Here is a 288,358-nt window from a genome sequence, read left to right on the forward strand (position 1 = left end):
AGATGCTCTATAAGATTAATGCAACCCTTTTCATTTTAGGCAGCTGTAACTGTTACTAAGCGTTTCTGTAATGAAGCGGAAATCTGCTCAGATCCAATGGGGTTTGATTGGAGAGGAAGGAATGAGGTATAGAGAGAGATATAGACTTGGAAAATATGTATCAAGAGTGAAAAAGTTATTTAAATATGGTCCAGAATGATAACAGATGGACTTGACTTTGAAGGTAGGGGTGAAGGCAGAATTAATATCATGTCATGTTACCTACTTTCTTAACAGCGCCTATAAATTGAAAATATATCGATTATTTTAAAGAACGATTTTGACCTGTGACCTGTGTTCCTGTGACCACAGTTTTATCCACTGGAATGAATGGCTTCCATTCACCCTGACTCCTTCTTTGGTACAAATGGACAAATAATTGCATGAGGAAAGTTGTGATAATGGAAATGCGTTCATATTTCAAAACACGACTTTTCCTTCCTGACAGTAGGTAGAGGTTTACTTTTTGTAAAAAGCATTGTATATATTTATACTATAAAAAGAGTATTCTTAAATCTTTCTTTTCAGAGCTGCAAATAATTGAGTCTTAAATGTACCCATCTCGAGCATCATATTTGGAAGTCAACAAATGCTAGCCCTCAACAAATATTTATATTCAGGGTGAGTAATGCCATCAAAGAGGATCTTGAAAATGAAGGCCAGATTGTACATATAAATTCCATGTAAATTTAGAGGTTGGAGAACATTCCAAAAGAAGGAAAATTTTAGAGTAAATATATTAAAAAGAAAAAAATGGCACTGCAACTTAAAATGCTGAGCCCAGCCCAGAAGGGTGATATTATAAGATACTACATAGGGCCTCCCTGGTGGCGCAGTGGTTGGGAGTCCGCCTGCCGATGCAGGGGATGCGGGTTCGTGCCCCGATCTGGGAGGATCCCATGTGCCGCGGAGCGGCTGGGCCCGTGAGCCGTGGCCTCTGGGCCTGCGCGTCCGGAGCCTGTGCTCCGCAACGGGAGAGGCCACAGCAGTGAGAGGCCCGCATACCGCAAAAAGAAAAAAAAAAAAAAGATACTACATAGTGGGGGAAAGTCCAAGCAACTACTTTAGCCAGGATCCTGACTTCAGGGAAGCTAATATGGAACCCTGGTCCATAGCCAACAACTTGGGGCAGGGTGAGGGGAGGAAATAGTTCCAGAGATTGGGAATACTGTCTAAGCTGTAGAGAAAAGTTTAAACATCTTGAGAGGGACACAATTCTCTCCTTTCTGAGCACTCATCAAGGGTAAATCTCTCTCTTTCACTCCACACAGGACCCTTATTCTTCTGCTTCATGAAAGGATCCTGACCCTGGGTTGACTACATAATTTTCTTAACAGTTTGGAGGAAGTTTGAAACCTTCGCAATTAAATCTGACTTTCAGGGTTGCAAAGTCTGACCCAGAACTGTAAGTCATTAATGAAAAAGAAATGGTTTATTACAGGACCAAGGAAAAATAATGTGTTCGAAAGACAGTGACATTTGTTTCTAGCTATCAGGATGCTAATTTACTGGCAGTTTGCAAATTATCCAGTGGATGTTTGTAGCAGCCTCATAGCCTCTGGAGACTCTGGAGACTGTGATGTGATTAAAGTATCATGCTTACTGTCACCAGCATGTAACCAACATTAAACTTACCTAACAATCTCTGGGATTAGACATGGCCTATGGATTCAACAAACCTGGATACTCAAGCCAAGAGTGGATTTTTTTTTTCTAGAAACCATACTTTTTTCCCCCAGCTTTATTGAGGCATACTTGACAAATAGAAAATGTATATCTTTAAGGTGTACAACGTGATGACTGGACACACGAATACATTGTGGAATGATTACATACCAAACTATTGGATTTTTAAAACAGAATTTCCTTGGTTTTGAATGATCCAGAGTGGTTATTTCCCCCAGATAATTTAAAATCCCCTGTTTTTTAAATGTATGGTCTGTGGGATCTTGGCATTTCTTAAGTACTACCTTTCTTTCTTATTGGCCCATTTGGAAACTACAGGTAATAGAATTTACTTCTAAAAGACGATAAGGCTTTGAAGTTACTGCCACACTTTCTTGGGGGCACACTTCTCAGTGTCCAAGCACCTTGGCCAGTGAAGTGCCTAGGCTTCCTTGGTACCTGGGTTTGCAGCCTTGTAAACCGAAGTCCTGGCAAAGACCCAGAGATCTTCGCTTCCTTCGAGGGAGAGAAAACCTTTTGTTAAAATGATTAGATTATGCTGAACTGAGCCAACAGTAAAAGGAATTCAAATTAAGACAAAAATTAAATTTTGTGATATTTTTCCCTCATTAAAACAATCATAATAGCCAAAATAACATTGAACATCAATGCCCAACTTAAAAGAGGTCAGAAAGGCAATATATAGGCTCAAATATTTGCGGTTGACACATTGTAAAGCCTATAAGAAGTGTCACCTCCCCAGCCATGCCCCCAGTGTATTCCCAATGGATTTTCTCCTGTACGCCCTTAGATCTTCAGGGATGCTCTGGCCAAACATAGATAAGATAATGAAATCATAGTCAAAGAAAGAGATGGCTTTCTAAATGATGTCTCTTTAATGTTAATTCATTTAGAAGTGAAAGGGCATTCTGTGATAAACGTGGGTAGTGTGCCATCTTTCCTTTAAACATTTAGACTCTCATTTTCTTTAAAAGCCTATCAAGTGACAGATTTCACTTTCATACTAGGTAACCAATGTAACTATTTGTCCTTAGTTGAGCTGGGTGTGTATTAGCAGCATTTTTTATTAGCAGTATTTACTCGTATTTCTCTGGAGACATCTAGTGGAGAAAGTACAGTATATGTTTCAAGAAGCACAGATACAGCCTATTATGTTTTGATTAAAATAATAATTATACATATACATATGTCCCCATATCTCTTCCCTCTTGCATCTCCCTCTCTCCCACCCTCCCCATCCAACCCCTCGAGGTGGTCACAAAGCACCGAGCTGATCTCTGTGTGCTATGCGGCTGCTTCCCACTAGCTATCTATTTTACGTTTGGTAGCATATATATGTCCATGCCACTCTCTCACTTTGTCCCAGCTTACCCTTCCCACTCCCTGTATCCTCAAGTCCATTCTCTAGTAGGTCTGCATCTTTATTCCCGTCTTGCCCCTAGGTTCTTATGACCATTTTTTTAGATGCCATATATATGTGTTAGCATATGGTATTTGTTTTTCTCTTTCTGACTTACTTCACTCTGTATGACAGTCACTAGGTCCATCCACCATACTACAGATAACTCAGTTTCGTTCCTTTTTATGGCTGAGTAATATTCCATTGTATATATGAGCCACATCTTCTTTATCCATTCATCTGTTGATGGACATTAAGGTTGCTTCCATATGCTGGCTATTGTAAATAGAGCTGCAATGAACATTGTGGTAGATGACTCTTTGAATTATGGTTTTTCAGGGTATATGCCCAGTAGTGGGATTGCTGGGTCGTATGGTAGTTCTATTTTTAGTTTTTTAAGGAACTTCCATACTGTTCTCCATAGTGGCTGTATCAATTTATATTCCCACCAACAGTGCAAGAGGGTTCCCTTTTCTCCACACTCTCTCCAGCATTAATTGTTTGTAGATTTTTTGATAATGGCCATTCTGACTGATGTGAGGTGATACTTCATTGTAGTTTTGATTTGCATTTGTCTGATGATAGGTGATGTTGAGCATCCTTTCATGTGTTTGTTGGCGATCTGTATATGTTCTTTGGAGAAATGTCTATTTAGGTCTTCTGCCCATTTTTGGATTGGGTTGTTTGTTTTTCTGATATTGAGCTGCATGAGCTGCTTGTAGTTTTGGAGATTAATCCTTTGTCAGTTGCTTCATTTGCAAATATTTTCTCCCATTCTGAGGGTTGTCTTTTCATCTTCTTTATGGTTTCCTTTGCTGTGCAAAAGCTTTGAAGTTTCATTAGGTCCCATTTGTTTATTCTTGTTTTTATTTCCATTTCTCTAGGAGGCGGGTCAAAAAGGATCTTGCTGTGATTTATGTCATAGAGTGTTCTGCCTATGTTTTCCTCTAAGAGTTTGATAGTGTCTGGCCTTATATTTAGGTCTTTAATCCATTTTGAGTTTATTTTTGTGTATGGTGTTAGGGAGTGTTCTAATTTCATTCTTTTACATGTAGCTGTCCAGTTTTCCCAGCACCACTTATTGAAGAGGCTGTCTTTTCTCCACTGTATATTCTTGCCTCTTTTATAAAAGAGATGACCATATGTGCGTGGGTTTGTCTCTGGGCTTTCTATCCTGTTCCATTGATCTATATTTCTGTTTTTGTGTCAGTACCATACTGTCTTGATTACTGTAGCTTTGTAGTGTAGTCGGCAGTCTGGGAGCCTGATTCCTGCAGCTCCATTTTTCTTTCTCAAGATTGCTTTGGCTATTCAGGGTCTTTTGTGTTTCCGTACAAATTGTGAAATTTTTTGTTCTAGTTCTGTGAAAAATGCCAGTGGTAGTTTGATAGGGATTGCTTTGAATCTGTAGATTGCTTTGGGTAGTAGAGTCATTTTCATAGTGTTGATTCTTCCAATCCAAGAACATGGTATATCTCTCCATCTATTTGTATCATCTTTAATTTCTTTCATCAGTGTTTTATAATTTTCTGCATACAGGTCTTTTGTCTCCTTAGGTAGATTTATTCCTAGATATTTTATTCTTTTTGTTGCAGTGGTAAATGGGAGAGTTTTCTTAATTTCACTTTCAGATTTTTCATCATTAGTGTATAGGAATGCAAGAGATTTCTGAGCATTAATTTTGTATCCTGCTACTTCACCAAATTCATTGATTAGCTCTAGTAGTTTTCTGATAGTATCTTTAGGATTCTCTGTGTATAGTAGCATGTCATCTGCAAACAGTGACAGCTTTACTTCTTTTCCAATCTGGATCCTTTTATTTCTCTTTCTTCTCTGATTGCTGTGGCTATAACTTCAAGAACTATGTTGAATAATAGTGAGAGTGGGCAACCTTGTCTTGTTCCTGATCTTAGTGGAAATGATTTCAGTTTTTCACCATTGAGGATGATGTTGGCTGTGGGTTTGTCATATATGGCCTTTATTATGTTGAGGAAAGTTCCCTCTATGCCTACTTTCTGCAGGGTTTTTATCATAAATGGGTGTTGAATTTTGTCAAAAGCTTTCTCTGCATCGATTGAGATGATCATATGGTTTTTCTCCTTCAATTTGTTAATATGGTGTATCACATTGATTGATTTGCGTATATTGAAGAATCCTTGCATTCCTGGGATAAACCCCACTTGATCATGGTGTATGATCCTTTTAATGTGCTGTTGGATTCTGTTGGCTTGTATTTTGTTGAGGATTTTTGCATCTATGTTTATCAGTGATATTGGCCTGTAGCTTTCTTTCTTTTTGACATCTTTGTCTGGTTTTGGTATCAGGGTGTTGGTGGGCTCGTAGAATGAGTTTGGGAGTGTTCCTCCCTGTACTATATTTTGGAAGAGTTTGAGAAGGATAGGTGTTAGCTCTTCTCTAAATGTTTGATAGAATTCACCTGTGAAGCCATCTGGTCCTGGGCTTTTGTTTGTTGGAAGATTTTTAATCACAGTTTCAATTTTAGTGCTTATGATTGGTCTGTTCATATTTTCTACTTCTTCCTGATTCAGTCTTGGCAGGTTGTGCATTTCTAAGAATTTGTCCATTTCTTCCAGGTTGTCCATTTTTTTGGCATATGGTTGCTTGTAGTAATCTCTCATGATTCTTCATATTTCTGCAGTGTCAGTTGTTACTTCTCCTTTATCGTTTCTAATTCTGTTGATTTGACCCTTCTTTTTTTCTTGATAAGTCTGGCTAATGCTTTATCAATTTTGTTTATCTTCTCAAAGAACCAGCTTTTTGTTTTATTGATCTTTGCTATCGTTTCCTTCATTTCTTTTTCATTTATTTCTGATCTGATCTTTATGCTTTCTTTCCTTCTGCTAACTTTGGGGTTTTTTTGTTCTTCTTTCTCTAATTGCTTTAGATGTAAGGTTAGGTTGTTTACTTGAGATGTTTCTTGTTTCTTAAGGTAGGATTGTATTGCTATACACCTCCCTCTTAGAGCTGCTTTTGCTGCATCCCATAGGTTTTGGGTGGTCGTGTTTTCATTATCATTTGTTTCTAGGTATTTTTTGATTTCTTCAGTGATCTCTTGGTTAGTAAGTAGTGTGTTGTTTAGCCTCTATGTGTTTGTATTTCTTACAGATTTTTTCCTGTAATTGATATCTAGTCTCATAGTGTTGTTGTTGGACAACATACTTGATATGATTTCAATTTTCTTAAATTTACCAAGGCTTGATTTGTGACCCAAGATATGATCTATCCTGGAGAATGTTCCATGAGCACTTGAGAAGAAAGTGTATTCTGTTGTTTTTGAATGGAATGTCCTATAAATATCAATTAAGTCCATCTTGTTTAATGTATCATTTAAATCTTGTGTTTCCTTATTTATTTTCATTTTGGATGATCTGTCTATTGGTAAAAGTGGGTTGTTAAAGTCCCCTACTATGATTGTGTTCCTGTCGATTTCCCCTTTTATGGCTGTTAGTATTTGCCTTCTATATTGAGGTGCTCCTATGGTGGGTGCATAAATATTTACAATTATTATATCTTCTTCTTGGATTGATCCCTTGATCATTATGTAGTGTCCTTCTTTGTCTCTTGTAATAGTCTTTGTTTTAAAGTCTATTTTGTCTGATATGAGAATTGCTACTCCAGCTTTCTTTTGATTTCCATTTGCATGGAATATCTTTTTCCATCCCCTCACTTTCAGTCTGTGTGTGTCCCTACGTCTGAAGTGGGTCTCTTTTAGACAGCATATATACTGGTCTTGTTTTTGTATCCATTCTGCCGGTGTATGTCTTTTGGTTGGAGCATTTAATCCATTTACAGTTAAGGTAATTATCGATGTGTATGTTCCTATTACCATTTTCTTAATTGTTTTGGGTTTATTATTTCAGGTCTTTTCCTTCTCTTGTGTTTCCTGCCTAGAGAAGTTCCTTTAGAATTTGTTGTAAAGCTGGTTTGGTGGTGCTGAATTCTCTTAGCTTTTGCTTGTCTGTAAAGCTTTTAATTTCTCCATCAAATCTGAATGAGATCCTTGCTGGGTAGAGTAACCTTGGTTGTAGGTTTTTCTCCTTCATCACTTTAAATATGTCCTTCCACTCCCTTCTGGCTTGCAGAGTTTCTGCTGAAAGATCAACTGTTAACCTTATGGGGATTTCCTTATGTGTTATTTGTTGTTTTTCCCTTGCTGCTTTTAATATTTGTTCTTTGTATTTAATTTTTGATAATTTGATTAATACGTGTCTTGGCGTGTTTCTCCTTGGATTTATCCTGTATGGGACTCTCTGTGCTTCCTGGACTTGATTAACTATTTTCTTTCCCATATTAGGGAAGTTTTCAACTATAGTCTCTTCAAATATTTTCTCAGTCCCTTTCTTTTTCTCTTCTTCTTCTGGAACCCATATAATTCGAATGTTGGTGTGTTTAATGTTGTCCCAGAGGTTTCTGAGACTGTCCTCAATTCTTTTCATTCTTTTTTCTTTATCCTGCTCTGCAGTAGTTATTTCCACTATTTTATCTTCCAGGTTACCTCTCCGTTCTTCTGCCTCAGATATTCTGCTATTGATCCCTTCTAGAGAATATTTAATTTCATTTATTGTGTTGTTCATCATTGTTTGTTTGCTCTTTAGTTCTTCTAGGCCTTGTTAAACGTGTCTTGTATTTTCTCCATTCTGTTTCCAAGATTTTGGACCATCTTTACTATCATTACTCTGAATTGTTTTTTAAGTATATTGCCTATTTCCTCTTCATTTGTTAGGTCTGGTGGGTTTTTATCTTGCTCCTTCATCTGCTGTTTTTCTCTGTCTTCTCATTTTGCTTAACTTACTGTGTTTGGGGTCTCCTTTCACAGGCTGCAGGTTCGTCGTTCCCGTTGTTTTTGGTGTCTGTCCCCAGTGGCTAAGGTTGGTTCAGTGGGTTGTGTAGGCTTCCTGGTGGAGGGGATTAGTGCCTGTGTTGTGGTGGATGAGGCTGGATCTTGTCTTTCTGGTGGGCAGGTCCACATTTGGTGGTGTGTTTTGGGGTGCCTGTGGCCTTATTATGATTTTAGGCAGCCTCTGTGCTAACGGATGGGGTTGTGTTCCTGTCTTGCTAGTTGTTTGGCGTAGGGTGTCCTGCACTGTAGCGTGCTGGTCGTTGAGTGAAGCTGGGTCTTGGTGCTGAGATGGAGATCTCTGGGAGATTTTCGCCGTGTGATATTACATGGAGCTGGGAGGTCTTTTGTGGACCAGTGTCCTGAAATTGGCTCTCCCACCTCAGTGGCACAGCCCTGATGCCTGGCTGCAGCACCAAGAGCCTGTCATGCACATGGCTCAGAATAAAAAGGAGGAAAAAAAAAAAAGAACGAAAGAAAGAAGATAAAATAAAATAAAATAAGATAAAGTTATTAAAATAAAAATAATTATTTAAAAAATGTTTTTAAGTAATAAAAAAACAAAAACAAAAACGGACAGACAAAACCCTACGACAAAGCAAAGCTATACAGACAAAATCTCACACAGAAGCATACACATACACACTCACAAAAAGGGAAAAAGGGAAAAAATATATATATATATCATTGCTCCCAAAGTCCACCTCCTCAATTTGGGATGATTCGTTGTCTATTCAGGTATTCCACAGATGCAGGGTACATCAAGTTGATTGTGGAGATTTAATCCGCTGCTCCTGAGGCTGCTGGGAGATATTCCCTTTCTCTTCTTTGTTCGCACAGCTCCCAGAGTTCAGCTTTGGATTTGGACCCGCCTCTGCGTGTAGGTCGCCTAAAGGCATCTGTTCTTCGCTGAGAGAGGACGGGGTTAAAGGAGCAGCTGATTCGGGGGCTCTGGCTCACTCAGGCGGGGGGGGGGAGGGAGGGGTACGGAATGCAGGGCGAGCCTTCAGCGGCAGAGGCTGGCGTGACGTTGCACCAGCCCGAGGCGCGCCGTGCGCTCTCCCGGGGAAGTTGTCCCTGGATCCTGGTACTCTGGCAGTGGCGGGCTGCACAGGCTCCCAGAAGGGAGGTGTGGATAGTGACCTGCGCTCGCACACAGGCTTCTTGGCGGCAGCAGCAGCAGCCTTAGCGTCTCGTGCCCGTCTCTGGGGTCTCGCGCGCTTCTCTGGAGCTCCTTTAAGCAGTGCTCTTAATCCCCTCTCCTCTCGCACCAGGAAACAAAGAGGCAAGTAAAAGTCTCTTGCCTCTTCGGCAGCTCCAGACCTTTTCCCGGACTCCCTCCCGGCTAGCCGTGGTGCACTAGCCCTCTTCAGGCTGTGTTCACGCTGCCAACCCCAGTCCTCTCCCTGGGATCCGACCTCCGAAGCCCGAGCCTCAGTTCCCAGCCCCGCCCGCCCCGGCTGGTGAGCAGACAAGCCTCTTGGGCTGGTGAGTGCCAGTCAGCAACTATCCTCTGTGCGGGAATCTCTCCGCTTTGCCCTCCGCACCCCTGTGGCTGCGCTCTCCTCCATGGCTCTGAAGCTTCCTCCCTCCCCCGTCTCCACCCGCGAAGGGGCTTCCTAGTGAGTGGAAACCTTTCCTCCTCCACAGCTCCCTCCCACTGGTGCAGGTTCCATCCCTATTCTTTTGTCTCTGTTTTTTCTTTTTTCTTTTCCCTACCCAGGTACGTGGGGCGTTTCTTGCCTTTTGGTAGGTCTGAGGTCTTCGGCCAGCATTCAGTAGGTGTTCTGTAGGAGTTGTTCCACATGTAGATGTATTTCTGATGTATTTGTGGGGAGGAAGGCGATCTCCCGCGTCTTACTCTTCTGCCATCTTGAAGCTCCTCCAATAATGGTCTCATATAAAATATTTTAAAGGTGATTATATTCAAATCATTTGATTCAAATCAAATTCAAATTAGATTTATTGTGGTCACCAGAATAACTGTTGTCAAATCCGGATAAAAAGTGAAAAATCTGGTCTCATTTTTGTATGTATGTAGCTGAAGAATGAATTGCTTCACTTTTTTATCTGAGTTTTTGTTGTTGTTCTACGCTGACATAGGCTAATGACAAGAATAAGGACTCGTGACTGACTTTTCTAATTCAAGTAAATGATTGGAAGTAATCACTTCCACAGTCTATTTTCACTTAGTGGTTCACCCTCACATTTATACGTCCCATATTTCTCATCTCTGGCCTGCCTGATGATATTGACATGTGCTTTTCGTCTTTTCCCTCATTTAGATTTGGATGACTTTGTTTCAGAGGCAATTAAGACCCTAGTCATCGTCTGTCTCCCACTTACAGGTAACTTCCAATATTCTTTCAGATCAGATTGAAAGATGAAGGGATGGATAAATTGCTGCTTTAAAAGAACTCTGTAGGGCTTTCCTGGTGGTGCAGTGGTTGAGAGTCTGCCTGCCAATGCAGGGGACGCGGGTTTGTGCCCTGGTCCGGGAGGATCCCACATGCCGTGGAGCGGCTGGGCCCGTGAGCCATGGCTGCTGAGCCTGTGCATCCAGAGCCTGTGCTCAGCAACAGGAGAGGCCACAACAGTGAGAGGCCCGCGTACATAAAAAAAAAAAAAAAAAAAGAAGAAGGAACTCTGTAGACATCTATACCGTAAAATACTAGACTTTCAACATCCCACCAGGCACGTTTGGTCTGCTGAAAGAATGATCTGAATTACGGTAACACCATCATTCATAATCATCCATATATCACCTCCTTCTGTCCCTCTGGACAGAAGGAATATTCTCAGGTCTCATACTTAGCCCTCCATCTGCTGATATCTTCTCTATTTGTCCATGTCGCCAATGTCCTCAAATCCTCATCTCCTGTTTCCAGTGTTTGTACTACATGGTCTATATTTTCTCTCTCTCCACACCTGAGAAGTTTCTTGTACTTCTTCCCAGGAAAATGCCAACCAAAGTTGAGTTACTTCTCATTTTTCAACTATAATCTGTCTGCTATCCACAAAGGCATTGAATATATTCTGCTCTAAAATAAACTGTTTCTCCATTTCTCCAGATATTGATCTTATATGATGAATTTCACTATTGGAGATTCTTTCTTCTTGCTCTCTCCATATATCATGAGAGCTCCCACTTTCCTTGATCAAATTTACTCAAAAATATCACTTCTTCTCTAAATACATACATATGATGAAGGTTTTTATTCACCACAATTTTCTTATATTCAAACTAATCTTGGGGTACTGTGTTAGCACTGTAGGGGAACAAAAATGGAAAAGACCTTCTATTCTTCTTATTTTAACCAATGTCCAAAATTCATTTTTATTCATGTTCCCAGAGATACCTGTACTTGTGGAAAAATGGAATTAGTCAAGTCATAGGACCTAAAGTTATGTCTTACATGTACAAACTACACAGGTGTTTGGGCGTAATAGCCTCCCAGGATATAATGAACAACAAAAAAGGTGACCTTATTAGAAAGATTTCTAGGGAGAAAAATCATTCAAGTGGACATATAGACTAATTCTATGGTTCTTATTCAGGAAGAAAAAAAAAGGCCTATAGTAGTTAATGGAAGCTTTTACCTTAAATGAGAAAAGAATTTCTGATTCTTTAAGTCTGCTTTTAATTTTCATAGAAACACACTCACAAGTTGTACATTTTTGCCTTTAGCAAATCATTTTCAGTTTAAGTAAAATAAACTCTTAAGCATGCGGACATTGGTTAAAAAATAACAGTAACAGATATTCATTATAATGGATATATTCATGTACATCAGCAGTGTTTGGAATTCATACACAAAGTAAAATGTGGGAGGAAAACGTTATTTGGGGTGGGCACTGATAGTGCTGGTGCAATAAGAAAATTTAATAGCCAAGCAGTGAAAAACCATAGAGGCTGTAAATTAATAATTCTTCAGTCTGAGAGACAATTTTGGGAACTTCAGTTTTAAAATAGATTATGTTAATTCTTCAATTGTATTTAAGCATCTATCAGCACATGTCTTTGCCATGCGGCAGTGGCTTTTTCTCCAGCTTTTTTCCCTCCCGCACCGTATGCCCCACCAATCTCACCAAGTTAATAGCCAGAGAGTAATTGTGAAGAACAAACAAATCATTTGCCCAGAATGACCTACATTTTGGCCATTTCTGCTTTAACAAAAGCCCAGTTGAAGGGAGGAAACTCGGTTAATTTCTCTGGGAGTTCCAGTTATCTCACGCTGCCTAACACACCAGTCTAAATTTAGGGGCATAAAATAGCAACCGATTTATTACAGTCATGGCTTCTATGGGTCAGGGATTCTGACAGTGCACAATGGGGTTTGCCCATAATCCATGCTGCTCTGTGATGTCTGCAGCTTCAGCTGGGGAGACCAGAATGGCAGGGGTAACCCCAAAGACCACCGGCTGCCACCTGGAACCCTTTGTACTGGAGGAAGCTCCACTTCCAGGTTGGCGTCTTCACACATGTGTCCAGCAGGTTAGCAAGGAGGACTGGAAAGCTGAGCTCAGCTGGCACTGTCAGCCGGAGCATCTCCCCATGGCCTCTTCAGCATGGTGGCCTCAGAATAGTTGGACTTCGTACATGACAGCTCAGTGATCCACCTAACAAACAGAATATACATGTTTTTTAATGAGCTGACTCAGAGCGCACATGGTGATCTTCTACCACATATGCTAATGATTGAAAGTGTCACAAATTAACCCAAACATAAGAGAAGAGCTCATAGACTCTAGCCCTCATTGACAGGAGGATAAAAATACTTGTGGCAATGGGAGAATGGCATTTAGGCCCTGGGACTTCTGGTAGACCCTGAAATGCCTACAGAGTCCTCTAATCTGTAGTTAAATTAGATAATTATGTGGAAGTCCTATATATCTAATACTTTCATTTTCTATTTTATTTTTAGAAAAGCATCAGAAGATCATCATGCTGATAGTGCTTTAACTTTCTGTACTCCTGGATTACATTTCTCTTTAGAATTTTGAAGCTTTGATGAAATAGAGTGTAAAACACCTATCCACACAGGCAGGAAATGCTTTGAACTTTTTGAAAGGAGAACTTCCATTTTTAATAATGGAAGAAAATTTAGAAAATATTTTTGAAATCAGGATACAGAATTCTAAGCTGGATAACTTTAGTATTTGAGCATCATATTGCAGATTTAAATGTCTGACCTCTAGTGGTTGCAACTACTTTTTGCAACTGTAAGGAAGATGCATTTCCTTCAGAGACGTGACTAACCTAATTCCTTTGAGATTTTATTGACAAAATAACAGATCCAGGATGTAGCAGATGAAAATATTTTTGTTATAGTAACTAAAGTCCTAAAAAATGACTTTTAACTATATATTCAGTGCTAAACCTTTTAAAATGTGAGGGTTTTATAATTACATAGGGAAAAAAATACTTTGACCATTTTCCAGCTAACTTGGGCTCTAAAATACTATTATATGAAATGTCTAGATTAGTGCTTGTTGACCCTAACTGCACATTAGAATGCCCTGAAGAGCTTTTAAAAATACTGATAGCCAGACCACCACCCCAGAAAATAAATAAATCAATACTTTCCCGAGAAACAATAATAAACAGCCAGGATTGAGAACCACTGGTTCAGATGTTGTGACACAAAGTAAATTAATTTTGTTGTTCCTTTTAAGTTATCTAAAGAAATGCTTTCAGCTTCTAATTAATTTAGCATGTAAAATTGCTTGAAGAGATAAAATATTTAGAACCCAATACAAAGATGGGATTTTTTGACATTAGTTCAACATAAAGCAATCAGATGAATTTCAGGATTGCATTTGTTTGAGATACTGTTGTATCACTACACACACAGTAGAAAGGGGTGGAGGTGAGATGGATCATGTTTGGGGTTTGGCTATGGACTGGAAGTCACCCAAACCATAAAATCTATGGCAGAGAAGAGAAGAAAAGGCTAAATAGGAAAATTCACCCTGCATATGTTCTCAGAGACTAGCAGATACACTCTTTCCTCCCCTTCTAAATTCTTCATCCTTCTAATGTCCTCCACTGTCTGATGTAGTCTGAAATTCTACTGTATGAAAGTTTTCTTTTTTTTTTTTTTAAGTGTTATCTGTTAAGGTACAACTTCTCTGAGAAGGAGGAGTAAAACTTCAATCGATTAGCTGATCTTAAGGAAAAATGAGTTTATGATAGTTCTGCTTGATTTCAGATTCTAAGAAAAATCAGGAAAAACTGTAAGTAAACTTATGAATGACACCATATCGATCCCTTAGCAAAGATTATTTTATTTTTATTTCTTTTCTTTTATTCCTCTCTATAACCTTTGCATTGGATCTTTCTTCTTTCACAGAAACTTATACATTACTGTTAAAATTTAAAGGGAGTTTGGATATTAATAAAGGTAAAAAGACAGAATAAAGAAATTTAAAACTTAAAGATGAGACAAAGAGAGACACAGTGCCATATGTGTATATATATATATATATATATATATATATATATTTTTTTTTTTTAAAGAGGCTGCTAATGGGAGGTTAGGTGGCCTCGGTTGAACCCTTGATTACCTAGTCTTCAGTAGTGAGATCATTGGGAAAATTGCTTAACATCTCTGTGCCTCAATTCCCTTAGCTGACTAATCAGCTAATAATGTCTGCCATTTCAACTCCTCAGAGATGTTTCAGGAGTTATTTTTAATGTAGGAGAGAGTTTTAAAGTCAATATCCAAATAGAGTAATTCCTGTGCCTTTTCGAGGTTGACGGAAGTGAATAATACTCAAAATTGCCAATTCTGTTTTTATGTTGAGTGAGACCTTCAAAAGGCAGTAAGAGATACCTATTTTTCAGTCTTGACAGGCATGGTGATTGACCTCAAGGAACTATACTGCAGTAGCACCAAAAATATCAGTGAAATGTCCAGAGTTATTTTTCTTGAAGTGGAGAGTGTGTATTGTACAATTTTTATACTGTACAGCAGGTGAAGGAACATTTAGAGTTAGAGGATTAAGACACTTCTGGGGGGAAGAAAATACACAGAAGCACCTACTCAACCTACACAGATAATCAACTCTGGGGAGATACAGGGAGAGAGCGAGAGGCCAGCTGTGGAGGAGAAAGGGCAGGTCAAATGGACAGAAGACAAAGTACTTGCTGAATAAGTTCACTGTTGGGGTTGTATAGTTAGGTCCTGATGACAGTGAAATGCTAAACTGACAAGTTTTCAAAATGCAATGTATCCAAATTAAAAAGAAAAAAATATGTATACACATACAGGAATATTATTCAATAATGTATCAGGATGATATACAATAACTTTATATATTTGTTTGTAAATAAATGTAAATTGAGTTTTAAAAATCCCTTTTTAGTGTTTTGTCTAAAAAGTTACAAGATATTTTGTTGTTGATGCATGATTTGGTTTTTGATGTTTCATTTTTGGCTGCCAGGAGACATACATAGGCGACACTAACTTAAAAGTAAAGAGTACCTGACAGGGTTTCTATTCTGCTGATGTGCCCTGAAAAAGCAACGATCCTTTGTATCCCTTTTAAACATGTAAAATGCACAGTTGAAAAAGGAGTTTCTGATTATTTTGCATGATGACTTTGAGGGTCAAGCTTTATATACCCTTATTATGACATTGCCTTCCATTGTAGCTTATGTGTTCTGTTTAAGGTCTTTGCAGGATGTATCTATGTGCCACAGTGTCATATCAAGAGAAAACTAATCCTAGGAGTGTGTCAAGATCACTGTTGCTATTTCTGTTGGGGATCATGTTACCATAGTAATATATTCCCTGTGGCTTATAAAAGACTTATTTTCCTTAAGTGCTATTTTTATTTTATTCAAAATGAAATAGAGGTAAAATTATAAAAAATGTTTTTCTTTAGCCTTCAGCCTTAATGGTAATTTCAGATAAAAAGGATAAAGGTAATCAATGCATATCTCTTTTTAGCAACTTTCTTTTACCATGTGTTTGCTCCTCAGGCCAGCATCATCATTAGAAGGATCATGTGAATGGAAATTAGGGCCCATGGATATTTTGTTTTCCTTTTTAATTTGTGGTTTCTTGAAAGGGGGCACTACTCTCGATTCCACTACTCAAATTTTGTCTAGAGGTCAAGACTGATGATTCCACACATGCACAAAGAGGGTATAAAGACATTTATTACTTACATAATAAAGCTTTCTCTGGAAAGCAGAGCAGGCTCCCAAGAACATTCAAAAGGGATTTGAGAGAGTAGGAAGGGGGAAATGACTTTGACTTTTGTTGGAGTTAGGGTGTGGGGCCAGGGTAAGTGGTCTCGCATTCGGCCCTGGGTTTGCTCTTGAGAGAGAGGGAGAGAGAGAGTGGAAAAGCCCTTGGGAGTACTTGTGGTCTTTCTCATTGGCTTGTCTAGATGCCAGTTAAGAGGGAAAAGGGAGGGGCAGGCTTGAAAGCTCTGGCAGTCAAACATCAAAAATAGAGTCAGACTATTTATAGTCTTTTTATTGTATCTTTATACCTAAGAAGATAGTAAAGACATGAGATAAAATTATGCAGTGTATGCAAACGCATATATACACAGGAATACAAATATCAGTAAAAGACAATGACAATTTGCACTTGTTGAAGATTACATGTATGATTGGGAATGGTTACTGTGAAAACATCGCAGGATACTTTTCTGTACCAACAGCGAAGACAGGTGAAGCGTAGCCTGATTTTAAGCAGTACTCTCCATTTTCCTACTCCTATTTTCCTGCTCCTTTCTGTTTCTTCATGGAATTGGTGGATTGAAGATAATGATATTCATGAAACATTCTCCACATAGGGAAGGTTAAGACTCCTCCCTTGTTCTGTTTCATTATTGTTTTCTTTTTTTAAAAAACTCACCACATATGACATTCCTCTTTTTCTTATAGAAACTCAATTACTGCTAATATGTGTGTGTAGTAAGAAAAGTGTACAATGTTTTGTTTTGTTTTGTGTGTGTGCACATTATGAATTTACACAAGTAGTATTTTGCTATAGATATGTATATTTTTAACTCAATACCATGCTTTAAAATCGATCCATGTAGCTATATATAGATTTAGTTTGTTACTTCTGACAGACACATAACATTCGATCTTATGCTTTTGGACATCATAGGTATCTATTCTCTTTGTGACAGACATCTAGAAATCTCTTCTTTAACCTACACACTTTTTATAATGTCCTAGGCTACCATTCTGCCCCCAAACCCACACTTGAAAGTAAACATGTTTTCTTCTCCAGGGATCTATCAATGTATGTGTGTGTGTGTGTGTGTGTGTGTGTGCACGCGTGTGTGTGAGACAAAGAGAGATTCTGGCATCTTTCAACCTCTCTCTTGCTTCGATGGCCTCTGTAAGTTGAGTTCAGGCAAAAGATCCACCAGGCTATGTTTGTTTACAGCATTTTTACACCTCAAAGAACTTTCAAACACTTGACTTCATTTGATTCTCATAATTCAGTAAGTCAAGTGCTGTGATTAACTCCACTTTATTGCTAAGGCAACTAGCTCTTGGTGAAGGTAAGTTAGAATAAGACCTAAATGATGGATTCTGGGGCAATACTTAAAGTCTTCTGACTTTTCACACTGCTTTAGATTAGCCAGAATAAGCCACTACCAACCAAATTGTGATAAATGGGCCCCAGGTTGCAGTAAACTTTTTATTAGATCTCTGGTGCTTAGTAATACCCAGAACAAATTCTACAAGGAGATGAAATACTATAAATTATTACAGAATATAAATTCATCTTAAATTTCCTATATTTGACTAGATATGAGTGTCATACAACATAGCATGATCTAAGCATGATTTAATTATACCTATGCGGTATAGCTTACCACAGGATCACATCAGGTTCTGAGCAACCCCAGTCAGATCTCATATGTTTATACAGGAAGCTCTAAAATATAGCTTTTAATCAGCATTAGGTGTCACTCAGTATAATTCCTGAAGGCTGGTCATGTGGGTAGGACTTAAGATGCTGGCTTAGGAATCTGGAAACTTGGATTCCAGAGTTGCTTCCATCTCTAACTTGCCGTGTAACCTTGTGAATATAATTTCACTTCACAAAACCTCAGCTGAAATTAGAGTGTTGAAGATGATTTGAAAGATTCCCTCCACCTTGAAATTCTACAGCTACAGTACATTGTTAATTTAAGTGAGATAACAACTCTTAAATATTCCTCTGAATAAGGAACTCAAAACAATAATTTATATCTTCATACGTGTTGCTACAAGTCAGAAGCACCAATGCTTCTCTATGTTTTTGACAAATAATTTTTATAAATGTCAGTGTCTTCATGAAAGCTGCAGGTGAAGAAGTATCATCTGCTCCTTTGTACGTGTCTGAGATTCCTTTCATTTGTAGCATCCCCAAATTTAAGCCCTGGGTTCCCATCAGCTACCACGGACAAAAGACAGCAGGAGTGAGAAGCTCAAAGCATGTAGGATGTAAAAGAAAGACGGCTGAGCGTTTGTTTCTAACAGCAGAGAATGGGTGATGCCCTTCTGTAACACTCAAGCAGCTATTACATGGATTCTCCTGGCTGTGTGACGTTGGCAACTTTTTAACCTTTTAACCCTCAGTTTCATCATCTTTACATATTTACATGTATTATTTGGATATATTTAAAGTGAGCATTTTTAAAAGATCTGCAGCATCTGAATCACATTTTGTTGCTTTTGTTATTATATTTAGTATTAATATCTCTCATAGGGAATTTGATGGTACTGATAAACAGAGAGAATGGAAAACTCTTTAAAGACCACTACAGTAAACTTATGCGAATGGAAAACTCTTTAAAGACCACTACAGTAAACTTATGCATCGCCTCAGTATGTTGCCATTGCCAAACTTTTCCCCACTGGGAAGAATTACCTTTGATCATTTCCCCTGGGCTGGGAGCCAGGTTGTGGTTACTCCCTGCCTATGACACAGACACGCACGCGCCAGTGTACAAACTCACACTCAAATACACATTCCAAGGTCAAAATCACTTTGAAGTCATGCTTGGACCACTCTCTTTTTGATTGGAGTTCACAATTTTCCCTCCCCTACTCACAAGCAAAGCATTTAGGACCTGGACACATCATATTGTGTCTCTTCTGCAAAAATTCCCTCAGAAATGTCCCCTGCTTCTTGACAGTGAGTGAAAGTTTGGAAATAGATAGGTCGCTATTGTAATAACCTATTGTAATAACCTGTATTAGAAGAGTTACAACTGTGACAATTACCATTATTTCTCTACATGAGTCAGGTTAAGAGAGACTTCTTATACAAGGAAAAAGCCATCATTTATCCTGAGAACTAGCAGCCTGAGAAAGTGAGAGGTTGCAGGATGAGAGCAGAGAGGAATAGACAAAGGGCATCTATGCCTCTATTTGTTCTCTTCCAACCAGCCAATAACCAATTCTCTTCAATAGCTGAAATCACCCTGCACAGAGTATGACAAGAATACAACAATCATTTGATTTTAGAGTCAGGCAAAGGTTGTGTATCAAAACTTTCATGATAGAAATCTTAAAAATATGGCACTTCAAAAAATGCAAACAAAAGCAGCATTTGTTAACTGTGCTTTCAGATCGAATTTATACAGTAACACTTTGTAAGACATCATGTTATGACAATAGACTCTCCTTTGACTCTATATTGAGACACTTATTTCTCTCTCTCTCTCTTTTATTTTTTGCACACAAAGCTAATCTTGGCTTCTGTAGGTTTTGATTTTTCATCTGCTGCTATTATATGAATCACTTACCCAATAATCAGTCTCTACAATTATTATTGTTGGTGATGACATGAATCCATGAAACAGCATGAAAGCTCAGGAAAGACAGAACAAATGTGAAAAGTTCGAGTAGGCATAGCTCGTTAAAATTCCTCTGCCTTCATTAATGGAAAATGCAGTAATTCGTATTCATCCTTAATGAAATATGCACTTAACGTCACACCACACTCCATTATTTTATCACATAGATCACTCCTGGGGCTAATTTCTGGGGGCATTTCTCTGGACTCACATGGTGACTCTACAAGTCTATGTTCTGTGGAGGCAGAAAGCGAAGGAAAAAAATCTTTCCTTTTGTTTGTGTTTATAGAGTGGTGCTCTGACAGGTTCTCCAGTGTGAGAGAAAACAACTACCGTGATGGTATATGCGTAAGGAACACTAGACATAATTTCCTCAGAGTTTTATTTCTAGTAGAATATTAATATGTAATGCAAACAATGTCACTCCAGCTAATGGAAGCATGGGGACTTGTGAATAAGAAGGAACACCTTGTTCTTCATTTACCATGACTATAAGAAACAGCCCAAATACAGTTTTCTGAAAATCAGTTTGGGTTCTTAATGAAACTAAATCTATTCTGCCTTTCTTTTCTCTTACTGTCAAAGATGTTGACTGAATCTGAAGAGCATGGGCTTTGGGATTAAAAATAGCCCAGTTCAAATCTCAGCTCCACTACCTTTTAGCTAAGAATCACATGGAAAGATTATAAAAACTGTATGATCATCAATTTTGAATAACATGGGAATGGAATTTATCACATCTAATTCTTGTGAAAATTATGAGATAAAGTGTTTATCCCAAGAAGCATTAATTTTTCTTCTATGTTCTTTCCCCCCCGCCCCGTCTCCCTCCTCCTCTCCTTCCTTCTCCTGCTTCTCTTCCTTCTTCCTTCTCTTGGAAGTGAGTTGCATATGTTAAAATCCATCTTATTCTCCAAACATGGCATTTGACAGAGGGCAGTGCTAAATTTTTTTAGTTTCTTCTTCCTTCACCTACCAAACATTTATTAACAACCTTTATGAGTAACATTAAATGAAATATGTGTGAAAGTCTCCTGGTATAAGTAAGTGTTCGAAAATAGATTTCTTCCCTTCATTTCTTTGTTAAAATTTCTATAAAAACTGTGATTTTAGAAAAACATCAAATTTATATGTATTTTACGATTCCTACTTCTTTGACTTATTGACAGAGGAAATTGGTGTGGTTAGTAAACTTGGGAGTGTGAAGGAACATTTCAAACTTTATTATAAAATATTTGTTAGGCATATCCTAATATCTCAAACACTGTTCTAGGCACTAGACTTAGGAGTGAACCAGATGGATAAAGCCCCTGCCTTATGGAGTGGTATTTTAGAGAGGAAGAGGCAGACAATAAACAGAGAAGGAACAAATAAACAATTTAATGGCTAGGAAAAAGTTTAGATAGTCTAATGATTTTTGAAGACTATAATAAAAATTGGGAGCTAGAAAATAACCTCATAAAAGTTGCACTGGATCGATTAACATCTTTTGAATAAGCTTGTGTCACTGTCTTAACCAATCTATTTTATTTTCTTTCCTGGTTTTCAGCAACAATTTTTAAGGTACCAAAAAATACTGGTTTCAGTTAATGCTTTCACTCAACAAATGAATAAATCCACTATTATCTAGGACTCAAAGTTAGACCCTCAGGCGACCTATTTGCCCAGTAGTGGGATTGCTGGGTCATATGGTAGTTCTATTTTTAGTTTTTTAAGGAACTTCCACACTGTTCTCCATAGTGGCTGTACCAATTTACATTCCCACCAACAGTGCAAGAGGGTTCTCTTTTCTCCACACCCTCTCCAGCATTTATTGTTTGTAGATTTTTTTGATGATGGCCATTCTGACTGGTGTGAGGTGATACCTCATTGTAGTTTTGATTTGCATTTCTCTAATGATTAGTGATGTTGAGCATCCTTTCATGTGCTTGTTGGTAATCTGTATTTATTCTTTGGAGAAATGTCTATTTAGGTCTTCTGCCCATTTTTGGATTGGGTTGTTTGTTTTTCTGATATTGAGCTGCATGAGCTGCTTGTATATTTTGTAGATTAATCCTTTGTCAGTTGCTTCACTGGCAAATATTTTCTCCCATTCTGAGGGTTGTCTTTTGGTCTTGTTTATGGTTTCCTTTGCTGTGCAAAAGCTTTTCAGTTTCATTAGGTCCAATTTGTTTATTTTTGCTTCATTTCCCTTTCTCTAAGAGGTGGGTCAAAACGGATCTTGCTGTGATTTATGCCATAGAGTGTTCTGCCTACGTTTTCCTCTAAGCGTTTTATAGTATCTGGCCTTACATTTAGGTCTTTAATCAATTTTGAGTTTATTTTTGTGTATGGTGTTAGGAAGTGTACTAATTTTATTGTTTTAAATGTAGCTGTGCAGATTTCCCAGCACCACTTATTGAAGAGGCTGTCTTTTCTCTATTGTATACTCTTGCCTCCTTTATCAAAGATAAGGTGACCGTATGTGAGTGGGTTTATCTCTGGTTTTTCTATCCTGTTCCATTGATCTATATTTCTGGTTTTGTGCCAGTACCATACTGTCTTGATTAATGTAGCTTTGTAGCATAGTCTGAAGTCTAGGAGCCTGATTCCTCCAGCTCCGTTTCTCTTTCTCAAGATTGCTTTGACTATTCGGGGTCTTTTGTGTTTCCATACAAATTGTGAATTTTTTTGTTCTAGTTCTGTGAAAAATGCCCTTGGTAGTTTGATAGGGATTGCATTGAATCTGTTGATTGCTTTGGGTACTATAGTCATTTTTCACAATATTGATTCTTCCAATCCAAGAACATGGTATATCTTTCCATCTCTTTGTGTCATCTTTAATTTCTTTCATCAGTGTCTTATAGTTTTCTGCATACAGGTCTTTTGTCTCCTTAGGTAGGTTTATTCTTAGGTATTTTATTCTTTTTGTTGCAGTGGTAAATAAGGTGTTTCCTTAATTCCTTTTTCAGATTTTTCAGCATTAGTATATAGGAATGCAAAAGATTTCTGTGCATTAATTTTGTATCCTGCTACTTTACCAAATTCATTGATGAGCTCTCGTAGTTTTCTGGGAGCATCTTTAAGATTCTCAATGTATAGTATCATGTCATCTGCAAACAGTCGCAGTTTTACTTCTTCTTTTCCGATTTGGATTCCTTTTGTTTCTTTTTCATCTCTGATTGCTGTGGCTAAAACTTGCAAAACTATGTTGAATAATTGTGGTGAAAGTGGGCAGCCTTGTCTTGTTCTGATCTTTGTAGAAATGGTTTCAATTATTCACCATTTAGAACAATGTAGGCTGTGGGTTTGTCATATATGACCTTTATTATGTTGAGGTAAGTTCCCTGTCTGCCTACTTTCTGGAGAGTTTTTATCATAAGTGGGTACTGAATTTTGTCAAAAGCTTTTTCTGCATCTATTGAGATGATCATATGCTTTTTCTCCTACAATTTGTTAATATGGTGTATCACATTGATTGATTTGAGTATATTGAAGAATCCTTGCTGGGATAAACCCCACTTGATCATGGTGTATGATCCTTTAATGTGCTGCTGGATTCTGTTGGCTAGTATTTTGTTGAGGATTTTTGCATCTATGTTCATCAGTGATATTGGCCTGTAGTTTTCTTTTTTTTTTTTTTTTTGACATCTTTGTCTGGTTTTGGTAACAGGATGATGATGACCTTGTAGATTGAGTTTGGGAGTGTTCCTTCCTCTTCTGTATTTTGGAAGACTTTGAGAAGGATAGGTGTTAGCTCTTCTCTAAATGTTTGATAGAATTCGCCTGTGCAGCCATCTGGCCCTGGTCTTTTGTTTGTTGGAAGATTTTTAATCACCATTTCAATTTCAGTGCTTGTGATTAGTCTTGTTTATATTTTCTATTTCTTCCTGGTTCAGTCTCGGAAGGTTGTGTTTTTCTAGAATTTGTCCATTTCTTCCAGGTTGTCCATTTTTTGGTATACAGTTGCTTGTAGTAATCTCTCATGATCCTTTGTATTTCTGCAGTGTCAGTTGTTACTTCTACTTTTTCATTGCTTATTCTGTTGATTTGAGTCTTCTCCCTTCTTTTCTTGATGAGTCTGGCTAATGGTTTATCAATTTTGTTTATCTTCTCAAAGAATCAGCTTTTAGATTTATTGATCTTTGCTATTGTTGCCTTCATTTCTTTTTCATTTATTTCTGACCTGCTCTTTATGATTTCTTTCCTTCTGTTAACTTTGGGCTTTTTTTATTCTTCTTTCTCTAATTGCTTTAGGTGTAAGGTTAGGTTGTTTAATTGAGATTTTCCTTGTTTCTTGAGGTAGGATTGTATTGCTATAAAGTTCCCTCTTAGAACTTCTTTTGCTGCATCCCATAGGTTTTGGGTGGTCGTGTTTTCATTGTCATTTGTTTCTAGGTATTTTTTGATTTCCTCTTTGATTCCTTCAGTGATCTCTTGGTTATTTGGTAGTGTATTGTTTAGCCTCCGTGTGTGTGTATTTTTTACAGTTTTTTTCCTGTAATTGATATCTAGTCTCATAACATTGTCATGGAAGCAACCTAAGTGTCCACTGACAGATGAATGGATAAAGAAGATGTGGCACATACAGACAGTGGAATATTACTCAGCCATAAAAAGAAATGAAAGAGTTATTTGTAGTGAGGTGGATGGGCCTAAAGTCTGTCATACAGAGTGAAGTAAATCAGAAAGAGAAAAACAAATACTGTATGCTAACACATATGTGTGGAATCTAAAAAAAAAGAAAAAAAAAGTCATGAAGAACCTAAGGGCAAGACAGGAATAAAGATGCAGACCTACTAGAGAATGGACTTGAGGATACAGGAAGTGGGAAGGGTAAGCTGAGACAAAGTGAGAGAGTGGCATGGACATATATACACTACCAAACATAAAATAGATAGCTAGTGGGAAGCAGCCGCATAGCACAGGGAGATCAGCTCGTTGCTTTGTGACCACCTAGAGGGGTGGGATAGGGAGGGTGGGAGGGAGGGAGATGCAACAGGGAAGAGATATGGGGACATATGTATATGTATAACTGATTCACTTTGTTATAAAGCAGAAAGTAACACACACATTGTAAAGCAATTATACTCCAATAAAAATGTTTAAAAAAATAAGGTAGCTATCATATTAAGTGTTCTTACATGAATAAATAAATTAATAAATCAATTTAAAAAAAGAATCAAGAGATTTCAAAACTACTATAAAGTAACAGTAATCAAAATGGTGTGATAACAGTACAAGGATAAGCATATATCTCATTGAAATAGAGTTGAGAGTCAAGAAATACGTCCACACATATATCTGTGGTCAACTGATTTTTGACAAGAGTACCATGACATTTTGATGAGGAAAGAATAGTATGTTTAACAAACTATGCAGAGGTACAGAGGTAACTGGTTAACATCTTACTAACCAGAACAAAGTTGGACCCTTATCTCACTACATATTTAAAAATTAACCCCAGGTGGATCAATGACCTAAACATGAGAGCTAAAACACTAAAAAATTTACAAGAAAACATTTGGCTAAGTATTCATGACATTTTCACTAGCTTCTTAGATATGACACCAAAAGCATAAGCCACAAAAGAAAAATAGATAAATTGGACTTCATCAAAATTAAAATTTTTTGTGCTTCACAAGATACCATCAGTAGAGTGAAAATATAACCCATAGAGAGGTTGAAAATATTTGCAAGTCATATATATGATAAGGGATTTGTATGTACAATATATTAAGAACTCTTATGATTCAATAATAAAAGACAACCCATTTAAGAATGGGCAAAGAATCTGAATTGATATTTCTCCAAGGAAGTTATATAAATGGCCAAGAAGCACATAAAGAGATGCTCAACACCATAAGTTATCAGGAAAATGCAAATCAAAACCACATAAGATACCACTTCACACCCACCAGGATGGCTAGAATAAAAACCCTTAGAGAAAGAATGTTGATGAAGAAGTGAAGAAATCAGAATTCTCATACACTGTTGGTGGGAATATGAATGGTGCAGCCACTGTTGAAAACCGTCTTGGCAGTTCGTCAAACAATTACATGTAAAGTTACCGTATGGCCTAGGAATCCCACTCCTAGATACCTACTTAAAAGAAATGAAAACATATGTCTACACAAACCTTAAGTACAAAAGTTTATAGCAGCATTATTTATAATAGCCAAAAGGTGGAAACAACTCAATGCTCATCAGCAAACAAATGGATAAAAACAAAATGTATATATATAGAATGGAATGTTACTTAGCCATACAAAGAAATGAAGTACTGATGCATTTTACAACATGGATAAGCCTTGGAAACATTAGACTAAGGGAAAGAAGTCAGTCACAAAACATCAAATATGTGATCAAATTCATATGAAATTCCAGACTAGGAAATCTATAGTGACAGAAAGGAAATTAGTGGTTGCTTAAGGTTGGAGAGGAGTGGGGTGGGAAGATAGGTTGGTTATAGATAAAGGGTACAGAGTTTCTTTTTGAGGTGATGAAAATTTTCTAAAATTGACTGTGGTGAAGATTGCACATATCTGTGAATATACTAAAAACCATTGAATTTTACACTTTAAATGAATGAATTATATGGTATGTGGATTATATCTCAATAAAACTATTAAAAGAGATAATTACTCTTCAGATGATTGAGTAACCTGAAAATTTATTATGATTGAATATAAAGCTTTTTGAAAGATAAAATGTAAAACTAATTAGAATTTCATTGACTTGTTTGGCTTTAGAAAACTTGAGGAAAAATGACCCATTTATCTCCTGCAGATTGGAGGTTAGACTATTTAAAACCATTAAGCGAAATTCTAAAAAGAAAAAAAAAAATTCTTTTTCAGAATTGAAAGGACTCACTTCTCTTTAATTCTGTGGTGCAAATGTGATGATTTCCACGTCTCTTTTCATCTCTACTTCAAGAGAATTTTGTCATGACAAACTCCTACATGAAATTCTTTAATGACTTTCAATTGTACCCAGGATAAAAACCAACTTCTTCATAACTATTACTCATCTTTAGGAACTGATGTAGACAACTCTTGTTCTCTTTACCCATGCTGGGTTGGGTGCTCCCCCAGATGCTCCCCAGGGGCATCATCATGCTCATCAGACTGAATTGTTATTTCCAGAAGATTAACGTTTTTTTAGTTCAGTGACTCTTTGGTTTATTTTTTTATTCTCAGTATGTATTGCAGTGCCTGTCACAAAACGTGTGCTTAATCAATGTTTGTGAGTGAAGGAATAATTTTTGCAAAAGGCAGTTTACTCGGTGACTGGGTAAAAATACAAAGATGCTATTTGATCAACTTATCACCAATTAAATAATTTTTTCTAGGCATGAATTTAAAAACTCCATCTTTTCTGTATTTCTTATTACATTTCTACCACAAAGAAAACTAAAATACATACCTCATTTAACAAAATAGTGTCTTTTCACATGGCTTGCTGGGTGATGAAGAGGAAGAAATCCAGTCTATAAACCCTGACTGCTAAGCACCAACTGTCTGGAGAACAATACTGTTTCTAATGTCTTACACTGTAAAACATAAGTGAGGTTTTCCAGACTTGACTTTGTGAGCTCCTCTAGAAGGTATACTTCATCTTTTTATCCCTGTTGTCTGCCACAGGGCTGAATCTCTAACTGTGTGGAGGGCAATAGGAAATGATAGAAAGTAAAAGCAAAATTAAAGATCTATATCACCTTATGAATTGAGTTACAATTTCCAAATTTGTGCTTTGTAAAGTGGCAACTTTGAATTTTATTGGAAAAGAATTCCAACTGTTTCCATTGCTTAAGCAATTCAGTTACTTGTTTCCCTTAGAGAATCAAAATATTGGGGTATTGTATAAATCATAATGATTCAGCTAAAATTCTAGTTCCTATTTTTTATTTTAGTTATTAGTGACAATTTTTCTTTCTAATGCAAGCCTGAGAAATGATTTTAATTAACATGGGAATTTTATGCCACACTGTTTATCAGGTAATCATTATTTTTTGTGTGCACTAAATTTCTTTGTTTAATGTGTCATGTAAATTCTCATGTAGTTTTAATTTCATTATTCTAGTTTTACTAAGTTTACATTAATGAATTACATTACTTTTTTATATCCAAATTATTCATTTGTTGTTGGTGGTGTTCACTGTTAAAGCCAAAAAGAAGCATTTTAAACAAATGATTGGTTATTTTAATGGTGCATACATACTAGCTTCAAATTTTGTGATTGTTCTTCAGAAAATAGAAGGTTAGATCATATTTCAGCAATCCCAGGCTTTTTCAAACAGCAATTGGATTTAATGAATGGGTGCATTTGAAAATTTTTTGTGTTTCTGGTTTTCAGTCTTATCACAGCAGTTTTTCTCATTCTATATTGCTTTTCCATCTGATTTAGGAAGTTGGGAGAAATGCAATGGAATTGAAATAGTTTGAGTTTCTTTTCAAACCAGAAAAGTCTGGCTATAATTTCTGAGTAACTAAGTCAGTTGTTATATCATAAAAATGATTTATAAAACTTTCTTTTTGTCACCCCAGTTTCACTACTACCTGCATGATTACCTGTCCACAATCCTTTTCTTCATTACCTCTCTATGTATGTGATCTCACTCCTCAAGATGACTTTTTTCCATAAATCTGCATAAAGCACTTGGAAAAAATAGAAAAAATAATATTGTTAGATATAAAACATAATATAAAATGTAACATTATAAAGATTTTAGAAAAAAAGAACTGGAGAAGATCTTCATGATCTAGGCCTGGACAAAGGCTTCTTAGAATTGCCGTAAAACATAAGGCTGAACATTTGGACTTAATCAAAATTTTAAAAATTTGCTCTTCAAAAAACCCCATTAAGAAGATAAAAAGATGAGTTACAGATTGGGAGAAAATATTTGCAGAACACATATCTGACAAAAGAATGGCACCTAGAATATAAAAAGAACTCTCAAAAAACTCAGCATTCAAAAAAAAAGCACATAAATAATGTAATTAGAAATCCTACAAAAGACATATACATATATTTCACTATGATGACATACAGATGACAAATAAGCACAAGAAAAGTTGTTCAACACATTAGCCATCAGGGGAATGCAAATTAAAACCACAATGAGATATCATTGCACAACTATCAGAATACATAAAATAAAAATTGGTGACAGCACCAAATGCTAGCAAAAATGCAGAGAAGCTGACACACTCATACATTGCTTGTGAGTACGTAAAATGGTACAGCCATGCCAGGATACTACGGCTGTTTCTTATAAAACTAAGTCTGCAACTACTATACTACCCAGCGATTACCATTCTGGTCACGCCAAAACCTGTTCATGAATGTTCATTGCAGCTTTATTTGTAATAGACAAAAACTGGAAACAGCCCAGATGTCCTTCAGTGGGTGAAATGCTAAGCAAATTGTGGTACATCCACACCATGGAATAAGACTTAGCAGTAAAAAAGGAACAAACTACTAATAGTGTAACACCTTGGATGAATATTCAGAGAATTATGTTGAGTGAAAACCACTGATACCCAATGGTTGCATACCATATGATTCCACATGTATAACAATCTTGAAATGACACAATTATAAAAATGGAGAACAAGTTAGATTGTCAGGGGTTTGGAATTGAGGGAGGGTGGTTAGGAAATGGATGAGGTTAAACAAAAAGCAACACCAGGTATCCTTGTAGCCATGGAAATGTTCTGTATCTTGACTATGGCTGTGGATACACAAACCTATACATGTGATAAAACCGTACAGGACTAAATACACACACAAGCCCAGCTACTTAAGTACAAGTAAAACTGCAGAAATCTGAATAAGATGGGTGGATTATACCTGCATCAATATTATGCAATATTGTACTATAGATTTGAAAGATGTTTCTGTTGAGGGGAAAATGGGTAAATTGTGCGTGAAATTTCTCTGTATTATTTCTTACAACTTCATATGAATCTATAAAGATCTGAAAAAAAAATTAAGTTTAATTAAAAATAAAACAGAAGAAATAAGCATTCACTGAATATTTTATGGTGTCTATTCTTTCCCACATTTCCACTTCCCTATTTATTTGGTACTTAGAACTTTAGAAAGATGACTTAGCATTGTTCAGTATGATAGAGATTGGTGGGACATTTTCATCCAGAAATTTCAAATATCAGCAGATGAAGTCTGAATGAGTGAACTACCCAATTTGTGGTCGCTCCACAGCAACTATGAACACATGCCAGCTTCCTGCCTTCTTCCAGGCCACAGGGCATTTTACACTGTGAATGCTGAAGCAAGGCGGTGAGTTATTTCCTGAGAGTAAATTAAACCTCTCTAAGTAGTTGACTGTCTGAAAGGAAGTCAATGCAGATAAACTGTTACTCCCAGAGTGGGGAAGCCTAGATCATTATCATCAGGCTCAGGAAAAGATAATCTTTAAGGAGAAAGACATTTGGTAAAACAGTTAGACCTAAAGGCAACCATAAAAACAATAGATTAGAATTAATTAAAATCCTATATTAAAGAAAATTCTTTAAAGTTATGAATTTTTAGTCCAATTATGATCCAAGCCTGGAAGAACAGTATTTGCAAATGTTGGGGAAAGAGAAATATTGTCTTAAATAGCGAAAAGAAGTCCAGCATGGCTGAAGCTTAACGAGTACGAAAGAATGATGCTGAAAAATGATGCTGGTACCATCAAGTGGAGCCACTTTATGCAGTCCTGCTGTGGAATTTGCACTTAAACACAAGGGAAATAGAGAGCTCTGCAAGACTGAACAGAGAGAAAAGTGAGCATATTTGCCTTTCAAAATACCTCATCGTCGTCGTTTCTCAAGTACTCCTCAAAATCTCGCATTTGACCCAATAAGTAGCTCTTCCAAAGAGCTTTTAGAATAGCCTATGAATGTGTTTTGAAAGGTAAACTAGCTAGTGAAGGACTTTCTTTGAATGAATTAAAATGTCTCTGCTATATTAAATGGCTCTACAAAAGGCTTCCATGATACCCTGCTTGATGAAAAACAAGTCGCTAAGTTATACGTATAGTATAATCCCATTCTTGATAAAAACAACAAAAAACCATAACCTATATGTATTCATATATTAGTATATTTGCAAAGGCAAGGGAAAACATATGAAAAACAAAAAAGTATTAGCAGTGATTCCATAAGGAAATCGGGAATCAATGAGAGATGACAAATTTTAGTCCAGCCACATCAACGTTTTCTGAGCAGTTGAATATATAAGCTTTACCCATGAAATTCAAATGAAGGAAATACATGAATTGAGTGAAACAAATAGCACCACTGTCCAAGAGAAATGTACTGCAAATTACAAATGCAAGCCACAAAGGTATTTTTAAATCTTGTGGTAGCTCCATTAAAAAGTTAAAAGAAATGTGGAACTAATTTCATTAGTATACTTTAACCCAATGCATCCAAAATATTCTCATTTCAACATGTAAACAATATAAATATTAATATTTTACATTGTTTTCATACTAAGTCTTTGAAATCTGGTGTGTGCTTTACACTTACAACCACATTTCAAGTGCTTAGTAACCATATGCAGATAGTAGCTATGATGTTGGACAGGGCAGCTCTAATGGAAACTGATGGTTTTGCTACTGGTGAATTTCTCTGGCAATGAAGTGACAGCCACACTGTTTGTCAGCTCAGTGACGGCATGGCCATATCTAGCCCTGGTCCCATGGTCTCAATCTTGGTTCTGCTTCATGTATTCCAGCTCTACCGTGTTTCAGTTAAGAAGGTTTAATATTAGTCAATACATTTTATTATTACCAGTGTGCACATAGAATTGTCACAAAATCTACAGGTTGAAGTGAAAGTACTGAACAGTGTATTTTTAGAAAAGAGTAAGAAACCAGCTTTAAAAAAAAATCTGTGAACACAATTTTGTAGGGGAAAAATGGTGATACGATATTAACTCAAAATTTTAGCCATTGAAAATTTGAACTACTATAAATATTTTCTACTGAAGGAGAGGGCAAAGAAGAAATAATTCCACAAAAATAAAAATTCATTAGCCAAGACTTTTATGACCTGGTATCTTATCAGAATATCTAGATGAAGAGCTTTTTCTTTAAGCTCCCACTCAACCACTGAGTAGCTGGGTAAATTTGAAAATTGCCATAAATGCCCTGAGCCTTAGTTTCTCCAGTTATATATGGAGAACTAATAGTTAATATGGTTTTCAAATTTTAAAAAAGTCACGTGATAACACTATATAAACAAAATGCCTTGTAATATGTTGTGAAATAATTAGAATAAAAGTTTTGAAGTTGAATTTATGGAGACTACCACCTATTTTAAATTTCTGAATTCTACAGTTACTGGACAGTCTGAATTTTGGAGACTCTAGGACAAGAAAAAAATACAATAAGGCTAAACTGAAGAAATAATTTTCAAAATGGGGAAATATAGTCATAAACTTGGCTTTTAAAAAAATTGAGTCATTGTAAAACCATCCATGTGTCATACTTACAGAGACACATGGATGGTTTTTGCTAGGCTGATTTCTGGGGTTACTACCTAAACTGTTGAAACTGACAGATGTCTAAACTGTAGAAATTCTGCTGCAAACACAATGCACAAAATAAGTGAGAATGAACGAATTTCAGTGCTTGATGTCTGGTCTTCAACAGATAGTCATGGGACTGGACAATCCTTCACTCAGTCAAATCACAGAATTAGGAAGGGTTATTGAACAGTAGAAGAGTGCATTTTTATGCCACTGGTTATCTATATTCCTTCCACATTGGCTGAAAAATTGACTGCTTCTTTGAGAATAATATGATAAGTTTACTACCCTTAACTCTTCATCAAATTTTTCTTTATACTCCAACAGTTACCCAAGAAAGTTCATTGTTTGGGTTTGTGTGCTTGATGACTGAAGTATGTCAAGTTGCTATCCAGGTCAAGGCAAGAAAGTGAATATGCTTTTGCAGTATTTTAATTGCCAGCCCATAAATAAAATATCTAAGAAATTTTGATATACAAATAGCCAACTTATGAAACAGTTACATTTTGAGGAGGATTATCACTTTGAAAAATAATTCATCATTTTACAAAATAATTCACCACCATTATTTCTTTTTTTACAGAGCTAGTTCCCTACTGAAGTTAATATAGACTTATTTACACAGATATTTTTCAGGAATACATTCATCACAAACAGTGGAGTGCATCTTTATAGCATTCTTTCTTGTAAATGGGTTTTCCAAAACATATCTATGGTTAAGTGAAGTGCTATGAACTGAACCTAATTCTGCTAAAGTTATACTGAATTTTCTAGGTCCTTTTCCACCCAACCCTGGCAATAAATAAGTAAATAAATAAAGGTGAGCAACAAGAAGATCAAGAGGGCATGAACACAAGATACATTATTTACACAGATTGAAGCATGATGTCAAATCTCTCTCTGGTGTTTAGGAATTTCTGTTGATAGAAATATGAATAGAAATCAGAAGCAGCCTCAAATTACTCACTTGAAAATCTTAAAAACACATCATCCCTTTACTTTGCAATTTTGCTGTTGTTTTATGTTTTCTTATTCTTTCTCTGCTCTTCCTCTTCATTAACGCTACCTAATATCACTACATATTTAGAATAATATCCAATTCTAGGATATCCAGTACAAGCAATATCCAATATTTTGTTTAAACTCATAAATACCTCTGTCAGTGACATCCGAGGATTGTTAGAAGCCATCATTTCTGGAACACTGAAAAGCAGGGTGTTAACCTGCTCCGAAGAAATCCTTCTACTATCACCATGTTTACCTGTAAAACATCAGCACCCTAACCTGATATAAATAAGCTACTGGGAAAAAAATTTTTGGTTGCTTTTATTGTTGGTGGTGTTATTGGAAGGAACAGAGGAAATTAGGAATTAAATTTCTTGTAAAGTACGTATCATGGTGATATATATGATGTTTACCGTTGGGGGAAAAACTTACACAACAGAGGCAGCAAAAAAGGAATCATTGGAAAATACCGCACGTATTGAGAGTATGACTACAATTCCCCTACTACTATATGTCTGACTTAGAACAACACGAGTATTTCACTGTCTCCCAGGGCTTATTCTGAGTCCTAACATATTTGAGATAAAGGTGTTCCAGAAGCAGTCAGAACATTCATTAGGCTTACTGTGTTTCTCTAAACCTCCCTGGCGCGTTCCTAAATCCCTAGGACAAAATCCAGATTTAGGAATGAGCAGCATGTCAGTGCCTCTGGCTTTCCTGAAAGCTAAAATCTAATATTTCAAGTTGAATTCTGATATCCCATATCAAATCCATTAAAAAAAATCTACTAACTTCTATAATGTAATTGTCTAAAGAGTCAAATACATTACCTCTTTAAGTTTGCCTATTCCTTTTGCTTTACAAGATGGGACACAAATTTATGGAGTTTACCAAACTCATTCTCTCAAACTGTAGCATTTCAGAAGTGGCAACAATAACGTCTATGTGTACACATTGTTTTACTTGGTCTGCATTCTGAGAGGCAGTACAATAAAGCAGTCAAGGGCATGGTCTTGAAGGACTCATCATAGCTTCATCACTAGCTGTGCACCTCAGCTTAGTTAGTGCTTGCCTCAATTTCCTCATCCGAAGAAGTGGGGATAAGAATAGTGGCTACTTCAGAGGGTTGTCAGCAGTACATGTGTGTTAGTACACGCATAGCACATAAGACAGTGGCTGGCATTACTATTGCTGTTAGTCCTTACTTTTGATGTACGGTAATCAGAAACTGGGTTTTGTAATACTACGCAGTTTTTGGTCAATGCTAAATCATATATGATTTGTCTAGTCCATGGAGATAATTTTTTTTTCATGAGGTAATTTTTGACGAAACAAACTCAGCATGTTTCTGTTGATTTGAAATAAATGCTATTGCATGTGGTGAGGAAACTTCTATTTCCATGGTGGCTTAAATAGATACAAGTTATAGAACTTAAAGTTATAGAATTTAAATATATTCAAGTTAAAGAATTTAAGTTATAGAATTTAAATCACAAGTAATAGAATTTAAATTTAAATTTAAAAAACATTTTAACTTTTAAAATTCATTTTAAAAGTTTGAGCTTGCCTCTATGAGAAGGAGCCTTGTTGCTTAAACTGCATATGATAATGTTTTACATGTTCTTAAAAAAAATTGGATAATATTTGTGTTTTAAAGCCAAATTGTAGGGCTGAATGAAAAGTCCTTGCTGAGTAACCATCTCTAGAGACCCTAAAAAATTGTGAAAAGCTCTAATATTTCAGCTACATTGATTTTTGCATATAAAAATATCTAGGAGTCAACTAGCACATATATTGAGTCACATTTGTTTTAATTGAAAAAGAGAGCTAAAAATTTCCTGTAAGTTATTGCAACAGTACAAGAATACAAGGTGCATTTATTTATTAACAGCAACAACGACAAATTGTAAAACAAATTGTGAAAGCAAAAGCGGGCTACAAAACAAGGGTGTTTGATAGCCTTTGCCTTATTTAAACATGACATGTCAATACGCCCCAGTTGATAAATGCTATAAAGTGTACGTTAGCATTGGCTCATTCACCTTTAAACATCCCCCACCCAGTGCACTATGGGAAATGTGTGTTATGGATGAGAAATGCTTCCTCTGTCAAGTATCACAATCTTGTGGTCACGTAATCTTCGTGGGTGACCATGTCTGTGAGGTTTGCATCGTAGTCTACACTGCAGTCCTCTTCCTTTGCGTGTTTCTCCTTTGGTATGATTGGAACTGTGTCCTCCACCACCACCTTCTCTGACTTGAATGAACACACTCTCTTGCCAACCTGTAAACCCAGGGAATCCGTATTTCTTTCTCGATGATCTACTAATATACACTGTTCGCTGAGACCTGGGATGTTCAAGTCACCCCGGGAAGCTAACCCTCGAGATTCCAGTTGGATGTTTGTCTCTAGTGGTGCTTCAGCTTGTTGACGAGCCACCTCTCCGGAAACGGAGAAGATTTGGTTTGCATTTTGCTCGGCAGTGTGTTGTTTTGATCGTCTATGAAATAACCCAAAGTTTTTGATATCGGTCACAAAATTCACTTTTCTCTGCTTCTCCCTCGGTGGCTCCTGCACCACCAGGGCGGAGCCGTTGCTGATGGTGTGTCTTTCGGAGGCGATTGCTGCTGATCGTGGGTGAATCAGGGTGGTTAAGTCGAAGAGGCTAAAGTTCTTTTTCTTGTCCTTGCTACTAGCTTCGTTATCACTCTTTTCATCCGAGTCTGCGGAGTTAGAAGAATCCTTCGTGCCCTGAGCAGATTGGACCGTAGAGAGTTTGCTTCCTCTTAGTAACCCCAGGACTTCAAAGCGGAAGCTAGAAATGTCTTGCTTCAGTTCCTAAGTGAAATGGAAAACGACGAAATTAGTCTGTGACCTAAACAAATAAACGTTAAGAATCATCATCTGCTCGTTTCATATATGGATCTGACATGTCTTCATTCATTTTTGAGAGCTAGGTGTCCACTCTGCTGTGGTTCTGTTTAGAATTGTCAGTTCTCTCAGGGGCACTTGTATCTATTTGTTATCTCCTAATTTCCCTATCAGAGTTCTGTAGTAATAGGAGACTTCCTATGGTTGATGTAAAAAGAAACAGGAAGAGTTTTCTTTCCCACCACTCTAGTGGAGTATGTTGGGTTTCTTTAGAACTACAGTTTCAAATTCTTTCTCTCCAAAATATTCATCTGCTTTCAAGTCATCTTACATTCTCTCAGGGACATTTTGCTGTCCAAGGGGATATCTAAAACAATTAAAGTGGAGCCTACCCTTCCAAGAGTTGGCAGTTAGTTTCAATTGTTTATTACCTTGGAGTTGATTTTATCCCAACCTCTGGGGATAAAAAATCAGCCACTAAATCCTGGGAATTGATTCAGAACACACAGCACTTACTAGATTCATCCCTTTATCTTTTGGGGCAGCTGAATTCTCAGTCCTAACCTGCTGGTGGCCTTGTGGTGGCCTCCTGCCACCAGTCCATCTCCCAAAGCATCAGGAATCATTTAACTCCAAAATTCAGAGGTGTGGCAGCAAAGAACGTTTTGGATCCTAGCCAACTTTCAATCTGTGCTTTAAGCTTTGCAATTTATCTCTCTTCTTACCTAACTGGCTGCTTATATTTATTCTCTGTTAAGCCTGCTGTTTTTCTTTGTCAAAGTTCTCCTGTAGGGTTTTTTATTTGTTTGTTTTTGCCTATGAGATCTTATTGACTTTAGTCAGTCTTCCAAAATCTCTAGCAACTCATGCAGGCTAACAAAGGCATTTTATACACATGATATGAGCAAATATATACTTCATGTATTCTACCTTTCTTCTGTGATAGAATTGAAAAAAAAAAAAGAAAGAAACTCAGGGAGAAAAACTACATTTATAAGCTACAGTTAAGCTCAAACCTTAAATTTTCTTTTACCAAAGCCGTGCCCAACACAAAGAAGGTTTTTGTTGTCGTTGTTTTCAGAACGTTGGTTACTAAGTGTTTCAGGTTTAGAAATCAGACCGACATTTCCAAAAGTAAAGCTCACTCAGTAGAGTGTGGCTGGGATCAGCAATCAGAATGCCACACAGCACTAGGATTTTCTCTGCCTCCAAATAAGTCCCCTCGATCATTCAGATCAAGTCTGTTTGAAAGCAATGTACTTTAAAAAGAAATTTTACCACTTTATATATATATATATATATAAATCAATAGGGCTTGAATTTAAAAATCAGAAGACAGACAGGCTTGCTCGGAACACGTGGCCCAGTTTCCAGCTCTGGTGTTAAACGTGCTGCACCTGGTTCCACGCTCTACAGAATCTGCCTTTTGGCGACAAAGATGAAAGTGGTTACCTTAAAGTTCTCCTCAGTCAGACCTTCTTCAGTTTTGGCGTCTCTAATCATTGCAGCCACGTATCGCTTTACCAGGTTCCTCATAACTTCCTGAGGCATTTGAACACAAGAGAATTGATATTCAGTCCATAAATGTGATTTCTCTCTTGAGTCAGTTCCAAAGAGGAGATTGTGCTTTATTTTAATGTAAGTGTCAAGATATAAGAATAACTTACTTGATATTGGTGATGTCTTCTTAAATTATCAGCAGCTCGCCTCTGAAAAGGGAAGGGACATTTACTTTTTGGTTATAGTGATATTGTACCATTCTGTAATATAATGCCTGGTTCTTTTAATCAAGAATATTATTTCCCTCATTTCTGCAAAGTGGGAATTTTACTGGACAACAGACAATAAATAGCTAGAGAAAGTGCTTCATATGAATCAAAAGAATGAATGAACCAAAACAACAAAGGGCAAGGTTATAATTCCTATGGCATTTAATATATAGAATAAGTTAATGATGATGGCAAGCTTGTTCTTTTAATATAAGTGATGAAGAATTAAGTAATCATACTTAGTATGTATCCCAAATCATTTTAAATGATCCTAAGAGACACAGGTGGGACATACCAAATACACAATAAATGTCAAATAAAAATAAAGATTTGATGGGTAAAAATCTAGCATTATAACAATATGAAGATCTTCATCAATATCAACATAGCAACATTAAGAATTTAACCATGATATAAAACATGTAATCAGAAACACTGTTAGACAGTGAACTCCCCAACACTTAATTTCAAACAGATGTACATTAAGAGGAGATTGCTGTTTTAATTAGATGGTTGAATTTAACAAAATAAAATAAAAGGTTCTGATCAAAGATAGGGTTCATTAGATTAAAAAAAAAATAAATGTGACTCTGAGCTATCATTTTGAAGAAATCAGAACGGTTTGAGAGCAGAGCTGGTTTAGCACAGAGCAATGATTATGCAGTGTAAAATGGAGAAAGATGTTTAAGGACTAAAAAATGTCCATTATAAACTGAGTTAAATAATAAATGACAAATTATATATTTGCAGACTTCACTAATATTCTAAAGATACTAGAAAAAAAGCTATCATAATCCCAATTTTATGCATGTCGAATAAATATCAGTATTGATTCTTAAGGAAGAAAACTAGCCAAAGTAATGTAAAATAAAAATACTTCTGTTACAAGGGAATGAATTTGGTAAATTGTGAGAAAGCAAAAGAGATAACATATCGTGGGTTTAATTAAGTCTTTTGATCTTGTTCCTTACTAAATAATCATAGACTGTTAAAATGGAATTTTGAAAAGGGCCGTGCATACATCACTGTGAAATGATATTAGACAAAAAACCAAACAATTCAAAAGAATCTCTTGTTTTCTCTTTAGGGCAATAGGGGAAATTGGCCTTTTCACTGGCTGTGAGAATGGATTTGTGTTTCATGACTATTAGTGACTTTTAGAAACAGATGAGACCGTGCTTAACTTTCTAAAGGCCACTAATGATTGGAATACCATTCAATATTACATGAATCTTAAGAAACAAATTTTCAAATGATTATGGTATTAATCAAAAGACTGGGAAATTTGAAACTTCATACAAAACTAGAACATCTTGAAAGAAGTAGAGCATGGGAATTTTATGACTGGGCCACAAGATGGAGGTATGTAACTCCTGTTGAGATCAGATCAGCTGAAACCCGAAGCAAAAGCACTTCTGGAAGGAAACAAGCCTTCCAGGTCTCCTTCACTTTTTTTTAAGTGAACACAAATACAAAAGCAATCTGTATGCTAACTTCTTTAGCACTCTCAGTGTAAGTATTGTACAGGAGATCGTATTCCATGGTTTAAGTAAATAGAAACTCTGAATTTAATATAGAATTTAGTCGACTCAATTTTTATTATCTTGGGGTTCTATAGCATTTTGCTAGTTTAGTCTGTAAAAAGCCAATAAAAACTAGTCAGTAGAGAGCAGTTTGAAATCATGAGTTAACTTTAAATTTCCTTAATGCAAAACTAAAACTGGGGATGACAAAATCAGAAAATTATGAGTAATAAGTGAAAATTATCATGATGCATTTTAGTATTAAAATGAGCACAAACTGTCTTCCCTTCAGTAGAACCTTACTCATACATGAATTTTAAAATTGTAATGCAAATATAAAAAGATCAAAGGTCACACTTTAAAAACTAATTCCAGGTTTATTTTTCTAAGAAAAAAAAATTTTTAAGCAAAATTGTCTGGCAGAAGGAAAGAACATAGAAAAAGTTTACTATGATAACAGTAAAAATTTATTCAATATCCATAGCCCAGGTTTAAGGCTAAGTTAATATAGTTAATTGTTTTTGACAACCAATTTGTTTCCACAACTAGATGGTCATACTACAAAACAGTTTTTAGTATTGTGAGATTATATCAGCCAACCGAACTTCGCTATCCTAGGAAGAAAATAAGAATGGATGCAGTTAACCATCATCTGAATACTGAAAGCAAAAATGAATGCAGTGAATTCACCAATGCTTATTGACCATTAATATCAGGGCTACCTGTGTCTATTTTTTTACTTTCAGGGAGGTAATGTGGTGTGATGTTAAGAACACCTGGGACTGAAGATGACTAAGCCTGAATGAGGAATTTATCTCTGAGACCTTCTCCCTTCCACAGTTTTTATTTTGCAAGGTAAAGATAAACTCACTGAATGATTTTGAAGATTAAATGAGATAAGAAATTTAAGGCTTCTATTACTAACGAATGTTAGTTCCTGTCCTTTCTCCATTATTTTCCCTTTGTGATTAATATTATAATTTAACATACCTAAAAATATATTTAAAAAAATATTCTTGAATCACAAAACCTGTGGATAGTTTAACACATATTGGGATTGCCTCTGGAAAAGTAAAAGAATGTACTTAGGGGTAATTATCTTTGCATGATTTGCATGGCATTTCATGCTTGAGAAGAGCATTTTCTTTAGCTAGAGAGTTGGACGCTTTAGCCTAGGCAATAGAGATTTGTAAATAAGAAATTCATATTTAAGTGATAGGGTGAAGGGATGGTCCTGGTAAATATGGATAGATATAACACAGATTCTGTAGGCAGTTATTTTTGTTTTATTAAGACTTTATTATTTTTTAGAGCAATGCAGATTCACAGCGAATTATAGGGGATGGTACAGAAATTTCCCTTAAACTCCTGTCACCACACACTCTTAGCTTCCCCCACTATCGACATCCCCAACCAGAGTGGTGCATTTGTTACAACTGATGAACCTACAATGACACATCACTATCACCCAAAGTCCATAGTTGCATTATGTTCACTCTTTGTGTTGTACATTCTATGGGTTCTGAATGGAAAGGAGGGGACAGTAAGAGTCCCAGGGGGACAGGGAATGTTGAGGGGAAACAGAGCTGGAGGCCTGGTGCTGGGGTGGGAGCATGATGACTAAGATTTCTAGCCTGGCTGCTGAGATGTTGGTACTATTAGAAAAATAATAAAGAATTCAATTTGGGATATGCTGACAAAGGACATTAAGGTGGAGATGCCACTGTCTATTTTATATTTTGGGGGAAGTTTAGGACTAAAGAAAAATATTTGAGGATTATATGCATAGGTACAAGAATGGATACAATCACAAATCCACATTTCTTGGCATTGCTAAAGGGAAACTATCATGAACAATAAAATCTTTGATAAATTGTGAATATATCTATTAGGAATGCATAAACTATCCCTTTCATTTTAAATTAGCTTTCTTAGGCTAATACAAAAATTAATTTAATTATCTAAATTCTCATAATCTACCAAAGGTCAAGGAGCACAAGATCGGCTTCAAATTTCAATACATGACAACTGACATGTAGGCGTTAAGAACAGACATGTTACTTATTAGAACTGAAGAGCTGGTCCAGTCTCATTGCCTCATTTATAAGCAAGGAAACCAGGGTCCACACAGTTGAGTGAATAACGAAAATACTACAATGTTCTAAAGGCAGTGCCAGTCCTAGAATCCCAGGCTAGAATTTACTCTTTGCTCCTTGCCTTTTTGATCAAGTAGACACTAAGAGACATATAAGAACATCTGCTCTGCATCCTATGACTTTGCCTCTTTCTCCCATCACATCTTAGTTTGTGGGTCAGTATCCTTTCCAGACTGGATCCTCATTTATTTGAATAAAAATTAACCACAAAATGCATGGCATATGTTGTACTAGTTTCCTAGGGCTACCATGCAAAGTACCACAAAGTGGGTGGCTTAAAACAACAGAAATTTAGTATCTCACACTTCTGGAGGCAGAAGTCTTGAATCAAGATGTTGGCAGTTCCATGTTCCCTCCGAGACTCACAGTAGAATCCTGCCTTTCCTCTTCCTAGCTTCTAGTGGTATCTGTTAATCTCTGGTGCTCCTTGGCTTATGCCTGCACAATTCCAATATCTACTCCATCACCACATGACGTGCTTCCTGTGTTTCCAGGTCTTCAAATGTTCATGTTCTTATGAGGTCTCTCCTCCAATAGGAGCTCATCTTAACAAATCACATCTGCAAAGACCCTGTTTCCAAATAAGGTCATATTCTGAGGTGCTGTGGATTTTTAGTTCAAAGTATCTTTATAGGGGAGACACAATTCAATCCATAATATATGCACTCTTTGCCATAAACATAATGATCATTTTTGGCAACTGGTGACATCGTTAAATATTTATAATAGAGCTGCCACTAACAATACCTCGTATGTTTGCAACCTCTTTGTTGGGTAAAGATCAGCTGTACTTCAAAAGGATTTACTCTCGTAAGGGAAAGCATGACATCTTATAACTCTCACTGGAAGTGACTAAGAACAGAATGGACCAATGTGTGTTTATAAAAGTAATATAATGAAGGACAGTTCATTAAAAAATACCTAAGTGGGTAAGAGGTATTTAATTTTTTCAAGCCATTCACATGTTAAACTTTGATTGATAAGTGATCTGCAATGACTAGGGGTTCTCTGTTTTTACTAAAAAGTAATGAACGAAGTAGAATTATAGCATGATAGACCTGGGTTAGGAATAAAGAATTTTCTGTGAATGAGTTCATGTTTACAGTGTTACTGAGAAATTTGTGGAGTTGCATTTGGCAGCTTTTTCTAAAATAACTTGGGTTGATTTTCTGTTATGTTTAAGAAAAATGGGCCACATGACTGATCAGGGACCTTCCTTCCCTAAGTTGATGTCTAGGAAAAATATTTTGGAGGGAGACGTGCACTTTAAGATGGCAGTTTTCTCCACGAATTATATCGGAAGTCTGGCACGGTTCTTTGGCAGGGTGGCTTTGAATGCAGGTGCCCAGGGCACACCTGCCCACCACATTAGCAGATCTCTCTCTTTGCAGGTTCCTCCTGATTTGTTAGGACAAGACAATGGCAGTATTTGGATCACAGAACTAATGATAAAGGAAACGACCAACTAGTGAGAAGCCTTGCTGCCCAGAGGTAACCTCTCATTTCAATATAAGTGTCAGGTTGCTTTAGAGCAGGAAGGGTTTTGCAGCTATGAAAGAAAGGGCTCTGGGGAATCCATGGTGACATTTTGTCACTCTTTATCTCTCGTTTTCCCCGGGTCCAATATGTGGAATGTCAGGCTCACTCCACGTAGCTGGTTCCCTGCAGTCAAATTGTCAGTGCCGTTTTCTCTCATTTCCACTCTGTTTTTGGTCTATCACTGATTTTAAGCCCATGAATTATGCCTTTTATTCTCTGCTTTGCTCAGTGAATCCCTGAAAGGGGGCAGCTTGCTGTGCTCTTCTTTTAAAAAAAAAACAAGTAAAAAGGCAAGGGGCCATTTCAGGATGTGATCCCTCTGTAAAGATTGTAGTTTGGCTCATTTATAGATGAATCTATACATATTGTTCTCTATAAACATACTGTCTAAGCATATAAAAATAAATGATATAAAAAGCTGAAGGTTGCCTTGTCAAAGCAAGTATTCAGGATCTCACTCTTGAAATAGCAAGAAGAAATTTGTTCCTCTAGATTCCCACTTAGGAAAGAAAATTTAATTGAAAGGTCCCATCAGCAAATCTTACAGCAATAAATTAGGGATTGAGAGGTACCCATGGATGAACACAGTCATATATGTAAGATTTGTTGGTAGGCCTATGAAAACTCATGAAGATTAAGGGATGACACATTTTGATAATTATAAAACATGAAGTCTGAAAGGCAAGTACTATTAACATTTTTTCTTTAGTAATGATAGCTGATATTAATCCATTCACTGCTCCTAATTCTCTTGCAGTGACTTAACTGAATATATTTCTGTGGCAACTGGTCAGGCATGAGTATCCCATCTGTGACCCCAGAGTTGAGTGATGCTAAGGGGCCCTAACAGAGATGGTGTTTCGTGTTCCTTTCACTATGTGCTCCAGAGAAAATGAGAAAGTGGAAAACATAAAACTAGAGGTTAAAACCATTTTTTTGTTAAAAGACCTGGTAGTTTTTTGGTTCAGTATATTGCCCATTAACTTTAGCATTCTATTTGGAAACCTGGTCTATGGCATTAAAACTGATTCATATTAATTAAACACTGGCAGGGTCTTATTGCATTAACATCTTTTTACTTTAAATTATCTAGACCTCTTGGACAACAAGTACAAACATTGGCTTTCAGTTTAAAAAGCTGAGCTAGATACCAATGCTTTTTTTTAATAGGAATTTCTAATTAAAGTTACAGGCTGGAAGTGCTTGTTAAAATGGAAATTCCTGATGATTCTAAGACACACTAAAGTTTGAGAACCACTGTTTTAATACTGAGAAGGGTATTTGCTGATAAAATGTGCTTAAATTCTACAAGTAATATAAAAACCAGAGGCTCTAAAATGTTGCTTATTTTATGACTGTACTTTCCATACGCTGCCTCTTTGGTGGGATTTTCATGATTTCACAGAAACAAGACATCTCTCCATCATGGGCTTGCTCCCACAATAAAAGTGTTGTTCAATAAAGCATTTCTGCTTTCTCCCATAAAGCATTCAAAAGGAAAACTTAATTTACCTGGAATTCCCAGTCACCCATAAAAGGAAGTCCAAAGTTTAAAAAAAAAAAAAAGTTAATGAGTTTTCAGAGCTAGTTGTATCAGTTATTACCCATAAATCGCAAGATAAGATCACCAATGTTGGGCTCCCAGACTGTGGCCCATCAGTAACCGTGAGAGCACTGGCTTCAGGCTTGCAGGGAGGGATCAACAGGGTAACATTCAGGCAGCTGCTGGTGACAAGAGTATGTGAAGCACAAGTGGGAAGGTTTAGAGGAAATGCCTCCAAGAATGTATGAACTCTACCTCCAGGTCAGCTTGAATTTTCTTCTTCACAAATGTGAAGCAAGTTGGAATGAGAGCAGAAGGTAGGCCAGCCTGTTAAACAAGGGCTTTGGGATACAGGAATGTAAGAGGCAGCGGAAAACAGGGGTGGGATCTGCAAAAGCTGTTGAGAAAAATCAAAAGGTGGACACACAACATGGAGGGTATTGTTGCAAGGTCATCAGAGTTTTCAGGGAAACAAGAGAGGGCAACGAAACACACATGGGATGGGAAACAAAAGACCCGAGTTTTTCCCCAGCTCTGTCACCTAAAACACTGCACAAGGTAAACAAGCTCTTTTTTTAAAGGAAATAGTTGAGCTAAATGATTTCTAAGGTCCCTTTGAAATGTCATGGGGTCTTCTAAGCCGTGCCTTCGTTTTACAAAGTGACTGCCAGTGGTACTTCAAAGTCACCTTTCAGTTAATGGATGTGTGTCTTATCTCCTTGTCTTCATCTGTCTACACGATGAACTATCAGGTGGATTAACCAAATTGAAATGAATTCACAGCACTCACTTTTGGAATTATTTTCTCATTTAACTCCTCCATTAATATTACAAACTTCTTCTTAATTTACTTTTTATTTATCTTACATTTTTCTTTGCAAATAATACATATTATTTATTTCCATCTAAAACCTAAATGTATAAAACTCAACTAAGAGTATGCATACCACAATATGTCCTTCTCATTCTGGAAATGCAGTCTAGGTAAAAGGTAAATGTATAGCACTGAGTTTGATTAGGTTGGTGCTTTACCCAAGCCTCCACTTGGCAGAGAAGAGGCAGGATTGAGAGTAGGAAGAGAATGGAGAAGAGAGAGGTGACTCGCAGTATTGATTTAGTTTGTCATAAATTCCCAAAGCATAAAAATATCCATTACCAAAGGTTAGTAAAATTTATATGGCTAGGGAAGAAGGAGTGATTTGAGGTCACAATTAATTGTGAATTATCTTTCTGTGCACCAGCTTGGATCAAAATATTCAAATTTAGAGACAGAGACATTAAAAAGAAACTTGTTTTTCTGACCAGCAATGTATAGAAAAGAAAGCTCTTTAACTTATACCATTTACCCTTTGAATCACTGTTTTCATAGGAAAGCCCAAGTCAATGTTAAGCTCCTCTTTGCATCTAAGAAATGATGGTAATATACTCCTAAAAATATGTCAACAGTGGGAGGATTCTGGGGGACGGGAGAGAGAGTTGGAAGTCAAATTCTTAGAGTGGTCCTCCATTATTTTGGTGGCAGCACAGATGGCGCTCTTAAAATATTAGAGCAGGGCCCTATATTTTTTTTACAAGTTCCATGGCATCTTAAAACCCAAGATTCCTTCTGCTATTGCCTAAAATTCAAATATTAAAGACAAATTTCTTTTGAGTGTGGCTTTTATTTGGGGGCCCAGAAACTCTTTTTCAGTTGAAATACTCCTATGAGAGAAAGCATAATAAAATAGTACTAATAATTAATATCTCTTCAAGGATTGATAAAATAAATTTCTTATGAATTTAAGAATAAGATGAGAAAAAGGACAAGTATATTGTGATATGGAAGGGAGTAAGCCAGAGTTCGGCATCTCTGAAATCTTTGCCTGTTTATCTCAAGGAAAACATGAATTCTCACACTGTTCTCATGGCCTCTTGCCTATAACTATACGGTAATGTTAAATATGTCATCTAACATGTATTTTAGTAAGATGTTCTCATATCTGTGTCCCCCACGTTAAAAACAATGCCCTCAAGGATGGAAACCATGCCTTCGTATATCTTCTCCCACCTCTAATTCCTAGCTCAGCTCCTGGCATGTGGAAAATGTACAGTAATTGCTTATTAAACCCAAATCATTATATTTATTTTATGAACATATTTTTTAATAAATTGAACTTATTTTTTAAGAGGAAAATAAGACACTTGGAGTACAATAATGTTGCTGTAAGGTCAGTGATAAATTCTATAAATTAGTATGAGGATTGCAAGGTAAGGCTTCACCATAATCTGACTTCCATTTCTAAGATCAGATAGACACCCAATTTCCAAGTTCACGGAGTGACGGTTTCTAGGAGAGAATATAACTGCCTCTCCTAACCACACTCTGTTTGCTATACGCCCTTGCCAGTCAATTTCTTTTTAGAATTAGAATTGTTACAGAGATGACAGGACAATCAATGCCACTTTCAGGAGAGAAAGCCCCATCTGATGCCGATAACAATGCCTGGTGGGCAATGAAATTAACGAAAAAGAAGAATCACTAAGGGCATAACTAGCAGTCATAAACTTTAAATAAAATTAAAAATGAATTAATTTTTAATTAAATAACTGATATTACTTGATTCTAATATAAAGGCATATTAGAATACTTCCAAAGCAATTTCTCTGAGAAGGTCCAAGTGACTAATGAATGATAGGGTATTAATTTCTAAAACATGAGAACTTTGAAAATTAGGAAGTTGAGTGAGAAAGAAATGAAGAATGACATGTCAGTGGTTTGGCCAGAACAAAGCCTTAAATCCACGCCTTTTCTGTTGGAGTTGCTTGAACTCTTTCTTTCCAATATGAAAGAAATGTCCCAGGGAAGTATAATCTTCCAGTATAACAGGGGCATGGCTCTGAACAGTCCTAATAGTTTTTACAAACACAACTTCTTGGCATTTAATATAATTGGGAGTTAGAAGCAAAATGTTGAACAATTGAACATATTCTGAAATCACTGCACTTGAATATGGCACAGCATTTTCAAGTTATAATATTTGTTCAATCACTGAATTGAGAAATTTTTATCAAGCATTCTCCGCTCTGTGCGGGGGCCTAGGCTAGGCACTAAGAATGTGAAGTATCTGAAACAGATCCTTTCCCTTACGATCCAGAGACAGAAACAGACAGCGAGTCAGTCATGCCACAGGTAACCTGAGGTTATAATTGTGAATAGAGCTAGAAATTAAGGTTCTAAGAGAGAATGTACTAGTTCTCCAAGCCTTGACTGGTGGGTTTGGAGAGGCCTATGTACGGTGTGGTTCCTATTAAAATAACAGTGACCGCCCTCAGTGGAGGAAATGGGTTTGTGAAACCATAGTTAACCATAGTTAAGCAGGCAGTTTCTTAGACACAGTAGCTGTGCAATAAATGTGCACCGAATGCACCCAGTGAGAACAAAAAGAATAAAATGCAAATGTATTCAATAAGGAATACAAACATACTCAAGCACACGTTTGAAAAAAAACCCAAACAACAGTAATACCAACATGCTGTGTCCTTACCCCTATTGTCCCAAAACTTTCTGGCTTTCTTCTCATCTTTTTCTTGCACAGGTGCGTCCATATCCATTTGATCAGGTACCAGAGAGACTTGGGGCTTGGGATGACATTGAAGGGAGTAGGCAGGGTACCTCCTTCTTCAAAATAACTCATCCAAAGCTTTGTCCGAGCAAATTTCCATTCTATATCTGCATGGTCCTGAACAGGAAAACATGACAAGTGCTGACAGGTTTCTTAATTAATAAGGTGAGATAAACCTCACAGAGAGCCTGTAACCTGACTTTGAGTGGCTCTTGGAACATTCATTAAATTGCCTGTAAAAACAACACTGACTCCCAGAGATGGTCATCTAAATTCAGACAGTGGCTTAGCCTGGAAAGGAGTCACAGCTTGTCACTTTTCATCCTTCCCACTTGCAGGAAACAGACATTTACAATAAATCCATGTTAAAGAGACTACAGAGATTAGTTATGACTTGATGAATCTTCATTTACTGCCCTGTAGGCTTACATTAGCTCAGTTTCATTAGATTCTGGCCACAAGCAGGGCTTTAGGTCTTACCCAAGGCCTTGAAACCCTGCCTAGGTAGGTGCCCATGGCTCATACTTCTGGTGTTTCCAGTAAAAGTCTTACTTGATTTGTTTCCATCTGAATAAACCTGGTCCACCTTTAGGCAACAGGCATAAACTCAGAGAGAAGTTCCTCTAATAAATGTACAGTAGGGTCTCTGACACAGCATTGAACCCTGACGTAACCTTGGCCAAATGGTACCAGGTGAGAGTATGGCTAGGGGTTGCCCACAAGCCTGAGGCACCCCCCTAATTATTTATTAATGATTCTGCTTTGTTAATCTCCTGGAAAAACTTAGGAACATTTGTGGCAATTAGATATGGGGCAGCCAGTCTCTTCTTAAATTAACCACAAATCTTATTTAAGCAGAAAATCTGGGAAGTAGGAGGTGGTAGAAACTAGGCGTACATACAAATTCAAAATAGTTCATTTTAACCCATTAATATTATTTAAAAAACCTCGAGTTTTAGAGTAGGAGAAATCAGAGAATACTTCATTCTAATCTTCCTAAATTGCTGTGTGCTGATGAATGCATATGTTGTTTATACATTCTACTCTGAATAATACGGATTTTCGTCTAGACGCTGGACAGCTCGTGCTTTCAGCAGAAGTCACTGTATCTAGAAAATGCATGGTCTTCATTTTTGCTTAGCAAACGATCGATAGATGGACGTACAGAAGCTCCAGCTTCCCCTTGTCTCTCCTCTCCCATTTCTACTGCCTTCCCTATCTTTCTTCCTAAACAAGCTTATAGATTCTGCATTAATGAAGGAAAGCAGATGTTGTTTGCTGCCGCCACGGAGACTGGGACTGAATAAAATTGGCTTCAGGTAATAAAAAGGCAGTCCCACAGGTGAAGTGTTGACCTGTGAGTAGCTTCTGCTCTTTCGCATTCTCAGGGAGTCACAAGTTGAGGATTATCCTGACCTCACTGTGTCCTCTTACTGCTGTCACAAAGCAGACTCTTCCTTTGGGATTCTGAAAGGGTCTATAACAACGTCTACAGTGGTTAGAAAAATTGAAGATGAAAAGTTCCAGGCTGGTGATAACTATAATCACCTCTGCTACCCATCTTCTAACTGTTAGTTAATGTTTAAAGCTTAGCTTAGGTATTTCCTCTCCTAGGAGCTAGCCCCGAATCTCATCTATCTCAGCTGTCTCCTCTCCCCAGCCCATGTTACAGTCCTCTTTTCTGTGCTTTTATCACATTATCCAATTCCTTTTCTCAATATTGGAATTATTTATTGAATTTTTTTGTCCATCCTATATGACTTTTTTCTTGAGGGCAGGGACTTCGTTATTCTGGGTATCCCTAAAATCAAGCATATGTCTGGCATATACTAGGTGCACAATAAATATTTGATCTATGAACAAAAGATTGAGTGAGAAGAAGGCTTTGTACATGGTCTGCATGATCCCTTTTGCCTTTCAACTGTTACATTTTCTTCTTCTTTCATGCTTTATCCTAGAGCTCTGAATTAAGGGTAGCAGGACAAGAAGAGAAAGACCTCAGGGTAAATTCTGCTATTGTGGCACAGGTGAAAATCAAATATTTGGCATGTTCATGCTCCAAGGAGGCATCACACATGGGATGTTGGGGTACACCTGTCTCAGGTTCTCAGTGCCTTCTCTCCTCTCAAGTAGCTTTAACGTTTGGGCCAAACAAGAATAGAAATTTGAAGATCGTTCTCATTTCTACAAGTCACCTAGAAAGACACACCCCACACAGGAGCAGAAAGAAAATATTACACGGTTCCTGACTAATGTTCTCTTCTTGATGAAATTGGTACATTTAATGTTTTATAGGATCCAAATTGTATATACAATTTCTCTGTATATAGCTTGATAATTAGATGCTTTCTAATATTTTTGGAAGGGTGGTCTGGAAAATAGAATCCACATTTAGCAAATGTGTTGACTAGAGGAACACAGAACTTCTGAAACAAATATACATATATATTTATGGACTATCTAAAAAGTTTAAGATTTGTGAGATGCTTAAATGAAGTTCCACAAATTCAGATATTCACCCGCAACTCCTAGGACCTAAGTATATTTAGTGGGAATACTCTAGTCTTGGAATCAGTAAATAAAAATCATTTCTTTTTATGTTTTATGCAGTTTTTCATCTACATAAATGTGTCTTGCTTCCATAAAGACAGTATAATTAAAATTAGGAGTGCTGCTTCTCAAATTAAGAATAATAACACCCCAGAGGATTAGCAATAGATTCAAAGATGCAATATAACTGCAGTTATTTATGGAGTAAATGGGCAGCCTGTAATTATTCTCATAAAAAGCTACTTGTCTAAAGTATACATATGAAAGACTTAAGAAATATATTTCATCCCAGTATGGGTTTGCTTTGTCACTATTGCTAATGGCCATAGACACAGATCACTAGTATGCAAGTTGAAGGGGATAAAGGACTTCGCCATTCTTGTTCATTGCCATATTTCTAGTTCTTAGGACAGTACCTGGCAACAGAGTAAGCACTTAATAAGAATTTATTGAATGAATGAATAAATAAGCTAAGTTGTTTGGATTCTAGAGTTTCAAATAAACACATATGGTACTGTATACTCTGCTACAGCATTCAGGGTTACTCCTCTCTGACTTTTTTTCTCGGCTTTAAGAAACTGAAAACCCTGTGCTTTTTCACTCCGACTCCTCTCTGGGCTAGCTCTTGTATCTTGCCAAGCTAGCATGAGTTTGCTTATATCAAGATTGTAGATTAGATGGTCAGAGACAATGCAAAACCCAAAGGGCACTGCATAGAGTTGTGTTGCCTGTTCATAATCCATACCTCACCTATGTTTGCCATAGCCAATGACTGCATGGTAGGATAGATTTAGTATAATCACCTGTAATATGAAAAAACTAAAATAGTATGTAGCCAAGTAGGGTAATAGTGCTTAGAAATATCAAACTAACCATTTATATTATAATTCTGATTCGTCTCATCAATAGCAATTATAGATTGTATTTCCTATGATAATAAGATGGAGTATAGCTAGGAACGACACATTCTAGGGGGGAAGTTATTCAACTTACAGCAATAAGTTGGTAAGAATTATTCATCATAGCTATTAACATGTTAAGTAGGACAACCAGAGAGATGATGTTGTATGTCCCAAACATGGTGGCACCAACAAACTCGGTGAATTCATGCTGCGCTTTGACATTGGTCACATATAAGTTGATGAGCCCAAATATTGACCAAAACAGGGACTGGAGTGTCTCAAATAACCTAGAATAAAGATAAAATGACATTAATAGCTACATTAATAGAACCATTATACAATAAGATAGAATAATAAAACATGATTACTATGAGGTTATAGTTGATTAATTTAAAAATAAACTTAATAGGGCTTCCCTGGTGGCGCAGTGGTTGAGAGTCCGCCTGCCGATGCAGGGGACACGGGTTCGTGCCCCGGTTTGGGAGGATCCCACATGCCGGAGCGGCTGGGCCCGTGCGCCATGGCCGCTGAGCCTGCGCGTCCGGAGCCTGTGCTCCGCAACGGGAGAGGCCACAGCAGTGAGAAGCCCGCGTACCACAAAATAAATAAATAAATAAATAAATAAACTTAATAAAAAGAATTAAAGAAAATTGTTTCCTTATACTAGCACAAATGTGTACTTAGTTTTCTCAAGAGCTTTGAAAACTATTTAGTTTCCTGACCAGCGATGACAAATCAGACCCACAGCATGTTTTTGTATAGTCATTGAGTTAAGAATGGTTTTTACTTTTTCAAAGGGTCAGAAAAAAAAATCAAAAGAAGAGTGATATTTTGTGACATGTGAAAATTATATAAATTCATATTTCAATGCACATAAAGTTTTATTGAAACACAACCATGCCAATTCATTTATACACTGTTTATGGTTTCTTTTGTGTTACAATGGCAGCAGTGAGTAGTCGCAACACAGAACATACAGCCCACAAAGCCTAAAATATTTACTACCTGTCCTTTTCATAACAAGTTTGCAAACCTGTGTCCCAGGGCACTGAGTGACAGTTAATAAATAATAAATCTGCAGGCTTAGTCTTTAAAAAATGTAAGTTCTTTTACCTGATTTTCCTTTTTGATTATAGAAGGATTAAAAATAATGTTATCATTATGGATTTCCACATTTACAATTAAAATTGCACAGAGTGAATCCTGTATGATGACAAAATGTCTCAGAATGCTCAGATAATAAGATTTGCTATTTTTTATATTTCTCGGAACATTTTCTTCATAACTTACTCCAAAAATGGAATAAGAAGAAGAGTGCCTGAACCCAAATGAAGAATTGTTTCAGTAGGACCATTATAACACCTTAATGTAATAAAAAGACAATGGAACTCTTATATTCTTCAAGAAATGGTTAAAAAAATACTGTATTTAAATTATGTTGTGAAAACAAAAGCAAAAAGTATCTTATACGTGGCATGACATATAAGAGGTGGGATTTCAGTGGTCAAGTGCCCCAAGGAGAGCAAATTCATATGAGGCCAGTGGACAGTGGTATGGCCTGATGTGAAAAGATGAGCTTAAACTATCAGATTTCCTCTCTGTGAAAGTTTACCTTAGAAGTATCAAGAGAATGAGGTAGTTGTTAAAAAGTACTGAAATGACAGGAGTTATGATGTAGAATTAGGATCACTGGAATTATGAGAAGCCAAAGGTTTGAGACAGCACAAACTAAGAAACAGAGAACTGAGAATAAATAAGCCAGATAATAAGTAAACCCTGAAGAGAATACACGTGGAGTAGCTAAGTCATGTTAATATTGGTTCTCAGAGGAAAAATATCCTATGGTCCAGCTCTACATCAACTCCTGCTCTTCTTGAAGCCAGGTCTTGCTCTAGGCTCTGTCCTTGCTAAGATCAACCCTTGCTCAGAGAATCAAAGGGATGGATTCTTGTACCAAACTCCTGTTACTTGAAACAATCCATGAATTTCTGATCAGTATGACAAGCAGAATCTAACTAAGGATGCCTTAGTTGGTGTTCAGGATTTCTTTTCTTAAATTAATTGGGTTTTTTTTTAAGTAAGCCATTTCATATTTTTAATTGTATAATAAAATTTTAATTATAGGATATGAAATGTAGTGGTTTCTTTACTGAATTATTTTGCTAGGGCTGTTCATCTCTCAATGGGGCAAATTATCATAAAGGTTTCAATGTTATCAACCTCAATCAGACCTTGACTTGCTGGCAGGGATGTACTTTGTGAAGAGTTCACCATATATTCTTTTTTTTTTTTTTTTTTCTTTTTGCGGTATGTGGGCCTCTCACTGTTGTGGCCTCTCCCGTTGCGGAGCACAGGCTCCGGACGCGCAGGCCCAGCGGCCATGGCTCACGGGCCCAGCCGCTCCGCGGCATATGGGATCCTCCCAGACCGGGGCACGAACCCGTATCCCCTGCATCGGCAGGCGGACTCTCAACCACTGCGCCACCAGGGAGGCCCCACCATATATTCTTAAAGGACAACCAGATGTCAGATTCTAACAATATCAGGGAAAGTTTAATATAATTCACTGGCCTCAGACAAAGGTCACTAGAAGGTATTCTTTGAAAACTTTCTCAGAAGAAAAGTAAATTTGACCCAAGGCCACGAGTTCTTTATTTTCAGTAGCTTTAGGGAGAATTTCTAAGATTAATGACAGTGTCATTGGATTCAATGTGAAATGATTTTGTTCTTTCTTTCTAAATAGTGTATATTCTCACTGTGAATATACAAATATAATTCAACTGGTTTTTCCCTGACCTCAATAGCAGTTCAGAGAGAGAGTAGAAGTTATATGAGTGATATAATAAATTATATAAAATGTTGCCACATAAATCCCATAACAGTTACTTTTCTAAATGTTCAAATAAAAAAGTGATGTAGAGTAAATGGATTGTTATGGTTGAATAATTCTGATTTTCTTCTACCTAAATAAGAACTATTCATCATTAGGATATTAGCAGACCCTTTGGCAAAACATTTATTGGCATATTTAATTAAAATTTGAAAATAAGAAAATTCAAAACAAGATGACGTTCAATGATTAACTCTGAATTTCATTCTTATTTTTATTTTCTTTTCATTTTTTCAGTTGAATGAATCAGAAGTAAGATTTGCAGAATAGTTCCACTTAACCAAAATATATTTACTTTTAGATGAATCAAGACCCTGTTATCAAGACACTGGTGTTTCTTAGCTAACTATTCTTTTATTACATGGATTAAAAAATCAATCTAAGTTAATATTTCAAAGCCATTGTTTCTAAAACTGTTTTCATAATTATTGATAACAACATTGCCCATAGATTGAAGGGCCGTTAGCATTAGCTGCATCACATTTTAGATTAACGTTATGTGGCAACTATTTTCCTAATTCTGTGGAAAGATAAGGACAGAAAGCTTTCCAGGATAATGGCACCCTTAATTAAATCACACTTTTAGAATCTTGGTTAAAGACTAAGACCTGGCAACTTCTACAGCATTGCCATCCTAAAGATGTCTCTTGTTTCTTGAGGCTATTTTTCAATTTCTCCTTTTAAAAATGAGCTTATTCCCCAGTTAAATACTTACAACTAGAGAAAGAGAACAGGTAAAATGGTCATGTATTTCACAGTTGTGTTTTCCTCTATCCTTTGAGATGAAATCGATGAGGAAACATAAGTTAATACAAGAGATCTGACTGTTTTATTCTGAGTTTATAAGGAATTAAGAATATTAAAACAAAGTACGACTTCAGCTGGCCAGTTTCAATTATCAGAAATACAGCTCCAATCAACATAAAAGGCATTTTCTTAATGAGAAAATATCTATCACAAGGTCCATGCCTCTGTATTCATAAGAGAGCCCCTTACCCAGAGACTATTGGTTTAAAATTCTATGCAGAATAATTTCAGTGATTCAATATTTGGTTTCTTTTAGTAACATGTAGTTCTTCCCATGTCAAAGAGAAAACAACCTGGAAGCATTAAAGGGGCAGGAAGAAGTGTCCACTTGCTGGTGGGAAAATGCACAGAGAGACATAGAAGACAGATCACAGTCTATTCCCACTGGGAGCTCACAGTCAGGAAGGGATCTGGAAGGCATCTTGGAAAAGGTACATCTGAGATAAGTTTTGGAACACAAAATAGAACTTTGCCAAGTGAGAGGGCAGAACAAGAGCATTCTGGGATGAGAGAAGAATAGGACATATTTAGGGATTGATAACCCATTAGAAAATGTTGAAGAATAAAGTGTGATTGGGGATTGGAGAAAGATGAAGCTAAAAAAGCAAGCAAGGGGCAGATCATTGAAGGACCTGGTATGTCAAGCTAAGAAATTTGACTGTATCCAATAAGGAACGAGAAACCATTTAGGTTTTTTAAATAGAGGAGTGTCAAGATTTTGGCTTAGAAAGATCATTCAGGCAACAGGATGGAAGACATATCAAGGAAGGCAGGGACCAGGGGCAGAGGGCCTTAGATTTAGGCAGGGTCAGCGAACAAGGGAAGATGGCCCCGAGACAATAAAGAGCAGTAGTAGACATTTATTGACTGACTGCATGTGGAGGGGGTGGGGGAAAAGAGGGATCTAGTATAAAACACAAGTTTTTGAGTTAAGTATCTGAATGGTTGTGGTAGCATTGACTAAGAAAGGGATTTGAGGAGGAGGAATTTAAAAAGTTGTGAGAGAGACTCTGATGAGTTTTCTCTGATTGGGTTTAAATGTTTAGGAGACTTACATGGAGAGGCATTCGAAAGACAGTTGAACTTACAGATCTTGGGGAGAGAGGCTGATGCTAGTGATATAAATTGAATATAGGAGTCATCTCTTAGACATCTTGGATAGGGCCAAATCCATCAGATGAGTTTTCACCGAGATATTGGAACAGGACCAGAGGATAGTTACTAAGGCAGATCACTATTTAAAAGCAATCACTGAAATATAATTATTAGAGAACCATGAGAAAGATTAGAAAAGTAAGAGATAAAGTATTAAAACATAGTCATATTAAAAGTAAAGGAGGGCAAGATTTAAAACATGAAGGTGTTAAACAGGGTCAAATGATACAGTTTAAATAGGATACAAAGAGATAAATGTCCATTGATAGTAGTGATATGGAGCCTCCAGCTATTTTCTAGACCAAGAACAAGGTATCTTGTTTAGGCTTCTTTTCAGGGTTGCTTGGATGAGAGGAAGGAGAGAGCCAGGAGTAGCAGCCAATGAGAAACGGAGTTCAGTTTCAGCATACATTTGTGCCCAGACTGGAAGGAGTTATAGGGAGGAACCATGTGAATACAGATAAGGAAACACTAGATACTACTACTAATAAAAAGAAGTGGAGTGGATAACATTTTTTATCACATTATATGACAAGCACTGTCTTAGGTACTTTACATTAATTTTTTTTTAATTTTCATAGGGAAGACATGAGATGGGGTAATAAAAAGAAAACATTGAAATTTGTGGTAGTTACAGAGTTATAAAAAGAAGAAGATATAGTTATAACTGCAAGCAACAAGTCGTACTAGCAGTTACTCTTTGTGAGTAACTTTGAACAAAAATAATTTGTTGCTTGCAGGTTTACATTCTGTTATCTGGAAAAGAATTCAAGTAGAACACCTGGTTTATTTGCACTGAATGATTTGGACCTATAATATTGGAGTGATTTGCAGTTATCTGTTGCTTTTCATGGTAATAGAGAAAACCATCAGTAAGGATACACTGAAAGAATACATAATCCAAGGAATTCAACGTGTTTGCTTTTAGAATAAAATTTATATTAAATATTTTGCATCAGATTCTCTAGCCATATTCTTTTGAGACAGATGTTAAAATTAGCTCACAGTATGTCAGCATTTACCACAAAACCAGTAACAGGGCAAGCGGATTCCTGAGAATCTCACGGATCATAAATTAGGATGGGGTTAGATAGAACCTTGTTAACTACAGATGAATCATATGTCTGAGAAGGGGTTGGGTCTTGGAACCTGAGCTATTCCCTGAATTAAAGAAAACCTGAGGAGAGAACTCAGTTCTAGGGGCTGTGTGGAAGTTCTCTGGAAGACAAAGCATGATCAGAAGGATGTGACCACAAATGTCAACAGGGCGGTCTTGGCAAGTAGTTGCACCAGGGCACGTAGTACAAAGTAACGAAGGAGTTGTGAAAGATGGAGCATGCAAAATGGCTGTCCATCAGAAATCCAGGAGGCCTGTCAGCAGGCACTATCCAGCAACTTTGTTAGAGGCAGAATTTGAGTCTAAGAAGGGGGAGGTTGGTGGATCTACTACCGTGAATCCCTAGTTCCCGTTGCCGGGAGCAAATTGCCAAGCCAAGGATCACGAGCAAGTGGGGAAAGACAAGTTCTGATATCAAAACTGAGACACAATCCAAGGCTATTCCTCACCAGGCTATTGCTGCAAGGGATTTCACTGAACTAGGTGAGAAAAGAGCATGAGGGAGATGACAAGGCTGGGTAAACTGGTCGGGCTGGAGAACTGCTTAAGTTCAGGAGAATAAAGAGGCTGGAGCAAGGGATAAAGTGACAAGGAGAAGCTGGGATGACTTTTTGTTTTCTTTATGATTCATGGTTTGTATCAAATCGATTTCTGAATGGACCTGAGGCAGCTAAGGCTGCGATGAAAACTTACGTGCAAATAATCAGATGTTAATGAAGTTAAATGGGGTTTTAAATACTGGGATCAAAGGTAAAACAGATACAGAATTGAGCCAACAAGATTATTTTAACCAAAAGTGATTTTGTTTACAGGACGTTATTGATTTCCTCCCGAGGAACTACTGTACTCTCTCAGATTTCATAAAGTTCTAGAAGGGCCGATGAATGGCCAGCTGACTTTCAAAGTCATCTACAAAATCACTATGTGTTCACATATGGTTACTGTGGAGAGGAAGATCACCTCACTTCTTAATTCATCTGCCAATTCACTGTTTATCATAGTGGGAAGGAAGTGGACACAGGCAAGTAGAGGGGTTTTCTATCAGAACTGTGTGAGCATGAAACACCGTGGCCATGAACCTGGGCTGTCAGCATGCCTGACTGTGAGAATTACCAGAGCTTGACACCGAACAAGACCTGATGCTCCTCAGCTGTAAGGGCACAGAGGGTTATATGTGTGTCATAATCATGGCTTAGGTTAGCCTGAGGTCTCTATTTTGGACTATTTCTCCATGCTTAGATTTTTGGGTAGGGAACCCGAGAATAAAAGAGACATGTGAAGGAACTTTAGTATCTGGAAAACACCTAAGCAAAGATTGAAAAGCATTTGGATTTTCTTCCACGATTGGTTTTCCATATATTCTATCTCTTACTATGCTTGTAAGCTATCACTAGGCACAAGTTTCTTTCTATTCCACATTTTAAAACAGTATACATAACGGTCTTTTATAGGAGGTCATTTAAAAAGAAAAGACCATTTTACTAAAACTTAAAATAAATGTACTGGATATTTCTGTTTTCCACACTAAGCACAATTTTTCTTTGCAACCGCTTGTCACAGTTCAAATTCAAAATGTAACACACTCTATATCCTGCCCAACGTTCCCAATAGAAAAAAAAGTCTGTGAGACTTACGTTGAAAATGCATTATTCTGCTTTTCACATCGTATGCCTTTGCAGCTTAACCCTTTTGTTTCTTCGTAATAGAAGTACAATTGATTTAGGCCATTGGCAAATGCTAGCAACACAAGGCAGTAGATGAATAGAAACTTCAAAATGTCCAGGAGCATTCTTCCCAGAGATATTTGCAGAGGCCCCAGGTGAGAATTTGCAGTAAACAGTGAGATCAGTCGCAGGGAACTAAATATATTTGCAATAGCAAATAAAGCTTCAGCCACCAGCGTGGGATGCCACATGTCCCAAGATTCTCGTGGATTAAGAGCACTGTACTGGAGAAAAGAGAGAGACAAAGGGAAAATAAAATATGAAACAAACACATACATATAAATATGTCAGTCTCAGGACAGGATGATTTTTCGGACAGCTTCAGCACCACGGCAGCCTACTGGCAGGAAGCTGATGTTTTCCATGATGGTGGCAGCAATTCTAATCTACAGAAAAATAAAAATTTCCTAAAGGAATTTATAATTGTTGAGCTTCAATCAAAGTGACCTCCCTGGTCTGTCCTTGTCATTTGTAGTATTTGCTAATCTGTGAATTACATCTGTCCTTGATCTTTCCAGTGGGACTTTTAAAAAAGAAAAGGAAAACGTTACATAGGAAAAGATAGTCTGTTTTATCTTGGGAAAAATGGCTATATCATAATTATAACAAAGAAAACTACATTTTAAAGGAAAACTGCTACATTTTGAACAAAATCAATGGCTTTGCTTACTATGTTCGACACACTTGCCTATTCTAGAGGAATGCATGCTGGATACAAATTACATATAAATGAATGGAAGTAGTGGTCTGTTGTCTTGGATATAGTAATGACTAACGTGGGTATGACGATTAATATTTTGTATCTGTTATATCCTAAATGTACATAAAACCTAAACTGGAAATCATCCTAGCAGTCAATGAATTGCTAATTTTTAATATTTCATGTGTAGAAAGTGTGATATTTGTCTAAACATTCCCTAATTAGATAAAATATGTGATTTGAGAAAAATATTTGCTACATTAAACTCTGACCAGCAATTATTTTAAAAGTATGATTTAATTAAAATGTCAGCTTTGAACTATCTTGATACTGGGCTATATAAAGAGCACAGTGAAATTTATCCCTTGTAGTCTTGAGGTAAATCTGTACCCCTACAAGAAAAAAGGTTAAATACACTCTTTGAAATATTACATTGTGAACATCTATTATTACACCCATATAAGAACTGAACAAGTTAAATTCTCTTCTTCATATACATCACTAAAAATACGTCTAGACAATTGCACCTTTTTCCTAATGATCATGTAGGGAAAAGAAATTTACTTCTGTATGAGTCTCTCAGAATATTTCCATTCTTTTTATATTGCATTTTATACCAAAGACCTTTACAAATGTTAATTCTCTTGAAGCTAATAGATGGTATTTTTAAAATCTCCTTGGGGAGAAAATACATCACAAGCTCTGGATTTTCTTCAACACTCAGACTCCTGCTTGAGTGACAATTTAAAACAATCAAGTTTGAACTAGAAGGGAATTATTTTCTATTTTTGAATCCTCATAACCGTTCTTGAACATTCCCATGCATAGCTTCAGCATAAAATAGCTAATGATTGAAGATACAGAAAAAATTTTTAATTTAAGATTTTTATTCATTAAAATGAGTATCGGAGTGACAGGTTGTGGTATCAAACATCACCTAAATCTCTCCACTCCCCTCCCCTGGTATATTATGCCACCTTTTCCTTCAAAGACTACGATAACATTCACCTTCCTTTTTTCACTTCTCTTGAAAGACACACATATTTTAGTAGAGAGTATTTACCCTTCTGTTGATGGCTAATTACATATTTCTCCTCTCTCTCTGTCTCTCTCTCTCTTTCTTACTTAATATGGCTTAGGACCATATCTCAAAATGTACAAAACACTAAACAGTAAACACTCTTAAGGATGTAATCGTTTTCTCGGAATTTCTCACCACGTTTAACACAATGTCCTGCATGTAACAGGTGCTCAAGAGACATTTTATCCCATCAACTATTCATGAATAGTCCAGTGAGGATGACAGGGACAGCTAATTGTAATAAAAATGCTCTAAGAGATTAACACAAACTGCTGTGGGAATAGAGAAGAGAAAGTGATACAGTCTGTCTGGGGCTGCTGGGGCCGGCAATGAATAGAGATCACATGTTGTTCAAGCTCTAAGGGTCCCTCGATGTTATTGAATCTGGTGGAGATGCTGTTCCTTGTTCTAATTCTCACAGCCAGTTTGCGGCAGTTGGATGTAGAATCCATCATCACGTGGTCACTGACCCCAGCTCTACTTTTGACTTACTAAACTTTAGAACCCTTCTTAGCAACTGCTCTCAGCTGGGACTTGCAAAATCATAAGAGGAACATTTCCCATTTTACAACTCAGAGATGCTAGTTTCTGCCCCAGTATAATTACCCAAAACTGTTTCAGAGTCCAGCACTTCCGGTAATTGTTGGGAAACAATGCTACGTGAATATGTTCACATCTATGCATGGCCGGGGCTTGCTGAGAAATGTATTGGGGTTAAAGGATGTTTGAATGGCAAATGAGTCTTGGAAATTAGAGACCTCCTGAGAGATTTAGAAATATCTCCCCTGGAGCCATCTGCTTACAGTCTAAGGATAATAATTCTAAGGGACCTTTGCCTCCTCAGACAGAATTTGTTTTCTTTAGAAAGTTAAGGTCTTTCTCTTTTCTTCTCCAGGGGGAAGATGGGCAGCGGGCACAACTGCACTATAGAAGCTCTGAGATGCATCATTTCCCAGTTCCTCTCCTGTGGTACAAACTCATGGATGTGAAGGGCACATCTGGCTCTCATCGGTCGCCCTGTGGAGGCTTGGAGCACAGGGAACCAATGCCAAGCTTCTCATGTAAGTAAATAATTTGTCTATTCTCTGACCCAGAAACCTTGTTTCCTGTTAATAAATGGAGATATGAACCTTTAGAAATTATCTCTTGATTACACTCTTTTAACTTTACTTTTTAATTTTTCTTCTACCATTCACATCTATGTATATTTAGCTTAGGTTTTTAAATATAGGCATTCTTTTACAAAAGGAATTCTAAAAATTCTTACAAACCATACTGTTCTGTGAATTTGTAGAGAAAAATGAAGAAAAAATTCTTCAGTGATTAAATGTATTTCTCACAGCTATCGTTAGAAATGAAAAGATTAACTCAAATTTTAAAGTTTTCTTTGGCTCTATTTTCTAAAAACTATTCGCAAAATCTATATTCATGTTTCATCTTTGCATGTTTGCCTCAAGCCATAGTGATGATTCTTGTCAGTATCCTTTGCAGGCTCTTCTTCCTCACTTTCCCCTTAAACGTTTCAAACCCCTTCTCTTCTCATTCTGTCTATTCTCCCTGGATATCGCCTGTGATTTCAACTGTCATTTGTATGCTGGTGACTTCCGATTCCACATCTCCAGCCCAGAAATCGCACCTTTACAATCATAGTTTATATTCTCCTGCCTCTTGACTTCTCCTCTTAGAAATCTCACAGGTGTCTCCAACTCACAGGCCAGAATTGAAGCACATCATGTTTTCATCCTCAAGCTCCTTCTCCATTTATGCTTTCTCATCTCAGTGAATGGCAGCAAATCACCCAAGGCAGCATTTGATGTTGATCTGATAGTCTTCCCTTCCAAACTTGCAGCCTCTAAAACTGAAATCTTAGATATGTTGCTCACTCCTCTACATTGGTATTCTCATTGTTAAAGAAGTTTCTCTGTTTCCCACAGAAATTATTAAAATAGCCTCCCAACTCTTCTCCCTGCCTTGAACCTTGTCCCTACTTTCCTCTAGAATCATCTTTTAAAAGGGTCAATCAGATCATCTCACCTCTTGCTTAATGTTCTTCAATGACTGCAATTACCTCGGGATGAAATTCCGATTTCCCAACCTGTCACATGAAGCCTCGGGAATCTAGGTCTTGACTTTCTTTTGAGATTGACCTGCCACTTATACCCAATTAGGTACTTACTACTCTGGCTCAAACCTTTAGTGCTGGCAATTCCCCAAATTACCCTCACATTCTCATCAAAATGCCTTTCTATGAATACTGGACCCTTTGTTTAGAATGGATTTAAATTCTAATTATTTTGATTCTTTGGCTATTATTCAGTTATCAAATATGTGTTGAATGCCTACTCTGTGTCAGGAGCTAACTTCAGGGTTCACAGTGGTTATCAAACAAGACATAATTCATGCCATGCAGGCTTACAATATAGTGAAGAAGACAGACATGAAATAAGTAATGCCACTCTTTCCCTTGAGAAGTACTCTCAGACCACAGATGTGTAGACAGTAGGATCCTGCTGACCAAAGCTGGTAGTTCCATGTTAGACAGAGATCAAGAGCTATGTACACACCTATAGCCCTTCGAGGACCAGCAGTTCCTGTACTCTTCTTTCTCTCAAAAATCTGCTTTCTAGTATAAACCTACCGTAGTTTGGCTTTGTCTTAAGCCTTCATTTCTATTTAGACTCTTTTTAAGAGACTTGGTCCTGTGCAGACCTATGAAATAGAATATTTACCATTGAATCACTTGTCAGATTTCCATGCAGGGAGCTTTGTCTAATGCATTTTTTGTACTGGACATCTAGTATAGTGTCTTATATATGATAGAAGCTCAAAAAGCATTCTAGGGTGAAGAATCATAGCCACATTCAAAAGCATGGTTGTTAGAAAAGAGGGTTGATTTGCGGAAATGTGAGTATCTTAATATAGTCGGAATACAGAGGGCTTGGGAATAGTGAGAACTCTAAACGAAAGATGAAGCCAGGTCATGAACCCCTCAGCAGAAGTGTTAGGAGAAGAAGATGGATTGCAGCATAATACTGGGTCATAAGCTCCTTGAATATAGGAAATGTTCATCTTTATATTCTCTATAGTCCAATGCACACTTATAAAAGTCAAGTAATCAATCAAAATGGGTAATAATTAATTTAATGCAAAATGAAAACATTTGTCATGCAAAATTAAATAGAAGATGTATGCTGGTTTTAATGTCTGATTTATAAGGTGAAAACCTTTCCCTTTCTATAAGTTGGTTAGATAATTAAGTAGTGAAAGACAATAGGAAGGCATATGATTTTCTCCTGTGGTGGATGATACTAGATTAAATAGCTTGGATTTAAATATCTACAGCTCTCTGTCATAAAACTAAAGAATGTTTAGAAAAGTTAAAAAAAAAAGTTCATAATTTGGAGAGTTCACTACAGTTATAGCATCTGTGAAATGGAAACATTTGCCTTCTTTCTAACTGATAAGAAGAAGGATCAGTGAGATAAATACTTAGCACTATTTAGATGAATGGTGCTATGAAAAACTCCAGCAAGACTGTTAAAATAAATGATCTTATTCCTAATCATTGTGATTTTTGAAAATATTATTTATATTACACAGTGGTCAAGGCATAGGAATTTAATCATTTCTGCCAAATGGCTGAAGATAAATATGAGACAAGTTGTACATAGGGACAGGGACTTGGTAAATTTAGGAGAAAACCAGTCCTAATGAAGATAAAGTAACATTTTCTAAGGGTGCCCAGGCATCAAAAAGCTCTGAATTAACTAACATTTTATACATGGTGAGAAGAGGAAATGATTGACAAACATTCTCCTTCAAAAAATTCAGAACAAATTAAAAAAAAAAAAGATACAATCTCTGAGCTGTGAAATGCTAATGAACTGAGGCATCTAAGGCAGCACCACAAAGTCTTGCACACAAGGAGGACAGTACTGAAATCTCATGAATATCTGTGCTGTCTTTGTACAATATAATGCTGTTGCATTTTAATAAAAATTAAAAACTGAGTGCTTATATTAAGCTCTATTCCATGTGTTTATTAATGTAATCTTCACAAACATTCTCTGGGACTTGATTATTCCTGTCATTTTACAGGTAAGAAAGTTGAGGCATCGATTAAGTAACTTGCCCCACATCACACTGGTAGGAAGTGGTATAGGCAGTAGTCATATCAAGTATGGATCATAGCCCAGACCATGGTTTATGGCTAGAACAACCCTTTTGTATGTTAAAAAAAAAAATCTCCTCCAGGTGGATGAATTGCAAAAGGATGAACCAAATAAGGAAGAATTGCCCTTCTGCCAGACCTATTCTAAGAGGTTTTCCCCCTGAAGACCAATTATGGAAGGGTTTCTCTCTTTGTGGGCTGACAGTTCTTTTGGTCTGGATCCATGGCTTGGCCAAAATCACCGAGGGTTAGATTTTTGCTACCATTTATGCACCTGCAGGCAGAAGATAGAACCTGGGCAATTTCAGTCGAGATCCCAGTTATAACTCCTTGGTCATCTTGCCTGATCCATGAGAAGTGAGCTATTTGCCGGGGAGAAGCATCAAGATGATTCCATCTACCTCATCTTTCATAATAACCAATCAACTACCTTGTGGATCTTACCTCCTAATTAAAATCTAAAGCTTCTCCTATGTCCACTGCTCTACTTCAGACGTTCATCATCATTTGACTCATCCTCTGTTTTTTAAACCTCATTAATGGTTCCTCTTTATTTATAGGGTCCAAATTCTATAGCATGATTTGGAAAGTCCTTCCCATGCTCTTCCTGCCCCCATTTCCCTGGATCATCCCTCTGAGATCTGACCTCCTTTACCCTCTCAGACTGTTGCACATTTTGTCTCTTCTTCCTAGAATGCTCATACATGCTCATGGACACGATAGATGCCTACTCACTCTGTCCTCTAAATAGTTCCAGGACACTGCCAGCAAAATTTAGTTCCTTCCTTGATGCCAGCATGGCCCCTGTTGTAGACTTTATCACACTGTAAGGTCTTCATGTGCATTTCTCTTTCCTTACTGAACTGCTTGGAGGCAGGGGCTATATCTCAGGCATCTCTGCATTCTCAGCAAACAGATGGAAAGCTGATTTCTTAGTGTGACCCCATAAATTCTTATTGCTTGATTCATATAATGACTGTTTGCCTTGTTTATAGCAGTCTATTTTTGTACACAAATAAAGCACTTTTTCCTGAAATAGCAAGTTGTAAGTTATTAAAAATTAGCATAAAAATTGAATGATAGAACAAAAGAAGATGAAGAAGCATGAATCGGCAAATCAGCATGACATAGCAAGTTGTAAGTTATTAAAAATTAGCATAAAAATTGAATGATAGAACAAAAGAAGAGGAATAGGGGTGAATCGGCAAATCAGCATATCACACAGACTCCCAAGGTAAGTGCTCTTTTGACTATTATCATCATTTAACAGATGATACAGTTGAGGCCCACATTAAATAACTTGCCCCAAATCAGACAGATTGCAAGTGGTAAAGGCAGTCCTAATCCAGAGCTCAGACTCCTTTTCAACTAAAAAAAAAAAAAAAAGCAAACGAAAAGACACAATAAAGACATTACAAAAGGCAAATCCAGTGGACCAATAATATATGAAGAAGGAGGAAACAGCAGTAGAAGAGAAAGGAGAAAAACTAATCATGCACACTTACTCTGTAACCAGCACTTTAAATGTATGCACTCATTTACTTCTCATACTAACCACATAAGGCAGAAATTGTTATTCTTATTTTATAGGTGAGGCACAGAGTTGAAGAAACAGACCCAAGTTCACATAACTAGTAAGTGGTAGAAGAAAACTGAGCGCAGGAAACCCAAGTCTAAAGTGTAGCCATTCAGCACTTCCCTGGTGACACAGTGGTTAAGAATCCGCCTGCCAATGCAGGGGACATGGGTTTGAGCCCTGGTTCGGGAAGATCCCACATGTCCCAGAGCAACTAAGCCCGTACACCACAACTACTGAGCCTGTGCTCTAGAGCCTGGGAGCCACAACTACTGAAACCCATGTGCCTGGAACCTGTGCTCCACAACAAGAGAGGCCACCACAACTAGAGAAAGCCCATACACCGCAAGGAAGACCCAACACAGCCAAAAAGAATAAATAAATACATAAATAAATAACTTTATTAAAAAAAATAAAGTATAGCCATTCAAACACTACCCACGCAACTCAAGTTTTGGTCACACAAACTAATCATTCAGAAAGAACATTTCATCATCTATATTTACAATCCTAACTGAACTCCTATGGCCAAAGCACATAAACAAACTATGTATTTCCCAAAGAGTCCATGGTATTTACATATCGTCATCAGAGGTAATTTCTGTCTACTTTTCTATCTCCCTTTTTCCCCCCTCTTTCTTTTCTTCTTCATCACTTGGGGTAGGTGAGTTGGATTTTTAACATAAATTTTCCCTTCGTGTAGTATAAAGAACAATACAGGTGAAAATTTTACAACATTTTAAGAAAATTCAAATCCAGTATCTAAAACCATTAGGCCAAAAATCCACAAGTATCCATTAATTCATGTAACTGTACCCAGTATATACTAGAGGTTTTATATATATATATATATATATATATATATATATATATACACACATATATATAAAATATATGTTTTATAAGTAAACACCATGTAAATAAGACCTGTAAAAATATTATGTTTCTTAGTATAAATATTGTATGAGAGAGGATCCTTTTGGCATAATCTCATGCTTCTCTGAGCTGCTGAATAGAATTTTACAGTCCAGAGCTATTCAAAGTGTCTTCCTTAGACCAATTACATGAATATCACCTGATGAATTTGCAATAAATGCAAATTTAGGCCCCTCCTTAATACTCCTGATTCCTGGGAATGGAGGAAAGGAATCTGTTTTAGCAAGCTTTCCAAGTGATTCTTAGCACCTGAAAGTTTGAGAAGAACTGCTATAGTCATGTAATATCAGAATTTTATAAGTGCACAGGACCACAAAAAACAGATGTATTACTTTTTAGTAGAGAGATGTCCAAACCAACTTTATAGATATACTTAAAGGTCATTACAGAAGAAAGAAGAATTAGAAGGATCTGCATTTCAAAACAGATGTCCATCTCCTACACAGATGCAAAGCCTCCTTGGTTAACACAAAACCTTCTGTCATCTTCAGAAGGTCTCAAGGACATTCACCTTAATGCAGATAGGAAAAATTATCAAATCATGTTTCCATTCTTAAAACACAGCTTGCTTTCCATGAAAGTGGTAGAAAATGCTTTTTCTTAATGTTTATATGAGCGCTGGAAACATTTTAGTTGAACAATTCAGGAAACAGCTTTGGGCAATTTTGACCCTGTTATAGCTGAAAATTTCAGAAGTCGACTTAGGACAAGACTACATGAATAAGAGTTCACTTACATGTTAGCATTTCCTAGCTCAGCTCATTAGATGGCATGAATTATTCATGTACAGTTCAATTAAACACTGTTTACTTTTTACTAATACACTCATCATTTTGACTGAAATTTTTTTAAAAAGGAAGAGAGAAGGAAAGAAGGTAAAAGAAAGGCAGGAAGGAGGAGGCAATAATATAATACTTTGGTTTGAAAAACATCCCCCAAAGTACAAAATAATCCCAACTGTCATTGCAGAACAAAAACATTTTATGTAAATTATGTGGTTTGGGATAAGATTGATGTTGTAAGAAATGCGGGGGAGTATGGGTGTGTGAGATTTCAGCACTGTCATATTGAATGGGGTGAGAAGAAAAAAATTATATTCTGCTCTAATTATATCAAACTGTATTAGTTTAAACTGAAATAATAATTTCAATGAAAGAGTAATATTTTGATCTATGTAATTTTATCGGTTAGTTGTAACTGATAAAAATAGATTTGGGTTGCTGAAATTTGAACAGTGTTTGAGGTAGAATTTCATTAGAAATGGAAAGGATTAGAAACGAGAGCAGCTATTGTGAATCATTTTGAGGCATCATTCAATTTAGATGCAAGAAAATTGGGTGACAACTTCTATTTAGAAATCTATTAAAATTTGTCTTATGACTATAAACTGTGTATTATCTATGTCTTTTATTCCTATCTCTCAATAAAGTCATGAGATGATGAATTTCACATACAGATAATGCTCTAGGTAACATTATTAATAAAAATAATAGCAGTGAAAGGTATATCGATACTTATCAGAACTTATGCTTTACCAATAACATAAACAATAGTTACCTTTACAAATGCAACGATTTTCAAGGAGATTGTTGCTAGATATAAGGAGTTCATCACAAAATCCATTAGATTCCACCAATCGTGGATGTAATCTTGAAGTCCACCATCCCACATTTGTTTAATTTCTCCCCATATAAAACCTGCAATTATAGAAAGATTCACATAAGTGTGATTTTTCAATCAAATCACTAAAAACAGAGATCTATAATTAGGAATTAGAGAATCTTGGAGCTTCAAGAGACTACATAGTTACTCTAAATGCAACACCTATTTTTATAGGTAGTAATAATTGAGTCCCAGTCAGATTTTAAAACTTTCAGGACATTTAGCTAATTTGTAGAGAATTCTCTTGGGGCAGCTTCACTGTCTTATATCCATTTGATAAATTGATAAGGTTGTGCAATTTTGAATCAAAGTATAATTCCTCTATAGGAGCAATAATTCCTCTATACCTATGTATCTTTCTCTGGAAAATATCATAACGTTTATTTGTAAACAGATACTTGAGGATATTTTTCCTCCCAAATCAAAATGACTCAAAGATTTATGAAAAAACAGTGTATCTAGTGAACATAACTGGCTTAATGCTTTTAAGCAGGGTACTTTGTGGTGTTTTTGTAAGCAATTAACACCTTCAGAGATCTGATTTCAGTTCTGGACAGAAGATGATGATAACATTCATACTTCAATAAAAGACCTTATATCTAGCAGTAGCTTTAAAGCTATATCCAGAGAAAATAAAAATCACTTTCCTTTATTTTTATTTATTTATTTATTTTCTTTTTGCGGTATGCGGGCCTCTCACTGTTGTGGCCTCTCCCGTTGCGGAGCACAGGCTCCGGATGCGCAGGCCCAGCGGCCATGGCTCATGGGCCCAGCCGCTCCGCGGCATGTGGGATCCTCCCAGACCGGGGCACGAACCCGTATCCCCTGCATCGGCAGGCGGACTCTTAACCACTGCGCCACCAGGGAGGCCCCCCACTTTCCTTTATTATGGTCATGTTTTTAATAGGAAATATTTTATTTTCAAATATTAGAAAGCACTTAAAAATATCACTGTATATCATTATTCTATTTCCATAATCTTATTAAATTTTTATAAATCTATTTTTACAGCCTAATGATGAGAAAGAAAGATATCAAAATATCTAGAATCAGGAAATATTAAAAAGATAAATATAATTTTAAAGCTATATTAAAGCAAGAAAACAACAAGACTTTTAAGGTAATGATAGTTTGAAACATCGAATGTGGCTAGCACAGAGTTTCATATCTGTCCTGCACCAAAAGCAAGAAAAAGTCATATAACTATAGAATTATGACTTTTCATGAATCCTTCAGAGAGGTGAGAAACCAAGGAGCCTATACTTCAAAGAAAAACAGGTTCCTGTAAAGAGAGTGACGAGGTGAGCATTAGCTCCCCTGTGGCAGAGTGCAGGGTAAGAAACACTGGCATCATACAAGAGAGAAGGACAATTTCAGAAAACCTTCTTAAACAAACTTCTAAAGGCTAAGTGTGAGCTAGTGTGGGCAGCTTTGGTCTGCCCCAGAAAGCAAAAATTGGATCTATGATATGAAAGTTATAGAATGGAACCTTCTTGCCCAATGTAAGGGGGATTCTCTGGCAGAGTTGTCCCAAAACTGGAATGGATCACCGTTTGGGGTTAAGATTCCAATGCAGAGCCTGGAATGTCTTTGATCAATCATACTCCAGAGAAATTCTAGCAATGAGTGGAGACTTGTTCCACTACACCTCTAAATATCATTCCAACTTTATGAATTTGTGATTCTGGTGTTTTCAAATTTTGTATGTATTTTAAAATGAAATATATTTTAAAATACCTACTAACCAACAAGAGGGTTTATATTTTATTTCCCTTTATAGATAAATTGTATCTCTTTTTTTGCTTCTACCCAACTGGAAAGCCAAATGGGATTATTAACAGTCACCAGAATATGGAACTTCAAATATTTTGTGGGTAATTATGTAAAAGAGTAAGGACACCAAAACTAACTGACTTAGAGGGGAAGGAGGTATGAAGAAGCAGTTAGGAGCTCAGTAGAAAGCACCATTTTAACCTGGAGCCCCTTAATATCTGAGCAGACTCTGTTCCTATTAGACAGGTTCAAGGACATGACACTTCAATAGATGACCTCTAAGGTTTCTGAAGAAGAGTCAAAACAAAAACTCACAATTTGGATATATTACAGTTCCTTTGGAGTTCAAAGAACAGACATAAAATCTAACTTTCTGAATTATACAAAAATTATATTACTTCTGACTTTGGAAAGGCACAACTGTATGGAAAAAACAGAGATCCTGATGAAATTGAGGACTTAGCCCACTGTTTTTTTAACCTGAACTGTAAATGAGACTGTCAGTCAGTGTTGGTTGGCTAATGGGGTTTGGGATCTTTAGTTTTCAAAGCACCAGATTGTAGGATCACTTCCTATAGCTGTTTGGATCACTTCCTGTATCACCACATACTTGTTTGATGACATTGATTTCTATTTGTTATGAGCACGTTAGTGAAATACCAAGTTTCCTCTATTCTGGCAATATTCACCGAAATTTTAGAAGAAACAAGCCTTTAGAAAAACTAGAAGGTGCTATTAACTGGCTGAAAAATGCATACAGATAGTAAACTATTCATGGTAACTAAAAAACGACTAAAGCAAACAAAGCTTGAGGGAGTTTCTGTCAGAAAATGTTTGTGCTGTTCCCACAATAGGAACATTTCAAAGTTATTCTCTGCTGTTTATAAACAGATGACATGATTTCTCAGCATGGTGGTGGAAGTGTAATTACAAGCATTGATGTAAGACTGCAGGGACCAACCACGGAAAGATTGCAGTGCAAATGAGTCAAAGAACTTCCTTTTAAAAATATTTGTGGATGCCTGGAAGTTTTGGCTATTTTTTTTCTACCTTTCCCATAACAGTTTTCACCAGGGCTATCTGAGTATTGTGTTATATCCCATCATGTGAAGCTGGCTGTGGGGAGGGGATGGAACAGGCAGACCTCCGATGCTGCATTTAGCAGCCTCGATTTCATGTGAGAAATGTGTAGTTCTGCACACAGACCTCTTGTCTCTCCTTTCTTGCTGTCAGTATTTACACGAAGAGTAAATAACCCCAAGCAAAGAGCAAGTCAGCTTTTCACCTATGACACCTCTGAGGGCTTTTTACAGCAGCCCCAGAGCTAGTCGAGGGATCTGGCCTTGGAAGTCCCTTGACAGAACACTGAAATCCATGCTGTGGCACCAAATCAATGAAGATAAAGGCAACAAAAAAGAATTCTCCTTCACTGGAGGGTTTTTTTCCCTCCCCAAGTCAGGAAACAAAAAGGTAGTTTCTTGTCAAAATTCTGCTTTTGTTCAAAAAGAAATCTAAATGCGGTTATTTTACTCAGTAGAGACTCACATTATGCCAGACCCATAAGAGTCACTAAGTTAAGGGACAGCTGCTATGGTCTCAGTGTTATTCTTAAAACCCAAACAAAGATAAAGAGCCTCAAGCATCCAGTTTCTGAAGGGAGCGTACAGAAAACTGTAGCCCTTCCCGCTGGGGATTCCTAAGAGGGATGAGGACCATATCTGCTACCAACCTCCTGCCACACTCTAACCCATGGGTTATACAGAGAGAACGCTGGGAAGAGGGGGCCAGAGAGCTGTGATCTCAGGGCACTGCAGTTCGGGTGCTAGTGACCTCACAAGCACCGCCACCTCCCTAGGTCAAGTGTAGGAGACTCCACGAAAATGCCTCATAAAGATGGGGGGTTTCTGCAAGGAGAAGCTGGCTCTTAACGCCTGCTGGGGCATCTTCCCAAGCACTTGGCCTGCTCATCTCTCACTTGGCTTGCACTTCAGGGAAAACAGACAAACAGTGGGTCTTGGCAGCTGGGCAGCTGGCAGCAGCCTGACCCCTTGCCATCTGAGGTAGTAAGGTTTTGTGATCTCTTGGGGGAGCGAGTGCTTATCACAGGAAGAAGCCGGGCTTTAGCCATTTTGTTCTCCTGCCCTTGCTAGGGTCACAGGACCCATAAAGGGGCCAACTGCTGGTTATGAGAGTTCCCAGACTGGAAGATGTCAGGCAGAGCTGAAACTCGGATTCAGAGAACTCTGTAGTGTGCAGGTACACAGGACCCTCTAAAGAACACTCATGGACCCATCAGGAGAGTCAGAGGGTCAAGACCTGTCACATAGGCCACTCAGTATAAGCCAGAGATGCAGACAACCAACAAGGGAAGAGCTGTGACCAGGGTACCAAGGAGGTAAAGAAGACTTTTAACTTTTCCTGACATCCTTCTTGCCTGCAGAAACCAAGCAATGGGGAGAACAGAAAAAGGCTATGTCCCTCCTTCCATTCCAGGGTTGGGGTTGAAGGATGAGCAAGAAATGAATATTTCCGGGTCCTCTGATACACGTGTCAGGCCTTTGTGGGGAAGAGGAGAGCTTTACACTGATGGTAAGCTTCGTGTTTTAAACTGAACTGGGACTACTTGTTAATAACTCAAAATTTCAGGAAATTGATGATATCTACTAGAAAGATAGTGAAGGGAAAGGATATTTGGTGCAGGGTGGTTGGGAAGAGTGATTGGAAAAGGTTAAACCATTTCATGTTTAGATTCTAATGAGTCTCAATTCCTCAATAAAGCTGAAATCGGAACTAAATATGAAACCTGCATAAAATTTGGTTTCTAGAATTGTTTCTTAATATTTAGTGTTTAAAGACCTCTGAAATTTCTGAATCAGTCAACCAAGGGGAGAATTCAAAATCTAAATTTTTCATAAAAAATTCACAGTGATTGTGATTATAGTCAGCACACCACGCTTCAAGAAACACTGACTTAAAGAGACAGTGAATAGTTAAATATGCTTAGTTTGAAGACATCTAAAAACCCTTAAATTACTACAGTTTTGATAGCATCAGTTTAACATTTAGAGGAAAAAAGATTAGGAATATACACTTAAGGAAGTACATGTTTTGAAACTGTGCCAAGGAACGATACGATGCTAGTTTTCGATTAAGATGTAAAAAATGTAGAACTTTAGAATTCTAGCTCATCTGATTGCTTATGACATAAATGTAGTAACTTAAAAATCAAGTAAAATGTTTCTGTCAATGCAGTATTAGACTTTTTATAGGATTTCTGTTTAATTTAAAATTTTCCATGAGAACTAAGGCATTATATATTTATGTAGGTGGAAAAACAATGAATAAATATTCCTCAAGTCTTTTCTCAAGTCACCTTTTCAATGAGTGGCAGTAGTTGCTTAATAAATATTTTTGAATGAGTGATTATTAATTTTTCACTATGAAGATTACCACTTTCCACCTACTATAAACTTCTATTTTTAAAACAATTATGTGCAAAAGAAATATAATTATCTCTTTACATTTCCTGAAGACCTGCTACACACACACATACATATACACACCAATGAAAGATTAAAAAATTAATGATATCCCTGGAAGCAAGGAAATTTAGCTTTAGGTCTTAGCAAGTGAACATGGAAACTAAAAAGGAAGCATCTCAAGGTCATGACAAAGGACTTTATTCTTTCTTTCTTAGAATAGAAATTGCTTCTGTCAGTATTAGGGAACCACTTATAAAGCATGTGTTTTAGAACAGAGACGGGTGGTGGAGATGAAGATGGAGGGTCCTGCTGATGTGATGCTGATGGCAACAATAAATTTGCTATATTAACAAGCATCACCTTCAATAGGAAATTACATCAAGTGTGTATCTCAAAGAGCGTTGCATCTTTAATAAATTAGAAATGTGGTCCACTCATATTTGACCTGTGTAAAGACTTAAGTTGGTAAACAGAGGCAGAGAAAATAGGAAAGAAGTCTGTGGATGGAAACTTGAGTTCTTGGGCTGTTTTTGCCCCTTTAAATTCCATTTCTCACACTCCAAGGGCAGTATTTATGGAGGATAAAGGCTCTAGCTCTGGAGTTAGACTAACTGGAGTTTGAATCTAGTATCTACCATTTGTTAGCTCCTTGAACCTAGGAAAGTGATCTCACTTTTCTAAGCCTATTTCCTCTCTATTAAATGAGATACTAACATCATTTATTATGAGTAAAGTGGAGGTTGACTATGAAGTTCAAATAAAAACACACATTTGAATCACTTAGCACAGTGCCAAATTTCTTAGTTTCTATTGTTATTACCACCATCACTACTATTACCGTTATTGTTATTCTGAACTAACAGAAACCACTTCCAGCTTACCTCCAATCTTTTACTCTGACCCTCCCTCATTTCCTATGTACTCTTCTTTTCCTATCTTTTCTCCTCTTCCCTTGAACCATCAGAGCCACGGTCGTCACACATTCTCCCAAGGCCTGTAGATTTCACTTGTTGGTGCACCAAATTTGTATTGCATGTATGCCCTAAAAGACTTAATTTTCTCTCCACTAAAGAAGTCAATACTCTGTAATGGCTTATATGGGAAAAGAATCTAAAAAAGAGTCGGTATATGTATACGTATAACTGATTCACTTTGCTGTGCACCTGAAACTAACACAACATTGTAAATCAACTGTACTCCAATAAAAAGTATTAAAAAATAGAAAAAGAAGTCATTAGGTCAGCAATAGTATGTGCACACTGAACAATTTACAACTATATGAATATTTTGTTGTTTGAGATTTTACTGTGTTAGTCTTGATAAATCTTGGTAAAGATGACTTTAAAATTTCTTCCTCACAAATAAACAGGAAAATGAGAATTCTATGTCATGCTGCAATGATTATCTGGTTTTCTGGAAAATTAAGATATCCCTTTAAATTAATAAACGAATGTTCTGCAGCTGTGTTTGAGTTGTCTATATGTGTCTGCAGCTAGTTTGCTGAGGTGGTTAGAACACCTTGCCAAGGGAGAGAGTGGGGAAATCTATAGACTTGTTTCTTATAATTCTTAATTTGGGGGAAGACGGATAATTGAAGGGTGAGGCTGAAAGTATGAGTACCTGAAGCCATGTGATCTTAATGCCTTTTAGACAAAAGATGAAGAAATGGTCATAGGAAAGAAAGAATATATATAGGATTGTTTGTCCCTGAGTCTTTATCTAGATGTGAGCGTGATCACCATTTTTCATTTTCCATTTTCCATTTGGCAGGCCTTGTTGAAATTTTCAGATTTGCTAATATCAACCCTTTAAAAGATAAAAATATAAAATAAATTATGAAAATGAGAGGCCAATTTTGTTGCAGAAAAATTGTTAAATAAGTATGTATTATAGGCAAGACATAGAATCTGGATCTTATGAGCAATTCTTAATTTATGCCTAGAAATTCACTAGAAGCTTTTTTTTTCTTTCTTTTTTTGCGGTACGCGGACCTCTCACTGTTGTGGCCTCTCCCGTTGCGGAGCACAGACTCCAGATGCGCAGGCTCAGCAGCCATGGCTCACGGGCCCAGCCACTCTGCGGCATGTGGGATCTTCCCAGACCGGGGCACGAACCCACGTCCCCTGCATTGGCAGGCGGATTCCCAACCACTGCGCCACCAGGGAAGCCCTAGAAGCTATTTTTTTTTTTTTTTTTTTTTTTTTTTTTTTTTTTTTTTTTGCGGTAGGCGGGCCTCTCACTGTTGTGGCCTCTCCCCTTGCGGAGCACAGGCTCCGGACGCGCAGGCTCAGCGCCATGGCTCACGGGCCTAGCCGCTCTGCGGCATGTGGGATCTTCCCAGACCGGGGCACGAACCCGTGTCCCCTGCATCGGCAGGCGGACTCTTAACCACTGCGCCACCAGGGAAGCCCTGAAGCTATTTTTAACAGAGCTCATATCTCTTCCTCTGATATATCTTTTCCTCAGTTCACCATTCTCATCATGCTCAGCATGCACAGATTTATATGCTGTATAATTATGGTATATTCTTAAGCACACACATAATATCCAGTCACTTCAGCAGCCATTTGGCAGTACTCTCACTGGGAACAAGGTATTTCCTGCTTTATTAATATGATAGCTTTCATTAACATTCTACTTCTTTTGTGGAAAATGTTATCAATTTCATATTCTTTTTGCTAAGTGTTAACATAAGTCTACATCTGGATGTTTCATATATATGCACACTTTTTTTTTTTGCAGGAGAATAAGCTATGGCACAAATTTAATTGTTATAGTTGAGTTATAATGGATTCTTTGGAAAAATCCAATCTAGTTTTGGATTTTTAAGGCTTTAAAAATTAGCATTCAAAAAAGGTTTTTTTTTTCACATTTTACCCCACATTATCTCCAGAAACAAATTGACATCCACTGGAGTTAAAACTTCTGCTATAATTTAGATGAATTCTCATAATACGCATTCTACATATAACATGCTATATTTAGTTTGCATTTAAATTCTATATAAAAATGAGTTTCTCATATGAATATTATATTCATTTCATATCCTTAGTATTATATTGTTAAAATCAAACCCTTAATAAATTAAGAGCCTTGGGGTCATGACACAACAGAAAAGAGAAGTAGCCATGTCTCTAATCTGACCCCAGGCTTCTTTTAATCCATCACAGTCTTCCCGGTGATACTTTCTAAACAACTGAAAAGCGTAGCTCTGTTATCAGGCCATATGCATGCAGGATGAAACTGTTGTTTTACTTTTTACTCTAGTTCAAATGGGTAATTTAACAATCTGAGAAATATACTGGTGTCTATCTGTCTAGAATTTACCTTTCTACTGACATAGTTCTAACGGAATTATCTGTGATTAGTTTTCTCTGTTGCTTAAAACTATCTCTCAAGATGACCAGAATCATAATTTTTATCCCTGTATCAGGCTTTTAAATTTCTTTGCTTATATGCTAAAGTTCATCCTGACAGCAAACATAGGTAAGAAGATCTCTAGAGGTTATTTGATGGGAGAAAAGAAGGGTTGATAACCTTCAATCTGAAGGAAAAATAATTCGAAAAGCTTTGCAGGAGATGAGCTACAATTTATCAATGACACCACAGCGAAAGGATATAGGGACCACTGTAGATTCTCTTCCAAAGATATCAAACTCAATAGACTTCAATTTATATAGTCAAAAAGATGTTGAACTTCAACGGGAAAGACAGTGGAAATAACACAGAAACATTATTCTCTACTGTACTAAATCACAAGGTATCTGGATCTGTAATGTTGTATATGTTCTTATTGCTGAAACACAGCAAAGTATATAACATGGAAATTCCCAAGCAAAAACCATACTTCTTCAGATAAAGGGATTGATTTGAGAGGATAAGCTTTAGAGTTAGAAAAATTTTCTATTCAAAAAAGTTGAAAATTTATGATATAAATATATAAAACAAGTAAAGCAAAAGTCTTTTTGCCAGGATAAACAAAATGAGAGGTATCAAATAATCATTTCCCTTAAACTACAGTATCATAGGTCTGGGAAAAATCTGAAAATGGAAGGAAAGGAAGTTTAGTAAAATGAAAAAATATTTCTTTACAGAACAAGCAGCTCACAGAGGTCACATGAGTTGAAAACCTAAGTCAGTTCAAGAAGACTTGAGAAAAACCCATGCCCAGAACTTCATTCAATCACTGGGAAAATTAACATGATGAGGGAAACACAAGCCACACACTTCTCCGTAAATCGTGAAGTCTTGTTATTATAAACCTAGAGCCTTACAATGCAGGGACCATGAAATGTACACTCACTCACTTTACCAAACAGCAGGACTGAGTGAGGCAATATAGAAGGTTCATTGATATAGTCATCAAATGAGACCATGCTTTTTTTGCATCTGTCACACTTCTGGTAAAAGGTTAAAGGATTCCTACCCTGTTGTCTTTAGCCCTCTTCCCTCCACCCACCCCCTCTCCCCACCAACGAAAAGATCAATTTTCTCTGCACCGATAATGATAGGTCCCCAGGACAGGATAACAGGACACAGTGGGACTGAAGAAGTTATCACTCTGAGTCTTTCATCATATTGATGAAAACACAGAAAATCCTGAGAGATTGTGTCCACCCATAATTTAGTAGTCTCTCAGTGGTAGAACTTGGACATGTATTCAAATCCATTTTTCTTCTACAGCCAAATAACATGGAGAATACCCGTTATAATCATGACTCTAACAAAGCACTTAGAACTCAGTCTTAGATACGAGGCACTCAGAATTCACCAGGCTTGATGAATAATCTGTTTTGACAGATCTATTTGATATAGAAACATTCTTTTTCTCATGCTCTGTTATTTAAGCAAGATGATCATTCAAGGGTATTTTTTAAATTCTAGAACGTCTCTTTTCATCCTAAAAATTCCCATATAAATGAACTCATTGCAGCAGGATATCTTCAGAAAAGGTTGCCTTTAGCAGCTACTTCTTTTGGCTGGAGCTATAGTTCTCATAATTAAATTTATACCTTATTTAACCATTCAGCTGAAATTTGGATACGGTTTCTTCTAGCCAATTTTCATGGAAAATTATGTCACAAGTTTTGCATGTAGGAGGCAGCCAATGACTTTTACTTGTATGAATTATTCAAAGTTTGGAGCTTCTAATTTTCATATTATTTACCATTTCTGATATTATATCACATATCTCATTGTTTGTTTATTATCCATTTCTTCCAGTAAAATTTAACCTTCATAAGGAGAAGAGATCTTTTCTTTTCTTTCTTTTTCTTTCCTTCCTTCCTTCCTTCCTTTCTTCCTCTTTCTTTCTTTCTTTCTTTCTTTCTTTCTTTCTTTCTTTCTTTCTTTCTTTCTTTTTCTTTCTTTCTTTCTTCTTTTTTTAAGTTTTGATTCACTATTGCCCTGTACTGCCCTTAATCCATAGAAAGTATCCTACATATTTTCATTGACTGTATAAAGAAAAGACTAGAAATATTATATCTACTTATGCTGCATTATATCTATACCATTTTTCAAAGTGAAATGTTCTGTGTTTCACTTAGGATACCAGGATTTTTAGACATTCAATATAAGTTACACACAATGGGAAATTTGACTTCCAAAAGCTTCTGTATGAATTGTTCCCAAGAAATTTTCTATGAAGAAAACTCAATAAAGAACAGATTCCTACTGTGAGACATTTAAGTTAAATGGATACAGGTAGGATAATTTTATATTTAATATCAATTGCTATGTCATAATTGTTTTATTCAAAAAGACATTTACAGAATATATAAACCATCCCAAGATCACACTTTACTTCAGATTGAGAATGTATTTTATTTTAACATTCACTTGAGAAGGGTTTTTTTTTATTATTAGAAATATTTGTAAAACATCAAATCTTGTTCCTAAGAACTTTTCTTACTGTCAGTACTCACAGTATTTGTAATCTTTAAAAAGTGTATCTATCTCAGATTCAGATACTGTTTTTTTTTTCCTGTCTTTTCCTCATTTTACAGTCTCTCCAGCCGTTTTGACCTTTAATCCAAACTGATCTTCTGAGATTGTGAATAATTAAATTTGTCACATATTTTCTAATTACTAAGTGCTGAGATGGATATAATATCAGAGAGGTTTAAAATGATGAGCTAAATTGAGAAAATGTGATTTCTCAGCAAACCACAGTAGGATAGAAGGAAGAATACTTAAAATTTAAATTTTAACTATGACTTCAATAACAAGAGGAAAGGAAAACAAGGTTTTTACCAGCTACTTTGAGGTTTTCTACCTTACCATGATTTGCTGAAGATCTAAAACAAAATTTCTTTCTATGAAAAGAACAGAGAGAGATGGAGGATGTCCTACTGTTTAATTTCCTATTATTTTGCTTTACTATATAGTTTCAAAGATAAACTTAAATGAATTGACTTGAAAAAATGGTTAGCTATTTTATGTACAGAATCATTAATTCTGCAGAGTAATTTGTACTTTTAGAAGGTGTATCTGTTAAGAAAATTAAAAAGATTATTTACATATGGCTAATGAGACATGTTGAAAGGCTTCAGAAGACAAACATACAAAAAAAAAAAAACAAAACCCAAAACCCAGAGAATCATTCACAGGACCTGAAGTCATGAAAATCTGGAATTCTAAAACCTAAAATTACGTTTTGTAGGCTGCATTTGGGGGCAGGTCCACCGCAGTTTGTGAAGTATTTATTTAGCTTTGAGGATTAGGACTTGGAGCTACAATGGTCAGAACCTGTTTTAAACAGTCCTATGTCCCCAACTTTAATGAATATTCTTTTCTGAGCAACAAAATTCCATGGCAGTAACACGTTTGGATTATATTTTCTATAGTATCACATTTACCCAGGACCCATGGTAATATCATCCACTCGACGATGGTTGGTGGTGGACCTTGCCTGTTCAAGTCTGACCTGTCGATGTGCTGAGAGGCAAGCAGCAGCAGGAACAAAAAAGTCAAATAGGATGCTGTGTGGCAGATGAACTTGATAAATGGCTTTCGGATGAACAGTCCAAGGGGGCTTTTGGGAGCTATAAGGTAGCACACAGAGAAGACGGGAAAAAGAAGTCCTATTATGAAACACGTCACCATCTTCACGGCCCAGTGTCTTCTCCTCCAGCCAGGAAACTCATCGTACCAGCGAGATGCCAGCAGTTGTTGACAGTTGGGCTGAGCAACAAACTACAGGGAAAGGAAAGGAAAAGTGAGAGTCAGGGTTTCACGCAGGGGCTCCAGCTCATCAACAGGAACACAGTGTTATCGTTCAAGTCACAAGTTCTGTTCAAACATAAAATAATTTTATGTTTACACCATCATAAAGTGCTTTAAGCCATTCTGTGAACAAAGCTCATTTATGGAACATTTTATACCCACGGCAAAGTGCTGAGTGCTTAGCCAGACACAACAGGGGTCAAAATACTATGGCTGCACCTTAGGAAGCAAAGATAGAGCTGAGGACTAAGAATATCCATAGGATGTATTGATAACTGAACAGAGCTGTGTACAAAGATATACACATATATGTTCATATATAAGAATTGTGATATACATATAGGTATATGACATGAAGTAAAAAATGGTGGTTATTTCTTGGTTTAGTGGTTATTTTCTGGTTAAGACATTATACTTTTTTCCCATTTTTATACTTGATGTATTTTTAATATCTTCTATAATAATCACATCAGAAAAAGTAAATATATTTTTAATTGGGTTGAGGCAATAAGAAAATCATAACTGAAAGCATATTACATTACCAGGATGTAAATCATCATAGCTGAATTTGGTGGAAATAAAGCAAATACCTGACCTAAGTATCATCAATTACCACATACAAAACATTTCACAAACATGACAACGTTTTTATCCTGCCAACATGTTTGAGATGTAGCATAGATCTTACTCTATTTTAAGGACGAAGATGGGGGCTTATATGAGGGCTATAAATTTATTCAAGAAAATTACATATCTAGTAAATGATGAAATGTATGGCTATCTGGTCCAAGATTCTTTTTTTTCTGTACATGATCTTTCTCATTGACAGTGACAGCTAAGCATTATATAAATTCAGAGGGAGTTTTCTCTTCCAGATGGAATGGTCCAAAAATGCTTCCCAGTGGGTCTGTACTCTGAAAGGGGAGATTTATATATGCAGAGAAGAGAGGGGAAGGCAAGGCATGCAGGTGAGAAAGTGTAGAGTGTGTTTAAGGGATGCCCTATGGACACTTTGGTCTGTAGTAGAAGCTTTAGTCCCTTGTTAAGGACTCAAGAAAGTTCTGTTGGCATCAAAAATAGACCCACCCTAGAAGCAAACTGAACACCTGGCCCTTTCATGGGACTCTCCCTGCCCCAATATTTCCTATTTTTCTTCTTCAATCTTAGACTTTATGGATCTTCTTTAGGAGACCCTTACTTGACCCTTACTCTCTTCTGATGGGTACACAGAAAGTGGCTTGATGATCATAAACAAAAAGCTGTTTGAAAGTGAGAGACAGGTGATTGATTAAAAGAGCAGTTCAATAGTTGAGATGTGCAATCATATGGGCTGGATGTCAAATGAGTTCTCATGCAACTGTTTCTCTTCATTTTGTCTTAGATATTGTGTTCATCAAAAGATATAGTGGGCAAAGCCACATGTATAAATGGAATTAAATGTATAATAATGGGTTCAGCAAGTACAGCTAAAACAAGATAAAACTGCATTTCTTCAAGACTGGGATGATGAGGCTCTCCTCACTATTTTGTAAGTAATTTATGAAAGTAAGCTTCAAGCTCCATAGTTAGTAAAGTTAAATTTTATAATCCAAAGAAGAGCTTTTCTTGACACATTCCTTGCCTATTATTTTGGTCAGAGTCAAGTGTTTGAAAGTCACAATAGAGCTTTTGCTGATATATCTGTAGAGTACTGGGAAAGAGTGACACAGGTCATTAACAAGTTCTGTTCTCTTAGTTTCCCTCACCCCCACCCAACACACACACATAATCCTTCACGTCAGCATTTTATACACAAAGCATAGTCTACCATCTTTTTGCTATTTTCTCATATAAAATATGTTCTACAGTTTTCTTCATTAGAATTTAGCACAAAGACCATAATAGAAGGGAATTAATGAAACCTATCAAAAATGCAAGATATAATGAACAGTTACTATAATCTCAGTAATTCTCACAGATTGAAGAAACACTATAAGGGACTAAGTGTGAACAACACATCTGACACATGCAGAAAAAAATAAAAGAAAGGTATGTACTTTGTTCAACACGGTCTGGGTGAATTCTAGGACTAACATACTCTGCCCTTCTTAGCCCAAATCTCATTAGAGCATGAGACACCCCAGGGCAATTGAGCAAATAACTTTATTGGGAGCACTTAAGGTTTGCTTGGAAAAATATTTCCGTTGCCTAATACACAAATATAGGCCGTGTTAAATTACCTAGAAGAAGCAAATCATTTAATCCTCATAGAACACCTGCCATTGCCAAGCACTCGGTTAGCCTTAATTTTTACTAACGCATTTTCTTAAAAGATCTTTTTCTTTAATTATTGGAAAGTATATATCTGTGCTTAGTAAACAAACTGTGCACATTTTTTTACCAAACACAGACACAGTGAGGTTTACGTAGAGGTAAAGAATAGAGGCAGGATACTATAAGAAGAGCAGGAGTGGGGGAGTGGGTGTGTTTAATACACAAGTTTCTTCAAATGTAGATATTATTGGGCTACAAATTTGTTCTAATCTTAGGATTGAAACAACCGCAAAAGTATTCCTAAGAATCGCTATAGATCTAAATATTCTCACAGTGGTTTTACATCTTTCTTCTTCTACAACTGTTTGCTGAATGTCTACACCAGCATTCTCCAAATTGTAGCCCATTCATTAATAAATATTTCCATGAAAAAAACAGTTACCAAGTTAAAGATTAAAAATATTAAAATTTTATATTACAAAATTTTCACGGTGTTTAACTGTTAAAGTAGATTAAAACACTTCATTTCTCTCATGCGTCCCTTCCTTCCTTCTCTCCTTCTGTTCTTTGCTTCCTTCCTAGACGCTTCCTTCTTTGTACTTTGTTTTTTCTTTGTCCCCCCTCTTCCTGTCTTTCTTTCTTTCTCCCCGCCTCCTCATCTCTTGGTTTCCTTGGATTATTTAGAAACTACTCAGCTGTACGCCAACCCCCTTTGAAGGACCCCCTCAGAGGGTGCTACCCTATCTCTGTGACACTTGCCATTGGTCCATTCTAGCAAAGCCCTCTTCAGGTGGGCCCTCACATTGCCTGCTGGGAGCCTAGAGGTCTTGCCTCCTCTGCTCCATCTTTCTACTGCCCAGTGAGTCACGGGACCCACCATCTTCTATACCATCCCGGGACTGCAGGAGGTGGGGTTTCTTTGAAACACACCGTGTTACAGCCCCTTCTCTCTCTGCAGTTGTTGGCCGATTCCTAAACAATTCCTGACATCACATTAAAATTCATATTAAGACATTATAAACATTCAAATTCACATTTGTGCCATGAAACTAGAAAGGACACTCTAAAAAAAGAAAGATTTCCTCTCTTTCAATAACCTTTAAAAAATTTTTAAAAACCTAATCTCATGATTATTTATAAAGCTGTTAGTCATGGAATTTTAAATATTGAAGAAACTGTGAAGATTACTGAATCTAATCTCATTTTTACAAATAAAATGAATTCCAGTACCAATGATTTAAAAACAACTACTCAAAAGTACTAAAACACCCCAAACCTAAAGAAAACAAATAGAAAATAATGAAGAGAAAGGAGATACAGCTGAAAAGTGAAAACAAACAAACAAAAAACAAACCCAAACAACCGAGAAACCTCACTGCTACGTGGCGAGGAATTAAAATATTAATTGGATATGGACAAAATAAGATGAAGAGAATTCAAAAATTAATGGATCTCTGATAATTAAAATAACTATGGATTACATTTCCTATTTGCTTTATCTTTTTAGTTTTTCAATATATTTTTCTAGTTTAAAATTTTGAATCCAAGGTTCGGACTGTGGCCATATTCTCTAAACAAGCAAAATCTAGATTCTGGAAATAATCAACCTGGCACCTTAGTGCATCTTGACTAAGTCAGATAGTTACATGGGAGTTTCTATTGGCTGTTGGACAATTATAAAGAGAGTTTAAACTTTTGGGTTGAATGAATTAAAGTGATTTAGGTAAGGGCTTAAAAAGGACTGCAGATTCATATACATGCCAGTTTCCCCTGGGTCTTACTATTTACTCCTTAGAATTTCAAAAGTAATCTATTTCCTTTGGGGTTTTATTTCCTCTGCCCAAGAATGTTTTTTGACAACTCATTTTGTAATGTGGATAACAAGGCTTAAGAATGATTTGTAGGCAGAAGAGCTTCAGGGAATTACTTTGTCCATAACTGAAAACCCTTTTTTCTTCTACTTCTGCCCTTAACTCCCTTCATAGCTGCCAATGGCCTTTAACTGTCTGGGCCTTTCTCTGTTTCCTAGAGATAGCTCTAGTTGTGTTCCTAATTAAAACAATTCTCCAGTCTCCTTGAGCATGGTCATACTGCATAACTAATCACTCACCTACTTCATTATTCAAAGCATCATTTTCATCTGGTGCTCCCTAGTTTGATTAACCAATAGTATTGTGCATCATCTATGAGTGGGGCATTGGCTAGATAAGTGGGGAGAGGACCAAGATCTGTAAGAACCAGATATATCTGTCTTCTAGGATCTCAAACTCTGTTGCGGACTGATAATGTGACTGGGTAACTTAAATACAGAGCATTACATGACTTGTTAGAAAAGAGGTAGAATGTGTAGGAGGAATTATGCCCAATATGAAATAATCAGGGAAGATTGAAGAAAGGAAGCAGAATTTTCTAGTTAAGCCTGAGATAACAAGTAGAATTTTGACAGGCACAGCTTGGTAGGTGGATGTGTTTTAATTCAGATTTAGAGAATATCATGTTAAAAACTTGAGGATGGAGATAAGCAAGTTCAGATGAGCAATCCCTTGTTCTAGAATGTTACATTCAATGGTGAATATGCTAGAGATGTAGTATAAAGGAATACTGTGGCCATATATTGGGATACAGATAAAAATGTTTATTGAGGCAATTTCTCAAGTCTAAGTCCTTGCTGCTCAGTGGAGGCCAAGGCTGGCAATACCGAGAGACAACTGTACAATCACTTATAGTCTTATACACAAATATATAATATTCACTTTCATTGAATTACAGAGTATTACACTTATGCCAACCTTAATGTATTTACATATTTTATAACCTAATTTTAATGAATATAATGTCACAAGATGGGAGATTAGTTTAAAAAGATTTCTATAAGAAACTTACACTGAGAAGATAATAATAATTCAGGCATAGGGAATCCAATAAAATAGCTAGTTGACTAATTGAGTTTTTAATCAGTGTCATTAAAAGGTAAAAAAATTAATGAAGATTTAATCATATCTGAGATGACATTGGCTAAGAAGCCTGAGATTAGTCAAGAAGACTGATTGATAAACTTTAGGTTCTTTCCTCCACAGGATATTGGCCTACAACTCCCCTGTCTCTGTCAAGTCAAAGAATCTCCTATCCAGTCATCAAATCACATGATTATTTTCCTTGGACAGGCATGTGAAATTCAGATTTGCAGATTGGAATTCAAGGAATACCTCAAAGCATATTACTAGGGCACCATTTCTGATGTCTACATATCCAGAAGGGAAGATGACAAGTAAACGCCATTTGACTGTGCTGGTGAGGCGGGGGCAGGATTAAACTTCTTAAATCATTTCTGGGCCTAAATTCAAAATTGGTTTGGCAACTGAGCTGGGATGATGAGTGGGCAATAACGGGAAGCAGAAAATGCAGAGACAAAGGAAATATGGTGGGAGGTGAAAAACCCAACATTGAATACATTAAACTATTGAACTTGGCAAACAAACAAAATGAGATTTTGGTAGTGGGAAGGCAGAGTCAATAGATATTGTTAGTTCTTTGAAAATCACAAAGGGCAGCAGTTGGTAGAAATTCCACGTCTCTTCACCAATAACCCTCTTCATGGTGCGCATGAAGAATTGTTTTACACTATCATGGAAAAGAGATGAAAAACTGCCAGTCATTTCTAAGTGGCTACCTACATGCTTTCTTAAAAATGAAGAGAGATGTGGGGGCAGACAATTATACAGTTTTTTTTAACATCTTTATTGGAGTATAATTGCTTTACATTGTTGTGTTAGTTTCTGCTTTATAACAAAGTGAATCAGCCATACATATACATACATCCCCATATCCCCTCCCTCTTGCATCCACCCTCCCTATCCCACCCCTCTAGGTGGTCACAGAGCATGGAGCTTATCTCCCTGGGCTATGTGGCTGCTTCCCACTAGCTATCTATTTTACATTTGGTAGTGTATATATGCCAATGCTACTCTCTCACTTCATCCCTGCTTACCCTTCCCCCCTGTGTCCTCAAGTCCATTCTCTTTTGAAGGAACCACCATTTGACTGTTGAATCATGTAGGTGAGCAATAGGTGAGAATGGTAGATGGAAAACAGAGGACAGCTTGTTCCTGGTCCTGGCCAGCCCTCAATGGGATGGTTTTCCAGTCTCTGACGACAGTTACTGCAAGAAGAGTGGCAGTTCAGAAAGCGTGGTCCCCTCTTAGTCTCCTGGAGGGAAGCCTACTGAGGACTAAACTCTGCTCTATTATCTGCCATGAGGACAAGTATCCAAGAGACAAAAAGGAGGCACTACAGGAATGAATACTAGTTGCTGTTTTGAGATGAAAGGATACAGTCACTCTTCTTTCCCCTTTTCTATCCCTTTTCACATAATTTCAAGACCAACTATTTCTGAGAAAATTTTTAAAATAGACTAACCATGATATGTGTGGATAAGAATTTGGAGAAAATGGAACTCTCATACATCAGCCATCAAAATGTAAATGGTTGGACTTCTCTGGCAGCGCAGTGGTTAAGAATCCACCTGCCAATGCAGGGGACATGGGTTCGAGCCCTGGTCGGGGAAGATCCCACCTGCTGTGGAGCAACGAAGCCTGTGAGCCACAACTACTGAGCTGGCGTGCCACAACTCCTGAAGCCCATGAACCTAGAGCCTGTGCTCCACAACAAGAGAAGCCACCGCAATGAGAAGCCCACGCACCGCAATGAAAAGTAGCCCCCGCTCACCACAACTAGAGGAAAGCCTGCGCGCAGCAACGAAGACCCAACGCAGCCAAAAGTAAATAAATAAACAAATAAATAAATAATTTTAAAAATGTAAATGGTCAACAACTTTGGAAAACAGTTTGCAGGATTTGTTAAAAAAATAAACTTACACTTACCATATGATGGGCTTATTCCAATTCCAGGCATTTCTCCAAAAGAAAAGAAGGCATATTGCCATATAAATAGTCACATACAAGTGTCATAGTAGCTTTGTTTTTAATAGCTAAAAACAAGAACAATTCAAATTTCCATCCACCAGTGAATGGATAAACAAAATGTGGTGTATCCAGGATGTAACGTACAACATGATAAATATAATTTACATGGCTGCGTGTTATATATGAACATTGTTAAGAGAGTAAATCCTAAGAGTTCTCATCACAAAAATCTTTTTTCTATCTCTTTAATTAGGTATTAATAGGAGATGATGGATGTTTACTAAACGTATTGTGATCATCATTTCATGATGCACGTAAGTCAAATTATTATGCTATGAACCTTAAATGTATACAGTGCTGTATGTCAATTATATCTCAATAAAACTGGAAGATAAAAACATGGTATATCCATGCTATGGAGGATTATTCAGCAATGAGAAGTAAGGAACTATTGATGTTCACACGTGGTTGAATCTCAAAATAATTATGCTGAATGAAAGAAGCTGGAGGCCAAAAGAGAATATGCTGTATGATTCCAGTGACAGAAAGCAGATCAGCACTTGCCTGAGAAGGGGTGAGGGGGTGTGCAGAGAAAGATCATAGAAGGGCAAAAGGAAACTTATGGGGGTGACAGACGTTTACTATTTACTAGGTGACACGTTTACTATTTTAATTGCAGTGATGTTTTCACAGGTGTACACATATTATAAAAAAACTTAACACAGTATTCACTTTAAATGCATGCAGTTTATTGTGTGTCAATGTTACCTCAATAAAGTTGTTCAAAAATGGCTGCCCCTATTTTGCTGGTGCCAGAAAGCACATTCAGAATGATCTACCTCCAATCTGTTACCAATCTTACCAAGTTGGCTTCTTTCTCTTGGATTCGTCTCATTTTAATTTCAATTCCACTACCATGAGATATTATCATAACATCAGATATCATTATTTCAGGCTTAAACTAGGAGGAAAAATAAAGGTCTACTTTCTGCCAAAGCCTATTAGTTCTTCCTCCAACTAACCTATGTACCATACCGCTGAGATGAAGGGCCTTGCAAAATGCAAATTTAACTGTGTCTCTTTCTCAACTAAAAGTCTGTACTGTCACTTCATAGTCTCCAGGAAAAAGTCCCCAGTTTATGTAAGGCATACCAGGCCCTGAGCTCCTTTACCATAAGACTCATTTCCTCCACCCTTGCATATTTATACTGCAGGCACACAAACCCTTCAGAGTGCTCTGACCATGTCTGGACCTTTCTTACTGTTGTAGGGCTGCATGTGCTGATACTTTTGCCTGGAATCATCCATCTGCTATTTTCTCAGAGTAAATTCCTGAGTCTTCCAACTCAGCTTCTGTTCATCTGATCACTCTTATAGTCAACTGTTCTTTTTCTCGGTACTGATATTTTTCCTTGAACATACACCTACAATTGCACTTCTTCCTCTTATCTCCTGCATTTAAATCATGGGTTGGAGTGAGCTATTTGAGAAGGGTCTGTCATTTTTCATCACCTGATCCTTCACACCAGTGCCTGGCCCTGAGATGTCAATGGATGTTTACTCAATTGAATTAACTGCTGAACATAGCTCAGGGCTTATGAATCCATTTAATTAGGCACTAACCGTTCCTGTAAGTTCCACAGAAAAGCCTGGTTAAAATTATTAGCCTCAACAATAAGAAGGGCACTTTATATTCTTATGCTTATTTCCAGAAAATACATAATTTAAATGCCTCTCTTTCTTCTGAATATAATGTTAATTAGTCCAGGCAGCTTCCTAGGAGATCCATGGTGTTGCTTGAGTATAGGATGAGAAAGCTGCCTCAGTCTAGGTTAGAGGTCAGTTCTTAGAAGCTATTGAAAATCAAGTTTTTCTTGGAAAACACATCTTTACAAGGAGTCCAGAGGCAGAGTATTTCAAGAAGTTTCCAAGGAAATATATTTCGGAGAAATGTAGTTCAATTCCATGAGGATCAATGAAAGAGAGACGAGAACTTGAAGTGGTGAACATGGTCTTCAGGACTCTGTGATCCTCTTAACAGTGTTTTAAAAAAGATAGTAATGAGATTCTTTTCTGTACCTTGCTCTTTCGTGCAATCAGAGGCATGCACGTCTGATGTGTCTGATGAAAAATGTAAGAAGAAAAAGATAAACCAACATCAAGGAACTCATTTCCTTGACTACAAAACCATTGGTGATGTCCAAACATTGGGAAGAAGTAGCAATGCTGGACTTCTATGCAAAAAAAAAAAACACTCATGTTAAAAATGCATACGTACAGGGCTTCGCTGGTGGCGCAGTGGTTGAGAGTCCACCTGCCGATGCAGGGGACACAGGTTCGTGCCCCGGTCCAGGAAGATCCCACATGCCGTGGAGTGGCTGGGCCCGTGAGCCATGGCCTCTGAGCCTGCGTGTCCGGAGCCTGTGCTCCGCAACGGGAGAGGCCACAACAGTGAGAGGCCTGCGTACAGCCAAAAAAAAAAAAAAAAAAAAAATGCATACGTACAAACTACAAATTTTTAAAAATCATTTTTAGTCTCTATATGGAGGATATTTACTATTCACTACTCACAGAGAATTGAAACACTTTAAAAGTAGATTTAAAGTTTTATTCTCCTATGTTATGTACATATATCAGACATTTATGGATAGGTTAAAGCAAATTGTGTATTTTGACTTGGAATTCTCCATACCCACTATCATTCTGTTCCGCAAGGTAATTATATCCCCAAACTTCATTTCATCAAGTTGTTAAGCTTCTGTAATACAATCTGTTTGTAAATTAGGGATTGCCTCTAAAAGATGTTCAGTAGTTATCTTTAAATATGACAAGATGTGAACATTTCCTACGCCAGCACCAGTATGCATTCCAACCTTCCCCCACTGCCCCATCCCACCACCCATGCTACCACAATGCTATTCAAGTGGGCCTACGGATGGTCATCCAGTAACTCTTGTCCTCCTGCTAATCTGGGATGCCCAAAATTGCATACCTCCTTTCCTAGCAGCAGAACCAAGACAGTCCCTCTAGTTCTATTTTTATTTATATATTCATAGCTATACTTAACTAGAAAGGGTCTGATTATGAGATGAAAAGAATTCATACAAATTGACAGCAAATTGCATTCACCTTAATCTTTCATTTGCATTTAAGAAATAATAAAATATAGTGAATGACAGAAATTTAGGCCCCAGAACTGAAAGAACCTTGCCTTTCTGCCCTGGGTTCTTCCCACCATGTGTCTTTGGTCTGAGTCTTCTGATCTAACTGACCCTGGAGAGGAAGGGCAAGCAGTCAGCATGTCTTCAACCTTCAATGCTGGCGCCCTCTCTATCCTACAGTAGGGATTAGATTTCTTTGTTCAAACAAACAAGAAGCTTCCATATTTGTTAGTAAATAGAGTTACAATCTCAGCAAAAATAAAGATAATGACAATTACACAGAATGCCTCTTGTTTGTTTGTTGTTTTTTTTTTTTGGTACCTAGACTTTCAGTCAAAAGAAATGAAAGCTATGAGGAGGTTTACAAATGCTCAAGAATTTCTTGCTAAATTCTTCCCTAGAGGTGGAAAGTCCATTTGATGGCAAGCAGAACCTATCTGCTTCATGTCATCTAGACATATTATTGCCAACTCTGAGTAACTATTTAACCACCTCCAAACATTTATAATGCAATTTCTGGTGCATCATGCACATGAGGAAGGTAGTCAAAATGTTTATTACATTTCTGTCAGGATAATTTTACTTTACCTAAAACATTGTTAAAAGCTGAAGACGGTTTGAATTCTTTTTCCTTTTACTAAATTCAGTAAGACCACAATACATATTCTGGACATTTCTGTAGGCATCTCATTCCCTAATCCCAAAAGAATTCAAAATCACAATAGGAATTCAAAAAGGGAATATTTTCATACCTATTCCCAGAATTTAAGAACCGTGAGTAAGAGTCTACAAAACATAATATTTAAATAAGAAGACCTAATTTTCAGTACATCATTTATTTAGTTAGTTGAAAGTTAAAGTCCCCAAAAGTGACAAAGAAACTTCATTTTTCTCTCTCCATATAAATAAATAGCATCCAAGTAATCTCGGCCTTCTCAGTACACTGAAGATAGGTTTCTTATTTAGCAAAGCGCTAGAATATCTTTTATGACCTAATTTCTTGGGATTGACATAGTCTCACTCTTTCATCTTCAGCATGATAATCTTCTGTTGTGTCTGTACAATTTACGAGTCTGCCCAGAGAAGGAAATGTCCTCCTCCAACTGGAGCGAAGTCCAAGGCAAAATTTTCCACCCCAGGACACTGTGGAGGCAGAAAACACCGGGCAGGGAATCATGGGGAGTCTCTTTTGAGACCGTTTTCCACAGTGTCACTGCAGTCTTGGCCTCAAAAGGTGGCTAGATGTTTAAAGATCGAGAATATTTTTGACTTGGAGATATGGAACATTCACTCATTATCTAAGGACATCTTCTGGTCCTAAATGTCAGTGTCCAGACACTGCCCAACACCCAGATTTGAAAGGAATTCAGAACATCACAAGGATCTGCCAGTTACATTAGAGAGATGTCAAATACCAAAAGTAAATAAATAAATAAATAAAACCCCAAAACAGATAGGCTTATCCTTGTGAAGAGTATGGAATTAATATTTAAAAATAATATTATTGATAATAATCACTGTAGAATTACTATATAAGTGACGAAGGCAAAACTTTGTATGTGAAGCAACTAAAGAGTGCAAAATTACATCCTCTTTCATCATCCACTTTTCCTCCTTTCACATAGATACTCCAGCTCCGGAAATCCTCTCTCCCAAACGCAGCATCCTCCTTCAACCACTGCAATCACCACCCTGTCGTCTGCTTCTCTGGCCAGGATTCATTCTGAGAAAGCGGTCCAGGATCACCCTTCATAGTGGTGGGCTTTCTATATGTATTTTATATCAGCATCAACTATAATACATAATATTATAGTTAACTCTTTACATCCAATAGAAGTTGGTATATTTATCTCTGTATACCTCCATACCAACTTGATACTATTTATTTCTGTATCTATAATGCTTTGCAGACTTTCTGGTACCAAGATGATTCTTGAGACATAGTTTTAGAATGAATGAGTAAATATATGAATGGCAACAGTAGAAAGACTGACTTTATCCACTGCTTTCAAAATTGTGTCTAGGTTATTTTACGGCATTCATGCTGCTATGTAGCATGGAAGGAGAGGCTGCGTCTAAACATATGGCTGAAGGCTAAAGAAAAAAAGGCAAACAATACAACCTTCCTTCTAAAGGAAGTCAAAGATCTATAGCACAGTATGTAACTGGCTTTTCTACTCTGTCCTAAGAATTAGGAAGAAAATTATTTTCTCAGTAAATAAACATGATCACGATATATGGAAAAGGAACTACTTACTTTAATTCTGTTACAAACTAATTACCGATTTCTGACTCTTGCTGGATTATGAGATTTCTACTCTCCTGGTTTATGTAAACATTGAGATAAGACACTGATCCCTGGCTCATGCATAAGACTTGTGCCTAAGTATTGATTGGGACTGTATTTTAATAGGCAATGCTTGAAGAATAAAATTAATCAAAAAATGCACAAAACTAAATTTTTGGCTACTGGTTTGAGTTTTAGAAGGAGCTTCTTATTTATGTTTTTCAGATTTTGAGAAGATAAGTACTACCCCTACCACCAAGAAAAAAGTAGTTTATAAAATTTTCTCCTTATTTTTCAACTATGCTAGAATTAATTTGATAGCTTTGGTGTGAAAATTATTTGTTTTCACATCAAAGAGAAGGATACGCTTAGAAATATAAATACCAGATGATTATTTCCTAGCAAAATATACTATTCAATGTATACATTCTGCTTATCAATCATGTTATTTGTCCCTTCTCCTGTTAGAAAAATCTTCAGCTGATGAGTAGCCTTCTTTATAGGGCTTGAAATCTGGGATGTATTTGACACTTGGATCCTACTTCAGTTTGGACAAACTACATTTCAAGTGCTTAACTGCCTCATGTAGCTAGTGGCTACGTGCTGACAACAGAGGTCTAGTTTTTTCAAATTATAGACTAATAGATAGCTTTTGAAATTAAAAAAGAAAAACTCTAAGAGGATCACTGAGTACTGAATGCAGAGAGCAGTAATTTTGTTGTTTCAGCAGCTCTTAATAAAAAGTCTATTCTAGAAGAGAGTGACTGTACCTATTTCCCTGACAGACCTTCTCTCCAAAGGGTGACAAGAAGGTAGTTAACTGTATTTAATGATTTCTGCGCACCTTCTCCCCCAACCCCCAGTGCTATGTGGTGCAGGGGATTTGCACTCCTCACTCCTCTGTATAGTGTCTGTTCCTTGCATTGCTAAAAAGAGATTGAATAATGCGGCTCAGTAAGATTTCAGAGTGGAGCATCCAGTCACAGACCTCTGTTCTGAGGCTATACGTTGGAGGCAGACAACCCCGCCTAGGCAATGAGATGGCCTGACGGCTCCCACTCATTTCTCATGGGCATCCGATCAATAAGCAATCCACTGGTGTTAGTTGTTCCTATTTGAACATGTAAATAACACTGGGATAGTCCAGCCTATCACTCAGTGCCATCTTTGAAATGTAACATTTTTTATCAGGAAATCAGATTACTTTCCTCCTTGCTAAGATTATCTTTACGAGCATGGGTGGGCTGCTCAGTTTTGATTTGGGAGCACTTCCTCACTGGGTCGGCCTGGGAGAGTTCCTGCCAAAGGGACATTTGGAGACCCTAAGGGCCCTGGAGGAGGCAAGTCTAGAGATGGGTGACAGGCCAAAATGGATAAGATGGGGGCAAATTAACAGACATCTCAAATGTCTGGGATCTCAAAACTGTAAATGCCTGGCTTATTGTTTATCTGCTTTTATTTCTCAAAGGAGAAAGAAATACGTGAGGTTTGTTTTGTAACATTTATGAGGCACACGATTGAAAAAGTTGGATAAAAAGCAAATACACCGGTTCACATACACACACTCTGTGTCAGACATACCAAGATTTGTCTTTCTTAGAAAGTTAAGTGGAAGGTACTTCAAAAATCATCAAGCCTCACCTCTTGGCTTTACAACCAGGAAACTGAGGTCCAGGGAGGTCAGATGAATTTTCCAGAGCCACAAAACTGGTTAACGGCAGAGGCAAAGGTAGTTCCCTATCAGGTGTGGTGCTGACTGGAATGCAGGGTAAGGGGCAGTAGCTCGGGATTCAAGTCAACCCCTGAGTGAAGTCAAAGTTGCAGATCTATAATCCCAGCTCAGTAGTTATAGACTTTGGACAGTGGCAGTGAGATGGTAGCGATCTACCATCACCTTCTGCCATTTTGCATTCTTTTATGTAGACAATGAAAGATATCAAGTCAATAATACTGGTTTAAGCAAGTTCTAAAAATTGAATGAAATAAAACTAAGCATTCGGTTCCAAAGTACCGGCTTTGCGGTCAAGAGGGCTTTTCGTTTCTTTTTCTTAATCTTCTGAGTCCCTGGAATTGTTGCAGATGCCGTTTCTCATGCTCTAGATAACTAATAACCTTGAAAGAAAAAAATAATCCCTCCGAAGAGAAGTGAGTATTTCCACTGCCTAGCCTCTTAAATCTTACCTGATGTTTTCTAAATGGGACTAAAAGAATTTCTCAAAGTTAAAGGATTGAGGGAGAAGAGTCATTTTATGTGGGATGAGATGTAGTAGTTTGGATGTATATAATCAGGGGGAATAAAAGAAGAGAAGCCAGACAGAAGAAAAAAAAATATCCTTGGGTGCTTTGTTTTGTAGTTTAGCTTTTCTCAAACTTTCCTGACAGGGCAGAAATTCTAGAAGGTCAAGGAGAGGAATCACTTATTGATCCTAAGGGTAAAAGGGGTAATTTTCTCTGCTAAACGAGAGATGTGCTCAGGAAGATGGGAAGATGAATGCAGTAACCAAGCAGTGACCACATTTAATAAGAATCTGTGCATCCCTCACTTCAATTTCAACACTTACATAGGAAGTGTCCGGGTTCATCCCTATGCATCCTTTTCCCTAGCTCCAAGGATTCAAGCAATCACTGAGAAGTACGATTGTTTTCCCTACATTTCTATTTCTCACTCTCTCCTCTTACCACTTAGCCCAAGCTACCATCATGTCTTATCTGAAACACTTCAGTTATTTTCCTCACTCTATTCTAAAAACGGGACCTAAAGAGATCTTTTCAAATCACACATTTAATCATGCCACTTCCCTGCTTAAAGCTTTTTAAAAACGTCTTGCTGCTTTTAAGATGAACACACGTTCTTAATGAGGATATGGCTGTTCTGGTTCCTGCCCCACCACTCCACAGGGTTTTGCAAACCGCTTGCCCTATGGTTGTCTGTGCTCCGGTCCCTCTGGTGTCTCCATCCCCACAGAATTGTCCCAGATGATGCTTGCTTGGTCTGCAATGCTATCCATACCCCCAACCCCTGCCCACTCCACGCCTGTACCTCTTTATCTCCCATTTCTCATTCAGTCTGCCTGGAACACCTAGACTAGTTCAGACTGCCTGCTGGCGTGGTTATATACCCGCCAATATGCCCCTTCATTATACTTTTCAAAGACTGCCCTCATACACTTATTTGGGTAATTCTTTTTTATATTATTCTCTTCCACTAGACTACTGGGTATATAAGGGCCAGAACTATACTTGTCATACTCACCTCTGCATTTCCGATGCCTAACAATGCCTGGCCTGTGTAGGTGCACCAATAATGTTTGTTTAGTGGATGATAAATAACTACATGTATACATGCATAAATACATGAAGGAAAGCAATGTGATTCTTATCTCTCCTCCCCTAAAATAGTTCTCAGTGTCCTAATGAATCTACAGGAGTCTCACGGCCTGAACGTGGAATCTCTTGTCTATGCTTAACTTTCAGATTTGTCCACCATTTTCCTGGGACCTACACCTGAATATGGCTGGATGGTATAGTATGAGCCACCTGATGTCAAAGCTGAGAGAGACATGCCATTTGCAGGCTAGACATGAATATCACCTGTGCCAATATATAGACCTATAAGGAAACCAACAAGGTAAATCCTTTTAGCTAGAGATGAATAAGGAGCAAATGAATACAGAAATCTTTCGTTTCATAGATAATAATAATGTGGTACTATATTAAGTGTGTAGGCTCCAGAACCAGAAAGACCTGTCTTTAAAGTGAAGATTATAAAAATAACGGCCATGTTTTTTGAAGAATAAAATGAAACAGAGTCTAAGAAGTGCATATCATAGTACCAGGTGCAAAAATATTACTACTTCTTTCCTTTCTCTTGCCTTCCCTAACCTATGCACATGTCTGCATTGAGGCATTACACAGCTCAAAGCAATTTGCAAGTATTTCTGTATCACTTGCAACTCTGCAGAGAGAGAAGTGGGTTTACTAAATTAGATCATGTGTTACTTACTCCAGGCATTGCATTTGACCTTATAATAAATTATTATTCACTGGATCATAACATCATAGGCAGTTTTGACACAAAACTCCTGAGAAATCTGCTGATTGAAATGTGATCTTGGTAATTATTCAGAATTGGCAAATATGAGAAACTGTCTATCTTTCTTCTCCTATAACTGTATATGGAGGTTTGACTGTGGCTGGAATGTAATTGTTGACTAGGAACTATCCTTGCCAACCTATGAAAGACACAGCAAATGACTCAGAGGAACTGTGGGAATGTGCCTCGGCGTCCCGATCCTTCTCAGGAGCCAAGGTCAAGCCCTAGGCTTCCTATTAATTTTTTACATATAGGCTTATGGAATGTTTTTAAGAGCTTCTAGACTTGATAAACCTTTGCTGGAATTAAACATATTGTTTTTATGTGTTTGTGTGTATTTTTAAGATTAAGAAGAACATGAAACATTTTTTCTCTTTTAGCTGCAAATCAAAAGCAGAGAACAAATACTATTAAAAACAAATTTTAATTTTTTTTCCAAGAGAAAGTACCTTCTGTGCTTGCTATGACTTCTTGTATAGTCTCCTAGATGAGGTAATTGCTTGGGCTATCACTTTACCCTAAAGGTCTACAGAGATTTTACATATTAAAAAAATATAAGAATTACAAGTAGGAAGATGAACAAGTTCATTAAAGAGTGGGTACTTCCTGATATAGGAGAAAAAGAAATGGAAAAAAGTTAAATTGGTGAATATATTTGATTATATCAGTAGTTTTCCTAAGGAGTGTAGAGATGCATTTCTATGTTACTACTAAAAATTCCTAGTAAAGCCTCTAAGTTACTCAATTTAAACTAAATTTTCAATTAAACTTTGAATCCTAAAATTATGAATCCATTCTCTTCAAGCTATTCATTTAAATGTACACTTCTATTTCATACCAGCATTCTTCAAGCAAGGATTTCTTTACCATACACTTGCCAACAAGAGATGGTTTGTGAACTATGCTTATAGTTCACTGGCTTTGAGTTTCTAGCCAAGTTTTATATAAGAAAACTTCAAAACTGATTTATTCTTTTTCAAAATAAAGTTGAACTCTGAACCTATATAGAGTATTTAAAAAGTGATTGATATGAACTCTGAATCTATCTAGCATATCCAGGAAGTAGTTAATACTGTGTGTGTGGGGTTTACCCTGAGGACTTTAAAGGCATTACTGGTGAAATATAAACCTTGATTCTTAAATATTTTTGACATGAAAAGTCAGATAAACAGATCTTAAAAAAACACAGTCTCTCTACTTAAGAGCTATTTTTAATTGTTACACATCTCAACAAGCATGCTATTTTTAAACTAGGAAGCTGGAAAAAAATTATTTTTAAATTGTCCTCTGTGAGTTTATTTTCCTCATAGCTGTTTCTTTTGGGTACATCTAAGTTTTGTGGGTGTTTTTTATTATTATTTTTAGGTTCATATAGAAGACTACAGTAAGGGAGAAGGGTAAAATATAGACTGAATAGACAGAATATATGTTTATACACAGATGTACACTTTAACTCTGACATGGTGATGTATGGTAATGGTAAAATAATACATATAGGTGGGAAAAAATCAGAACTAGGCTGCTCAGTAGATAAAAGCTTATTTCTATGACAATATTTCATATTCACCATGTTTTTCAGGGAGCTATAAGAGAGAGACATAGGTTCCAGAACAATTTTCAAAATTGTTAATAGAATTTCCTCCTCATCAGTGAATTACCACAATTTAGAGATTTAAGATAGTTTATACTGGAGTCTTTCACAAAAAATGAACAGCTAATAGATGAAAGTGTCAGAAAATAGTTTTAGAACAGAGTACTACTTCTGTTTTACAAAGTATTTAAATATATATTTTAAATACTATTGGTTCATTACTATTATGTTAAAAGATGGTAAAATAGTTCAGATTTAACATGTTTCCCATCATAATGAAATATAAAGCAGTGTCACTAATATAAAGAGTCACAAAGGCTTCAAGAAAGGGTTTCTAAACATATGATTAGTGGTCTTAAAAAATATGGTTAACATCTTGTATTTTGTTGGTATGCTTTTTTTCTGAGTTATTGTTTTCCAATAACATCATTTCAATAAGAGAAAGAATAATGGGACAGCAAATAATACATTCATTCAGATTCATTCAACAAATATGTTTAGCCATCTATCAGAATCTAGGTTGTATTCTAAACTCTAAGATTTTGCAATGAACACAAATGAAAAACTGTCTTGGTGTAGTTTTCTTTCTGTCGGAGGAAATAGGCAACAAAACAAACAAAATGATACAAAATACATAAGTATGTGATATAGTTAATAAAACAGTAAGAACTTGGTTTTCAAACTCAGAGAGCACTATAAAGATTTTGGCTATATTCAGAGTGAAATTTGAGATCCACTGGAAAGTTTTAGATAGAGAACAGTGAGCAATGAAATTCCATGTCTGATGCTTCAGTTCAGAGGCAGGGACAGATCCGAGAGATATTATGAAGAAAAATTCAACAAAAGTTGGTTATTGGACATGAGGCATAATGGAGAGAAAACACTCATGTTTGTTGTATTGATATTTATGAGTTAGTGTAGATTGCATTTAGGTAGCAATAAAGACTTAATTTTAGAAATTAACATTATAGTTGACATTGTAGATGTTGTGAGTATGTTGGAACAGGGATGGAAAATATATTTTATCTTGCATGCCAACACAAGTTTATTACTAATGGGGGCCTGGAACATATACTGAACAGGAGTCTGAGACTAAATTAGAGTTCAGAGGAAACATGTATCTTGTCCAATATCTCTAATAGCCATGGGTGAGTTTAAGTTCTGGTATGGCTGAAAATTTTCCTTATATACTGTTGTGACCTAACCTGTGTTCAAGATGCTTAAGATTCATATGTTAAAATCCTAAACTGCAGTAACTCAAAATATGACTGTTTGGAGATAGTGCTTTTAAAGAAGTAATAAAGTTAAATGAGGTAAGAGGGGAGACCATGTGAAGACAGAGAGAGAAGACAGTCATCTACAAGCCAAGGAGAGAGGCCTCAAAAAAAACCCAGTTTTGTTGACAGTTTGATCTCAGACTTCTAGCCTCCAGAGTTTGTGAGAAAATTAAGTTGTTTTTACCATCTGTAGTACATTGTTATGGCAGCCCTAGCAGACTAATACATAGGCCAACCCTCTTGAAAATGAACTATAACTTTTATAAAATACCACGAAAAACTAGCCTACAGTTCTGAAAAATGAAAAAAAAAATACAGACAGATTGTGGAAGAGTCAAAACTTGGAAGAAAGGACCAGGAAAGTGAAGTGGGTGTATCTCTCTATCTATCATCTATCTATCTATCTATCTATCTATCTATCTATCTATCTATCTATCTATGTATCTATCATATATTTATCACCACTGTGGTATAATATGGAGTGGCAAAGACTTTGAACAAATCTGAATTATTCTAGCCTGAAGAAATAGATGACAGTGTCTAGGGCAACCAGAGCTGATGGAAATTGAAGAGCAAATTCCAGAAAGGAGAGAACCAGGGATTAAGATTCCTAAATTCTGTGTAGAACCCTGAACTATGCATGTGTAGGTTAGACTGCAGACTGCCTCACTAAAGTGGCTAGACGAAGAACTGACATAAGATTTAAGGAAATTGGTTTCTAAATTTAAAAAAAAAACAACAAAAAACAGTTAAATGATCATGACAGAATCTAGAGTCTCCACAAAACAACTTTCACAATATCCAGGATACAGTGCAAAGTTTCTCTATATAAAAAGAACCAAGGAAATGTGACCCATTCTCAAGAGAAAAGACAATCAGTGAAGGCTGACCCCTGGATGATTCACATGGCAAACTAGCAGACAAGGACTTTAGAGCACCTATTATTACTCTGCTCCAGAAGGCAAAGAAATATATGGTCAAAATAAATAAAAACATAAATCTCAGTAGAGAAAAAGAAACTATATAAAAGCCAAGTGGAAAGCCTAGAGCTGAAAAATAAAATATCTAAAATTTAAAAATATTACTGAATGGACATTACAGTAAAATGGAGATGACAGAGGAAAGAGTAAGTCAATGTGATAAAAGATCAATAGAAATTATCCCATCTGAAGAAAAAAAAGAAAAAAAATGAAATAAGTGAATACAACCTCAAGAATCTGTGGAACAATACCAAAAGGTATCACTGAAGCCTCAGAAGAATAAGAGAAAGAGAATGAGTCAGCAAAAGGATATTTGAAGATAACAGCCTACATTTTCCCCGAATTGGTGAAGGAAATCAATTTACAGATTTAAGAAGCTCAGAAAACCTCAAACAGGATAAAAATGAAGAAAACCATGCTAGGGTACATAATATTCAAATTTCTAAAAAGTAAAGAATAATAAGGCAATCTTAAAAGTTGCCTGAAAAAAAAGGCACATTACATAGAGGGAAACAGCAATTAAAATTATTGCTGCCTTTTCATCAGAAATTATGGAGGCCAATAAAAAGCCTGAAAGAGAAAGGCGAAAACTGTCAATGCAGAAGTCTATAATTGGCAAAAACCTTCTTCAAGGATGAAGGAGAAACAAAGACATTTTCACATAAAAGAAAACTAAGAATATCAGTTGGTAAATATGCTAAAGAGAATTCTTCTGGTTGAAAGGAAATGATTCCACAGGAAAACTCAGATCATCAGGAAGGAATGAAAAACATAAAAGGCAAACAGTCAGATAAAAAAACAAATTTTTTTTCTCGTGATTTAAAAAATGTACATGCCAATATTTAAGGCAAAAATTAAAACACTGTCTTGTGAGGTTTGTAATGTATGGAATGTTTATATAACTAGAGCATAAAGGTCAGTTGTATGGGGTAAATGAGCCTGTTCTGGGGCAAAGCTTCTACATTTTACATGAAATTATACAATATGAACTCTAAATAGATGGTGAAAAATTAAAGGCATTGTAGTAGACATAAGAATGGCCCCCCAAAGATGTCCACATCCTAAGTCCCAGAACTTGTAAATATGTTATGTTCCATGGCAAGGACAAATTAGGCAGCAGATGGTTATTAAGATTGCTAATCAGCTAACCTTAAAATTGGGAAATTATCCGGGATTATCCAGAGGGACCCAATGTAGTCAGAGGATCTTTAAAAGATGAAAAATGGAGGTAGAAGAGAAGGCCAGAGTGATGCTCGTGGGAAGGACTAAACCTTTTGCTATTGCTGACCTTAGAGATAGAAAAAGACAGCTATGAGCCAAGGAATGTGGAAAGCCTCTAGAAGCTGGAAAAGGCAAGGAAACCGAGTCTCAACTGGAGCTTCCAGAATGAATGAGACTTGCCAATACTCAGTATTAGCCCATGAGACCTGTGTCAGATTTGACATATAGAACTGTAAATAATACATCTGTGGTGTTTTGAGCTACTATACAAGCAGCAAGAGAAAACTAATAAAGCAGCAAGGGAGAACTAATAAAGGTATATATTGCAATTCTTAAAGCAGCCACTAAAACACAAGGCAAGTATCTACCACGGATCTTAGGAGGAAAGAGCATTCCAGATATGAGCCATTCCTGGTAGAGAGAAAGCTGATTCTGTTCTCGGCTTTGGGCTTGACAAGCTGAGCAATAAGGCTGTTATTCTTCTCAAAGAAGTTGAATAATGTCACAGTATTAAGGCATTAAATCTTAAGCATCATATTTATAGAGGCATCCTCAAGCCCTGAGACACTTATGACTATGTTTTCCAACACTTCTTTCTACCTGGAGTGGTTATTGGGTTGCTTAGTATGAAATTGATTAAAATAAATAAATATAAAAAGGCAGCTGAATCAGCACTCTCCAGAACTGATAGCTGGAAGTCTGATCCTGAGGAGAGAGACTTCAAAACTATGTAAAGGACAGATTTCTGCTAGACTTTTATATAGGCCTAAGTAGCTATTAATATCAGCATCTTTAAAAATCCTAAACTTACAACTAGATCATAGAGTACAGTAACTGAGGTTCATTCCAAAGCTCTGAATTGTAAAGAAAAGGTTATGTTCTGTGAATTTTGTTTAAAAAAGAGATAATACATAACATTGTACATTTTCAGCCAATGATTCTCATATGAACTGATGATATTTTAAACAAAAAATGTTGCCACTTAAAATTCAACTATGTGGAATGTTATTAGCATTATTTTTATATCTCTCCATTCTCCAGTATCCTTGGATAACAGACTTTCTTGCATATTCACTCATTGCCCTTTCCGAAATGGGTTGCCAAGATTTTCAGACACCCAAGACACACAGTCACCACACAGAAACTAGATTACTGGCCTTATCTCAAAGCCAAGGCTGCTTATGTGTCCTGGGATATGGATTATTTTTCCTTAACAGAAAAAAGCTGCAAAACTCAAAACTCTGCCTCTGGAGCCAAAGACCCAGCCAGAGTTGTATTAGCCACTGGTGGTCCATGAAGAAATGATAAGACAGTAAGCAAAAACAGAATGGAAAAATATAAGAAGGTACACAGGAAGGACAAAAAATAAAAAGGTTCAATACAACGATATCTCAGTTATATGTTAAGAGCTGTTACAGCTTCCTGGCACCTAAACTGTAATCACACGATCAATGCTATGTGTGTAATATTTACAACAATGTTTGTTTGAACAGATAAAAGTCAATCTGTATAAGGAATAAAGATGGAAATTTATCAATATTATTAAAAGCATTTTATTTTATTAAAAATTCATTCTTTACTTAAAATAATTCAAAGCAAACTCATACAAAACAATTGTACTTTTGGTTTGTTTGCCTAAATATTATTTAAGTAGTATCTCCCCTTCCCCACTCCCACGGGAGCTGTCTACTGTTTTTGTCTCTCCTTGTAGAATTTACCAGTGTCATTAACATAGGGGGGCAATCAACAGAAATTACACACAACGCTTTGTTACTTTCTTCTCACCAATGATCAAGTTATTGTGCCACACAAAATCCTTTAGAAGGACTACTAACAAGGTATTATAAAAATGCATCGACTGGCAGAAAAAAACATTTGTTGAGCTCATATACCACATGCCAGTGCCATCATAGATGCTGACTATAGCAAAAAAAAAAAAAAAAAAAAAAAAAAAAGCACAGTTCTTGGCTTCAGGAGCTCACAGTCTTATGAAGGGGAAAGAAATGTAAAAAGGAAATGATAAAGTGGTAAGTGTGCATGCTCCAGACAAAGAAGAGGGAGTGCAAACCCAGCCTGAGAGAGCAAATGTGGGACCTTTCTGAAGCCGAGGCTTAACATCTTGAACAGGGAGTAGGATCCATCCAGAGGTAATGGTTGTATTTCAAGGTAATAAAATAACAAGAAAGTTTACAGAGGTAACATTCACAGATCACAGCACAGGAGAGGAAATAATAGCAATCTGGAATTGCTGAGCATACAGCAAAAGTCAGGAAGGGGTGAGAGATGAGTCTGGGCAGAAAGTCAGCGCCCAGATATCATCTATCCTGTTGAGGAGACTGGGTTTTACTTTATGGGATCTACAAAGTAAGGGATAGGAAACCAGGTTACAGTTTTAAAATAACATAATAGAGCAGCATTATTCACAGTAGCCAAGAGGTGGAAACTGCCCAAATGTCCATCAATAGATTAATAGATAAACAGAATGCGGTATATACATACAGTGAAATATTATTCATACAATGTATATACAGTGTATATACATACAGTGAAATACATGCAGGGATGAAATTTTGATACATGCACAACATGGGTAAACTTGAAGATACTATGCAAGTGAAATAAGCTAGACACAAAAGGACAGAGAGTATATGATTCCACTTATAAGGAATCCAGATTAGTATATAAGGAATATATATATATATATATTAGTGTATAAGGAATCAGATTAGTCAGACTCATAGAGACAGAAAGCAGGATGGTTGTTGCCAGGTGCAGGGGAGAGGGGTGAATGTAGACTTACTGTTTAATAGGTAAAGAGTTTCAGTTTGGGAAGATGAAAAAGTTCTGGAGATGGATGATGGTGATGGTTATACCACAATATGAATATACTTAAAAAATTAAAAATTTTACTGTGGGGAATATTTACATATTAAAAATTCTGAAGTGTGGTGTGATTTTGGATGGAATGAGATTGGAGCCACGGATGCAGGGAAACTGGGTGAGACACACTAGTCTAAGACTTCATTAAAGAGGGCAGGAGGAGTAAGGCTGGAAGGGAGGAAATAATTTGAGAAATATTAGGGAATATAATGGGCAATAAGATGGGCAGGCTCTGGTGGTTTACAAGAACCTCAATGATCTATGCTCCAAAACTTACTGCTTGTTTGAACAAAACAAGCAGTGTATATTTAATATTTCACAATTTTGTGCATGCCTTAGTCAGTTCAGGCTGTTCTACCAAAGTACTATAGACTGGGTGGCTTAAACAAGAAACATTCACTTCTCACAGTTCTGGAGGCCAGAAGTCTAAGATCAAGGTGCTACAGATTTGGTGTCTGGTGAGGGCCCATCTTCTTGCTGTGTCCTCACATGGTAGTAAGAGGATTAGAGATGTCTCGGGGGTCTCTTGTATAAGGACACTGATCCTATTCATGAGGGCTCCATCTTCCTGACCTAATCACCTGCCAAAGGCCCCACTTCCAAATATCATCATATTGGGGGTTAGGTGTCAACAGATGAATTTTAGGGGGACACAGCATTCAGTCCATAACAGTGGAACAGGAATTTGGGCAGGACTCAGCTGGTTGATTCTTCTGTTTCACATGGCATCAATAGAAGTTACTCAGCAGTATCCAGCTAGAGGATGGCCTGGTGTGGGAGTGTAAAGAAGGTCCAAGTTCACTTCTCTTGTAAGTCTTGTCACTGGAGTGAAGGGTTGGAAGGCTGGGCTCAGGTGTGACAATCAGCAAGAGTGTGTACCCACGGCCTCTCTGGTGTGATGGCCTTTTTAGGACAGTCAGACTTCTCACATGGCACCTCAGGGCTGCCAGACAGCATAGCTGGAAGCTGCAAGGCTTCTTACAACCAAGCCTTGGATGTTACAGAAAGTCACTTCTCTTGCATTCTATTGGTTCAGGCAGGTAGCCAAGGCAGGCTCTGATAGAGGAGAAGGGTAATTAGATGGCATCTCTCAATTGAAGTCATCTTTAATCTACCACATCAAACTTTGGGAGGTGATGCATATAAAATAATCAAGGATGAGTCTCAGATTTCTAGTATGAGTAACTGGGAAGGCCTTATACTCGAACAGAGACGACAGAAGAAGAGCCAGGCTTAAAGGGGAAGATAATGAGTTCATCTCTGGGAAACAGCAGTTTGAGAAAATAATAAAGATTATATGGATTTATATATTTAAACCATGATTAAATTTCACAGATTTTAGGAAAGCCATGATCCTTAGGATTGCTGATCCCTTTACAACCTATTCTTTGTCATTTTCTCTAATCTCAGCTCCTGCCACTCCTCTAATTTATGATCATTTATTTAGCACTCCTCTGTTCTAAGCACTATTCCAAGCACTAGACTTTCACTGATAATGAAGTCAGACAAGATAACAGATATAGGTGAAGAAAGACAGATAAAAACAATTAAACACACAAACAGAATATTTTCGGGCTGTGATAAAGGCCATGATAACAACATTGTGATGTAAAGGGAATGCCTGAGAATAAAGGGTGAAGGAAGAGGACAGTGATTAGGTGGGTATTCTGGATGTTTGCTGGGAAGGTGATAATATGAACTGAGACCTGATACAGAAGCCATCCATGAGTGCCAGGCAGAGTGAAAGGCTAAGGCAGAGGTCACAGGGTGGGAATGAGGGCAGAAAGAACGAAGGGATTCTTTAAAACTCCTAGAGGAAAACATAGGCAGAACACTCTTTGCCATAAATCACAGCAATATTTTTTTGGATCCGTCTCCTAGAGTAATGGAAATAAAAGCAAAAATAAACAAATGGGATCTAATTAAACTTAAAAGCTTTTGTACAACAAAGGAAACCATAAACAAAACAAAAAGACAATCTACAGAATGGGAGAAAATATTTCCAAACGATGTGACCGACAAGGGCTTATTTCCAGAATACACAAACAGCTAATAACAAGCCAATGTCAAAAAATAAACAAAAAAAACAACCCAATCAAAAATGGGCAGAAGACCTAAATAGATATTTCTCCAAAGAAGACATACAGATGACCAAGAGGCATATGAAAAGATGCTCAACATCACTAATTATTGGAGAAATGCAAATAAAAACTACAATGAGGTATCACCTCACACCAGTCAGAATGGCCATCATCAGCAAATCCACAAACAATAAATGCTGGAGAGGGTGTGGAGAGAAGGGAACCCTCTTGCACTGTTGGTGGGAATGCAAATTGGTGCAGCCACTATGGCGAACAGTACGGAGGTTCCTCAAAAAACTAAAAATAGAGCTACCATATGATTCAGCAATCACACTCCTGGGCATATATCAGACAAAACTATAATTTGAAAAGATACATGCACCCCAATGTGCATAGCAGCAGTATTTGCAATAGCCAGGACATGGAAGCAACCTAAATGTCCATTGACAGAGGAATGGATAAGAAGATGTGGTACATATATACAATGGAATACTACTCAGCCATAAAAAAGAATGAAATCATGCCATTTGCAGCAACATGGATGGACCTAGCGATGATCATACTGACTGAAGTAAGTCAGACCAAGAAAGACAAATATCACGTGATATCACTTAGTGATATAGTGGAACCAAAAAAACGTAACACAAATGAACTTATTTACAAAATAGAAACAGACTCACAGACATAAAAAACAAATTTATGGTTACTAAAGGGGAAGGGGGAAGGTATAAATCAGGAGTCTGGGATTAGCAGATTCACACTACTATATATAAAATAAACAACAAGAACCTACCATATAGCACAGGAAACTATATTTAATATCTTGTAATAACCTATAATGGAAAAGAATCTGAAAAAGAATATATAAAGAATACATATATAAAAGAATATATATGTATAACAGAATCACTTTGCTGTACCCCTGAAACTAACACAACATTGTAAATCAACTATACTCCAATTTTAAAAAATGAATCAGATGGACCTTAATTTAAAAAAATAGTATTGAAGGGATTCTCCATCCTCCATCCTCTATTTTGCCTCCCTGCATCTGTACATGGTGTTTCTTCCTGTAATGACTTTTTGTAACTTCTCTGCCTGGATGACTCCTGGTTTTCCATGGAAACTCAATTAAGCCACTTTCTTCTTCAGGAAGTCTCCCCTAAAACCTTCAGACCAAACTAGGAGGCATTTTCCTGGGCTCCAGGAAGGCAGCTCTGCCACAGCCTCTGTAACCCACACTGTGACAGTTGTATTGACTTTTCTTCCATCCCTAAGAATCTGGTAGTTGTTTGAGGGTAAGGCATTTGTCTTGGATTTCAGCATCACCAGCAAGTAGCAAATAGTAAAGGCTCTCTTTTTTTTTTTTTTTTTTTTTTGGCAGTACGCGGATCTCTCACTGTTGCGGCCTCTCCCGTTGCGGAGCACAGGCTCTGGACGCGCAGGCTCAGCGGCCATGGCTCACGGGCCCAGCCGCTCTGCGGCATGTGGGATCTTCCCGGACCGGGGCACGAACCAGCGTCCCCTGCATCGGCAGGCGGACTCTCAACCACTGCGCCACCAGGGAAGCCCTAAAGACTATCTTAAATAAGTGAGTGAAGGGGCTAATAAAGAAGGAGGACAGGGTGGGAAGGAGGAAAGATAATGTGGAAAACATCATAAATGAGGAAGGTAGCATGTAAACCGTTAGTGCAATCTAGCTACAAAGGTATTTTTAGCTTATAGTCAGCATTTTCTGCTTGATTAAGTATTGCAGTACACACACACATGCACACACACGAACTTCATTGTATTACCTAAGCAAGAATAAAATTCTAGGCTCTAGGACACTTCTGGAAGAAATCCAAACCTGGCCTAGGGCTTGCTGTCTTCTCATTTTGCTGTCCTCTGTCTCTGGTGTAGAACAGACACCCTGCAAGCACATGTGGACTTGCACTTGGAGAGAGAAAGAGCAGCTCTTGGCCAGAGCTCCCTAAGCCCATCCACTAGGTTCCTCATATGTTTACTCAATAGCAGCTGCCAACAAGATTTCCAACTCCCCCCGCCCCATGCACTGATATTAGAGGAGAATGTGGCAAAGGATGAAAAGTGGTTCTGGGCTGCATGTTTCAGAGCCACCTGGGGAAAATCACTGAGCCCAGAGAATGCCATGGAGAAAAACAGCAATAGTGCCCCACATTTAAAACTGAAGTCGTGTTTTGGAATGAGGAAAAGCAGGCCTTCTTATAACAAGCAGGGAGCTTGCAACGGGGCAGATGAAGGTAAAAACCATAAAGGAAACAGGTCTTAGTATTTTAGTATTTTTCTGTGGCAGCAGAGGTCATGCCACTGAGCACTCCCTAAAGCTGAAGGGGAAAAGGGAACAGAGTGTGACTCAAAGAATAAAAATATGACCTTATGGGATTGCTTTCCCAGTTCTATATTACCTAGAAGCAATCTGTAAACACGCAGCTTTAGAATTCAGCTTCAGAATCACGAATCACCAAATTATAGCACAGGCATCATACATCCTAGAGGGTTTTACTGTATGTTTCTGTTTCCAAGAATTGAGACAAAAAACAACAAACCTTTATTGAGAAAAATGTGAATATGCCTCATATGGTCGAAGGACAATGAGGGTAAGAGAAGTTTAGAAGCTCCCTCTTATTCCCGTAATTTATAAGGGATCTTGAGCAAGACTTTATATTGTATCTCAAACCATCAGGTTTTCTTAAGAACAATAATGTTTCTGTTCCATGAAGTTCTAAAAGACAACCTATTGGGTTTTTGTATTTTCCAGGAAATATGTGGGTTGGGATAAGCTGTTAAATCCATAATTTCAAAAAAGTGGTGATTCTTAATTTTGTTTCATGATGAGTGACAGAGAAGATATGAAACATTAAATAATGACCCAAATGAAAATAACCCTCAAATTTAAATGTGAATTTGGGGAAATCCCCTGGCGGTCCAGTGGTTAGGACTCCACGCTTCCACTGCAGGGGGCACAGGTTCGATCCCTGGTCTTGGAACTAAGATCCTGCAAGATGCATGGCCCCCCCAAAATGTGAATTTTTTGCAAAAGGAGCAAAAGAAACTGTTCTTCATCACTGACAAATGAAATGATCAGAGCTGATATTATTGCTACCCTTGTTTGTCAGTCATCATGGAGTCAGAAGCACCAGTTTTATACAAAAAAGTAATTCACTGGAGGACCAAGAGAAGGTTTCTAATTCACCATGAAATTTTTCAAAGATACTATCATTAACCTAATGTTTTTAAAATTTTTTATATTACATTGGACTATAGTTGATTTACAATGTTGTGCTAGTTTCAGGTGTACAGCAAAGTGATTCAGTTATACATATACATACATCTATTCTTTTCAAATTCTTTTCCCATTTAGGTTATTACAGAGCATTGAGCAGAGTTCCCTTTGCGATACAGTAGGTCCTTGTTGGTTATCTATTTTAAATATAGTGGTGTGTACATGTCAATCCCAAACTAACCTAATGTTTTTAGTTTATGTCTGCGGCAAATGAAGGCTACATTGGAAAGAGTTGTTTATCCTGTTGACGCAACGCATTTTTATTAGATGAACAGAAGAATATACCTCTTTAAAAATAAATTCCTGAGTCGTTTCCTTTTTGTATTTATTAAAGCAGTATCAAGTACAAGCTGTTTTATATCTAACTTAAAGTTAAAAATTGCTATTTTATGTTTGGAAGATATACATTTATCACACTCTAATCAGTGCAGTTTAAAAGGCTGAAATTATACAATGTTGTGGACATATACAATTTCATATTTAATTGGGGAAGAAAGAGAAGCAATCATTTTCAGATATGAATTAGAAAAAGTGGTTGCATGTCATTAATTAGCTGTAGAGAAACTCATGGGGATTGAATTCCAAGCTCTAAAATCCTAGTGTTAAATTAAATGCCTAATGACTGTCATAGTTCCGTCAGCCGGGCTGACAAGTCCTGAACAGGCATTTGCTTCATCCATTATCCAGTGGCAGGTGCTGAAATGTTTGGTCCCCAAGAGGGGGCTGGGCTGAGGCCTTGGGGAACCTTGATCGTCTTTTGCCTTTGCCTAGCAACAGCCGGTGTGGGCACTTGCTTGGAGGACAGAGGAAGAGGAAAGTAAGCTAAAGAAATGCTGTTTTTTATCCCTTTTACAAATCTCTTAATTATTTACGTCACTCAGTGAAGCCTCATGTATCAAAACCCTACCATATGCCTGGCATTTTTGATGAGCTCTGCTGTGATACCAGTTCCTGATTCTGAGGTGTAGCATGTAGCAGTCAGGTTCAAAGGGCATACATAATCAACCACCTAAAATATACTTTAAAAGTGCAAGGCAGGGCTTCCCTGGTGGCGCAGTGGTTGAGGGTCCACCTGCCGATGCAGGGGACACGGGTTCGGGCCCCGGTCCGGGAAGATCCCACATGCCGCGGAGCGGCTGGGCCCGTGAGCCATGGCCGCTGAGCCTGCACGTCCGGAGCCTGTGCTCCGCAACGGGAGAGGCCACAGCAGTGACAGGCCCGCGTACCGCAAAAAACAAAACAAAACAAAACAAAAACCAAGGCAGAAGGACAAATTGAAATCAAGTGTGTAGTATATAATCTAAGTTACTTTTGAAAGCTGATAATACAAGAATTAGAGCATGGACAACCCTAGGGTCTGAGATAAAGTTTATACATTATACATTTTTGATGAGAATGTCTTTTTAATATAAACAGTTTAGCATAGTGATTATAGCAATAGACTGTAAGAGGATAAACTTAAAATTTTTCCTATTAATTAATTAATTTATTTTTAGCAGTGTGTATGTGTCAATCCCAAACTACCAATTCAAAAGTGCAATTCAACCCACGAGGCCTAGATAAATATTCAGTACAAATATTAAAACATTTAATAATGAAGCCGCATTTGCTTCATAGCAAATGCACTTAGCTTTTTATACTGAGGGTCCATGAGGGGATAAGCAAAAACAATGATAATAAGAGTAATAACTAAATATAATAGATAGCTCCTCTTCAATGGACAAATATGCCAGGAAGTATGCCTAGATCTGGACTTGTATTGTCATGCTTCATCTTAACTACTGACCTATGAAGTAGGCAGTATTTTCCTATTTTAAAGGTGAGAAAACATAAACTTAAAGGATAATTGGTCTAACCACATACCTGATTAGGAGCAGAAAAGAGGATTATATCCATTTTACAGGCTTCATGTGTTTCATACGATATTTTATTTCAATGATACAGAGATGAGTTACTGGATACCAACAAAAAGACATCTTTCCAATAGTTCTTAGATGGCCAGAAATTTACCTGAAAGAAGGTGTGGCTACAGTATGCACACTTAGATGGAAAGTTTTTATTTCTCTATCACATGACAGGGGAATATTAATGTATGACCCCTTCCCCTCCATCTTTTCCTTTCCTTAGGTCTACTTCACCTTTTTAAGTTGGATTTTTTCCTACCTAAATCTTGAGTCTTACTTTGCAGACAGAGGAAATAAAGAAACGAAAGCCCTAAGAATTCTGTTACCAGCAGGATAGACCTTAAGAAGAGGGGAGGGCATTGGGGCCGGGCAACCATAATTGGGGGGGTGAAGAGATGGGAAGAACTTGAGAGGACCTCTGTGCTGTGCCACAAATGCAAGGACTTACTGAAGGCGAATTTCTGCATGTGGGGCTGAGACAGTTGTTTCTAAATGCTGCCCAGGTACTTCTGATGATCAGTCACATTTGGTGGCCACTGTCTTCTCTACTTGAGAAAGTCAAGGAAATCTAAAGAAGTTTTAATTCATGAGTTAAACTTTGATAGATAATTTCAAGTAGTACTTACTCAACCTTGACTGCACATGAGAATCATCTGGGTAGTTTTTTTAAAAATGCCACCACATTTCCAGGGGTTCTGGTGTAACTGTCCTGAGTGTTGGGATAGAAGCAGCAGTGCAGTGTTTCAAAAACCTCCCAGGCGATTCTACTGTGGTCCGGATGAAACCCATGACAATAGGCAAGCAATGTGAAACAGGGCAGAGGTCTTTTTATGTTAAGAGGTTCCTGGGTGGAAAGGCCCAATGGGGTAAAAGAGTACAATTGTATTATGAGTGTTTCCATTTGGCTGAAATGTGAACTATAAGTAGTGATGGTGAAAGAAGAAATTGATGATTTAGGCAGACTTCATATAAAGCAGCAGTGACACTTGTACTTTACATGAGAGAGTGAGAGAAACACTGCAATGCTTTACACAGAGCTCATATGCTCAGATTTATGATGACCAAACCGAGGGGTTCTCCAAGACTGTGGACTTTCATCAGTGCTATGCCTGGAAAACTTATCCCTAGATTTACTTTTCTTAAAACACAAGGCAAAACAAAGACTCTTTAGTGGTGTAGTAGGCAGTGGATTGAAGGAGGTAGACTAAGGGCAAGGTGTTCAACTGGAGAAACAAAATGTGAAAACAAATAAGAAGCAAGACGGCACTTGCAATAAAGCAGTGTTGCTGTCATAGCAAGAGAAACTAATGATTAATTTTGAGTTAGGAACTCAAAGGGAAGGCTTCCCAGAGAAAGTAGTATTTAAGAAGAGATCTGAAAAACATGAATGTTTTCAAAACAGTTCAAAACAGAGAAGAGAGAAAAAAGAGAGGAACATGGTAAATAATATCAAATCGAATTCAAATAACCCAGTATGTGTTAAGTAAAGTAAACTAAGGCAAAGGCATCACCATATTTACTTATATGAGTGACTCTCAAAGTTATTTCACCAGAAAAATCTCAGTTATGGAGGGGAACACTGTATGCAGCACCTTTTCTCATTTTTCTCCCCAGAAGTGCTCTCTTTGCTATTCTTCTATAATAGTTATTTGATGTCCATGAGACAGTATCTCCATAGTATGAGACATTTTTTCCCTCCAAATTATCCATACTCTTATGTGGAATTTAACAGACACAAGAAAATATGAGAGATATATTTTAGACATCCTAGACTTGAATAAGAGTGGAAAAGGAAGAAAACAAAAGATTCAAAGACAACCAATGGTTAACAAAGGTCAGCTCTTCATGCCCCATTTGTAGCAAATGCAAAGCTCTTCCATGGCTGCCACCAGAATCCAATGGATTTAAGAGGAGAGAGCCATCGTTTGCCAACACAATCCCAAGGTTCTGACATAACAGCTAGGAAGCAACATTATTATTGATTTCTCTGTGGTTTTTCTTTTCTTTTTGGTGGAGATGGGCAATGGTACATCCTTGAGGGTTGGTAGCTGCAAATTAAAATATATATATACATATAGATGCTATTTTTCCTCAACCACTACCAGAGCACCAAATGGCATCTGACTACAGACCTCCAGAAGGAGCTTCCCATGTAGATTTCAGGTACATATAGAACATGAGTGGTATTTTAATTTTGTTTTTAATATGAAATTCAGCCATTAGCAAGTTTGAATTTATACTGCCATTTATTGACTCTTTTCTAATGAAATTTGAATTTAAAAATTTTGGCACGATAAACTTATCAATAGAGAGTTTATAACATAACAAAATAAAGCTTATGAAATACCAAAAAGTTCAGCCCTATGAAGTTTTAAGAAAACAAATTTCTTTTGCTTCTTCCCCATTCATTATTTCACTGCTCTCCCATTACCCAGCACTCTTCTGGTACCTTGCCCTTTACCTCCCCTTCTCTCCTATCCAGGGGAACCCCTGGTTGTATTAGAGTTTTTTTATCCTCTGTGATTCTACTGACCCTGAATTCTACCCGCTATGTATCCTTTCTGACAGGAGGTTTGTTTCTTGATTCCACAACAAGGAGTTTTGAATAAATCAAGAAACATAAAACCATAAATCTTGAGAGCTTTAAAGAGCTGTGTTATGGAATATTTGGAATAAATACAATGCACCATGCTATTGAAGGCATCTGATTGACAGAATCTCTTCATATTTCTCTCATTGCTTCAGGATGGGATAAAAAGGTATGAGTACAGGGCTCTCCAAATGTTGATTTATGTACTTCTTTAACAACTTCCTTAATTTCTAAGAGAAAACCCAGATTAGTACCAAAGTTTAAAGTTAATGTTGCAAGACTGTTGACATACCTTCATGAAAGGGAGAAGTACATTTAAAAGAACATATACTGTTTACTATGTAGAGATTATTTTTTTCACTTTAATTTGAAGAGCTATATGGGGAGTGAACTACAGTCTTTTCACAAAAAGTAATGTATTTCATTGCTTTCCATTATTAACCTAAACACTGCAAATTAATCAGGCAAAGAAACATGCAGGGAGCCTTCCAGAACTAAGAAATTCTGTAACTTCATTCAAGTGCATTCATATTGAACATATTGAGATCAGTTCACATGGAGCTCTATCAAGTACTGAGGTAGGACTGGTGAATGAGATAGATGTGTTCCTGACATTCACAGCCTAGAGAAGGCAAGTGAAATGTAGCAATACAATGTGATCTAGAATGTGCATAATGAAGGCATTTATCCCAGAGACTGTATGGAGGGGGATTGCTTCATGGAATCTCCCTGGGGGAGCAGAGACCTGAGATGAACTTTAAAGACTGAGTAAGACTCAGCCATGTGAAGATTAATGGGAAGGTATTCCAAAAATGTAAGAGATGGACCAAAGACAAACCTCAATCTTTTGTAGACTGAAATAAGGGAAACTTGTGGTTAAATGGTAACAAGGCAAGACATTTATGTTAAAGCAGAGTTTCATTTAAGACACAAGATCCTACTAGAAGATCTTAAATATTTTGAAATCAGTAATTTCTGAATAATTTAGGAATATGTTTCATAAAACGCAACGTATGATTTCAAAGAATTTATATGAAAGTAAAATCTTATTCTCGATTTTATAATGCTATTAGCCATCCAACATTACTTTGCTCTGGAAAAACTCTCAACTCCAGGGAAATATGCTCTTTAATATTGAATAAAAGATACTCCAGAACAACTCTGTAAGAATTTTAATTTTTTTCTCCAATGTAATCGCAAAAGATTAAAATAGAAAATGCAAAGGCAGGGTCTTTTAAAAATGTATCTTTTAAAAGACATTACTAATTCTTATTTTCTTATTACATGTTATATGTTTTTAGCCTTCCTTCACCCTGCTGCAATGTTAGGTTCTATTACCTTCCAATTCCCAAACTTCATATAAGCGAAAAGTATAAGCATCTTGAAAGAAGTGTTAGAAATTATCAAATGCTTTCTATTACTTTGCTTCTGACATATCTAGCTAGGGACTAAATTTATGGCTTTTGTTCAGTAGGCTTTGAAGTTGAGTTCCCTTTGTATATTCCTAAAATATACAAAAGAACCTAAGCAAAGAAAAAAATGTTCAGTAGGAATGAACATTTTTAGTGGCTCAAGAACAAAACAGAGAACAACATATATGTAATGTTTTATCAGTTCTAATGCATGCAATTACTTGTAAGTTTCTTTCTTTGTTTGTGTGTATGATCCTTTTAATGTATTGTTGGATTCTGTTTGCTGGTATTTTGTTGAGGATTTTTGCATCTATATTCATCAGTGATATTGGTCTGTAATTTTCTTTTTTTGTAGTATCTTTGCTGGTTTTGGTATCAGGGTGATGGTGTGGCCTCACAGAATGAGTTTGGGAGTGTTCCTTCCTCCTCAATTTTTTGGAAGAGTTTGAGAAGGATGGGTGTTAGCTCTTCTCTAAATGTTTGATGGAATTCACCTGTGAAGCCATCTGGTCCTGGACTTCTGTTTGTTGGAAGATTTTTAATCACAGTTTCAATTTCATTACTTGTGATTGCTCTGTTCATATTTTCTATTTCTTCCTGGCTCAGTCTTGGAAGGTTATACCTTTCTAAGAATTTGTCTGTTTCTTCCAGGTTGTCCATTTTATTGGCATAGAGTTTCTTGTAGTAGTCTCTTAGGATGCTTTGTATTTCTGCAGTGTCTGTTGTAACTTCTCCTTTTTCATTTCTAACTTTATTGATTTGAGTCCTATCCCTCTTTTTCTTGATGAGTCTGGCTAATGGTTTATCAATTTTGTTTATTTTCTCAAAGAACCAGCTTTTAGTTTTATTGATCTTTGCTATTGTTTTCTTTGTTTCTATTTCATTTATTTCTTCTCTGATCTTTATGATTTCTTTCCTTCTGCTAACTTTGGGTTTTGTTTGTTCTTCTTTCTCTAGTTCCTTCAGGTGTAAGGTTAGATTGTTTATTTGAGATTTTTCTTGTTTCTTGAGGTAGGCTTGTATAGCTATAAACTTCCCTCTTAGAACTGCTTTTGCTGCATCCAATAGGTTTTGGATTGTTGTGTTTTCATTGTCATTTGTCTTTTTTGATTTCCTCTTTGATTTCTTCAGTGATCTCTTGGTTATTTAGTAACATATTGTTTAGCCTCCATATGTTTGTGTTTTTTACATTTTTCCCCCTGTAATTCATTTCTAATCTCATAGCGTTGTGGTCAGAAAAGATGTTTGATATGATTTCAATTTTCTTAAATTTACTGAGGCTTGATTTGTGACCCAAGATGTGATCTATCCTGGAGAATGTTCCATGTGCACTTGAGAAGAAAGTGTAATCTGCTGTTTTTTGGATGGAATGTCCTATAAATATCAGTTAAATCTATCTGGTGTATTTGTAAGTTTCATATTTAGTATTTTACAATCTTTAATCATGTGAAATTTTTCATCAATTTCTTCTAGTTGCATATTAAAATTATTCTAGTCACTTAAAAATAAAAAGAACCCTGAGTCCTAAACACAATACCCTAAAAAAATGAATTGATACTAGTACATGTGATTTTATAATCAGTGGGAATGCACAGGAAAGAAGCTGTTTCCTTTGCTGTTCAGGGAAAAGATTGTTAATTACTTTTAGGCTCCCATGACAACTGGCCAAAGAACTACAGGAAAAACTCAAAGAAGCAAATTCAGGTATCTTCAATCTTAAGTATTCAGTAACTAGCAATAGATAAAGCAGCCAGTGCTAATGTAGAATATTTAGGGCCAAGTTAAAAAAAAATGAATACATTGTTTTTCAGAAGTTTCTTTTTCTCTTTCTTTTTCATCTTATATTACATACCTAGTTTTTTCCAACTTTTGTTCTAGAACAATTACTATAATTCACCAATGAAAAGAAAACCAATATTTTCTGGAGGTAGAAGTAAATGGATTTTTGAGAACTTACTCAAAATCAGTGATGGAAACAAAAAACAATTACACTAGGTGATAAGTGTAATAGATCTGAATTTTCCTTATTTAATGTTCAAATCCATGGAAATCTAATGAAAAATGTATTACTCTTCTGCAATTTGCAATTGACTTCTTAACTTCTCATTCCCGACAAATCAAGAAACTAAGCCAGACATGAAGGAAGTTTTAGTATTTTCATCTGCTGTTGGACTAATGGCTTTCCTTTGTTAATAACTTCTAATAATGTATTTTATTAGGATCATACCTTATAATTTACTAAGAGCCTTCACACACATCCACTCATTTTACACTTCCTACAAATCTGTGAGTAAAATATTTTATATGTATAAAGAAATATATATATATATATATATATATATATATATATATATATATAATCAAATATAAAGCCCCTTAAGCAGATGAGAAAACAGAAACTCAAAGAGATCTGTGTGACCCTCTAAAGTAGCAAAACTTAAAACTTATAAATGGCAGAACCAGAACTCTCAGTGCAGAGATTCTAAAATTCATTAGTTTTACCATCACACAACATTAACTGTGTACATTTTAACACAGATGTCAAAAACCATCACTAATTATTAACCTACTTACCACCCCTCTTCAATGTGTTTCATCATCAGTAATCTGGCAAACAAATATCATCCACTTACAGTTAAACAGAAAATGCTTTAAACCCCCAACCTAATTTTGGAGTACCAATTTCCCTCACTGCCATTTAAATTCTGTGGCATTTTGATGGATAAAGTCTGGCAAAACTCACCTCTTTCTGACGGTACTTAATGGCCAATTTGAGTCTCGCGAGATCATTTCCACTTTGCTCTTCTAGGAGACTGTTGTCATCGCGGTAATTAAGAATGATTTCCAGCTCGCGGGAACTTCTTGTCTGATCCAGTAGGTCCTTAGCAAATTGTTTACACTGTCGTGACAGCTCCTCATACTCTGACTTGAATTCATTTTCCACCTTACTCAGTTCCTGGAGCTCCCAACTTAACTGAAAGGCTGTGAGAAAAGGGTCTTCACTGGACAGGGCGATGAGAGAGGGGCTGGCCAGGGCCTTGTAGATGTTGAGTCTGGAGCGGGAGTGACGGAGACTGTCCACATCCGAGCTGGACACGCATTCGACGCAGTTACAGCGGACCTCGTGGGGTCTGGGCACCGAGACGCCTTTCTGAACCAAAAGTTTTATTATCTCGTAATTATTTGTATGGGCTGCCAAAATGATGGGTGTAATGTCCGGAGTGAATTCAGAGAACTGCTTATCAAGGAGTATGGGAGGCACCTAGAAAGAAGAAAGCAGAGGTCGTGAGTAGTAACGCATTTGCTCAAGCCTGTGAATTTAAGCAACGCGCTATGGCAATGTTGAACAAGATTCACAGGTCTTTTGCCAGGTTTATGGGTTTTTTTGCAGGAGAGATAGGACTTTTTTCCCCTCAAGAGACAATAGAAAATTAAACAAAAACTAGCTCTGCAATAGAATGACACATTATTCTCTGTTCAGTCCGAATTGTGACATTTCATGATATCTTAAACTCAGTGCCTATGGAAACTCTTGATAAAAGACTTTTTTGCCTCCAACTTATTTTCTGGCTGACAATCTTTGCTTTTCTTTCCCAGTGATATGGGCTCCCTAAATAATAAGAAAGACGCTACAAAATAGTTAATGATTTGTTTTAAACCCAAGATCTTCCTCTGCAATAGAAGGTTTTAAATTCTTCAGTCAGGTTTTTTGCTTGTTTGTTTGTGTTTTATCTTCTGCAGTCCTAAGATCCAGCCTGCGATTACAGGTGGCAGCAGAACGCAAGAGCGCTAGCCCCTCTGCTTTCTGTTTTCATCCCTTCCTTTATGGTATATTTTCTAGATGACAAGAGGTGCCCCATTCTAACATCGCTGTTATTAGAAATAGATGCTTCCTGTGGAAGAACCTTAAAAACATTATGCTAAGTGAAAGAAGCCAGTCACGAAAGATCACATATTGTGTGATTCCATTTTTATAAAATATCCAAAAATAGGCCAATTTGTATATGGAGAAAGTAGTGATTGCCTAGGCTTGGGGGTAATGGAAGGGATGGGAGGTGACTGCTAAAGGACACAAAGTTTCTTTTGAGGGTGATTAAAATGTTCTAATATTGTAGTTATGGTTGCACAACCCTGTGAATATACTAAAAATCACCAAATAGTATACTTTAAGTGGGTGAATGTTATGGTATGTGAATTATATCGCAATAAAGCTATTAAAAAAGAAAAAAAAAAGAAAGAAATGCTTCCCAGTGAACCAGTTCACCAATGCACTTATGAACAATTTCCTTAGGGTTATACTCTAGGAATGGTAATGACAAAAATAATTTAATAGGCACTATTTAGTAGGCCTAAAGCACATCCACCCTCACTATTCATTATTCACATTTTATAGACATGGTCTCTTGGTGAGTAAGTGGGAATCCTGCTATTTAAACCTAGGTCCATCTGTCTGACACCCAGGCCTGTACATACTGCACTACACCCTGCTGCTTTACAATTTTTGGTTTAGTATTTCTTCCTGCTGGTGCAAAGTCATAAAGGCCTCTATGAAAATAAATGCTACATAAGGACAAGTTAAACAGGCATGGCATAAAAAGTGATGACACGTCACATTAAAATATGCTGCTAGTCAAATATGATTAAAACCACAAAAGGATCAAAAGAAAACAACTATGTAGAGGAAAACGAAAGTCATATGAAACTTCAGTAGCACTACTTTTAAGTAGAGGTGTTATCTTTATATGAGAATAATTAAACTCAAATGCTTTTAATTCATCTGGCCATTTTGAATATCCATTTATTTCATAAGACACACACACTATATATATATATACATATTTTTAACGTATTCAGTATTTTACTTAATTTTTTAGAAGACAATTTATGTATTTCCCCCACCCCTTCCTTTAAGTTAGTGTGACAATTTTCCATAATAAACGACTTAAAGGAATCTTTGGTCAAGAATGGAATGAAATAGCAAAACAAAACTCAAAAAAACCCCAAATCACTACTGCTTTAAAAAAAAAACACATCACTTTCACCAGTTATATTCAAACAAAACACATAAACTATATATACTTAACAGACAGTAGTCTGCTGGGACTCTGACAGGTCAGCCCAGCAGGCACACGTGATTGTTTATCCAGGTCCCAGAGGGTAAGCATTGCATTGAAAAATAACAATAAAACAAAAACACTTAAACAATTGCCTGTTATTGAGTGCTAATTACACACCTGAATCAAGTATTACATGGAGTCTGAAAATTGGGGATTTTCTTATTCTTCCATCACTTCTAAGTTTAGTAATTGGCATTCTTATGTATGTAGAATTTTGCTCTCTTCTCCTCTTAATTATTGAGTATTACTAATGAACCCATGGATTCTTCCTTTATTTTATTCAATATATTTTGATTCATTGCAATAATTATTCATTTTGAACTTGTTATTGAGGTATATCATACATACATACAGTAAAATGCACAGAGATCAGTGTACATTTTGAAACTTTTTTTTTTTTTTTTTTTTTTTTTTGCGGTGCATGGGCCTCTCACTGTTGTGGCCTCTCCCGTTGCGGAGCACAGGCTCCGGACGCACAGGCTCAGCGGCCATGGCTCACGGGCCCAACCGCTCTGCGGCATGTGGGATCCTCCCAGACCGGGGCACGAACTCGTGTCCCCTGCATCGGCAGGCAGACTCTCAACCACTGCGCCACCAGGAAAGCCCTTGAAACCTTTTTTAAAACGTGAACACACCTGTGTGACAAGACACAGACAAAAATCTAGATGAGGGCTTCCCTGGTGGCGCAGTGGTTAAGAATCTGCATGCCAATGCAGGGGACACGGGTTTGAGCCCTGGTCCAGGAAGATCCCACATGCCCCAGAGCAACTAAGCCCGTGCACCACAACTACTGAGCCCGCATGCCACAACTACTGAAGCCTGCGTGCCTAGAGCCGGTGCTCCAGAACAAGAGAAGCCACTGCAATGAGAAGAAGCCCATGCACCGCAACAAAGGGTAGCCCCCACTTGCTGCAACTAGAGAAAGCCCACGCGCAGCAGTGTAGACCCAATGCAGCCAAAAATAAAATAAATAAATTTATAAAAGATAAATCTAGAAGAGTGCCTGCACCCCAGGGACCTCCCTCTTGTCACCTCCCAGTCATTCCATTTTGTAATCACAAATCTAACTGCTGTCACCACAGATTACTTTCACATACTTTTTAACTTTATATAAACAAATTAAAGTATGTACTTTTTATGTCTAGCTTTCTCCATTCCACATTAGCTCTTTGAAATATATTCATATTATTAGTAGCAATCGTTTTTGTTACTTCAATTCCTCATAAATTCTGATTTATGAATATAGCACAATTTATTTACCATTCTATTTTTGATGATATTTGTGTGGTTTCTAGTCTTTGGCTATCCAGAATATTGCTCCTATGCACATTTTTGTCCATGTCTGTTGGTCTTGTATCTAGCAATGGAATTTCTGGGTCAAACGATTTTCTTAAGCAGTGATACCAATTTTCATGCCCACCACAAATTATACTTGGTATTCCCAGTTATTTATCTATCAATTTATCTATCCATCTATTTATTTACACCATTCAACTTGTTAAGCAATCAATTTGAATCGGATTATTCATTATTTATTATCAGGGTTGGGTATTGAATTTGCCTAAGGCCTTTTATACTTCTCTGAGGATAATCATAATTATTCTCCTTAGTCCTAAAAATATGGTGCGTGTGCACACAAACCCACACACCTGCGTACACACACACACAGTATAATACTATGCAAATGGTTTTAGCATAAAAAATTAGTAAATTCCCTAAGGAGAGTATGAATAAAGCAAAAGGGAAATGAATTTAGAGAAGACATTATTTTTACTTGTTAGAACTAGAAAAGGATTTTAGGAGGAATTTAAACTTAAGATTGGTTGGAACTAGCAATGTAGAAAAGTTACAGGAAAAATGACAACAAGAAGAAGAAAATAAGAAAGATGGATTCATAGCAAATACTTTCTTTAGAGTATGGGATAAATCATATAGAGATAAATAATCATAAAATGCCTCAGTGTAGATCAGGGCAAGATGAGGGACGGTTTTGAATCACATTATTTTGTAGACATTGGTGGAGTCATAGAAGAATTGAACCAGGAGAGTGATGGAGTAATTCTGAAGTATTAACATCACGCTAGCATATTTTGATTATTGAATTAAGAATAAATGGGTAGAGGCAGATAACAGAGCCTGGTAACGAGTTCAGTCTGAACTAGGGTTGTAGGAAGGGAAAAGGAGAGGCTGTGCATATGACCCATCAAGCGGTGCTGGGGGTGTGAGGGAGAGCAAGCATGGAATAGAACAATTTGAAGCAAAGATATCAGAAAATAAGAGCGGTCTAGTCCAGATGCCCTGAGATACCTGCCAGTTCAGATTTCACTTTCTTTAATGTCTACTTTGCTGGGAGGGAAAGCTGGTCAACAGAACTAAACAATTCAGAGTTCCATTACAGAATGGCCATGTGCTAATGGCACATTTTCAAAATCTTGCCCTGAAAGGGGACTTTCAGAGAAGTCCTAAATCAAATAAGGGCCAATGAACTTTCCCCTCTCTTCGGTCTGTTAGCTGGCTATGAATAACAATTGATAAAAGGCCACTTCTTACTGACTTCATTGGAAAGATGAGAGTGCCATCCACACTACCTCTTGCCTTGGAAGATGGTGATATTGAAGACAGGAAGAGGGCAGCAAGCTGAGAGACTGCTGTTTGCTGAGCTCCTGCAGCTGAGAAATTTATCCGTTGAGTAGCCACTTTGCTATCTACTAAATACTCAGAAATTTAAAGAAGTCTAAAATATAAGGCATTTGATCTCAGAAACATTTAGAAAATGCAGAAAATGGGCTTGCTCCCTCTTTTTCTTGCTTCATTCACCAGTCTATTTTCTGTCTCCATCCTGTTCTTCGTTTTATTCAGTATCTTCAATATGCAACTCTCCCTCTTTCCTTTTGTGGTGCCAACATTACAAGTGAAAAGCATATTTTTCTAACATTAAAATAAATAAATAGGTCACTAGAAGTGCTTGGTAGCTATTACCTAAAAATGGTTTTGATAGAAATATTGTATTTTTCCAAATTTTTCAAATTTGCCATTTGGCATATTTAAGGATAGATATGAAGATCATGAGGATAACCCTGTAGATAAAAATCACACTATGCTTGACTTATTTTAGCTGAAGTAAACTCTACAGACATAACACTACACCCAGGCAAACATACATGCATGAAAATATATACTCACATTACTCGTAAACAAACAACACATTCCACCGTTTAACAAATTCCAACCGATTGAATTATACAGTTGACCCACTAATCTACAACTAAGTAGAAGAGGCAGTTAAAAGAGGATCTGGAAACTAAATTTATGTCCCTGTTTCTTATGTTGCATAACTGGAAGTTTGCTCTGGCTTTTCTTCTAAGATTTATGAATGAATATTTGTTCAACGTCTTTTTCTCAGCCTTATCATAACATTAGTTACATTATTAACTGAATCATTTTCATGTCACATAGCATTCACAATGACTGACCTACACATAAGCTAATTAACACCCATTAATCAGTGTAAGTGATTAACTATTAACCCATAAACTGATAGCTTTTCTCAAATTCAACCAAATGCTTTACCTTGAAATCACTCGGCACCAGTCTGAGGCATATGTGACATCTTACCCAAATATAGAAATGTCTCTTTGGACTAACATATACATTTTTGAACTATTAATCCTGAAGTATACATTTCTAGAAGAGAAATTCATCCTGGAGTGACATTCAACCAATTTAAAAGAATTCATTCCCTTGCATTCAGCACTTATTAAACTGGGTTGTATAAACTGAGTAAAAGAAATTTACTTATATAATATTATTTGATGTATCCTAAATTATTAAGACTAAATAGATCCATATTCTAATCTGGCTGTACTCAATTAGTTATATTATCTTTGAAAGTCCCTTAATATTTCTGTTATATGAAAGAGGTTATCCCCTGTAACATGAAATTTCTATGACTCAAAAACTATTTTTATACTCCAGTTGATAGCACAGTAACTGAAAATTTATGAGAATTTTTTTTCAAGTACTTCAATAAAAATTTGTTAAAATCTTCACGTTTCATCTTGCTTTTTAACTTTGTTTTTTTTTTTTCTTTCTTTCTTTTTTTTTTTTTTTTTTTTTTTTTTTTGTGGTACGCGGGCCTCTCACTGTTGTGGCCTCTTCCGTTGCGGAGCACAGGCTCCGGATGCGCAGGCTCAGCGGCCATGGCTCACGGGCCCAGCCGCTCTGCGGCATGTGGGATCTTCCCAGACCAGGGCACGAACCCGTGTACCCTGCATCGGCAGGTGGACTCTCAACCACTGCGCCACCAGGGAAGCCCTTAACTTTGTTTTTATATAATGTATTGAAACCTACATTTCTTGAAACTCAGGATTATGAATATCAAATTTACCTCTCTCAATCACCCAGACTACCTTCTAATTCAAACCAACATAAGGGAGTTTCAACTTAGAGTTATATTTAAAAATTAATTTAACATCAGTTATTTAGAACTTGAAATTTTCATAAACATGCACATACACACACATACATATATACTCATACATGAACTTGCACAAAAATCCAAAATATGGGGAAAATACAATATTATGTTCTGAATAGGAAGACCTAATATCTTAATTATGTAGATTGTCTCAAAATAAATATGTGCATTTTATTCAGAATCTTTTTTACTTATGTTATTTTGTTTATAACTTGATAAAACTATTTTATTAGTTAATATGGAGGAATATATAACCAAGTGTTTCAAAAATTATGATATGAAGGCTATGATCCAAGGAAATATAGCAAGAAATACGGGATCAGTTGAATAGAATTTTGACCAGAATTACTTCTTTTTTTTAAAAAAAAATTATTTATTTATTTATTTTTGGCTGCTTTGGGTCTTCGTTGCTGCACGTGGGCTTTCTCTAGTTATGGCGAGCGGGGACTACTCTTCGTTTTGGTGCGTGGGCTTCTCATTGCGGTGGCTTCTCTTGTTGTGGAGCACAGGCTCAGTAGTTGTGGTGCACAGGCTTAGTTGCTCCACGGCATGTGGGATCTTCCCCAACCAGGGCTCGAACCCATGTCCCCTGTATTGGCAGGTGGATTCTTATAACCACTGTGCCACCAGGGAAGTCCCCAGAATTACTTCTTATTTTATATGGGAACTTGATATGTGAAAAAATAAAATTTCTATTCAATTGGAAATAGTGGTTCATTTATTGAAACAATTTTCTACCCCAAACAAACAAAATTAGTGTGTATCTCATTTCATAACAATAAATTTGAGATAGAGTAAATATTTAAATGTAAAAACAAAAAGCAACACAAGTTTAGAAAAAGAATTTTAAAAAATAGTTGTATAGCCCAAGGGTTGGGGAGAACTCTTAAAGCAAGATTGGAAACACAGAATATGGAAAACTACATATTTGGTTTTACAATTCTCAAGTAGAATGACCCAAGATTTTCACAGAAGAAAATCAAAACAAAACGAGTGAACAAACATAACAAAACAGAAACAGAGTCACAGATACCGTAAGTATGAACAAGTGGTTGCCAGAGGCAAGAGGGTCAGGGGTGAGTGAAATTGGTGAGGGAAATTGAGAGGCACAAATATAATATAAGCTACGAAATAAATGAATCACGGGGATGAAATGTACAGCATGGGGAATACAGTCAATAATAATGTAATAGCTTTGTATGGTGACAGATGGTAACTAGACTTATCATGGTCATCATTTTATAATGTTAGAAACATCTGTCACTATGTTGTGAACCAAGAACTAACATAAGGTTGTAGGTCAATTATACTTAAAAACAAACAAACAAAAACCAACAACAAACCTATGGAAAAAGAGATCAGATTTCTTGTTACCAGAGGTAGGAGTTGGGGGAGGGAGAAATAGATTAAGGCAGTCAAAAGGTACAACCTTCCAGTTACAAGATAAATAAGTACTAGCGATGTAATGTGTAACATGATAAATATAATTGTCACTGTTGCATGTTATATATGAAAGTTGTTAAGAGAGCAAATCCTAAGAACTGTCATCACAGGGAAGAATCTTTTCTTCTTTTATTTTGTGTCTGTATGAGATGATGGATTATGATCATCATTTCACGATTATGTAAGTCAAATAATTATGCTTAATGTTATCATAAACGTATACGGTGCTGTATGTCAATTTTATCTCAATAAAACTGGAAGGAAATAAAGGTCAGAAACATGAATGATCTTTCTCATTAATAGACAGAGAAAGGAAATATAAAATAATAATGAACTACAATTATTTTGCCAAATTTAAGGAGCTGATGCATCCACATTCATCAAAAACAAGAGGAATGCAAATTATAACAGCCTTGCTGGAAAGTTTCTGGCACTTACATAAATTCTAAGCACCATAGTCTTAGTTAGGAAACCCTTCCTACCGAAAATCAGGCACCTTGAAACTATGTATATATATCATCATTGTTTGTCATGGTAGAAACTTGGGTATCACCTGAATGTTTTTCAAAAGAGAAAGGTTGAACAAATTGTGGAATATCTCTACATGAAATATTATGATGCTATTGAATATTTTAACTTGAATGCATGCTGTATGCATCAATTTGGAGGGTTGCCCCTGAGGTCTCATTTTGTCCCATTGGAGAGTTGTAGCATAGTTATTTACGTAAAGGCTCCTTATTTTAGGTTCTTTAAACATGAGTTAACTTTATATCAGAGACTGTCCTTGGTATTACCTAATTATATCTTAACTACTTTATTTGATAAACAAAGGCCTCTATAATCATGTCCCACCCTGTGTGTTCAAATCTACATTGTACTCCACCCTGACAGGCATCCCATGGCCCAATCATTTCAGTGTCAAACTTTCCTTTCATAGTTTTCTTGTTGACTTCTGCTTATCCCTCCCACTTATCAAATTCTACCAAACCTTCAAGACCCAACTCAAACCTTATGATTTCTATGATGCCCTTTAGTACAATTGAGCTGTCATTAACCTGGCATTTTTTTCTTTAAATGGAGGCAGGAGAAAGGGAAGGTGTTGTTATTAGCTTTTTACAAGAAGAGATAAATATCAAGTTTTTGAAAGAGGAGTTTGTAAAAAAAATAAAATAAAAAGAGGAGTTTGTGGGAAAAGTGAAGAATGAGAGTGCAGATTATACAATTTATGATTCTCTTATCTCCTTTAAGTGCTCTCATACAAACTACTTATAATAACTTTACCCAAGCTTTGGTCAGTGATACATCCAGTATATAAATATAAATAATGTAACATTAATAACTGTTTCTACTTTTTTAAAGTTAATATTCATTTTAAATTACATTGGTTATATATTTTTATGGTAAGCCTATTTCAAGTCTACTTTGAATTAAAAATACCAGCAAATAGATATAGTTTGTATTGATTTGGATAGGTGTAGGACGCATATAGTGAATATACTTCTACAATAACTTGGATAACAGATTTATTTTAGAACTATGAAGCACACTTGAACCAAATGAACAAGGATCTGGCAAAAATCATTTCAACTCGGTGATACACATATGTTTGGAGTCTGATTATAGTGACACAAGTAACAACTAACATGTATGAAGCACTTATCATGTGCCATGCCCCATGCTAGGAGCTTTTCATGCCACATCTTAGTTAATCTTCAAAATCATTTTTGGAATTAGGTGTTACTGTAATCCTCTTTTGACAACTAGAATAGGCCTTAGAGAAATGCAATAGTTTGCCCATGGTCACACAGAAATCCATGCAGCTTGACTCCTGGGTCTAAATTCTTCATCAATAATCTATATGTCTTGTAAGTAAGGCAGCTGTGAGGTCCTGGAAATAGCTCAGGCATCAAGAGTGAGCATTACATCCTGCCTCAACCATTTTCAGTTGTGTGAGAATGACAAAGCCAGTTAACTTGTCCACATTTCCAGTTTCCCATTTTGAAATCTGGACATTCATTCAAGATATTTCTCCTTGTGGAATAAGAACTGGAGAAATATATATAAAGGCTTCTCAAAGTTAATACACATAGGCCTGCAGTGAAGATTTCATGTTGCAGGGCAACATGATAGCATGTGGTATCTACAAATCACTAAATAACAGGAAGGGACTAGTGTTATGTGACAAGCCTAAGATTGTTAGGAGAAAGAGCATAAAACAGTCTTGTTCAGTTTTGCCAGATTGATTTGTTTCTCTCACATAAACACAATCCCAATTATAGTGCTTGATTCATCTGAAAAGTAGGACAATTATTTCCTGGTGGGCCAGTTTCGTCAGTGTAGATGTCAAAGCTTGGAACGTGTACTTTTCATGACTGAAAATTTAAACTGTATCTCCTAAAATGGCATAGACTCTGTTGTATACTGCTATAGATATACCATAAATAATAGCTATTAAATATCATTTGCATCTTGGATAAAGAACTGGAGAAATCTATTTTGACTCCTAGGGCGACATCAAACAAATAGCAACTTTAAATCACCACCAGCTTTGGCTAGGTGTTTAATCACTAAAATAATGAGAGGATTGCTATCACTGACTCCCAGATCGTTTAGTTCACAGACATCACTTTTATTTTTAAAACTTTCTCTCTCTTTATATCTGTTACATTGAAGGAGAATCTATTAAATGATATCCAAGTGAAATCTTTTATTGGTAGAGAACGTAGCTCAACTGGCCAAGTGTATACTTAATTTTATGAGAATTACACAAATTCTGATTAGAGAGTCTAATTTTAGTTTCACTTGACAGTGTTTATCACTGTCCCTTTTTTTGAAAGTCACCAGTCCTTTGACTTCTATAACTGGGTAGTGTATTGACTCAAATCCTGGCTGTCCCACTAATGGTTTGTAGCTTTGGAAACATTATTTAACCCCCTAAACTTCGATTTTCTCATCTATAAAATGGAGATTATTATAGTCTTTACCTCGTAGCATTTTTTTAAGGATTCAAAAAGAAATACAGAATAATAATTAATATGAAAGTGTTTTGTATCAGTACATAATGTTTGATAAAACAAAATCTAGTGTAATTACTGTAATTATCTTCATCACTATCATCATCATTTTCTCTGGTTGCTTTTTCTCAGTCTCACTCACTGGGGACCCTTCTCCTAATCATCCTGTGAACACTGTTTCTTTAGGGATCAGACTTAAGCCCAGTGTTCTTCTCATTCAGCATATATGTACTCCCTGAAGGTTGGCTGTTCTCATGTTAATGATAGTCCGTATGTGTCAATATTTATTCTTCCAGCCTCCAGCTATTCAGTAATACTTTGGGGCACCCATTTTATGCCAGTCACTCTTCAAAGATTGGGGAATACAGCAGTGAACAGAACAGACAAAATCCTCACCTTTATTCTAATTGCATTCTAGAAAGAGAGGGGAGGGTAAGACACAACATGAATGAACAAGTGGATGCATAGATCAATGAATGAAGAAATCTCAAACAGTAAAGGCCATGGAGAAAAGTACAGTGGAGTAAGAGGAAATAAAGAGTGTCAGAGGCAAGGAGAGGCTGCTGCCCTATGTAGGGTGACAGGGAAGTCTTACTGCTATGATGACATTCGAATAGAAGGCTGAGGAAATTTAGAGAGCAAGCTAAGCTTACATCTAAGGGCAGAGCATTCCTGGAAGAGAGAACAGCAAGTGCAAAGATCCTGAAGCATGAGTATGATTAGAGTATTTGGCCAATTTAATGGAAGGACAGTTTTCTAGATTAATGTTTCATGCCATGACTTGCATAAACTTTCTAATTAATTATAATAATATGTAGATTACATTTTGGTTTTATGTAGACAAATTAGCTGAATATGTTTTTTATTTCTTCTAGTCTTTATATCTTTTATTTTTACTTCTTTTTTGGTTATTCAAAATAGAACCTCCAGTAGAGTGTTGTATGGAAGAAAAATATTGAGAATCTTTATTTTGTTATTGATAGTAACATGAATGTTTTTAATATTTCACTATTCAGAATAATATAAGATGTAGGTTTTGGGTAGACTCAATCAAGTTAATGAAAATTTTTTGTCTATTTCATTCTTGGTTTGCTTAGTTGGTTGATTTTTTTTTCTTAACATGCAAGGATAAACATTTTATCAAATGCTTTATTTTTTTGGCATCTAGTGAGATAATCATACATTTCCTTTTCCTTTACCCGTCAAAGTAGCGAATTACATTAATAGATTTTTCTAATAATTGCTTAGATTTAGCATTTAATTTTTTTTTTTTTTTTTTTTTTTTTTTTTGTGGTACGCGGGCCTCTCACTGTTGTGGCCTCTCCCATTGCGGAGCACAGGCTCCGGATGCGCAGGCTCAGCGGCCACGGCTCACGGGCCCAGCCGCTCCGCGGCATATGGGATCCTCCCGGACCGGGGCACGAACCCGTATCCCCTGCATCGGCAGGCGGACTCTCAACCACTGCGCCACCAGGGAGGCCCTGCATTTAATTTTTGATGGACCATAATTTTCCTTTCTCACACTGTCCTCTTCTGATTTTGATGCCAAGGCTGTATCAGTTTCATAAAGTTAGAACTGTTTGTGAAAGATTGGAATAATATGTTCCTTGAATGGTAGATCTCACCTGTTTTTCTTCATTGTTATTTAAAAAATATATTTATTTACCTCTTTTAATCAGTCATATTTATTTCAAATATTTTCCATGTTTTAGGTTTTATGCAAATTTTTATTATGAAGATTGTTAATGTTATTTTCACCTCAACAAATTTATCAGTCTTTTATTCCCCTAATATTGCTCTGTGTAGCCCAGACATTTATTCATGAAAATAGGTCACCAATCTTTGAGAATGAAAGCCATGTGTATAGGGTTTTGTATAGGCTAAATATCTGCTTTACTTTTAAGCTGAGACAGTCTTGTCCACATGAAAACCCCTAACCCTTGCTAAAGAGATTTAGTATTTGCATCATATTTAAATTAATTATAATGTTATTTATTTAATCCATATGGAATTCAGTTGTTATTTGATATTTATTTATCCTGTGATAGATTTTAAAACTTTAAAATATTATTGTGATGATTGTGCAATATTTCAATTAAAAATACACTGTAATTTACTTAATCACCTCCATTTTGAATACATGAAAGAGTGGTTAAATATGAATACACTTTTCTTTGGTTTTGCTGAACGTCGCTAAGTTGCTTTTCCAAAAGGATTTAGTTCCAACAAAAATAAAGGGTGCTAGTTTCACTATATAGATGAGGCATAAAATTCAGAAGATTGCATAATTGCCTTATTGTTCTTTGCTGATTTATCAGTCAGCATGAAATAGAATTATTTTTATTAATTTTTGTCTTATGTTTTATGAATTCCTTTCTCAATTTTTGATTTTTATGATTTTATTTTAAACACACAAAGGAACACACACTGTTAAATTATTATAGAGATAATTTTGAAATAAAACAAATCTTTCAGAGGTTAAAAGTCACAGCAAGGAGCTTCCCTGGTGGCACAGTGGTTGAGAGTCTGCCTGCCGATGTAGAGGACACGGGCTCGGGCCCCGGTCCGGGAAGATCCCACATGCCGCGGAGCGGCTGGGCCCGTGAGCCATGGCTGCTGAGCCTGCACGTCCGGAGCCTGTGCTCCGCAATGGGAGAGGCCACAACAGTGAGAGGCCCACGTAATGCAAAAAACAAACAAACAAAAAAAACTCACACCAAGGTAAACCTTCATTTTTTCTGTTTTGTATTTTTCATCATAGATTTGTTTAAACTGTGCTGCACATGATTAATGTAGATTTACATGAATGAATAAAAGTTGATATAATTATGTCAAGTCCTGTGATTTGAGGTTCCAATCAAGGCTCCATGGAGTAAGAGATCTTATCTTATGTTAAATTTAAACAACTATTATCAAGCTTGGCCTGTAATTTTCAAGTGCCCTGAGACTCTTAGGACGACGGGCAATATAGCACTAGATTTTGTCTGCCAAATTGAATGGAGCATGTTTGGCAGGAATGTAGGGACAAATGACCTGAATCCTCACATCTTAATCCACTCTGACTGAAGAACACTCAAAATATGGGGAATGTGGAAGTATAGGAACAAGGTCTCATCAATCCAGTACAGCAAAATTCCATTGCATGTTGTTGTTAGTACTTCATTTCTTTAAAACATCTATACTTCAAGTGGAAAACTCACTCTAAGAGCTTTTATCTGTCACAGCACCTATTAAACAGAGAAGATATAAAAAGAATTTCATATGGATGCTTTTCTGGCAGTGAGACATGCAGCAGAATTACATCGATAGTGTATCCTAATGGAAAAACATGCTGATCCCAAAGGCCATGAATGAGGAGATGCAAATTGAAAATATGGAACCAGCAGTTGAGGCTAAGAAGATATTAGAGGCTACAAGTTAGTAAGGCTGTGCTGGGTAGTATTCTGAGTGTCTGGCTATTATGAAGTGGGTGTGAGGTTGGATTGGTTACCTTGAAAGGAGCAGAAGAGATAAAGCTGAGTTGTCAGGTGACCTTGGCTCATCCACTAACCATCAGTGTGGCCTCCAACACATCATTCACCAGCTTCACTTTTAGCGATAACAGCATTGCCTGTTTACCCACAGGATCAAGTCACCTTAATATGATGAAAGAACTTTGACAGAGTTGGAGTGATTCATAAATGTAAGGAGGAGAAAGTACCCTTTACTTTTATGATATTAAAAATGAAAACACAGACAATTATTACAATTGTGGTTTTTATTTTTCCATTAGTAATGGGAAACCAAATTTAAGAATACTAAATAAAATTTTAGATTTCATTTATGAACCCTAAAAGAATGGGCCTGTTGAATGGGTGTAAGATTCCTAAATTTTATATCCCTTTCATTAATTACTATAATGGGAACAACTCTGTATTTATGCCTAACATGCCCATATATTTAATAACTTCTTTCTCATTCACTGCCTTTTCCTGTTGTGATGTGCAGGAGCATTACGATCTTTTTTTTTTTTTTTTTTTTTTTTTGCGATACGCAGGCCTCTCACTGTTGTGGCCTCTCCCGTTGCAGAGCACAGGCTCCGGACGCGCAGGCTCAGCGGCCATGGCTCACGGGCCCAGCCGCTCCGCGGCATGTGGGATCTTCCCAGACCGGGGCACGAACCCATGTCCCCTGCATAAGCAGGCAGACTCTCAACCACTGTGCCACCAGGGAAGCCCCGCATTACGATCTTTAAGACAAGCATTAACTTTTTCCTATTACAAAAGCTATATACCCTTATTGCCTAAAGATTTTTAAAATATCAAAAGTACAAAAGGAAAAACAAAATTCTCCCTAAATCCCACTATCCAGAGATATACATTGTCTTTCTCTCACCCAGATATACATGCTTTCTCTTTCTCTCTCTCTCAATATCTACAAAATTGGTAGTGTGCTTTATATTTTTTTACCAGTTGCAGGCTTTTCTGGAAATACTGCAGTTACTTCAAGGAAGTCTGCATGCTCCACGTGGAACTTTAACTTTTTAAGATGAGGTGAGGCTTCTCAGAACGCAATACTTCACTTACAATCATAACACAGCATCGTGGTGAAATAGAGGCCCAACTTCAAAAACAATATATTCCCAGAAAATTTTATAATGAAGGTATTAATAATTTTGTTTTCATTCTGAATATGATCTAAATCAGAAGTGCTACCTTCACTAATGTCTAGAAGCTCCTTGATGTTTGATTTTATCTTGCCAGATTGTTCTTTGCCTGCTTTATTTTCATGAGTGATGATGGGGTTTTTAATCTGTCATGTTCATCCATCTATTCAGCAAACTGCTACTTAATACCTAGAATGTGTGTAGTATTATATAGCCAGGAGAAGAAAAGAGGACTAAAATTTTATTTGGTGTGAAGAGTAAAATCTGCCTAAGGAATAGGCTGGTATTCATAATTTTGAGAAGAAAATGAACTACAAAAACCATCACAGTATAACAGGGTGAAAAAGATTTTGTTTTTTAAAAACCCAAAATACAACAACCATGGCTCATTAAAGTTTTTATATTTATATATTAGTAATCACATGAGGGAAAAATTAAAGGTAAAAAGGCTTCATTAAGAAGAATGAAATAATGCCATTTGCAGCAACATGGATGGACTTGGAGATTATCATGTTAAGTGAAGTAAGTCAGACAGAGAAAGACAAATATCATATGATACCGCTTATATGCAGAATCTTAAAAAAATGATACAAATGAACTCATTTACAAAACAGAAACAGACTCACAGACTTAGAGAACTTACTTAATGAATACCCGGGGGGGGGGGGAAGGAGGGGGGAGGGATAGTTTGGGAGTTTGGGATTGACATGTACACACTGCTATATTTAAAATAGATAACCAACAAGGACGTACTGTGTAGCACAGGGACCTCTACTCAAAAAGAATTTGAAAAGAATAGATACATGTATTTGTATAACTGAATCACTTGGCTATACACCTGAAACTAACACAACACTGTTAATCAACTATACTCCAATATAAAATAAAAATTTAAAAAAAGAAGAAAAAGAAGAATTAGGAAGTTAACGCAAATGAGAATAACAGTATGATCCATCACTGTCACACAATGTGTTATGTTGGTAAGTATCAAGGAAAGGCAAGGACACAAAAACAGTCTTTCAGGATAAAAACATAGCTCTAAAACTAAGGAGTGCTATGGAAATAACTTGTTTCACAAAACTTCTCTTCTGAGATTGCATAAAAATAACTGAACTAATGCTTGGAAAAATTAGAGGATATGACAGTGTGAAACTAATGAAAAAAGACAGGTGCTAAGTCATGTCAGCCTCATAGCTGGACTTTCTCGGCACAAGTAAAGTGATAGGCACTTAGTCCTCTGAATGGAATGATGGCTTTCCTCTGTCCACAGATAAGGAAAATATTACCTAGATTTTTGACTGGGGGCTGGGAAATACACATGTGAAGGGAAAGAATCATGTTTTTTTTTTCTTTCCTCCATTGAGTTTCTTTAGCTGTGAACTTGAATCTTGAGCTACAACAATGAAAGACTTCAGCAATTTACAAGTTCTGTAGCAACCAGCTAAGAGACTTCTTAACTTCCACTTTAGTGTGTCAAAAATATTTACCAGGATAGGTGGAGTGGCAACATGCTACTAGAAGAAGAAAACTTTGGGGATTAATTCCTTATCTCTCATGCCTCAGATAAAATATACAGAAAAAGCTAAGTCCCAGAGAAAATCAAAACAGACTCTGACTACAGCACTAGTTATAGAATGAAAAATGACTTTCCCCAGCTCTTGACTTTTTGGATCAGATTTGTAAAGAATGGAATGTATCAGCATTATAGTGATCCCAAGATATTATTTTTGTCATTTTGCTATAGAATTAAGTAAAGAAGAAATCCAAAGAAGTATATCATGGTGGTTCATAAATTTTTGTTTACTTTTTCTTGGTAATATTTCATCTGAATTAGGTGACCTGTAAAAGATGCATTTGTACCAGGTAAAAATGGATAAATTTCATGGAAACTTGTGATGTTTACGGTGCCTTACAAAACCTCTGCTAATATGGTGGTGTGCAAAACTGTAATCTAATGAAATTAAAGGAAAATAATATAAAGTGGATAACTATTATTTTTAAGTTCATGCCAGATGTTTAAACTAATACTAATGTATTTTAAAAGGCCTCAAATATGCACCAGGTGGCAGTCTTTTCCTTAAGTGTGGTCAAAACAAATGATCTGCTTTACCTCATCTTTATTAAAAGAAATGTGACTTATGGCAGGAGATATTTTGCTTTTTTTCTCATAATGTTGCATTTAAATGACCTGTCTCTTCTGAACACATACTCCCTAAATTATCCTTAAGAGAACCTGTTTTTTCTTCCTTGAGATCATCTCTGATCATCTTCTTTTATCATGATTTTTCTTTTTCTTTCTCTGTATTCAGAATGAAACTACATTGTATCAGATGATTTTCAACATGTTTAGATTATATGTATTTAGACTTCACTGTAGTCTTAGAAGCCTGGTCAATTTCCACTCTCCTAACTTCTCCACATGTCTGAGGTCACAGACAAGTTTCCTGGCTCCATCCAACCTCTCATCTATTCACAATCCTCCTGACCATTATGCAGATATTTGAGATGCCTTGCCTTTGAGATTTCATCACCAGAATTCAGCAAGTTTGCCTCCTGTGGTCTACATCAGTGTATTTGAAATCTAATCACTGACAACTTAAAATCGTGATGCAAATGTCAATATTTAGACATTGATCAAATTAGCATAGTTGGTTCTGAAATGAATGAATGATGATAATGATAATAATAACAACAACACAAAATCAAATGTAAATACACCAGGCATTCACTTTACATGAAGTATTTCAAATTTCTAATTCTCATCAGAACTGTGAGAAATAGCCATTACCGTTTTCTGTTTTGAGTTAAATAATCACCACTGGGTCATGCAAATAGTAAGGGGTGGAGCTAAGACTTGGATTCCTATCTGTCTGATTCCAAACCTGATTTTTTTCCACCAGGAAACATTTCCTGTTACCCAAAACTAGACCTAGAAACATTTATTTATATCCGTATGCTTTCCTTGTTCTACAAAATGTTTAAGGCTGGAATTAAAGTAATGTTTATGGTAAATATTTCTATTTGATTCTAGACAAAAAAAGTGAATTTTAATCTTGGCTCAAGAATGAATAATCTCAGTAATCTTTGGCAAGTTTCCTGAACTTCTCTAAACTTCACTTTCTTCATATCTCTAAGGTAATGGTTCCGGGAGTCTGTGTGTGGGGAGGGGTTGCGTGGGTAGGGAAGCAGGAGGAGGGGGGAATGGGGAGAGGGATGTAGGGTCAGTATGATATCAAACTGCTCTCTGATTTCACAAAGTTAAACTTGATTTTTTGCTTTTAAGTTGAGAGAACAGGCAGTGTAGACTTGGGTTAGGAGAACATGGTATAGTAAAGTAAAAGTCATCCAAAATAGGTGCTAGAACATATGATTTAATGAACACTACCTACAAGTCAAACATTAAGTTTAGGCTGAAAAGCACTAAATAGAATATACTTGAAATGTCTTTCCTAAAGCTGGTAATTTAAGGCTCAACCAAAAGAATCAAAGGCTCCTCAGATGTTATAAAAGATTATGGGCTCTGATACTCTAGGATAAAGTATGCAAGAGAAGTATGTTTAGCAACATTTAATATATATTTAATTTACCAAATAAATTTTTTTTTAATTTTAAGCATTTCATTGATAAAGCTAATAGTTATATGTGTGCAAAGCAAATATATTTCATACCGATTCCATTTAGGGTGAAGTATATGCTTTATATATATTATTCTGTACAAAAATTCTTCTAATATGTCAACATATTACACTTTCCCAAATCTACTGAATATTTTTTATACACTTCTACATTACTTCAATCCTCACTTTCTTGTGTTTCAGATATTAAAGCAATAAAAACTTTACTCACTTTATATCTAATCAGAGCAGAAGTAAATATAATAGGTTGAAAGGACGTTTTAAAAACAGTTTTGAGACATTCTAATCATAATATGTATTTTTAAATTCCTAATTATATTAACACCTTATCTATTCAATTAATTATAATTGTTGAATGACATCATTTTTCCTTAATGATTAATTTTTAAATTATTACAATTAATGAAGTTCAATTGATACACTGCTTACTAAGACATCAAGTTATTATTTTTAGATTTAATCACAACATTTATAATGGATTGGGGGGTATTTAATAAAAATGACCCCTGAAAATCTTTTCACCAAAGCTCACATTTGAAAGGCTAGTTTCCATCTCTCTTATTCTAACATAAACTCACTCTTCACACCAGCAGTAACACTTCACAATACATTTGCTTTGAGGAATTTTTAGCCTCTTCAATGTACATATGTATTTTTAATTAAACTGAATTGAATACGTGTAAAATACTCAAATGACCTCAAGGTGGAGGGATTTGCATTTACTGAGCTCTTTTGATGTCAGTCACATGAGTGTGTTAACTATCCAATCTTTAAAACAACTTAGCAAGCAGGGATTCTCATCCCCCTCTTATTTATGAGAAAGTTGAGGCTCAAAAGGCTCAAATAATTTGCCTGAGATTATAAAATAGGATTTATAGCCACATCTTTCTCTCTCGACTCTTTTCACTATATCTCACTCCTTCCCTGTCCACAAACAGAGAATAAGGGCCCTGTCTTGTATTCTCTTATTGTGGCATGGAAATGCCTCAATGCATGGAGCTCTAATGCTTGAGATTGTTTTTTGTACTTTTTTTCACTTGAGTTTCAAAAGGAGCTAAAAGCTTTTTGCTCTTGTCAGTTCCAAACATATTTAATGATGATGATGATTACTTTTACTTTCATAATAAGTGTGATATGCTGAGAGGAAAGAACATGGTTCAGGAGAATTACTTGTCTATAATTTGCTGGTCTTCAAGAAGAAGAAAATGTCAGTGTGTATTATTTTATGAGTCAGAATGACCTGTTATCTTAATCCACTTCATCCTATTAACAGTGTAACATAGTCCGTCTTTTAAAAATTCTTCCATTTAGGGCAGAATTATTCAGATCTCTCATGATTGCCAATTGACTAAAGGCAATCTAGGCTCTATGTTGTAATAGCATTTAAATTCCCTGATGTGGAATAATAAGACTCAATTGAACTTTTAGACTTTCAAAGTACTTTTAAATAAAAATTTCTTTATATTGATTTCTACTTTACATTATAAAGATCATATTTGGGGATAATTTTCAGCTTTTTCATATTAATGGTGGATTTAGACAATATTATAAGCATCTTTCCTATTGATATTTTACATCCAGATATAAAGAAAGTATAATTGATGATTTATCTAGCTATGTCTCACAATAGGATAAGTATTTTGGGGGGAGAACATTTTTAATACTTTACTATAATTCTCTCCTGCTCTTGCTTTTACTCTCATACTCTCTGAATTTTGATAGTAACCAAGATTATGGTTATTATACATTTATTTAGTTTCACTTACTGCCAATATCCAGGATGTAACAAAAGCAAGTAGAAAGGGGTAACCTCAAGTGTTTAACTACTGAGGAAGCTGAAATGTTTTTATTCTGCAAGGGGCAGCTCTAAAGACTAGAACAGATAGGCTGTCTTAGCATATACGACATTTAATAGGGACCATATGAAGTTCATGGGACTGCAGAAGGTAAATTACTTGTTCTGAAGTCCAGTGAGGAAAATCAGATGAATGTAAGAGATAAAAGTAAACTTCATCTCTGCCCACTAGCCAGGGATATATTTATTAGCACCCATATCAACTAAAAACTGCCCTTTATTTTTAGTCAGCAGGGTATATTTCGATTTGGATATATATTTGCATTAACCTGCTAATGCCAATCTCCTATTTCACCCTTTGATTTCCTGATCACACGATAGGTACTGTTCCTAAAGTCACAAATTTCATTAGAACATATACAGAAATTAGTTTTTAAATCCCCTATGTGCACTGAGATGGAAAGAAAAAGGGTGAACAGTTAAATTCTCCTTTGCTCACCCTGAACAGGGTTTCTATTTCCAGTAAGTGCATTTTTCAAATGAAAATGAAGTCATGCACTCAAAAAGGTAAATTGCCAGTGCTGAACTTCTTTTCAGTGTATATTGTAGTATTCATATATTTGTTTGTCAATAGGAAGGCAGAGAATATGGCATAAAGCAGTAATAACAGTATATTATGTTATTGCATGTCACCTTATAAAACACTTTTACAGAATTTTAACACCACCAGACATTAAGAAGCAAGTAAATTAATTCTATGATTCCAATTAATAGCCAAGAAAACCAAGGCTCAGAATGATTTTCAGAGGCTTGTCCTGTTAGCAAGTGTGGAACAGGACTAGAAGTCAGCATTTCTGTTACTCAACTCTGCTCTTCCCTGGCATTTCATAGCTTCTAATGACTTCTAATGACTTAGTATCTATTGAGCCACTAAATTATAAATGGCATCATAATGTTCAAGACAGAGACACAGCCTAAATATGTACCTCTAGAGGCTCTTTTAAATGTATATAACCCATATCTTAAATTAGCATTATTAACTAATCAGCTAGAGCCAGGCAGTGTGGTGGTTATCTTCTGACTCTTGAGTTCCAGCACTGGTATTTCCTGGTTTTGTGATCTGGGACGTGTCACTTACACCTTTTTGTACTTTCATTTCCCCATCTATAAATGGGGAGAACAAAAGCACCAACCTTCACAGGATGATGTGAAGATTAAATGAGATAATGTAAACAAAATTCATATCACAATTATTGGCATGGTGACAAGCTCAATGAACGTTCATCATTCAGACTATCTCCAGGTTGGTTGCTAGCTATTAATTTATAGATTATTTTGGTTAGGTTAAACCCTAAAGGCCACTGGGTCCATGGTTCCTTGCCCTCTTTTGTAAAATGAAGTGACTGGATTAGATGGTCTCCAAGATTTCCAAGATCCCTCAAAATTTTTAAATCTGGTACTCTTTTTAGCAGAGCTTTCAAACCAAAAATTTCTTCAATTGAAATACTCTAGGATCTTAACTGTTGAGCTGATAAGTAATGTTTAGCAAAGTATTTTTCCCAAAGAAGGGAAAATGTAATAAATATATTAGTGAAGTTGGGAAATTCTCATACATTAAATATCACTTAATCATTCATATTTAAGCTAATTATTTGAAATCTCCTTAAAGTAAGGTTAGCATGGTAGAGTCCAGCACACCTAACACAAGGTAGACAACTATAGGTATTCTGTAACTGTCAACATCTTCTAAGTCACTGGTTCTTAAAGTGTTGTCTCTAGACCGGAAGCATTAGTATTGAATATCACCTGGGTACTTGTCAGAAACACAAGTTCCAGTGACCCATTCCAGACCCGCTGTATCAGAGACTCTTGGGGTGGGATCGAGCAAACTATGTTTTAACAAGTCCTCCCAGAAATTTTGATGATACTGAAGACTTAGTATACGGTCTGAGTGAAGAGTGAAAAAGAAAGTTCTGTTTCTGCTAAACATTTACCGAAGCAGCTAAAAGTGAAATTGAATCTGGCCTTAGAAGATATCAAAGAGAAAGTCTGCTAGAAATAATTAGAAGTCAAGTAACCAATCAACTGACTGAGAAAAGGGGCTAAGAAGCCACTGTTGGTTATCCCCTGTAGAGAAATAAGGTACTAAGAAGGTTAAAGAAAAGTTTAATAAATCATCAGAGAGTATCAGAGTAATGATTCTAGCAAGAGAGCAGCCCCAGTAAGAATACATAATGTTCCATCTTCCTGCCTAGTGTGGAGAACTACAGGTTCTCCGTGCTGTCTACTACATGAAAGAAATAAAGTATTACTCTTTCTATTTTTTTATAATACAAATGAAAATAAAACACTAAGAACTCAAAACCCTGGTTTATGAAGAAGTACATTAAATAGGGAAGGAAATACTTAATGATCTATGCCCATCTATTTATCTGGCAAAACCTAAATATCTTCATTAGATGCTGCACTGAGAAAAGTTTTTAACATACTAGCAATCATATTCACTTAAACAAGATATGATGGAAAGGATAGACAATCAATGTCAGGGTGATAGAAAGACAGGTGATTTTATGTGTTTCAATGTCTTCCCTATCATCTGTATATCAATCCCAGACCCCTTTCTTTTTTTTTTTTTTTTTTTTTTTCCTTTTTGCGGTACGCGGGCCTCTCACTGTTGTGGCCTCTCCCGTTGCGGAGCACAGGCTCCGGATGCGCAGGCCCAGCGGCCATGGCTCACGGGCCCAGCCGCTCCGCGGCATATGGGATCCTCCCAGATTGGGGCACGAACCCGTATCCCCTGCATCGGCAGGCGGACTCTCAACCACTGCGCCACCAGGGAGGCCCCCAGACCCCTTTCTTAAGTCCAAAATTCCTAATTATCTCCTAGATGTTAATGTCAATAAATCGAAAACTGAGTATATCCAAGCAGGTCTCATAAACCCTACTTATAATCTCTATCTCAGTTAATGGAATTAACTTTCCCCAGTTACAAACCTTAAAACATAATATTTTGTATTTACCAAGTCCAGTCAATATAATTTCATAATTACCCAAGGATTTATTTCTCTTTTATCTTTTCCATTGTGATCATCTTTATTCATATTCCCATGATATTTTTCCTGTTTCTCTTCACAACTAGACTCTAGAAAACAGGAATAATGTCTTCTCCCCAGTGCCCGGGCTAAGGCCTGACACAATAAGCATATGCAAATTGTAAGTTTTTCCCTGGTGAATGTACTGGAAGGGTAAACAGATTAATCTTAATTCTCAATCCCCCATGATTTCAGGAGGCCATCACACATTGCATCTTTTTTCAGGAGAAAGAAATCAATTTGTGACAAATTTGTAAAAGAAGACTGTGTTTCCTGATCCACGTCTGTCACATTTTAAATTCTAAGTAAGTGTTCTAATGATCAGATTTGTATGTGTTTTTATATTAGATCCTCTTCCTTGACTCATCTTAAGACAAGTTATGTTTATCTTGTCCTCTTGGATATTAGTGTTCCCAGGTTTTAACACTCAGCTTCAGTGACCTCAACAAAATTAATGGTAGTGTGTTCCTGGGTCTTTGGGGGAAGCCCATGAGACTGGAAATTAGGCAAAAATAGTAAACACAAAATGGCTTTCAATGATCACAAGAATCATCTAAGGAATTACAATTTATGAGAGAAAAAATTCCTGTCAAGAATTTATTTGTTACCTACCAGACACTGGCTTATGGAAACTGTTATTCCAAACAAGGTTGGCCATACTTAGGAGATGCATTATCTATGTAGATCACAGATAAACAGCCAAGGTCTCATGGGGTTTGTTTGCCTTTCCTCCCCGCAACAAGCCCTGAGGACTTCTTTTATGTGCTATACTGTATACATTTCATGATGTAACAACCTCACTTTTATTGTACAAGATACCAGACACTGGTAGACTGGAGTTGCTCTTTCCAAATTAGAAAGTTCAAACCAAAAGATGCAATGTTTTGTTGATTCTCAGTGCCTTCGCTGAAAAGGAATTCTAGAATGTGCAAATAGAAAAGGAAAATTCTTGGCTTACAACTGATACAAGAGAAATCTTCCAGAAACACATGGCCTCGGATATTTCAGACTCCAGGCAGATTGCAAACCTTTACTGCCTGTTATAAATAATCAGGGTTCAGATCAAGTGCCGCTAAGAAGCCAGGACCCACTTGTCAGACTAGAGTTTAGCTCAGAAGTTGAACATCTTCCAACAAACAATCTCATAATAGCAGATATTTTCTCCAGACACCAAATTACTTTGGCCAGCACAAATGTCATTGACTAAAGAGACATGGAAATGTTTGGTCATTGTTCTCTAGAGAATAGAATTAAGAAGGTTATACAGTAATAAACAGGGAAAACACAATCGCAATTTTGTTCTATTGACTTGTTGCAACCTCAGATGATCTAGGCCCACAGTCCCAACATCTGTCTTATGGTTGCCCTTATAGATATGAAGCAACAGGGTGTACGATATAAGATCATTGTTATTAGGAAATGCAAATACTTTAGGGGTATGATTGTGGAAGGAGTTTCAAAATCACGAGGTGCCTGGGAAAGTAGAGCCTGAACTTACACAGATAAAAACACACTCTTACTCATTCCTGTCTATGTGTCCTGTGTTCCTCTAGTGGTGGAAAACTGCGATATAACATAACATATTCCTTCAGGTATTACCATTACCTATCCACCTCTGTCAAGGTTAGTACAAGTTTGAAAGGATACATGAAAGAAGCAAATCCTTCTATCAGGAAAATTTTACCAATATGATGGGAAGGTATCCCAAACAACTGGATATGAGAACAAAAAACTAGTAAAGCAACAAGCAAAGAACTATTGTCATTGCGGAGTGTTGTTTTTATCAAAGTTTGGGCTCAGGTAAGGGAAAGGGGTGTATGGTGGTGAGACATAAGAATGGGCCATAGAACACAAACTTCTGGGGAGACTTTTTCAGGAGACACCCAGCCATGAAGTTCTTCTCCTAATCATGGTGGGCATTCTGATCAAAGTCCTCCAGTAAAGCAAAGATAATAGTAGCTACAGCAGAGCTTGCTTTAAAGGAATGTAACGTCTCTAAGAGTCCATCATTTGCAGAAATTGTTTGTGCCTTATCAAATAGAACAGAAATTGCTAGAGCTGTAATAACACACATTTTTATAAGATTTTACTTTAAAGGACAGATTTGAGCCACTGAAGTACATGCAATGTCTTTGCAATTAGTCAGTGAGACTTGATGCAGGGAAGTGAAGAGTTCAGTGTGAAAGGATAAAGGATCAGAGAGACGATTCAGATACAGGGCAGTAAAAAAGGGAAAGATCTAGACAGACAAGTGGGAAAAATAGAAAATAAGGAAAAAATAGATTCCTTATTCGTTTCTGTCAACGATTTCTCCACTTCCTTAGTGGTAAAAAAAATAGGGAGATAGGAATAAAAAATAGGAATAAAACCACATTGTATTTATAATTGTGTGCCATTTTGGTTTATTTTCTACCCGTGATGTTAAGATACAGCTACATTTTGCCATTAGTAAATTTGACATAGTTAAGCATACAGTCAGAGTTCAGTTATTTATTAGTAATCTTTTTTTTCCTGCTTATAAACAATTTAAGTCTCAATTTAAAAGAATCTATTGGAGTTTGCTAAAGAACAATATCAGAATTATATGTACAACTCACTTCTGCAATAACATGCAGAATTCCAGAACAGGCAAGCAGGTTAAAAAGGAAACTAGCAAAAGAATTCAGCCTGTCACTGTAGAACGTCAGAAAGTGACGCATGAGAGGAGAAACACCCACACGTACACAGTAGCCCCCTGAAAACATTATTGACCATTAGATAGAAATGTTTCCAATGTATGGGAAGCCACCATAGGCTACTTTGTTTTGCTTTGGTTTTCACTAAAGTCTGATTAGCCAGGGTAGGAGGTGCAGGTGGCGGTGACTTTTGGAGAGTGTAAAATGTGTACTTAGCAGTGGTTTTGTGTCATAATCGTTCTGATTTCAAGGCTAACATTTCTTAAAATTTGGGGAGGATAAGACCATCCATAGAAACTTTCTGCAAGTAAAATAAACTAAAGGCAGTATTTTTGCACATACCTGTTTTTCTCCACTGGGCTTCTTGTGGTTCAGTAACAGCTCTACAGCTCCGACAACTTCTTTCCTGATGGCGTGTAATAGAGCATCTCCAACATAGACGTTACAGCTTAAGAGTAGTTCTATGAGCTCCAAGTTCTCATTTTCGATTGCAATGAGGAGAGCAGTCCTTCCAAGTGGATCGACGCAATTAATATTGATTTTAAAATAAATTTCAGCTTCCTCTAGGGATTTCTTGACACTTGCATAATCTCCCTTTTCCACAGCGTTCAAGTAGGCTTTCTCGGATGGTGAGAGCTCTGATTCTGCTCGGACTATCCTGAGAGGGATGCGGTCTCTGTAGGGGGCATTAACATTTCTTTTGTAATAGAACTGAGCCATGTTTCATGCCATGCTATTTCTTGGTCTCTGAAAGTGCAAACAAAAACCAACACACACAAGGATTAGTATTAGCACACTTTTGAATGATTATGCATCGCATTTAACAACTCACAATGGGGCCAATAACAACGATGGAACCGTAATTATTAAGTGAGAAGTTACGTTCCCTTTAAACAATGGAAATAGGCAATAATTATTCAGTTATCTAGAAACACAGGTTTCAAAGTTCTTATTTAAGAAGAAAGAGAGGCCAGTATTTGGCAAGTTACTTATAAAAGTTACTTTAAAAGTGACGTCTGTCAGAGGTTGCACCTGTAAGTTTTTAAATTATTTACAAAATTTATCATAAATATATATTGTTTTTAACGGAGAACCTTTAAAGTCAAAGGCTGTATCTCTGGGGTCCCCAAACTGGACCAGGGATTTTCAAGAATGTCAGTCACTGTCAGTTTTGCTCATCATGGAGATGCTGTTGAGATAACGGAATATCAGTATCTGGGCAAAATGTTTTTCACTTTCATTTCTAGTTTTAATGTTTGTAAGAACTGACATTACAGTTACTGTGAGTTACTGATATTAATGTCAATAAAATATCATACTGAGCCCGATGAGCATAATTTTATTTTTTTTCCTCTTGTAAGTAAATTCATTGAGGAAGAAAGAATGTGTACCAGTGGTATTAATTATCAAGATGAGTCTAGGCAATTTAATTTCCAATGGAAGCATTTAGAAAAGGATTAAATATATGGTTTATTATGAAAATGGTATTTTCTTAATTCTCTTACCTCCATATCATGAAACAATAAACCACAAGGCAGGAATACATTTACTGTAAAATGTAATATTATTTTGAAGTTACAGTAAATATACAGTTGAAGATGATGAAATTATTTCAAATAAATAAGAGATTATCGTCTTAAAATAGATGAATAAAAAAGTCCGATGTCGCTAGAAGTTATACTGATTTGGTAATCATCTTAGAGGTACAAAGTTACTGAAAAATGTATTCTGTTTTGAATATAATTTCTTTACTGCTGTTAGGTCCTGATTTCATACTTATGGTCTGAACTATTTTATTATTCTATGTCATTTATATTCAACCCACATGTTTATTTACATACATTCACTACATCAAATTAAAATGAATGGGGCATTCTAAGTACCTGAACATGCATATGCATCTTAATTGATCTTTTTAGACCTAATCATTTTATAAGTAACTTAACCAGATTTGAATAATGCTTTAACTATAGCTTGAACATGCATTGCATTAACAAATGTGATTATATTTAATGTAATATTTTCAATTGGGGAAAGTATGCATTGTTTGCATGCTACCTCAATTTAACAGTAATTTCAGTTATCAAATAGTTAAGTTTAATTTTTTGATGTCCAGATTATGCATCATGATTTCTCAAATATCTAGGTTCAGGATCTAATACACAAAACTGCAATTCCATAATTTCTTCCTTTCTGGCATATTTGATTCAGCACTTTATTAAGGCCTCTTCATAGACTAAGCAAAAAGTGGTAATCCTATAATCCAGAATATTTTTCTCAAATATTTCACATTTTGTTAGTCTTGGTGTTTTAAACATATAATGACCAACTATACAGCATGATATAAATTTATTTTTATAATTGCAGACAAAGTGTGTTATGAGTTCTTTAAATAACAATATTACCTTTTTAGAGGAACATAAAAATTAATACTGGTGTTCAAATATATTAATTTTAGACATGCAAATTTCTTACTTGAAGCTTGATTATAATTTCAGTATTTAGACAATGCATTAACTGACTAGAATAATGGGAACAAAATGATATTATCAGACAACAAAGACAATTTAATAGTCCTCCAGTATAACCAAAACTTCAATAATCAACATCATTATTATGTTACATATCTCTTTTTCATTTTCTGATCCCAAATGCCCCATATATGCATCAGTGGTAACATTAAAATGTTTGCCTTAGGAAGGCAACTGTCCCCCACTTCCCCAGCACTACTTTTCTATCCATGTCAGCATCCATGAAAGGGTGTGGGATCAAAGTTGTGGTTTTCACATGGCAATTTTATCCAGACTATAGTTGAAATCTTCATAATGATAATAACCACCATTTATATTCTATTTCAGCAGTATACATTCTCTATTACCTCACTTTATCCTTACCCATGGCTCTTGGAAAAATACATTGATTTTCATTTTCTAGAGTTGAATCCAAGGTTTTCCACCAACAATATTTTTGCTTAAGACTAGTGTTTCATTGTAGCCTACCCAAAATACAGGTTACAATGAAAGTATGAACATACATATGCATACACAGAATCAGAAATTCATGTAAATTATGGCTCAGTCAGGATTAGGAATCAGCTTAGAGGATGGAAAAACTGTATTTCATTTTATTTCATTTACTTTGTTTTATTGATGATGGTATCATATAAAATATTAGACAGTACACAGCATTTGACTTCTCATTATCAGAGTACAAGATGTTGGTGACAATGAAGGGATAGGAGGACAACATAGCAGATACTGGAGAATTTGTGTGAGAGGAGGGGACAGATAATGAAAAGTGAGACTTACTAAAATCTATTTCAGTTAATCCAGATAGCTACCATAAATGTAAACTACATAAGTTTCAAAAAGAGTAATATGACACTGAGAGAAAGATATATTCTACTCAACGTTGTGTTTCAGATGTGAATTGGGCATGAGACTTTCCATTAGATAACCTGTCTCTCCATCTATAAAGTGAGGAGAAACAACGACGATGAAGGAATGGGTGAGGAGAATCAAAGAGTTAGTGCTGAGAAAGACCTGTTGTCTGCTGTCCTCTTTTAACATCTTGAATTTGATTAAAAAAAAAAAACGACACAAGAATTCATGCTTGGAAGGCTACGTGGATTTGAAATATACTTAAAATGTAAATACATAAAGTAAATAAAGTTTAAATATTTACAGTGGAATAGTAAAACAGAGAAAGCGAGAGAGGGGGGGAAGAGAAAGAAGGAAGGTGGAGCAACTCTGATTGATGACTAAAAACTTAAGAAAGTCAGGAAGAGTATATAATTTTTCAGTACATCCACTTGTCCTTCTGGATTACCTGATGGAGTGATACTAACAGAAGGACAAAAATCAAGTTTAACAATTGAAAACTGTGATACACGAATGTAATTGCAAGGAGAAGCTGCTGATAAGGCCAACGGCTCCTGAGCTGACACTCATTAACAACAACGGAATTGCTACTGGATAGAAAGTCTGTAAAAAAACAGGATTCTCACTGAAGCAAATATCTTGACCTCAAATGTGGAAATAAAACCCTGTTTCTGACCCTGCACTTTCAGAATAAACTTTCTGGAGGAAAAATATATTTTTCCCCATAAATTACAGAGTTGAACAGATCCTTTGATTTCAATGCCCCCTTTATGACACATAAGCCAGAAGTAAAATGGCTGCTTCATCAAGTTATGTTTCAAAGACTTGGAAGAGCTATGGGATGTGATGAAGAAAAACTCAAATACTGCGACATGAATTCATAATTAACCCAACATTTATTTTCCCTAAATATGTTTGGGACTTAAGAAACAAAACTGTGGGAGAGTTTCACCTTGACATCAATCCCAAGAGAAATTTTTAAAAAATTGTCCGTAGATATGAAAACCACAATCATCTAAACAACATGAAGATATACAGGAAAACAAAAGTTCCAGATTTTATAGGGTCTGAAGGCATATTCCCTAAAGGATAAATTTAGCTGTGTGGTGCAAAGAACAGTGAACTTGAATTCCGAAGAACACAAAGGAAAGAAAATAGAAATCTCCACTCTTGAGTGTACATTACTAAAAGTAAAATAAAATTTCCCCAAACAACATTGTTTTTTCTTTCTGCTTTTTATTCCCTAACTACCAAAAGATACATTTCATACACGTGTGATCTTATGACACGGTGAGAAATAAAGACTCTCATTTTTTGTTAGAATACTATGGCACATATCTAAGTTGTATTTGTATTTTTTTCTGAAATCTGATATAAAATAACAGTTTCTCAGATAACTTTTTCACACTCAATCCAGTTCAGATTTTTTCCTTGCTATTGGTATAGTATATTATCTCAATAACCTTTGATATAATGCATACTCCACCTAAAAGCATAATGCTCTCACTTTTGCTATCATTCCTAACTCCAGGCCTTTCTCCTCATCATCTTTCACATGGCTACACCAATATCCATCTAATAATCTCACCGATGTTATCCTTGCATCCTCGCTGTTTAGTCTCCACAATGCCACATGCCTAATATTTCTAAAATGTAAAGCTGATTCAATCACTCTCTCACTTTTAATCCTTAAATGACTGAGAACCATTCACAGGAAAAACACTAACCTATTATGGAATATGGGACCTCCATGACCTGGCTTCTAAATGCCTTCTTTGACATATCTACCAAGACAGTCCCTGGAAAACCTTATTTTACACTGACAAGAATCCCAAACCACTTGGCCACTACAGTTTTAAGCATTTTCTCACACTGTTCTTTACAAGAGGAAAACTGTTCCTCCCCTGAGTCTCTGGCAACTCTTACCAAGTTTTAAAACCTTCTGTGAAGTACCATATCCTCTGAGGACTTTTCTTCTCTTCCTCTTAAGGCAGAGTTAATGGCCTTTTTTTATGCATCTTCATAAACGCTGTGGACCTCTTAGCTTTAGAACATTTTTTTTACTGTATAAAAGATTGTGACTTATACAATATTGCATCCCCAATGCTAAGCAGGTAGTTAGTGCCCTAAATTTGTTGATGAATCAATGAATTAATAACTATACTTTCAGAGTTATTCCTCTGTCATTTTGGGTAAAGGAATAAAATTAATAGGGTAAAACTGCTTCAATCACGTGCCGAAAAATGGTTTAGCGTTTGTAGTCCCGTTGAAGGCAACAATGCATAACTGGACATCCAGTCAACAGTCACGAAGATACTGAATACCCTGGGGGAAAATGCTTTCATTTTTTACCTATTTTTCTTCTCTAACTATCTTACCCCCAAGCTTTTTTCACCCATACAAATAATTATAACTGTAATGTGTAAATCAACACATCTACAGCTCTCAGCTCTGGAATACACTTCCTGTCACTACTGCCTAAATCATCAGAAAGGCATAAGATTTTGGTCAGTTGGCTGATACTTCCAGGGAAATGTAAGCACAGAGGAAGAAAGTACAAGACAGCCAAGGCTAAAAATTGAATATCTTATAATGGGAGAAACAGAGTTAATATACCTGTTAACAGGAGACTAAAGTACGTGTATAAATATCTACAAAATTATAAAGGGAACATGAGAAAATCTGAGGAATAAGAGATCATCAAGAATAAGTAATTGGAGATATTGGTAGAATGACCATGGAATGAATCAGTAGTTCAGATCGTGAAATTCTCCCAGTTAGGAAAAAGTAAAAGTGAAGAGAAAAAGAGGATGGATGTATAAGAGCCAAAATCTATAAAATAGCAATTGAATGAAGAAAAACTAAAATAATGGAGCACAGGACATATTTTTAGTATTAATGACCAAGAATTTTCATAATTATGAAAGATATAAGACCTCCCATGGAAAGAATCCATAGTACCACATAAGATATATAAGAATAACTCCTGGGCTTCCCTGGTGGCGCAGTGGTTGAGAGTCCACCTGCCAATGCAGGGGACAAAGGTTCATGCCCCGGTCCGGGAAGATCCCACATGCCGTGGAGCAGCTAGGCCCGTGAGCCATGGCCGCTGAGCCTGCGTGTCCAGAGCCTGTGCTCCGCAACGGGAGAGGCCACAGCAGTGAGAGGCCCGCGTACCGCAAAAAAAAAAAAAAAAGAATAACTCCTTTCTAGATTAAAAAAATTTATAAAGGAGGAGAAAAAAATATCCCCTATGAGAATATCCCCTACCACATACATCATAAGGAATAGCTGTGACAACATTAGTTTTTGTTCTAGAAAAACTTTGCCCAGGGAAGATAAGACTGTAAACCAATAAATAACTCAGGATTTCACTATTCCCATCAAGAAATTCCTGCATGTAAGTTTATCTGAGATAACATCCTGCTCACCTGGGCAAACAGCTTCCTTCTCAAACACTTTACTTATCAAGACTCTCTCCAGAACCCTCACTTGGCCAAATCTACAAATCCTAAATTAGTATGTCACAAACATTGCCCAATCTCAATCATTCTCCTACCTTGAAATATCCACCTTAAACTCCTTGTACCCAGGGCAGAAAACCCTACAAATATTCTCCCCAACTGGCCCCTTTGGTGGCACTACACAGCTATATCAATATGACGTTCTCCTTACTGCTGGGAGTTATAAAGAACTTATCCTTGCTTTACTGGAAAACTGTACGATAATATTTTGGGAGTCTGATACATAAAAAGAATAAAGAATCAGATTAACATCAGACCTCTTAACAGCAAATTTGGAGGTTAGAATGTAATGAGGTTTGGACTGAAAAGGATAAACCCCTCCAAACAGAATTTTGAAGCTAGAATTTCATATTTATTAAAAATTTTTAAATGCAGGGAGGAATAAAATTAGTCTCATGCATACATCCTCAGAAGATTGCTCACATGAAGACCATATTTGATCATAGGATGATACTACAATATATGGAAAGTATAGATATAAAGAGAAAGATCTCTATGGTTTAAATAGTTGAGTTTTTGTCTGTTTTGCTCACTGATCTATGTACGAGGCTTAGAAAAGGGTCTAGTATGTAAAAACTACACAATAAATATTTACTGAATGAATAAAGTATCTACTGAACATCTGTATGTCAAATGTGTATATTAAACATTGGCAATACCCTGAAGCCGGGATCCTTGCACTCATGGAGATTAGGATCCATTGGACGGGACCCACAAAAAATTTAAAAAGCAAAGGAACCAAAAGCAAAATTACCGTTTTTAAGGGCTACAATGGAAACAAGTGATGAGAGGGGGTGGAGAAAGATGGCAGGAGGAGGAGGAGATGGAGATCTACCTTAGGTAGGGGGCTCAGGGGTTACCTCTCTATGACATGAAAGATGACAAAAAGCCAGCTAAGTGAAATTAAAAAGTGCAGAGAAGACCATTATGTTAAAACGATCTGAAAGTGAGAAGACAGTGAGGTGGGAGGGGCAGGATGCATTCTAGGATGTAAAACAGGGGCAGCGTGTCTGGAGTATTGTGAGCAAGGGAGAGAGTGGAAGAAATGGCTTCTGTAGCCAGGAAATGCAGTGTGAGGATCTGGGAATGTATTCAAAACATAATAAGCAACTCTCGAAGGGCTTTGAGCTGGGGATGTACATAATCCAGTTTCTGGTTTTCTTTGTTTGTTTTTTGTTTTGGGTTTTTTTTTTTTGGGGGGGGCTGCACTGCACAGCATGTGGGATCTTAGTTCCCCGACCAGGGCTGGAATACAGGCCCCCTGCAGTGAAACTATGCAGTCTTAACCACTGGACCACCAGGAAAGTCCTTCCAATTTCTGTTTTTAATGGTCATTTAGGCTGCTGATTGATTTGGAAATGCATAAGAGTGAAAATTAAGACCATCTGCCAATAAACCAAGTGAGTGCCATCAAGGGTTTATATCATGAAGGAGGAAACATTAACCCTTAGGATTAAGAATGCAAAACCCAGACTCTGATGGTGGTATGTTTGTGGAGATTTAAATGTCTGCTCATATTTTATTGAGTTTATTAATATTTTGTTAGTGCTCTGATTTTTCAAGTACTCTCATTCTAATCCTTTCCCATATCCCTATTTTTTCATAGCTTCATAGAATGTGAAGATTTTAAGGAATACATATATCATTTTGTAACAAGAATGTGTGTACACATATTGCTATTACTACATCAGAAACACTTTTACTTCTTTCATTGTGTCAAAGATGTCACTACTTGTGGAAAGTGAAAGCATAAGTTGTCATAAAGGAAGCAATATTAAGAAGAAATGTGGGGGAAAAGCAATACATATTGCAAATAAGCAGTTTACAAGATGAGACAAAAGAAAGACAAAATAACCTAGTTTCAAAAATGAAATATTCAACAGCAAAATTTATTCAAAAGTCACCCAGAACAACCAGATCCTACAGTCCATAGCTGATCTTTAGTTTCTGACACTGTGTGTGGGCACGTGTGTGTATGTATGAATAGTAACTATGGTAATGGTGAGTCTTTTTTTTTTTTTTTTTGCGGTATGCGGGCCTCTCACTGTTGTGGCCTCCCCCGCTGCGGAGCACAGGCTCCGGACGCGCAGGCTCCGGACGCGCAGGCTCAGCGGCCATGGCTCACGGGCCCAGCCGCTCCGCGGCATATGGGATCCTCCCAGACCGGGGCACGAACCCGTATCCCCTGCATCGGCAGGCGGACTCTCAACCACTTGCGCCACCAGGGAGGCCCCAATGGTGAGTCTTTTGAGCAAAACAAAAAGGAACAAATCTTGTAGTGATAGCAAAAGTAATATAAAAATGGTTAAATTTGTATGCACATATAGAATATTTGATAAATATATGACCCCCCCAAAAAATACCCATTAGATTATTGCAGAGGTAAGGATACCATGTTAGATGTTATTGCTGTTGGTCATGGTGGTGGTGGTGGTGGTGGTGGTGGTGGTGGTGGTGTGTGTGTGTGTGTGTGTGTGTGTGTGTGTGTGAGAGAGAGAGAGAGAGAGAGAGAGAGAGAGAGAGAGATGGAGAAGTAATGGAACACATATTTCATAGTAGCATATCAACCAAGAAGCATGAAAAATCAGAGTAGGAAATGGAATAACAATAAACAATGTTGAGACAGTTGGTTAGAAGTTTTGGAAATAATTATTTAGTAACACCATAAGAGTGATTCAAAGTATATTTAAAAGTTAAATATTGAAGCAAAGTGACGGGAAGATGTCAGACCATGAGGAAGAATCATGCTATGTATATACAGAATGCAAAAAATCTTAGTATGAAAACAATGTACAAAATTAAGAGGCAAAACAACTAGGAAAATGATTCAAAATAAATATGACTGAGAAGAGGTTATTAAATAGAAAAGAAAAATCACTAAGATTCAAAGAATAAAAAGAACAGCCCCCTGGGAGAAAAGGAAATATAACTGGAAAATATCATTTGAAAATGCATTCTACTTTACTGACCTCTAAAACTGCGAAGTCTACTAGTACGATAAAAGACACTGCATGTCAAATTGATCATATTACATACAAAAGAATAACCGGTACCAGAAAAGATGCAGTGAAAATACTTCTCTTGTTAATTGTTGGTGATAGTTTAAAGTGAAAAGGAATTAGAAATATGTGTATCACCCTTTTGAAAGGTTCAAGCCCTTTACCCCAGGAATCTCTCTCCTAGGAATCAACCCTGGAGGTGTATTTCATAAAGCAGGCAATGATGTATACACAAAAGGAAAAATAACTCTTACATAGGAAAAATAACTCTTAACATATTGTCAGAAAAAACAGGAGAGACTTAAAAACCAATAATTGTAAGCTAGTCAATTAAGAGCTAAGTATCTATTTAATTAAAAAGTGCACTACTATTAAAATAATATGTATTAAAAGTTAATATTATGCAGAATAATCATATTATATGTGCTAATCATGGATAAAATTTTGAACACAGTAAAATTAATGTCTACAACAATGATAAAACCTGTAAGAAGGAGGTAACTACGCTTATAATTAAGAAAGGTTACCTATGGGTAATTGGTGATTTCTGTTCTTGCCTAAATTTTCTAAGTTTTGATAAGGAGAACACAGTATATGTTACTAAAAACAAAAACAAAACAAAACAAAAAAACCTCTTAATCACAAAGTAAAAGTTTACTTTATAAAAGAAACAATCAGCTGTCCTTGATAATTAGCAGAACTCTCATGTTTAAAAGGTATTTGACTTGTTTTTCATGACTGCAAATACTAGAATAAAGAGTAATAGGTAGAGATTATAATGAAAAAACTTTCTTCTCAAGTAAAGAGTGATCTATTAATGGTAATATTTGTTGTCAAAGATTAAATGTGTTTCTCAGAGGTTAGTAAACTCCCTGTTGCTGACAGTATTCAAGCATGCAAGAGACCACTCAAAAGGGAAAATATACTGGAGAGAGAATTCAAGAACTAGACAGATGACTTAAAGTGGATAATCTTTAATGACTGTAGTGATTAGACTCTGATCCTATTTGTCTCTGCTTTTGTCATTGTCTCTGCCAATAAGCCATGTGACTTTAGACACATTACTAACTTTGTCATTCTTTCTATTCCTCTATTAAACTTATAATGAATCATCTTCATGTTTTCGTAAAGCTCTATAATTTTTGACTTAATTTTTATAAATACAAGGTTATTTGTATTCTGCTTTGTTACATGACTTTTTGCTCTTGCTTATAGACTGGGTATCTCCTCATTATATACAAATGAGTTTTCCAAGGAAACTGTTTTCAAACTTATTAGTTGTTTAGATAAACACAACTGTATGAAGTCATTTCAAATCTACTTATTTTATAACTACAAAGAGAAATTCGCTTTTTGAAGATAACACAGTTTTTAGAATTTTCCATTGTAGTCTTCATTCTAAATATTTATTATGAAGTTAATTTGGTTATTTTTATTTCTAAAAAGTACTATTTTATTATTAAAACTAAAATATTTTGTTTTTGGATAGTGAAGATATACAGGTTTATCGTCATGCTAGGATTAGACAGAATGTTTTTATTAGGGGTATAATTTTTAAAATTCACACATGTATCTTTATTTGTTATACCTGTAAATACGACAGTCTACATTAGTTTTTTTCTTCTAAATGGTAGTTATTATATGACATTCATTTCTCATATAGCCTTTATCTGAGGCATTTGGAGGAAATATAAAAGTAGAAAACAGTATTGATTGTATAATTTGCTTTATTTAGCATTACCAAGAGAGCTCTTAGCATTTGGGGGGACAAAACTAGACTCCCCTGCAACCACTGATATATAGTTCCTAAAATTTTTTTATGTTTAGAGGTTTAATCCATGAATGTTTCCCAATCCACTGTTCTCTGTATTCCTAAAACAAACTGTCCTGATACAAAAAGGAAAAGATAGGTTGTTTTGTTTTGTTTCCCCATTTTCTGTTACTGAAGATAGCGTGGTAAGCCTATTATTAAGGTCCCAAGTTGTAAATCCTGAAGCTGATTTATTTATATTAGTCCACTGCAATTTCAGGCAAGGGGTCTCTTTTGGTGAAGTAGTGTCCCCTCCTCTATCTGAAGGCGCATTCTTTTTTTTTTTTTAAGATTTTTTTTTTTTTGATGTGGACCATTTTTAAAGTCTTTGTTGAATTTGTTACAATATTGCTTCTGTTTTATGTTTTGGTTTTTTGGCCACGAGGCATGTGGGATCTTAGCTCCCGACCAGGGATCGAACCCCCCCACACACACCCCGCCCCCCCACACTGGAAGGCAAAGTCTTAACCACAGGACCACCAGGGAAGTCCCTGAAGGCACAACCTTTAAAGGAAAGTATACAGAGTGAGTGCGGGTGGCAGAGGGTGACCTGATCTACCAACTTGATCCTGAAGACAAACTAGTTGACTGGGGTACATCAGTTTCACATCTGCTTGGTGTCCACTGGAAATCCTTACTCCTTCATATGTGGGTTCCATTATTCAAAAAAAGATTTATTGAGGCTAATTCTATATCACACCAGGACTATTTTGAGGGCTGAAGATAAAAAGTCAAATAAAACACAATCCCATTGGGTGAATTTTTTTTTTTTTTTTTTTTTTTTTTTGTGGTATGCGGGCCTCTCACTGTTGTGGCCTCTCTCGTTGTGGAGCACAGGCTCCGGACACACAGGCTCAGCGGCCATGGCTCACGGGCCCAGCTGCTCCGTGGCATGTGGGATCTTCCCGGACCAGGGCACGAACCCGTGTCCCCTGCATTGGCAGGCGGACTCGTAACCACTGCGCCACCAGGGAAGCCCCCATTGGGTGAATTTTATGACACATAATTATATCTCAATGTAGCTGTTAAAACAACAGCAAGAAATCCCTGACCTCAGGGAAGACACTCTCTAGTAGAGGAGTTTTGTTGATAATCAATAATAAACACCATGAGGCAAGTTCTCCAGTGCAGATTTATAAACTGTTTCTTGGGGATTCCAAAGAGAAAGCAGTTAGTTGTACCTGTGGGGAAAGAAATGCTTGTTAATGGAGCTCTATATAAGTAAGTATTTAACTATGAGTAGGTGTCTCCCCAGTGACTATTGGAAGCAAGGAATTCCAAGAGGAGGAAGCAATTTTTTACAGGAATGGGGATGAGAAAGAGCTTCCCCATTCTATGCTAGTTTCTCTTCCTAGAATAATTGTTATTGTTCATAAGTATCCAGACTTTTACACAATGGCTCTCCTATTATGCCTTTTAGAATTTTGTTTACCCCAGTTTTGTTCTAAATTACTTAGTGACCTTTATTATTCCCTACGAAATACTGAACTTTTTAGTAATTGTATAAATTTGGGGATTTGAAAGAACTATACAAAGTCACAGGAAAGATACATTTCTGTGTCTCAGAGAAAAATTTAAACTTCTGCAAGGACATGCAGCCACTTAGTGTTGTATCCAGAAGATGCTGCAAAATGGCGAGCAAGCAAAATGCTGATGGTTTCAGTAAGTAGTCAGAGTCAGACATAGTAAACACCTTCAGGATAAATTTTATTCCACATTCCCAACCAATTTTTGGTCTAGGCAGGTGGGAGTGAGAGTTCTATTAGATTAGGGCTGTTGCTTAACAAGGCTGGTCCCGCCATGTCCCTAGGAATTTTGTTCTTGCCTTACTGCTTAGATCTCCAAAGACCAAGTCTACTTTAAAACTCAGTCCCTTGTAACAACAAAAACACTGTTACAACCAAAACAACAACACTTACAGAACACTTAATCCATGCCAGGCACTGTCCTAATTTTACATGTATGAACTCAATCCTCAGGAAACCTGCCTGGATTAAGCACAATTGATCAGTGACCCTTGAGATGGATAGTGAGATACCTAACTTGACAAGGTCACAAGGGCTTGAGAAATGTGTTCCCTACTCTATGTCCAATTTTCTTCATCCCATATAACACATTTTGCGTTTCTCTCTGTTAATGAAATGGCCATTCAGTTTCCCAGTGACTGGGTTTTTATCATGTTCCCTAATTTTCCAGTGATGCCTTACCTATGTAGTTGGTCTAATTCTGAACCTCAGATCCTTCATCACTGGCTCTCAGAAAGTCCTTTTGAGTCCTTACCAGTGCTGTTGGACCTCCCCTAAACATTGGTCCCTCAGATCTTAGGCTTCTTTGCAAACTGAGTCTTGGCAGCCATATTAATCTATACTCAAGATAACGGAGGCCTATTTGTCACTCCTCTTTTGGCTTTTCTCCTGTTTGGAGAATACTTCCAGGTTCATAGATGCCTGCTAAAAAGGACCCTGGCAAGTCATAGTCACCTCATCTCCCCCTTCCCATTCTCCAGTCATAGCATCTCAAATTATCTGGTTCAATTCACCATGAATGCAGCTAGAAAAAGAGAACATAATTTAGTCCTTTGCTCATGTGAGATGTAGCAATTAGTAAATAATTAAGTGTGGGTTTCATTCCCAATATTAAACTCAGAATGTTAAAGCTCAGTAGAGCTGTGCTGCAAGGCGACTCTCACTTTCTTTGCTGTTTCTGGATAGTAATTCAGACTGAATAACAACCTAAAAGCACTATACAATTAACAGAGAAGTAGTAGGCATAAATATCATAAAAGGCAATCTCTTCCTTTTATCTTGAACTTTTAAATCTTTCACTCAATATTTTCATGTCCTTTCAATTTACTGAGTTTATTTCTATGCTGAACTCAAACGTCAATTATGCAAATCAAAAACAAATTAGTTTTTTAAAAACTCAACTGCTTAGAATACTCTCTCTTCATAAAAGTTCATTATGCACAAGGAATTCAGCATTTCTTAAATACCTCCAACAAGTATAGTAATTACCATAGCAACTTAAAAGATTACATTTATTTGGCAAAGCAGGTTTTTTTACAGGTTATTTGGTTATTGTCCAAATGTATGATAGATTTTTCAAAATTCTTCCAGAGAATTTTGTTATTCTGTACTGTCATTTGCCCTATGACATTGTGATCATTTTTTAATGATATAAAGCTATATTATGATCTTTAAGTACTCATCCCAGAAGTTTATCTTCTTAGTATATTGGCATTGAAAGATTTAAGACCACACTTAAAACAGCTTTTATCAGCAGGCATGTTAGCATTTTCTTCCAAATTCAATTAGCTCTATGTCTTTGGAAATTTAACAGATATGATAGGATTACTTATATAAGTGGTATAGTTTATTTTCCATCAAGTCTTCATTTAAGCTTTAACTAAATGAAGCTAATTTTCTTTAAGTCAATGTTCTCCTGTTATTCTAAGACTTGGCCTAAACTAATTTAAAGCATTGATTTCAGAAATGAGAAAGAGCTATGGCTTATTTCATAGAATTCTCCATTCTGACTCTGGCTCCATTAAAACAGCTCTTAGATCTCTGCTAATTTTCTCTGTTTCCAGGGGACCCAGCTGCCTTAAGGAAATTGAGGAATTAAACTACTAAGATCTACTCTAATTCTAATAGATATGATTCCACACCACCTCAGGTAAAACAGTTCATTAGTTTTGTAAACATTGCTGGTTTATTAAAATTACCATGAAATTGAAGCTGGGAGTTAATATTTTAGTTGTCAGTTCACCATTCAAAATTACAATCCCCAAATGCCATGATATTAAAAACCTCACAGGCGCTCTGTATACACTGATGGAACATCTAGACCAAAAGCTAAATAAAAATCTATTAATCAAATATTTTGTCTATAGAGTATCAGAAATTAGAATATGTATAAATATTTATTTTTCTTAAACCAGATGTTTGACACATTGTAATTCTAGCCTTCTGCCACTGAAACCAACATTGTTAGTGTTTGGAAGTAAAATAATCATTATTATGCAAATTCTACGACAGTTTCTATATACATTTTACTGAAGATATATTATACTAGAAATATATTTTAGTCAATAATTATTTTAGATCTCCTCTTTAAATGTTATATAATGAATAAACATAGTGAAAGACCATCTTAAATGGAGGTAAACTTTAGCATCAATACCTAACCAATGCTATATTTTTGGGGGTGGGCAGTACCCAGTCCACTGAGAGCCTGAATAGAACAAACAGGCAGAGGAAGACTGAATTCGTTCTCTGCCTGACTGTTGAGCTGAGACATGGGTCTTCTCCTGATTTTGGACTGGGACTGTGTTCCTGATTCTTAGACCTTTGGACTCAGACTGGAATTTATGCCACCAGATCCCTTGGGTCTTGAGCTTACAGATGACAGATAGTGGTACTTCTCAGCCTCCATAATTGTGTGAGCCAATTCCTTATGATAAATATCATTTGTATCTACCTATCTATCTATCCATCTATCTCCTATCTATCTATCTATCAATCGATCGATCAATCTATCTATCATCTATGTATCTATCTTATCTATCTATCATTTATCTATCTATCTATCTATCCATCCATCCATCTCTATATCTCCTATTGGTTCTGTTTCTCTGGGGAACCCTCATACATTGCACCTTCTGCTGCCTCTTCTTTTGTCAAATTTTAGAACTCCTCTTGAGTGTCTGCATTTTGCATTTTTAAAGAACATAAGATTTTCACTCAGCAAGAGCTGGTTCGTACACCAATGCAGATGCCTTCAGCCAGTTAGTCTACACATAATTACTTAACTCAGAGTTATGTTTTCTCGTGTAAAATCAAGATAATACTGACTCTCTCAGAATCCTGTGTTAAAGGGTCAAGATAAAATATATTAAGCTTGAATGGTGCTTGAATTCTGAGAAACAGAATTCAAATAGGCATAGATATACATTAAATGCCTATTCAGTTTCAGCCTTGACCCTTTTTTTCCTGTAATTTTGGAAGTTCAGGACTTGAATTAACCCTAAATGTACTACAAGCACATTGTAATACAGTAACTAAATTTCACAACCCAAGACGTTTTGGTCTGAGGGACGTCAGGTGATTTTACATTTCTCATAAGGATAAAACACTAGAGCTTTGGTTCTCCTGCTTCTAGGCTGACAATAGAAGGTGTGTTAGTTTGGGAGCCTAAACATTGGTGTTTTTGCAGTCTCCTGCCACTTAGCCTCAGGGTAGTTATTTCCTCTCCTTGGAACTCAGGCTGTCTGGTAGATAATGATGCCCATGCAGGGTTGTTGTTATGCAAATGTCATTCAATGTACAAAAGTGGCTGATACATAGGTATTCATTTGATAGTGATCATCTTTAGTTTCACTGAATTTCTAACTGGAAAAATTTACATATAAACTCATAAAAATAATTTGTCAATATTTGTAAAATTGAGCTTAAGTTTCTTTAAACCTAAGACACATGTAAATTAGCACATATATTCCATGATAAATATAAGTAATAACCACTATATAGTTTTGTTTTTTAGTGCAATAAATATTTAAATTAATTTTAAAATTAATTTCTAGAGTACAAGAGATATTGATTATAGTCAATAATTAGTCAATAAACTAAGTTCAAAGTTTATGAGAGGACCAGTTTTCAATAATCTACTGCCATCCAATACATTTAATATTTATCTGTCAGCTTCAGTTTTATAAGACTTGGGAAGTATAACTGTGTCTCATAAAATCAATGGAAATATGAATGAATAGCTTAATATATTAGAAGTATTCTCCAAGATGCAGCATACACAGGTGGGTAGACAGATAGGTTTAAGAGCTATCAAGATAAAATGCATGCATTTGTAAAGAAATACATTTTTAGTAATCATTTCGTATATGAATAAAACAGAATGAGCAGGACACTGAATAAGAACAAGCATTATAATATGAACCAATGTAAATCATAAAATGATGCTACAACATAAAATTATGATACAACATTGACAGTTTGGACTTTGTGGTGTAAATTCATATGAATTTCATAAGTCTATATTTTAAGTAAAGAGTCCCACAAGAAGAGCACTTCCTTTCCATTTAATGACTCGATTTTTCTAAGCTAAAAATCAATCACATTTTTAAAGGAAATAAAAATTACACAGGATCCTGGCCCCAGAGAGCTGAGATGCATATCAAAGGAATGATTTCAGTGAGCCCATCTTCCCATACACAAAAAAGCACTAAATTCATTAACTTGAGATGTCTCGTTTTCGTTAATTAACAGTAATCTTTCAAAGTTCCGAATACCTGGTCTTTGTTGCAACAACTCCTATATTACCCTGGCTCCTCCCTGACCTCTTTGGAGCCGGCCCTCAGAGCTAACTGAGAGGCTACGTTCCAGGCTTAAGTCCTCATTTTGTCCGCCATATAAAACGGAATTCTCACCTTTTAGGTTGTGCATTTTTTTCATTCAATAAACCTATTTGTTGAACCTTAGTATATACATAATATAGTTCCTGAATTACTAGACCACATCCCTGTGAGAAACAGATTTGCCAACTAGGACACAGTGTCTATGTACAGTTCTTTTTTTTTGGGCCTCTTACTGTTGTGGCCTCTCCCGTTGCGGAGCACAGGCTCCAGACGCGCAGGCTCAGCGGCCATGGCTCACAGGCCCAGCCGCTCCGCGGCATGTGGGATCTTCCCGGACAGGGGCACGAACCCGTGTCCCCTGCATCGTCAGGCAGACTCTCAACCACTGCACCACCAGGGAAGCCCTGAGCCCTCTCTTTGACATAGTTCCTATCATAGCATCTTTAGGTGAGTACACGGTGACTGGGGATACACATTTACTTCTCCACCACATCTGGATGAATCCTAGATAAATCCTACTCTGATTTTTTTTCTAATATGTCCTATCTATTTATTGCTGCTGGAATAAAAACAAAGCAAACCCCAAAATACATGGGAATGTCGGTCACCATGAAATCCATTTTCTAATGACTGTTACCTTCTCAAAGTTGTTAACACTTTTGTTTCAGTCGGCTGACTTCTACTCTCTTTGGTGACTCTTGGAAGCTTTCAATTCTCCCTCATGCCTCCTATAAATGATTGCTTTTTCCTTCTCAGGAAGCAGCTGTGCCTTCTATTTCACTGTAAAATATGGTCTATGACTGTCCCATGTCCTCCATCCATAGCCATCCCTCTCCCTAGTATTAGAGGCTTGGGATTTTCCTCTCTGTTAAATGCAAAATGGTTCACCTGTGTTCTTGTCCAAAATTTTGTTACAGTATTTATGCCTGCATCTTTGTGATGGTGTGCAAACACGATGAATTTCTTATTCTTGCAAACTCTCTTCCTCCTCTTTCCTCTACCTCTTACTAGATATCAATAAAATCCAAGATACTGGCAGGGGTTACATAGCAAGGTTGATGGTATGCAGCCAGTGACTGCAGCAGAATTCACTGGACAGTTTGACATGACAGTGACAAGGAAGCCAAAAACAAGTGGAAGATAACTTCAATGCTTATAGCCTACTTGCAAACTGGTTTTTCGAATCAACACACGAGACAGCTGGCATTCAGATGTGCAGCGTATTCCTATGCATAATTCCCAGGACATTAATTTGGACACAGGAGTGATATTATTAGGGTAAATATAAATATCCTCCAATGTTTAATTATATCTTTCTCAAACACTGCTACTTTATACTTAATAATGAATTATTTGCACCAAACTTGGTATTGATCACATAGGAATGCTACGAACAACGTTGAGATGAGAATCATTGATCCAGACCAGTGGTTCTCAGTGTGTGATCAGCATCATAGATGTCATCCGGGAACTTGTCAGAGATGCAAATTTCATGCTGTACCCCAAACACACTGAACCAGAAAGTCCGGAGCATAAGGTGGCAATCTGATGTACCCTAATGGTTGACAACCACTGATCTAGATGCTAGAACGATATTGTTAAAGAAAACACTGAATTGCAAAGTCACGGTGACAGGGTTAAAGTTGGGCCTAGAATATCTTTTTCCTAACTAAGTGATCTTGGGTGGCACGGTCTAGATAAATACTGCCTTGCATGCCGTCATTAATCAAATATATGCCAGTTGAATGACATAACTCAGATGATTCATTATTTCTTTTTTTCTTGTAACTAACATTTTTGAATTTTCATCTACTTGAAAAGAGAAAGTAGCTAACATTTGGTTGTATTCAATTGACATTTTCTTTGCCCCAACACAAATCAATATATAGACAATAGACAATATATACTTTTCTATGTGTAGACATTTTAAGTATATCTTTATTCTTATGGAGAGAGAAGCACTGGGGAAGTTAACAATATACACACCAATATTCATACTCTAGACTTGCACATACTTGCTACAAGGCCCTGAGACTTAAAGCCTGAATGCCCTCATCCATGATTATAATTACAAAAACACTCTCTACAGAAGAAGAAACAGAGGCTTAAATTCAATAAATAACATATCCAAAGTGACACAGATAGTGACAGAGCTGAAATGGAAACCTGGTTAAGTGTGATACCATGCTCATAGCCACTGTCTGTTATGACCCTAATAGAACTTATCTCATAAATTAAATATGGTATGATTTTGATATCTTTAACCACTAGTAGTATTAGAATCATTGTTATTACTCCTAGGCCCACATGAGGAAGTCCCAAGGATTTCCACTAACTGGCTGCCTTGATACACTATAGCTCTATAGGGGTATATACACTATACCCCCTCCTGGAGCTATTGCATACTTTCTTTTCCTCTGCTTTCCCCATTCAGAGAAGTCCTTGCCCCACTACAAAACGATGGAAAGGAATATAGCAGAAGCCATTATTTCCTGGCCTCTAAAACTATAATCACATCTCTCTCTCCATCTCTCTCTTTTAAACTTAAATAATATCATTAGGGTCAATGGCATTATTTGTTTTATAATGCAGGCATATCCAGGGCATCTCTAACTCTTAGAGAGAGCACACTTTCAATAAAAAGGTTACTATCACTCGACTTAGAAACAACCTGTGAGCTTCAATGCAATTTTCATAATTAACTTTCAGTAAATTACTAGCTGTGAACCTGCCACTTAGTGAAAGATTATTATGCTCCTGGCACTGTGATATGTTCATTTTATATATCTTACCAACTGCACTGTTAGCTAGGTATTTTTATCCTCAGTTTGTAGATGAGAAGCCTGAGGATTAAAAATATTAAGTAATTTCTACAAGGTTATCCAGCTAGTGAATGTGAAGGTCAGGACTTAAACTGGGGTCTATATAACATCAAATCGGAGGCTTTTAATCACTTCCTCCCAAGCAACTGGGGTGGTTTAGCAAAATTCAAATGGCACACACTGTGAAAGTGTCTCATCACTCTAATATTTTTCTCAAATGCTTTTAACCATAACATTCCATCAGCTAGAAGATTCCATCTGCCTTGGGTAATTTACTGTAAAAACAATCAGATTTGAGCCTGAAATATGATCTTTTTGTTAGTCAGCTCATCAACAATCAATTTTCAGACACAAATTTTACCTAAAGCAGAAGTTTTGCAAACAGAAAGTAATATGCATTTCCTTGTGTTTTGATGTTTTTGTTTTACTCTACAACTTTGTTGACAGGTTATGTCAGTGAAAGTACCAGGAAGATAAATCAAATCAAAGAGAGGTTGATTCCAGAAGGAGCCACATCAGTTATTTAATTCTGCCTTTTCATTGTTACTGTTGTTGGGTATCTGGCACTACAGGAAAAAATATTTCCAGCAATTTCAGGCAATGGGCCTTAGAAAGAGGCAATGCTGCAAATGAAGAGGGTTATTAAACATGAGAAATCTCTAATGCAAACATTATTCAAAGAAGACAAATGTTTATTTTAAAATATTTGTGTGTTTCCTCAAAAAAATGGAACTATCATACGATCCAGCATTGCCACTTGTGGGTATATATTCCAAGGAAATGAAAAGAGGATATCAGAGAGATGTCCACAGGCCCATGTTCGTTGCAGCATTATTCACAATAGCAAAGATATGGAAACAACCCAAGTATCCATCAATGCATGAATGGATAAAGAAGATATATATATATACACACATACACACACACACACACACACACACACACACACACACACACACTAGAATACTATTCAGCCATGAGAAAGAAGGAAATCCTGTCATTTGTGACAACATGGATGTGCCTTGAGGGGATTAGGCTAAGTGAAATAAGCCAGACAGAGAAAGACAAATACTGTATGGTCTCACTTATATGTGGAATCTTAAAAAAAAGTCAAAGTCATAGAAATAGAAAGAAGAAAAGTGGTTGATAAGGGCTGAGATATGTGGGTAGGGAAAATAGTGAGAGGTTGCTTAAAGGGTACAAACTTTCAGCTATGAGATGAATAAGATCTGAAGATCTAAGGTATAACATGGTGGCGATAGTTGATAAAACTGTATTGTATAGATGAAATTTGCTAAGAGAGTAGAACTTAAATGTTCTCACTAAAAAGAAAAAAAGAAGATAAATATGTGAGGTGGTGGCTTGTTAACTGGATGTGGGAATCCTTCCACAATGTATACATGTATCAAAGCACCACAACGTATATTTTAAATATCTTACAGTTTTATTTGTCAGTTATACCTCAACAAAGTTGAAAAAATATTTAGACAGTTGCAAGTATGAATTTGATTGGTATCTGAAAGTTAATGGCAAGGATTAACTTCGTAAGAAAAATACTTTAATGTGATTCTTTAGACACTTTTCTATTGGTGACCTGCTAAGAATGATAAGGACCTCCTTCACATATACCATCCCTTCCCGTCCTTCCGTATCTTCTCCCAATGTTGATAATTATTTTAGTATTAGGTTGAATCATATGAAGTAGTCATTTTGTATAAAAAAATCATCACATATAGGCAGTTTCATATGGTTCTAACTATTTTATATTTTAGAAATAATATTTATAAATCTACATTTAATAAATAATGTTCATTTAAATACTGTTTGTAAATAATAATATTCATAAATTTATATTTAATGTTCTGTTTTCATTTTAACTTTCACCTCCTGACTTCAGTGAGCTATAAATTTAATTATACATTTTCAACTTTGTAACATTTCCAGTAGGTTCTGTCACCAAAGTTGGCCCTCCATCTTTTGTCAAAGTTTGATTGTATGGTTGAAAACCATTAAGATTCATTTGCATTATAATAACTATATGAATATCATTCATTACAGAGTTGAGAATTGGCCTGGGAATCTATTTAGTTTGTTTGTTTGTTTTTTGCTACTCAAGTAATTAATTCATCTTGAATCTGGAATTCAAGACAGACTCACCTAATTCTAATCACCATAAAAGCAAAAATTATATATCAGTGGCTCGAGATGATGCATTGTAAATACTTTTGGAATGATGCAAAATAAATGAAAAATAGTTCAAATTGAGCTTAATTGTATATAAGGACAGGTGATTTACAGATGATCATAATAAGCACATGTGAATTTAATCAAAAATATACAAGAAAAATTTTATATTATGCTACACCTGTATGTCAACAGAAATAAGAATGGCCTAGGAGTGAGCGGACAGATGGGGACAGTATGACTGAGATACCCATTTACACGACACTATAACTAGAAGCAAGAAAAGAAGGCAATAAGCTGGTTTTCTTTGCTGTGAGGATTTGCGTAAATCACTTGTTTTCTCTATGCTTTATTTTTTTCCTTTTTAAAAAGAAAGGTGTTATAAAAGAAAAAAATGATACACTGGATTTCATCAAACTTAAAACTTTCACTCTGCAAATGATTTGTTTAAGAGATGAAATGACAAGCCACAGACGTGAAGAAAATACTTGCAAACCACATCAGATAAATGACTAGTACATAGATATTTAAAGTACTCTCAAATCTCAACCTTGAAAAACAAAACAAGAACAAAAACACATTAGATAATGCACAAAAGACATAAAGAGACATTCCATGGAAGATTATATACAGATGCAAATAAGCACATATAATTATGTCTGATATTAGCCATTGGAGAAATGCAAATTAATGCCACAATGAGATATCACTACTAGAAGAATGGCTAGAAGAATTTTAGGATAAAAAAATAGTAACGGCACTGAAGTACAGATGTCACCTTATCCTATGTTCCCACATCCTTTTGCGGTTAAGGATGTGGAGAAACTGGATCATTCATACATTGCTGCTAAGTGTGCACAATGGTACAGTCACTCAGAAAGATAGTTTAGCAGTTTCTTAAAAAAAATAAACATTCAACTAGCATATGACTCAACAATTACACTCTGGGCATGTATCCCAGATAAATGAAGACTTATGTTCACACAAAAAAACTGTACACAGATGTTTACAGCAGTGTTGTTGGTTATGGTAACAATCTGAAAATAATCCAGATGTTAAGTAGAGTGTGGTTTATCCACACTATGGGCTACTACTCATCAATAAAAAGGAAAAAACTATTGATACACACAATACAATGCATCTCAAAAGCCTTAATACTGAGTGAAAGAAGCCAGTCTCCAAAGGTCATACGAAGGTGTATGATTTCAGTTATCTTACATTCTCAAAATGACAAAAACACAGTGATGCAAAACAGGTGAATGGTTTCTAGTGGTTAGAGATGGTATCTATCAAAAAAACACACAGACACACACAAGTTAAAATATAAACCAAGAGGCAGACCTTGGAACAGTCCTGTTTAAAATAGACTTGAAAAGGAAAAAACGATAAAGATTTGGTGAGTCTTCCTAAAATTGAGATTGATAAATATGGATTAGAACTAAAAAGGAAGGAATAAGGATACTGTTTTCCCAGACATTGTACAATTGGATTTAAATCCAGTCCCTAAAAAGTTAATACTTTAGCAAGTGTTATAAAACCTGAAAAGGCTTGGAAACGTGATGTCATACATGCTAAGACTGATAAACAGAAAACTAGACTGTTCAGTAATTCATGTGGGTACACTGAGAAAATGCTTCAGGTTTCAAACTTGCATTATACTGTAGCATAATTGCTAAGAAACTATGTTGTGGAGTTTGTCAGGTTTGGGTTTAATTCAGGGCCATACTACATAATAATTGTGTGACCTGGGAAAGTTGTTTAATCAACCTAAGCTTTTATTTTCCTCATCTGTAAAATGGGGATGATGATAGTTGTCCTGAGGCTAATAATATAAGGCAGGCAAACCAATCAGTCTAGGGCCTGCCATAGCCTACTCACTCACTAAATGTGAACTCATATTACTTTGCTATTATTTTCAGAAAAAAAGTTGGAAAACTTCATTCTAGCCACTATCAGAGCACCTTAAACTTCCCGTACTCCCAGAATCATTAAAAGCCATCTAGTTATTTAGCATGATAATTGTGTATTTGGGGAACTGCAATGTGACTTTAAGCTCCAATGCGATACCACAAAGCAAGAGACTAGAAGATTTCAAGAAAAATTGTATTAAGCATGTCGCTCTTCACAAAACACTTCAGAGAACTGAACCCGTACGGTTAAAGTCTGAGCAACTTCATGGCTCAAAGAGGATTTCAGTCCTGAGGGTTTGTAATTATGCAGTTACAGAATTGTGTCTCAAAATTGATATTTATAAAAAATATATATATTTACAGTATAAATTTTTTTGGCCATCAAAAAACTTCGATAGAAAAATCTTTAATATACAAACTGCAATCATGGCAGCATCCATGGAGCATAATGGCAGACAGACATAGCAGAAAAGGAGGCTGGGGGAGATAGGAATATATGAAAGGGAGAGGTATTCAGGGTCCTGAATTCTGCCTTTGTCCACACCACTCTTGTTTGTAAGAGCACTTGGTCTTACTACAGGGCATGTCAAAACATCTAGAGATGGATGGGCCTTGAGGTCTTCACCAAGAAAACCAGAAATAGAGCCGGTAGACCCCTCCAATTTTACACCCCACCTCCCATTCCATAGTCTATGTAAATGCAGATCCAGTTAGGAGACAACTGATCTCGAAGTCCTTATTCAAGAAAGCCTTCAGGTCTGTGAGCAGGTGCTCTTGGTCATTAGTACTAATAAGAGAAAAGTGGCATGATGGCTTTCTGGCAAATCTACACGGTATGTAGAGAAAAAGAAAGTAGTACTCAGGTCATGAAGAATTAAGGTCTAAAGTATCTGCTTTGTTACAGGTCGGTGGAGTAGAAATAAAGTGGTCCTCTGGGTTGGGTTTGAGAGATCCCAAACATCTGCTCTTTCCTCAAGGACTCTCTTAGATAAAGGTTATAACCCCAAAGTTCTCCAGATGACACACCACAACTTTTGGGGAAGGCTGATTACCTTCCTCCAGATATATCAAGAGATTGACTGAAGTCCCATCACAGCCCACTGCATGGGCCTGGATCCCCACAGTCAGATGAAATCTATGGGCTTCCTGGGCAGAGGATTGGGTGTGCAGCTACGGAGGCTCAGGTCCTGGATAGGAAGGTAGCCCAGTGGGCAAGTGAGCTCAGCAGTCCTCCAGCTTGTCCATTTGTTGTCCCAGCCAATATGAAAACTGTGTTTCATCCATACCATGAAATACTACTAAGGAATGAAAAGGAACAAGCTATTGATAAACACAACTACTTGGATGAATCTAGGGTTGGTGGCCAAGAGGTTCCACTGGAAGGGAAGTCCAGCTTTAGGGTGGGTTCTCCCGAAGCTCAGAGATGGTGTACTTGTTGTTGACCATGAGATGAACTCCTTTCCATGGTGGTAGATGTGGTGTTCAGGACCATGGTCACAACCATGGCATCAGACTGTGGGCTGAGGGACAGGTTAGGAATGTCAGATCAAAAAACAAATATGCATCCCACTTCTGGGACAGGACCAACCAGACTAAATAGAATTTAATCTAACCCCTCACTCTCTTCTGAGCAAACATAATGGTCCTTTAGCCAGACCCTCCTCTAAGGCCTCATCACACTTAAAACCATATATTAACCTGGAAGGGGCTGTGGAGAGAACTTAAGGTTCTCCATTCCTGGAAGGTTCATACTGACAACCTAACACTCACTTGTCAGTCTGGAGCTGAGACCATGCTGTGTTTGGACTTAACGATGGATCTGTACAGTCTATATTGGGAAGATGGCATCTTCCTCATCCACTTCTGAATCCCTTTTGCACAGAATAAAACTACAATGTATTTTTTTTCAAAAAAGACAATAGTGCACATCTCAGGGTAAACAAGGTCTGATTTGGATCATACGAACACAACTAGCAGATATATTAATCAAATGCTGAATGATACTGATGAAAGATTCAGAGATAATATCTCATAGGTAGGTTCGGGTGACGTCTTAAGTTATATGAACTTGTTGCTATAGTGTTGGGCACATCTGTAGAACAACATTAAGGAAATATTTCAGGCCTTAGGCAATTTTAGCAATAACAGTTATAACTAACACAAACAGCAGTGAGAGATGACACTTTCCCAACCTTGTATAATGGTTTCGAATGGAGAAATGAAGATTACTCAGAAAACCACAGGCCTGAAAAAAAATCTCACCTCAGTGACAAAGAGGTCAAATTGCTACTGCATGATATTGCCTCTACTTTTTGTTGAGTTAATAGTGTCTTTGTTATTCAATAAGAAAGAGCTATTAGTTGGAACTTAATTACAATTGATTTGAGCCACATTAATACAGTTTTATTTAGAATTTATTATTTTATACAAAATAGCTTTAAAATGATTGTTTAAAATGGTTGTTCTAATGTCACAGACTTGGTCATTTTGCAAGAATAATGTTACTCCTGAGCTAATAAAAAAACCAGGTTAAACATTCCAAAACTCCTTTGCAGTTGCTATATTCATCTCTCTGTGGGTATAATTATGTATCTATACTATACCATATAAGTATAATTCTTTCTTTTAAACATTTTGACTCAATTTTTCGGCATTAAATTCAAAATATAAAAGAAGTACTTGTGTTTCTGACTATGATAGAATGGCATGTAGTGGACTAACATTCCTTCTGATAACGTTTAGAAAAGCTGGGTAAATAAGAACAAACAAGCAAATAAACAAATCTCTGTCTAAAGAAAAGTTCCAATTATCATACTAAGTAAAGCAAGTCAGAGAAATACAAATATCATATGATATCACTTATATGTGGACTCTAAAAAAATGATACAAATGAACTTATTTACAAAACAGAAACAGACTCACAGACTTAGAAAACAAACTTATGGTTACCAAAGTGGAAAGTTGGGCAGGGAGGGACAAATTAGGAGGTTGGGATTAACATATACACACTGCTACATATAAGATAGGTAATCAATAAGAACCTAGTGAATAGCACAAGGGACTCTACTCAGTACTCTGTAATAACCTATATTGGAAAAGAATCTAAAAAAGAATGGATATATGTATATGTATAACTGAATCACTTTGCTGTTTACCTGAAACTAACACAACATTGTAAATCAACTGTACTCCAATATAAAATAATTTAAAAAAAAATCAACTTAGAGCTGACTAGGACTTGAGGAGCCAATATCTCAGTTAGGGAGAAACCACAGAGAGATGACCGGACCTTCTACAAACCACATTTCCCCTCAATGCATCTGCCAAGGCAAATACAAGTTTCTCATGTCCTGGTAAGAAGGGAGACAGATGGAAGTGAGTCTCACACTCAGCAGCAATTTTCTCAAAGCATTTGTTAAAATCTTAAGCTTCGCAGGAAAATAAGTAAGACACTTATGAGAAAGCTGCTGAAATTTAGAGTATTCATCAATCTTGCAAAAATGCAGAGGAAAAATTCATATTCAGGAACCTTCAAGGAGAAGTGTTCTATTAAATAGCCAAGGTTCTCAGACCCTGGGGTCTTATAACATATCAACGGGGTCAACCAGGGGTTTATGGGCTTGCAAAGTCTGAAATTAGCCTCTCATCAGCTTAGGTTCTGGTTGGATTAAGATGTTTACTCCCATTTTAACTGCCTTCCAGAGGATAGATAATGCTATTAAAAATATCCAGATTACAGCACAGAGAACAAAAATGCATGGAAATACATTAAAAGAAGAATTAAAAGAATACTAGAAATATGACACAGACTAAAAAGGAAAAAAAAAGTGTAACTGGAGGTGTTAAGGGGGAAAAAAGGTAGGTGCAAAACTACCTCTGAAGAGATAATGACCAAGAATTTTCCAAAACTGATATCAAGCCATATTTAAGAAATGTTCCAAACGCCAAGCAGCAGAAATCCAAAGAGATCACTTCGGTACATGATTGTAAAACTACTGAAAACAAAAGACTAAAAGAAAACATAAAAGCAACCAAAAACAAAGAACACGTTGCCCTCAAAGGAGCCACAATCAAACTGATGGCTGACGTTTCAGCAGAAATGATAGAAGTCAAAAGTCCATTGAGTGGCATAAGGTACTGGAAGAAAATCATTTTTACTCTAGAATACTATAACCAATGGAAATAGCTTTAAAAGTGAGATCAAATAAAAACATTTTCAATCAAACAAAAACTGGGAAAAATTTTTGCCAACATACTGACACTAAACATGCTGAAGAGAACTCTTGGTTGCCCACAGAGGCATGGCGGTGCTACAAGGAACAGAGGGCATCTAAAGACAGCAGGTGTAGCACCTGCAATTATAAAAATAAAAAAGAAAACCAAAATTAAAAAATAAAACAGGTTTATAATTGTTCTTGAAAAAAATTAAAAAATTAAATCTATCCAGCTCAGCCCACCCCTCCACCAAATGCATGCATGTCAGCGTGTATAAAATTTTATTTTTAAATGATCAATATACTGTCCCTCAAGTTTATTTCTACTTTCTTCTCTGATAAGAAAGACGACTATAGCTCATCAACAGTCAGGTAAATGTTTTGCATTGGTTGGTCTTACACATATATGTCAAATAACTGGCAAACACTTTCAAAGTACTGCTGTGAATTTTAAGAAGATAAACAAAGTATTTGCTGCATGAGTTAAAATTAAAGGGTTAAACTCTTTAAAATGAATGAGTAGTTATGATTAATACATCAGTAGTATATCTTAAGTATTTTGTTATTTCAGACAAGACAATTAAAATATTCATATAGATCTTTATAGTGAATTCATATAATATTTATCCTTATGATTACGGTCAGCATTTATTTTAGTGTAAAACACAAAAATGGTCAGAAATCCCAGCACCATCATGTCATGACTTTCCCCTCATAATGAAGCAGAGCTTACCACTGACCATTTTTCTTAAACACAATAGTTCAGTCGTGCCCCTTGTATACCAAGAAAGAGCGTAACAATGTGAAATTTCCTTACTTAAAATCCTTTGCTTAAGCCCTTCTTGATATGAAATTTTCTTAAATATATTAGAAAGAAACTTTTATCTCTAACCTAAAGAAAAGAAACTAACAAGAGTATTTTATCAGAAGTCACGATTCATTAGAGGTTGCAATTAAATTTCACCATGAGCACAGAACCTAACCACAATTTTATAAATGTTCAGAGAAATAAATGTTCATTACACTTGCCATCTACATATGGAAGTACCCTGATCTGGTAGAGGCAGCAGGGAGTGTTGGTTCCTATACGGCCATTTCTCTGTCATCAGCCTCCAGTCTATGAGGGAGCAGCCTTAAACACAGGACCAATTAGACAATTGAAGATGCTCATCTGTAGATATGAGGACGGAGTGCAAGCAGTAGATATTATTGAATGCTGCACTGGAAATGAACCGAAGGGTATATGAAACCCTTTGAGCAGTCACTGTCTTTGTTATACCTGTACATCCATTTCATTATGATTCAAAGCAAAATAAATTCTGGAAGACTCTGAAACACTCCTAAAAGCTATTGAATACTGATGCATTCTATGAGCAGAGGTTATCTTCAATCACATTAAATAATTGACACATAATCCTTATATATTTTTATAGATAAGAAATCTTGACTCATAAGATGGTAGTTCAGTTTTCAAATAACTCTCTTTAAATAAACTGAAACGAATTAAGGTTATATGGTTCAAATATACCTAAGTTATTCAACAGTGGATCATTTCAAATACTCAATTTGTTGAAAAAAATAGTGGTAATTTTAATATTTAATTGTTCCCAGTATTTCAATTATATCAATGTAATAACTAGTAAGAAAATATTTAAGAAGATTAGAAAGTTAGGTTTTAACTTCTGGTTTCAGTGATTCACTGTTAAGTACAACTGACAAAAGCAGTTTTGTTTTTGTTCTGTTTTGTTTTTTTTAGGGGCTCTGGTTTAATTCTGTTCTGCTCTGTTGTTCCTCCAACACATGTGTTTTATTAGGTATAGTATGTTCTCTTTATTTTATTAATTTTTTTAGATGTTGGGGGTAGGAGTTTATTAATTTATTTTATTTATTTTTGCGGTGTTGGGTCTTCATTTCTGTGCGAGGAGGGCTTTCTCTAGTTGTGGCGAGCGGGAGCCACTCTTCATCACGGTGCGCGGGCCTCTCACTATCGCGGCCTCTCTTGTTGCGGAGCACAGGCTCCAGACGCACAGGCTCAGTAGTTGTGGCTCACGGGCCTAGTCACTCCGAGGCATGTGGGATCCTCCCAGACCAGGGCTCGAACCCTTGTCCCCTGCATTAACAGGCAGATTCTCAACCACTGCACCACCAGGGAAGCGCGACAAAAGCAGTTTTTGCTCTTCAGGTTAGATTTTTTGATATTTTATATGTTAGGAAAAATTCCTTATCATAAGCACTATTATAATGAAATGTTTTTTCATTAAGTCTTCTTTTATTCATGAAAGGGCAAAATCACTTGCTGGTTCACTCTGTTCCACGAATGTGCTGGAATGCTAAATGGAAATATACGGTTCAGTTCTCTAAGTAGTTTGCACGTTACAAATCAGAATGTTAAGCTGTGAGGTTAGAATGAACCAGATAAGCAAATAAGTCTTTTCCTTCTGCCAACATTTTCTTTTTATACAGCACATACAGAGAGACATACCTTTTTTTTTAGATACAAAGCTATTTAATATCCTACAGAGCAATAATAACCCGAATATTTGAGTGTTCTTTAAAAATATTTTTTTCTCTTTAATTGTAGAGGCTTTAGAGGCTTAGAGACAGGCACTCCGATTATTTCACATGATAACTCTCAGACAATAAAAACTTCTGGTAGAGTGGATAGTCCTAGGGATGTACTCCCCCAAACATGATTCTAAAAACATGAATGTAGCTCAGTGTAGTCCCCTTTTTGTTCCCAATATTTAAGACCATGAGGTAGCTGGCCTATTTTGAGGCCTTCAATACATGCTCAGCTGTAGACAGAAGAGCTTCCTAGAAACACTAACAGTGGATACTGAGAACTCTTAGATGATTCTAGGATGGGTTCATCCATCTAAGACTATCTTGAGCCAAAGTTTTTTATGTACCAAGGCAAAGGGATAAGGGGGTGAGGATCCAAGTCAAGATACCCCTAGCTCTAAAACTGCCTTCTTCTCTTAGGTTTGCTTCATTGGTTCAAAGGGCCATTGGGCAACATGTGGCTGTATCACCATAAATCCATCAAGACTTTGGAAACAATTTATCTCCTAAAATACATCACCTTTGAATGGTAAGTCAGTAATATCTATATATAAAAGCAAAGCACCATCTTTAACAGTGTCAATAATACTATTTCAATTTAACATAAATTTCTGGTTGGAAACTCTAAGCCCTACTCTTATAGAAAACAATAATTGGAGGCAAGGAAGATGCACTTGGATTTCTTCCAACATGACCTGATGTTACTTTTTTAAAATTCCAAATATAGACTATATTTATTTCAGCATGACTTGTTATTTTCCTAATAAGTTTTCTATTTCCATGAGAAGAGATCAGGTGACAATAAAACAGCAAAACATCTACAAGATAACAGGGGACACTAGAACATATTAAGAGGCTTATGAGAATCTTTTTTGGAAATCTTAAACAAAAAGGTAATATGTGCCTCTCTGTATGCTCAGCATCTAGTAGAGTGATTGCCATGCATTAAATAAGTCCTTCATGAAGCATTTTATATGTGTGTATATGTATCATATATGTATATAATATTTTAAAAAATCATTTGGTAAGATTTGAGCATTTGCTTAAAAAAAGACTTTTGAATTAGATGAACTTCCAAGTCATTCATTACATATCTAACCTTTCTACAGGGAGACTAATACATTGGCAAAAAACTTCCTTTGTCTTTTATAGGCTACTTTATCCTCTTTGCTAATAATTTTTATCTCCCTGTCTCTGATAATTACTCTGTAAGCATCATCTTAAGAACTCATCCCCAGGAGCAATCTCCCAATCTGTATCATTCTGTACTACTTATATAGCATTATATATAGCTATATGTACAGGTTCACATATATATGTATATATTACATATATATGTATATATATATACAGTACATACAGATGGAGATATATATATAATTTATGCTTAATTAATGAATTTAAATGCAGGTTTTAAGGGCTGGTATATGTTTAAATGCAAATATATATATATATTTCTACACAGTTAAACGAATCCCAACATAGCTTGTCAAACTACAACTATCACAGAAGAGAATTCATTTAAAGTGTAGCCTTCAATGTGATCTTCAGGGTATACAGCTTAAAGATTTTATGTAAAGAGATCTTTACATAAAATGATACCCATGCTTCACAAACAGTAAGGATGATTATATATAAAGCATGATGGATTCTCCATCCTTCACTCAATGTACACTATGCATCACGGCTGTCCTTTCATCCTTCCATCATATTTGGGAGGATTCATATTGGTATGTGACCAGTTCCTTGAAAGAACAGCATATTAAAATGCAGAGGTTGAGCATAGCAGTTGACAACAATCACCCATGCATTCATTTATTCCATTCACCCATTCAAAAAGCATATGTTGAACACTAATTATCCTAATTCTGTGAAAATGAAAATTACGATCCAATGAGCTATGAACTATGATCCTGGTATGCACAGGGTACTAGCTTACACAATTGTGTTGTTTCTCCACTATCGTTTAGAGGTAAAATATATTAAAAGTGTAGCAGAGTACCTGAACACTGTTCATAAACTTTCATTTGTAAGAATTTTACTCTTAATGAAGCAGAATAAAAAGACTAAAAATACACCAACCGCCCTCCCAGAAATAAAAGCTCATGCCACCCACAGTTGGACATCATATACTGTCAAGGTTTTGACAAGAATTTTTAGCTTAATTTATCAAATCTAATCACACCAAAGACGTCTCTGACTTTCTTTAGTTCAGTAGATATTCCTGAGAAATACTTGTTTTGTCCTCTTTCTACTCTAATCACACTTTTCTTGGTGTAATAGAACTAAAACTCGCTCCTAAGAATTTCAGCACAGCACCACTTAAACTACAGCACATTGATAATATAATTGGTTATATAAATCCTGTGAAAATGAGCATTATAGTTGACTGAAAGTTATGTCCATTGAATAATCGACATAAAAGTTGACTGAAAGTTATGTCCATTGAATAATGGTGGGTTATGTTTATAACATAGGAAGTAATATGGTACTCACTATATCCCATAAGTGCAAAGTTATCATTATAATGGCTTCATTAGTTAAATAAATATGCTCACAATTATATGATCGCAATGGAATTATAAAACTGAAATAAATTAAGTATGCTTAATTGCAAAAGCATAATATTTTCGACAGTCAAAGTCACTTAAAAACTCACACATTTTTTGAGCATTCTCTGGGTTCCTTAAAGGAGTTTACTGTCTAGTTCAGGAGATATACCTCTACCCATCTGCAAGGCAGAATATAACAAGGGTTTTGCTTGTGTTTATATGCGTGACACCTGGAGACATAAAGGAAACTTTCAAGGAGACAGTGATATTGAGCCAGGTTTTGGTGCCTGGAGAACATTTTGACAGGAAGCAATAAGGGAAAAGTTATTCTGTACAGAGGGAGCTTTGCCAGCAAAGGCAAAGATGAAGATCTAATTTGTGTGTCACTCATCTATTTATTCAATTATTCATTTACTAATATTCAAGCAATATCTACTGAATGGATATCACTTCAGTGCTAATTTTTGTAATGGTAGGACATATATTCAAAAAAGTTATTTCCTCAATTTCGACATCAATAGGTTTTTGGATTTAAGCACTCTGGTTTTAAATTCAGGTGTAGGTTTAAAAAAAAAACCCATGGCAAGTTTGTTAAAATGTGCCACCAGCTGACAGATATCTTCTGGGATGCATGAAAGAGTGTTCCCCTCATTAAATACCAAGGAACATGCAAAATAATTAGGAAATTAAAATGAAGACAAAACAAACACTTGTCTAGAAATTTCATATAACACTAATAAGATGCAATATAAACCTGTCTTAACATGACTGTGTTTTGTACAAAGACATTTTATCAACAGCCTGCAGATATTCTAAAATTTTGAATGACAATTTTTTATTTAGAAATTATAATCTCATGACTATGTAAAAATGTATTACCTTGAATGCTATCCATGAAAATAAGCCTTTTTTTCTTTCCACATATGTTACATTTAGATTCGAGAGTAAGAAAGGAAATAATTTTAAGAAACTAGCTTGAGCTGAGTAGCTCATCTCCTGCTCTGCTTCAAAACCCATGGAGCTTTAGTTAAGAGCATTGTTTCAAATTCTAGCCTCATGATGGGGTCTGGCCTTGTAATTATGTCCCAGTGTTATAACATTTGAAAAATTAAAGCAATAAATGACTGCAAGAATACAATGAATTTATGGATCTTGTTAAAAGATTACTAACTTTATTTTGGAGACCATAAGAATCAAGTAAAAAGAGTATTGGCTTTAGAATCAAGTAGACATGGGTTCCAATCCTGACTCTACCATAAAGCAGCTTTGTGATTTAAAAAAAATTTTTTTTTAGTAATTTAGTCTTTTCACATTTGTTAAAAGGTAGTAATAATACCTTAGTGTTAGGGTAGATGTGAAGATAAATGAGAGAGAAAAAAATTTTTTTCTAAGTTTCTAGCATAGCTCCTGGCATACCTTAAGTACCCATAAATAATGGCCCCCTCTCTTATTTCTCCTTTCCTTTTTTCATAATAGTTCCTGTTTTCCTGTCTTAAGTAAAATTTACTCTTGATAATATTTGTTCAAGGAATGACTTATGGTAACTTTTTCAACATATTTCAAAAACCTAGCAAACTACAGGCAGAGTGTAACGAATGCATATCTGATTCATTACATTTCACTTGCCATTTCTCAAAAAGAATGCAGTGTGCTAGATAAAGCCATCAAGGCATGTTTTTAAATTAACGTTTTACTTAACATTTCTAATTTTATGAATAAAACTGTGCCCATGTGTCATCTGTTGCTTCTCAAGAAGCCGTTACTCAGTGACACCGCTGTGTTTCAAAGGAAACATTTTTATAAGGGCTGACAAAACATACACTAATATTAATGGGATATCAGTTAAAAGAAAAGATCAAGTACTGAAACTATTGTCTTTCTTTTATAACCTGTTTAAGTGAAACGGAACTTTCAGAGGGATCACTGAGATTTTTTTAAAATTTAAGTATATCTACATTTACTGAATAGTTCATGGAACAATGTAGTTTTAAATTGATGCATTTCCAATGCATGTGTCTTTAATTTTCAGTTTCACAAATGAAGAGCTTCTTCTCCTAAATGTCTTTTTTCATCGTAGCGTATTTTGGTAGTACTAATGTTTTCAGAGATCAGGTCTTCATTTGTACTGATTAAAAAGATACAGCTATGATATTACATCCCTAACCAAAATATTCTCAAATCTCTTAAAATATTAAGGTCTCAATGCATCTTGGAGGATTAGAACTAGAAAACATAAGGAGAGGAAAGATAGTTCTAAAGCAGTTTTTCATCACAACTAGATAGAAGCAAATGTCCAATTTAAGTTGGGTTGAATTAACAAGTTTTAATGTTTATTTGGTATGAGTATGTGTTGTGCGGCATGATGAAGCATAAATTAGGTGAAAAGACAAGGTTTTTGTTTTGAGCTGTCTCTTCATCATTTTTAATAAGAACCAAAATGCTAATGGTGGGTTTTCCATAGACATTAAAGAGGTGAGTAACATTAGTTTCAGTTTGGCCCAGACAATACAACGTGGGAGGAAAAGATGCACACTAGAATCTGATCTCATAAAATGTTCAGCAGTTATGATTTTGAAAAAAGAAAAGTTAATAGTTTATTATATTTCCCTTCACCTAGCTTGTTTTTAAAAAGAAACCAAGCACATTTTCATAAGAAAATATTCAGTCCACAGTTTTACTTTCCTAGTTAGTGTTTAGCATTTCTTCTATATCTTTATTTACAAAATCCTTTGTCTCTTGGAGCACTGATATTCACAATATTAACTACTGAACAAAAGTGTGCATGTCTTTATTTTTGTTCCAATATATGAATTAACTAGAAAAGGCAGATTGTCAGTTTTCAGTTGCTAAATATAATGTCGATAATCTGAATTGCCATAAATTATCCTGACAATTAAACATGCAGGCATAAAACCATGACAATGTTTTCTACAATATATTTGTGAAAGTATTTTCAACTCAGTGGGGTTAATCAGTGCATCCCTAGAGGTTATTATTATACTTCAATAGAAATTTATCACATTTATAATAGGGTTTAAGTTTAAAAGTTTAAAACGTATGTACTGAACACGATATTCAAATTCCCCTAATCAGAAAGAATAAAAGCAATGTCTGGTGTTTCCTACTTATATAAAGTATGTGTTAATAAAGTCTATCTTATGTGGAAAGTTATTTGCTCTCTTACCATTTTAAGAATCAAAGTGGCCATAAAATTCATATAGAACTTTAATTTTCTCAAGGTTTTCTCTTTGCATTTTGAACTTGACTTTACAGGAATAACTGCCACAGAAAAATAAATAATGTAAAAATTACAAAATATTAAAGCTTATAAGTAATGGAAAATTTATTCCACCTCTTATATCTGTGATAATGACCATTAAGCAAGTAAATTGAAACTTACTTTTCAAAAACCAAGATTTTCAGAGTTAATATTTGACAGGATTTACTAAAGAGACATGTTTCTTTTACCTGTTGAGCTGTATGCTTTGATGGATGCCCATGTTCCTTTAAGCTCTTGACTAAGTGGAAGAACTTTTCTAAATTTGCAATTACAGATCTTCTTGCTATGCCTTAAACTGTCTGCCTACCTAACTATATATTCATTCACTCAATGAATATTAAGTACATCTTATGTATCAATTTCATTAACCTGTTAGCATTTCTCTTTGTGTGTAACTTTCTTGGCACTTCACTCCACAATGGCAAGCTTAGCAGGGTAGCTGAGCTCTGATCAGCTCTACTGAAAGGGTCTCCAGCTCTGTGGTCTCATTCATGAACAATGAAAATGCTTGCTTTCTTTCTACCTGTACTAACCATCCATTAATTCAAGACATTTGCATAAAATACTTCGATAAAGCCAATTTAACTTCTACCGACACACTGATTTGCATTAACTGCATTAATTTATAAATACAGTTTTTAAAGTGCATCTTTAGCAATATCTTACTAAATTTTGATTCTAATATTCGAACTGCTAGTTATCCCTTTATCTTATTGATTCTTTGACTTCCATACTGAAAAGAGAGGTGTTTCTTGGTCTACTGTCCGGATGAACAGAAGTAAGTATTACAAATCTAAGTTTAAATAGCCAACCATAACACAGTGATGACGATTTCAATGTTTTAACATATCCACCCACTGTTACTCTCCCTAATTCAGAATTAAAAAAAAAAACACAACAAACATAACAAACTCTAGCTAACCTTTTCTCTTAAAGAATTTGTAATGTGTTTTGTGCAGCAAATACTGTAATAGGAAATCCAGAAAGTATATGAGAATGGAATTTTTTTTTTCAGTGTTACAAGTCTGTTTTAAATATCCTTTTAATAAAACAAGTAAACCTTGCTTCTGTCTCCCCCTGCTCCTTTGGCTTGGTGCTCACTCAGAGTAAGCGACCTGCTGCATTTGTCCCCTGTGGATATTAACCACGAAGGGCCACCCTAAGAAACCGTATGAACAGGATTACACCATAGTGGATACAGCATGGTGAATACAGACAAGACACGGAGCTCCCTTGTCTCAATCTCTCCCAACCGTCCATCCCTTTCCAGTATTCTCTAGTTACCTCATCACAAAAGGCAGCTGAGTTCTCAGCTAGAACAACAAGTTGTGCAGCAAATCTCAGTGATTCAGCCAAGTAGCAAACAGGGTCATTGGCTTAGTTGGAATTTCAGTTGCCAAGCAAACTAGGAATCCCTAGCCTGGGTCCAGCGACACGGATAAGTGTTTCTGTTTTTTTGATAGAGAATGAAAATGACGCAGAGTATAATTGATCGGCAGGATACTGATCACTATCCTTTCTTCATTACCCCAGTTTAGGTACCAGAATCTAAGGGCTCACTTATATACGCCCAGGGGCCACCAAGATCTCCATTTTCCCTAAATGCATAAAAGGCTAAAAACAGCCTTCTTTCCCAGCTCCATATCGTGGCTGCTGCTGCTTTGAGTACCATATAAGTCACACTGGGGGTTCACTCTTTGCCCTCTCCCCTGCTTTAAAGCCGGCTGCGGTGAAAGGCTGAGAACTCCAGCTCAGCACGGGTCCATCACAGAAAAAGCTTCACGGACCCAGTCCCAAGCCTTAAAGAGAAACCGTGCAGCCGGAGCCTCTTGAACTCATAACCCCCCAGGGACGTCCGCTTCCCAAGGGAGAGCCGGCTTCCCAAGCAGCTTGAGAAACTTAACCGAGATCCCAGAAAGCAGGCGAGGTATAGCTCGGGTCAAATGGAGCTCTGAGGCGACAGCCTCTTTACCTGCAAAGTTGCAATCTTCTGGCTGAAGAGGGATCGAGTCAAGGTCGGCGGTGCGGGTGCTTGGCCGGGTGAGAGCACGCCCGGCAAATTCCAACGGGATTTCCTTAGTCTCCGCCGAGTTTTGGAGCATTCCAAGGAAAACGCACGAAGCTGGAGCCCACGCAGCTGGCACCGAACTGGGCGGAGTGAGGATGCTCTGAGAGTGATGCCATGGGAGGCGGGGGAGGGGAGGCCCTGGAGGGGGAGGTGAGCTCCCGGGGAAGAGAACCTCGCCCACCCTCGCCCTTACGGACCCCTCCGGATAAAGTTAGCGTTCCCACGGCTGTCAGACGATGAACCCGGAGGAAGGCACCCCTCCCTCCATCTCCGGCGGCAGCCTGACTCGGGGTCCGCACAGACCGGGTTCGGAGGGGACCACTCGTGAAGATGCGCGTCCCACGCACCGCTCTGCCTGGCGGTGGATGGGACACGCGCGAGGGCAGGACCCCGGCTCGGCTGCCCAGGAATACCCTCCGCCTCCCGGGGCCAAATGTTTGGGCTGAACCAAGTGTTTGGGGGCAGGCGAGCTCACCACAAACCAGCGGTCATCCAGCCCTGTCGGTGGCCAGAACCCACCCAGTGATCCTGGAGGCGAGCCAGACACACCTCCAGGCTCCGGGAGAGCTCTGCAGGCTGCCCGACTCCAGTTCGCGTCAGGACCCGGCTTCTGAACACCCTGCTCCCACCCTAGTAAACAAGCACCCGGGCGGCAGGTCGCCTGACTTGAAAAAGTAACCGCCACCCTCACCCCGTAACTCTCAAAGCTTCTCCCACTCTGGCTCTTCTGGGGTCCCGGCACCCGCTCTCCCGTCCTCAAGGTGTCAGACTTCCCCTGCAAGATCAGGCGTCTGCGGCTTGCTACTAGTGTCAACAATGGAGACGGTCGCAATGAATAAATGACGAGGCAGCGTTCCACCCACCCTCATCCAGCTCTGTCTTTGCAACAGGCATAGGAAATCAGTAAGTTTCCAAATATTAACTAAAACCCCAAACGCGCACCAGCCTAGGAGCGCGAAGTTCGGTGGCTTCAGGTGGGATGTATTGAGAGACAGAGAAAGAGAGAGAGAGAGAGAGGGAGGGAGGGAAGGAGGAAGAGAGAGAGAGAGAGAGAGAGAGAGAGAGGGAGAGAGATGCTCCCATCAGCGTACTGAGATTTCAGGATAAAAGTTATCTTTTGGCAATCACTTTAATGGTCACACCTTAGAATTAGATCGAAGTGTTTAGAGGAAAAACACATATATCGGCCAAGTTGGCAATAACGTACTTGCTTGCCACTGCGACGCGGTGATTCCCAGCTTGTCACTCAAAGAGGCTTGGTTGGTTACGACCCAGGGACTGGAGAGTCCATTTGTGAAATAGAGAGTGGCGTCCACGCGGAATCTTAGCTAGCGATGAGCGATTACCCGACTTGACACCCTCGGGTTCTACTTGATTCCTTTTATCTTCCAAAAGCCCTGGGGTGAGCTGCTGGTCGCCTGTTGCGTCCCAGCAGATGCCTGTTCCAGCTTCGCGCTTGTGCAACAGATGAGTGGCAACCCTTTCTTCCTGTCCCAGCCACACGCGTCGTTGCACCTTCTGGGAATCAGTGCTCTGGCGACTGCTGGGAGGACCAGTTTCTTCCCAAGAAATATTCCCCCAAGGGAGTCAAGAATAGGCAGCAAGCGGGACCCCTACGCAGACTCCAAAGGGCAACATTAGAGAATTTCCTTCTTGGCTGTCTTTTATATTTTCCTCCTAAGTTCACAAGAGTTGAGGGTTTTTTTGCTTGCTTGTTTTCTTTTTCTTTTTGAGTATTTACATGAGTAAAGAGGGTATTGCTAGAGATCACCCCCTGGGGTGATGTGCATGCTGCTTTTTTTAAAAAAAATCACTTTTCTTATTTCTAAACTTTTCTTTCTCTCTAGCTTACGGCTCTTCTCATGGGTTTATCTCAAGCCCAGGCTGGACCCCTGTTGTAAATTTCTAGGTCATCTCCTACAAATACTGAGGTACACAGAAGCAAACGTGGTTCCTATAATATCTCTCCAGAAAATTAATTAAAGGCACAAACAACAAAGGGATTCCTTTCTTTCCTCAAATCTCTCTCTTTTTACTTCTTTACCACAAAAGTACTTTAACATTTTTAAACAGTTTGTAAAATGTTTTATGTTAAACAATGACATTTATGAAATATGCAGGAACACATGTATCTGTAGACACGGTAATGAACTTTATAATAAATACAAATCTACTTTCTGCCTAACAAGGGAGGGGGAGGGCAGTATATATGAAAATCTATTTTTTGCAATGGAGCAGTAAATATTTTTGTATTTTTTTATGAAACAACTTATATTCCCATTAATTATCAGTAATTAAAATGTTTTAATGCCTAAGAAACAAAAGTGAAGCTGACGTTTATTAAGGTAATGTTTTGTCTCAGCCTGATAAACAAAAGCCTACATATTTAAGTGTGTGTCTTTTAAAATAAACCCATAACAGAATTCCACATACTAAGATGAGTGTATGCCTTTGTAATACATTTAAAAATCCATGCAAAAGAAAGTGGACCAGTGACGACACATACCCATTAAAGGCTGAGAACTTTACTTTGCAACCTTAGCCTCTGTACCAAATTATATGCCTGCTCCTGCCTCTCTCAGGATATGTTCTTTATAACAAATGCCATCTCTGTCATGATGTTGGTGAAACGCATTTTGTCAATTTCCCTAATATGGCAGTTGTTCCACAAAAAATGTGCCTGTGAATGAATCTACCATAAATACAAAACAGAAAGGAACAGGGAGGACAGCCATCTGAGTAGGCTGTGTTTCCATGGAAAGAGGAATGTTCTATTGATCCCTGAGCCTCATTTGCAACACTTGCATGTGCTTATTGATGGCTGACCTCATGCCACCTGCTAAAATGATTAACGATTACAAGAAAGTTATTTGAATTCTATTTAAACAACACTGAACTGCGTATACTACAGTCATTAGCAATAGAAGGACAATTTGCTTTTGTTTAAATTTTAAAATACAAACGTGACATCATTCCACAAACTGGCATTCCACTTAAAATGCAATTCACTGAACTCACAGAAATTTACAATAAAAGGTTATATGGTTACTTGAAATTTCTTTTGAGTACCTTAGTCAGAAAAACAAGAAAGTGCTCATTTTGAAATTAGCAAGAGATAAGTTAGTGACCCCACAAATGATAGCAGTGAAACTATTCTCTACAATGCCTATTTATTCATAGCTAAAATGTATCATGGAACTGGAATTACAATTGTTTCAGGAACTTTCAACTTCTTTCTAAAAATTATTCTTACACTTTGGAGTTGATTAGTAACATGTGAAGAACTTTCTTTCAAAGCTGCTGTATCTCGGACTTAAAGGCAATCACAAAGAGAGGTTATTGGAAAAGGTATTTGGAAAATTTATTTTTTTACTATCAGGATTTTATGTGATATACATATATATGTGATTTTATATATATATATAATACTCTCTATATAATGATGCCATCATCATCATCATTACATGATAATCGCCTTTACTTACTTACCTTAGGCAAACCTGGGAAATAAGTTAGCATCGTCTTTGAAGCCCAAGTGACCTTTCTGCCTATGTGACCAGGAGTCTCCATGATTTGGCACTAGGTTCACCCAAGGCCCTTCACTGAAGGGTCTGATCAGTTTGCCTAGTAGACTGTAACCCCTGCTCCAGGTTTTTGCATCTTCCAGTTGTAACAAGGCTTTGATCCAACCAGCATAGACCATGCTATCATCATAACTGTTTACCCGTCTTTAAAAAAAAGTTATTTTCTATGTTTCCAAGTTTTCTTCAAAAACATTCATTTTAATGGATTACTATACATTTGCATGAAATACTCAAGTATTTCTCAAGTCTGGAATGTATGGTTTGTTTTTATAGTATTATTCCTTATTCTGAGACTTCGATGAAAACCTTTGTACACGTACTTTTCTCTACACATCCAATTACGTCCTCAGAGTAGATTTTTAGAAATAGAGCCACTGTATCAAAATGCAGGAATATCTTAAAGCTCATGATAGATGTTATATATGATTTATTCAGCCCTCATCAACACGGGGTTTAGGTAGTCTTTTTTTCCCCCTCTTTTCTTTCTGTATTTTTGCTGACTTCCTAGTTTTTAAAAATGACACCCCAGTGTAATGAGTTATATTATTAGACAATGTGAATTTCTATATACTATGCTTTTCTATTTGTTTTTTTTCTTGTGAGTTTATATATCTTTTTAATACTTATAGGGGTTTTAAGGTTTTTTCCCCATTTGATTTGTAATAGGTTACCACATGTATAGTAGATATTTCTCATTTTTACTTATTGCTAACATCTTGGATAACGTTATATTTTAAAAACGGTTTAATTCTTATATACTTTTAACTGTCACATTTTTTCCTGAATAATTTCTTTTAGTACTTTAATATTCCTAAAGCCTTTTCCCTTCCCATGTTCACCGATTTTTTGAACATTTTAAAAAATAATTTTATTTTTTATGGAGCTGCTTAGTCATTAATTTTATGGACTCTAGACTCATGCTGCCTATGTTTGAAATCCTAGTCCCAACATTCATTCAACGAATATTTATGGAGTCTGTATTAAGGGTGAAGCACTGTGCTAGGTGCTTAGCATACATCTGTGAATGAAACAGATAAGATCATGCCCATGCAGAACTTATACTTTAGGGAAGACAAACAACAAATAGTAAGTATACTCAATAAATTATATGTGATATTAGAGAGGGATTAAAAGAGTGAAATATGGGGATTAGAAGTGCTGGTGGGGGCAGATGGTGATGGTGGGTCACAATTTTAGACACATTGTCAGGATAGCCTTCATTATTATGGAGACATTTGAGCAAAGACTTGAAGGTTGGAGAGCTGGCTATGGGGATTCACTGGGGAGCAATCTTCAGGTCGAGGAGTAACCTGATCTGATATACGTTGTAAGGGATTATTCTGGCTGCTTCAGTGAGAATAGACTAGAAAAACAAGGGTGGGAGCAGGGAGACCACTTAGGAGATGAAATAAACTAGGAAATAGGGTGTGGACCAACTTAGATCCACTCGCATTTTCCAAAATGCTTGTGTGCAGGATGTAAGAAGAGTTAAGGATGGCTCTGAGATTTTTGACTAGAGTAACTAGATGACTCTAAGTAAATAAGGTTCTGAGATGGAGATGATAGAGGATGGTATATGTTATTTTTTTAGAAAGAAGATTAGGAATTTGCTTGTGGACATGTTAAGTCTGAGATGGCTATTGGAACAGATAAGCTGTGCGACCTTGGACAGTGTTACTTAACCTCTCTCCACGCTGGTTTTCTTACCTGTGAAAGAGTGAAATCATTGTTCCTACCTCATAGGAACTTGTTATGAGGACCAAAGCATTTTTATATGTAAAGCACTTATGGCAATTATCAACACAGTGTATACAATATGTAGATTTTGTCTATTCATTTTATTACATTGAATTCTAACGTATATGGGAATTATTTTAGCATGCATTATTTAGTGAAGATCTAATGTTTCTCTTTGACAAAATAGGGAACCAGAACTATTTACTATAACTGGCAATTCATGGACGACTTCTTTCTTTCCACACTGATTGATAATGTCACCTTTATTATAAACCAGATTCTTTTGCCAATGCCTCTTTCTGAGCTATCTACTCTTCTACTGATATCTCCATTTTTATGAATTAGCCCCACATTTCCTTTTTTCTCCTTCCCTATCCTTTTTGGGGTTGGTCAATTACTGAATATCACAGCTGGAAGGATGGTGTTGGTTAGTTCCTCCATCAGTTCCCAATGTCCAGATGGGTACGGCCAGTGAAAGCCATAAGTGTCCGGATGACATGAACTAATACCAATACCTGTAAAATGATGGTAACAGGGTTGAGCACATATACAGGCTCAATAATTGTTAACTGATGTCAGCATTATCAGTATCTATCAATGAATGAGGCTCTGCTGCCCCTGAGATGGAATAATTGTTTACCCTCCTACCCTCAGCCTAGCACTCCATCACATATGGTACGTAGCAGACTCCCATCCCAAGTGCACACCTTATCCCAGAACTTCTGTGTTCTCCACCCTAACCTGGAAACATTTTCACGGCGTACAGTTCACCTTCATTAACTACTCTTGTAACAGAGAAGAACAAACCTGACTCCATATTGGATCTATTCCTTTAGCTCTAACCCTTGTGCTCTGTTGCCTGTCTCAGTCATGCTGGCTCTGCACCTTTGTGAAAGAATGTTGCCCATAGCCTGAAATATACATGATAGCCCATTCTCAAGGCTCTGCCTCCCACTTTTTTTTTTTTTTTTTTTCTTTTTGCGGTATGTGGGCCTCTCACTGTTGTGGCCTCTCCCGTTGCGGAGCACAGGCTCCGGATGCGCAGGCCCAGCGGCCATGGCTCACGGGCCCAGCCGCTCCGCGGCATATGGGATCCTCCCAGACCGGGGCACGAACCCGTATCCCCTGCATCGGCAGGCGGACTCTTAACCACTGCGCCACCAGGGAGGCCCTGCCTCCCACTCTTGATCTTTAAAGTTATAACACCTTCCCATTCATAGAGAGATGAAAAGTACATAACAGAAAACAATCTGTGTCTTGTTAGAGGTTTACAGGAATGTTGCGACAGCAGCAGGAACAAAGGATTCCAGCTCCAGGAAGTTTGCAGCAGCCAGCCACATTCCCTCCCTTTTAGTATAAAAGAAGCTTGAATTCTAATTCGAGTAAGATGGTTCTTTGGGACACCAGTGCACCATCTTCTCAGTCTGCTGGCTTTTTGAATAAAGTCATTAGTTATTCCTTGCCCCAACACCTCATCTCTTGATTTATTGACCTGTTGAGCTTTGAGCAGTAAGTGCTTGGACTCGGTAACCTCTCTTCCACAAATTCTTGCTTCGTTATGTTCTGGAGGTTGAAGTCTTTTCCTAGATCTAGAACAGAAGTATGTACCATTGGGGAACCTGAGAGAGACATTTTGGCTGCCTCAAGAAACAGAAGGAGTGGACTTGCAGAATCCCACTTTCCTCATGGTTACTAAAGTACAGCAATACACATAACGCATACTAATTTTCAAAAAGGAAGGAGAGAATGAGACCTGGCTAAAGGACCTTCCTTCTGATTTCAGCAGGATAGCTTTGCACAATTCCTAAAGCAAAGCACTGGTGCAACATCAATTTTGTTGTACAATTCATGTTCTGTTCCATGATCTTTTAATTTAGTGGAAATCCTTCCACACTCTGGTGACAGAACAACAATTAGTCCTACATAAGATCAACATTGTTATGAAATCTCTTCTCTGAGACATGAGTTTTGGGAAAGTTAACAGAAGTTTTAAAAGAGCTGCTAGCAGATGCTATTTCAAGCCTGAACATTTTACCTGGTCTTTTATTTTTATTTTTTAACACCTTTATTGGAGTATAATTGCTTCACAGTGGTGTGTTAGTTTCTGCTTTATAACAAAGTGAATCAGCTATACATATACATATATCCCCATATCTCCTCCCTCTTGCGTCTCCCTATCCGACCCCTCTAGGTGGTCAAAAAGCACTGAGCTGATCTCCATGTGCTATGCGGCTGCTTCCCACTAGCTATCTATTTTACATTTGGTAGTGTATATATGTCCATGCCACTCTCTCACTCCGTCCCAGCTTACCCTTCCCCCTCCCGGTGTCCTCAAGGCCATTCTCTGCGTCTGAGTCTTTATTCCTGTCTTGCCCCTGGGTTCTTCAAAACCATTTTTACTTATAGATTCCATACATATGTTAGCATATGGTATTTGTTTTTCTCCTTCTGACTTCACTCTGCGTGACAGACTCTAGTTCCATCCTCCTCACTACAAATAATTCAATTTTGTTTCTTTTTATGGCTGAGTAATATTCCATTGTAGATATGTGCCACATCTTCTTTATCCATTCATCTGTCGATGGACACTTAGGTTGTTTCCATCTCCTGGCTATTGTAAATAGAGCTGCAATGCACATTGTGGTACATGCCTCTTTTTGAATTATGGTTTTCTCAGGGTGTATGCCCAGTAGTGGGATTGCTGTGTTGTATGCTGCAACTTCAAAATAAATTTCCTAGTCACCATTAGAACCATTATTCAAGATATCTAACAGTTTTATAGAAAACCTTATTTTCACTTCCATTTAAACACTTGGAAATATGCTGCCCTTTTTAAATGCATCATGCACTCTGTGCGTGATGTTGTCACTGGAAGCTTTATCTTATGCCTCAAGAATCCATTCACATAACATTAGAAAAAATTTTTTTCATCTCTTATATGTATACTGCTGATCTCCACAAAACAGGCAAATGAAAATATGTAATGCTTTTAATAACATAAGGCTAATTTACAATACTATTGAACACAAATTATGAGCACATATTCCTAGAAATAATTACCACATGTATATTGTATTTTTTTGACTTCTTTTTTTTAATGATGACTTTCACGAGTGAGCTCTAAGCATCCATAACTGGCATTGACTGAGGTTCTTTAAGGTTAATTTGCATCTCCTAGATATTACTTTTTATTTCATTCATCAGAATGAAATTATGACTCCCAATCCCACCACTGCATAACATGAAAAGCACTTAAGGACTCTGAGAAGGTTATTGTTCCTTTTCTGGGTTATTAATCTAAGTATACAAATGGAAATAAAACACAGATTCAATTGGACTACATGATACACGTAGTTGTGCTGACAGCTTTGTTAAATGCTAAGGTAGCTGTTTTCTGGTGGTAGTCTTGATTATTCTTATTGCACCCACCTTCATATTTCATTTGGGGGAGGATAAAGTAGTTATTAGTTGCTGCTAAGGACAAAATACATAAAGATGGAGATAGGGAGAGAAGACAAAGGGGGAGCGGAGGGAGAGGGAGAGGGAGGAAAAGGCCTGGTCTTTAGATATCCTAGAAATAGTTCACTTATCCCTAGTGTGTCAAGCTCTCTAATGTTCTTTAAGAACGTAATAAATAATAAAATATATATACTCCCATTTTCATGGAATGGATGCATTTTATTATTCTATGACCACGCAATGATGGTTTCAGATCAGTGGTGTCATTTTTCTGCCAGAGGTCCTTTGAGCTAAATTCAAATTAGCTGCTGTAAGCATGGCCTCTGCCACGTCTCGTGTCACAGCCTGAAGACAGCAGTGAAGTGCTTGTGGTCGTGATATAAGTGTTTGATATAGTGGAATATAACAAAGCACCTCAGCTTCTCTAGAAAAAGAAATGTTATGTTGATTTTTTTGCTTGTTTCTTTTGGAGTATCTTTTCCATTTATGAGAGTTTTGCTGGTTCTGTTTGGAAGGGGGTGGGGTGTGTGTTTGAATAGCCAAAAGAGTTGTTCTTCAAAAGGAGAGGCTGGGTCCTTCTCAAGATGGACTTAACCCTCTCCACTAGCTATGCATTAGCATGCTATGATTATTTTTATTGTTGAAATGTTTTAAATTTCAGGAAAATTCTTGATTTTCTAAACAATATAAGTACTTATTAGAGAACTACAAAATTATAAAGATAATATGACCTTATTTCTATAAAGTCAGTTGGCATGGACAAAGTTTGGTTTATGCCACATATGGTAAACCTGTGTGGTCTTGGCCATGTTTGCTAAATTTGACAAACCTCAGGTTTCTCATCTGCAACTTGGAAGTAATAGTATCTTGCATGATAATCTCACCAAATTTTGATTATGTAAGTGAAACATTCTTACAAAATATGTAGAACGATATCATAATTATCCATCTACCCTACACTGAAATAATTTTACAACTTATTTAGGCACATGAATTTTTTTACTTACTGTTCCAAATGTTATTTCAAGATTATTAACCATATGTAGTAGAACTAGTTTCAGAGGCTTTTATAATAAAATTCTATGTATAGGAAAAAGCTTGTTTTTTAGATGGAGTACATTTTACTTTTACAGTGTTACTATTTAAATCTTATTCATGAAAGAAAGAGGAAGCAGATGATTTGTATTCAAGGATCTATGGTAAATAAAGATTTAGAAAGAACAATTTAATGAATTCTGTGATGGAAGGGAGTGGATGATTAAAATAATAATAGTTTATGTAGAGCTCAATGCAACAGAGCTGTGAAATAAAGAGAAGATAATAAGCACCTATTACCTGGAGCCTTCCGGTTTCTCATGTGGAAATCATATGTGCTTCCTTGGGCCACAGACTGCAGTAAGAAAAGATGAGGCTAAATTGGTAGTCTGGAAGACGAAAAGCAGCACACCTACCTGAGCAGCTCCAACTAGCACAACCATATGTAAATGTGACATTAGTGTCAAGCATACCAGCTGTGCTGTGTGATCTCTGGGTTATTAATCACTGTGCACGGGGCATGTAACTCATACTCTGAATGAAATTCCAGAATTCCTTTCTTCTGTTTTGATGACTTTCAGTGCCTCTTCCCAGTGTGATCTAAAACGTCTTCTTTTCTCAACTCTGAGCTGCCTTTTTTTGCAAATAAAATTAAAATAAAGAAATAAATACTATCAAACTGCATTAGATATTTAGAAGTTGTTAAGATGTCATACGTAATGCTTTCAATTGTCTTTTCTCCCACTAGAACTGCAAGTTTTAAGGAGTTCTTTGGAAATATATGTATATGTATGATATCAGTCAAGCAAAATAATTCCTAATGGAAAGTTACTAAGTTCACTATGGAGTACAGACATAAAAACCTTTTTATTTTCACACTAAATGTTAAAATGTTCTTGCAAGTAGAAACTGATAAAAAACAGCCTTATAAATTGAAAGTAATACCAGGAAAAGAGAGAGAACTGTTTAATCATTTAGCACAAGTTATACTCCAAAAGGCAAAAAACTGGTCAAGAGGAAGTGAATTCAGTTTTAAGAATTAAAGTCATTTTGATTCAAGCAATACATAATTTTATTTTAAAATTCTTTGACATGGTTTATAAAGGGACACTATTTGGAGTACAAACATTTTGCTTCTCCCACCACCATCAAATCACTGTTACAAATGTTTTAACAGAGACATATTGACTTTATAGAGTAATGCATGCAAGCAGCAAACAATTCAATGATATGAATTTGCTTATTTGCAAAATTACATTTTCTCTGATTAATTTGCTGATTCCCATGTATGCTAAATATGATCTGTCTGACTTTTGTATCAGCCTGGTGATTCATAGTAAGTGTATGGGCTTATCCTGAAGCAGGAACTGCTGTTCTATTCACTTTAAGAAAATAGTAGCCTTGCTTTCCTTATCCAATCTGTACACCTTTATTGTTTTCCAAAAACACTTTGTTCCATGTTTTTTTCCTTCTTTTAAATGAGCTCTTTTTAGCATGAAAGGTATCAAATGATGAAACATAGCAAAACAGTGTTCTTTCTAGCTTCTTTAACATAAAGTTTTGTTCCCTGTAAGAATTCAAATAATTATGAAGATTTCTCTTGGAATCTGCATTTACGTTTTGAGAAATGTCTGTCGTATCATCCATAATGGCACAGACTATGTGTTAATTATTTCTTAGCCAGAATAAATCACGAGATCTTAAAGTACTTCAGATGTCACAGTAGGAAGAAAAGGGTAGATTGACACTTGGCAAGCAGAAAACAAGGTATCCAGAGAGAGGAAAAAGGACAGAGGGTACAACGGGACTGGTGACATAAATGGCGAAGAGAAATGGCTAGTACAATCATTATGAAAACCTTTTAAATGGAAAGGCATAGGTTTTTCCCATTCACCTACTTTTGCACATACTGCAATTAACCAAATGCTCTCTTTTTAAAGGTGGAATTTCTACCTGTGGCAAATAACTTTTACATTCTGGATGTAAAATGTAAAAGAATGTAAAAGAAAAGCTAGACCCAGTGCTGAAAAGATTTTCTCATTTAGTTTCAGCAAAATAGTTTTTTTCCTAGAGTAGCATACTATTCAATAAATTTCTTTTACTATTTTCTAGATAATTGTTATAAATTTGGTTCAGTGAAAACCAAGAACAGTGTATGTTGGGCTTAGGAAGCCATAACTAATAATCATTTTGAAAGAACAGAAATTCTGTCTTCAGCTCTGGTGATTGAATTAAAATGAAGGGCTACAGGCAGCTGTCCATTTCTGCTTTCTAAACTTGTTATCTCTTTTTACAGTGCAAGGTACTCTTCCCTCTCCCAAGCTTTATAAACTCACATGAAACCCACCACTGTCGACACAGAGAAGAGCATGCATGTATCCCCTGGCCTTAATGGTTGAACAAAGGGATGGGCTCTTGACCCAGGATGGGCAAATTATTTCCTGGAATTTACATGTAATGAACAGTGAAACCCTTCCTGTCTTCTGAAGCTTCTGGGATAAGATCATTTAAGTTTAGAGGTGCTGAGAGCCATACCTCTCACTTTGTGGCGAAAACAATGACTCTTCAGCCTGGTCTCCATAATCTCAGTAGAAGAGATTGAGGACAGCATTACAGAGAAGAGATAGAGAAAGAGGAAGATGTATAATGACAGAGAGAAAGATGAATACAGAGAAAAAGAGATCTAGAGGCAGCAATTGAGTTTCTAGATCCAGTTTAGCCTGAGAGGAACTCTATATGTCCCCATCCTTTTTAGGTGATTCAGTGCATTTCCCTTTTATTGGTTGATTTATCTGAGTTTTGTTTTCTGTTAAACCCGTTTGAGTTGGGGTCCTGTCACTTAAAAAAGTAAAGTCCTGATTAACCAAAGGACAAAGGTGTAGCAATAGAAAGAGTGTAAGGACTTGAAAACCCATTAGAATATCAGTTCCACCACTTTTTCACTGTGATATGTGGGAAAATCTATCTTTCTTAATGTCATCCATTTATTAGTAAAATGGAGATACTAAACTTTGTCTCATAGACTTTCTGGGAAAATCAAAAGTGATTTGAAAGAGGAAGGGACTATCTAATCATTCTAACCTGAACTGAAAAGTGTACCCAGATATTTATGTCAGAAAACTGAACTGGAAAAGGAGGTGCAGTAGACAGCAAAGAAAGAGTGGATCGATTGTGAAGTGCTGCTGGCTACCTCAGTGAAGATGCTTCATGGCACGGTGTCACTGGCGCTTTTGGGAATGGATACGCTTTGTAATAGGAAGCCCTCTTGCCCTGAGTAACTATTTCTGCAAGTTTCCTACAGAAATGGAGCCTGTTTCCTCTTGAATTATCCTATACTCTTCTTTTTTCCCTTAATCCTTTCCAGCCTTTTAAATCAACAAAATGAGGGTGTCTTCTTTTCAATAACTATTGTTTTTTTTGCAGGCTTTGTGGCTCTTTATGTTCTTTAAGAAAATGAGCACTTGAAATCCATTTTAAGGCTCTTAAGGAAGGGTGACTTTTCCTTTCATTTTGCTTTGTATTTTGATCATACCATTTGGTGACATTTAATGTAGAATATAAAAAATTTCTTCTAATTTATTTAGAAAGGGCTTTTATTTGGTTACTGTTATTAATGTTTCTAGAAGGCTCAATACCCAAAGTAAATGAAGTGGGTGGATGTTTGCCATGTGTTTCTGGATATAAGCAATAAACCAAATATTACTCTATTTTATGAACCTAGAGAAAGTGATGCCAGTGACACATACGAATGGCATTTCACCTGTCGTATTATTTCATCGTTAATGGTTTAATGACGGCAATAAAGCAGGATGCTGGGTGATCGCACTGTTTCCTCCAAGTTGCCTGTGCCTCAGCTTGGCTATCCTTCCTGTTCATCTGCTCTGACACTTTGGAGAAGAGGTGACGGTTTTGCTCTTTTAGTCCGATTGTGTGGGCACAGCAAGAGGAGTAGAAGAAGGGGGGTGGAACAAGGTTGCTAATGGCTATACCGCCATCAGATTTAATTGTTTTTCCTCTTTTCATCATTTCCTTTTTAGCAGCCTCTGTAAGTCCTGAGGTACAATATCAATAGGTACAATGTAAAACAAAATGTGATTAATAAGGAGGCATGCTAAGATGATCCTCAGATGGCATTTCTAAAGTGAAACATTCTAGATGAGTTCTTGATGGGATTATTTCACATCGCATCACTTTCTCAACTGCTACTTGTTTGTGAAGCCTTACAGAAGGAGAACTTAATCAGAAAAGCAAGAAACCTCTAAAAGCTAGAAAGGCAGAATTTTGGTGAATCAGAAAATGTCTGCATTTGGGTAATAGCAAATGAATTTTCTATACTCCAAAGTGAGTTACTTCTTGAATAAAATACTGGCTAAGGAAAGATTTCCATAGGCAAAAAAATGTGCCCCAAAAGTCACAATAAAATGTTGAAATGTGTGTTTGTAGCTTATATTCAATAGCTAAAACTGGAAATCTATCAAAAGCAAGTGAGTATGGATTTGTCTTCTGTATGTTTTAAATACAATCTTTATGTTGCTAATTCTTCTATAGTATATTTCAGTGATGATGATGATGATGATTTACCTAATAGTATAACTAGTTAAATTATCTTAGTTTTAAGTTTCTTGTCTTAGACAATATTATTTCCTATTTTTCTCCCTTAGTATCAAGCACTGAATACATAGAAAAACTTAAATAGGGCTCAAGGAGAACAAAAAAATATGAATAATTTTGATGAGGAAACTAAAACATAGAGAAGAGTTAAGTGTCTCAAAATCACATAACTTGTTTGTGATAAAATATGGGCTCTTAATATCTAATCATGTGCTTATAATCGAAAATTTTTGATAAACAATGCTAATTCCCATGGTCTTTATAGCTGGAGGAAAAAAATACCTCCCTCTCCTGTGACTTGCCGAATAATCTAGGTAGTCGGATTTATGCAAACACATTCCAGTTCTAGAATATTAAGAAAAGTCATTTTTATACAAATGATATTTATTTCAGATTAGAAACATGTGAGTTACACTTCTGGGAAAGCTTTCTCAACTCAACAGCTTCAGCCCTTCCCAGTATAAGGCCCTGCTCTTATATAGAAGGCTCAGTGGGATTTATCAATGTTTACTATTTTGCACATATTGTATACATATTATCTACCAATATTTTAAACTAAGACTAGCCCTGCAGGATTAATATTTCCATTCCCACTTTGCAGACAGGACAACAGAGGCTCAGAGAACCTAGGAGACAGTTTGGGGTCACAGAACAGCCCAGTGGAACCACTCAGTGTCTAATGCAGATTTTCTTTCTTTTTTTTTTTTTTTTAAGATGTTGGGCGTAGGAGTTTATTAATTAATTTATTTTTGCTGTGTTGGGTCTTCGTTTCTGTGCGACGGCTTTCTCTAGTTGTGGCAAGTGGGGGCCACTCTTCATCGCGGTGCGCGGGCCTCTCACTATCGCGGCCTCTCTTGTTGCGGAGCACAGGCTCCAGATGCGCAGGCTCAGTAGTTGTGGCTCATGGGCCTAGTTGCTCCGTGGCATGTGGGATCCTCCCAGACCAGGGCTCGAACCCGTGTCCCCTGCATTAGCAGGCAGATTCTCAACCACTGTGCCACCAGGGAAGCCCTAATGCAGATTTTCTGATCCCAAAGCTCCGTTCCTCTGAGCTGCTTCCATAGAGAAGAGTGAATCTCAACTCTGCCCACATCTTACGCACTTGAGGTGCATAAAAAAAAAAAAAAGGACTCCTGAGAAGACCCCATCTACAACTGATTAAATTGGAATCTCTGTTGGTGAAACCTGGGCACAAAACCTCGACAGGTGATGCTAGTGTGCACCCAGGTGTTTGAACCTTTGTTCTAGAAGATAAACGGGAGAAGCGTTTGTTCACGAAGGGGAAAGAGCCATAAGAGCAATTTCTCATTGCCATAGAGTTCTTAGGGTGGCCTATGATTTATCATCCAAATCAGGGCACATTAGAGAGTGCAATGAGAGGGCTATTAATAAAAAGCAGGGACAACAAAAATAAACCGCTCTGTCCTGGGCTAATGGATCAGTATTTCACTTTTTCTCTGACCCAAACTGAGTCCCAGGGCATTGCAATCCAATGGCAAGGATTGCTTTATTTAACTCTGCCTATTATGGCATGTCGCACAAAGGATACCCATAGTATTTGAAAGACAAATACGTTCAAGTCATTTTTGCCTCTCTATTTAATAGAATATCACTCATTTTCTCAATTAAAATAATTGGTAACATTCTATGAGGTGGAGGAAAAAATAGTCATTATTTTCCAAAACCAAGAGCTTAAATAATATTTCCATTGTGAAAAAGCTTTCTAGACAGGTGCTATCTAAATGCCCTTCTTAACTGTCTATTTAGTAGACTATGTCATTTATTCTGAGAATTTTCAGAATTATCTTCCCCTCTACTTTATAGATCTGGGTTTTTAGCTGAATTAAATGGACATAAGGATACTTCATGTATTTTATATAGCAAAATAATTACATTTACACTAAAAAAAATATAGGGGTGGTTTTGTGTAAATAACAATCCTAGGCAAAGTCCATAGGAAATAAGGTGACATATTTTTGACGGATAACGAACTAATCCTTGTCATCCAAAGCAGCGGGCCATAACTGATCTGCATGTCTCTAAATAGTAATTCAAAAGGAACATGCACTGCAGTAATGTCACCAATATAATTGTCTTGAGATTATCTAAATCACCATAAGTAAGCTTCATAACTGGAAATATATGGCAAACTATTTATTTTGAATAAAAACACTAGAAGATTTAAATAGCAAGGATTTATTGTGCACTAATGTACACTTAAAAGAAGCCCTGGGGTAGTCACTCATCTGAGCCTTTTCTAAACTTCCAGCTTATAATTTATACTGCTAAATAAACGTAGGAGCCAATGAGCTTTTCCTATGTGCTACAGAGAATAATAGATCATAGAGATCTTCCAGAGTATATAGCTCTATAAAAAGCTCTGAAAAATACATTTAACTCAAATCTCTTTCCAATCATAAAAGTTGATTAATTCTTGATTGAAAACATAACTCTATACAAAGTAATGATAAGTAAATTGTATTTTGTTCAGCACATTCCATGGGAGTTCTACCCAGGTTTATTAAACAGTAAAAAACACCAACCTTTTTCTAGGTAGTTATTTCATATTGTACTAGACTGTTTTATTGTACTAGACTGATGGGTCTATATTAGAGAAAGATCATACGATAAATGATAAAAATACTTATTTAAGGGGAAAAATATAAATTATCCATGCACATTCTATGTTTAGAGCAGAAACTAAGAAATAATGTAAACACGTATAGTTCTGGTCCTTCACTGATTTCTGCTTTTGTCTTTACTTTGCCTTCTCAATGGCCCCTGCAGTTTCTGAATGGTTAGTGCTCTCTTACTCTTGGGAGAATAATATGCTTCATTTATCTCCACCAAGCAGATGTCTCCCAAATCTGTGCTTCAACACCTCTTTCTCGCCACTGTCCCTCCTTTGATCTATAATTTCATATTCCCAAGTGAAACTCTCACTGAGATTTCCCTGACTAATAATATCAAACAATGAACCTACAAATGAATCCATCATAAAAGTTAGAGATAAACACAGTCTTTGATGCTCTTGTCCAGTAGTTTACATGATGCTCAATTTCCTTTTGTAGAATCCTCACTATTCATCCTCATTATTTTGCACTATTTTGCATTTTTTTAGCTCACCCCTGCCCCTGGGCCATGTTTTCTTCCCTACAGACACATCCTAGAAACATACTCCTAGAGCATGCATGGGCGGGGGTGGGGTCATTCTAGTTAATTCCCTGTGATGGCACCCTTGACTTCACTGATTATGGTAATTATGTCTCCACTGTAGTTGTCCTCTTCTGTTTCTCTGCTGGAAAATTTGCTATCTCCTTAACAACAGCAGCAAGGACATGCTTTTCTCTGCCTCAATTCCAAAATTTAATTTCCCATGAATCACTGAAGAAGAAGTAAGACATTGTTTAGGTTTAGAAACTTGCAGTTGGACTGCGGAAATGATGATCAACCTACTTTCTTTGCTCTACTTCTATATGGTGTGTGAAAAGCTGTCAGATGTTTTTTGCCTTAATAAATAAGGGCTACCATATTCCAATTGATCTAAATGTTATTTTAAACCAGTTTTTATTTTATTCTTTTGAGTAATTTAATGAAAAGAAAGAAATCTAGCCATGTCCTAGTGGGGTTCAAAAATAAAGTGGAAAGCAGAATAATGCAACCACCCACTGTGGGCAGGGGGAGAGAGTTTTATAAGATTATTCCATCTTGAGTTTTTTAGAGAGCCTAGTGTGCCGTTATCAAGTCACATAAAGGAGTCCATTAAGACAAAAATCCAAGTTGTATCACTGAATACTCCATGTGCTAATAGCATGTGACACCGCATGAACATTATATAGTTAAATAATAAAACCCCATTCTGCTACCCCTCAAGGGGCAGCAAGCAAAGTAACCATTTCTGCAGAGGCAGAAAGACTTTCATATATGACTTAACTTTGAAGTTATACTTCTCCAGAACAAAGGGCTGTTTATGTAAATTCACCTCCACTGCACAGAAATAAGGGGGGTATACCTGGATAGTAAACCATGGCAGCAAGAAATTTGTACTTAAAAGAGACAGAAATCCCTAGATTTCCAGAAATACTTTGACTTGTCCAGTATACAATTAAGAACATGGATAGTCAAAGCTATATACATAGTTGATGAAGATGTTAATAAAATAATTAACTGCATACCTCTCTGCAACCTTTGACAGAGTGCACACTTCATTCAGGACATTCTTGTTCACCACAACGTATATCCCAAGAATTTATCATAGTAACTAGTACATACTAGGGACTAAATAAATAATTTTAAGGAGATACTGAGAATATTCTACAAATAAAGTCCTGATTTAAAAAACGGGCAACACTTGGTATGGATGATACAGAAGATGACTAGCTGATAACATAGAAGTGACACGGAAAAAATAACAGCAGTCTCTTATATAGTGCCTATATGCCAGTTGAGAATATGTATGTAAATTTATTCCATTCTATAATAGGTATTATTATATGTGAGAAAAAATTAAAGGTATAAAAAGTAAAAATGAGAAGGGAACACGTTTTAGCTTGCATAGGATGTGAATGTTGTACAAGGGACAACCAGAAGATAACAAAATAACTTTAAAAAAGAGAGAATTCAGGGGCTTCCCTGGTGGCGCAGTGGTTGAGAGTCCGCCTGCCGATGCAGGGGACACAGGTTCGTGCCCCGGTCTGGGAAGATCCCGCGTGCCGCGGAGCGGCTGGGCCCGTGAGCCATGGCCGCTGAGCCTGCGCGTCCGGAGCCTGTGCTCCGCAACGGGAGGGGCCTCAGCGGTGAGAGGCCCGCGTACCGCAAAAAAAAAAAAAAAAAAAGAGAGAATTCAGTGAATCAGTAAGGTACACAATTGATATGCAGTAATTAATAGCTTTCATATATGAAATAACATCTGTGTAGAACATACAGTGAAAGATAAGACCCCGTTTGGAATACTAACAACAAGGATGAAATATCTAGGGATAAAATTAAAAATGAATTAGCAAAACCTTTCAGAAGAAAATAAAGATATTAAAGAGGGAAAAATGAGAAGCTGCATAAGTACTTTTTGAAATATGCATAAAGAAACGCTGAAAGACTGCGTGATAAACTCTCCAAGAACACATAAGAGCTAAGAGCAGTTTTTATATGTATATGAGTTGTGGGCAGTGTGGGAACTTGAACCATGGGGTCAAAGATGGGAGGAAGAGTTTATTTCTCTTTATATACTTTTTGATCTTTGAATCTACGAGTGGATCACCCATTCTCAACCTAAGAAATAAGTTTAATGAAATCATGAGCATCTGTTTTATCTTAATAGAACAAAAATCTCAATATACATATCAGCTAACAAGCGCCTAAAATTCACTGCCAATCAATCTTATACTCTTTTACATGCATATACTATAATGAATATTTTAGGTGATGGCAATAATTTTCTATAATGAGTTGACAACAGATAGATCACTCGCTAAATTTTGTAGGAATGTGGACTTGCAAATAATTCTCAGTGCAGTGAATCTAGTGCAAATTCACTTCTTATCATGAGATGAAGCAAAATGAGGAATTTCAAAAAACAGTGAAATTATCTGATGATCAATTTTAGGGTCTTGCTTTAGAAAAATTAAATTTTTAAAAGCCTTTCAGAGGATTTCAGCAGGAATCTGTAAATATGTCTATATCTTTCCTGACATCAACTGGGCAATACTGAGTATACTAACTTCTTTGGAGTGGCCATTTCATGCTCAGAATCAGAGAAATGCACTAACTGCTAAGCATGTTTTTGACTAGAGTTTGCACAGAAATGATGAAATAACTCCCACCAGGAAACAACCCAGGGGGATAAGTCTCACAATGCAAATCCCCTGGTACCCAGGGAGGAAGTGGGTGTTTGGGGATCTTCAGGGCACTTAGTGAGAGTTGCAATCTAGTCACGCTCTTCTTAAAGAGGAGCAGGGTGCATGGTAGCATCCTGGAGAGAGAGCCATCTCTCCTCGACCCATTTTAAGGAGGCGGACCATGGTGTTTCCACATGAATGAGTTTTTCATCTAATTAGGTGATTTTCACACAATGACGTTACTCTTTATTAGGTCTAGAAAACACATTTATCCCTTTAAAAATTCACCTTCTAGATGAAATTAGCATTGAATGTAAGAACAAACATTTCGGATAGAACTAAGACAGCAATGGAATTGTTACATAATTTTTCTCCAATTAACTGAAGGCGTTCATCAGTTTTGTACAAAATTGAAACAAAATCTATGACATGTGGAGGAATATAATCAATTCTAAGAGTATAAATCACAGAATTTCAAAAATTCAGAATGTTGAACTATTTTGAGATTACCACGTTCAAATGATTCCTTATATTTATTTGTTAGAAAATTGTTATAACATCTAATCAGCTGAAGAACAACGCATACTTTGGTGACACAGAAGGTTAATGTAAGAGTTGGGAGCATGAACCCTGGAGTTAGATAGCCTGGGTTTCGACGCCTGCTCTGATACCTCCTCAGCTGGTGAACCTCTCTGTGCCTAGCCTTCCTCATCTGCAAAATGGGGATTATAACTGGGTCTTTCTCATAGGGTTGTTGTGAGTATTCAGTGAGTCTTTTTATGATTAAGAAATAATTTTTGTCTCAAGTGATCATATGGTTACCTGGCCAATTTGAGACATAATAACAGAGAAGATATTAGAGAGATGTAATTTAACATAGAAAATTCGAGAGGCAGTCAAGCACAGGGCTGTCATTGAGATGTGCTTGTGTTTGAATCCGAGTTGCTATGCTTGCTAGATAAGTGCTTTTTAGCAATCTACTTAACCTTGGTGTGACTAGGTTTCCTCGTTTGCAATTCATTTGCAAAATGCATCTGCAGTAGCTACCTCATTGCGTTCTTGAGAGAATTTAATGTATTGATAAATGAACGAGTGACTGAAATCGTCTCTGGTACATAGACTAGCTTAAATAAATACTAATAACACTTATAGTCCATCTCTTATACTGATACAATTGATCATTCAGTTAGTCATTTTTTCTATCTTAAAAATCAATGTAGGTTAACATTTAGTAGTGATCAAGGTGAATGAAATAAAAAGGGTATGATTATAACATAAAGCTCTGTTCCAAACTGTGGTGTACGTGGCAGAGAGGTGTGCAAGTTGATCCACTGAGATACGGGAAGAAGCCATTAGAATAGGAATTCTATTGAATAAGAAAATAAAGTTTCAATAATATTTAATATATATCTTGAATATAGTGGATGTAAAAGGATGTCGGGCCTCAAGATTTTATAGACTGATGTGAAAGTTTAGGAAGTTTAGAAATAACAGACATAAAAGAATAATGCAATCTACTAGAATGGACTGAATAGCCAGCACGTTTGATTTCTAGAGCAGTTCTGCCATTTCTTTACTCTGTTATTCTAGGGCAGTGGGACTAAAGGTTGTCCCAGGATTAACAGCAGTAGCATCACCTGGTAACTTGTTAGAAATGCAGATTCTGGAGCCCATCCCAGACCTACTAGAGCAGAAATTCTGAAAGTTAAGCATTCTAGTTTAACAAGACTTCTAGGTGATCCTGATGCATGCTAAAGTTTAAATTTTGGCCCCAAATTGTTTCCATCACTATTTTAGTTTCATTACGTGTTGATAAAATGCCTTAATCAGAAACTGTCATCTTAAAGAATAGCTCCAGCAATTCATATTTAGCATTTCTACTCTGTCTAAAGCATCTTATGAAATGTAAGGCATGTAAATTGATTTCTACCCAACAATCACGGGTTTTTGTCATCTAAATAATTGTTTCTGAGTAAAAGATTGCTTGCAAGACTCTTGGAGAGAAAACATAGGAAATTTGAGAAATAAGATTTTATTTAAAAAATCAAACCAGAATCGAATAATTTGACTTTTGCATTGCTTAGCTCAAGGATGGATAATTTTCTCCAAAAGTATTTTAAAATTTTTATTACTGTGCAAATGAAAAGTGTGTAAGAAGCTAACATGGATGCAAATAATTCGATTGATGGATTTCAGACAAACTATGTCTAAGCAATATACACAGGCAGTTCTCACTTTGCATCTGCTTATGTGGGACCAGAAAATTACTCTGGATGCTGGCACACTGCAAGAGAAAATAGAAAGACTAGTCAAAGAAAAAGAAGATATAAAGTAGGGACAAATGGAAATTTTAGAACTGAAAACTGCAGTAGCTGCAACTTAAAAGGTTGACTTCACCAGCAGAAAGTAAGGGCCAGAGGAAAGAATCGGTAAACTTGCTCTCAGTAGAAAAATAGAAATTACCCCATCTGAACAACAGAGAAAATCTAGAGCAAAAATGAACAGTATCAGGGACCTGTGAGATACATAAAGATCTAACATTTGTGTTGTCTGAGTCCCAGAAGGAGAAAAGGAAGAGGGTGGGGTTTTGAGTTCACTTGAAAATATAACAGCTAAAAATGTCCCAAATTTGGCCAAAGAAATAAACTAAAAATTCAAGAAGTTGAGCAAATCCCAAACAGGATAAACCCAAAGTAATTCCATTAATATCTATGAAGTATACATGCCAAATCCTCCTTACGGTATAAAGGCTATGAAGATGGATAAAGTAAGGACACTGCCCTACAGTGATAGTTTCCAGTCTTCTTAGGTGTATAGAAATGTAAACATATCACTTTAATCAATCTAATAATTGTTATAGTGAATGTCTGTGCAGTTTGGCACGGGACACCAGAAGGAGGAAACTTGGATGAGAGGACTTTTTTTTTAATGTATATATATCTCATTTATTTATTTTTATTTTTTTTACAACTTTATTGGAGTATAATTGCTTCACAATGGTGTACTAGTTTCTGCTTTATAACAAAGTGAATCAGCTATACATATACATCTCTTCCCATATCCCTTCCCTCTTGCATCTGCCTCCCTCCACCCTCCCATCCCACCCCTCCAGGCGGTCACAAAGCACAGAGCTGATCTCCCTGTGCTATGCGGCTGCTTCCCACCAGCTATCTACCTTACGTTTGGTAGTGTTATTTATGTCCATGCCTCTCTCTCACTTTGTCACACCTTACCCTTCCCCCTCTCCATATCCTCAAGTCCATTCTCAAGTAGGTCTGTGTCTTTATTCCTGTTTTACCCCTAGGTTCTTCATGACATTAAAAAAAAATTAAATTCCATATATATGTGTTAGCATACAGTATTTGTCTTTCTCTTTCTGACTTACTTCACTCTGTATGACAGACTCTAGGTCTATCCACCTCATTACAAATAGCTCAATTTCGTTTCTTCTCATGGCTGAGTAATATTTCATTGTATATATGTGCCACATCTTCTTTATCCATTCATCTGTCGATGGACACTTAGGTTGCTTCAATGTCCTGCCTATTGTAAATAGAGCTGCAATGAACAATTTGGTACATGACTCTTTTTGAATTATGGTTTTCTCAGGGTATATGCCCAGTAGAGGGATTGCTGGGTCATATGGTAGTTCTATTTGTAGTTTTTAAAGGAATCTCCATACTGTTCTCCATAGTGGCTGTACCAATTCATATTCCCACCAACAGTGCAAGAGTGTTCCCTTTTCTCCACACCCTCTCCAGCATTTATTGTTTCTAGATTTTTTGATGATGGCCATTCTGACTGGTGTAAGATGATATCTCATTGTAGTTTTGATTTGCATTTCTCTAATGATTAATGATGTTGAGCATTCTTTCATGTGTTTGTTGGTAGTCTGTATATCTTCTTTGGAGTAATGTCTATTTAGGTCTTCTGCCCATTTTTGGATTGGGTTGTTTGTTTTTTTGTTATTGAGCTGCATGAGCTGCTTATAAATTTTGGAGATTAATCCTTTGTCAGTTGCTTCATTTGCAAACATTTTCTCCCATTCTGAGGGTTGTCTTTTGGTCTTGTTTATGGTTTCCTTTGCTGTGCAAAAGCTTTGAAGTTTCATTAGGTCCCATGTGTTTATTTTTGTTTTTATTTCCATTTCTGTAGAAGGTGGGTCAAAAAGGATCTTGCTGTGATTTATGTCATAGAGTGTTCTGCCTATGGTTTCCTCTAAGAGTTTGATAGTGTCTGGCCTTACATTTAGGTCTTTAATCCATTTTGAGCTTATTTTTTTGTATGGTGTTAGGGGGTGATCTAATCTCATACTTTTACATGTACCTGTCCAGTTTTCCCAGCACCAGTTATTGAAGAGGCTGTCCTTTCTCCACTGTACATTCCTGCCTCCTTTATCAAAGATAAGGTGACCATATGTGCATGGGTTTATCTCTGGGCTTTCTATCCTGTTCAACTGATCTATCTTCCTGTTTCTGTGCCAGTACCATACTGTCTTGATTACTGTAGCTTTGTTGTATAGTCTGAAGTCAGGGAGCCTGCTTCCTCCAGCTCCATTTTTCGTTCTCAAGATTGCTTTGGCTATTCGGGGTCTTTTCTGTTTCCATACAAATTTTGAAATTTTTTGTTCTAGTTCTGTGAAAAATGCCAGTGGTAGTTTGATAGGGATTGCTTTGAATCTGTAGATTGCTTTGGGTAGTAGAGTCATTTTCACAATGTTGATTCTTCCAATCCAGGAACATGGTATATCTCTAACTTCTTTCATCAGTGTCTTATAATTTTCTGCATACAGGTCTTTTGTCTCCTTAGGTAGGTTTATTCCTAGATATTTTATTCTTTTTGTTGCAATGGTAAATGGGAGTGTTTTCTTAATTTCACTTTCAGATTTTTCATCATTAGTGTATAGGAATGCCAGAGATTTCTATGCATTAATTTTGTATCCTGCTACTTTACCAAATTCATTGATTAGCTCTAGTAGTTTTCTGGTAGCATCTTTAGGATTCTCTATGTATAATATCATGTCATCTGCAAACAGTGACAGCTTTACTTCTTCTTTTCCCATTTGGATTCCTTTGATTTCCTTTTCTTCTCTGATTGCTGTGGCTAAAACTTCCAAAACTAGGTTGAATAAGAGTGGTGAGAGTGGACAACCTTGTCTTGTTCCTGATCTTAGTGGAAATGGTTTCAGTTTTTCACCATTGAGGACGATATTGGCTGTGGGTTTGTCATATATGGCCTTTATTATGTTGAGGAAAGTTCCCTCTATGCCTACATTCTGCAGGGTTTTTATCATAAATGGTGTTGAATTTTGTCGAAAGCTCTCTCTGCATCTATTGAGATGATCATATGGCTTTTCTCCTTCAATTTGTTAATATGGTATATCACATTGACTGATTTGCGTATATTGAAGAATCCTTGCATTCCTGGAATAAACCCCACTTGATCATGGTGTATGATCCTTTTAATGTGCTATTGGATTCTGTTTGCTAGTATTTTGTTGAGGATTTTTGCATCTATGTTCATCAGTGATATTGGCCTGTAGTTTTCTTTTTTATTGACCTCTTTGTCCGATTTTGGTCTCAGGGTGATGGTGGCCTCGTAGAATGAGTTCGGGAGTGTTCCTCCCTCTGCTATATTTTGGAGGAGTTTGAGAAGGATAGGTGTTAGCTCTTCTCTAAATGCTTGATAGAATTCGCCTGTGAAGCCATCTGGTCTTGAGCTTTTGTTTGTTGGAAGATTTTAAATCACAGTTTCAATTTCAGTGCTTGTGATTGGTCTGTTCATATTTTCTATTTCTTCCTGATTCAGTCTTGGCAAGTTGTGCATTTCTAAGAATTTGTCCATTTCTTCCAGGTTGTCCATTTTATTGGCATAGAGTTGCTGTAGTAATCTCTCATGATCTTTTGCATTTCTGCACTGTCAGTTGTTACTTTTCCTTTTTCATTTCTAATTCTATTGATTTGAGTCTTCTCCCTTTTTTTCTGGATGAGTCTGGCTAATGGTTTATCAATTTTGTTTATCTTCTCAAAGAACCAGCTTTTAGTTTTATTGATCTTAGCTATCATTTCCTCCATTTTTTTCATTTATTTCTGATCTGATCTTTATGATTTCTTTCCTTCTGCTAACGTTGGGGTGTTTTTGTTCTTCTGTCTCTAATTGCTTTAGGTGCAAGGTCAGGTTGTTTATTCGAGATATTTCCTGTTTCTTAATGTGGGATTGTATTGGTATAAACTTACCTCTTAGAACTGTTCTTACTGCATCCCATAGGTTTTGGGTCATCGTGTCTCCATTGTCATTTGTTTCTAGGTATTTTTTGACTTCCTCTTTGATTTCTTCAGTGATCACTTCGTTATTAAGTAGTGTATTGTTTAGCCTCCATGTGTTTGTATTTTTTACAGATCCTTTCCTGTAATTGATATCTGGTCTCATTGCATTGTGGTCAGAAAAGATACTTCATACAATTTCAATTTTCTTAAATTTACCAAGGCTTGATTTGTGACCCAAGATATGATCTATCCTGGAGAATGTTCCATGAGCACTTGAGAAAAATGTGGATTCTGTTGTTTTTGGATGGAATGTCCTATAAATATCAATTAAGTCCATCTTGTTTAATGTATCATTTAAAGCTTGTGTGTCCTTATTTATTTTCATTTTGGATGATCTGTCCATTGGTGAAAGTGGGGTGTTAAAGTCCCCTACTATGAATGTGTTACTGTCGATTTCCCCTTTTATGGCTGTTAGTATTTGCCTTATGTATTGAGGTGCTCCTATGTTGGGTGCATAAATATTTACAATTGTTATATCTTCTTCTTGGATCGATCCCTTGATCATTATGTAGTGTCCTTCTTTGTCTCTTCTAATAGTCTTTATTTTAAAGTCTATTTTGTCTGATACGCGAATTGCTACTCCAGCTTTCTTTTGGTTTCCATTTGCATGGAATATCTTTTTCCATCCCCTTACTTTCAGTCTGTATGTGTCTCTAGGTCTGAAGTGGGTCTCTTGTAGACAGCATATATATGGGTCTTGTTTTTGTATCCATTCAGCCAGTCTGTGTCTTTTGGTGGGAGCATTTAGTCCATTTACATTTAAGGTAATTATTGATATGTATGTTCCTATTCCCATTTTCTTAATTGTTTTGGGTTCATTATTGTAGGTCTTTTCTTTCTCTTGTGTTTCTTGCCTAGTGAAGTTCCTTTAGCATTTGTTGTAAAGCTGGTTTGGTGGTGCTGAATTCTCTTAGGTTTTGCCCGTCTGTAAAGGTTTTAATTTCTCCATCAAATCTGAATGAGATCCTTGCTGGGTAGAGTAATCTTGTTTGCAGGTTTTTCTCCTTCATCACTTTAAATATGTCCTGCAAGTCCTTTCTGGCTTGCAGAGTTTCTGCTGAAAGATCAGCTGTTAACCTTATGGGGATTCCCTTGTGTGTTGTTTGTTGCTTTCCCCTTGCTGCTTTTAATGTTTTCTTTGTGTTTAATTTTTGACAGTTTGATTAATATGTGTCTTGGCATATTTCTCCTTGGATTTATCCTGTATGGGACTCTCTGTGCCTCCTGGACTTGATTAACAATTCCTTTCCCATATTAGGAAAGTTTTCAACTATACTCTCTTCAAATATTTTCTCAGTCCCTTTCTTTTTCTCTTCTTCTTCTGGAACCCCTATAATTCGAATGTAGATGCATTTAATGTTGTCCCAGAAGTCTCTGAGACTGTCCTCAGTTCTTTTCATTCTTTTTTCTTTATTCTGCCCTGCAGCAGTTATTTCCACTATTTTATCTTCCATGTCACTTATCCGTTCTTCTGCCTCAGTTATTCTGCTATTGATCCCACCTAGAGTATTTTTAATTTCATTTGTTGTGTTGCTCATCATTACTTGATTCATCTTTAGTTCTTCTAGGTCCTTGTTAACTGTTTCTTGCATTTTTTCTATGCTATTTCCAAGATTTTGGATCATCTTTACTATCATTATTCTGAATTCTTTTTCAGGTAGACTGCCTATTTCCTCTTCATTTGTTAGGTCTGGTGTATTTTTATCTTGCTCCTTCACCTGCTGTGTGTTTCTCTGTCTTCTCATTTTGCTTATCTTACTGTGTTTGGGGTCTCCTTTTTGCAGGCTTCAGGTTCATCGTTCCCGTTGTTTTTGGTGTCTGTCCCCAGTGGCTAAGGTTGGTTCAGTGGGTTGTGTAGGCTTCGTGGTGGAGGGGACTAGTGCCTGTGTTCTGGTGGATGAGGCTGGATCTTGTCTTTCTGGTGGGCAGATCCACGTCTGGTGGTGTGTTTTGGGGTGTCTGTGGACTTATTATTATTTTTGGCAGCCTCTCTGCTAATGGGTGGGGTTGTGTTCCTGTCTTGCTAGTTGTTTGGCATAGGGTGTCCAGCACTGTAGCTTGCTTGTCGTTGAGTGAAGCTGGGTGCTGGTGTTGAGATGGAGAGCTCTGGGAGATTTTCACCGTTTGATATTATGTGGAGCTGGGAGGTCTCTTGTGGACCAGTGTCCTGAAGTTGGCTCTCCCACCTCAGAGGCACAGCACTGACTCCTGGGTGCAGCACCAAGAGCCTTTAATCCACACGGCTCAGAATAAAAGGGAGAAAAAGTAGAAAGAAAGAATTAGTAGAAGTAGAAAGAGAGAAAGAAAAGAGGGAGGGAGGGAGGGAGGGAGGAAGGACAAAAAGAAAGAAGATAAAGTAAAATAAAATAAAGTATGATAAAATATAATAAATTTATTAAAATAAAAATAATTATTAAGAAACAAACAAACAAACAAAAAACGGTCAGATAGAACCCTGGGACAAATGGTGGAAGCAAAGCTATACAGACAAAATCTCACACAGAAGCATACACATGCGCACTCACAAAAAGAGGAAAAGGGGAAAAAATCATAAATCTTGCTCTCAAAGTCCACCTCTTCAATTTGGGATGATTCATTGTCTATTCATGTATTCCACAGATGCAGGGTACATCAAGTTGATTGTGGAGCTTTAATCCGCTGCTTCTGAGGCTGCTGGGAGAGATTTCCCTTTCTCTTCTTTGTTCTCACATCTCCCGGGTCTCAGCTTTGGTTTGGCCCCGCGTCTGCTTGTAGGTCGCCTGAGGGCGTCTGTTCTTCGCTCAGACAGGACAGGGTTAAAGGAGCAGCTGATTCGGGGGCTCTGGCTCACCTAAGCCGGGGGGAGGGAGGGGCACGTAGGCGGGGCAAGCCTGCGGCGGCAGAGGCCGGCGTGACGTTGCACCAGCCCGAGGCGCGCAGTGCGTTCTCCCACGGAAGCCGCCCCTGGATCCCGGGAACCCGGCAGTGACGGGCTGCACAGGCTCCCCGGAAGGGGGGCGTGGACAGTGACCTGCGCTCGCACACAGGCCTCTTGGCGGCGGCAGCAGCAGCCCCAGCGTCCCACGCCCGTCTCTGGGGTCCGCGCTTTCAGCTGCGGCTCGCGCCCGCAGGGCTCTTAATCCCTCTCCTCGCGCACCAGGAAACAAAGAGGGAAGAAAAAGTCCCTTGCCTCTTCGGCAGGTCCAGACTTTTCCTCGGACTCCCTCCCGGCCACCCTTGGCACACTAACCCCCTGCAGGCTGTGTTCACGCCGCCAACCCCAGTCCTCTCCCTGCGCTCCGACCGAAGCCCGAGCCTGAGCTCCGAGCCCCGCTCGGCCTGGCGGCCGAGCAGACAAGCCTCTCGGACTGGTGAGTGCCGGTCGGCACCGATCCTCTGTGCGGGAATCTCTCCGCTTTGCCCTACCCAGGTACGTGGGGAGTTTCTTGCCTTTTGGAAGGTCTGAGGTCTTCTGTCAGCGTTCAGTAGGTGTTCTGTAGGAGTTGTTCCACGTGTAGCTGTATTTCTGGTGTATCTGAGGGGAGGAAGGTGATCTTACTCTTCCGCCATCTTTCCCGGAAGTCTCTGGATGAGAGGACTTTTAAGCTGATTCTCGAAGTATGAGCACACCCAAAAGAAAGGGCCACAGGAAGGGGGTGTAAGAGGGATTTACTGGCAAAATAAGAAGCATTGAACAAAGACATAAAGCCCTGAAACAATGTGGTGTAAGTATATTTTTGATATTACAAACTGCAAGTTATAAAGTGTAGTGGGAGATAAGACTAGAGAGATAGTGTGCTAGACCCAATGTCGGCATTGGAAGATTTTAAATTAAGTAATGATAGTTGTTCTCTCTGAGGAACTTAGTAAGATGCTGGTAATCTCAGCATTGTGTAACGTGAAGAGTAGGAAAGGACTGTTATTCTTCTCCAAAGCATCTTCATGACTAGCCTTATATGGCCACAGTAATCAGTGTTTTGGATCAAGACGTTAAAGGTCGTTGCCAAAATGTAAATTTTTATGGAAATGGTAACATAATAATTCACTATCTATCATTAATATTAGGGTCCTACCTTACCTTCTTGATTATCACCTGGACTACATAAACATCCTATGGAAGCATCCTGTAAGCAAGCTTTGGTGTAGGAAAAAACAGGGTATTGGGATAACATTGGGGCATCTGAGTAGAAATTAATATCAAAGAAGAAGTTCTGGGAGAACAGGATGCCTAAATCCAAATATATACCTTTATAAAAATTTAGATATAATTGGCATATAGCATTATATTAGTTCCAGGGGTACAACATAATGATTTGATATTTGTATGTGTTATTAAATGAGCACCACAATAAGTCCAGTTAACATCCATCACCACACATAATTACACATTTTTTTCTTGTGATGCAAATATTTAAGATCTACTCTCTTATCAACTTTAAAATATTCAATACAGTATTATTAGCTATAGTCACCATGCTGTACATTACATCACCATGACTTATTTATTATATAACTGGAAATTTGTACCTTTTGGCCCCCTTCACCTATTTTGCCCACCCCCTGTCCCTTGCCTCTGGCAACCACCAATCCATTCTCTCTGTCTTAAGAGTTTGGTTTTTTGTTTTGTTGTTTGTTTCTTAAACTCCACATATAAGTGAGATCATAGGGTATTTGTCTTTGTCTGACTTATCTCAGCTAGCATAATGCCCATCCATGTTGTTGTAAATGATGAGATTTCTCTCTTTTTATGGCTGAATAATATTCCATTATATAATGTATACTGAAATCTCTTTATCCATTTATCTAATGATGGACACTTATGTTGCTTCCATGTCTTGGCTATTGTAAATAATGCTGCAGGGAACATGGGGGTGCAGATGTCTTTTCTGATTAGAGTTTTCATTTCCTTCAGATAAATGTCCACAAGTAGAATTGCTGATCATATGGTAGTTCGATTTTTAATTTTTTGAGTAACATCCATGCTGTTTTCCATAGTGGCTGCACCAACTTATATTCCCACCAACAGTGCATAAGTGTTCCTTTTCCTGTACATCCTCTCCAATATTTGCTGTTTCTTATCTTTTTTTTTTTTTTTTTTTTTTTTTTGCGGTACGCGGGCCTCTCGCCGCTGTGGCCTCTCCCATTGTGGAGCACAGGCTCCGGACGTGCAGGCTCAGCGGCCATGGCTCATGGGCCCAGCCACTCCACGGCATGTGGGATCCTCCCAGGATCCATTGGCAGGCGGACGCCCAACCACTGCACCACCAGGGAAGCCCTGCTGCTTCTTATCTTTTTGATAATATTTGATAAGAGCCATTCTGAGAGGTGTGATGTCTCCTTGTGGTTTTGATTCACATTTCCTTGGTAACAGATGATGTTGAGCACATTTTTATTGTTGCCCATCTGTATGTCTTCTTTGGAAAAATGTCTATTAAGCTCCTCTGCCTATTTTTTTAGTTTTTTTTTTTTTTGCTATTGAGTTGTATGAGTTCTTTATATATTTTGGATATTAACACCTTATCAGATATATGATATATTTTCTTCCATTTGGTACCTTTACGTGGTTTAGTTTAAATATGGGTTCAATAGGTCAGAACGAGTAAATAAATTCGCACTGATTTTAATTTGTGAAGCCTGGAAAATAAAACCCTTTTAGGAGAAGGAATAATGAGTAGTTTGCTCCTTTTTTCTCAATGATTCCATTCTATTCCAAGCCACCAGTTCTGGTCTTTGTTGCTGAGCCTGGGAAATCTTCATGTGTCTGTACTCTGCTCTTTCCCAGACTCCAGAAGAACAGGTTAATAACGTAGCTGAGACCAAATCATCAATTAGCAGTTCATTGCAGGACATCTAGTTCACAGGACCTTAGAATCCCATCTCTTAGTTCAGGAAACACTAACAATTACATCTGCAGGCATAGCCTCTCAGCACATACCCCCAAAATTCAATTAAATCAACATTTTGAGCTCTAGCTGTAACATTTAAGTTAGTGCCGTACATCTGGTGTCCATCCAGGAGCTCAAACAAAAAGGAAGTCGCAGCTGACATTATTGATATTGGATCAAACAAATAGTCTATTGTTTTAGGGGGAAAAAAGACCTAAATTAAACAGTGAGCCCTTGAAATATCACAGATTAAGCATGGACAGCATCATCAAAAGAAATTTGCTCATTTCTAGGAAGAAACAGTGATAAAAAGTAAACCAAAATGAAAAAGATACACAGGCAATACACACAGAAATCTGTACTTTTTCATAAAAGAAATTATAAAGAACATTTGCTTGATTTATACTTCAACAAGAAAGAAAATTAATAGCATTTAAAAAAGTTATATGGAAGACCTCATACCTATTCATGGTCCTGTGTGTGCAGGTGGCTATAAATTCCTTCTATGAATATTTTTTTAAATTGATTGATTGATTGATTTTTGGCTGTGTTGGGTCTTCGTTGTTGCCCGCGGGCAACAACGTTGTTGCCTTGTTGTTGCCGTTGTTGCCTTCTCTTGTTGCGGAGCACAGGCTCTAGGTGCACGGGCTTCAGTAGTTGTGGCACATGAGCTCAGCAGTTGTGGCTCGTGGGCTCTAGAGCACAGCTTCAGTAGTTGTGGCGCACGGGCTTAGCTGCTCTGCGGCATGTGGGATCTTCCCGGACCAGGGCTCGAACCCGTGTCTCCTGCATTGGCAGGCGGACTCTTAACCACTGTGCCACCAGGGAAGCCCTTACTGAGTATTTAACTTCATAGCAGGCACTATTCTAGCACCAGCATCACATGTTGAACACCTCAGATAAGATCCTTGCCTTCATTGAACTTACTTTCTTATTGGGATGGACAGAAATGTGAAGATGAACATAGGCTTTAAATTATTTTTGAAATTATGAGTGCTATGGAGAAAATCACAATAGGAAGTTAAACTGGGGGTTAGTGAGGTGGGTAGAAAACTACTTTGGATGGTGGTCTGAAAAGACCTCTTCAAGGCAGTGAATTTCAGCCTGTCTAATGAGTAGGGAATAGGCGCTGCACTCCAGGAAGAGGAAGAATGAGAATAAACGCTGTGAGCCAGGAAAAATATTGGAAGATTTGAGGGAAAGAAAGGAAAGCAGGGCATCTTGAGTACAATGCATGAGGAAAAGAGAAGTAAGAGACATCGAAGTCAAAGACAGGTCAGGGAGCAGTCCCCCTCAGGCTAGGCATCTGTTATGACTTACAGTTCAGTTTAAAATTGTGCAATAATAGTTTATCCCACTGCTACTTAAAAAAGAGGGAGATGGCTAGGTCAGCTCTTGGCTGGACCTCATATTACAAGAAATTTCTGGAGTTGACAGCTGCCTTCTGCAGTGTGGTTGGCATCATAAAGCAAGTGTCAGAAGCAAGGTGTTAGGATGAACAAGAGAGGACGATTTTTGTGTGATAATCCACTCTTTTTTATATTTTTCTGAGACATGTTTACAATATCTCTTTGGACTGAGAAGCAGGGAAATTTCTCTGATTATGTAAGCATAAGATTTTGTGCTTTAGCATAAGAGTTTACTAAGATTTTTTGTAACAAGAATGTTTCCTTCTAAACATTGGATATAATTCCCATGGGCTACTACAGTTGCATTATGTGATTCCTGATTCCTATTAACTCTCGTATTTTATGATCATTTGAAACCTGGAAGTAGCAGGACTGAGGCAAGGAATGGTTACAATCTGAATGTATTTAGAATCAGTTAAGACTTCAGATTTGGGGAATAAGAAAAGTTCTCAACAGCTTGGTAGAACAGTGCAACAAGATAATGGATGATAAGCAGATGGAAGGTCTGGAGAGGCACCGAGCTTCCAGAAATCCTGTGTTTAAGGAAAAAATACCTATTCATGGAATCTTGGATTCCATGTCAGAATTCCAACATCTAGAAGAACTGAAAGAGGAAGGACTCATTGGCAAAGGGATTTGGGAGCAATATCATGATGCAAGTGTGCTCTGGACTCTTGACCAAATGGAAACTTTGAATGAAGCATCCTGGTTCAGACTATAATTGACTCAGAGAACAAGCATATCAGCCTTCTTTGGGTCTTTCAAAAATTTGGACATCATCTGGAAAGATCACTCCACTGAAAGGAGAGATTTGATTAATTGTGAACTCGCCTTAATGATACTTTTTCTCACACAAGTGAGGAGAAATAAACACTGAGAATTTTTTTTTCAGGTTTATGATAGCCAAGTGGAGTAACTGTGACATATTGTTGTTAGACATAGAAAAACAGGAAAATGTTAGATACATGGGCTTAACCTCATTTGTAAAATACAGCTTGAAAAATTTGGTATTGTCAAATAGAATGGCTAGGCTCTCAATATTACTCAACAAGAATGAAAACAAACATGAAAATTCGCAATCATAAAGCTCAAGAGAAGCCTATGGTATTCTCTGGGTTGCCTCTTTGGGTGTAGGACCACACAAGCTGGGGCAACGGTAATCTGGGGCTCCATGTTCTCAGTGTACTGCACCCAAGGCAGAGCCTCCATTTCACAAAGTGGAAGAAAAGAACCCCCAGTTCTTAACTGCACTAGCCAGGACTACAGGCAGCTGGGGGCAAGATGAGAATCGCTGAAACCCCTTTCTTCCCCAGAAGATAACCCTCTGACTGGGAGCTGGGCGAGGGGGAGGACAGCAAGGCTGTGTTCTTGGGGGCAGCAATTTCCAGTGGACTGTCCCTCTAGCTGAGCTGGGAGGGGGGAGGGAGGGCCTTGGTTCAAATACCACAGACTTGCCTTTCTTACACAACTCTTCACAGGATGCCTTGAATAGATGTTTCTTCATTTCCTGTTTGTCCTTAGGACAATTTCCAGAGCCTTTAAATATTGTTTTAAAAATGACCTTTATCAGCTTTTCCAGAGAACAAGTCATTGGAGTTCCTCACACTTTCGTCACCCTCCACCTTGCTGTCAATCCATCATCAATGCATTATTCTTTTCCAACTGTATGTGAATCCACATAGTTTATTTTTTTAAAACGTCGAATAACAGCACAAGTATTTATGCAGGATAATTATTCAGTCCATTTCTCTGTTTCTAAGAAAGCTTTAAGTAGACCAGTAAATGGATTTTCTTCTTCTGAAATCTCAGCAGAGAAAGTTCTCTTTCCACTCCTGCAATCTGTGAGTATACTGCCAACAGCAGGTTACTCCTGGTGGTGTGAAGAGAGTGAGCATGATGAAGTTTGTCGATGACAGGCTAAAGGAGAAGATTAAGGTATATATACTGAACACCCAGCACTTAGTATTGCCGTCAATGATCTAAGTGAATTATTGAACGTGTGACTCAAGGAATAGGCTCAGGCAGGACAATATCGAGGGTGTTGCATTCTTGGGCTCTCTTCACGACCACATCCTACTCTTCCTAATTCCCTACCTCCATTCAACGCCTCCATTCAACATTTACAACTCATTTGGAATGTCCTGAGCAGGGCATTGGGCCAAGGTCACTCAGAGACATTTAATAGGGACACTGCTTGGAAAGTGGTCATGGTCCGTTTGGTGAACTTGCCCTATGAAATGAGAATGGTAGGAGTGCTACTGTGTCGATTTTCATCCAATGCCTCTGTGTGCCCATGACAATCTGTTTTTCAGAGAAACTTATTTCATAGCTTTTTTTTTTTTTCTCTCCTCTGGTGAGAGAGATTAGGGTCCAAAAGGTGAAGAAAATTGCGAAGAAGCCGATCAGACACTGAGTGCAGCCTGACAAGCCAGTAGAGCAAAGAGGGGCAGCCTAGAGATGATAAACATAGGAGAGTCTGGGACTTGCTAACTGTTGCCTAATCAGAATGCCAAAGCGTCTGCCATGCCTCTGGTCTTTTTGCTTTTTTATCTTTTGGGCCAAGCCTAATTTGCCTTTTGAAATAACACATTAGCAGGCTTAGAACATTACACCACACAGCACGTGTGGATGGTATGGGGAGAAAACAAACAGAATCAAAAAAGGACTAAATCATTTCTAACTCAGAAAAGAAAGAATGCAGACCACCGACACTGAATAATTTCATCTCTCTATAAATAGCACATTCACTGAGAAGGCAAATCAGCCAGGCAATGACTGAAGGATGTCTTCAGAGTGCTTGCTTTGTTTCCTTTTGGGAAATAGATTCTTTGACTGCAGTAGCTGGCGAGTTAAATGAAGTTCTGACTGCACAGACATCTAACACTAACCAAAGAGATTTCCTGGTTTATCTTATTTGTTTGGTGCAGAAAATCAAGTTGGAAAATGCAGGTAAAAGACGTGTTTTTGTCCTAGGACTCAAATGAACTCCACTGGATATTCGCATCAAACAAACTAGATAAGCCTCACATCGAATTTTGTTCTCCATAGACAAAGCATAAATGAATAGAAATAGTTTCAACTAGAACAGTAACACTTTTATCCAGAAGGGTTTTATTAAAAACACTGCCCATTATAAAATTGGCCACATAGTGAAAAGTAAAAAAAAAAGGAATATTTTAATTTATGCGTGGAGAAGCCCTCAACTTTACATTCTCAGTCTACCAAACTGTAGATTTAATACAAAATATTTAGAACACTGTTTTCCCTCTTACAGCTGCTTAGGAATAATTAGACATTAGAAGAGGGAAACTGGAGAGCTTTTGGGGAGAGATACTGAGAGTGATAGCCAACAGGCCAGGCTCTAATCTCCTGTAACATTTGACTTCAAATGTGGTTAAATCTGTGTCCTCCCTACCAAGTTCCAAGCTTGCAAGGCAGAGATTCACTCTTTTTTGTTGTTGCTGTTAGAGATTCACTCTTATTCAGTGCTGAATCCACAGTTTTAAAAACACTGCCTAGGGCCTCCCTGGTGGCGCAAGTGGTTGAGAGTCCGCCTGCCGATGCAGGGGATACGGGTTCGTGCCCCGGTCTGGGAGGATCCCATATGCCGCGGAGCGGCTGGGCCCGTGAGCCATGGCCGCTGAGCCTGCGCGTCCGGAGCCTGCGCGTCCGGAGCCTGTGCTCCGCAGCGGGGGAAGCCACAACAGTGAGAGGCCCGCATACCGCAAAAAAAAAAAAAAAAAAAAAAAACACTGCCTAAAACATATTAGCTGTAATAAATAAATGAATACTATTCTAAGATATTTCCAGAGAAGAAAATAATGTTTGGGGGGTAAAGCTACACGTTGTCGCCTTTCCTTGGTTTTCTAGAGTTAGCATCATCAGGAAAAGACATGTCTGCATCAGGGAAAGACATGTCTGAGTCCAAATGGGGCAGAGTGCCAGCTTCTCAGCTTGGGGGCCGGGTTAGAAACCTGGCGTTATAGTCATTAGAGCGACACAAATGTTCTGCTTCTTCTCCAGCCAGGAGTATGACAGACTTGCACTTTCTCACTTCCTTTTAAGGTATGATTGTTTTCGCCAATGAAATGTGAACAGAAATGCCATGCTACATTTCTGAGGGCCTGTGCACAATTGTTCATGTTTCCTGCCGTGGTCATTTTGGAACTATGGATCAAGTTGGAACCTCCCATCAGCCAAGGTCCCTGAGTGACCAGGGAGATGAGAGCCTTCCAACCCCTGTAAACAAATACTTTCAAAAGTTATTGCCTGCTTTCAATTCTACTTATTTTTTCCAAAATTAAAAATGAATGGGAAATCAGTTAAAACAGTATAGAAAAGCCAACAAAAGGCATGCTAATCGTATAAGACTAGGTCCACCTCCACAATCTCTCTGGATAACAGCTAGAGTGCTTATTTAGCAGTTTGGATGGTTGGTTAGACTGCCAAAAGGAACTCTGACTTTCTGTACTTAGATCCATTTTATGTCCAGTTTCACAACTTGTCTTACACTTTCTTATGATTACTGTCACGAACCTTAAACCACAGTGTATTGGTGAAGTTCCTAGGGAATATTCTATAGCTAATAAATATAAAAATACTTTACATATAAAACATTATGAGAATAAAAATGCTTGTAATATACCAACATCAGTTATTCTTGTAAAATGAGACAAGCTATAAGATTTAATAATCTTATTCTTTATCCTTAGGATATTCTGCAAAACAGAGATGCATAAAGGAGTATAAATATAATTACAAATTAAAACATCTATTTAAAATATCTATAGTAATAAAACAATAATTTAAGGACTTGTTCTTCAACATGAATAATCCAGTTCTAAATAATTGCTATAATTGTGTGTTTCAGATAGCCTTGGGAAAGTGATGAGGTTTAGGATTTTGACTTCATGTGCAGCTGATTTGGAAGAAATGCATCCAGATACCTCTTTTCTACTTTTTCTCTTTTTCCTAAACTAAATTCCCAGGAACTCTAATACTAATATTCTTAGTAACAAAAGTCATAGTAACAACAATACATGTACACCTTCTAACATACAATGTCAACAACAGTAAAATTCCTTTTTATTTTGAACTTCATATGACTACAGTTCAACTCATTTATGTCCCACGACAACCTGATGAGGTAGAAGCTGCTATAATTTTTATTTTTAATGATAAGAAACTGGGTGAAAAAGAGTGTCCTGTGTGATGCCCTTGGAGCATCATACATTTGCTCTGTCTTTTTGACTTTCCCTACACCTGCTACGCCAGCTCCAGATGACCTGCCACCACACACTAGAACAGAGAAATGCAGGACCTACAATTTGGGCCAAGATGCCTATGTTGTAATTCATGCTTTACAGGTACCAGCTATCCTTATTCTAAAATGGGGAAAAGTCAATACAATAGGGTCTTTATGAGAATTGAATGAGATAATATATGTTAGCCACTTAGCTTAGTACCTGCCACATAGCAAGTTCTCAATAAATTGTATCAACTATTATAAATTCTTGCTTCTCAGCCACTAAAAATATTTAGGCTATGAAAAAAACTCTGCCAATTGACCCATTAGAAATGACTGCTATGTAATTACAATGTACTTTGAGTTCATCTTCTGTGTACTCTTTAAGCTATTTGCCAAAGCAGTATTTCAAATATTATTTATCCTGAAGCCTGTGCTAGACTTACTCAGAGTCTGCTACAAAAGTGCAAAGTCATACAGCATGGGTTTCTTCATCCATAACACAGATATTAATTGAGCTTATGAGAAGTCAGTATGGGGTAGATGTTAAGAGCTCAGGTTTTGGAGCTAGATTCCCCAGTTCTAACTCCAGCTCTGCCACTCTTTGTATCTTAGTTTTCTCATTTCTAAAGTAATGCTCATAATTTCTACTTAATACATGTGTTTTGAGGCTTGAATGCATTAATATATGGAAAGTGTTTTGAACAGTGCCTGACATACAGTAAGCGTTATGTAAGTATTTTTAAAATTGAAGTATAGTTAATTTACAAAATTATATTAGTTTCAGTTGTATAACAAGTTTTGCTAAATGAGTTAATCAAAGCTATTAGATATCAACGATGAGCTTGTTAGCTACAGCTCAGGATTCAGAGAAAAAATGTTGTGATCCATATATAACATCTTCTCTCAAAGAATTTTAGAGTCTTTGGGGAGTTACAGATGCAAACACAACTAGAAAACCAGGTGGTAAGTAAAATTATGTACAAAATAGTGCAAGCAGAGAGTCTAGTGTACTTCAGTGATAGAACAGTTAGGGTAGAGATAAATATTATTTCCATTTTATGGGAGAGAAATCAAAAAGAAAGATGAACTGGTCATGCAGCTACTGAATGTTAGCAGAAACACGAACCTAAACTTCTAACTTTGGACCCCAAGGTTTCCACTACATCATTCTGTTTCTATTTTCCCTACATTATTCCTTTTCTCACTCACACATTTTTCTACCTGACAAGCCAGGGGAAAAAAATGGAAGAGAATCTTCTTATCTTTCCACCAAAGGAACCAACTTATTTATATTTGCAGCCATATGTTGCAGTCACAATTCACACTCCTGCGTAAGGTCAGCACCTCAATTTGGGGAGTTGACCCCCTTTTCTCTCAACTACTCAATGGTTTCCCTCCTGAAATTCTTCCCTTTCTCCCCTGCACTATTGTTTTCTCATTTTTAAATTGTTTCTGCTGTCATACTAACATGAGGTAAATCCCATACCCTCCAGCTTCTGTCCTATTTTTTTGCCTCATTTTATAGCCAAATTTCTGGGAGTAATTTGTAGTCACTGCCTCACTTCATCACCTCCTCTTCTCTCCTGAGCCCATTACAATGAGACCACTTTCCCACCACTTCAATGAAACTGCTTGTTAAGGTCATTTATGAGCTCTAGATGACCAAATCCAAGAGTTATTTCCCAGTTTTTATCTCATGCAACACAGTTGGAGAAATGGATAAATATTAGTAAATGAAGAATTGAAAGCCCTAGAGGCTCCCAGAGAAATCTGTTGATCATAGAAGCCTGAGTTTATGAAACTTTATGACCAAGAACACCCACTTGATGAAGTCTTACTGCATCTCAAAAGGAGAATTTAGAAAAGATTTGAGACTGGACTAAGATTTGAGACTGGATTTTAGTCATAGGGTCTTTGTAGAATGGAAATTGGTTAAGTGTGGCATAGGTATGGAAGGTCAGAATTTGTAAACTGAGTTTCGAGGGGGGCAGGAGGGTGGGGAAAGAAAGTGGTCTTATCTTTGGAATATAGGAGCCATTCAGAATTTATCTCTGGTTTTGTCTTGGAAAACATGAATCTCAAAGAGCTGCTCTTCAAATTTCTGAGCTTAGACAGTTTTGTTCGTGCTATGTCAATACTTCGGTACAGGCTATCCGTGTTGAGAATCATAGTATAGTTTGTTTTGCAAGAAGGGGCTTTTATTCCATCTCAAAAGGATTCTTAGCCCTTTCATATCTAAGGGACCTGGAACATTTGGTCTGGCTACTCAGTTACTTCGACAGCCCTTTAAGAATGTTTTGATTCTCATCCTGACCCTTAAACTCACTTATAAGCATGCCTATCTATATATTTCCGCTTCTAAGAATCAATATTTTTAGTTGGATTTTCAAGCATATTCTTTATTTCCTTGTACAGTGCCTCTTCAGTGATATAAATAGCCTCCCATCTGAAGTGGAAGCATTGCCATGGCCTGAATTAATGATCGTGGATCTAACGGTTGCAGGCTTTCTCTCCTGGAACATCCTTAAAATCCTAAAAGTAACAAAAAAGCCACCAAGAGTGGAAGCAAACAATGTTCTATGGTTTGTATAATTTACCCCGTAGGAAAGACTTAGACCAAGGGATGATTCTATCACTTCAGTTATCTTATTTTCTATTCCACAGAAGTGTAGAAGCTAAAGATTAGAAATGCTGGGCAGTCCTATTATGTACTGGTACTCAGTTAGCAGTGAGTAGGTATCACTGAATATCTACCAGTAGAGAAAGATAGAAGAAAGAAAAAAAAACCTAAAAGACTAATAAAACACATTTGCTTTTCCAATATGCATTACATATCTTATGACTCCTGATAAGACCACGTTTCATGTAACTTAATATTTTTTGATGATTCAGCTATCATTATTATCAACTATTTTAATTATTATATGATAATGCACAAAAGCCCTCAGAATCTGGCTAAAATTGTTTTATCTTATCCCAAATAAGTACTTTTCAAAGGTCTCACTGTATTGTGAGACAGTATAATAACAAACAAAAGTCCTGGAAATATGGAATGAATTATAGAAAGATTTTAATAGAAATGAATATAATTTTACAACAGATAATATCAGGGCTTAAAGAATTATGCATTGATTACCTGGAGGATTTTCTTGGGATTAAGACTTCATCTGCCTATGGTGCCAGAGAGCTGACTGCTTGCTCTATCTGAGCATTTGAATGCATAATGCAGAAAAAACCAAGAATGTTGTACTGGGTTATCAGCATGTACTGTGGTCTATCTTGGACAAGAGCTAGTAGGGCTGTTATCATCTTCCAGTAGTTAGAACATCATTACACAGTTTCTACAAATAGTTAGCTTTCATTCTGATGCAATTTTAACTGTAGCATTTGCCATAATAAGCTATGTAGGCTAAGAATACTGTCAACAAAAGTGTTAATCAGATGATTATTGTAACCACTGGATTTGAGATTTTTTAAAGCTGTTCTGCAGCTTAACAAGCATGTGTCTGGCATGATCTTTCTCTGCCAGTGGCAAGTTGTATTCACTGAAGGACAGTAAACATGAAAGGAGAAACTACACATCTTTGTGCTTTAACTTTTGCTACAGCTGTGCTTTGTTTAAAGCTTATAGATTTATGCAGCTGCTTCATGGTATCCTTTCCCTCCGTACCTGATGGGAAATATTGATATTTTGAGTTAAAGAAGATGACCTACTTTCCTTTTCAACATTTCATAAGCATGCCCTTAGAGCGGTTGCCTGTACTATCTTTGCTCGTGTTATTTCCTAACTTATTATTGATACAAATTTTGCAAACACGGTATTGAACTTATACTTTTCTGTGGTAACCTTTTATTCTTGTCTATAATGGAGATTTTGATTGTATATTACTTTGATGCTTCACATGTTTGTAATTTATCAAGCAGTCATTACCTGTAATTATAAGACTATATATGTGTGTATATATATATATATATATATATATACACATACATATATATAGGTTTTGTTTTTTTTTTGCGGTATGCGGGCCTCTCATTGTTGTGGCCTCTCCCGTTGCGGAGCACAGGCTCCGGACGCGCAGGCTCAGCAGCCATGGCTCACGGGCCCAGCCGCTCCGCGGCATGTGGGATCTTCCCGGACCGGGGCACGAACCCGTGTCCCCTGCATCGGCAGGCGGACTCTCAACCACTGCACCACCAGGGAAACCCTAAGACAATATATTTTTATCACCTGACATGGTGGAATATTTCCAAGAATTGGCCTGATCTTCTTTACTAATATCCCTTCAGAAGTACAAACTTGGACAAAATGGCACTGGTTCAAAATGCTAAACATCCTTGTGCGTTGTAAACTTGATCGGATTAGAAATTAACTTGCAATCCAATAGTAAATTAGGCACTTCAAGAGAAACATTAATGAAATGAAAGAAATAATTTGGTTTTATACTGTATATTAAAGCAGTGATCTACTTAAGAAACTCTGATGACAGGAAAATATATTACATCTGTGAAAATATGAGTCTACAGTCCTGTTTATATGCAATTACAAAATGGGCTACTTTGAAGTCAGCTTTTATTTTTTCTGAGCAAAATTAACAGTCATTCTCTGTAGAATCAATTGGACAAAGCTGTAGTATGCCCAACTCAGCATTTACAATTACAAAGTAAATGATCCACCTTCAGGCCTGGTAGTTAGATTAAAAAATAAATGTCATATATTAAGGTAAAATCTAACTGGGAAGGCTGACTACTGCCTGAAGCTAGATTTTATCTAAGTATTTCAATATACATCACAAGTATTAAATACATTTTCTTCGAATTCACATAAGCTATGGATTAAGAAAGCTCTATATACAGCCAGAAAGTAAACCCTGGGAAGTATGCCAAAAACCTAGAAGAAATCAAGGGGTAAAAATGTAAATCAAAGAGCAGACCTAAAAGGAGGTAGTGTACAGTGTCTTGCCTTGTTTTGTCTTCATAGAAACTCGTGTCAGCTTCATGTGGGAGACATAGCCCAGGCCCAATGCCTTGTGCTTGACACTTGGCTTCAGAGTCAGTAAATAAAACTGTCTTCCAACTTCCCTCAGTTCGCCTGACTTTAAATATCTCAACCATCCCACTATAAAAAGTCACAAAAACAATTGTAAGGACAAAGAACACATCATACAAAGGCATCTTGAATCCCTTCACTACTCTCCATCCCCACTGCTCTCCTAGCATCAAAGTCTTTATTTAATCCTACGTCTAAACAGCTATCTGTGGTGCAAATGAACGCTTGCAATGTTGGTTCCAAGATACTGTAAATCCTGAAGAGGTTTTAGATCTCTCCAAAGGTAGTCACTTTTGTAAAACACATTGTATGCAGCTCCCTTTTAAAATACAGTTTCATACAGAACCCCGTTATATAAAAGAGAAAAAAAAGCAGATATTCCATGGTAGAATCCCAGGTGTCAGCCTTAGAGGAACTGCTGGGTTCCCTAAACTATGTAAAAACCTTCAGGAGTACAATGGAGGGGATGTGATGTAGCAATTAGGAGGACGGACTAAGGAGTTAGATTGTCTGGTTTGGAATCTGAACCCTGCCATTTTCTAACTGTGTGAGGCCACTTAGGCTACTTAACTTCTCTATGTTTTGGTTTCCTCATCTGTAATTTAGAGTTATGAGAATTGTGAGTTAACATTTGTAAAGTATTTAGAGTACAGCAAATCCCCTACATACGAACCTTCAAGTTGCGAACTTTCAAAGACATGTGCCATCAACGCCAGGCGTGAGTGAAATTGCAGCTTGCCCTCTGTCCCCTATTGCTGACGATCCTTCAGCTCTATCATCTCCCACCTCCTCTCCCTCCTCCAGTCAGTAACTCTTCTTGCCTGTTCACTGGATGCCAGCCCCTGTATGCCAGCTGTTGTACTGTACTACTGTACTTTTCAAGGTACTGTAAGATTTAAAATGTTTTCTTTATTTGTTGTGTTTGTTTGTTTTTTATGTATTATTTGTTGTGTTTTGTTTGTTTTTTATGTATTATTTGTGTGAAAAGTATTATAAACCTATTACAGTACAGTACTGTATAGCTGATTGCGTTAGTTGGGTACCTAGGCTAACTTTGTTGGACTTCATGAACAAATTGGACTTAACAAATGTGCTCTCAGAACGGAACTTGTTCGTATATAGGGAGACTTACTGTAGTCATATAACAGTGTCTGTCTAAAAAAAAGTCTTCCTTAATTTATTCATTTTAATGTTCTTTGAAATGAAGAGTAAGGACATGTACTATTATAGGACAAGGTTTTATTGCCCAGGATACTATACTTCTTAACCAGATTATTCCTCTGAAATCTACTGTCCATTGGTTGGTCTTATCCTAGAGAAATCAACCACCACGGTGATTCCAGACCTGAACCTGCATGTTTTATGTGTATTCCTGGGTAATCCCAGGTGGGCTTTGCCATTCTACAATTCTACATTCATTTTTGAAGATTAATGAGAATTTTGAAAAAAAACTATAAAAATAATTATTTCTAATTTAGAATCATTTTCTCAATCTGTTCTTCTCTGGCTTTCTCTACATATTAACATAATTAACACATAGACTAATATAGTGTTAATAATATCTCTCAAAAATATCCCAAGGCATTTTCAATGGCCTCCAGCAATCATTTTGCAATTTTCACTCAGTCTGAAGCAGAGGTCAGCCAACCAACAGTCCTTTACCAACCAAGCTGTGTTTTCTACTTGTATATCTGGAGTTTGAATGAAGCCATCAGAAATCAGCCAGGATTAAAATTTAGGAAGTAATCATAGTACTAGTTTTCATTAGATTTTTTGTGTTTTGTTTTGTTTTTGTGATGACTTATAAGCCATTTATTTAGACCTAATATTAAACAGCCAGGTATGACAGGAGAGATGAAGGGTGACGATGTCCATCACACAGAAATGTCTGCTTGTGCAACTAATTGTCTGTTGCACGCTGCACATTTCTCTTATTCCTAACTGATGACTTTGGCTATTTAGGGTCTGTCACTCTCTGGCTTGCAATGTAGATTTTTAATTTTGACAAATATACAGCTGATAGTAGGGCGTAAAGCTTCTGACATAGGAGAGAGAAATAGGGCATTTAATAGCATTTATTTCTGGGGGAAATTACAAGAATTTGCATTGAATTGAAGAAAATGACTGCAAAAGAGGGAAAGCACACTGTGCTACAGAGAATAAAAAGCACATTCTGTCCCTGTACATTCATTACCCACTGGGTTCAAACGGAACACAGCTCTTTCTCCAGAACCACCTCCATGATTAGGGCTCTAAAGGATGGTGGCACGGTAAAATAAAAAGCTGGTTGGGAAAACTGCTAGTTGGTACAACGCATGTTTGAAGGTTTACAGCAGACACTGGGCTCGCATAATACCATCACCTGTGACTACATCTGCATGTGTCTAGTTAGAAAAGGTCATTTAATTGCTGAGTCTTCTCAAGAAAAAAAAAACTGGCTAAATGAATAAGATGGAGAAATGGCTAAAATAATGCCAATAGCTATTCAAAACTACATGCTTTCAGTTACTTTCATATTACATTCTTGGCTCAAAGCAAACATTTCCCTTTCTTCTGCCTTTTGCATGTTGGAAATGTGCAAACAGGAAAACAAACAAGATACTACAATGAGAAACTAGTTTTTAAATTCTTATTTATGAGATAATGGTTATTTTTCTGATTACAAAAATGATGTCTGTTCATTGTATAATACATGGAGAAAAGGAAAGTGATCGTGGGCTTCCCTGGTGGCGCAGTGGTTGAGAGTCTGCCTGCCGATGCAGGGGACACGGGTTCGTGCCCCGGTCCGGGAGGATCCCACATGCCGTGGAGCGGCTAGGCCCGTGAGCCATGGCCGCTGAGCCTGCGCGTCCGGAGCCTGTGCTCCGCAACGGGAGAGGCCACAACAGTGTGAGGCCCGGGTACCGCAAAAAAAAAAAAAAAAAAAAAAGGAAAATGATCATAAGGAAATAAAAATAACCATTAATCTATTGCTAATATTTTAAGCAGATTCTTTTTCCTCTGTGTGTGTGCGTGTGTGTGTGTGTGTGTGTATGTGTTGGGATATGAGAGTTAATATTTCTATACCCTTTCATTTTACTTAAACTATACCATATAACTTCCCTATATCATACACATATATATTTTATAATATATAATTATAATATATATATATACAAATATATATTCAGAGCCTCAGAAATGTTCCTGCATTCACTAATGACTAGCTAGGATAAAGAAGATTCACTGCTTTTTGAGTCTGTTCAGTTTTAAAGTTATCTGTGACTCATCTTCAAGATGAACTTTCTTGCCCTTCATTAATCGAGTATAAATACATGCAGATGAGAGAAAGTCTGTCCTGGTGTCTCCTTGCACATGGAAGAGTATGTCAGGCGTATATCTATGCAGAGCGTCTGTTCAGTTCAGTTACCATCAGCAGATCCAGACAATTCTATTTGCATAATGAACTCCCTGAGCTTTCTTTAAAGCCTCTGCCAGCAAAAACTAGAGAATAATCACCTAAGGATTATTGCTACGTCTCATTCAGTGAGCTCTCAGATGCTGTCTGCTCTGAGCTGAATTGCTGACCCCTAATATGAGTGTTCATGGTTTTCTAAGAGATCTAATGTGCGGTGAACTTTGGTTATCTCGTTGACATCTGGAGAATGGGTGGCAGGAAGTCAAGCCAGGCTATGTGGGTAAAAAAAGGGGGGTCTCCACATTAACTATAGGTGAAACAGGCAAGAAATTGAATTGAGATGTTCAATAAATATTTATTGAGTACCCAATATAGAAAAATTTGGCCATATCATTCTAGAAAGGAAAAATTACCCAAGTGACTGAAAATTCCCCTTTTCACTGCTATTAGAACTCCCTTCACCATGTAAACTCATAATCTCAAAGGTCGTTTGAGTAAGGTAGATACTGAGACATAGTTAAAGGTAAATAAAAGCAATTGTTTAAAAGATATCTCAAATTATAATAAAAGTCATTTATGTATATATAAATGCAAACATAATAGAGAGCTATAAAATGAAAAGTTAGAACTTTTCATTGTGAGAGAAAACTTCCTTGACTGTTTCTTTTTTAATACTCCTAATTGTAAACTCAATAACTCTAAGTAATGTATATATCCATTAATTCTTGATTTATAACTTTTTATGTATACTTATTTATTATCTAGTATGAAAAATACTTTACTCACACTATCCCCTGCAGCCATCCCTCCTCCCAATACCTTTTTAAATATGAATGGTTGTTTGGGTCTGTTATTGTCTGTAAATTTAAAAATAACCTTAACATTTTTTTATAGGTTCAGGAACTTTAGATAGTATCTCAGTTTCCTCCTGTATAAGAAGAAACAATGTCCATCCAATTCTATCTATTTCTTCCTTCCCTACACACCATCATTCAGCTGTACCCCTACTTTAATGTATTTAAAATTTATAGCACGTACAATTTTTTTATATTTAAAAATATTTTCATGCTTTGTCTATAGTAGTGTTTCAAAATTCAGAAGCAATTTTGCCACCTTATCTGAAGGGACATTTAGCAGTGGCTGGAGACATTTGAGATTGTCACAACTGGAGTGTTAAAGGCGTCTAGTGGGTAGAGGCCAGGGATGCTGCTAAACATCCTACAACGAACAGGACAGCCTCCTACAGCAAAAAATTTATCTGGTCAAAACGTGAACAGTGCAGAGTTTGAGAAACCATGGGCTCTCTAGGGTTATTCTGGAAAACTGAAATCCTCAAGGGATAATTTTTAAAATATCATGCAGGAGAATCCATTGAAGAGCCAGGTAGCAGGTTCTGTGTTGTTCAAAGAAGAAACTTGAAAGCACCAAGGCTGAATGGCCTCCATTTTGTTAAATTTCATCACTCAGTAGAAATCATGCCACATCACTTACTAATTGGATCATGATTTTTGTTCATTTTTGTTATTCTTGGAATTTCTAATTGTTCATTTTAATCTTGTGGAAGAAGTAAGTATATGCTGGTTTTTTTATTATATAACTAGGATTATGCAGCTTCTTGATAAAAGGTCAGTATTAGACAAGCTGTTTTTTATGACTTGTGCATAGCTGTCATTCAGGGAATTTTTTTTTCTCTCTCATGCCCCTCCCCAATCTTTCTTAGATTTGATATCTTCATATCTTAGATTCCTTTTTAATTTTGCTGATATATATCCTCATGTAATTATATCAATAAAGAAGTAGGAGAGATAGAAAGGTTTAAATACCTTCATACTTGACGGATTAGCAAGCTACAGAATCCCAGTTTCAAAACCACTGATGACAAAACTTCTCGAATATTATTGCATTGTCATCAAGTATCTTGTGATCCTGACAAGAAGTTTCATGTCCATCTCATTCCAATTCCTTTGGGGATACTCCCCCTTCAAAACTTCTGGAATTTCTCTTAAGTCTTAGTTGTACTTGTTAAGTTACTATTGGCTGCAGCTAAAAAATGCAAGGTTAAATTAAACTAAAAAGGTGTTTATATGTTTCACATAAAAAAATTATGAAGATAGCTCTTCTGGGGTTGATTTGAGGGTTTTCAGCAAGCTATTCTGGGATCCTCTAGGCTGTATTCTTTTTTATTGAAATATAGTTGATTTACAATATTGTATTAGCTTCAGGTGTATAGCATAGTGACTCTTTTGCAGATTATATTCCATTGTAGGTTTTTACAAGATATTAGGTATAATTCCCTGTGCTGTACATTAAACCTTTGTTGCTTATGTATTTTGTGTATAGTAGTTTGTGTCTGTTGTCTATGCTGTGCTCTTATGGTTGCAGATTAACTGCAGCAATTTAAGATGGTGACCTCCTGAGCATGCAGAAAGCATCAAGGACTTTTCCTCCTCTCCTTCCTCATCCTCTTTCTCCTCCTTCTCCTTTTCCCTCTTCTTCTTCCTCATTTCTTTTTCTTTTTTTTTTTTGCGGTATGCGGGCCTCTCACTGTTGTGGCCTCCCCCGTTGCGGAGCACAGGCTCCGGACGCGCAGGCTCCGGACGCGCAGGCTCCGCGGCCATGGCTCACGGGCCCAGCCGCTCCACGGCATATGGGATCCTCCCAGACCGGGGCACGAACCCGTATCCCCTGCATCGGCAGGCGGACTCTCAACCACTTGTGCCACCAGGGAGGCCCCTTCCTCATTTCTTCATCCTCTTTATCTTTCTGGTCCTCCCCTTCCTCTCTTTCTCTTCTCTTAATCAGAAAGAAATTATTTCCCTGAAAACCCCATTTAGCCACTGTCCCTTTCATATCATTGGCCATAACTAGCAAACATCTGCACTCAATCACTGATCGAATAGACTATAGTCTATGACGTATCTCCTGTGGTTGCAAATATCAATCTCCTCTTATGATATTGTCTTCCTCTAGGTACCTGAACCTTTGTTCTGCTGTCGTTGAGCATCAGGCTGTATCCAGCTCCATCTGCGATGCCTTGTACAACTGAAGATCATTGGAATTGGATACCCTGCAGGTAATCTTTTAATATCCATTTCATCTTTTGCCTAAAGTGGTACTGTTTGAATCATTAATTACATCAGGAGTTAAAGATAACATAGTAAAAATTGATAGTGCTTGATTTTCATGTCATTTACTCATAGCAATGAGAAGATTTGTATAGCATATGGGGTAAAGAGTCGAGGTTTCTTGCAGTGAGAGGTTACTGGCCATAGGTCTCTATCCACCTTTGGCTCTTCAGGCTGCCTGAAGGCTTCTGTATGCCAGTGGAGAAGCTCTGCCTAAGACCATGGATCACTCCTATGAGGAAGTGATATCTGAGTTGTGTTTTTCAAGATGTGAGTCAAAACTGGTTTTTAGCACTTAGGACATCTTTCATGGATCATGCAACAATAGCATTTTTAGACTTGATTGCTTTTGTGTCTTGGTAATCCCTCTCTTTAGACTAGGTGTATTCTAGTAGAGTTTGAGTTATGTAACCTTCCTGATGCTATGTCCTCCCAATCTATTCTCCCTATTCCTGCCAGGTTTGTTCTTAAGCATGATTTTCATCAAGTCTCTTTATTCTATGTCTTGCTACATCAAATTCAAGCACTTTAGTTTGGCTTTTACTGCGTCACATGGCATGGATCCATCTCCACATGCAACTTTGTTTCTCAATCTTTTCATGCATTCATGCATTTATCCATTCCTTTACTTGTGCATCACTGGTGTACTGAACTCCTATGCACCTGTTGTAGTGTTGTGCATTATGGATTTATAAGTTCATAAGACATGCCCTCGATGAACTAGCAGTCAAGTGTAGGAAAATAGATATGGAGATGGATTATCCTATACAGTGTGATAAAGGCTCTAATAGAGTTATGAATAAAGTGCAGCGGGAAGGGATTATCCTTTACTGGCCATTGCTCTTGGGTAAATAAGGCCACCTCACTGAGGGCTTTAGTAGTGTTTTATTATTTAAATGTCTTCATGTTTCTTAAAATGTCAGCCAGTGGAAGGGCTTTATTTCAAAAACGAATCTGCTCGGATCGTTTGTTTACAAGAAACATGTGGCAGGCAGTGTGACGCAGTGCAACAGACAGTGAAGAGCTGAATCCCAAAATGGCATATAGTAAATCATTTTACTACTTTGGGACCCAGTCGTCTCACCCATAAAATAAGGACTTGGGCTAAATAATCTTTAACGACCTTTTCTGGGTTAGCAATTTAGTTGCATATTTGGCCACTGTGGTAACTGCCCTTCTAGCTGTCTAGGTAAGAATATTTATTACCAGTTCCAAACAGATGGATTTGGAAACTGCGATCCTCAGATAAGGGTAGTTTTGAAACACACTTAGACTGGGCTTCTTAACTTCATGTATAAGGGAATCAGCCAGGAATGACAGGAACTGCAAAGTGTCATAAGCATCCTTTTACGGGATTGGGTACAGGAGGCCACCATCTGAGCACCAGGGGAATAGAGCAGGCCATGAGACGCATGCCTCCTTTCGAGTCCTGATGCTTTTCCTCCTGGAAAGGCCACTAGCCAGATGACGAAATGGCACTCCTTGCTGGGAACACTTAAAAAGAAGGATGCTCAATTGGAATTGGAATGAGCTGTCTTTGTTTTTTCCTTAAGGCAGAAGCTTTAAAGTTGTTGGATATCCCACACCTGACTGAGTCTGACTTCCTTCTGCATTTTACTCCTTAAATCTTCTTAAAGTTCCTAATATTTTATATATTTTTCCCACAGATAGTACCTTCCAAAGATAACTTGCATTTCCCTATTAAAGCCTTTTTTATGATTACAGGATGGCTAGATGGTCAGAGCTCAGCTCTTTTACCATGTTCTTTGCGTCCAATGTGTGTGTATATATTTTTTCTCACTAAAATGTACTCAATGAAGTGGACATTGAGACCAGAGTGTCTCCTGTTTCCATGACAGTGATAGGCATCATGAAGTCAGTAATTTTTCTAAGATTCTGGTAGCCATAGTGATTAATCCTCTCACAAAGTTACTTCAGGAACCCTTAGAAAGATTATAACCCCTAAGATGATGTGCTAACACCACCAAAAACTCATATTGATCTTGTCCCAAACTGTGACAGAAAGACTATGGCTAGAGAAAAATCTCTTGGGTATGAAACATTTTTAGATCTCGTGGGAGCCAGAGTTGAGGTAAAACAGAGAAAGTGAACAAATCCTCAAGTTGGGTCTGGGGAGGGAACAGAACCAAACAAAATCAGGGACACAAAAAAGACACAGAAAAGAGGCAATATGGGTTACCAATACAAGAGGGAGGATCTGGGGTAGATATTTGTAACTGGAATATGAATCCAGAGATTAAAAAAAAGGTAAACGAAAAGCAGACCCAGCAGTGGGACTGGGCAAGTAGGATGCTGTTGAGGTTGAATGCCAGATGTGGGCTCTATCGCAAAAATTTATTCATTTACTCTCTTTGGATGGCTGACTCCATTTGAAAGGCCAGGAGAGGGATTTCCCTGGTGGCACAGTTGTTAAGAATCCACCTGCCAATGCAGGGGCCACAGGTTAGATCCCTGGTCCGGGAAGATCCCACATGCCATGGAGCAACTAAGCCTGTGCGCCACAACTTCTGAGCCTGTGTGCCACAATTACTGAAGCCTGTGCACCTAGAGCCCGTGCTCTGCAACAATAGAAGCCACCGCAATGAGAAGCCCACGCACCGCAATGAAGAGTAGCCGCCCGCTCACCGCAACTAGAGAAAGCCTGCACACAGCAACAAAGACCCAATGCAGCCAAAAAATAAATAAATAAATAATTTTTCTTTAATTAAAAAAATAAAAAGGCCAGGAGAGGCACTAACCAATAATGTTCCAAGGTTCTGTTGTGAGAGGACTGGATGGTGGAGAATAATTCTCTTTAGGAGAAAACAGTTTCTGGAGTCTGTGTTAGTAGAATGATCTGATGGATAATATAGTTTTACCAAGAATAAATTTGAATCCTGATGAAAAAAAATGGCCCTAGAGATTATATCGGTGCCAGAGAATAATAGCTGTAAGAGACGGAATACAGAGAAGTAGCTAAAACAGAAAAAAATCAAGGAAATATCAATGGATAAGGAAAGATCCAACTTCAAAAATCTCAGAGAAATAACAAGACTAGAAACAGGGCTAGACATGTCAAAGGTGAATTTTTTCTTTTTCTGTCTTTTATACTCTAAATTACATGAGGAACAGTGGGTTTATATTTGGCACAAGAGGCCAAAAAGTGCCCTGCACATGTGGTAGCTCATAATGAAAACTAGTACAAAACGGTTGGACTAGGATAGGATTTTAAAATATTAGAGATTCTCTCTCCTATACTTTCGTCAGAAATTTTAAATTTTATAAACAGTGCATTTATATGAAATGCTGCAAATATGGATTTATTTAATAAGTTTAGAAAAATATGCATTATAATATTTTAAACTGTATCTGTAAGGTATATATAATTTTTCAGTTGGTGTTTTGCTTCACATCAGCAACCTGATCCATCCCTATAACGCAATCCATGTAGTTCTGGATGCCAGTTACAACTCTCTATCACCACCACTAATTTAGGTTAGTCCATGTGACTTAAGAATATTCTATTCCCCTGGCCACAATAATTGACCCATGGATAGTCTATAATGGAAGCCAGACCAATCAGGATCTTACTCTATATTTCCCATACTGACACTGGAATGGAAAATCTTCTACAACCCACCACCTGATACCCACACATAGAGTTGAAGATGCATTGTTGCTTATCTAGGATGATGCAGCCCTAGGGCTCCCTACAGACATATTCCAACCCCAGGGTATAAAGCTCTGTGTAAAAGAGAATATAATCAATGCTGAGTGTAGTAGGGATAGGAATGAAGAGTAGTTGGTTAGAAGCTAAAACACTTCTAAGTCTCCAGATCCTGAGGTTTCTTAAAACCACCATCACTCTTGCCCTTCAGAGTTAACTAATGGATAGTTAAAATAATCTCCCTTCATTTTTTACTAAAACTAGTTTGAATCATATTGTACTTGTACATGAAAAAATATTGTGAAAACATAGTATCTTGAAGGTAAGTCATTGTTTCTTTTGATACAAAAGAAGATTGTGGGCTTCCCTGGTGGCGCAGTGGTTGAGAGTCCACCTGCTGATGCAGGGGACGTGGGTTCGTGCCCCGGTCCGGGAGGATCCCACATGCCGTGGAGCGGCTGGGCCCGTGAGCCATGGCCGCTGGGCCTGCGTGTCTGGAGCCTGTGCTCTGCAACGGGAGAGGCCACAGCGGTGAGAGGCCCGCGTACCGCAAAAAAAAAAAAGAAGATTGTATTTTAAAAAATTTATACCAGGTTAAATGTGTAGCAGAACGAAACAATCACAGTAGATACAATTCAATGTCCTTATGACACTGATGTAATTTTACTAGTAAAAACTTGTAATTTTGTGCCTTTTACAGGCTGGAAATAAAAGTAGGGAGACAAACAAACAAAGAAACACAAAACTAAGCACTAGTCTTTCTTACCCATAAAATCAGTTTGTTTACCTCTGAATAAAACATTCAGTAGCAAAGTTCTTACTCTATTAAGCCTGTTAATTATCTTGTGGTGTGACCCCCCCCAATTTGTGAATCAGGAATAGTGTTGAAGAAGACAGCTGAACTGTTAATTTATAATTACTCTTAAAATAGTAGTTTTCTTTGCTATGGATAATATATCTAGGCTTTTCTGTATTGTCCAAGATAGATGCTCCGTTATAATAAGTTCTAAGCAAATGTTTTGTAAAGTTTAACGTCAGTGATATTTTTGGGAAGTCACTTGTCAGAATTCATTTAATGAAATATTTTCTCAGGGTTTTGCAAGCTAGACTGGTCTTCTGAGATCTTTAATCCCTCATTAAAAAAAACAAGTAAATAACATCCATGACATTAATGTTCCCATTAAATAATGACATATTTTCATCTTGCATATTATCCCTAGATAATCAAAGGAATCGTACACTTATCAAAAAAATTTAAGTGAGTGTGTAAATTCCTTCTACACCTTCAGCATTGCTTAAGTGTCAGCCCTTCTTTAGAGTTCTTGAAGCTGACACTAGTGGGAAAATATTGGAGAAGAAGAATGGGGAGACGTAATACACTTACTATTTATCTGTGATAGCTCTGTGATTGCTATCTGTCCTTCTCATCATGGCATGCCCAGGCCCTAATATGGTGCTGCCATGCACATATAGGTACTTAAAGATACTTCCTAGCCTGCATGGCCATGAATCTATCACGGTCTTAACCAGTGTTCCTCCTTCTGTGTTTACCTTTCTGCTTTCTTTGCCCAACCTATTTAACAAAGCCATGCCAAAGAAGTGATATTTCTGCACCAAATATGTCCATACCTAAAATTACACTTGCATTTGTTCACTTGATTAGTGTGAAATGTAAAGTCATGAGAGCAGGAGTTTCTTTGGTCGGTTCATTGCTATAGCTCTGCGAAGCTACCTTGGGGAATATGCCATTGAAGGCATTCAATAAGTACTTTATAAAAAACCAAATAAATGAATTGATACATATAGTTTGAAAGGAAAGAAAGGAACAGATATAAGAAACATTAAGATGGATATTTCATAATACTGGGTAATTTATTGTATACAGAAGGTGAGATAAAGTTTGTGCTATCTCCAGAAATCAGTAGATGATTAGGAAAATGAGTTTGTCATTAACTGAGACAGAAAGCAGATTTATGGTGAAGGTGGGAGCAAGGAGAGAAAAAGTGTTTCTTTTGAGAGCCTGCCCAGCTGTCCTCGTGGGGAAGTCCATTAGATAGGCAGAAAGGCAACTTGGAAGACTAGGAGAGAAATATTGACGAGAAAAGTAGATTGCAATATTATTGTCATATAACTCATGGTTTAAATGTTTACATATATTATTTCTTCTGCCTAAAATAATTGCCTTTTCTTCCTATATTTTGACAAATGTTCTATTTGCTCTTCATGGTCCAGATCGATGGTATTCTCATTTGGGAAATCTAATTGACAGAAGGATATTTGGCCATTTCTCTTTGGTACCATCATTATATTATTTCTTGAACACAGTAATACACTTATGGCATAGCATTACAAACAATAAATTATATTCTTGTCTGCTCTAATCCTCAGGTCCATACATACTTAGCTAAGTGTGATGGCAAGGGACATATTTGTCATTGAATAATAACTTTAATTGTAGTAATGAGCACTTTTATAGCTGAATGAATGAAAACTGTATATGGAATCAGTAAGCAAGAGGCGGAAGAGAAGCTGATACTAGAACACCGGGGAAAGCTATATTAAAATGGATGAAGAAATGGAATTTATGATTGATAAAGAGAGAACCATAAAGAAGATTGAGATGGAGCAATGGGGTAGGAAATGAAACAAGAAAATGAATTGCTAATTCGTATAGAAGGAGACTTCAAGAACAAGGTGCTACATAAGTCAAAACATGAAAAACAGTCAAGTAGTACATTGCCAGAGACAAGACCCTTGAGTTCTAAGTGACGCAGGGCACTAGTGACCTGTAAGACAACAGTTTTGTAGAATAAAAGTGGTAGAATCAAGACTGAAGAGAGAATAAGAGAAATATAATAATGAGCAGAAGATGCAGTCTTTCCAAAAAGAAAAGGACATGATGAAAAGAGATGTAATAATTATTCAAACAGCTTCAGGATCCTTAAAGATGTTGTATTCTTAGTTTACTTTCAATACAGAGGTGAATTGGGATACTATGTTCTTTAAAAGAAGATACCCAAATTAGCAGATGCAAACTCTTATATATAGAATGGATTAACAACAAGGTTCTACTATATAGCACAGGGAACTATATCCAATATCCTGTGGTAAACCATAATGGAGAAGAATATAAATAGATAGATAGATAGATAGATAAATAGATAGATATAACTGAATTGCTTTGTTGTAAACCAGCAATTAACACAACATTGTAAATCAACCATACTTCAATAAAATAAAAAACAAACAAAAAACAAAAACAAGTAAAAAAAGAAGCTACCCAATGTAAAAGAAGAGGCCAAAACTACAAGAGAAGAGACACTTAATGGAACAATATCTCAGAGCATGTAGGAGAGGAGAGGAATATGAATGAATGTGGGGAGGGGATTCAATTGGTTTTGGAAAAAAAGGAAGGCTAGCTCTTTGAAATGTGTGGAAAGAAGAAATAGTGAAAGTAAAGGGATTTATTATTCTGTTAAAAGGAAAAATTGAGGGCATTGCTTAAAATAAGAATTTTAAAAATCAATGTTATTAGATAGATAACAATGGCAATAATTTTATCTGTGTCAAAAAAGATTGCCAGTTAGAGGTGAACAGAAACGTACAAATAATAATAGTCTTCCTATGATGTAACTGAAATACAGTAAAAATCTTAATGACATTTACGAAATCTTTTAGAAGCCCAGAATACCCCTTTTGAGATTTTGATTATCTTAATATTTTAATATTATAATTATAGCATGTCAGTACTCTATTTAAAATGAAATTATCAAAGCTCAGAGGAAACTGATTCTTGTGTATCCATAATTTCATACAATATAATTTTAGAGCTTGAGTTATTTGTATGTTATCATTTTAGTCTTAGAAATATAGTTGAAATTCTAAGGACTTGTATTTTTCATTTTTCAGGAGGCTTTTAAAGATAATCTTTGCTTTTAAAGTGGCCTTGTAACTGAATACACATTTATCTGAAGTAAATCAAATTGCTTCTGGTGGAATAAAATTGTTCATGAGGTTTTCATAAACATATCATAACAAAACTATATCCTCCAAAACACGTGTTTTATAAAACTCTTTCATAGAGTCCATTTTACCTTATAGGGATTGGGACATTTTAAATTATATTGAATGATAGATGTTTTATTGATTTCATTTGAGTATTTACCTAAATGTCATTTCAAAGTGGCCTTCCTCAACTACCCTATTTAAAATAGTTCCTCAACAAAATGTAAACTCTTTGACATCTGGGGTTTTGCTTTATTCATCACTACATTCTCAGGACCCCGAAAGAGGGTCTTTCATGCCATATCAACAACTGTGTTTAGGAGATGTATATACTTCTGACAATGATGTTACCACTGATTAAAACAATGGTGGTCCCATGCTGTGTGGGCAAGAAGGCTGGGTCTCCAGGGATGTGGTCCAGCATCGCTAGATGTGAGTCTTGCCAGACATTCAAGTCTCAAGGAAGTTGTTGAGACCTGCTATGTACCAGGCACTTTATTAGTTCCAGCATATTCTCTGACCCAAAGGAAAATCCAGCTTAACAAAGCAGGTTGAACTGGGAAAAAGAGTAACCCTGTGTATGAAGAGTGGGCTGTAGGAACCAAGGGAATGAAGAGCTAATTCCACTGAGAAGCAAGGGGGAAGATTCACCAAAGGAAAGCAAAATTAATATTGGAAGAATTTGTTAGAAAGGAGACCTGACTGCAACTGCTGGATTGCTACAAGGCTGAGGGACGAGAACAAGGCTGGCCACCATTCAGCAGCAGACACTCTCAAGACTGTCTGCTTGCCCTTGCTCCTGCTGAGTTACCACAGGTGGAAGCAGGAGATGGGCTCAGCAGCAGCCAACAGACCATGATCCAGGAGGCGCAGTGAGGGACAGAACTGCTGCCGTGTGGCTGACAGGTTCTCGGTGCTCTGGCCAGGTGTCAGCCCTGAGCCTCTGAGGTGGGAGAGCGAGTTGAAGACATTTAATCATCCGAGACCTCGTAGCCCCACATAATATCAATCAGCGAGAGGTCTCCCAGAGATCTCCGTCTCAATGCTAAGACCCAGCTCCACTCAACGACCAGCAAGCTCCAGTGCTGGACACCCCATGCCAAACAACTAGCAAGACAGGAATACAACCCCACCCATTAGCAGAGAGGCTGCCTAAAATCATAATAAGGTCACAGACACCCCAAAACACACCACCAGACACGGTCTTGCCCACCAGAAAGACAAGATCCAGCCTCATCTGCCAGAACAAAGGCACCAGTCCCCTCCACCAGGGAGCCTACATAACCCACTGAACCAACCTTACCCACTGGGGGCCAACACCAAAAACAACAGGAACTACGAAATTGCAGCCTGCAAAAGGAGACCCCACCAAACCAGTAAGTTAAGCAAAATGGAAGACAGAGAAATACACTGCAGATGAAGGAACAAAGTAAAAACCCACCAGACCAAACAAATGAAGAGGAAATAGTCATTCTACCTGAAAAAGAATTCAGTGTAACAATAGTAAAGATGATCCAAAATCTTGGAAGGAGAATGGAGAAAATACAAGAAACATTTAACAAGGACCTAGAAGAACTAAAGAGCAAACAAACAATAATGAACAACATAATAAATGAAATTTAAAATTCTCTAGAAGGAATCAATAGCAGAATAACTGAGGCAGAAGAACGGATACGTGGCCTGGAAGATAAAATAGTGGAAATAACTACCACAGAGCAGAATAAAGAAAAAAGAATGAAAAGAATTGAGGACAGTCTCAGAGACCTGTGGGACAACATTAAATGCACCAACATTCAAATTATAGGGGTCCCAGAAGAAGAAGAGAAAAAGAAAGGGACTGAGAAAATATTTGAAGAGATTATAGTTGAAAACTTCCCTAACATGGGAAAGGAAATAGTCAATCAAGTCCAGGAAGCACAGAGAGTCCCATACAGGGTAAATCCAAGAAGAAACATGCCAAGACACGTATTAATCAAACTATCAAAAATTAATTACAAAGAAAAATAATAAAAGCAGCAAGGGAAAAGCAACAAATAACATAAAAGGGAATCCCCATAAGGTTAACAGCTGATTGTTCAGCAGAAAATCTGCAAGCCAGAAGGGTGTTGCAGGACATATTTAAAGTGATGAAAGGGAAAAACATACAACCAAGATTACTCAGCCCAGCAAGGATCACATTGAGATTCGACAGAGAAATTAAAACCTTTACAGACGGGCAAAACCTAACAGAATTCAGCACCACCAAACCTGATATACAACAAATGCTAAAGGAACTTCCCTAGGCAGGAAACACAAGAGCAGGAAAAGACCTACAAAAACAAACCCAAAACAATTAAGAAAATGGTAATAGGAACATACATATCAATCATTACCTTGAATGTAAATAGATTAAATGCTCCAACCAAAAGACATAGGCTGGCTGAATGGATTCGAAAACAAGACCCATATATATGCTGTCTACAAGAGACCCACTACAGTCCTAGGGACACATACAGACTGAAAGTGAGGGGATGGGAAAAGATATTCCATGCAAATGGAAATCAAAAGAAAGCTGGAGTAGCAACTCTCATATAGTCTATCAAAATAGACTTTAAAATAGAGACTATTGAAAGAGGCAAAGAAGGACACTACAAAATGACCAAGAGATCAATCCAAGAAGAAGTATAACAATTGTAAATATTTAGGCACTCAATATAGGAGCACCTCAATACATAAAGGAAATGCTAACAGCCATAAAAGGGGAAATCGACAGGAACACAATAATAGTAGGGGACTTTAACACCCCACGTTCACCAATGGACAGATCACCCAAAATGAAAATAAATAAGGAAACACAAGCTTTAAATGACACATTAAACAAGATGGACTTAATTAACATTTATAGGACATTCCATCCAAAAACAACAGAATACACGTTCTTCTCAAGTGCTCATGGAATATTCTCCAGGATAGATCATATCTTGGGTCACAAATCAAGCCTTGGTAAATTTACGAAAATTGAAATCACATCAAGTATCTTTTCACGAAACCAAAACGCTATGAGACTAGATATCAATTACAGGAAAAAAACACAAACACATGGAGGCTAAACAGTACACTACTAAATAACCAAGAGACCACTGAAGAAATCAAAGAGGAAATAAAAAAATACCTAGAAACAAATGACAATGAAAACACGATGACCTAAAACCTACGGAATGCACCAAATGCAGTTCTAAGAGGGAAGTTTATAGCAATACAATCCTACCTCAAGAAACAAGAAATGTTTCAAATAAACAACCTAACCTTACACCTAAAGCAATTAGAGAAAGAAGGAAAAAAAAAAAAAACCCCAAAGTTAGCAGAAGGAAAGAAGTCATAAAGATCAGACCATAAATAAATGAAAAAGAAATGAAGGAAATGATAGCAAAGATCAATAAAACTAAAAGCTGGTTCCTTGAGAAAATAAACCAAATTGACAAGCCATTAGCCAGACTCCTCGAGAAAAAAAGGGAGAAGACTCAAATCAATAGAATTAGAAATGAAAAAGGAGAAGTAACAACTGACACTGCAGAAATATAAAGGATCGTGAGAGATTACTACAAGCAACTATATGCAAATAAAATGAACAATCTGGAAGAAATGGAGACATTCTTAGGAAAACACAACCTTCTGAGACTGAACTAGGAAGAAATAGAAAATATAAACAGACCAGTCACAAGCACTGAAATTGAAACTGTGATTAAAAATCTTCCAACAAACAAAAGACCAGGGCCAGATGGCTTCACAGGCGAATTCTATCAAACATTTAGAGAAGAGCAAACACGTATCCTTCTCAAACTCTTCCAAAATACAGAAGAGGGAGGAACACTCCCAAGCTCATTCTACGAGGCCATCATCACCCTGTTACCAAAAACCAGACAGAGATGTCAAAAAACAAAAAAAGAAAGAAAACTAGAGGCCAATATCACTGATGAACATAGATACAAAAATCCTCAACAAAATACTAGCAAAGAGATTCCAACAACACATTAAAAGGAGCATACACCATGTAAAGTGGGGTTTATCCCAGGAATGCAAGGATTCTTCAATATACGCAAGTCAATCAACGTGATACACCTTATTAACAAACTGAAAGAGGAAAACCATATGATCATCTCAATCGATGCAGAAAAAGCTTCTGACAAAATTCAACACACATTTATGATAAAAACTCTCCAGAAAGTAGGCATAGAGAGAACGTACCTCAACATCTTAAAGGCCATATATGACAAACCCACAGCCAACATCGTTCTCAGTGGTGAAAAGCTGAAAGCATTTCCTCTAAGATCAGGAACAAGACAATGTTGCCCACTCTCATCAGTATTATTCAACATAGTTTTGGAAGTTTTAGCCACAGTAATCAGAGAAGAAAAAGAAATAAAAGGAATCTAAATCAGAAGAGAAGAATTAAAACTGTCACTGTTTGCACATGACATGATACTATACACAGAGAATCCTAAAGATGCTACCAGAAAACTACTAGAGCTAATCAAAGAATCTGGTAAAGTAGCAGGATACAAAATTAATGCACAAAAGTCTCTTGCATTCCTATACACTAACAATGAAAAATCTGAAAGAGAAATTAAGGAAATACTCCCATTTACCAGTGCAACAAAAAGAATAAAATACCTAGGAATAAATGTACTAAAGGAGACAAAAATCCTGTATGCAGAAAACTATAAGACACTGATGAAAGAAATTAAAGAAGATACCAACAGATGGAGAGATATACCATGTTCTTGGATTGCAGGAATCAACATTGTGAACATGACTATACTACCCAAAGCAATCTACAGATTCAATGCAATCCCTATCAAACTACCAGTGGCATTTTTCACAGAACTAGAGCCAAAAATTTCACAATTTGTATGGAAACACAAAAGACCCCGCATAGCCAAAGCAATCGTGAGAATGAAAAATGGAGCTGGAGGAATCAGGCTCCCTGACTTCAGACTATACTACAAAGCTACAGTAATCAAGACAATATGATGCTGGCCCCAAAACAGGAATATAGATCAAGGGAACAGAATAGAAAGCCCAGAAATAAACCCATGCACATATGGTCACCTTATCTTTGATAAAGGATGCAAGAATAAACAACGGAGAAAAGACAGCCTCCTCAGTAAGTGGTGCTGGGAAAACTGGACAGCTACATGTAAAAGAATGAAATTAGAACACTCCCTAACATCATACACAAAAATAAACGCAAAATGGATTAAAGACCTTATGTAATGCCAGACACTATAAAACTCTTAGAGGAAAACATAGGCAGAACACTCTATGACATAAATCACAGCAAGACCCTTTTGACCCACCTCCTAGAGAAATGGAAATAAAAACAAAAAATGGTACCTAATGAAACGTAAAAGGTTTTGCACAGCAAAGGAAACCATAAACAAGATCAAAAGACAACCCTCAGAATGGGAGAAAATATTTGCAAATGAAGCAACTCAACAAACAATTAATCTCCAAAATATACAAGCAGCTCATGCAGCTCAATATCAGAAAAACAAACAACCCAATCCAAAATTGGGGAGAAGACCTAAATAGACATTTCTCCAAAGAAGATATACAGATTGCCAACAAACACATGAAAGGATGTTCAACATCACTAATCATTAGAGAAATGCAAATCAAAACTATAATGACCTATCACCTCACACCAGTCAGAATGAACACCATCAAAAAATCTACAAACAATAAATGCTGGAGAGGGTGTGGAGAAAAGGGAACCCTCTTGCACTGCTGGTGGGAATGTAAATTGATACAGCCACTATGGAGAACAGTATGGAGGTTCCTTGAAAAACTAAAAATAGAACTACCATACGACCCAGCAATCCCACTACTGGGCATATACCCTGAGAAAACCATAATTCAAAAAGAGTCATGTACCACAATAATCATTGCAGCTCTGTTTACAGTAGCTAGGACATGGAAGCAACCTAGGTGTCCATCGGCAGATGAATGGATAAAGAAGATGTGGCACATATATACAATGTAATATTACTCAGCCATAAAAAGAAACAAAATTGAGTTATTTGTAGTGAGTTGGATGGACCTAGAGTCTGTCATACAAGGTGTGGTAAGTCAGAAAGAGAAAAACAAGTACTATATGCTAACACATATATATGGAACCTGAAAAAAAAAAAAAGGTTCTGAAGAACCTGGGGCATGACTGGAATAAAGACGCAGATGTAGAGAGTGGACTTGAGGACACGGGGAGGGGGAAGGGTTAGCTGGAATGAAGTGAGAGAGTGGCATGGACGTGCATACACTACCAAATGTAAAACAGATAGCTAGTGGGAAGCAGCCGCAGAGCACAGGGAGGTCAACTCGGTGCTTTGTGACCCCCTAGAGGGGTGAGATAGGGAGGGTGGGAGGGAGGGAGACACAAGAGGGAGGAAATATGGGGATATATGTATATGTATATGTATGGCTGATTCACTTTGTTATAAAGCAGAAACTAACACACCGTTGTAAACCAATTATACTCCAACAAAGATGTCAAAAAAATAAAAGGGAGAGAAGGATATGGCAGGTGGGAGGAAGTGTGGGTAATCCCCACTGATAGCAAGTTTTGAGTAAAGGGAGAGAATTCCGAGCTGCCCATATTTGGCAGAATGAAGATGTGCCCACTAAAAATAAGCTTTGTTATTATAACACCTCACGTAGCATTCAGAATGATAAATGATTTTTCATTTAAAATAAAACATATGGGACTTCCCTGCCGGTCCAGTGGCTAAGACTCCACGCTTCCAATGCAGGGGGCACGGGTTCCATCCCTGGTCAGGGAACCTAGGATCCCACATGCCATGTGGCTCGGCCAAAATTTAAAAAAAATAAAATGAAATAAAATAAAACATATGAAGGGAAGCTATTTTTAGGTCATACAAAAGGAGAAACTAGTCAACGGAGAAAGGAAGTTTTATCTCAATTTGTCTAAGGGTTGCTGTGTTAGTCTGAAGTCAAATCTGTTTACCACAGATTAAGATGGAAGAACAGAAAATTCCAGAAGAATTTGGTTTTCAGAGAATGTCAACTTAAGAGGTACAAATTGGTATTGATATCAAAATGGAAAACAAAGTTTACATTTACCTCATCTCTGAACTCCTCTAGTGGGTCCTTTATTTTAGGACTTGTTATATGGAAATGACATTGAATAGAATTGAGTCTGTTGGACCATCAACAAGGCTGAGAATCTTGAGTGCTGAGTCAGTGGTGTTCTCATAAATCTGTTCTGGAGTGTGGGAGCTTGACTTGTACCATATTCCAATTTGATCAGTGTAAACACGCTCCACACCACCGGTTTCAAGCTACCAAGGGTTTAACAACCTCCTCACAAAATTCCTGAATATTTAACCACTGGCTCCAGCACATGACTGGCTGGGACAGTCTCTGCACCATCATCAGGTAACACATGGCCCAGCACAGACTGCTGTGCAGCAAACGTTCGTTGAATCCTAGTGGAGAGAGTTTTAAAAGAATCATTATGAGAATACTGGTTCTTCTAATTCCTCCATGGTTTTACTTCAGGGCATGCCAGTTTTTATGAAACCAATTTTTCTTTCTCCAGCCAATACCATTCCCTTTTATAGCCTATGAGAGACGAAAAGATAGAGGTTTAGGAAGATAAGAGTCCTGCGTATTATATCACAAAGTCCGTGGACATTTCCAAATGTAGTAGATTTCAAAGGATGCTTTGATGGTTAAGGCAGGCTTGTCTTATGTCATTAAATGGAGAGTAGTTAATCATATAAGTGGATTATTTCAAGATTTTCCATAACATTTTTATAACAGAATGCCAATTGATGAGAGGAGTGCCTACCTTTTTGTTACTGAAGAGGACAAAGCATACATTGAGGGACAGATATGCTAGGATTTGTTTAATTTTATATCTGTTGCCCCCTCTTTTACCAATTAAAGTAGAGTCATCTAAAGACTAAGTTGAACAAGCCAGGCAATTGCAACAGAAAGATTAGAGCCTTGTTTGACTGATTTCAAAGCCTTTGCTTGTATGGTGAGGAGACAGAAAGCAGAGCTCTGTAGGATGGGAGTTGGATAGGGGTCTAAATATAGCCTTTGCCTGCCCATGTCTTCAAAAGAGAAGGCTCTGTTTACTGCTCAGTTCTGCTGGGCTTTCTGGGCTTCTGAATGGGTCAAGCCTTAGAATTTAACAAATCAAAAGAGAAAGGTGAATGAATTTTTATGAAAAAAGATTATTGCATAACCACTAGAAAAATTCCCAATCCTGGAAATTGGGAAGAGTGGTGGCAGGGACCAGGTGCTCTTATAGGAAACTCAGAGAAAGAACACGGAGATGGAGTAAAATAGATGCTTAGAGGATTGTTTAGGGATTTTGCTGAATGTTGGCAAATGTTTTCTCCTCACCCCCATCCCCTCTGCTGCTGCTTTAAGAGACTTCAGGAAATATCTTCCCTAATTATTTTTCAAGGCTTTGGAATGAAATGGATGTTTACATTAAATGCATTGCCTTAACTAAGACTTGCCTAAATGCAGTTACACTATTCTGGTAGTTACTAATCAAAAAAAAAAAAAAAAAAAAGAAAGAAATTGCAAACGATTAGTCCCTAGAAGAAACAGAGAGAAACTCCATTTCTTGGAGAAGTGAGATATTATTAGATGCCAGCTATTTCTATGATTTCATTCTTTTTTAAAACATAAACATCATTACAGGTTTTTTTAGTCATTTCATTCTAAATACAAAGGAAGGATTTTCATAAGACTTCAAAAACAGCACTTCAGCAGTTTGACCAAAGTTGTATATTTGATGTGTAATTTAAAAGTAACATATACACAGCTTCACTTTCTTACCTGAACATCAGTAATATTTTCCAGTTTTGGCAAAAAAATAAAGTTGCTCGCCATTTTTCGTTCTGCCAATGGCCATTTAACCTTCTTCTGCTTGGTAGTTCTTGAATATGTTAGATTATTTCCTGGCTAGCCATTCTGGCAGTCACAACAAAAAGGAATCCAGCCAAGCTTCCTCAACTATTAACATTTATAGCCTTGAATGTGTCAGATGCTAAGCCTAATAGACATCACCCCTTGTGAAGCTAGTTCTTCTTTTAGATTTATATGGTCACGTAAATTGATTTTTCAAAAAATTGATCAAAAAATATTTTAAGTGTTTCCAAAACATCATGTTTCAGTTCACAGACATTGAAAAATATAAACATAGTTTTGAGGCCGAAGACCTCATGATATATCAAACAGCAAATATCAGTGTAAATGAACATAACCGGCACTTGAGTTCTTGCCTCAAGCATGCATTCTTCTCTGGAGCCACTCAGATGTTAAATCTAAGACGGGCCTGGGACTTGGGCCCCTTTGCTGCAGTGCTGCAAAGCTTGCACCTGGACACACCACTCCTCCAGCTACAAAATACAAAGAAACTATATGGCACTAAAATGACTTTGTGCTGTGCAGTTTGGTCAAATTCTGCACCAAAAGATACAAGAAAGAAAACAAACAAACAAACAAACCCAACAGCCATTTCTGAAGAGCCGGGAGCAAAAACTGGCTGTAGGGAGCAAAAGCAGGGTACTGCGCATGCCCCCCTGCACTCAGCACTGCAAAGGGGTGGGCAAATCACCTAGGCCACCCCTCCGGCCCGATGCCTGGACACATCCCTGCCCTCACCCCATGTAAGGAGTGGGGAGCGAGCGAGGGAACCTGTGACTTGTTCTCGCTCCCTCCTGCAGCGGGTGCAGGGACCCCAGTAAAGCCCTGCCTGAATTTCTTGTCTGGCCTCTAGTCAATTTCCAGTGATTGGGGAACGCCAAGAACCCTGATAAGTATCAAATCTATGCACTTTACACATCAAAAGCAACGAACTGTCTCCTCATAGATTTCTTTCCACCGTTATGATCAGCATTTTGAGGTGTATCCAAATTTTCTTACATATAAGCCACTAAACACAAGGCAATCACCCCAGGGAAATTCTGCCTTTCTATGGACCCTCTGGAACTGAGTGTGTTTGTATCTGACGGTGGGGCAGTAATGCTCTTAATCCAGGGCATTATCCATCTGTCAGTGAAGGTAGCTCGTCATTTCCTTCTCCTTGCCCCTGCAATGAAACTTTGCCCTCTGGTCTCCACGCAGGGTTTACTTCACTGCCCGCTTTGAGTGTTGGCACCAAGTGAGGAATGTGTTGGTGGGTTTGATTACAAAAGTGTTAGTATGTCAGAAAGAAATCATGAGACATTTGGAAACCTAATAATAAAACTGAAAATGTAAAACTTTGAACAGCAAAGCAACCCAAATTTGGGGGTTATTTTTAGAATCTTCTCTTAAATGTTCAGAATTTTCTTCCCTTGAAAAATCTAGACTCTATGTTGAGAGAAGACAAAAACTTTAGGTTTTTGTGATTTTCTGAATTGTTTTGGGTTTGTTATTATAAGTCTTTTCCTTCTCTTGTGTTTCTTGCCTAGAGAAGTTCCTTTAGCATTTGTTGTAAAGGTGGTTTGGTGGTGCTGAACTCTCAGCTTTTGCTTGTCTGTAAAGCTTTTAATTTCTCCATCAAATCTGAATGAGATCCTTGCTGGGTAGAGTAATCTTGGTTGTAGGTTTTTCTCCTTCATCACTTTAAATATGTCCTGCCACTCCCTTCTGGCTTGCAGAGTTTCTGCTGAAAGATCAACTGTTAACCTTATGGGGATTCCCTTGTGTGTTATTTGTTGTTTTTCCCTTGCTGCTTTTAATATGTTTTCTTTGTATTTAATTTTTGATAGTTTGATTAATATGTGTCTTGACGTGTTTCTCTTTGGATTTATCCTGTGAAGTAAGTCAGAAAGAGAAAAACAAATACCGTATGCTAACACATATATATGGAATCTAAGAAAAAGAAAAAGTCATGAAGAACCTAGGGGTAAGACAGGAATAAAGACACAGACCTACTAGAGAATGGACTTGAGGATATGGGGAGGGGGAAGGGTAAGCTGTGACAAAGTGAGAGAGTGGCATGGACATATATACACTACCAAATGTAAAATAGATAGCTAGCAGGAAGCAGCTGCATAGCATAGGGAGATCAGCTCGGTGCTTTGTGACCACCTAGAGGGGTGGGATATGGAGGGTGGGAGGGAGGGAGACACAAGAGGGAAGAGATACGGGAACATATGTATGTGCATAACTGATTCACTTTGTTATAAAGCAGAAACTAACACACCATTGTAAAGTAATTATACTCCAATAAAGATGTTAAAAAAAAAAAACTTTAGGTGCGGGGATGTATCGATTTCTCATGATCATAGCAGGTTTAATGTTTGTAATCTACAAAACAAATATTTTTCTAAATCTCTTCCTTTCTTTTGTTTCAGGAGTGTCTGGGTTAGTACCCTTACAGAGGTGAGATCAACTTTTATTTACAAGGCTCCTGAGCCAAGCCTTGTGGCCTTATTTTTCTTTCTGCATTTCTTAAAACAATGTAAATTGAGTAGTTACTATATGCCAACCCTGTGCTGGACATCTTTATCCCATTGCTATCCATGCTTTCCTTGTGTAGTGATTCTAAATAGCAATTTGGAATGTCTCTGCTACTTCTTCTTTACAAGTCACATTCCATGGAACATGAAAACCAGGAGTCCTAGGGACTAGAAGAAAAGTTTACTCAGGGCTGCTAAAGCCATGTGCAAGCTGGAACTCTAGCTTCCTGGGTGACACCACCAGGATATCCCCTGAAATGAGTTCTGGGATCCAGCCACACCATTGTTTATTAGAACCGTTTTGAGTTCTTGATAACTTATTCTGCTAATCAATGTCAATATGAGGAACTGTTGGGTAAACCCACCTACAGCAGAAATTTCCAGAACACTGCTTCTAGTGCTAGGTAGTGTGGTAAGTACTACCTCAATGACCTTAACAAGTAATTTTACCTCTGGGCTTCAGTTTTGTTTTTGTTTTTAACGTGGAATGAAGCAGATGGTTACTCAGATTCTATCTAACAATCTAATCTAAAAGGACCTTTTGGTTAGATGACAGGTGCAGCATTCATTCATTCATTTTGTTATTGACCAATTGACTAGTGAGATTTTAGGAAAGTCATGGAAAGAAATTTGTGGATGGGGGAACTATCCTATCAGTCAAACAATCAAATATATATGGAGTGCAGAGTATGTGTGACAGTCTAGGTATAATTTTTCCCTAGGGAGAGAAATAGGGAGAAAGAAAAGTAGAATCAAGTGAGCAAGTATCTGTTCTGAGAACCCCTGGATATTCCTGGACTCCTGTAACACAGACGAACTAATGTATCTGAGTTGCCTTGGTCCAAGTATCTCAGGCATCAACAATAAAATAGATACTTCACTTCAGGTATTGGGAACTGTTCAGACGAAAGAATACTGATATATGTAGGATTAATTGTACTGATGTACTGAGATTTGCTTGATTTTGGAGGCTATGAATATAACAAAATAAATCAGATTAACCATGTTTTAAGTCATACTTGCAGAATCCGTTCATTTACATTCTCACACCAGACATGTGACGAAGGTCTTTCTCTGTGTTAGATACTGTTCTAGGCAAAGGCTAAAGCTATTCCATGAACAAGTTATGCATATCTTTGGCCTCATGAAGTTTAGTTGTTAACACCTGAAGCTTAAAAATAATTAGGAATTATATAATTCAACGTATTTTTTCTGAGTCTTTCACAATCCCTACAATCTACACTAAGGCATTCAAAGTGCACTAAGCTTAAAAGATAAAAGCTTTTGAAAAAGAATATTTAACCCTTAACTTTATCTCTAAGTCCTTATCTGGAGTTTTCCAAAGACTCTCAGAATAAAAGTCGTATTCATAGCAATGTGAATTTAAAAGATTTCTGAGAAGTATAATCATTTTAAAATTTTAAGACTTTAAATGGTATTTAGAAGAGGTCCTAGTTGTAATTAAGAATTTTTTTAATTAATAGGAAGAGTAAAAATCAGTTTTCATATTCCTATATCATGACATAAAATACAAGGTATTTAAAAAATACAAGTTATACAATGGAATGGACTTTCAAGATCAATAGGCTGCCTTCTCAATTTCACTTGGAGGCATTACAATTGAAGTGTGTAAATCTGATCTGATTATGGTCTAGAAAATTCTGGCATTGAGACTTAGAACATAAGTCAAATAGCTTTCCTGGCCTTGTTTTATTCTTTGTCAGTTTCAGTTCTATTCTGAAACTCTTTATTGACAATGGAACTTTCTGAGTGCTGAGTAAAAGTGCCGAATTTGGTTTTAGGGAAACCACCAACCATTAGCACAGATAGTGGGGAAATCTTCCATATTAAAATTAAATTTTTATGGTATGATTAAACTTGTTCATTTATTTAAAAAGAAAAAATACAAACACATTCCATTGTTTTTAATCAAGTCACACTTTGGAGGTGTCTAGTTCACTTTCAGATCGTGGATCATTTTAAGATGGTCTCAAATCATATGTCTGTTTTTACTGACTTTCAGTTATACTATTTGTGTTTCAGTGTTTAGTGTTTAAGAGGGAATCACTAATTGTTAAGCCACATTTAAAAGAAAATTGGAGGTTTTTCTTGACCATATGACTTCAAAGTCTCTATGCATTTAACAATAGAAATAATTCAGTAAGCTTCTCGGAGTGACTTACTTAGGAATAGAATGAATGGAAATCCAATACTGCAAAAGGATCGCATAGACCAGAAACACAAGAATGAAAACAGAAAAACCTTTATGTAATTGCTTATCTTTAATTTTATTCTTTCTCCAAGAGTTTATGGTCCTTTCCTTATCTGAAATAATTTCCCCTGAGGCCCTTGAATGTAATGAGTTTTAACTTAGTAACTGATAATTATAAACTACTAAGTCTTACATTTTATTTTTTAAATTGAATTATTGCTGCTTTCAGGCCATTTGATACATTTTTCATTCCTATCCATAAGTTATTTCATTTCTAATAGAGGGAACCAGGGGCATGGTGTGGTTTATAAAGGCTTATTGACCTTGCAACTTTGTCATCTATTAATCCAATCTTTCCACATTGCTGCAGGTGGATACATGTATTTCTGTATGATTACATGAGAAAAGCCACAGCTCTTTGTCACATATAATAGTTCCAAGTTAATGATAGCAACTTTTCTTGAATTCTTACCTCATGTCAAATCTATGCTAAGCACCTTTCATATGTTGCTTCATAGCCTCATAAATGAAATGAGACCATATTCTCTTTTTTCGGAGGAGGGGGTGGCCACAACTCATGCATGCAGAACCTCCCCCACAAGGGACCAAACACGCATCCCCTGCAGTGGAAGCATGGAGTCTTAACCACTGGACCACCAGAGAAGTCCGAGACCATAATCTTATGGTACCAATTTTAAACATGTGGTAATTGAGGTTCAGAATGCTTGAGTAATTCATTCAAGGACACATACTTATTAATAATAGGGTATGGATTTGAACTAGGTGTGCCTGATTCCAAAGAAGGTGTGCTACCTCTAGGATGTACTGTCTTGCACACACCTACAACTACTTAGTTATAAAAGAACTTGTATTCTTACTAAAAAGTTAATTCTACTCCGAAGTTGCTATTGTTTGGCTGGTCCAACCATTACTAACAGTAAACTTTCTACCAGAATCCTCTAAAAAAAAAAAATCCAGTGAAAACCATAATCATTTTTTTTTGCCTGTAATTTAACCCATAGAGTAGAGTATTATGAGGTTTATATAATAATTGTGAAGGTAATTCACCAAGCATATATAATTGTAAGGATCTCTTTCCTCATCTCTTCCCTGTATCCTGGTTCCTGTGTTCTTACTATATCTTCTATGTTCTCATATTTTGAATATATCTTTTGGGTCCAGTAATCAATAAATAATAAAAGGCACACCGCATCCTAGTCCAGCTTGGCCCCCAGTGTCTTCTCTGGGATTCTGACCATGTGCACTATGCTTGCAGAGATCAGGATTTGAATAGAGATTCTAGGAAAGAGATGATTGTATTTTCTGTTTCTGGGAGTGAAGATATTCAGAAAGTGAAGGAATAGTCAAGACAGTGACAGGACAAGGTAACAATAGAGATAAATGGGGGTACATTCTTGGTGTTGACAGACCTTTGTTTCTATGCAAGCATAATCCCTCAAATTAAGGGTTCATTACTCTAAGCTTTCTTTATTTACATTTGGGACCTTCAGAATCATTATAATTTCATTCAGTTTTCTTTATGCCATCTACCAAAATGGAGGTTATATCTCTTGATTTAGTTAGGATATATTTAACTTGTAAAACAGTGTCCTCAAAAAACAGTGGCTCAAAGAATGTCGAAGTTCGTTGCCAATTCTCTGAGTCGAGTGTTTGAGGAAGGTGGGCATCTTATTGTCATTCAGGAACCCATGCACATGCTGGGTTTGTTATCCTCAGTAGTGACTTTCAAAGATGCTGTGGCAGCTATCATTCCATCCAGGGGAGAAAGTGGAGGGGTACATAGGGTAGTAATACTCATGCTCTTACCTTGCCCCAGAAATGGTATATATTCCGCTGGAGATAGTTTAGTCATGTGATCATGATCAACTGCAGAAGATATTGGGGAATGAGTTCATTACTATGAAAAAATAGAGAATGGATTTTAGTGGACAGTAGCAATCCCTGCCATCTCCAAGGTTGGAACCATCCGTTTTTCGCTTTGTTTGATCATAAAGTTCACCACACTTTTAGGGGTAAAACTTGCAAACTGGATCTCCCAAATTGACAGAACTAATTAGCACCTGATAAAAGAAAGGCAATCAGAAAGTATACAAAGGCCAAGAAGATGAGTCAAGCTACCCTTGGTTCTGGTAAATCCTTACAGTAGGAAAGCCAAAAAGTGGTCTATTGGCTTATAGTTCTGGCTGAGAACACAATAGAAGGATGACTCTCTTCACTTGACACAAGTGAACAGCCAACATTCAGAAACTGTTCTAAAGTAGATATTAATGTGCAATAAAGAAGACAAACATGTAGTCCAAAACTAAACACATAAGTCCACCTTACACTGGCCCCATCAAAAGCTTCCGGAGTATAAATTTGATCCTCAAATTCTCTGCAATCTCTATTTCTCAGTTCACCAGATATTGGGGTCACAATTAGTCATCAGAGCTAATGGGCTGCAAAAATAGCTGGATGTGGAACAAAGGAGAGTGTAGGCAAACCAGAAGCTACCAAAACTCTACATATGTCTGTCTCTGCATCTAAGCATGACGGCATTCAGAGAATATTGACTATTGCTTCGTTAATCTCCTCCATGTCTCTTATGGTCTACACCAATCCAGAACCTTACAGGGAAGCATATTCTAGTAAATAAAGCCCCAGACTAACCGATCTGACAGAGTCCAAACCCCCATAGATGTGAACATGCATAGGAGGTCTTTTAAAATAAAAAAGTAGATATTTGAACTTTTTTATTCTCTTCACTTTAACTGCCTCCTTCTTAACTAGAAGTTTTATAAGCCTATTTTACAAGATTTTAGAAGACACGAATTACAGTTGTCATGTAATCACTAACAGGATCAGTATCTTAGAAAGATGGTTAGTTTATCTGAAAGGTAATAACCTTATTTGAAAAATAAACAATTTGGAATGGATGATTTCTAAGATTCCATCTTGTGCTTTGCTTCTAATAGTACATGTGAAGTGTTTTTTTCTTTTCTATGAGATTTTCTCAGACCTTAATTCTTAGTAATAGAAACCTACATTTTTTCTAAATGTTATTCCATTTAGAAAATCCCTCCTATTATAAACCCAATATAATTCTACTTCTAAAAGCCATCATGTTAAAATGCAACTTTGATCTGCCTTCACATTAGATCTGCATAATAGAATAACTGGAAAAAAAAGAAATATAGTACATTATTGAGCTTCAATTAAATTTCAGAGCTGGAATGTGTACACAGGGAAATAGTCAACCACAGTCTAATGCATTTAAAATTGCAGACATCATTAATGTTGTACATTAACAAAGTACAAATGAACTATTTCATGTCATTAGCTTTTAAAAACCACTTCAGATGCATTTATATTCAAAATCCAAATACATTCATTATTTCAAACAAGAAATTGTGTATGATTTGTGGCTTATAGTATGAATCAATATGAATATATCCTCTTCATTTCATTTTCATGTTACAAAACATGACATAATGTACATAGAAACACTTAACATACATTTTAGCACTTTGCCACAACCAAAATAAAAGAACCTATGCGTTGATGGATTTGATTAATTTTTCTGGATTGAATAGCAGAATATTAATTTAGATCTTCTTGAATTATAGTTCTCATTTTAACCAAAAATTTAAAAATAAGCAAAGGTTGAAAGTAGAGTTTACTGTTGGTGGGAAGGTAAGTTGGTGCAGCCACTATGGAAAATAGTATGGAGGCTCCTCAGAAAACTAAAAATAGAGTTACCATATGATCCAGCAATCCCACTCCTGGGCATATATCCAGAGAAAACTCTAATTCGGAAAGATACATGCATCCTAGTGTTCATGACAGCACGATTTACAATAGCCAAGACATGGAAGCAACCTAAGTGTCCTTCAACACATGAATGCATAAAGAAGATGTGGCATATATGAATGATGAAATACTACTCAGCCATAAATAATGAATGAAATAATGCCATTTGCAGCAACAAGGATGAACCTAGAGATTATCATACTAAGTGAAGTAAGTTAGACAGGAAAAGACAAATACCATATGATATCACTTATGTGTGGAACCTAAAATATGATATAAATGAACTTATTTACAAAACAGAAACAGATTCACAGACATAGACATGGTCACCAAAGAGAAAAGGGGGCAGGGGAGAGATAAATTAAGAGTTTGGGATTAGTAGATACAAACCACTATATATAAAATAGATAAACAACAGGTCCTACTGCATAGCACAGAGAACTATATTCAGTATCCTGTAATCATAATGGCAAGGAATATTTAATACATATATAATATATACATATATATATTATATATATAAATATATATAATATATATATATAAAGCTGAAACATTTTGCTGTACACCAGAAACTAACACAACATTGTAAATCAACTATACGTCAATAAAAATTTTTTTTAAAATAGAGTTTATATTGGTTATACTTATTTTTTTTCTCATCATTTTATGACATGGTTCCCAACCTGGTGTCTGTTTCTCCAAATTTCCATTCTAAATTGTGTAAGGGATATGTTAAAAATTCAGTTTTCCTTGGCCCTACCTCTGTCATTCCATGTGGTATTTTGTTTAGATAGAACCTGGGACTCTGAACTGTGAACAAGTTCCCCAGATTATTCTGATGCACTCACAAAATTGGAAACCACTGCTCAAATGTTTTCAAACACAGCTGTATATGATGAATAATGATAAAAGGTACTTTGAAATATATGACTTGTGAATTTCCAGGCCCTGTATCCCTAACAGTCTCTCACCTTATATACTTGATGTGCTTGGGCTTTCATCAGCTCTTTCCTAGGCTGTAATGGAAATATTCCCGATTAGTTATCCTGTTCCCTTTCTCTCCTCTCCCACTGTTCCTTTTGGCTTTATCCTTTATTACCACCAATGTACATTTTTTTTTCTCAAATATAAGTCTCATTATGTGATACTTTTCAAAATCAAGCCACAAATCTACCTCCCTAGCCTTATGTTTCAACACTAATCTTTAAACAGTCTCTATTCTATTCATACAAAAATTCTCAGTGTTTTTTTTGGTTTGTTTTTATTTTTCAATTTTTATTTTATATTGGAGAAGAGTTCATTAACAATGTTGTGTTAGTTTCAGGTGCCCAGCAAAGTCATTCAGTTATACATACACATGTATCAATTCTTTTTCAAATTCTTTTCCCATTGAGGTTATTACAGAGTACTAAGCAGAGTTCCATGTGCTATACAGTAGGTCCTTATTGGTTATTTTAAATATAGCCGTGTGTACATGTCAAAATTTTCAGTGTTATCTAAAACCCGTGTGTTCTGGCCACTTTATGATCAGTGTCACTAATCATTAGTGTTACCTTTGCCTTGAATGTCCATTTTCTCCTTCACTTCCTAACTTACTAATTACACTTATTGTTTTAGAAAGGTTTTAGGTTTGCACAAAATTGCTAAGATAGTACAAAGAATTCCTATATACCTTACACCCAGTTTCTCCTATTGTTAAAATCTTACATTAGTATAGTAGATTTGTCACAATTAGTAAACCACCATTAATACATTATTATTAACTAAAGTCTGAACTTTATGCATATTTTCTTAATTTTTATCTGACATCTCTTTTTGTCCCAGAATCCCATCCAGGATACCATGTCTTCTGCTAGTTATCATGTCTTCTTAGGGCTGTTCAGTGGTATCTTGTTTTTTATGAGCTTGCAGCTTTGAAGTGTACTGGTCAGATAATTGGTACCATGTCCTTCAGTAAAGCTTTTTATAGTGTTTTTCTCAAATCAAGATCTGTGGACTAGGTATGCTTATTGCTAGTGGAGTATGGTTGCTCCCAGGTCATCTCAGCTGTCAAAACAAGGAAATATACATGTATACTGTATTAATTTCCTGTAGCTGTTGTAACAAATTACCATAAACATAGCAGCTTAAAACAACATACATTTACTTTCTTATTGTTCTAGAGATCAAGCTTCCAAAATGAGTCTGAATGGGCTAAAATCAAGGTATTGGCAGGGTCATTTTCCTTTCCAGAGGTGATAAAATAGAATTCATTTTCTTGCCTTCTCCAGATTCGAGAAGCTGCCTCATTTCTCGCCTCATGATCTCCTTACAGCATCAAAGCCAACAATAGCTGATCAGCCTTGCTCATAGCACATCATTCATATATCTCTGATGAGAATAAGATTATCTGGACGCACTTCTTTTTTCTTTAATATAAATTTATTTATTTATTTTTGGCTGCGTTGGGTCTTCGTTGCTGCGCGCAGGCTTTCTCTAGTTGCGGCGAGTGGGGGCTACTCTTCATTGCGGTGCGTTGGCCTCCCATGGCGGTGGCCTCTCTTTTGCGGAACATGGGCTCTAGGCGCGCGGGCTTCAGTAGTTGTGGCACACGGGCTCAGTAGTTGTGGCTTGCAGGCTCTAGAGCACAGGCTCAGTGTTTGTGGTGCGCGGGCTTAGTTGCTCCACAGCATGTGGGATCTTCCCGGACCAGGGCTTGAACGCATGTCCCCTGCATTGGCAGGCGGGTTCTTAACCACTGCGCCACCAGGGAAGTCCTGGATGCAATTCTTTGGAACATAAATCCTGAAAGCTATTAGAGTCACGTAAGTTTAATTATGAAAAACAGCACCAGGAGAGCAGCAATTTCTCTGCTTTATAACTAACTATGAATTTCTTGAGTTTTCTCTAAAGGCAATAGGATCTACTTAGATTTCTCAGCACCATGAATTTTTTATTGTTTTATAGTAACACAATCCTACCTTGTTATGCTTTTATGGAGTAGGAGGCAATACAACACAATCCCTAAACGTTTACACTTTGGAGGTAGGGCTCATATTTAGACTTTATCACCTATCAGCTATAGGAACTTCACAAAATTATTTAACCTTCCTAACAGTCATCATGCTGTTGTTGGCTTTTTTTTGTTTATTTTTGTGGAGCGGAGTGAAGGTTAAGTAACATTATACAAGTAGAGTGTTTAGTACATTATAAGTACTCAAAAGAAGTTAGCTATTATTATTAATGACATTATTACTAGAGTTATGTGTAAAGTAGCAGAAAATTCTCAAGAAGGGTATTTGAAAAAAAGGAATACCAGCGGGTGTAAAATGTGATTTTTAAGAAGAAAGACATGGCCAGAGGAGTTTTTTAAAGGAAACTCCAGTTGACCTTTACTCCAGTGAAAATTCTATTGAAGCTAAAGTATTCATGTTTTCTTCATCCTGATGATCTTTTTTTTTTACTCAGTAATTAACAAAATCAAAGGGACTTATGGATTTTAAGTTAAAGAAAAGTATGGCAACATTGTCAATTCTAGGTGTTAATTGCCCTCCAAAGCCACCATCCTATGAATTAACCCCTCCTCTGTCCAATTTAGTAGCCTCTTTATCTATGGCACTGCACTTTGCTGCTTTCTTCCACCTTTAGGTCTACAGATACCCTGGTCTCTGGCCTGTAACACTTATTTCTCTCCCTTTGTGCCCCTCCTCCCACCTTAGCATGACTGAAGCCTATCAACTAGATCTTACCCCCTCCAAAGAGCCTGCCGAGACGATGTACCTCGTGAGTGCCCAGCAGTGTTTAGTACTTCCGTAGATAACCTGTTTTATAATTGCCAGTTCACTTGCCAGTTGGACCCTCTAAACGAGTGATTTTTCAATTCTAGCACTATTGACACTTTGGGCTGGATGATTCTTACTTGGGGGGTGGGGTTAGGGAGGGAACTCACCTGTGCATTGTAGGACATTCAGCAGCCTCTAACTACTAAATACTGGCAGCATTTACCTTCATCCCCAGTTCTGACATCCAGATATGTCTCCAGACATGACCAAATGTCTTTGGGGAGAAAAACTGCCCCTGATTGGGAATCACGGCTCTGGACAAGTGGATCTCAATCTTGGTTGCTAATTAGAATTTCCTGGGTAATTAAATAAAAAATATATATAGATCTCACTCAAGAGATTCTGTTTGAATTGGCTTGGTTTGAGATGAAACCAAACCAGGATTCAGAATAAAGAATAAGAAAAAGAGGAAAAAAAAAAAAAGAAAAAGGAAAACCTTGACACTTAGCTTGTTTAAGTCACAAAAGCAAGGACTCTAACTTATTTATGGAATATTACTAGAACATAATAAAACCTGACACTTCTTTTTGGCAATTACTGGATATTTTGATGATGAAATGAATAAATGAATGAATTCAGCTACTTGTCCTTAACTATTTCACAGACATGGTTCTACATTTTATTGTAGTGTTCTGTTTATTGATCTCTATATTATCCATTCTTTGCAGGAATTTGTCTCTGTATATTCTAGTGTAGTACTTGGTATATATTTGAGAATTAGTATGTATTTTGGAAAGGATGCGGTAATGAATGAATGAATAACTGAAGGAACATAGCATTTTGCACTTGCCTAGTTCCTATTGTGACAGAGACTGATGGTTGCACTTCATTATTATCATTAGAAGTTTGCCAATTCAATATCTAGTCTCTTTTTTATTTTCAAGCAAAAAATTCATATTTTATCAAGGAAGGAATGCTCCAGCCCAAAGACTAAACTTCCCAGCCTTTGGAATGGGGTTTCTGGAGAAGCTCATTACAAAGGGGAAGAAAAATGACATAGATCTCTTTCTATCTCCCCTCTCCTCATTTTCTTGTTCCCTAATACATATGGCTGGGGCTCCAGATGCTCTCTTGGACAACAAGATGACTTTAGAGTGAAAGTCGTTCCTCAAGATAAGAAGCAAAAAACATAAAAATCATACGCTGTCATATCAGCCCTGGACTGTGCACCTTCGTACTTTTATATTTAATTGAGAGAAAAATAAAACCCAGTCTTGTTTCTGATCTTTGTTACCAGCAGCTTGATGCAATTCTTAAGTACTATAATAGTCACTATAACACACTGTGTTAGATAAACCTGTTTTCTTTATCTCTCCCTTCTTTTGTATGTACTTTGCATGGGAAGAGGGCATATATTTTAATTCTGTCTTGTTTTATCATAATGCTTATGGGGATGGATGTATCGTCTTATGGTTGGGCATGCGCATTTTGATCTGGCTTCTTACATTAAACTAGTGTGTTCCTTTATGAAAGACAAGTTTAGAATCTTCTTTCAGAATTCCAGAATGTGCCTTCAATACGTGCCTAAATGCATTTCACAATGTTCACTTGCCTTTAATGGGAATTTTCTTGCTGTGAACTTGCTGTCCATGTAAGAATGCTTCCTTTCAGAGCTTGCATTAAGGATTGTAAGCTGCACATATAAAAATGACTGGCAAGCCTGCTGTTAAGTCGTTGTTTTTAGAAAAATAAATCTTTTGATTCCAGCAAGATTCAGCTATCAAAATGCACCCAAATGGAATGGAAATTTCCCTCTCAGCTAATTATACACTTCAAAATGTTCACTTAAGGCTAATTGTCTATTGATAATTACCCTCACGGTCTACCATCTTTAAGATGTGAGGCAGTGATTGTGCAGCATTCTGTTGAATACTTGAATTGAGAAATTGTGAAAATATTGTTAAGCTTTTGCTGAGAGAACTCTGAAATATTTATAGGCCTCAGATTCTCCCCCTAATTGCTTTAAAATGTGGACTTATAAACATGATCCCTCTTTCCTCTTAGCTTCCCCAAATATAAAAGTAATAAGATGCTTTGTCAGTTTATTTTCTTGTAAAACTTAGTTTTCAACAACTTAAAAAATAATTTTTACAGTGCACAATAGTACAGTGGGTTTCATAATATGCACGGCTATATAGTATATTTTGTAGATATGGAACACTATCCTACAACAATGGGATGTCCTTGAGTGATTTTATTTGGGAAGTAAAATGATCAGACTTAACTTTAGACAAAGGTATGCTGTCTGAACTCTGTAGAAAGAAATTAGGTGACGCAAGGAGGAAAGCAAAACCAAAAAACACAAGTTCATTTATAAGGCTGCATTCAAAATCCTGATGAGAGAAGAAGGAATTATGGCCTAGACTAGGATGGTTGTAGTGAAGACAGAAAATGAAAGAGTTATTGAGTAAGCCATGGAGTTTAATTGGGTTTAGGGGTGAGGGAGATGGGTAATAAAAAATTTAGCCAGTGATAACTCTTGAATTCCATCTTGAGCAGCTGAATAGTTCTCCTGAGACAGGGAACCTTGACAGAAAGGCTGGTTTGAGGGTAGGGGAGGTAATAGATTCCGGTTTGTAGAAGCAAGTGATTATCTACTAAAGATCTGTTCTTTCTTTCCTTAGTAGCTGAACCCCAGTTCTTAGCTGAGCATCTTGTCTCTTGGAAGAAAGACTAGATACTTTCATTTTACCTGGGGCAGAGGTGTCATGTGACTAGGTTTTGGCCAGTGAGATGGATGACATTATAAGTGTTGGACTTCCAGTAGGGCTACATACTTGAAAGTAGCCAGCTTTATCCTGTCCAGCTGTCTTAAATGAGGCCATTGTGAATACAGTTCCAGCCAGGGCTAGTGAGATAGACAAGGGAGAAGAAGCCTGGATCCCTGGTATGTCTAGAGTTTCCACACCAGTTTTGGACTATGCACCTTTAGATTTGTTTTTCATAACAGAGAATTAAATGTTTATCTGTTTTAGATATTGCTACTTTGAGTTTTCTTTTATATGAATTTAAAATGGATCCTAACTAATAAAGCACATGATTCACATATAATGACCTTAGCTCTGGATTTGGAGAGATAACATTGTTTCCAAAAACAATACAATGTAAAGAAAATTCAATCTTTAATTTAGGGAGAAGCATAATTCTGTTATGTCCATGAAAACATGTAAATGTCTCTTATACCTAGATTTCTGCCACTCACAATATCCTTCACCAAAGTAGTTGCCACTACCCCCAAATCTCTCTCAAACTCACTGTTGATATCCGAACAAAATTTTCTCCCAAAGTGGGTATGTTGACTTTTGTCTCATATCTCCAACACCCCAAATTCTATATCAGTTCATGTTCTCTGGTTAGATTCTCTGTTACCCAGTATAAAATCATCTAAACCCAAATTTGGTTCTTTCTGGTTATTGTTCTCTTTCCTTTATTTAAATCAGACTAAAAGAAGCCCTAAAATAAAAGCAGGTTGATTTGGATTATTTTTCAGGAACTACAAAAGGGAAAAAGAGGAATGAACAGAATATGCTTACATTAATTTTTTCACACTTTATCCGGACAAGCTGAGAGTGGATATTTTTGAGACATCTAAGTAAAATGTTTAATGGACGCTTCTATATTAGAGTCTGAAGCTCAGAGTGGAATTTTTGGGTGGATATATGAATTTGGGATTTGTTATCATATACACAGTAATTGAAACTATGGTTATTGATGAGACTTCCTAAGTTGGGAATGTAGAGTTAAAAAATAAAAGTGCCTAGGACCTGAAGCTGAGAATGTTCTTCATTTAGCTCCTGGACAGAGGACAGTGAACTGTCAAAGGAGCAGAGAAAATAGACACTGAAAGAAATCCAGGAGACTTTCGTTTCAAGACACATAATTGCTACAAACTAGTTTTGACTTACACATGAGTGTTTCAAGAAATGGTTTACATTGGCTATCTTGCTAGACTGGAAGTTCAAGTATGTGAAACTGTGAATTTTCCAAGAACAACACAATGAGATACACCTAACAGTAAATGTATATGAATAATGATTAACTTATGTTGATGCCATGGGCAGAATGTTGCGTTGGAATCGACAGATTTCATTTCACTATCTGAAAGAGCAGGTGACTCAAGTCAGTCACATACTGCAATGCATGTTGATCCAGTTAAGCCTCTTTCCTGGCTGAAAAGCAAACAGTCTAGGCACAGTTCTGAAAGGGCTAGGTACAGAAGGTGAAGCTAGCATCTCAAAAGAGCTGCATATGCAACTCTAATACAAGTTTTATTTAGGGGCTAAAATTCAACCATCACATTGTCCTGCTTTGGAAAAGTGTATCAGAGTCATTCTAATAGTCTTGTACCATTAAATACATTTGGGAGATAGCCTTTCATATACTGACTTTATTTTGCCAATGGTTTGCCTACAGTAGGCACTTAAAAAGGAAAATCTTGATAACTGAAAGCTTAATTTTTGTTTTGTTTTTCACATAAAAGAATGTGCAGCAAAATATTCTAATTATTTTTACTTCCTACTTGTTTAGATTCTAAGTAAATGAAAGGTTTTCTACGAAAATCTGAGAAAATCAGTCATTTGCATCTGTTGAAGTTCATCATCTGTCTTCTTCCTAAGAGATTAGAAATATGACTAAGACATAAAACATCTAGATATTCAGATATACCTCTTGGCAAATTATTCTGTCCTCCTATTTTTAATGCTTGTAATTTTCAATGATAAACTGCAACCTATACTTAATCATTTTCTAATTGTTACCTAAATTGTTAAATACTTATTAATCAGCACACTTTGATTAGGAAACACACTTAATTTTCTTATAAAATAGAAACTGGAAGAGTAGCATGTTTTTTCTTTCCTACTCACACAGAAGTTACTACCCCGAATCAATACTTTTTATTTGCATTTGAGCACTTTATCGTCATTTTGTTTGATGCATGAATTCCTTTGTTTCAAGAAGCTATTTTAACGCTTCTTTGCACCATAAATTTATTTAGATTAATTTTTTAAAAAGGGCTACATTTTAAAGACCAATCTTAACTGGAATTTTAACGTTCTGAATTATATATGTTTGCAGTGAATATTGTCTATTTTAATGATGTACTATTCCATCTGTTCTCAAATAGTAACCTTCATTTATGACGAGAAATGCAGAATCAGAATCATTTGCCTTAACAACAAATGAATCCAGGTCTGACAGGACCAAAGTTATCCACCAGCCATTTATCTGCCAAAAGAAAATGTAGCACCCTTTAAAGGAATTTAATGTCATCCAGATGCCTTACAACCATCATATGCAGTGTCCAGCTTGTAATACAAAATGACCAAATGTGCAAAGGAAAACAAATATGTAACCCATGATCAGAAGGAAAAGAAGTACATGGTACTCAATGCTTGGATACTTAGATATTGGAATTAGCACAAGAAAAATGTAAAACATAAAGCTGCTAATATGAATATTTTCACAGACTTAAACATATGGTAATAACATATGATAATATATGAAGAGATGAAAAAGAAAAACATGAAAATATGAGAAATAAAAATGTAATATATAATATATAATGCTTTTGTGCAGGAAGTGTGGTCCTGGGTTCCCCTAAATTAAAAAGCCCATGCAGATATTGGAGAACCCTACACAAACTGCTCGAAGTATACACACATTTTCAAATAAATGCTATCAAATCTTATTCCAAATAAATTGTACGAATTTTTATTCCCATAGAGAGTAGATGAAGTGTACTTTTCCCAGTAAGCACTGAAAATTAACAATTTTTATAATCAATTTTTGCCTATGTAACAAATATAAAAATTATCATTGCATGTTCTAATTTGGATTTCCCTGATGACTTATGAAGATTATCATCTTTACATTTATTTTAAAATATTGAGTTTCCTAATAATAAATTTAACGTATTTCTATATTTATTTTTTTTTCTTTTTTTTCTTAGGGATTAGTTTTATTCTGAGGATGTTAATTTCTTATTTAATTTAATGGTGTGAAATTTTAAAAAATCTATTTGATTCTTGCTCATCTCATCTGATATATTTTCTACCCATCTTTAGTTTTGTGTGATCTTAAAACTTGAGAGTGTGCATTGTATATTTTTGAAAAATGTGTTTACATGATATAGTGTAGGAGCAAGAAATTTCTGGCAGTTCAGAAAGGTCAGGGGATTAATATGCATACAGAATGAGACCAACTATAAATCCACCACTCGGACTAACATTTCTAAATTGTCCAGTTGAGTGTCATGAAACGTTATTGAATATCTTCTTGCTAAATTAAGAATACAGCACTGCTGTATCATTAGGTTGATTAGAACCTCTATCACTGAAGGAAGTGAAGCCCTTTTATTAGCCATATTTATATTTATTATCTCACTTAAGTGTTATAAACTTTGTGCCATCATCCTACTTTTATATTCTGTATTCATTCAACAGTATTTGTGGAACAACTGCTTTCTTCTGGGCAGTAGAGGAGTGCTAAGTGCTAGACATATAGCAGTGAACAAAGCAGGTGGTCTATTTTATGGGACTTACATTCTATAGGATAAGTCTGGCAAAAAACATCAAAATGAAGAAATATACAGTAGTTCCGACAGGTATAAGTGCTATGAAGAATGATAAAGCAGAGAGAGAGCTGAAGAGATGTGTGTACTGCTGCACATAGAGGGGGCAGGAAGGGTCACTGAGAAGGTGAGTTTTGAACAGAGGCCTGAAAGCAGTGAGGAGTGAGTCTTCAGGGAAAGGTGTTTGCAGGAGTAAGGGTGGAACGTGCCACGGCATGAAAGCAAGGTCATGGATCAACGTGGTAGTTGGGAGGCGGCACAGCAAATCAAGAGAGGTGGTTCTAGGACATAGACACGTGGTGCTCTAGAGTCATGGTAAGGATTTAGGCTTGTACTCCGAGTGATGTGGGCAGCACAGCAAGATTCTGAGAAACGAAGTGACAAATTTTAACTTATGTTTTAAAAAGACTGCTTCGCTGTTTTTGTGAAGAGAGTCTGGAGGAAGAAGAGGGAAAGAAGGAGGAAGACATTTAGGAGACTATGAAAACAATCCAGGCAAAAGATACCCAGGGCTCAGAGTAACTGAATAATTCTAATATTTTAAAATAAGAAAGCATGGATTTCAGAGGTGGGTTGATTTCATGGATGGTAATTTTCTATTGCATACTGTGTGAATTTGAGAACTCTAGAACCTCACTGTGTGATCCTGAGCAACTTAATTTGCTTCTCTGCTTTCGTTCCTTCACGTACAAATGGGGTTATTGTGAAGAATAAAAAATGTATTTATATAAAGTGCTTACAGTAGTGCCTGACACACAGAAAGTGCTATGTAAATGTTAGCTTTTATTATTGTGCTTATTTCAGGCAAAACTCACAACAAAATTTCTAGAGAAATCTTTATGGCCAAGTCGAATGGCTATTAATCTGTTACATTCCCATATAAATAATATTTTCAGACAAACACAAATGAACAAAAATCCTTCTGATTAGATACAAGTCAATGATTCTCAATTAGGGGCAATTTTTCCCATCAAGGGACATTTACTAATATCTGGAGACATTTTTGTTGTCATTTATAGGGATGGGGGAGAGGAGCTACTGATACAGAGTGGATGAAGTGTTGGGATGCTAGTAAACTAAACATCCTAAAATGCACAGGACAGTCCTCCACAACAAAGAATTATCAAGTCTAAAATATCAATAGTGCTATAGTTGAGTAAACCTGGTGTAAATTCTAGAAACAGATTAGCACTAGTATTGAAACTTTTATGTGTGCTTAAAAGGACTTCAGCTGGAAAGTTTTCATACTGTTTTATACTTTTCTATTTTTCTCAATGTGACAGTCACAAATACATCTCTCTCTTCCTTTCCTTTCTTCTTTAATTCTTTTCATCTCTGCAAAGTTTATCACTAAATCACTATAGTTTTTAAGATCACAAAGATTTCCTGTTTTTGATACTTAAATCTGGCACCATAGTTAGAGAAAGCTCTTGGAGCTTGAGTTATAGCTACTTGCAGCCTTTTTCATGTCATATAAGTATGTCCCAATCTTTCTGATAAAATTTGAAATTTGTTATTGGATTTGTTTTTAAAATGCATAAAATATTTTAACTGACAGTATCATATAATTCATTTTATGTTGTATGACCCTCTTCTTCATAAGAAACCTCATTGGATTATCCAGCTGAATTTACAGGAGAATAGATGTAAACCTTGAACAGTATCAAACAAGTACCTTAAACAAAATTAAAATCTGAAATGCACATGAGGCTGCCTGGCCAGCCCTGCTGTCACTCAGAGTTGCCATCTCCTGAAAATACATGAAAAAGAATTAGAAACTTCTTCCTGGAAGGCTTTAATCATCTCACTTTTTTGTCTTATTTATAGTGATATATTTTTTAAGACTATCATACTTCTCAAATTATTTGCAGAAATTGGTTACTTTTTGCTGTCATCTGTGTGTTATAACGCAGGTTACTGGCAATCTGAGAACACTAAGCTCTAGGAAATTCCTTACTTCCTATTTAGGTAGAGACTTTCAATTTGATCTTCTTTTACTGCTTAAAAGAGGAGTATTTCTAACATAAAACTATGAGACAATCCAGGTGGGTTGATTTTACTCTGTGTGTGTCTTTTCTTTCTTTTTAAAATTTTTTTTGCCTTTTTCTAGTGCCTTTTTTAAGAGCTTCAAGGACAAATGGCTTTCAGTAGTGGGGTGGCGCTGGCTCTTACACTTGGCAAGAGCTGATGGCACACATTTGTTCTCTTTACATTCAGTGATGTCCAATTGATAGCTTATAACTGGCTGTGTTGGGAGAATTCACACCATTGACATTGGCAAGTACTACAGAGCAGGGCTTCCTCCTCCAGAATGAGAGCTGCTAGCTTTCGTATCCTCCTAGGAGTCCAACTTGTTCTTGTTTTGTTAGAGACTTGCAGAAGGGCTACACAAGCTTTCCCAGTGGTTTCAGTGCAAGAGTGTCTGGGAACATTATTGTCAAGCTGAGAGAATTAGTTTTAAAATGGGTCCTCCTACTTTACAGGAGAAACATTTTTCTTCCAGTTTTTGAGAGCCACTGTGATTTCTTGGTCAATCAAGGTGAATTAAGCAATTGCTTTTTAGTTCCTCCCATCACCGAGTTACTGCTAATTTTTTCCAATACTAAACAGTATTTATGTCTTCCTTGCTGGGTGCCTTTTATTATCCAGGTACTTCTGGCAGATAGAGATCCACAGATATATCGTGGAGTAAATATTGTATTTTCTCATTTTGCTTGTTTTGGAACTTCTGAAAAATAATGATGGTGTGATTTTGTCACCACTTTCAGCATTTACTGACGTTACTGGGCTGCACATTTGAATTTGGAGTTACTGAATTTTCAATAATAATATGCTAGTATTTAAGTCTGCAGACTTCAAAAACAAAGATTTGAAATTTTATGTCATATCTGCCGTAGAAAGTATCTCTGAAAGTATCTTTCCTTTGGGTTTCTGCTCAAAGCTCTTTTCATCTGTTCTATCAGCTAGACTATAATTTTTGGTCGATGCTTTCATTCAAGGGTATATGTATTTTGCCAGCACACTTGGTGGGGAGAGGGATATTTCATAAACACAGCAACTAATATTCCCAATACATGTCTTATAGATGCAGCATGTATGTGAAACCACTTAGGACTCATCTATTACAAGCTATATAAGACTGTTTAGGACTCATGTATCAATTAGCCTGGTGGCCATCTATAGATTATCGAACTCTGGTGCCATCCCCACATCCCACAATTTTATGTTGCTTTCATTAGGAAAATATTTTGGGTTTTCAGATCTTAGTGAAATGCATTTGTTTATGCATAAATCGCATTAAAAAATACAGGACATCCAAACCAATCACACATCACTTCCCCAAGTTCTCAAGCATAAGCCTGCCTTTTTAACATTTGAATTTTCCACACAGTTATTCCCCTTCATAGAAATTCTTAAGTAACAAATGCGTGCTTCTCATTCAGTAATACCTTGTTATCAACTGGAAGCTACAAGAGGTTTTTGTTTTTTACTTTTATTCTGTGTTCTGTACTTCTAGTGCTTCTGTCATATCTACTCCTTGTAGCTGCTTCTGCCCACAGCTTAATAGATGGTGTTGAGCTGTGTCCTCTTCCTGCAGGTGACCCCCCTTATCTCTGGGCAGTGGCTGAGCACAGGCTGCTCAGCTGTTCCAAGATGGGTGTTGACATCGGGGCTTTGTCATTGTGACATTTGTATCTATACAGTGTGCAAAACTGCTTTTCTTCTTTTGACATTATATCATAAGTGTCCCTCTATGTCACTTAAACTCTTCAAAAACTTTGCCTTTTATAACATTTTCAAACATTTTCTAAATACTGAAGTAATGAATGTTTAATCTAAACAACTTGGTAGAAGTAGAAAAGCACAAAGAAAAAGTAACACCCAGAAGCATCTATGCTTAACACTTTGGTGTATATACTTCTAGTATTTTCTTATGTTATATTTTTCATGTCATTTATTTTCACTTGTCATTCTTTAAGGAATGCTGTTCGTGTGATTGTGTGTTTTTCACACAATGATTATTTTTTATTGAAGGATAGTTTACTTACAATGTTGTGTTCACAGTGTGATTTTTTAATGGCTGAATATCAACATAGTATCTATTGTATACTATTTTTTTTTTTTTTTTTTTTTTTTTTGCGGTATGCGGGCCTCTCACTGTTGTGGCCTCCCCCGTCGCGGAGCACAGGCTCCGGACGCGCAGGCTCCGGACGCGCAGGCTCAGCAGCCATGGCTCACGGGCCCAGCCGCTCCGCGGCATATGGGATCCTCCCAGACCGGGGCACGAACCCGTATCCCCTGCATCAGCAGGCGGACTCTCAACCACTTGTGCCACCAGGGAGGCCCTCTATTGTATACTATTGAATATTACCATATTTTTATCAATGATCAAGTGTTGGAATTTAAATGTTTTAAAAGATAAAAAGTTGTGAAGATTATCCTTGTACATATAGTTTTTAGAAAGTTGCATTAAAATTATATTACAGAGTCCAGTGAAAACTATAACATTTTAAGGCATTTAAGACATTTTTCCAAATTGCATTCTACACAAGCTGTTAAAATATACAATTCACCAGGAATATATGAGGGTGCCTACTTTCACACACCTTGGATGCTCGATAGAATTTTCAAAGAATTATGCTTCTTCCTGAATTATTTCCCAAGAGGAAGAAACTTAAACTTTTCTGCTTATTTTTGCAATAAAATACTTGTGTATAACTCTGTCTGCATTTAGGTTGGATACCTAAGGACACAGTGATGATACTTCAACATAGAAAACTAGGCTAATGTTTTTAAGAAATGACCTCCTTGCTAAGTATGCAGAGATTCCCACATTTCGGTGGGTTTTTTCTCCCATAGTACATGCTTTTTTATGGTATTTGGAAGAATATCGTTAGGAAATTGTGACTACAATTGTTTTATATAGTTGATAGGTGAGGGCTTAATAAATAATGACAGATTGTGATAGATCATGCTGGTGTAATATTTATAATATGTGACTTGGGATTTTATATTTTATAAAATTATTTTAATTAACCCAAAACTTAAAACATATAATTTTAGTAGAATATAAAATAAATGCAATTTTTAGCACAGTAATAACAGAGTGATTTTTAAAAGAAGACTGAACGTAAAGAATTAATTAGAATTCCTACCTACAAAATTATTGAATGGAAAATGCTTTTCTGTAACATCATTCAAAAAATGCACATTCAACATCAAGGATTTCTGTGAATATTGTATATTGTCAATATCTGCCGTTTGTTAGTGAAAAAAAATTCATTTTTCTGTATGCTCCCATGCTCTGTTTAAGGGCAAGATTTTGCACTTTTGAATATTTTTAATTATGTCAGATAAAAACTCCAGAAGACTTTACTTTTATCACTGAAACCTACATGCTGAAAACAATTCATCACAGCTTATACAGAGTTTACAATTCAGTTCCTATGTATGAAAAAAATCCTACTGCCTTCCTCACTCAGCTTTTCCTTTGAGAACAGTGTTAACCCAATTCCTAATAAGGAAACTGCTCTGCACATTTACAGGAAGAAAGGCACGGGTTTCCTTGGCAACTGGAACCATGTGCAATCGCTCAGAATGGCTCCTCCTACACCCAAGTTTCCTAGGTGTCAGGCTGCATATATTTTATAAAGACAATGGGATAACGGGACAGAAATTACCCTGTTCAACCTTGCGTGTGAAAAACTTCAATGGGAAAGATGCTATAAGAACTGGCAATTTGAGAGAAAATATTAATTGTATAATGAGGTTGCTTCCTCTGTCTAATTCAGGATTAACAGTTCAATTCAAGGTCCAAAATATATTATGTGTTTATATATATATATTTACAGCGAAAAAAAAAACCCCACCTTCCATTCTATTTCACCCCCACCAGTCCACCACCAAATTAGCTCATATATATTTGCAGCTAAAGCTAAAGATAAATTGCAGGTGAGCAATTTCATGGTAAACAGCGATTACTTTGGTCTCCCAGAGTTCTGTCACTGAAGCATTAAAGCTGACCCTTTATCACACATGAATGGAAAGAAACTCAATTTATCCTGAAATTGACTGTAAAATGCCACAAAAAAGTTTAAAACCTCTAAACGAAACCTGTCTATAGATCTAGAAAATATTAGTAAATAAATCATGAAAGGTTTAAAAGAAATGAATACTTACAGTAAAATAAAAAATTAGAAGGGAAATTATTAAGAAAACTGATTATAGACCATCTATGCACAGGGTTATTTTCTGGGTGTAGGGATGGGTGAGAAAAGATATGTGAATTCATTTACATCATGCAGGTTCTTCTGTTTTTCTAACATGAAAAACATTCAGAAGAAATCAAATTAAAGAACAGATGTATGTTATTATTAAATGTGGACAGAGCCAGTGCAAAATTTGCTGGCTAATTAGGTGTCTTTACAAGTCAAATATTTGTTTTAAACCTATTTTTGAAAACTTTTTAAGTTCTTAATTTCATATAATAGGAGTTCCTATCTCTGACACACAACTCCTATTCTCTCACAGTGCAATTAAGCTTAATTATCTATTGAGTTGCACACAAAGAAAATATAATTTATATGTAATTAATCAGCTCTGGAGCACTGTGAATTTTAAACTATGAGCAACTTGAGGAGTACAGATTACATTGTTTAAAACTGTTTTTCTGAATACCTAGTAGAACATTCTTACAACTAAAACCTAAAGGGAAGAATATCACAATACACCCATTCTAATACTCTTCTTGCAACATACATTGTGGTATAGTCTAGATATGTTTATTTTTTGAACCAAAAAGTGGGACAAATTTTTGAATAAAAATTTGGGACATAAATATGTTTATATTGCTTTTCTAAATGTAATTACACTTAATTTCTGCCTGTCTCTCTCTCTCTCTCTCTCTCACACACACACACACACACATTCTTTTCATCCAATCACTTTCATTGGATTAATTGAAATACTATATTTTCCTTTAATGCATCATAGACCTTTTTGTTTTGTTTTGTTTTTTGTGGTATGCGGGCCTCTCACTGTTGTGGCCTCCCCCCTTGCGGAGCACAGGCTCCGGACACGCAGGCCCAGCAGCCATGGCTCACGGGCCCAGCCGCTCCGCGGCATGTGGGATCCTCCCGGACCGGGACCGGGGCACGAACCCGTGTCCCCTGCATCGGCAGGCGGACCCCCAACCACTGCGCCACCAGGGAAGCCCCATCATAGACCTTTTATCAGGTTAATATGTATAATATGATTTAGATATTTTTAATAAATGTTTTACTCTAGTGTATAAATTTAGCATAAGTTACTTAAAAATTTCTCCTCTGATGGATGCTTAACTTCGTTTACTTCAATTGCATACACAACACACACACACACACACACACACTTGTGCTTTTCATTTCCTATTTGTGTTATTCCAAGCAGTGAGGGGTGCAGAGTTTGAGAATCAATCTTAGAAAGTGATTTTGAGATTGCAATTGTAGATTGTAAATAATTTATGACAGTAACAGCACAGGTTTCTTATAATTGGAAATGCTAGTTTAGCACACTATAGGGTATGACTAGATACTCCATCTGCAGGTTTACTTGTCTCATGGTGCAGATTTGCTAAGTTTGTGTTCAGCAGCATCCTTTTCAATTCCTGTTCTTATTCAAGTACACCTTCCTTTTCTTCCTCAGAGTTCTAAATCCAAATTTCCCTCTTCTATTTGCAAAAACAAAAATGTAGCAGTAGGAATAGACATTTACTTTGTTATCTAATTATCTAGTTAGTTTTAGATTTAGTATGTACTAGGCACTAAGTGCTTTGTTTTCATTAAAGCATCAAATACTGGTTATTAATATTTATTACTTGATTATTTTGTCACACTTTCAATCTTTTTTCCAATATAATTTTATCAGACAATTCTGTTTACATTTTTTTGTGTGTGTCCAACTACTGTTTAAAGCCCATCTTCTGGTTGTTTCTAAGATATGCTTTGTTTTGTTTTTTTTCATCAGGGAGATCTTTCCCATTACCCCGATAGATCACCATGAACATAAATGAAAACATATGAAAATAAAACAAGAAGAGCAAAATGACTAACCCCTGGTTTGATCGTATAGAAACAATGCTTATTTTGATGAGTTACAGAACAATTCATTACTTATAACTAATAACTAGTTGCCACGCAGCATAGTGATTCCAAAGTAAGAATATCAGGGCAATCTGTGTACATGTTCTACCATAGTAGAATTTTATCTTCTGGTAAATAACACGAAAATTGAGGCCATATTTGATGGGCATATTTAATTTAATACACTTCTAATTTTACTTACTTGGTTCAGAATTACTATACTACGTTTAAGAAAAAGAGGTTTGAACTGAACAAAAGATATTAATTTAGTTTGATAAATTAACATTTATGGGATGTTGCAGAAAGAAAATCTCTTGCTTGGATGGATTGCCTCTAAACCCTTTCCATTTCTAAGATACTCGAATTTTCATGCTACAGTCTTGTAATATGGGTCACCATTGGTGTCTTTGTACAGTGCTGGACTTTGTCCTTTTTAAATCATGTCAGCTCCATTAGCCACAGATAGGACCTTTATACCACCTTTCATCCAAATGGTTAATCTTCACCTAAAACTGGCAGAGTGATATTCTTTAATTAGTTAAAGCTATGGTGTAATTAAGATACATCTGGCTGTTTTGGAAATGCTAAATATTTCTTACACGAAAGTGGCAACTTAAAATTTCCCAAGAAAAATAAATCTATTTGTAAATGGTATGAATACATGATTGAAGAAACCAACAATGTCACGAAAACCATTGTCAATTTGAAGGTTTATTGAAGTGTGTAAAACAGATATTTCATTAATCTTTTACATGACTATAAAAAGCAGTCTAAAAATCTGAATGACTATGAGAAATTTTCAATTTTGACCTTTAAAAATATATTTATTAGGTTTATAAAAAGTTCTGTGTACACAAAGACTTCATCTTCATGCTTCTTTCTTCTCTGAGATACTACACACACTCAAATATACCCTCCATGCTCTACATGACTCTCTATGAAGGGAAATGGAATTATTTTTTACTTTGCCCAACATTAAAGTGTTTATTTTTCAACATATCATTTAACATATTAAGCCATATGGTATGAACTATAATCCTACAATGAATGTTTTCTTTTTTGTTAATTAATAGTGGATTTACAATGTTGTGTTAGTTTCAGGTGTACAGCAAAGTGAATCAGTTATACATATCCATATATCCATATCCATATCCATATATATCCATATATACATACACATATATTTATAGGACATTCCATCCAGAAACAACAGAATATACTTTCTTCTCAAGTGCTCATGGAATATTCTCTAGGATAGGTCATATCTTGGGTCAAAATCAAGCCTTGGTAAATTTATGAAAATTGAAATCATATCAAGTATCTTTTCTGACCACAACACTATGAGAGTAGTTATCAATTACAGGAAAAAAACTGTAAAAAATACAAACACATGGGGGCTAAACAATACTCTAAAATAAGCAACAGATCACTGAAGAAATCAAAGAGGAAAACAAAAAATACCTAGAAACAAATGACAATGAAAACATGATGACCCAAAACCTATGGGATGGAGCAAAAGCAGTTGTAAGAGGGAAGTTTATACCAATACAATCCTAACTCAAGAAAAAAGAAACATCTCAAATAAACAGCCTAACCTTACACCTAAAGCAATTAGAGAAAGAAGAGCAAAACCCCTCCAAAGTTAGCAAAAGGAAAGAAATCATAAAGATCAGATCAGAAATAAATGAAACAGAAATTAAGGACATGATAGCAAAGAACAATAAAAGTAAAAGCTGGTTCTTTGAGAAGATAAACAAAATTGATAATCCACTGGACAGACTCATAGAGGAAAAAAAGGGAAAACACTCAAATCAATAGAATTAGAAATGAGAAAGGAGAAGTAACAACAGACACCTCAGAAGTACAAAGGATTGTGAGGGATTACTACAAGCAACTACATGCCAATAAAATGGACAACCTGGAAGAAATGGACAAATTCTTAGAAAAGCACAGCCTTCTGAGACTGAACCAGGAATAAATAGAAAATATAAACAGACCAATCACAAACACTGAAATTGAAACTGTGATTAAAAATCTTCCAACAAACAAAAGCCCAGGACCAGGTGGCTTCATAGGAGAATCCTACCAAACATTTAGAGAAGAGCTAACAACTATCCTTCTCAAACTCGTCCAAAATATAGCAGAGGGAGGAACACTCCCAAACTTATTCTATGAGGCCACCACGTTGAGACAAAAACGAGAAAAAATGTCACAAAAAAAGAAAACTACAGGCCAATATCACTGATGAACATAGATGCAAAAATCCTCAACAAAATACTAGCAAATAGATTCCAACAGCACATTAAAAAATCATACACCATCATCAAGTGGGGTTTATCCCTGAATGCAAGGATTCTTCAATATACGCAAATCAATCAATGTGATAAACCATAATAACGGACTGAAGGAGAAAAACCATATGATCATCTCAATAAATGCAGAAGAAGTTTTTGACAAAACTCAACACCCATTTATGATAAAAACCCTCCAGAAAGTGGGCATAGAGGGAACTTACCTCAACATAATAATGGCCATATATGACAAACCCACAGCCAACATTATTCTCAATGATGAAAAATGGAAACCATTTCCACTAAGATCAGGAACAAGACAAGGTTGCACACTCTCACCACTACTATTCTATAGAGTTTTGGAAGTTTTAGCCACAGCAATCAGAGAAGAAAAAGAAATAAAAGAAATCCAAATCAGAAAAGAAGAAGTAAAAGTGTGACTGTTTGCAGATGACATGATGCTCTACATAGAGAATCCTAATGATGCTACCAGAAAACTTCTACAGCTAATCAATGAATTTGGTAAAGTTGCAGGATACAAAATGAATGCATAGAAATGTCTTCCATTCATATACACTAATGATGAAAGATCGGAAAGGGAAATTAAGGAAACACTCCCATTTACCATTGCAACGAAAGAATAAAATATCTAGGAATAAACCTACCTAAGGAGACAAAAGCCCTGTATATGGAAAACAATAAGACTGATGAAAGAACTTAAAGAAGATACCAACAGATGGAGAGATATACCATGTTCTTGTATTGGAAGAATCAACATTGTGAAAATGACTCTACTACCCAAAGCAATCTACAGATTCAATGGAATCCCTATCAAATTACCACTGGCATTTTTCACAGAACTAGAACCAAAAATTTCACAATTTGTATGGAAACACAAAAGACCCCAAAGAGCCAAAGCAATCTTGAGAAAGAAAAATAGAGCTGGAGGAATCAGGCTCCCGGACTTCAGACTATACTACAAAGCTACAGTAATCAAGACAGTTTGGTACTGGCACAAAAACAGAAATATAGATCAATGGCACAGGATAGAAAGCCCAGAGATAAACCCATGCACATGTGGTCACCTTATCTTTGATAAAGGAGGCAAGAATATACAATGGAGAAAAGACAACCTCTTCAGTAAGTGGTGCTGGGAAATCTGGATAGCTACCTGTAAAAGAATGAAATTAGAACTCTCCCTAACACCATATACAAAAATAAACTCAAAATGGATTAAAGACCTAAATGTAATGCCAGACACTGTAAAACTCTTAGAGAAAAGATAGGCAGAACACTATGGCATAAATCACAGCAAGATCCTTTTTGACCCACCTCCTAGAGAAATGGAAATAAAGACAAAAATAAACACAAGGGACCTAATGAAACTTCAAAGCTTTTGCACAGCAAAGGAAACCATAAACAACACCAAAAGACGACTCTCAGAATGGGAGAAAATATTTGCAAATGAAGCAACTGACAAAGGATTAATCTCCAAAATTTATAAGCAGCTCATGCAGCTCAATATCAAAAAAACCGACAACCCAATCCAAAATTGGGGAGAAGACCTAAATAGACATTTCTCCAAAGAAGATATACAGATTGCCAACAAACACATGAAAGGATGTTCGACATTACTAATCATTAGAGAAATGCAAATCAGAAGTACAATGAGGTATCACCTCACACTAGTCAGAATGGCCATCATCAAAAAATCTACAAACAATAAATGCTGGAGAGGGTGTGGAGAAAAGGGAATCCTCTTGCACTGTTGGTGGGTATATAAATTGATAATTGATACAGCCACTATGGAGAACAGTATGGAGGTTTCTTAAAAAGCTAAAAATAGAACTACCCTACGACCCAGCAATCCCATCACTGGCCATATACACTGAGAAAACCATAGTTCAAAAAGAGTCATGTACCACAATAATCATTGCAGCACTATTTACAATAGCCAGGACATGGAAGCAACCTAAGTGTTCATCAACAAATGAATGGATAAAGAAGATGTGGCACATATATACAATGGAATATACTCAGCCATAAAAAGAAATGAAGTTGAGTTATTTGTAGTGAGGTGGATGGACCTAGAAACTGTCATACAGAGTGAAGTAAGTCAGAAAGAGAAAAACAAATACCATATGCTAACACATACATTTGGAATCAAAAAAGAAAGAAAGGTTCTGAAGAACCTACGGCAGGACAGGAATAAAGACAGAGACGTAGAGAATGGACTTGAGCACATGGGAGGGGGAAGGGGAAGCTGGGACGAAGTGAGAGAGTGGCATGGACATATATACACTATCAAATGTAAAATAGATAGCTAGTGGAAAGCAGCCGCATAGCACAGGGAGATCAGCTTGGTGCTTTGTGTCCACCTGGAGGGGTGGGATAGGGAGGGTAGGAGGGAGACGCAAGACAGAGGCAATATGGGGATATATGTAGCTGATATGTAGCTGATGTAGTGAATCCTATGTAGTGAGTCATGTAGCTGATTCACTTTGTTATAGAGCAGCAACTAACACAAGACTGTAAAGCGATTATACTCCAATAAAGATGTTAAAGAGAAAAAGCACAAGCCACCTCTCTGCAGACTGTAGCATAGTCTTTGTCAGCATCTTCATGTAAGAACCATGAAATCACTGCCGTTCTTTTTTTAAAATTAATTAATTATTTTTTGAGGGGCTGCATTGGGTCTTCATTGCTGCACGCAGACATTCTCTAGTTGCAGAGAGCAGAATCTACTCTTTGTTGTGGCGTGCACGTCTCTCATTGTGGTGGCTTCTCTTGTTGAAGAGCAGAGGGTCTAGGTGTGCGGGCTTCAGTAGTTCTGGCGCATGGGCTCAGCAGTTGTCTCTCATGGGCTCCAGAGCTCAGGCTCAGCAGTTGTGGTGCACGGACTTAGTTACTCCTCAGCATGTGGGATATTCCTGGACCAGGGCTCGAACCCATGTCCCCTGCAATGGCAGGCGGATTCTTAACCACTGCACCACCAGTGAAGTCCCACTGTGTTCTTAATAATACTGTTTGGTGCAGAGTGGATATAATTTGCTCAAATTCCTCAGGTTCTCTCTTGCCCTTCCCCTGCATCACAATTTTACTGAAATTACATTTTTACAGGAATGGGTTTTGATTTTATCAAGAAAAATATTCTTTAATTCAAATGCTCCATTCACAATATAATTTGGTCTGGCATTTTGGTTAACATTTTATTTATCACAGGCACATGCTGAGATTTTGAATCTCACAGATATTCATTCTCTGAATCACATGTTTTTAAGCCTTTCAACATCAAATGTCAGATTCAATATAAAAGAATTTATATCATGTTATTACAGCCAGAAAGTTTGGTTTGTCAACAAGAGAAAGGAAGGATTTGGGAGAGAGGTGTAATGTCCTTATTCTTTGAACACAGCCTCCATGGAGCATTCCTTCTATGCTCTGTACATCACCACTAGGTTTCTGGAGGACAGGGAGAAGACCACAGGTCAACACTATCAGTGTTCTCTCTTTTTTTTTTTTTTTTTTTGCGGTACGTGGGCCTCTCACTGTTGTGGCCTCTCCCATTGCAGAACACAGGCTCCAGATGTGCAGGCTCAGCGGCCATGGCTTACAGGCCCAGCCGCTCCGCGGCATGTGGGATCTTCCCGGACCCGGGCACGAACCCGTGTCCCCTGCATCAGCAGGCGGACTCTCAACCACTGCGCCACCAGGGAAGCCCAGTGTTCTCTTTTTGATAACAAGGACCTGCGTGCATAGCGACACCTGCTCCACCAGCCACTTCCTCCCTGGGGATGAGAAGTGGAGACAGAGGGTGTGGATAAAGTTGAAACAAAAGAATCATGGATTAAAAGGTTATCAAAAATAGTCATAGAGATTTTTCAAAAAGACCAAAGAACTTCTTTAAAAAATAATAATTGAAATAAAAAGCAATTGATGAGTAACATAGCAGATTTTGTGATAAACATATTTTATTTTAACATCTTTATTGGAGTATAATTGCTTTACAGTCTTGTGTTAGTTGCTGCTGTATAACAAATTGAATCAGCTATACATATAAATATATACGCATATCTCCTCCCTCTTGTATCTCTCTCTCACCTTCCCT

General features: G+C 36.9%; 1 protein-coding gene across 1 annotated transcript; it reads right to left on the reverse strand.

The window, feature by feature from the left end:
- Nucleotides 1-35,447: 35,447 nt before the first annotated feature.
- TRPC4 (transient receptor potential cation channel subfamily C member 4) lies at nt 35,448-188,892 on the reverse strand. The gene is made up of 11 exons (XM_060079796.1): nt 188,814-188,892; nt 148,277-148,681; nt 120,785-121,303; nt 81,719-82,055; nt 69,502-69,641; nt 59,391-59,704; nt 51,879-52,074; nt 48,258-48,452; nt 37,871-37,912; nt 37,656-37,745; nt 35,448-36,170 (listed from the first exon to the last, which is right to left on the reverse strand). The coding sequence occupies exons 2-11, from the start codon at nt 148,652-148,654 to the stop codon at nt 35,448-35,450; spliced, it is 2,934 nt and encodes a 977-aa protein (XP_059935779.1). The 5' UTR covers nt 148,655-148,681; nt 188,814-188,892.
- Nucleotides 188,893-288,358: the final 99,466 nt, after the last annotated feature.

This window comes from Mesoplodon densirostris, chromosome 17 (assembly GCF_025265405.1).
Source record: "Mesoplodon densirostris isolate mMesDen1 chromosome 17, mMesDen1 primary haplotype, whole genome shotgun sequence".
Taxonomy (NCBI): domain Eukaryota; kingdom Metazoa; phylum Chordata; class Mammalia; order Artiodactyla; family Ziphiidae; genus Mesoplodon; species Mesoplodon densirostris.

Excerpts from the sequence above, each read along its gene's own strand:
- TRPC4 (XM_060079796.1), bottom strand. The coding sequence starts at position 148,654 with ATGGCTCAGTTCTATTACAAAAGAAATGTTAATGCCCCCTACAGAGAC. Across the intron at positions 48,453-51,878 it reads ATTCTTACCAACTTATTGCT|GACCATGCAGATATAGAATG; the intron begins GTAAGTTGAATA and ends TTTCCTGTTCAG. Across the intron at positions 37,746-37,870 it reads GAAGACATCACCAATATCAA|GAAGTTATGAGGAACCTGGT; the intron begins GTAAGTTATTCT and ends CAAATGCCTCAG.